General features: G+C 43.4%; 5 protein-coding genes and 2 long non-coding RNA genes across 64 annotated transcripts; 4 read left to right on the plus strand and 3 right to left on the minus strand.

Annotated features, from left to right (window-relative positions):
* Positions 1-38613: 38613 nt before the first annotated feature.
* SORBS1 (sorbin and SH3 domain containing 1) lies at positions 38614-113598 on the plus strand. 50 transcript variants are annotated; one of them, XM_069019404.1, is made up of 35 exons: positions 38614-38716; positions 47394-47449; positions 48297-48362; positions 50335-50430; positions 53375-53494; positions 54983-55009; positions 55185-55300; positions 57486-58286; positions 58865-59236; positions 62184-62325; positions 67320-67349; positions 68537-68712; positions 69473-69536; positions 70667-70741; positions 71065-71127; positions 74824-74871; positions 74986-75058; positions 77117-77231; positions 80432-80515; positions 83240-83305; positions 83872-83973; positions 85320-85369; positions 88267-88442; positions 92305-92393; positions 93953-94120; positions 95581-95627; positions 97124-97238; positions 97346-97471; positions 98512-98706; positions 100613-101341; positions 102631-102747; positions 108375-108434; positions 109066-109256; positions 110522-110634; positions 111435-113598. In XM_069019404.1, the coding sequence occupies exons 1-35, from the start codon at positions 38685-38687 to the stop codon at positions 111500-111502; spliced, it is 4968 nt and encodes a 1655-aa protein (XP_068875505.1). In that variant the 5' UTR covers positions 38614-38684; the 3' UTR covers positions 111503-113598. The 50 variants fall into 50 exon arrangements, with proteins under 50 accessions (XP_068875505.1, XP_068875526.1, XP_068875528.1 ...); XM_069019400.1 differs by having other exon boundaries at positions 38615-38716; positions 74986-75115; XM_069019412.1 differs by having other exon boundaries at positions 38615-38716; positions 74986-75115; positions 109198-109256.
* A 2154-nt stretch (positions 113599-115752) lies between these two features.
* Positions 115753-160066, plus strand: PDLIM1 (PDZ and LIM domain 1). 2 transcript variants are annotated; one of them, XM_069019456.1, is made up of 8 exons: positions 115753-115916; positions 127762-127913; positions 137686-137770; positions 148190-148380; positions 150768-151064; positions 154726-154880; positions 157761-157878; positions 159523-160066. In XM_069019456.1, exons 1-8 carry the CDS (start codon positions 115821-115823, stop codon positions 159707-159709), a joined length of 1281 nt encoding a protein of 426 aa, XP_068875557.1. In that variant the 5' UTR covers positions 115753-115820; the 3' UTR covers positions 159710-160066. The 2 variants fall into 2 exon arrangements, with proteins under 2 accessions (XP_068875557.1, XP_068875556.1); XM_069019455.1 differs by lacking the exon at positions 150768-151064 and having other exon boundaries at positions 115758-115916.
* A 6428-nt stretch (positions 160067-166494) lies between these two features.
* Positions 166495-190011, minus strand: HELLS (helicase, lymphoid specific). Of its 2 annotated transcripts, none has more exons than XM_069019458.1 (22): positions 189949-190011; positions 189657-189778; positions 186036-186158; positions 184658-184717; positions 184132-184168; positions 183981-184045; positions 183456-183497; positions 182475-182699; positions 180858-181040; positions 180459-180602; positions 179688-179884; positions 178919-179015; positions 177825-177986; positions 177158-177300; positions 175870-176008; positions 174372-174455; positions 174166-174285; positions 173060-173176; positions 171984-172143; positions 169143-169239; positions 168857-168933; positions 166495-167184 (listed from the first exon to the last, which is right to left on the minus strand). In XM_069019458.1, the coding sequence occupies exons 2-22, from the start codon at positions 189759-189761 to the stop codon at positions 167087-167089; spliced, it is 2475 nt and encodes an 824-aa protein (XP_068875559.1). In that variant the 5' UTR covers positions 189762-189778; positions 189949-190011; the 3' UTR covers positions 166495-167086. The 2 variants fall into 2 exon arrangements, with proteins under 2 accessions (XP_068875559.1, XP_068875558.1); XM_069019457.1 differs by lacking the exon at positions 189949-190011 and adding an exon at positions 189873-189932.
* A 5686-nt stretch (positions 190012-195697) lies between these two features.
* LOC138112819 (uncharacterized) lies at positions 195698-198892 on the plus strand. The gene is made up of 3 exons (XR_011151861.1): positions 195698-195858; positions 196536-196633; positions 197063-198892. It is a non-coding gene; the product is annotated as an uncharacterized lncRNA (long non-coding RNA).
* A 12526-nt stretch (positions 198893-211418) lies between these two features.
* On the plus strand, positions 211419-242967 carry LOC138112402 (uncharacterized). 4 transcript variants are annotated; one of them, XM_069019460.1, is made up of 9 exons: positions 211419-211632; positions 221502-222355; positions 229591-229752; positions 232302-232488; positions 233304-233458; positions 234745-234771; positions 236224-236342; positions 240179-240303; positions 240810-242967. In XM_069019460.1, the coding sequence occupies exons 1-8, from the start codon at positions 211584-211586 to the stop codon at positions 240273-240275; spliced, it is 1650 nt and encodes a 549-aa protein (XP_068875561.1). In that variant the 5' UTR covers positions 211419-211583; the 3' UTR covers positions 240276-240303; positions 240810-242967. The 4 variants fall into 4 exon arrangements, with proteins under 4 accessions (XP_068875561.1, XP_068875562.1, XP_068875564.1 ...); XM_069019461.1 differs by having other exon boundaries at positions 221505-222355; XM_069019463.1 differs by lacking the exon at positions 211419-211632 and adding an exon at positions 211768-211857 and having other exon boundaries at positions 221505-222355.
* On the minus strand, positions 211864-240172 carry LOC138112403 (uncharacterized). Of its 3 annotated transcripts, XR_011151730.1 has the most exons (4): positions 237297-240172; positions 236440-236528; positions 213946-214039; positions 211864-212545 (listed from the first exon to the last, which is right to left on the minus strand). It is a non-coding gene; the product is annotated as an uncharacterized lncRNA (long non-coding RNA). The 3 variants fall into 3 exon arrangements; XR_011151728.1 differs by having other exon boundaries at positions 236440-240172; XR_011151729.1 differs by lacking the exons at positions 236440-236528; positions 237297-240172 and adding an exon at positions 218379-218453.
* Positions 242968-246231: 3264 nt separating the features above from the next.
* Positions 246232-251811, minus strand: ZP4 (zona pellucida glycoprotein 4). Of its 2 annotated transcripts, XM_069019464.1 has the most exons (13): positions 251580-251811; positions 251122-251243; positions 250941-251043; positions 250675-250764; positions 250225-250380; positions 249665-249852; positions 249401-249498; positions 248933-249063; positions 248548-248737; positions 248326-248473; positions 246944-247022; positions 246513-246629; positions 246232-246391 (listed from the first exon to the last, which is right to left on the minus strand). In XM_069019464.1, exons 1-13 carry the CDS (start codon positions 251776-251778, stop codon positions 246249-246251), a joined length of 1764 nt encoding a protein of 587 aa, XP_068875565.1. In that variant the 5' UTR covers positions 251779-251811; the 3' UTR covers positions 246232-246248. The 2 variants fall into 2 exon arrangements, with proteins under 2 accessions (XP_068875565.1, XP_068875566.1); XM_069019465.1 differs by lacking the exon at positions 250675-250764.
* Positions 251812-255528: the final 3717 nt, after the last annotated feature.

Here is a 255528-nt window from a genome sequence, read left to right on the forward strand (position 1 = left end):
TTGGATTGCAGTTATGCTGTTTCAGCTCATAACACAGGTGTAACTCATCAACTGGGCCTGCTGAAGGTTATCCATTTGCACCTTCAAACATGATAGCAACTTTCCTGATCTGTAAAAACACTTGTGTGTGAAGGCTTTGTGCTCAGATACTTGTTCTGAGGAAAACAGCATTTATTGACTATTTTCCTCTGTAACACCTTAGGGACTTCCTATCCAGCTATTGAATTGTCAGAAGTCTGCTTATTTCAGGGGATTTTCATAAAGTTGCTTTATGAAGAGGAATGCCTTTGTATACAGAAACATCCCAGAATATGTCCCATTGGTATTGATCTCTCATTCATCTACTGAACAAAATATATGCTTGCCACTTGGCTGTTGTTTTGATAGCCAGCATTCCACTGAGTTGCACCTACTGCACTTACTCCATCAGCCATTTCCTTAATGTCTTCTTATATAAGAGGTATAGTTGCAACTAAAGGAAGATAATAAGATTTGCTCTAAGTCCTTTCTATTCCTCTTGATTTACCATGCAACTTTTAATTAAAAGAGGGAAAGAAGGGGTGAGGAAGAGAGATCTCATCAGTTGTCGTCAAGTTTTGAAATAGGGAAGGTAAGACCGCATCTAGGAAAGGATAATTGTCCCAAAGTTACTTTTAATTGTCTTGGTTCTCTAGCAGTAGGTACCTAAGAGAGTGAAAAGGAGAAAGGGTGGACCTGTCAAGAATAGGAGACTCGGAATCAAAGCTTGCTTCCACAAATGGGTCAAAGATCAGGACCTGAAGATTATTGATTAGGGCCTGTGCAGGAGGAAAGAGAACATCTGTTCTATCTTCCTCTGCTGGGGAAGGGATGGCACTTACCCTTCAGGTTGGGTGAAGTAAGAGAGGGGATAGGAGTAAGAAGTGAACCCTTCTTTACATTTGTGTCTCCACCATTTTTCGACCTGTTAGCACTGAAACACTCAGAATTTTTCCAAAAGGCTATTTCAGCATAGTGTGAAGCCTTACACAGGAAACATGCAGTTTCTCAGGTAGACCAAAAAGCCTGTGATTCCTTTCTGGTGACCAAATATCTTGTACAAGCATAAGGTCTTGCCCAGCCCAGGTTTTAGAAACCAGCTTTCTCTTTGTGCAACTCTCCTGTAGCTTAAAGGATTTATCTGTCAAAGATGGCATCAGAACTTTTTTTAACATGAAGACAAATCCTGACCAAGAGAACAGGATCAGACAATAACCTGGATTACTTAGACAAGAAGTAACTGAAAATGGGCAGCATCTGTATTTTACAATGTGGACAGAAAGCAGTAAATATTTATCTGTCCTTTCCTTCCCTTTGAAATAAACACTTAAGATTCTGCTGTCATTCAGATAATCTGTTTCTATACTAACCCCTCTCTTTAAGGGAGACATCTATTTCCTATTACAACCATATAGAGGCCCTGAACTAAAATATTTTGCATGCCTTTGCAGGCCTCCAGGAAACATTAAACACACTGAGACAGACAAAAAGCTATGAAGCCCCTGTTTAAAATTAGGAGCAGTGAAGAGAAACAGAGTTTCTGTCTGCTTTTCTCAGACCTGATATGAAAAGGGTCTCAAATCAATTTACTTATTTTGCATAAAAGTATCTTGTTTTTCAGTATTAATTCAGACAAGCTGTTGTACCAGCAAGGTCAGTGAGCAGTTACCCCTTTTACAACACAATGGCCACTCTGAGAGTATTTTTAAAGTATGTCTCTTATTTTAAAAAAAGCAAACAGCAAAACAACAACCTTGATTGATAATCTATTTGCTAGCTGCTACTCTAAGCCAGCTTGCCTTACACCAAAAAATGCTATTTGATAATATATAAAAAGCACATATATATTTAAAAAGAGTGTGCTACAGTAAGATTTCACTACCAGCATGCATTAGTTTTTGCAACTATAGGCAAAGAGAGAGCAGGAAATAGGAGTAATAGCTTCTCAAATCATTGTGGAAAATCTCCTGTTGGTGAATAACTTTGCCCATTAAAGAAGTTACACTGGAGTAGGTTTACTAGAGTGAACAGGCAACAGTCACAAGTGCAAAGGTTTGAAAGGGTGCTGCCCTTTAGAAGTAGAAACTCACTTCAGGATGACTTTTAAGGATAATACCTAACTTCTGAATTGTGGTTACCATTCAAAATTTCCAAAGAGTTGTGCTACTCTGGACTTTGATGTACATAATTAATTCCCCATCTGTGAAGTGGACCTAATAATACAGACAATTTCTCGTTAAAGAGCGTTGTGAAAACGAGATAAATGGGCATATGAGAATGGGCACTGTTGTGGCTCAGAGATCCTTCTAATGTAGACTGCTGGTCTGGCAGTGGTCAGTGTCAGTGGTTTAGGGGAAGGATTAATGCAGAAGGCAAATTCAAATTGTTACCACACCTGAGATATCCACACCTTCTAGTAACTTGTGGTTGATAGCTTCCCAAGCCAAAAGTTCTAGGATTAGGACTGTTCTTTCATTTTTTTGAATTTCATTTTTTGAGTTTGCTCACAGAGTGGACTTCCACAAGATCCTGGGCAACAAGCTCTGCAGTCCTTCTATGCATGATGTGAGAAATAGCTTCCTTTTGTTTGTTTTAAAACTTCTGCCTAAAGATTGGGTTCAATGCCCCTTAGTTCTTGATACCAGAAGGAATGGGCTGCCATTCCCAGATTAGCATTTTTGGTGCATTTCATGATTTAATGGAACACTTCCTCATCTCCCCTCTGCCAACTCTTTCTCAGACTGAAGAATCCTTGTTTATTCAGTGTCTCCCAGTCAAACAGTTGAAGAGCTTTCATTGTTCTTACCTCCTTCCTCTGTTCTTTATCTAGATTTAACTTTGAGGTGCTAATCTCTAAGAGGCACGCTATCCATTCTAAATGTTGCTATCAGTAAGCTTGTATTTGTTTGGTTGGGACTTCTTGGTGGGAAGTTATTTGAGATGAATATGACATTGTGTTAAGGCTTAAGTGTTACAAAGCACACGTGTCCTGGTACTAGAGCTTGCCATGGTGGAGAGGGAGTTCTGTTAGGGATCTGTTTTCCCCTAGTGAGATATAATGATTTTGAAAACAGAGAGCTGACTATCTACTGTTATTTTTATTACTAAGTGGAGCTAGAGCCACTTTCTTAAAGAGCAATCCAGAGGAAGAGTGAAATTCAAAAGAAAATTATTTTTCTTACTGAGACTCCAAAATGAAATGAGTTTACACCTAAGAAAGTTAATAAAAAATTGCCTGGAAATCCTCTTCCTTTCTACAGCAGCTGTTTCCACTCTGTATTTTAATGAGTGGGCTGAACTAAAATCTTTGGGGAAGGGCTTTCCCCTCCCTCCCCCCTCTTTGGTATCCTTATGTAAAAGGCTGCACTACAGTATCATACTCCATGCTTCTGTTGAATGAGTAAATGTCTGTGGCTGGACAGTCCAAAGAAAAGGCTACATCATGTTCTCAGCTAGTTAAGCTCCTTAATGCAATCTTTTAAAAAATTTCCTGGATATTCCTCTGATGTGATTTTGGCTGCAAGAAGTAAGTATTTAAAGCCTCAGAAGGTTTAAGACCTTTCCAATCTCTTGTAAATTTTCTGCTATAAATAACTTGTGGAGTATCTGCTGGTTTTGGAGGTAGATTCTGTTTCAATTACTTCATTTTATATTTCCTGTTAACTGTTTGTGTATGTTCTGAATTATTTTTAATTTCCTTAAAGTTGCATACTGAGATTCTTGGAGGAAAGTAACTCAAATAGTGTTGTCTATGAAGTGTAGTGGAAAGTATTGATTTCCTTTTACTGTTTAACAAAATGAGACTGACTTACCACTACTGATGTTATTTCCAAACTATTTTTTGAGTCCCCTATTTCTTGATTCATCTCTGCCCGCTGAGTGGCTTTATTTTTTTTCATTCTGGTTGTGTAGTTTTATTCAGTGTCCAATCAGTCATTCTTATGTGTGCTGAGAACATCTGCTTTGCAAGTTTCTGTGTGCTTTCATAGTAATACAATAATTTTTCTGTCTTTTATATGATTTCTCATACGAAGCAGAACTGAGAAAATGGTGAAAGCAGCGGCACTTCTTTTTCCTTCTGCACTAGATTACATTCACTAAACTCAGCAAATAGCAGAATTCCCCCTGGAGTACTGGGAAACAGCCCAAACTCACTACAGTTGCATTTTGCTGGACTATTCTTGTAGTAGGCTTTTCTTTTTTTCTTCTCTTTCTCTTTTATGGTCTGTTGAAATTCTTTCTGTTGTAACTGCATTCCTGATCAATTCCATTCTCAGATAGGCATCTCTTGCCTATTAAATTTCCCCAAATGAATATCCTGAAACAAAAGTAAAAGAGATGCTATGCATAAACTGCAAATTCAAGTTGAGAATTTTTTTTTTTTTACTAAAACTGGAAGTAAGGTGGGCTCAATTTCAAGCCTGCTTAATAATTAATTTAATTTTTGGCTTAAATTATTGTCTTAGTTTAACAGAAAGTTGAGACTGACATTAAGCCTTTAAGTTTTAAAGTTTGGGTTTGATTCTAGATTTCTCAGCTGCAGCTGGAACAATTTAGGGCCAGACTCAAACTTGATGATTTGACTCAATAATTAGTAGCACATTTCAAACATTTTGAATGAGACCTAGGGTTAGGTCTTTCTTAGTTATTCTGGCATATACATGGGAGAATTTTTTCATTTCAGAAGTTCGGTAGTCTGTGAGCATGCAGGTGCTCGGACTGAAGACAGGCATTGTGGTTGATATCAGGGCAGGTTCTTCACTGTCATTTTCCAATTTTATTCTACTCCAGTAATCACCTGCATCAATCCTGGCAATATTCACCTCATCTGAGATTGGCATGGCAGCAAACAGCCCGTGTGGTGTGGCTGCACTGGGCTTTCCTATGGCCACAAGTAGCCTGTGTTGTGGAGAGAGCCCAGCAACTGCTCTGGGGTATGGGAATTCTTCCACAAACTCTGGTTTAAGAAATTAAATTTGGATTTCATTCTGGCATAGCTCCATGCTATGAACAGCCCCTCTGTTCTAGTTGGGAAAACCAAGATAAAATAAAGCAGAGAGGTTATAGTAAGTCCAGGGTCATTTAGAAACCACCTTGATTTAGGTAGATTTGGGTGATAGCTGAAGATAGTAACCTTGTCTCTTTCTCATGATCGACTTCAACTTTAAAGTTTCCTTTAGGTATTCATCATATTGCTTAGCAATTTATGGTCATTCTGAAAGGCTGGAGCTACATTATATATTGTTGCACATAAAGCAGCCTGCTGCTGCTCCCAAGTGAAGAGGAGTCCCACTCTGCAGCATCCATACGTGCTTTCCCAGTTCTCCTATCAGTGCCTTGAGGTAGCTGCTAATGGCCTGAGTTCAGGAGGCTGACCAGCCCTAAACACCCTGACTCAGTTTTCTATTAAGTTTTTCCTGGATATTTTCTTGACACTTAAATGACAAAATTTGTTATTCCACAGCTTCCTAAGGCATACAGTTCAATAGAGGCAGTCATTTAGAGGAAGAGCCAGAACCCAGAGTGTGGCTAATAGCTTTTAGAGCACCTTATAGAGAGCTTACTGCCTGCTCAGCAGGAGAGATTTCCCTTGAGACTCCTTTGAGATGACTGAATGGTCTCCTCTTAAGTACAATATCCTCTCTATATGGCCATTGTATGTGTGTTTTGCACACCTATGGTCTGTGGCTATCAAGTGAGAGAAATAACTACATGGAGGCATAACTGGGCACAGCACCCTTGTCCAGCCTCCCCTGTGGCAGATGAAAAAGCTTTGGCAGTGAACTGGGGCTCACTAAGAGGAGCAAGTTTAATATCTAACTCTGTGTGATCTCTAGCATTTTATGTCATCTGTCTGCATTAAATTTCCCTGCCTGTGAATGTAATGATGCTTCATTTGTCTCTACTGGCTGTGAACTAGTCTGATAAAGTGTCTAGTCTTGCACACACCTAGCACATTAGGGATAGGATTTGACTGGACCTTTAGGTAATGCTGTGATAAAAATACTGAAATATGAAAACATTATTTCAGGTAACTGTTTCATCTATATTTATCCATATAAAAGGCATATGCTGAATTAAAGAACTGCTGAAATCTTTATTAGAGAAGAGTCATATCTGTCACACAGAGCATGTCTGTTTTTCTTCTCTTCAATCAATACACAGAAGTGAGAGATTTGTCTCTTACTTTTGGTTGTAATTTCTGGTAATATCTGAAGGGATGGAAGCATAGATTTACATATTGATGTCCCTCACTACACAAGCTGCAGAAATGTTTAGCACATGATCATGTGTTAATATAACTTTTAAAATTATTTTTAGATTCCATTTCAATCTGTTGACTCTGTATGTGGTAGATTCCCCAGGACCAAGAGCAGATAACTCAGGGCTGTCCTGTTGTATAAGAAATCCCACCCAGCCCCTAACTTGATTAGCTATTGAATTCCCACAGTTGTATGTTCTGAGCAAACAAGACTTGTAGGACCCACCTAATTTTTACGGAAAATAAACTCTGAAGTCTGTTTTTTTTGTCTATGTCTCATCATTTTGCCAGGTTATGAGAAGGTTTTGGTGCTCAAATCTTTGCTAACCTGTTTTGCAGCTTGCTCTCAGACACCTCTTCAGAGTTTTCATCCTTACTCAGTGCCCTAATATGTTCTATGTGACAAAATAATTCTCAGCTCTGCTGAATCTGATGCTGGGGTTAAAAAATTGAAGAAAAATGGGTAAACAGCAAGTTTGTGTCCTCATTAATGATTAATGGATGGGGCAAAATAGTAAGAGTTATAGATAGTGTTATTTAAATATATGATTTTCTACTTCATATGGAAGTGATACTTTAAAGATTTTATGAAATTAATGAATTAGATGAAAAATAGAATACTAATTGTCTGTAATTATATACTTTGTGGATAGTATGCATAGAAAGGCTGTCATCCATGAAGTAATAAAAAGGTATAGGTGCATTTTTCTTTCAATGTACACAGTATTCTCCTTCTTCCCAAATTATTCATGTCAGGGAGTCAGGATGGCTGGGGTAGGAGAGAAGGTGGGGTTCTTAGAAGTAAAGGAATAATTAATGATGCTGTCAGAAGTCAAATGGCACTGAGAATCACTTAGGACCTGTATTTTTCTGTGTTACACTTCCTAAATTATTTTGTGATTGGAGAGACAAAAGCACATTTTCTGTTTGGGATCTGTATGGCTGCAAGTAGTGGCATGGATCAGATTCCATGATGAGGGCCACGACTTGGGTTTACAGCAATAGAACTGAGACCTGGACTAATTGCATTTGAAATCAGTTATTGTGGGTTGATAGAGCAGCAAGTCTCTGCTCTTGAATAATGGTGCTGTGGTGGAATTGGTATAAATGTCGTCTGGAATATTCTGGGAGAGTATGAAAAATAAATGTCAAAATCTGGTTGGTTTCAGGTGGAAGGACTAAGTACTTAACACAGTAATAGAAATGTAAAGCTTTTATGGGGTATTGATCAAGTTTTTAAGTGTTTGAAAAGGAGACTGGTGGTTTAGATCTGTTTTTCAATTGAGAAAATGAGATGTGACTCTCTAGCACAGTGATTGCAGAAGGCTGGGAATAAACCTTAGATTTCCTGGATTCCAGTTCCTCAATGAGCTCTGTGAGAATCTGAGTCCCCTGAATTATCTTCAGGGAGAAGATACCACACTGAATTGTGATTACTTAGCAACTCTCTAAATGAGAACATCCTAAAAGGTTTGAAAGGGAGCATCATCAGAAAATCTGTTTTTCTAAAGGCAAATCTGGTAGTCTTCTAAAATATGGAGAAAGGGGGGAAACATATCCATTAATTCTCTTTGCATCTTACAGTATTACCAGGAGCAGGATGTTGTCCATGGTAAATTCCACATGCTTCTGGGTAGTGTCTTATCATTGTGTAAGCTTCTATACAATGTTTCCTGTATCCTGCATCTTTTCTCAGTGTTGTGTTGGATTTTTTTTTTTCTTTCTTCAATGTCTGTTTCTTATAAGGAAAAGGAAGAGTGCTGTAATGTTCTCCCCATAAATCATGTGCTGTGAGAGGAGATGTGTTAGAAGTTTTCTTGTGATCAACGACTCTTAAAAATGGCAAAACATCACTGTTTCATGCACACTAAAGGGTTGTAAATAAGAAACTGTTCAAAAATAACCATAGTTTTTGGCATGTGCAAGAATACTTGGCAGGAAGCTTGTCTGCAGATAACACACAGGATTACTACTTTAAGTGTTGGGGTGTAGGATTTTTTTTGTGTTTGTGTTGATTTTTTTGTTTGTTTGCTTTGTTGTTTTTAATAAGATCAAAAGATCTCCTGCAGGTTTTGACGTGATAATTTGTATTCAAACGGTTTTGGAGGCACACTGTGTGTAGTTAAGTTTATAGACATGTCAGAAACCTCAGATTGTGATCTCCGACACAGAAATGGCAACACATCTATCACGTTTTCAGTAGCAAGGGGAAGCAGGCTGTCTCAGAGCCATTTAAATTGCTTTTATTTCATATTTGCCAAGTTCTTCTATTCTCTGTAGGTTTTAATGGCTCAGACCTCTGGCAACTCTTCCATACATGGTTAAAGTGTAACCAGTGATGGGGAGGGGGGGGTAAGGGGAGGATGGAGGGAGCAGCCTACTGAGCTGATAGAATTTTAAACAAACTTGGGTGGTTTTCTTGAGACAGCATTTCAGCCCCAAGTCATACACGTATATTCACATTTCTCAGTCTTAATCATGCTGGAAGCTAGAGGAATTAAGTATCCATGTAGTGTGCGTGCAGTGGGTTGGTATCCAGCGAGGGTAGATAGCCTCAAGGCTCCCTGCATTCAAGCCCATCTTCTTAGCCAGGATTCTTTTTGGAATCCTATTTCTGTAAGATTCCTTCAGCCTTTCTGCCTTTGTCCATCTTTTACACACATTATTGAAATGACCTGGTTGATATTACCATCTTTTAATGGTGGGAACCCTTTGCATATCTATCTTGTTCTCCCCTTAAAGTAGCTTGTCATGGACAGCACTTACTTTTGAGCAGCTTGGTAATGGGTGATCAGCATTGGATCAAATGTTGTATACCATTTCTATTTTTAAAATGTCTTTAAAATAATTTAAAGATTTCTGTGTAACTGAGCCCTCTTCCAAGATAGAAACATATTGAGGGTCTGATTTGGTCTAGTGCTCACTAATGGCAGGCAAACTGAGTTGTACTGTCTGTCACAAGCCTGTTGTGTCATATTGGTCAAATAATCCGGCTGTTTTGGGTAGAATTTTCAAAAGCACACTGCAGTTATGTAAATCCATTCCTATTTAAGCTGACGGAGGCCTAATTCTTATTTCCACTAAGGCTCCATTACACTGCCTGGCAGGGTCAAGATACTTAAAACTAGGCTCTTTGCCCTACCACAGGGGTATAAAGTGATCCCATGGAAATGCAAATCTGTGACTGACAATTTTTGATTGACTTCCGTGGAAGCAAGACTAAACAAACAGAATAACTTTTTAATAATTTCAACCTTGGCTTCTGTGTTTTCCTAATATAAAAATAAGCCTAGTATCATGTACCTACAAATGCAGCAAAGCTAATTTAATGTATGCCCAGCTGTTTGAAGATGTCCAGGGCTTCCTGAGTGTAAGCTTGCATAATTAACTTGAACTAACTTTCTCATCAGTGAAAATTCTCTATTGTATTTTATCTCTATGAGAAATATTCCTAAATCCAAGTAATTTAGTTTAGTAAGACAATGTGTTTTTCATGAATTTAAGAGCCTCCCATGTGGTGAGGACTTCTGCTGTGCAGGACTGTATCATTGTAGGAGGGTATTGGGTCCCGTGTTAACCATGCTGTAGGTCACAAGACTGTTGGTGGGAGCCAATTTGTTTCTCTCCCAATGCTACACGAATCGATCAGTTGCTAATGGCATTTTGTAACAGATCCTTGCAAAAGTTCAAAAGGATGTGAGGAGCACTGTCTTCTAAATGTCATGTGTATTTTGCAGACTGATAGTGAAGCATTTTGTTACCATGATGAACTGCCTTTTCTGCTCCTGTTGACATTCTAGAGCTCAAATTAATACCACACTGTAGCTTAGGATCACATCGCTCAATTAATATTAAAACTGTTAACAGGAATAAGAATATAAGTATATTTTAAGCATTATTGTTACATGAGCTGAAATAGATGTTATATAAATTCAGAGACTACAATAGTAAGTATTCAGTTTAATTGGAACATACAAACATGTACTAACAGATGCCTAAAAACCCTTGCCTGAAAGAGAAATCTCTGCCTGCATGAATGACTGCCTTCCTGTCAGTGGACTTGCTTGGAAAAGGCTAAAATAAAGAATGCAACATGGTTATTCTGTGCAAATGTGGGGTTGCCTTGTGACACAGGGCTTTTGCCATCTCTTTAAATAGATGAGTATGGTGCAAAAAAGATCATGGTCTAAAATCTTACTTCAGGAAACAGCTCATTCCGTTTCCAGTCTGTAATGTTGTCTCTGGATTTATATGATCAATAATGTGCATAAATCTTTCATGGACATAATCTATATTTCTTTCTCTTGGTGTTGTATTTCTTTATCTCTCGACATCAGAATCTGTCAACAGGATCCACCAGCAGGATCCACCAGAACAGCTTACTAAATACAGCTGATATTGACTATTCCTGGAATGCAACCTGATTTTACAATTAGTTAAGGCTACCTTGGGTTTGTTAGCACAGGAGCAGTAAAACAGGTTGGAAATGAGTAAATCTGCACTTCTCTGGTAACTGTGTAGCCAGCTGAGAGGACTCCATACTATCTCTGGTGTCCAGTGCAGCACATGTTAAGCAGCTTATGTTGAAATGCATTACACTGTATTGGTGACACTATTCCAATTTGTACAGCTGTTCAGATCTCCCCCTACTCCAAAGATGTTGTACCCAGAGACCACCAGTGATCAATGACAATCCTTCGGACTATGGTGGCAGCCAGGGTGCAGATTTTTTCCTCTGAGGAATATGGACTCTAACATAGCTTTTATGAGATGGGCCCTAACCTCATCTCTGTCAGAGCAGAGAGGGGTGCCAGGATTTTAGTTAATTTGAATGCACAGCCCCTATGGAAACTTTGGGAAAGTGAAAGGGTGACTGTTATGAAACTACTGTTTTACTGTTCCAGACTTTCCACTTTCACCAAGGAACTGTGCTGTTTGCCATTTTGTTAGTTATCTTAATGCCACAGGATCCTAAACATTCCAGCATAGCCTGGTCTGTATTTTAAGTACAACCATATTTCCAGTCTGGAATTGACCCCTTTAGCTGTGGTAATTCCCCCAAATATGGTTGGCTTCAAACAATCTCACTGCCAACACAAACCAGAACTTTCAAATGCACACATTTAAGTCTATTACAAGCTGATGCTACCCAGCTATGTATACACTGTTCTGATGGGAGAAGAAATCTGCATGCCTGTCACTGCTGTCAGTTCCCTTTCATTTTGTAAGGTATTAAGCATCACCATGTAGCAGGGAATGAGAACAGCCCTGCAAATGGGGGCTGCTGCCTGTGTGCTGTGATCCACATCTAGCTAGATGTCATGATCTTGGCTATTGCCACCTGAGGCTGTGACAGAGATTTTATTGCTGTGATTCCTAGGGGAAACTCACACCTGTTAAAAAACCCTAGGTTTCCAGGCTCTTTCCATAATAAGTAGAAAAAGAAAAGCACTGCCATGTGGTGATTTGTTCCAGCTTATGTGTTCGTTGTAGGACAGGATTACTTGTCCCCTCAAAGCTGTTGTCGCTCACCATTGACTACAGAGGCAACTGTCTAGATGCCTGACATTTTAGTAATTCCAGTTAGATGAAGTGGATCCTGCCATTACTATTTGTCTCTCATGTTTGTTCATGTGAAATGTCCATGTTTAGAATCAATAGCATCTTGAATGAGGGTTTATGAAGGTCCTCTATGTGTATGGGCTGATTCGCAAGCCACACTTCAGCAACACTTGGGGTTTTTTTGAGGATTCCCACTGTGGGAAAGCAATGAACAGCTGGTCAGGTTTGGAAATAGAAAGTACTGCATCATGAAGAGATAATGAAAACTACGGCTTTCTGCAAGATCTAAAATTTCTGAGAATTTAAAAATATTAGACTTTTTGTCTTACAAATGCTTCGAGTGCATCTTCAGTGGTTACTTAGAGCTGAGTGGGATTTCACCTTTTAGTGCGTGTGAAGTTGTTAATTAGGAAGGGGCAGTTCTGCTCTGAACACATCACATAATTGTTGTGAAAACTTATCATTAGGAATTTTCAAAGAATAGAAGTATCCAGAGCAAGCTGGGGTAAACTTAAATCTATTTAGTAAGGTCCAATGGGACTTGCATAACTGGTGTCCTTGTTCAGAAGCCTGTAATTTGTAGCTGTTTACATCCTTAAAGTTACAGTACTACTTAATTCTGTTCAGTGAAAGATATCATGGACACAGAGCTAAATAGTTGCAGAGGTGAATTCTTGTTTTTCAGCTTTTTGAAACCTGTACCTGCTGGTATCCAAGCCATACTGTGTTTTCCTTAACATAGAATGTCAGGAGACCCAGTTTATCATTCCATCAGGAGGGCTGGTGTTCTCTTTTTATTAATTTATTGGGGGGTGGGAAGAAGGAGTTGTAGTAAAATACTGTGTCCTTGTCTAGTAGCAATGGTGGATTTCACTCCGTTGCTTGCTGAATTACTTCACTGGTGTGACCTGAGCTGTTTCCTAGTAGGGCCTGTTTGGATGGAAGGTGCTTCCATGCGTGTATGATGAGCTCCTCTTCATGAGACACTGGGCAGATAACTTGTTTCACACAGTCCAATAAAACTATGATATAGAGGTGACTTCTGCTCACTCCTGGACTGGCTTCAAGATCCTATTGTCACAGAGAAGTCATTGTGTAGAGAGCGATTCTCTTCAGAGTCATCTAATTTCTTCATTATGTTGTTAATGTGCTCCTTTAGGCACACTTGTGGAGTGTGTCTGTTGAAGGGAGTCGACACTTCTCTGTATAAGCATATTAATTAACTCCTATTATCTTTATTGTAGACAAGAAACCCCAAATCGCTTTGCTTATTTAGAGAAGCAGAGCCTGGAGAGGGTTTGCTGTGTTATTAAGGATGCTCTTTGTCATTCCAGGAGTCTACTGACAATTGAGTGCCCTGTAGACTCAGTTCATCAGGACACTTGTGGTTTCCTTTGGGACTTGAGACAAAGCATCCTGCTGGTGCTTCAAATTTCTCCCCTGACAGAGAAGGACAACTCTTGCTTAGTCACAGCAAGAGGGACTTTTCAGCTTAGAGTTGCTATGAAGTTGTTGACAGGACATATGTTATAGAAATATATCATTTTGTTATGACTGAAATGCAGCATTGCCCTTCTCCTTGTAATAATCTTTAAGAAAAGAGTTCCAGGACTTCAGCACCTATGCAAGTTCTTGCTATTTGTAACAAAATAGTTTCCATTTGTCATGACAGACTATTTCTAAGCTTTGCTCATTAGTTAGGACTGGAATATATCACTTTATTTGTTTCTGTAGATGCTTTCATCAGAAACCAAGTCCAGATGTAGCGGGTTGGCAGTAGATCAGGTTGAACTACCCGAGGTTTTGCTGAGACTAAATAAGGCTTAAATATTTTCATTCTGTTTCCTCTTCACCTTACTTATCATGCTGGCATTGACAGAAGCAAGGCTGCTTTCCTGAGTGCTGATCACCCTTCTGCATCATCACTAAGTGCTGTTAGCAGTGTTTAAAATACAAGAGACTTGTTGATGCAAGAGAGAGACAGGGGTTTGAATAGCTAATGCTCCTTGTTTTGGCAAGCCTATTAAGATGTCAAGTGGCTCCTACAGTGGACAGGATTCTGAGACCTGCAGTAGCACAGTCCTGACATTTGGAACTGGCAGCCAGCCCTGAAGGTGACAGTGCACTCAGTCTGTTTTCCCAGTGCTTCTCCTCACAGGTCTATATCTGGTAATAGGCTGCCTGCCGCTGGCAATTTGCATGGCAGTCCCTACTAATTGCCAACAGTGTTTTCACCTGTCAGGAACAATTCCTAATCAAACACTGCCTCTCTGCAGCTCTGGGCAATTGCCATGTGTGTTACAAGATGTAGTATAGTGTATGGTCATTGGTAAACCACAGCATTGTCCTGACTTTCGCCTTCTGCATCCCAAAGAATGCTGGTAGAAGGCAACTTGCTGCAAGATGCTGCAACATGGTTGTTTTTCTGTGTGCAGGAGCCAAGAGTGAGAAATGGTTTACACTTGGAGTGGAGTGTGTCACAAAATACTGCTTCAGGGCTGCTGATGCCATCAAAAGGGCCTCACGGTGAGGCAATTAACTTTAGGTCACCCTCTCAGAATAAAAGACACAATGTCCAACCCCTCAAACTAAGGTCTTGGAGCAGTGTGGGCTTTATGGAAAGTGCTGTTCTAATTTTCAGCAGCTGAGTTGGTAAAACAGCATGACTTGGCATCTATGGCACCAGTTATAGAAGAGGCTGGGGAAGGATATTGCTTGCCAAATATGCTAAGCATTTGTGTGATTTACTTCAGCAAAGACGTGAAATACATCCTACTCAGTCTGAGCTAAGGAGGAACCCTGGGGCTAGGAAAGCACAGAGTTCTGAATGGCAAGTGGAGAGTGGAAAAGCTGTGAACTCCCAAGGAGATGCCTATTGCCAGCCTGTGGTGGTGACAGACCTACCTCTAGATCAAATTCTTAGGGCAGTTCTCTGTGACACCGTGGGATGATAAGCTTTGGTAGAAGATGAAAGTGAGTTTAGGCTCCTGTTTCAGAAGAGCTCCTGTGGTGTTTTGTGGAACATAGAGTGCTGTTGAAACTTCCAACTTGTAATTAACTGCAGATACTATTTTAATTACCAGTATCAAATCTGTTGAATCATCTATGTATGGACTTTTGACTTCTGAAAGCTCTAAATTAGAATTGTCCTTTGTTTGTCTGGGGTTAGGCTTCCTGAATGCTTTTCTATGAATTATGCAAGTGATGAGGAGACTAAAACAGGCCAGAGTACATCCAAATTTGGTTCACCAAAGTTACCAGAGTAGAAGTTGTTTGCATCATAGAATTTTGTCTCCTTCCAGGAAATGCATGTACCAGAGACCTCAGTGAATCAGTCAGTCTTCTATGGAAGATCTCATTCTGTACAGCTGAGATAACTCACTCTGAGATATGTAATCTAAACTGCATTAAAATATGTTAAGTCACCTTCCTATTAACAAAGTACATGCAGCATTCCTCGTTCCTTCTTGCTACATTATGATTTTCTGCTAGCAAAACAAGAGAGGAATAATTTGTACAATATTAGGTCATGAGAAGAACATTTAATGGGTACACTGTGACAGAAATGTGTGCATTCTGTGAATGTAAGTTATGGAAAAACTGCACCTTCTGGACACAAATCACTCTACCTTCCTCAATCTCTAAAAAGAAAGAGCAGGATCCCAGAGCGTGGATATAACTGCACTGACACAGCCTTGGTAAAGTTAGTAATGGATCATATTTCATACCAGTTCCTCAGCAGACCAACTTTCATTTCATCAGCTCCCTCCTTTTTCAAGGGCCTTGGTCTTATCCCTGGCTGCTGCTTTATTGCTTTTGAAATGGGGCTCAAGGATTCACGTACATAAAAATGCCTTGAAATCAATGGATGCTTTGCCATAGAGCATGCCGTGTTCATCTCCTCCACACAAAAGGTTTATTGTCACTACATCATCATCAAGACAGAGGTGTGATAATTGCTAGCTCAAGGGGCTGTGGAAACCTGTGGGGCTGGTTAAGAAATTGTTCCAGTGTGGAGGTGACTTTGGGGTGAAGCTAAGGCTCAAGAGACAGAGAGTGTTCAGGCAGTTACCTCCATGGCATGCCTGTGTGTGGATGGTCTAAGCAACTTCTAACTGTTACAGAGCCTCCTAAGACTATTCTGTTTGACCCCCACTTCAAAAAACACAAGAAGTATCTGGTTCAATAAAAGGTGGGAAATGAAGATAAAATTTTTAATTACTGTGAAAATTTATTCAGCTTCTTTTGACATGTAATACAGCTGGAACTCTGTAATGTATGTGAGCTATGGGGAATCTAGAATGAAATAGTTCTTCTTTTAAACTTTGAGATTGTTTCAGAAGTATATTGCAATGAGTACACATTACAAATGACAGCATAATAGTTCATCACAGTCACCTTCACTTCGAACAGGCCTCACAGATTTTAGCTGTCAAGAAACAAACAACTGAGCCTGGAAATACTTTGTGCCTCTTGATACTGATCTTTGGAATTGGGATATCTTCCTAATTCATTCCATTCCTGTCATGATGGGAGCAGTTCTGTTTAATTACTGGGAAATGTGATGAAAGTGCTGGCTTATGCTTGCTGAGAACGGGAGTACAGTGCAGTGGAAGTTCCCAAGATCCTGGCTTAGCAATTGGACACTGCGTGTCTTTGTTAGTGTTTGAACATCTGTTCAGTGAGTAACCCCCAAGACAAGTGAGTACCTTGCTCTTTTCAGGACAAAAGTAATAAAGTTTGAACAACTTGTTGAAAATGTTTTGGCCCAGCATTGTTATAGATAGCTGAGCTGTGCTCTAATCAAGCTAAGTCCTTTGTTATCTGAATGGGTGGATAGAAAAAAAATTTCTCTTATTATAGCCAAATACAAAGCAGATGAGTTACTGGTCTTCTGAAACATGGATCACTTTTACTGTGAAGTCAGGTTCCAAAGGTCTTTTCAGCCCTTACCATCCAGAGGAAATTGCTTGAGCCAAAGCATTCTCGGCTTCTGAATGCATGGCCAAGCTCTGCTTAGCAGCCCCTTTGCTAGGGTAGGTGAGCTGCTTACATGGGGAGTGTCTGCTAAATCCTAAGCCAGTGTTAAAAAACAGAGCAGGTGTGATAGATGATGGATGGGTGAAGGGACACTTGATTCTTCACAGCACTGATTTGGTCTATCCAGTGAAGTTCCATGAAGTCCAGGTTAAATTTCAGTTCCTGGGTCTGAAGGGGAAGAGGATCTGTATAAAATCTGTCACAAGGTTAATAGAAAATTCATCTAGCCAAGATGTAGTCTCATAAATGGCAACACTATCTGAGGCTGAAGTTTTGACTTGCATTGAATGTATAAATATTTGCAGAGACGTCAGTAAGAGTAGCTAGAATCTTATGCAGCACTGAATAAGAAACAAGTTGAGTTTGATCTGGATATGTAATGCCAAATAAGTTACTCATGTACTTTTCTCAGGTTTTAATACTTTTCTGATTTTTAAATGTGAAAAAATGGAGTAATGTCACCTCAGGACCATTTTAAATATCACCTGAGTATTGGATAATCCTGTCTTAGTCACTCTTCCAAATAGTATCCCTTTTCCATTTCAAAATTCTGCAACCATATTTGACAGCTCTGTCTGTGCTATCCTGGACATCTTTGCTGCTCTCATCAAGCATGTGCCTTAGTTGTGTCTTGGCACCAGTTTGTAATCTGCCATATCTTTTGTCTCTGTTTTTTTTTCATGATAAGTCTGAAGAGTTTATAGTTCATTTGAGTTTTTGTGAGGTGTCCTCATCTCTTAGATATTTAATGACCATATTAGGGAACCTCTGAAAGCCCAGAGAATCTAGTTTATAGGATTAATTCTGAAAGTTTAGTATGATAACAGAATTTGAAAAACAACTTGACTTGATGGCCTTGCATTTTATGCAAAGCTGTAAACAAGAGGAGAGTAATGAAAGCTTGGCTTGTTCACGGATATGAACTTTACTATTATCTCATGGGAAAGACAAGAAAAGGCCACTTATTCAGATTTAAGGATAGCATCTATTTTGGCAACTAACTCTTGGAGGAGGTACAAAGATGCATAGGACATGCTGTTGTTGTACCCTTTGACCGTGTAAAATGTAAGGGGCCAACATGCCAGGGCAGGACAAGGAAGCATTGATGTTCATGTAGACAGAGAAATTCTAAGGGATGTTCTGTACAACCTGAGCAGATGTGCTCTGTTCTTAACCGTTACCATTATATCTCACATTTCATGTGATATTTAGCTATGAAATATATGTCTCTCTGCATTTTGATAGAAACCCAATGAATAGAAGGACTTTTAATGCAATAGCAAGGTTGTCGTGTGTAATCTGTTACTAGGTGTGTGGATTTTTAAATAGTACCGGGATCTTTCTGTGCCATTTTGGGTTTTTTATTTCTTCTGAGTTTTTGGTAATGTTTTTCAAACTTATTTTCTGTAGGCACAAAGAAGCCTGAGGTTCTTAAATATTTATATGAACCACTAATTAAAAAGAAAAATCAATTATTAGCCTTTTATGGTGGATGGCTATACCTACTCTGCAAGAGGATGGAGCCATTGCAGCCCTTCTGCAGTGGAAGCACAGTGCTCACTTTTGCAGAAAAAACAGGTAGTCATTGGCTCTGAGGGATAATGTCCAGCCTGGGCATTCAGATGCAATAGAAAGGGCCTTTAAGGGGAAGTCAGCCTGTATGAGTGTAAGAAGCAAACACTGCCTAGACCATGTGTAGATTTATGCAGGAAATACCCACATGAAACACTTAATTGATCTCAACTGGGACTGACAGCAGCCTTCCTTGTGCCCAGGAGCATGGTGCTGCCATAGCCAGTTAGCAGCTAGCTCAGAGCTTGCTCACGAGTCTTTGTATAACCCTGCACTGTGCAGAGTAGGCATTCCCAGAACATTGGTTTTTTGTTTAGTTGAAACCTAAGATTCCTGGTTACTGCATGAGATGCAGATTTTGCAGAAAAACCCAGCTATTTCGGGAATCACAGTCAAAGCACAAGAGTTGGCATGGCTGCACCTTCTGCATTCAGTCCACATTTGACCTGCTATGGGTTAGTATGCCCTGACCTCACAGGGAAGGAAACCCTCCTGCGAGGCAGCATCAAATTCTGTTTCATGCCTGCTGCAGAATAAACTGTGAAGGATCTGGACCAAGGAGAACTACTGCTTTGACACTTATGCCACTTTTTGCTGAGCTCAACACCCCATTCTTGTGTTTCTCTGGCTGACCAAGGCACATCCTCCTGCATCAGGGGAGGACAAAATTTCCAATCAAGTATGTTCACGAAAGACAGATGGGAAAGCAAGTGTGAGGATTCAACTCTTCCTCCTCTTGAGCTGTTGAAATTACACTGGACACCACAGTCTTGGTGATAAGAGGCTGAAGAGAACCTCTGATTTTGTTCAGGTTGGGCTTTTTCCAGCTATGCCAAACACCTGGCAGGATGTAGCAGCAGTCTGACATGTTTGCTGCTCTGACTCTGTGTGCACAGGCAGAAGTGACTGAGCCCTGCTGAGGGATCCTCAACTGAACGCTTTGTCCCAGCACCTAGAGCACTCATGTGGTGGTCAAAGGAAGGCAGTGACTCCTGAGAAACATCACCAAGTATTTAGAAAATCATTCTGCTTTGCAGCATTTCAGCTTCTTTACTTTCCTCTCCTTTGTCCTTTGTATTGCAGGCCTTTGTCTAAAGTAGGATCTGTATTTCCCAAGAGTGAATGGCAGGAGGACAGTGTGAAGGTCTATGTTCCTGGTATTGCCACTTCAGATGTTCTTTAATCAGAATGTGGGTTCCCCAGTCCCAAATTAAGCTATCTCTGTTTATTATGTAAGAATAGACATTAGAATTACTTTTCTTTGCCTTCTGGTTCTGGTCTTTCCTGGTTCTCCCAAGTTTTTTTTCTTCACCATGAATTTTGTATTTTGGGGGTTGTTTTTTTATTTGTCTTACATGAAAGCTGAGAGTGTCATGCAGTGTATCTTTTCTATCAGGTGTGGCTTTATGAAAACGTCACACATTGTAGGAGCTGACAACAGCATACTAGATGTGCAGGGCCCAAGGGTGTATCAGACTGGGAGGTGGCACTTTGTGCTGTGCCCATTCTTAACAACTGGGAGATTGAATATGGTTTAAAGCAGCTCTGTTGAGGGCAATTCTGAATGAGTTCAAGCTTCAAGAATTCCTCAGGAGAGTTTTGGTTAAAGACTGAATGTTGTTACTTGACTAGAGCTATGTGTGAAGAACTCAGTACTTTTGCAGTGACATTTTGCAATTATTTCAGTTATTGGAAGAGTGGATTTTAAAAATCTGGGCTCTTTTTTAGCATGGGGGCTTTGTTGAAAACAGGGTGGCTTTTAAAGCCATTATATGAGAAATGAATCTGTCAAATGTTGTGGACGTCAGGGAAGTCTGAGTATGAAGACCAAAGACGAAGTTTTTTGGTGCTCATCTTCATTCATAAGAGCAGGCTGAGTCACAGCTAGGGCAGACTTTAGGGGAAGGATGCTTGAGCTAAAGTAAGCTGCTTGCTGCTGTGCTCATTAGCTTTCCAGCTCACTAAAGGAGTAGAATTACCAGTCCTTCTACCAGACAAAGCTGCAGCCTTGCTCGCTAGCATTGGCACATCCCAAAGCTATTGAGAATCCAAACTCATGGTTTGAGCATCCATCACACGCAAAACCATGTAAAGGCCAAATAGGAATTTTACAGCCTGTTTAATTCCAACAATGATTCAGAAAGAGCAGACCTTGCCTGCAGGCACAAGTACAGGGCTGCAAATGGAAGAGAGAGGTGCCTTTGGGCTGATTATTCTTGTAACTCTTCATGTAGCTCTGCCAGCTGTAGCTATTATATATGTTAATATAATTGTCTAATCATTTTTGAAAGCCAGTAAAGATATTTCACTACAGTGTTCCCTTCTTGCCCTGTGGTAATAAATTCTTCAGGCTGATTTTCATGCCACCTTTTAAAATTTATTTTTATAAAAGAATATCTATTACACCTAGTGCCTTCTTCTGGCATGGAGTAGGATAAATCCGTGCATCCCGATTTTGCTTCACAATTACTCATTCATTACTTGACTTGCAGCCTGAAATTAATCAGCTTTTCTTCTATGCTTCCATCTTTTTCAGCTATATATTCCTTTAATCCTTCTTTGTAACCTCAATGTATGTTTGTCACTTTTTCTCTTAAGGATTGATTTAATTCAATTGTCTAATCTTTCAAGGTTCCTTGGTATTATTTAATTATACATTGGCTAACGAGTCAGGTTTTCTGGGCTGCTGCTTCAAGAGTATGCCTGATTCTTACTGTGGCTTTTGCTTAGATCATTATGAATCCCAGCCCAGCTAATGGTGTGGTCCCTGGACTTCCACAGTTTCCACATACCTGGTTCAGACTGCTCCTTCCATTATTCCCTTCTCGTGCTTAAGACAAGGAGGAATTGCCTTTCATCATGTTTGTAAGACCCTGCCACCCTAGACAGGGTGGTGCATTGTCCAGCAGAAGTAGCAGCCTTGAGATTGTCTCCTGTGTTCTCCCTTCAGCATCCTGTAACAGTACCCTGCAGTGTGAAGTAGCTGTGACTTGTCATGCTCTGGCCCAAGTGCTGACTCTCTGAGAGCTGCTGTTTGATCAGGGTTAGACTCTTAGAAACATCTGTCTGAGCAGATGTTTCTTTGTGAGTTGTTTTCATCCATTTTAAGGATGCCTGACTATTAGCATTGCCACAATCATACCTGATGTAACTTTGCCAGCTACTTGGTCACTTGTACTGTTCAAGCACAAAATACAGAGCTGGAAGGGAATCTGGTGAGAATTTTGCCTGCAGTGGTTACAATAAATTTTCTTCTGTTATGTATAAAGACATCAAAACAATGTGAGGTTTAAAGAAATATGAAACATTAATTTGTTCTTTATAACAGGAAGTATTCTTTTGCTATAGATCTGATCAAGAGTCTTTTGCCCTTTGTTTTGCCAAGAATAGACCGTGCTTTCAGGGTCTAATTTCTGAATTACAAGAGAAACAAAAAGAATTCAATTTTTAAAGTCTCAGCAGAAAAATAAAATAAGCATGTGTGCAAACACGGGGGCAGTGGTGTGTAAGCACATTGGCAGACGGGGATAGAAGCAAGAAATGTGACTTGCTTCCATGAGACACGCTTGCAGTTTCATTGCAACATGGAGCCAAGGTAGAGAGAAAGCAGAGGGACCTATCACATCAATTATGCAGCTCGTGGACTGTGTGTCTTGTAGCTTTTCTGTGAACTGAAAGTGACCCCGTACAGTGCATTGTTCCTTTTCTCCTTTCCATCTGTTCAGTATTTCAGCTTCTCAGATCACTAGAAGCCTGCTATTGATTTTTAGATGTGTCCTAAGTTTGCCATGAATTTTATATAGTGACCTCATACTGCCAGAAAACAGAACTGACACACCTTCACTCCAAAGTATACTCTTAAATAAGTGGTAGATGTTTGCAAATCATGACAATCTATTTCTAGCCCTCTGGGAATGCCTGAGCTGAAAGAGAATCACCACCACCATGGTAGTTATTGATCCCTGCAAGGCAGATCTTTCTTTTCAGGGGAGTTTTCAGCCACTTTACTCTTTGTTCTCTATATTTTGGTATGTGTTCATCTCTGTTTTGTTATATGCATGGCAGCACCAAGTAGTAACAGTTGTGTCTGTCTTTGCCTAGCATGTTGTGATTTCATTTGCAGGCAATGCAGTTCATGTGTTAGATGAGACAGATTCTGCTCTGGCAATGGTACATCTGCCTGACATGCCCCATTGCTCCTGCAATCTATGGCTGAATCTTCTTTGTCATTCCACTGTTTCTTTTTTCATTTGCATCTGTTTGTCGTTCCAGAGTTTCTTGAATAATGGAGACACAGTGATTGCTTTTGAGATGTGTCATAAGCTTGTCATGAGCATTTTCTTTCCTTTAGTAGCCCCCTTTGCCAGGCAGGGCAGTTGGAGGATACAGTAAGGGGAATTGACAACTTATTCCAGCTGTTCAGCTGAAGCAAATGCCAGTGGCTTTTTTGCATGTTTCCCTGCTTGCTCTCCACATTGATTTTCTATTATTCTTGGCAAAAATAGGGAGGCCTCTTTTTTTAGCCACTGGAATTCAAGGGGAACCTCATTGCTTGAAGTGTTAGACCAAGAGAGATTAGGAAGATGTGGAAAACAAGTGCTTTTACTTTAAAGGATTACTGATATAAAATCTAAGGCAAGAAACTTACTCCTGTTCTCAATTTTGCATGCTTCACCCTTTCTGTGCTCATTGAGGTAAAATTCATTACCATAGTTGTTAGCTGTGAAAAATTATATTCACTATGGAGTTAACTTACATGGCTGGATTTAAAGTCCCAGCTTTATGTACAACTTCCTAATGTTTGCTTCAAGCTGTGATAAAGATCTTATAACGTAGGGCTCCAAGTGGTTTGCAGAGACGTCAGATAGAAATAAAATGCTGTCTTCTGGTGTGGTATCTTGAGACGCAGAGGGATGATACGCATACAAAAGGCACCTGCTTTCCATGGGAGTGTTGGGTGCTGGCTGTAGCCCTGAGGGGTCAGAACATAGCAGTGCTGTGACCGGACAAGGGTGGGATCCCTGCAGCCCTGGAGTGACGGCTGCTGGCCCCCTCGCAGTGCAGAGCCTGTCTCTCCTTCCTGCAAGTCTGCCTCACAGTGAGTGGAGAGCTACAGTCTGAGGGAAGCATTTTCATCCTTGTACAAAGCCCTTCATGAGTGGCATTGCAGGGTGAGAAGTCTTTCCCTGCTTTCTTTTTCTCTCTCCCTTCCCTGCTGGTGTTTCATTTTTCTAGTCAGTTTTGTAGTTCTCAGCCTCTTTGAACCAAACACGGTGAGCGTGAGATCGCTGAGATTTTGTTGCATTATTTTTCCCTCTCCCTGGAATGAAGGGCTATTGTTTCCTCCTAGAGAAGTGTAATCAATGCAGTGCCTGTAGGCCAGGTCACTGTTCGACCCTTTCCCTTGGTCACTGACCCACATTGCATTCAAACACATTGGTAAATAGTGGCACTTCTTATGTCTCTGAGATTTATGTAACAGACAGGGAAAGATTAGAATTGGAGATATCTCTTACTATTTTGGGGACCTGGGCTGCCAGCCAGTTTTACTTCTAGAGAAGCAAGTGTGTGGTTTTGTGAGTATGAAGGTGTGACTCATTCTCCTCCTTGACATACTTTAGAACATGCACTGAGTGATGATTTACATGGGGATGCATTGAGGCTCTGCTTGAGCTGACAGCACTTGGTGCACTTTAATCTTACATGTGGATAGAGGAAATGAGTTAATCTGCAGTTAAATATAGAGGTGGTGAAAGAGTTGGGAAGGGGAGGGGTTGACTCTAATCTCACTTAGGTTGGGGTCAGTCGAGAGTAACCTCTGTATCTGGATGGCATTACTCTGGGGTAAGTCATATCTCACCTCTCTGGAGCTGACAATATTAGCTAATGGAAAACAGTGACAAAGTGAGAATGTGCCCTGAGCTCTGGCATCGATGTAGTCTTGTTCTTTCTGATCACCATCTACATGTTGGTGACACCTTTTTTTTTTTCCCTTTCGAGAGGTAATGCGTGAATTGTAGGGGTAAGCAAATGTGTGTTGCTGAAATTACATCTTAAGGTTCAAATCTGAGAGCAGATCAGTGTACATCTACAAGCTTGGTTCTCTGTGATTGTTCCTTTGTATGTTTGTTTTCTGTTTATTCCTGACCTCAGTGTTAAGCTGGGGATGTAGAAGAATTGAGAAGCAGGGATGCCTGTTCTGCAGATACCCACTTCTCTCTCCCTTTGTGTGCAGATGTGCCCTTAAACTCTGTGTTAAACTGAGAGCTGCCACTATATCATTCTCTCCAGCTTCCTGCATGCCTAAATGGATATTTTTTGGGGGGAAGCCTGCATTAATGGTTTGTATGTATTAGCTGCTTCTGGGCAGTTTTTTGTCTGCTAAGTGCTGCTGGAATGCTGCCTGCTGGTATGCCCAAGCAGAATGAGCCACACCTGAGCAAACAGGGGTGCTTTGCACCAGGCTGGCCCTGCTGCCTGTGCCATGGAGGTGTATGCTGCCTGCACTGTGTTGGGCAAGGGGTGAAATGGATTTTGCTGACTCATTTGGACAGGTAAAAGCAGTCTTTTGGGCATGGACTGAACAAATCTGAAAGAGGAATTTTGGCAGCCCAGCTCAAGCTAATCTGTTATGTGCTGACAGTGTTTTCTCAACAGAGTTGAACCCAAGTAGTCCATGTAAGGAATTTGCATTTGGAGGTCACATACTATATAGGTCACGTTTGTTGAGCAGTGGGTGAAGAAAGCCACTGATTTACATAAGCTCACTAAAAAGAAAGGTCTATCAGGCAAAAGAGTTCACTTTTATATTGGAGAAAATCTAAGCCAATCTTGAGAAATCAAGATCTACCCTGGAATGTATTTTTGCCTCTTTTGTTGACTTCACTGAAAATGACATGCTTTAGCAGGATTTAGCCTTGAATGTAGATTAGTAACAGCATCACTGTTGTCTTCAGTGTTTCTGTTGGCCCAAAGCAATATTCTTTGAGCCATTCTAGTCCATAGGGACAGCCTGAACTCTGGCCATCTGTCCCTAAGCAGTCCATATTCAATTAGGCAGTTTGTTTTATAAAATCTAAGAAACTATCCAAAACCCAAGGATATTAGACATGCTTTATCATTAAGTTTAATGGTGATGATTATGATTATTATTAATTTTAGTTAGCAAAAATATTATCAGAATTTGATCTTTGCTGCACTTAGCTGAGGACAGCATTTTTGTTGTATTTGATACTTACTAAGCTAGAACTTTCATGATGGAGTGGCTCAGGTAAGAAATTTTCAAAAGATCTGTTGATATCTCTTCTTAGCTGAATGCCAAGCCTTACAACTTCCAGAGTGGAAGAGCATAACTATATCTGAGACCAAGGACAAGCATCGACTTAGAAAACAGTTGCTCAGGTTGAAGACAGCGACCCTTGTCTTCCCTTCCACACTGCTTCTTGTTGCTTTACCAGTACTGATGGTTGGCTTCACTTGCAGCTTTGCCAGCTGAAGGGTGCATGTGAGCACTGTGTGATGAGCATTGAGAAAATAGATCAGCTTAATTTATCATCACTGGTTGTTCAGTTTAACTTGGTGGATTCAGCCTTCTGTGGATTATGAAGTGCTCACTTGGACACCTCTGCTACAAGCTCTATAGGGAGTTGTAACCTCCAGCAGGTGGTATGATGACAAGCAGTTTTCAGTGAAAACACTTTCAAAAGGTGGGTGTCAATTTTCAGCCTTAGAGGCAGTATAGACCATGAAAAGAGCATTGTGCTAGGAAAGCTGGAGTCACAGTTTGTTCCTGGCACTGATTCTGGTGCGATCAGGTCAAATCACTCTTTATCCATGCATCTTTCCCCCCTTCATGTGTCTTGTCCATTTAAATTCCTTGAAAAGGGGATGCCTGTTCTTATGTGGACAATGACAAAATACAGTATTTTTATCCAGCTAGTCTTACTGAGCTGCTTGAATTTGTTGTTTTCTAAATGGCCTTTAGATCTGTGTATTGTTTGTTGATCTTAGTTTCCAACTCTTTGCTTTTCCAGTGCAAAGCTGGTCCCACACTGATGTGTTTGATTATGTTTTCATTGCCATTGTACTTGCTTTGATTTTGCAGCTCAGTGCCCAAAGCACAGGGTGCTGTACAAACAACATGATAAAGTCAAGCAGGGTCAGCCCTTTTCTCTTTTTACCTTGAAAACAATGTGAAACTCCTTTTGTTTCTTTTGCTTGGCACCTCCAGTTCTTGAGCTGGAGGCTGTGTGTGTGTGCTGCCCTCCTGTTGTGTTCAGGTGTGAGATCACTTGGAGAGTGTTTTCCACTGCTGCCTGAGGGGGTGCTGGAAGCTGTTCTGTCTGCTTGGTTGTGTGTGAGCTCAGGCTGTGAAGTGTGGAAAATTACTGCAAGAATAGCAGCATGCTGTGCTGATGTTTGTGTCTACAGTGGGTTAGTTGGGACTGGGTATCGTTACCAGGGCTCATAAGTGTGTTCATAGACTTGTCCTGCTGGATCATGCCTGGCCACTGTCTGCAACAAGAAATTTTCCCCTATATCTCACCTCTCCTTTTTGCTTTTGGCAGCATTCCTTTCTCCATAGAGATGTGGTTTGAATGTGGCCTGTGTCCAGCCCTTTTAAGGTGTGCCTGGCTGTTGATCTGAAAAAAGGAGAAGCAATAGAGTTTGATTCTGCACTATCGTAGTATTGTCAGCCAATGTATCAGTCCTTAGCATGGAATAAAACAGCCTCCAGAAACATCCATAAAGCTGTGGACCATGTTACTTTTGTACTTTAGGCTCATCCCTGTGGTGTTCCTGCTATTCCCTTCCCATGTTATTCTGAAAAGCCTCTTATACCAGATTTGGGTACCAAGACAGACTAAGGCTGTAGCTCCATGCATCAGAACTACACAGTCTGCAGTTTGCTCTAAGCCACAGTAATTTATTTGTCTCTAAACTCAAGATGTCCCTAGAGTTAGGGAAACCCTTAGTTATAAAAATTACAGGGGAAAAAAAAAAAAAAAAAGGATGAAAACTCTAAACTCTGCAGGGCAACCTTCTTATCAGCAGTGTGGTGAGATTTTGGTTTGGTGTGGTTTTGTGGTGGTTTTTTGTTTTCTTCTCCATTTGCTTGATTTGCTCACCTGCCACATTCATTCAAAGTTTCCATGTGGAAGTTGCTTTTTATAGTTCACTGAGGAGCTCAGTTACCATTGGTGCTGGTTGCTGGCTTTTTGTGTAGGCCAAATTCAAGTACCTTTTGTATTATTAGAAATTCTTTCATCAGAATTTTCCTTTATGGTGGAAATCAAAATCTTAAAAATAGATAAAGCCAAAACACAGCTGAGTACTACTAACATAATTAAAATTAAAACATGCTAAAAACTTCTTGGTGGTGTCCTTTCTCTCTGACACTCTCCGCTCCCTAATTATGCTGCTGTTGACAGAAAGTGAAGTTTGTCTCTAACAGCAGTGGGTATTAAGTTTGTCTAAACTGAATCTTTCCGTGAGTCCTGCATTGATTTTTCAGCAAAAATAGCTTCTTATGGCCCAGCTAAAGCAGGGCGTATTTCCAAGGGGAAAGTTTTGGTGTCGCTTCTAGACTGGGGCACAGACCAGTTATGACCTGCCTCTGTATTCTCTTGTCTTGCTGAGCTCCCTGGCTACATGCCAGGTTGGAGCCTTGCTTGTAACAATTCTCAGCACCAGAGAAGTTTCTGTTGGTTGCATTTTGTGCCATTTACTCTCTTCTCCCCCTCTCAGTCTTGGCCTTAGTCCTTGTGATAACAGTTCTCTGCTTTGGGTGGCTTTTGGTAGTTGGGACTCTGGCCAGCTTCAGCCTTTTGCCAACTCACAAGGACAAGGCAGGTTGGGAAAGCAAACAAACTGCAGTTAATGCCAGCAGGGCAGCTTCTTGTGTTGCAGAAAAACCAGGGCTTTACCTTGCCACTGGAATATTAACTCTCTCTTGGTGCATACTCTGGACATCTTTATAGGAAATTTTCTTTCCAGTACTAGCAATAAGCCTTTCAAATGTGTGTCCTTTCACTGATCCCTTTCTACTTGTTGGAGATGGAGAAGCTCTTAAACCATCCTGGACAGAAAACTCTAATTTGTTTCAGCTTGTGTTTTCCTAGGACTATTATAGTTTTATTGAAAACTGTCCTGGTTCTTCTAGGCTCATTGCTTGGGATCTTCATGGGTCTTGAATGTAGTCTTGAGGCTTGTAAAAACATCGTATTATTGGAGCTCTGTAAGCATGGTCTGAGATGGCTCCTGTGCAAGGTCCTTGATACTCCTTATGAGTGCTTTTATCTCTGAGCATCACCTTCTGCTTTCTCTATGTCGTGTTTATGCCCCATGTGTACTGCCATGAGACTATCTAACTGGTGAGGCTTACTGGCTGACAGGCTGGTTGTACAAGGCCCTTGGAGGTCCTGGTCTTCCATTGCTTGTTGAAAGAAATGGGACTTCACTCCCCTCAAAGCTTGAATAAAACACACATGCCTAACCAGCATAGGCATCAAACTTTGCTAGTTGGTCTCCTCAACCTCTTCTTAAAGTTGTTGAATACAGGGAAGTATGAAGAAGGTAGTGTAGAGAAAGGTTACATTGCCCTCTGGAAGAACTGCTCTCTCCACTCAGTACAGCAGGAGCTCAGGGTGACTGAGTAGTTCAGCCCAATAAATGACATGATTAAAGATGAGGGCTGTCAATACTTACCTTGTAAGTCAAACTGCAGAGGCATTTTGCTTCAGCAGACTGCTGTTAATGTTACTGAGTGAAGCAATAAAGGTGCACAGCCATCTATGAAATCTATGCCAGGTCTTACCATTTAGACTTAATATTTGACTGGAGTTAAATAATTTCATTTAGTAACCATCAATGCATGCAAAAAAACATTAATTTTTTTCTGTGTGAATTCTGCCTCTACGTCTGTCTAGCTGTGCACCCTAAGGAATTTGTCTGAAGACAACCTAATGTGTATGTTTCTTAATATACATACATACTGCCCTTCCTTCTGAGGGTTTTCATTCCTGGCAGTGGGGAGTTACATTTCATGGCCGTTGTTACTCCTAGTTCCCAACCCAGGCTCTGTATCAGATGAGCCTATTCACACACCAGGGATAGCAGTATAGATGTGTGTTTACTTCTTTTTTTTTTGCATTTTGCAAACTAGTATACTAAATGAAATCAACAGCAATTTACACTGGTAAACAGACTGTAGGTTGTAAGGAGGCATGAATATTTGTGCTATTCAGCTTTCCTTGCTGCTTGAGGGGGAATCTCTAACAGAAAGGCAGGAAAACGGATGTGGTTTCAGCCTTCCCTGGAGACAACGGTAAACACTGGCTCTCACACAGAGGATGCTAGGATGCGGATCTGAGCAGAGTGATGTTTGTATTAACATGCTTCCTGCATGGTAAGCAGAGGTAATTGTTTCATCTAAAAGTAGCATTATTTCTGTGAATGACTTATTGCTTTGGTACAGCCTTCTCTGTAAATGTGTTGGACAGCAGGACTAACAGCACCAATAAGCATTTTCTTTCTCTTTGACTTGTGTAGGTATGAGCTGTTATGTAGCAGTTGCATGTGAAGAGAAGACAGAGTACAAGTCGTCGTCAGAAGATCCTGTCCTAAGCTGGGCCTGAAGAGTTCATCCAGCTGACTGCCGTGAGTAGCCTGAGAGGGAGGGGAAGGAGCACGTCACTGGGAGACCTTCTCCTGACCTGAGGCACCAAAATCACACTGGAAGACCTTATCCTGACTTGAGGCACTAAAATCTCATCTATCTCTATCACTTGCAGTGAAGGAGTTTTCATCCTAGCATCAGTCTAGTTGGGTTGTGCAGCAGAAAGCTATATGGTGGCAAGAGTATCACTATATTACAGAGGCTTTTTTGGTATGTGAGCCAGTCAAAAGCTCCAGTTCTTGAAAGACAGTCAAGCTCCAAATCACTTTTTTTGTGATTCATGGATGCATTAGATAAAACATAGTAGTCCTAGAGAGGATTAATTTCACCTTTGCCACTGTCAGATGTGTTCCTATCTGAGTTTGTGACATAATGTTTGCTATCTGCATTTGTTCCATCCTCCCTGTTTATTATCTGCATTTGTGACATCCTTTTCTGTTTATTTTGATGCTAGTGCCAGTAAATATTCTGTGCCTTGTTCTAGGTTAGAAACAGATGGAGGTAGTGGGATTTTGGAATTTCCCCTTAGGATGACTCTTCTGGGGAGCCTCTTTGTGATCAGGAAGGGAAAGGTCAAAACAGCAGTTACCAAAGACTGAATTTCTGGCTTCATAGAAATGCCACATACAATTCTTTTTGGCTACTTCTTTCTTTGTTTCTAAAAAGGCTTAAAGCATCGGGGGAGAATTTTGTGCTCTCTTTCCCCTTCCCTTTTCTCTGCTACAGTGGTCTCAAATTGCAGCTCCATAAATGATTATGTCAAGTCCTTTCCTGTATAACACTGTACCTTATGTTTGTCTCTATGCCAGAGTCACATCCATACTGACATTATGATTCTCAAGGGTTGCCTATGTCTATCTCCTTTGGGGATACACAACCCTTCCAGTGAGGCTGCATTGGCCTCTTGTATGCTGAACATGCAGAGCCTGTTGTTAGCCTGATGGTGCTGTCTTTTATGAATTAGTTCTCTCTAAGGAATTAAAGTTCAAGCTGTTGGAGAGGAAGCTGGAGAAACTTTTGGGATGTATCAAGCCAAATTTTATGTCATTCTTCTACTACTGCCTTATAAGCAAAATCGCATTGACCCCACTGTTGAACTGGCACAATGGGCTGTTTTACACCCGGCCTGAATATGATCCTGTACTCTGGCTGCAAAAGGGACAGAAGCTCCCTCTCCTCAGTTTGACTGCCTTAGAGGGAAGAGAAATGTGATTTTTGGTTCTCTTCCAGGCAGAAAGATGCAGTCAGGCATTGATCTGGAAAAAGAGTGTCTCCAAGAAGCCTTGATTCTCATAGACATGCCTGGGAGTCACTGTGCCTCATGCTTGTGCTATGGCTGACCTATGTCATTGGTCAAGTGATGACATTTGCATTTCTTTCTTCCCTTATTCTTGATGCCTGGTCAGTCCTACTGGCTGTCATGTGACATCAAGGCATGGCACATCTGTTCTTCAGGGGGTTCATAGCATTGAGTACCAGGGCCTGAATAGCCCATATAGGAATTTGGAGGAGAGCAATTTACTCTTCACCCCTATTCCAGCTTAGGTGGAGCTCTAAATGGCCCTTTTTACATCACCTTTTTTATATGAGAGAAAAATGTGTACTACATCAATGCATCAATGTATTGATCTGCAATGCATACTGTAGATCAACTATTTCCTTCAGACTTTTAGTGCAGACATCTGTCACTTACTGGAAAGAAAACAGTTCCAGGCCTGTCAAGATGGACTAAAGGCACAGAAGGGGAAGGAAAATATCTAGTCAGTGCACCAGGAAACAAAGTTAATCTGTGAAAGCACAGTGGGTATATATTGACTGAGTCTTTTGCTGTCGTAGGTGAAGGAGTCAAAGCGAGGAAAATGCTACAGTAGGTCCAAGGCTCAGTAACTGAGAAACAGTGCCCGTAATGTACGCACAGACCTGTTGGAGAGTTGCTAAAGAGTTTATATGCTTACTGATGGCCAGATTTCCCAGAGCCTGCTGGTCAATAGCTGATGCCTTACTCAGTTCTGGAATTTGTTGCTTTGGATGAATACTGAAGGTTATTCAGACAGGCTGCTGTAAGGTGTAACAAGTTTTCTTTTCACAACTTTCCCTTGGGTCAGAGTAGAATGTCTTCTAGAGGAAGGTGTTGCCCAGAATGTAATTTTAGTTCCAGCTGGTTGGTCACACCACCTCCACACTGGCTCTGCTCATCTGAGACTGTAAAAGAGGTTTAAATGATGCAGCACTGTGCCAGAAACCAGAGCAGTAACAGTGAGAGTGAGTTTAAAGAAAGCAGGAAAATGGAGTTTTCATTTTTTTCTGTTGAATTTTTTGGGAACAGATGGAGAGTTGATGAGGCAGAGATTCTGGAAGGGACAGTGTGTTTCAAACGTTTTCCTTAATGTCTTCCCAATCTGCTCATACATTCATATCTCTTGCCTGTTTGGCACAGGGCAATTAGTTTAGGATGTGAATATTTCAACACCCCCAGGCTTCCAGAGGTGGATGTTCCCCATGGCCTGTTTAGCTGTGGTTTTTGGGCTATGGAACTTTTGATGTAAAGGGTCGTGGGAGCAGCTCATGGCCTGATGGGCAGTGTCTTTGTTTACTTTGTTCCAAGTCACTGAAGTGAAGGAACTGGGCTTTCTGGACAGAGACAATGACCCTGGGACATCTTAATTGAGCACTGTACAGATCCTATTAGGATCAGTCCTGCGTCTTCTAAATGGCCAATGTGTTTTCTTAGGGTTTTGGGGGGTTTTTGGTGTTTTGTTGTTGTTGTTTTGGTTTTTTTTTTTTGGGGGGGGGGGGTGTTTTTGGGGAGGTTTTTTTCTTGGTTTGCTTGTTTTGTTTTTTGGGGTTTTTTTTACATCTGGTTAGAGGCCAAGAAGAATCTAATCAGAGCCCAGCAGTGCACTGAGCAGCAGTCATTATCATTACTTAGTCATCCAGTTGCTGTTTCTTTGCTCTGACAAGAAATGTTTGTGTGGTGGGAGCCAGGGAATGAAGGAAGATCAGCTTTTCTCTTCTTCTCTTGGAGAGGTTCAAGCACTTTTCCTCTTAATACACCTGTACCAAAGTGTTGTCCTTTGAAGACAGATTTAAAGTAAGGCCTTCAAAACTCTGTGTACAGCCATGGTTTATGGGAGAGAAATCAAAAAGAAGAGGGAATTTAAACCGTTATTAACTCCTAAAGGAAATGACTTTCGGCTGTGAACTGTGAAATATGATTACTCTCTCATTAGCTTTCTTAGTTACAAATGTAACTGGTTAATAATTCCAGCCAGCTGGCCAAGTTAGAATCCAAATTTTTCCTCAGCCTTGTGTTTTGGGCTGGATTTTTGCTTATTAATGACATACACAGCAAATACATTGGACAGAACTGCTGGAACTTAGTTTCTACGAATGCCCAGACTTGTCTACTGGAAGACATGTTGCTTCTTTTGGCTCTGTAGTTCTGTTCATGGACAACAGAAGATCAGTTGTGGATAGCCTGATTTGATAATCATTTGTCTTTAGCACTTAGGGTGCAGGGAAAAGCATTGCAGGAATATACTGAGATGGAGAGAGTGCTGTTTGAATTTTCTTTGCTGCTTCGACAAGTTCCCTTCTTTACTGCAGTCCTGTATCTCCTTTTTTTACCCTCAGCAACTTAGCAAGTCACTGTCATTGGAAGAGGCAGTAAACTCAGGCACTGGCACAGAGATTATGCTAATATCTGAGTATTTTGGGTCTAAAGAAAAATTAGAGAATTTTACAAAAATCAGCTTCCCTCCTTGTCATATAGGAGGTGATTTTTGTCCTGATGGTACCTTAAGGTTAATTTAAATTCTACAGCACAAAGGTTAAGAGCAGTGGTAAACAGCTGGTGCCTTTACAGAAGCTTTTCATATTGATTGGGGTGTGTTCTGTTACCTTCATGGTCAGCAGTGCCTTTCATTGACTGAGGTGCTGGTTGGATCAGTAAGCATGGCTCTGGCCTAAACTAAATTTATGAAGTGCCTTTGATCTTTTGTAGTAGAGGAACAAAGCCTGGGTCTCCTGCCACAAGCAGTCCAGTGATCATTGAGTGTAATCCTTGTGTCCCACGCCCCAGTTTGGCACATATGCCACAAATCCCAGCATGCAAGTTTTGCTTCCATTTTGCCTGAGTGTAAGTGGCAGCACAGGGTAGAGAAGGCTGGAGATGCTTATGTGTAGGTGAGGATGCATGCTTTGTCAATTGCATTCTGTAATGGCCGTTAATTTCCTTAGGACTTTCCTCAAAATAAACATAGCTGAGTTTTTCCCTATAGTGTTGCAGTTAGCTGGTCCTGAATTCCACAAAACTGCTTGGACCAGGGTCAGCAACCTCAGTATAGGGGAGCAAGGTTATACTTTCTTTTATGCATGAGAGTTAAAATAGGTCAGCAGATCAGTAGGAGGTGGGAAAAAGTGCTACTCAGGTGCCTGCTAAACAGCTGATCACTCCCAGCTTGTGCTGGTGTAAGACAGTCTGTCCAGATCCTGTGGAGTTCTGCAGTCAGAAGACAAAAAGCAGCAGGTGCCATGCCTCTCACTGAAGTCTCCCTTAAGATGCTGTAGATCCTGAGTGCAGGTAAACTGTGATCCAACCAGGCTGTATTTCATTCTGTTTTAAATGAGGGATCACCAGTCTCCGTACAGGCCTTATTTTCAGCAGCCAAAAGAGACACCAGGACCGTTATTCAGTCTTCAGCAAGGAAGACAAATTCTGCATTTGCTTTTCTTACCCATTTGAGAAAATTTTCTAGCACTTTGTCTTGTGTTCTGTGCTTTTCTCTCTTAGCAGGTTATGAGCTTTCAGTGGATTAATAAATACCTTATTGTTACAAGGATCTCTTGCTGGCCCTTAACTTCTGTCCTGAAGACTCGCTCCTACTGACAGATTAAGTTCCTATCTAGAGCTCTTGAAAGACCTGTATACGTCTTTCATGGAATTCTGCTCAGTCTCTGGTGACAGTCTGAACCCCTCGTGCCATACAGACTCAGCTGGAAGTGCTTCCCGAGTCCTTGTGCAGTTGGAGGGAGCAGCCTGGCAGGTTGTAGGGGCTGCTGATGGCAGTATTTCATTCTTTGGTGGTGCTGCTTCCCGTGGATTTCAGCTGGGCAGGACTGAGCTGCAGAATTCAGGCTCAGGGCAAGGGGATCTGGGTGTTGGGACCTCTGGGGCAAGGCAGGGCTTATCTTTTATAGCAGGGAGGGTGCTGTAAAACCGTCCTAACCAGAACCTGGGTAGCTGTTTTGTAACAAAGGAGGAGCTCCAGCCCAGCTGGGTGAGGATGTTGGGTGAATGAGTTTGTGCTCATTGACGGTACTGGGTGGAACTCTGGCAGCAACGTGTTATTTTGGCTGAGTTTTGTTTTGCAATTCAAACCCTGGAACTGAACTAAAAGCACTAATGTGATGTAAGTTTGCTTGCCTTCCTCCTCCGTCTGCAGAATGAAGTAACTTCAATCACTTTTGTTTAGCATTTCCCAGTCTATCAAAAGTACCTCCTTTTCTAAACTGCATGTCACAGCACCTCCACCTTCTTCTGGTAGCTGGAAAGCCTAGTCCCATAGCATATTGGGGTGGTGTAAAAGAATTAGTATAGCTGTGTGACATTTATCAAAATAAAAAAGCTGTATGGATTGTGCAACAAAACTTTCCAGGGTAGCTTATAACTGGGAAAATTATTCCCTCCAGTGAAAGTGGGTTTGTCCAGTGGCTACTAGAGCAGGCATCCAGAACATCCTAGAACTGTCATCTGCTTCTGTTATTCCAATGACTTCTTTTGTTGAGAAAATGAATTTGTTCCTTTTGCTATTTCCTTCAGCCACCATGGTGAAGTTACCTTTCACAAAGATATGGTCTTATGGGGAGAAACACAGCAGAGATTGTGCAGCAGTGGATGCCAGGAAAATTGCAGTGCACAGTACATTAGTACAGTGGGTTGGTTGATGGCAAAACAGCAACACTTCATAAAGCTTTTTATCCTGCACTCAAGGTTGACTTTAGAAACAATCAAACTCTGTGGCCCTGCAGCCAGGCAAAGCTTGCTGCTTTTCACCCAAGTGGAACTCTCTGAAAATTCAGTTTTCCATTCAAGTGGTGTTCTGTAGCAGAAACTCCTCCCTCCTTGCCAAGCTGTTTGAAGGTTCTCTAAGCTGGTTTCTGCAAAGACCAGAAATGTTTCATACCCCATCTTGATTGGACCATCCTAATTTTGGACCTGAGCTGACTTCTGGGTCCTTCCTTACTTTTCCTCTCCTTAGGTGCCATGCTTTCATTTACTAGCTGTTCTTTTTTACAGTATGCTTTTTTAATCACAGTCATTTTTATTACCTGAAGACAAACTATCAGGGGCTTGTTTATAAACCCCTGCTACACAGCGAATAGGGCTTCCAACTGACATGCTCTCATGTGGTCCAGGCTCCACAACAGACTTGAAGGAGATCAAGGAGGTTGTCTTTGGGTTGTGAGGGGTATCTCCTGTTGCATACTGTGTAAACTGTGTTTCATATTGTGTAAATGTTTCAAGTAATTGGAGTGATGACTGCACAGCTTACTTTGGACGATGTGGGGGTTTTTGTTGGCTTTTCTGGTTTGTTTTTGAGAACCACATGGGGTTAGGGTTTTTTGGTTGATTGGTTTGCATTTTTTTTGTAAAGAGGAGAGTAGGATCTGACCACTGAAAACATTGTTTTCCATCATCCTTTATTCTCACTGTTGATATGTCTGAAACCAAACCCAAACCAAAACACCCCTCAAATGTAAAGAGGCTGGAATCTAAACCTAGATCCAGGCCTGAATTTTGCTAATAGTGTCTGGTATCTGCTGTGGTACATGAAATCAAAAGCCCAGGTACAAGCCCCCCAACATTAGTCTTTGGGACGTGGTAGTAAATGTGGGCTCCAGAGCCCTTTGTTTACTCTAATTAGAACTACCAGTACCATGTTTACACTGAGGTTTGGGACTGGTCTTAAATGAAGTAAAATAGAGCAACATTTCCTGGCCATTTTTGGCTCCTTAGTCAATGTACCAAGTTAGAGTTGTGCCTGTTTTGATTTACAATTAAATGCCTCGTTTGGTGGGAGGTAAGTATTGGGATGCTAAAGGATGTATAGGGGAGGAAAAAGGAAAGCTTGTGCTGCTGACCAAATGCTGACCAGTCAGCATTTGACAGCGCATCAGACTGGGTTTATGTGTGTGGGTATTTGGAGACCTTCGTTCTGTGTCGTTTGCTAACATTTTACTGAAAGAATCGGTAGTGTAAGCTTTGACCCACAAAGTCAACTTTGCTCTATGCCCTTCTGCAATCAGCAGACTCTTGCCATCTGTGTTGCTTTCTAGGTCTCATTTGAATGCTGAGATGCTTGTCTTGCAATTATTTTCTGTATGTTTTATCAGTCTGTAAGTTTGGTAGCAGATCAATGCCTGTACGTGTGTATTTGAGGAATCAAAATCCAGAGACAGGCTGCAAATAGAGACACACTGGAGTTTCAGTCATGAAAGCCAGTGCTGGTGACAAAGGATAATACCGAGAGACGTGGGGGCCTCCTTCTAATTATTTCCACTATTCAACTACCACTTGGTCATGCATGAGCCAACCTCCAAGGTCTGAGTTGAGGAAGTCTTGGTCCCAGTTATTTGTGTTGTTGACATTGGCTGTGGAAGGAAGGGTGATTCTGTGATTCTGCAATTCGCCTTCCTCACCATTGGGCTGCCCAAGCCTGGGGATGTGTGTGTATACCCTTGCTCTCCTAAAAGCTGGCACTGCCTCCACTCCAGGGCAAGTTTTAGGTCGCCTAAAGGGAAGCCAAGCTGCACTTTGGTGGGGACACTCCACTCTAGGGACACCCTAGTACAGTTGATGGCTCAGAAGCTTCTTTGATGCCTGTTACGATGCTCGTGCAGTGGGCATATAATATGTAATAGCCATACAAGCAGTTAAGTTTCCTCTTATGTCATGTCAGGTATTTATGCTATAAATCTTAACTGCCAAGAGCAGAAACTTTAGCTGCCCCTTCAGCTCCTAACCATTGAAATAGGATCTGCCATGTCTAGTGCTAATGAAAATTTTCCTTCCTTGACAAGTAGATGCTGCCTGATTTAGAAAAAAAACAGAAAAGTGCTTTTTCAAGTACTTCCCCTGTAATTTTACATCCCTTCAAGGTCTTTCTGTCACTTCTCTTCTCAAGTGCATCCCATACTAATGCTACCCTGGAGTGTCACTGCCAACCTTTTTCTCTTTCCCTTCCCCAGCTCCAGAGCTGCAGGAAGAGACAGTGTCCTTCGTGATGACAGTGGCAGGGGAGTGACAGGCAGGCTGGGTGGGGGTGGCTGTTGGTGCGCAAGCCTAGTGACAGGATGGGGTGACTAAGAACCAGCTGGCTAATTAAAGCACAGCAGTAGGAGGAGCGAAGTATTTAAGGGTGCCAGAGAGAAAGAGAGATGCCTCCACAAATTTCTTGTTACACTTCAGCAGCCAAGTGAGTGGGCAACACAGTGAAAGGTTTTCTTAACTCTTTCGTGCCTCTCATGGAGTGAAATCAAGAGACTAAGAAAATGGCTCCATTGATTGAAAAGCCTGAATTGAGGTAAGGACACCGGTATGGTTTTTAGTCACAGTTAGTCACATCTACCTCTGCTAAAGCTGCTGTGAGCTGAACTCCCAGGACTTTATATGACTCTGGCATATGCTAATATACATTGAGTGGTTAGGTCTGGTGGGGCAGTGCACACTGATTTTCAGAATGCTGCTTTCATCTGGATAGGTATTTCCAGTTGCTGATTGAAAAGAGGCAATGTCAATAGAGGCACTACATGGGTATGTGTTCTCATTAAGGAAAATGGGCATGTCCTTGCCTCCTTACCCTAGTGACTGGATCTTTCTCCTAATTATTTTTATGGGAAGGGGAGATTGAAAGGAGTTCCTGAGTGCTGATTCTGAGGCAGTTACTAAGAGGAAAGTGAAGAGAATGGATGAAGTGGAATTCTCAGCGATACATGAATTTGTCTCCTGAGGCTGGAGGAGTTAGAGGGAAGTGAAGATGAGGACTGGCTTCTGGAATGTAACTTTCTGCTATTTCTGGAGACACTTGGAATGTCAGACTGTTGCTTCACCCATCAGTTTGGTTTTCTGCAAGTGTTTTCAGTAGTGAGTAGAGAAGCAATCACTGTGTCCTTCCTTCTAGCATGTAGGTGACTCTAGAGGTAGCACAGTCCAGCAGGACTAGCAAGCCAGCGCTTCAGCCTGAATTCCCTGGCAGGCACAAGTTTGTAGTCTGGCCTTGGATGTGTGACATGGCTAGCCTTCTGAGTTTTGTTGAGACCATTTTGTGTCTGATATCCAAGCAGATGAATCAGTCCCTGGCAATTTTTCTAGCGTAGCAATACTTCCAGGTTGGCAAAGGCTAAAGAAAGTGATCCTGTCTCATTTCAGCTGACTTTCAACTGGGCTTGTCAGAGGTGTGCTGGAAGTATTGTGTGCCTGGCTCCCTGTGCTTTGGTTAGACTTAGCTTTATGTGGTTTTCTCGAGGTTGTTGCGGTTGTGTGTAAATGAGACGAACTCTCAAACAGATTTTTCTTATTCTGAAACCATAAAAAACCAACCTGTAAGACGGATACCTGTAAGGCCCTGTTACACTATGACAGAACAGCTGGTTTTGGATGTTGCGTAGGATAGAGGCCCATATCTTCCATCTCTGTATAAAATAAGACTATCATTTACGTGTCTTGGAAAGTATTAGCTCTTGCTTAGGGAGTGTTTGTACAGAGTTTCTGAACAGCTAATGCTAGAAGAGGTCATAATTAAAAATTAACGTTTGCTGTGGTTGCCACAGTGAGCACTCACTCAGGCATGTGCAATTCCTCTGCCGTACACAACTGGGAATCTCAGGATGTGTCTGGGATGGTATAAGGTGGTCTGTAGCATTAAAGTATCTATAGTATCTGGTTTATATATCAAAGGTGTATCTGAGTCTTCGTTCTACCCTAATTTTTGTAAAATGTTTGTAAACTGGATTTGAACTTTGAGACATTAGTCATTCTCTAATCAGTGTATCTGCTTAATGCAACTTCCTCTTATTTACTACTTTATTGTCTGAGAGTGTGTGATAGAGGTGAAGACAGCCTTTGTAGTCTTTGTTATACAAAATCATGCAAGAGAAGCTGCTGGATGTTGTTTAGATGATCTAATTGATTTGTATTTATAGAATGCCATTCACTGTAGTAAATGCAATGCAGTGTTTGTGTCCCTCAATCCTGCAGTCAGCTGAATGGATTCATTGTTATACATAATTAGGGCTTCTGGAATTCGGGTCTATTTATTTACAGCAATTGTTCTGCGAGGCACAAGTGGCCCCATATCAGAGGTGTACAGAGAGTTAGGTGCAGTACCCACCGCACCCCAGCTGCACAGCTCTTACAAGTACTCTCACAGCAGTTTCAACTCCATGAATCCTCCATTTCTTCCAACTGAAGTATAAAACCAGCATCCTCTTGGCTAGGTGTGGTCATTGCAGATTGAAAGATTTTCCTATTGCAACAAAGGTAAATCAGGTGCCATGGAAATAATTAACCCTTTACCTGTAAATAAATTCCAATTTCAGTAGTTGTGTGCTCCTTGCTCCAGTTCCTGTGTGAATCTCAGTTAAGTGTCCTGAACAGTCCCAGGCTGTGATATGCTGTTAAGTCATTTACAGCCTTCTCTGGAGCTGACAGCCTCAGAGCTGTGCCCAGTGAGCTCCCTTTTATAGAATGTAAATCAGCGTGTTTGTAAAGTTCTTCCATCTATGAGGTGTGATCATATATATTTCAGATAAATTTGAGCAGAAATCTCAACTTCTGCTGCTGTCACATGCTGTGCTTTGTGTCTTCTGCTAAGATGGATATGAGATTTTATTTAAAATATCCTGGAAAATTTTGGTTTTCTTTCTGGAGTTTCAAAATGTCCCTGTGAGTTGCTTGGTCATATGGGTGTGGCAGAAAGGCATTTGTTTCTTCAGCTGACACCCATGAGACATGGGCCAGGGCTACTGTCACCATATCTCAGCTGTCAAATACTAAAGACAGAGGGTAGTCATGACAGCCTCAGGAGGAAGTCAAAGCCCAGTTACAATGTATTTAGAGTCTATTGTCAGGAGAAGAAATGTTTTTGACTGTAAGGCAGGGATATGAGCAGTTACTTATCCAGGGGGAATTGGTGGCACACTGCATGTCGAGTCTGCTCTGAGCCAGACAACCTTCTGGATGGTTTTTCAAGCCCTGAGTCTCTGCAGCAGAGCAGGAGGCTGATGGCTCAAGCAGGAGCCACCTTTCACCCCCACAGTCCTCCAGGTATAAGTCAGTGTTGCTTAATGACGGTTTAGCGGCTGGTGTGAAATTATTCCAGTCTGTTTCTTTGCCAGGAGGTTCCTACAGACATCAAATCACTATCTGAACTAGCACGAATCATGGAATTCATTTTAGTATACAGGTCAGAGTTAGAATGGACAAAATGAACTGATTTACCTTTTAAACCTTGCTGTTCAGCTGTTGGGCATGTCGGCCGTAGGCTTCACTCACTGGCTTTGTGACGTTAAGTGGAATTTAGACTTTGGCCTGCCGACCTTTTAAAGTCTTCCACTGTTTGCCAGATTTTAATGAGATGGGTGACAACATGCTGGCCAGTTTCTGGAAATGCTTGTTTACGGGCGTGCAAAAGGAAGATTCAGAGGTGCAATTGTTTTCTAAAAATTCATGGATAGGGGTGAGTGCAAGGAGGAAGAGCTGATTAAACAGAAAAATTGTGTTGGCGTATAACAATTTAGCTGTAGCTGTTCATGAATTTAATTTAGGTTGCAAATGAGGAACAGCATTCATGCCATAAGAGGAATGAATTCTGGAGCAGGCTTCCAGGAAGAGCAGTGGAGGTGGGAAACTTTAGCAGTTTTAAGCTGGAATGTGAAGTGTTCTTGCACAGGATTGTATGACAGAGTTGCCTGCAATAGCATGGGAGTAGGCTGGATGACCCAGGAGATTCTTTTCTGCCCCCTGCTCCGCAAGTGGTGACCTTGAACTGAGTTAACTCAGGTTGCAGTAAACTTTGTTTACTCTGAAGTTGATGACTGTAAGATGACTTAGTTCAAGAGCATCTCTGAATTCTTAAAGCCACACCTCCTAGTTTACATTTCCTTTTTAACTTTTATTTTTAAGATAGGCACATTCCTCATATATTGCACGAAAACTGGCACCTATGCCCCAGAAAACCTAATTTTGCCCATTAGGAAGGCAACAGATGAACACTATCTTTAAAGAAAAAAAGGAAGCAGTACTGCATTTGAAATGTGCTGTGTTTGTTTATTGTAACAGCTGTAAGTTCAATTATTTATAAGAACACCTTATCCAAGCTGGTGTGTAATGAAGCCATTTGTTTCATTTAGTGAGCTTTCAGTGCTTTCTCATCTGTCTTAGCACTTGCTGAAGAGTGTATGGAGGCTGTTGCCTTGTACAGAATTCTATCTGCACTACTTGCTTACTCATAGTCTTTTCATGACATTTATTCTTAGGAGCATAATGCCTTCTGAAGGAATAACAGGATGTTCTTTAACCCTTAAAATAAAAATGACAGACAACATATTTCAGTATTCCAGAATAAAAGATAGTTGAAGAGACAACTGATTGCCTGGGTTAACCTGGGCTGCCTGCTCTATTCTAGTTATTTTTTTTCTTGTCACATTTTATGTGATGCAAGGTGAGAAGTGCACAGAAGATGTGTTTTCCAGCAAGTTCTTTTAAGCAGAGGAACCTGCTGGTGGGAGGCACTGGCTGCAGTGCAGCTCTTTGCCCACTTTCCAGATTTGGGACTCCACATTGCTGACATGGCTCATTGAGCAGAGCATTTGGGTCAGGGACATTGATGGCATTGTGAGAAAGGGACTGAGCTGGGGTGAAACAAATGAGTGTTGTCAGTGATGTGTAAGACCTGACCAGGTGAAAAGTTTTGTGATTGCTAATCATACTTTCAGTCTGAAAGCTTACCATTTTTCTGAAAGCCTCAACTCCTACTTTATATTAATATAAATAAGAATTTGATTTTTCATTTAAATGCAGCCACAAAGCACTTAATTGTATATATATAGAGAAAACTTTGAAAATGTGAAAAACCTGAAACTGATAAAAAAAAGGAGGAGTCTAAATCTCAGGAATATAAGGGACCAGCACAATAAGTTTTGAATGTTCATCTCATGTCTAGCAATTGTTTTAAAATCCTATGTGAGTCACCGGAGCTGTCAGTAATAACAAGGGAAGAAAGGAAAGGAAGTTACTTTTCCCCACATTCACATTAGACCACCAAAAATAACCACTGCATGCAGCTCTCAGCTGAGATACCAGTGACTTAAGAGCATGTGTCCTTGCTCAGAACTACTAATGAGCTGTTTGTTACCCCCTGCCTTTGTAGGGGGAGTATTCAAACCTTTAGAGCATGTGAGATAATCCAGACAGGCTGTACAGAAGTAGTTGCCACTTATCTGCATTCCTCCTAAACAGGCTTCTGAATGCACTGCTCTCTTTTCCACACCAAGTAGGGAAGGGACTGCAGCCTTGGTGAAATGTGCTGGGGGTGAAAGGCAGGAAGGAAAAGTTAAACATCCGTCTAGAGGTAGGACTGAACTGACAAGGAGTTGTTGGGTGTTACCTATGGACATTGGCATGTTCAGGGTTACAGTTGCTGGCTCATGGCCTGAGGTATTCATTACTTTTCATTGTGTTTTTGCATGTGTGCAGCTTTGAAGCCTTTGTTGCTATGTCTGTCACATTTCAGGAAAGGTACTAATTCCAGGCTGGCAAGGACACACTGGTTAGCTGGTTGGAGCAGGGAGCAAGAAGGAGACACATGGTTGTTTTGCTTTGGAGTACTTTTTCTAGTCTTTTTCTTTTTTCTTTTGCCTGATCTAGCAGTAGGGAGTTCTCTGTTTTTAATACTGACATGAGGGACCTCATTCTTGCTTCCCTTTGAAATGCTCCCTTCTGAAGTACTGCTGTGCATACTGTGTGTGTCTACAGGAATGGCTTGGTCATGTCTACAGAAAGTTCTTGAGGGCAAGTGGGAGCAATGAAAATTCCAGACCCACCTGTTTCCAGGGGTAGCCTGTCTGCCCAACCTGGCAGGGACTATTTTGTCTAAGGATGTGCCATCCAAATGTTCATAGCATACTGGCTTACAGCATGTACCTTCCCAGCTTACAGGGCAATACTTTGCTGCACCGGCGCTGTGGAGCCAGATGTGTTATCTGGCTGGACTGTCCAGCTGATCCCAAGAGCAGCCTTAGGACTGAGATAGGCCTAACAGGACTTCAGTATGTGGTTTGGGTCAAGTATGTGGAAGACAGGTAGAATAGCTGTCTGATGCAATAAGGTGCCAAAGCATGTTCTCAACTCCAAACATGCACCATAATTTCGTCGATCTAAACAGGAGTTATTTCTACTTGCATGCAGCAGATATCTGTGCAGATTCTCAGCTGATCAAAATCAACTTTCACACGGAGTTTCTGGAGTCAGACCAACACAGGGGCTCAGGGTTGGTTACTCTCACCCTGAGCATGTTGAATCCATTCTGTGTATGGGAGCGTGCACTAAATGTGAGTTTGAGTGCTTTAAGGAAGCTGATTAGTTTCACAGTAAGTGGACACTGGATGCTTGTTATTTTAATTGAATTCCATAATTGCTAGTAAGTGTGGGGATATGTAATTTTTCCAGATTCAATCTAGATCTAATGAGTTTGTATACATCTTCCATTTAATTTTAGCAATCTTCTTTAATTATCACTTCATTTTTATCCTCAAATCGCTTTTTTGTAAAAAGTAATTTGATCTATTAATGCTAAATAATTATGCTTCTTTTTGGTGTGAATTCTTTCCTAAATGCTTTTCTTAAAGCAGTGAACGTCAGTGTTTCACACTGTAAGCAATGTCAAGACTTGAATCAAAAAGACATCACTGAAATCAGAGTTTTATGGCAGTTGTGATGTCACTGTTTCCAAACAAATGAGACTGTTTAAAAAGGGTGAAGCATGTGGTCACGAGTTTAATCGCTCAGATACTGCTGTTGTGGAAGGGGATATGTTGCTCTGGCACTGCAGCAGCAGTGGACCCTGCCTTTGCCCCTTATAGCCAGTAAAACCTCTTTCCTCTCCTGAAAAGGTAATACACTGAATTATTTTTTCCCACTCCTTTTTAATCTTGTGTACCAGAGGAAAGCATTGCAACCTCTTGGGGATGCTTGGAGTGGAAGAAATTTTGTGTTGACTTGCATGAATCCCATGGAAAGGGACAATGCTGAGTTAAAACATCTGGGATCAGCTTCAGAGAGAGGTTGATCCTGAAGCTGAACTGAGGTTTACTACAGTATTGCCCCTTCTTGTGGTTTTCTCCTGGTCCTGTGGAGGGACTGGTATTTATCCCAGTGAGTTTAACATGTAACATTTTTCTGTGTGTAGAAGAGCATGATATTGCTACAAATCTCCTTTAGCTGGATAACATATAATTTTAGACTGTTTCTTTCTGATTTGCTTGAACTAAGGCATTTTTCTGGAATGGAAAAGTATGGAGATCAGAAAGACCATTATTACTAAGTACATTTGTCTACATTTTCAGGCTGTGTTAACCATTACTATTTCAGAAACTCACTTCTAATATGAAATGGTAGAAACAAAAAGCAGGTACTGTGTGGGCAGGCAAAATCGGGCAGCAAACCTTAAACTGGACTCAGCTTTTGTTGTTGACTGGTTTTATACTGCACCCCCCACTCTACATTGTATTTTACTGGGATCAACTTGTAGTTAGGCTGAATCCTGCTGAGCCTTCATGAACCCACAATGTATACTTATGTGAGTATTTTAGTGAAGAAAATATTTAAATAATTAAGTGTTGGCAGCTGTTCCTAGGGTGGCTTGCTGGGAAGCCCAGATATTGTCTCATTTTATAGACTCTTCTGTTACTATACTTGCTTGTTGAGTTTTCTTTCCTTTTGGGTGGCTGTTGAACATGCTTATTATATTCTGGCTGGCATGAAACAAATGCTGGTTAAGAAAGGGGATGCTTGAGGCAGGAGAAAAAAGTTCAATTCCCTGAAGGGAATTTCCACTTCTTACAATGTTCCACTGCTGCCTCCAGTTCATGTAAAAGGAAAAGTATCTCCAACTCTATTGTTTAGTTTCTTGTTTCCCCAAGCAATTTTCCCTGTACTTCTCAGATTGGGGTTCTTGTTTATGCATGATTTTGTGATTTCAGATGCATATTTCTATTTGTGTCATGAAAGCCATTAATTGTCTGGAGCGACACTGGATCTCACTTTCTTTGGGGCTAATTTTTTGGGGGGGGGGGAGAGGTGAAGATTGGAGCACAAAATTAACAGTCTTAATTCAACCTAGGACCTTTAGAGAGTTGAGAGGTCTTGTCAAACACAGACTTTTTCTGTAAAAATGCTCTTTGTCTATTCAAACCAACATTTGTGACATTGAAACCTGTTTGCTGCAGGTGTCAAGTCCCCACAGGAGTGAGGACGAATAGGCCTCACAGTTGTCTTCCACAGACTGGGATCACCATGAAAACTGACTTTTTCTTCTGATCCCCATCTGGTATTTTTTCTCTTGGGTTGGCAGTTTCACTGCTTTTGGTACCAGGAGAATTAAAGCTTCCGGTTTTCACGTTTTACTTACTGGAGTCTGATCCTGAAGATACCAGCAGGATTGCATGACTGGAAATGATTGGTGCAGAAGTTAATATGCATTTTGACAAGTGCATCTCCTCTGTATTGTTGTATCTTTCAAAGGAGATATCAGCTTTGGTATATGAGCGACAGATTGCCTTGAAATATGGAAAAGATCTGATTTGAAGGTTTTTGTTTCAAGCTTTTAGTGTCACTTTGATTTTTTTTTTTTTATTCTCCTGAAAGGTGATGCGCATTTTGTATATTAGAAACTAGCCAGACTTGCACTTAGGCCATTATAGACCCTTAGACTTAAGTGAGTATCTTTCAGTTTCGTATTGAAGATTAGTCTTAAAGTCTGGAAGTAGTGCTTGTATCGGTGGAAATAATCGTTAATTTCTGATAATTATCAGCAAAAATATACTGGTGCGTGACATGAATCCACTTGACATTTGAAAGTAATTTTTTTTTAAGAAACGGTGACTGTTACCGTGGCTCTTGTGGTGAATGTTCAGCATTGTGTCTAGTGGTGTCTGGGTAGACATGAAACATTATGTAATCATTCTGCTTTTCACTTTAAACAGACATAAACAAAATCCAGAAGTGAAAAAGGCAAGTCCCTCTGCCACAATGAGCTCTGGTAAGTCTGTGTTGTTTTCTACTTGTACTCACTAGCCTTCCTTGTTATTACTAGTAATATTCCTGTCTGTTTCTGATGCAATTATTCACATTTGTTGCTGGAATTTGGCCCATAATGGTCAAAAAATAGCTAGAAACATCTTGAACTGGAGTAGGTCACCTTAGCTTATTTCAGTTTGGAATATAAGAACTAAAAATTACTGATAATCTGAAGAAATTATCTGAATTTGATATATTTTAGTAGACATGAGTACATAGTTTGACATCTGGATCAGAAAAATCACCTGTTCAAAAAAAACCAAGGAACCAGGAAATGGGAGCTGGTTGGGAAGAGGAAAACTTCTGGGCTTGTCTGGGTAACAGGCTAAATCTGAGTGAAAAATAAAGCAGACGCCAGGCTTGAAGTCCCATATATAAGATCTGTAGAATAATATTCCCACTTAATTTTAGCATCTTAGCAAGTCTCAACTGGAGTATCGTGTCCTGGTTGGGGCACCACATTTTGAGAAAATGAGAACTATTTGAAGAGAGTCCAGAGAAACATGACCTGGGAATTCAGTGTAATCGCTGATAAGCTTCCAAGCTGGGAAGCACTGGAACAGGTTGCGTTAGGGTGGTGCTGGAAGTTTGGAAAAACTCATTAGGCAGACATTTCTCGGCAGTGACAGAGGTAATTTGTTTCTTTCATGGTTTAGAAATAGGGCTTTAGGTGACCTTTGGAGCTCCTTTCTAGCACTGTCTCCTGTGTTTCCCTGAGTTCACAAGAGCCAGTTTTATTCATGTCAGCTGAAGACACGACAGATTGGAAAAAATCTTTCTTGAAAACCACTTCTTCATTTGTCTTTCAGAACATGAACAAATTGATGTTACAAAAACTGTTGTCAATGGGCTGAGCAGCAATGGACAAGAAAAAGGTGGGTTAAGAGCTCCAGAGACACCTCCACAGCTCCCCCCGCATGTCAGCCGGTGATGTGCTTGATTTTCCCGGAAATTCACTACAGCAGGGGCTTCCAAATTTAGTTCACTTGGCGACCGACACAAGAAAAGCCTTGTACTGCACCATGCTAGTAGAAGCAGCATTTCTTAGCTCAACAAGTGTTCTTTGTCTCTTTAAAGTGGCAGGCTGGACTTGCCTCTTTGTATATTTTTAGTGCTGTTTTGAGGGAAGCTGTACACTGCTTGTGGTACTTGTGAGCACCTGGGAATCAGTATCTTAGTGAGTTGAAACAGCATGGGTTTGTGAGTGCCTGTGTGTGAACTGTGTTAATGTCAGGGAGAGGTGAAGGTTTGAGTCTGGGATTAAAGGGCAGGAACTAACCATTTAGGTGATGAAAAAAAATCTAAACAAACCAGTCTTCATGTTAACATCAGCAGGTTTGCAGTGTGCTTTATAGCTTTCAGTTTAGTATGGTGACTGTGTCTGTTTTGGCAGGATGAAAGTATGTGGGTATGGGTTGCTTTTCTGTTGGTTTAATTTCCTTTCTTTTCCTTTGATGCCTTTTTATAGTGGTTAGTATTTTGACTGCATTGTGGATGGATGAATTCAGTCAGTTTCAAAGCAGAACAGAATCAGGATTGTTTCCTAAACCACAGGCTGTTTGATTTGGGATTTGTTGTATTCATAGGGTCTCTGCTCAGGAAGAAATATAGAAAACAGGGTTTGATTTGGGTTCCTCTTTTATAAAAAAAAATTAAACAATCCTATCAAATTAAAAACTAATGATTTTATGAGGTTTGAAAAAATTCTGTCAAGCTTTTTGCCCATTTTTTTGCTTGAGACTCCTTTTCTAGGTTGTGAAGTCTGTGCTTTTCAGTTTTGCCGTGTATCAGAAAGATCTGCCACAAGAGGGGGTGTACACACCACCCTGCTGTCAATGCCTCCCTCAAGCTGGCCCAGTGCTCAGTGTTAGTGTGTAAAGTATTAGAAATGTGGTTCCTCTTACTCCTGATTTTACAGGCATGAAAGAGATGGCATGGAATATGAGGAGACATCTGTCATTTTCCAGCTAATAACATACAGGAAGCAGGTTTTAAAGAAGAAAATCCTGGCTCTGCAGAAATCAAGAACACTGGTAGAAATTATTCTGGTAGAGTCATGATATACAAGATGTTTATCTTGGCAGCTCCTGTTGAGCTTCCCCTCTGAATAGTACTGCCGTTTTCACAACGACCCCTCTTTGTACCCATTGATTTGGACAGTTTTGTAACAATTGCTAGAATTTTGCATGGTGCTATATATGGTTTTCCCCAATGTTACCACATTTAGTATAATTAGTGTGCTAGCTGATGAAGTCAGGTAGAAATCTCTTCAATTTCCTGTTTATATGGATGGATTTTTTCTCTGAAGTAGCTATATGGATGCTACCCTTTGGCATGGGACCTTTTTCAAGATTATTTCACTTCCTTGTGTTGTTGCACTTGTAAAAATGAGTGATAAAATTCAGAATTCATGTAATGTAGCTAGTTTAGTGTTCTTCTCTCAACCTTTCAGTATTTGGGTTTTTTTGCTTTATTTTGTTTTACTGAACCGTATTAATGTCTTACTTAACATTTTTATTTTTGCATGTAGTGTACCTCAGTTTAAATGATTACACTAAAATTTTTCGATGGCTTCTAAAAGCTAATGCTTCCAGATTCTTTTTGCCTGCACCATAGTGGCAATCAGCAGTTAGTCCATTCAGTAAGCAGTTCTGTATGCTGCATAAAACAGACACATCCTGAATTAGGGCAAACGAATGGATATTTTTAACAGTTGCATCATTGCTGCTTTTGTATTTGAAATTTCCTGCTATTGTGTCTCCAAGTACGTTAGAGAATTTTGTGGCATGCTTCCCAAATTCTGTTCTTTCCTTTTTGGATGTGCCATTTACACTTTTGTGTTTGCAGCTGTTGATGTCCCTTTATGTACACGTTCTATTTCTGCCGTTAAAATAATCCCTGTGAAGAAAGTGAAAAGTTCTCCTCACCTAGTGCTGCCTACAGGTATCTTCTTCCTTCCTCCCCTGCCATGCATTAGTTAGTGATCATTTTCTCTCTGCTTCACCCATATGCTGTGGCTAATTCTCAGCTTCATGTTCCTCTCACTCCTCCCAGAGCTGCAGATTTCATCAGTAGGTAATGCAGTTAACTCTTGATGGCACCATACACTGTTCTCAATTATGCTGCTCTTCTGCAGACTGTGTCTACTTGAATCTGGGATCATTGTAAGCTCTTTTACTAATGCTTGATTGTGAAAAATATTATTATTATAGACTCATTTTGAACCAAACTCCTGAAGAACCAAAGAATGTTTCCTGCATATCTTTGGTCTGTATGAAAACAAATGGTTCAAGCATAGTTCAACATTGGTGGCATGGTTTTGTTTTTCTGTACAGGCACTGAACTTAATCCACATGTGAAGAAGTAAGGATGTTAGGCTGTCACGCCCTCCCCAAGCACATGTTCCCCACTAGAAGTACAAGATTATTCTTGTACTTTGCTGGATTTGGACAGTCAGACTAGTGTAGCTGATACCTCTTGTCTCTCCTAATCTGTCACACATGTACTTTGTTGGACTAGTACAGTGCTAATGTCCTGTTTATTACTATCTGCTGGATTTCTATACTGAGAGATTCAGATTCTTGTTTTCTGTCATTTCACCTAAACTGTGAGGGAATTCATCACTCTAGGCATTTTTTTTCATCTCCCAAGGTGAGAACATCTGGCAAGATTTGATTTTCAAATATTTTCAAAGCATTTTAATTTTTTTGAGTTCAGAGCATTTTTTTTCTGGCTCTTCTTATTTTGGTTCAGTATGCAGGTTTAACCTCTTGTATGGAAAATAAAAAGAATGCATTGATTCCCAAATTTGATTCGCCTCCCATATAATGAAGATTGTTTTTACATGTCACACATGTTGAGCTCTGTTTCCATTTCTCTCCAGTGCCTGTGAAGCAAATGTAGACATGGGGTTGTAGGAGGGCAGCTACCCTGCACTCTTTGTGGATGTTTATATCAGGCCCAGTGACTCCCAACATCGTGTCCATGCTTTACAGTTACAGCACTCTTAGAACTGGAGTCTCAGAGCTTAAATCTTTGTCCTGTGGTTTGAAAGTGAGTCCATAGAGTCCTTGGGTTGTATGTTGTGCCGTGTGGATGGGAATGATAGCCAGAACTGCATTCTTGGGCAAAAGGAATCCTGACCCTACCTGAATCATGCAAAAATCAGTCAGAGAAGTCGACTTCTATTTCACCAGGAATGTGGGTGACCTTAAGTTGTGATCAGTTGTGGTATATTTAAGGATCAAACAGCTTTTGATACATCTGGGTGGAAAGTCTTTCCCCTCACAGAGGCTGCCTCAATTAGCTAAAGGCTAAACTATAGGAAAGTATCCTCTGACTTCTTACTTACTCCATCTTTTTTGTAGTCCTAAGTATGGGTCTGAAACTGTACTTTTTGTGAAATCCCTGAAGCATTGGAAGCCCATGTAAAGGCTTGAACAGTGGAGATGCCAGCACAGAGGGCTTTCAGTGAGAGCCAGGAGTTTGGCATTCATTGAATTTTTCCTCTTACTACTGTTGTCCATCTGGCATATTGATTTTTCTCCATATTGTGGCCACACTGGCCATGGTTTGCAACCTTAGCCAAGGTGTTACCATGGTCTGTAAGTGCTGTACTGGTATGGATTTGATGGGGCATTACCTTGCTGAAATCAGCCAGGGAATACTGATCTGCACAGACATGGGCTGTTGCCTGGACAATAAACAACAGTCTTTGCCCCCTCTGTCCAGTCTGAAAGCATAATTTTTGTTACAATAGCAGTTTCTAGAGAGGAGCTGCATCCTTCCCCATGCAGAGATAGCATGATCCTCAACCCATAAAAATAAAAATTATTGTGTTGTCCCTTGTGTAATGCATGCGCTCAGTACCTCTTCACGCTCCCTGTGCAGTCATGGTAGGGCTGATACCTCTACGTAGGTAAGTGAAGTCTGATGGCAGCTGCAGGGCCACTAATGGTGCATGAGGAGAGGAGGTGATGTGTCCTTCTATGGAAGTAACCTAGAGAAACAAGACACTTTTTAGGCTTATTATTTCCAGAGGTATCTTAAAGGAAACAACTCTTCAGAAGGGTTTTAAGTAGGGGGAGAAAGATAGATAGCTTTGAAGTACTGGCTTGTCACTACTTAATAGGACGACAGGAGGAGAAAACCCAAATCATGGCCTGAAATACACAAAGGTAAGCCTGCACAGAAGTTGTGCTGAACTGTGCCTCAGCAAGGATGCTGGCACGATCTGGTATCTGGCTCACAGGTTGATCTGAATAGGCATATGTTAAATCTCCATCTGATTTTCAGGATTTGGCTTCCTGTGTTAGAAGGTGCAACACTGCCATGAAATGAGGAGATGGCAGGGAGGTGGCTTGCAGTGCCTTGCCTTTAAATCATATGCAGCATCATTACAAGATTTTATCTTCCAGTGGTCATAAGTATTTTTTTTTTTTCCCCTTCTTTCAGTCCTCCACAAAAGGCATTTTTAAGCTTTGGCACACAAAGTGTGTGCATTATGCCACTGGGACATCCCTATAGAAGAGCCACAGGTGTAATGGTAGATTGTCCTTGCTAGCACAATGTCTCTGTACAAAGTAGAACAAAAAAAGCAAATGGACCTGTGATATTTGGTTCAAACACTCATTTTTTCCCCCTACTTTCTTCGCTCTGTTGCACCAACTCAGAACTTAACTGCTACATTCATTGATTACATGAATATAAAACTGCTTTTATTTCTCAGTGCTTTAAATACAGAGCTATTCTTCATCTGCACAAACATTACTAGATTGATTCACCTGGAGGCAGACATGCTAAAATTACTCTAGAGCTCTGATGGCTCCTGATAGCTTTGCATCATCCCTTTCTATGTGTTTCTTCTGTGCATGTGCATTTCCTGTAGAAATGGACCCCACGAAAGTCTGCAGTGGAAAAGGAGCTGTAACCCTCCGGGCAACTCCATCCTATGAAGGGAATCGGAATATCACTTCACCATGTCCTCAGGATGTTGAGCAACCTGAAAGTAAGTGGTAGAAGGTTAACTGGAATCTTTCACTCACAGTAGTCTCAAGACAGGTCAGTCCAGGGTCTTGAGCTTACTTTATAACTATGGTTTAAAGCCCAGAATTCCAGAGTATAGTTCGAAACCTCTTGCAAGGACCAGACCAGTAGAGAGACTGACTCCTAGTGCAGTTTTCATGACCACTCAGTTATTGACTTAAGTTTGTCAGGAGCACCAAAACTCTCAGTTCTTTTCTTTCTTCCCCTCCCCCCCACCGGTGCCCCCGGCTTGCCTATGTCACCTCCTTTTATCCCAGGCATGAGGTGGAACAGAAAGAAGCTGAGGGTGCTACTGCCACTGCAGCATTCAGCTGGGTTGTCAAGGAAGCGGGGATAGCGTCCCCCAGACAGCGCCGCCACAGAGCTCTGCTGTCTTTCAATAGCAGACGTGTAATTACTTAATTGTAGGAGACAGGCAAAGCATAACAAACCTGGCCAGTGTCGTGGGTCTGGCAAAGAGAGTGAAATCCCAAAGGCAAGATGCCGTTAAGGGGGAGGGGTAAAACTTGCTCTTGAAAGCAAAGCATGCATCGTTTCTGACTGTATTGTTCAAGAAAGGGCAATTCCATTAATTCTAGCCCTAATGTGCCACTTTCGGCTCTGTCTTCTCCTGTTCTGCTCCACCCGTGACCTACTCTCTCTTTATGCTTGCCTTTCTCTATTTCTTCACTCCTACCCCCTACTGTTGCCTCTCTCCTTTCTGTTGATGGCTTCATAAATTTCTAACAGCTTGAATGGCAATAGGTCCATTACTATGGAAATCAGCTCATTAATACTTTTTGCTTACTCTCTCAATCACTTCATGGAATGTACTTTGGAGCTGCAAGAGATTTTGCATATAACTTAAACAGCAAAATAGGTACAGGGTGGGGAGGAGCCCAGTGGGAAGCGGGTAAATATGTGATGAGACCACTGCACATAGCTGCAGGGACTGTGTTGTAAAGTGATGTTATATCTTATAGCTCCCTTCATGCACTAAGTCTGCAAAACTTGATCTATTTGTTGGTAATCCTTTATCTCAGTCACATATAGTGATATTGTTAAGGATAGATATGTCTTCATAATCTGAATACAGGGTCCCTACATTTCCAGTAATTTGTGGTGTCTGGATGTCAAGCTGCAGCTTTAGAAAGTAGCTAGCTGGGCAGCCTTTTTGCCTCTGAAATAAGAATGTCAATGAACAATTGTTTCTTCATTGCTCTGAATGAATTGCCTTGTGTTTACAAAGGTCAGAAACAAGGAGGACATCATGTTTAGGGTTGGTCTCTATGGTAATTACACAGCCCTGTCAGAAAGCATTTTATGTGTGAAATGAAGTAGCTTGACTCTTAACTTCAATTGGTACATGTTTTCTGGAAATGTAATGGTTTATTTTTTTCCCCCTTTCTTTTCCTCTATGCCTATCCTCCACCCCTATCTTCTCTGTCCTTCCTTTCTGTGAAACACTTAGGTCTGGAGCCAGAAAACTCAGAAACAGGTATAAACATTGGCTGCTTCTGTTGTTACTTCTGTTGCTTTATTGGAACTATTTCTTGTTGCCTGGGGGAAAAAAAGAGAAAGAAGGGGAAAAAGGAAGAAAAGAGTCCTCTCCTTTCACTTATCCTGCAGCTGGAGGGAATCCTTTGTGATCTGAGTTTTCTTTCCCCTCGCAGATGATTGGAGGTCATCGTCTAACACTGATGCCAATGGGGATGCCCAACCATCTTCTTTGGCTGCCAAGGGTTACAGGAGTGTGCGTCCAAACCTTTCTTCAGACAGCAAGCCACAGGTAAGTCTTTCTTCTGTGACCCTGAGGGTGATCATCTGGGTTCAAGCACTGGATTCATGATCAGGAGTCTTGGGTTGAACTCCAAACTTGGCTGCAGATGGGTAAGTTGCTGTGCCTCAGTTTTTTCTGTGTTTAAAATGGGGGTGACACTGATGTCAGCAAAGTGTTGTGGAGCTCGTGTATTGAGGCACACCACAGCGTTTCCTGGGTGAACAAAGGAGGAGGACAATGCAAGAAGAAAGGTGAAGTAATCATCTATAATTATTTTGTATTTTATGTTCGTTTATTTCCTAGAAATTGCTGCAGGCTGAAATCACAGTTGCACCCGACATTAAAAATAAAATATTGGGAAATGACTTTCAGTTTTAACACTGTAACTGATAGACTGCAACCAGGGAAAGGTTATTTGTACCTGAAGGTAAATTGTTGAAGTCAATCTGCTAAGAGAAGTGCAATGTCATCTTTTTTTTTTTTTTTTGAGTACTCAGTCTGCACAGAAGCAGTCTGAAAGCTGGTAAGGAAACCCTTCATTGGAAACTGAATTATTGTGAGGAACAGAGTCCCTTTAAAGCCCAGTCCCCTATCAGTGTGACTGCTCCCATCATCAGGATCCCTTTAGCAATGCTACAGACCAGGCACCTTAGGTGAAAGTGGAAGACGGAACAGCTCCAATGAAGGTGTGGGAAGGAGCAGCACCCTAAAGAGAGACCCATTTCTGCTCAATACTTACAGCTGTCCTGTAGTCCTTTCCTGATCTTGTTGATGAACAGAGAGAGCACTGGTGCACATAATACTTGTTACAGAAATCCCCAGAACTACTGTTCACGCTGAGCTGAAATGGAAGAAACTCCAAAAGGAGTTCAGAGGCAGAAGCCCTTCAGAACAGCACTTACCAACCCATTTATCCACTCCCTTGTGCTTCAGGGAAGGGAGAGAGGGGCAGCGTGAGGGCAGCAGATTTAGGAACAGCAGCTGTAATTTTATGAAACTTTTCTACATCTATATCCATGTAACAAGAATAAGTGCTTGCCACAACTTGTCATATGTGGATGACTTTTGAAGGACATCTCTTTCCAGATTTGAATGTTGCAAGCTGTTAAGGCATCTTCATTCTCTGGTTTCAGCATTTTTAGAAATAGTTTAGGCAGCCTTTGCCCATAAAGATATGAAAACAGGGTGTGGTAAAACCTACTTTCACAGTCTCCAAAGGGTTAATTTGCAAAAATGCAGGGAGCTGCTGTTTGCCAGGTAAGTATTCTCTTCTTTCCAGTAGATCATAGTTTTCAGCTACTGGCAACAAAGCAATAAATAAAATGAAACCTCTGTATTGTTATTTTATCTCAAAACAGTTTGGCTTTCAGAAAATATTCACTGTAATTGGAGTTGCAGTAGGCAGGCAATTTAGAATTAGCAAGCTATATGTTGCCAAGTACCAAAACCAGTAAAGCTTTTTTTGATTATTTACTTGGTGATCTTGATTCTGGAGGCAAATTCTGATGATCTCAGTTCCTCAAGAAACATTATTCTGGTCTTCCTGAAAGCATTTTCAGGATAGAAAAATCCTAAAGAGAATTGAAGAGCTGGCCTTTAGAATGAAGAAATGTTGGCTTAGCCAGCTGTGGTAGGCTACAGCACTCGCATGATGTCTGCTTTTGTTAGCACTGGTGAAACTTGGCAATGTTCACTTTTCAGCAGTGCACTCAAGATGCAGAGATGGCCTAGAGCTCTGAATTTGGCTTTGCAGTTCAAATGTCCTCAGTGCTAGGAAGTGTTTAGTTACGCAAGCATGAGCCTGAATTTAGTTTGCCATGATGTTAAATCTTGACTGAGGCTTTCCCAGGGGCATGGTGGGTGTTGCTATGCAAGCCTCTTAAAACAATACAGTAGTGAGAATTACTGAGTGCAGAGAGAGAAACATGTAGGCAGGGACTTGAGGGCTGGGTTAAGTTTGTGTGCTGCAGTGAGCTGTGCTAAGAAAGAACGTGTGAGACAGCGTATGTGAGTGAGTTCTGCACTGGCCTTCCAGATACTGTATTTGCTTTTTATTCTTGCTGTATTAAAACCTGCTTAACCCACGTCTAATGATCAAATTCATTCTCAGAATTTAATTTTTTTTCCTTCCTTTTTCCTTTCATTTGATGCTGCTTCCTTTCTCCTTCCTACCTTCTTGACTCTGCCTGATCAGGCCCTTGCTCCTCCCCGTCCTCCTCTTCCCAAAGAAGAAAGCTTTGCATGGCGTCCTCGCACTGACACTAAAGCGACCAACCTGTTGCCAGTGCCCATCATGGACTGTGTGTACCTGAATACACCCAAGCCTTATACGCAGCGTGCATCACCAAGCACCAGTGCACGCTGTTATTTGTCATCACCTACCCCCTATGGGGCCAGTGGGAAGCAAGGCTTGCCGGCAGGGCATTCTCCCTCTTCAGGCCCCAAAGATGAGGTGCATGCTGGGCAGCCACTCTTGGAAAGTCACTCCTCATCGGGTGCATCATCCGTACAACGCAACCCTGACAGGGCAGATCCCAGTAGTAAGTCTGGAATGAATTCCAGTCATGAGACGAAGGCGGATAAAAAGGTCACCAAACTATATGTAGCTTGTTTATCTAACAGCACTTGCTCGGGCGCATCTCAAAATTCCACTGGCACCACACATGACCCAGCAGCCAGCACCAGTTTGGGCGCTGAGCTCATTCAGGCACCAGCCACCAACATTGTTTCCTCTGTAACAGACACTGAAAAGTCTCTTCCTGCTGCTCCTCCTCCTCCTATTCCTCCCAGGCCGTACTTTTACATTGTCCTCAGCAAAGATGCAGTTAGTTATGGTGCGGGCCAGCCCTCCCGGACTCAGTCATCACCTCCGCAAGCTGTGAGGGACAGAGTGCTCGAGCCCCAGAGCACAACTGCCACAGAGGACAGGATGAGAAAAGAGCCTTACCTTACTCAGCAGCGACAGCCACCATACAAGGCAATGGGACGCAGCATGGTACATGTTTTCTCCATAACCTTGTTTTCTTCCAGCCGAGTGAACAGTCCTTTAATTCATTACAATGTTCCCTTAATGCTTTATTCTCCTCCTACCTAATTTCTCAGCACTTGTTGTGCTACCCTGAGTCTTGTGGTCTTCTACTTGATAATATTTAACACCCCATGCGTGTCCCCTCAACGTTGATCTGTGTGTTTGTGTGTGTGTGTGGTGTTTGTTGGGAGTTGGGTTGGGCTGGTGAGGATCTATTTTAGTGAGATGTGAAAGAAGCAAACTCTGTAATATGTAATGGTTAGAGCTTCTCAAGTGATGGCAAATGCTGAGCTGTTCTTTGGTTTGATTTAGCCTCACTACGCAGGACTGGAGAAGAGGGGTGGTGAGGGTGAATGAAGATTTTTGTGAAAACATGTTGTGTTCACAGAGGCCAGGGCTGCAAGCAGAAGTATGTCTCTTTAAGGAAAGAAGATCTGCTGGGGCTTTGTATCATTTTGGGTACATTCCTTGCATGACACAATATGGCTGCATTAGACTAAAGTACCGATCTCCCCCAATACATAACAACACCTTGTTTCCTACAGGATGCCACTGCCACCACCTCAGCTCAGCCTGGAGTTATAGTAGTCCCCCTCCTCCAGGTTAATCCAGACAGACAACAAGAAGGCAGCTCCAGCACTCCACCACCGCCTCTGGTTCCTTTTGGGCAAGGCTCCGTATTCCCTGAGATTGTTTCTCCTGGCTCACCCTTGACTTTTCCAACTCTAGACGATTTCATTCCCCCACATCTCCAGAAGGGCTCCCACCATAACCAAGCACCCTCCACATCTGGCACATTACCCTCTGTTTACCCGAAACTGCCATTCTTCTCATCACCACCTTCACTTGTCCCTCCAGTCACAGGGGCTTTGCACAGGGGCTTGAAGCCTGAAATCACTGGAGTCGTCTCACATACAGTAAGCTTGCCAAGTACCCTCCTCGCCCTTTTCCTAAATTTGTATTCCTGGATTAAAATTACTTTCTCCTTGCAATACTAAACTTGAGGGAGGAGTGATGACTCACTCCCTGCCAGCAGCATGACAACTGAAACCCTGTTTGCATCCTGTGCTAGTGCATGCAGTTTGCCTGCCTTGTGCAGCTTTGAACTTTCTTTTGACTTCTCGCAACATTTGACTGTCTCCCTTTGTGCCCGTTCTGCTGGGTGATGTACACCTTAAAAGTCTTCACAGGATTTGCTCAGAATAATGAATTCTGCATAAACGGAATAGCTGCAACTAACTGATCTCTTCAGGCTCTTTTTATAGCATCCTTAATTGTGTTTGAATAACATTTAAAGCAGAAAACAGCAGACCAGTTAAAGGTTAGGGCTGGCTTTCTGTTCCATTTGGAGCCACAAGACCATATGGTCTCCACACAAATCCCTGATAAAATCAGTGTAAGATTGCTGCCAGTATCCAATGACCTACAAGTTATAAGATCAGTTACTGCACTAAGAGTCTTCCAAGCATGGAGTTGCTATGCGGTAGATTAGGCAGAGAGTATCTCTTCATTTTGGAATTGCTTGTCTTTAAAAATTTTGAATAATTCAGTCCACAGGAGTTTGAACTTGGAATTTACCGTGTTCTTCTTGGGTTAGGTTTTGTTTCTCTTTAAGCTCATCGTTTATTTTAAAAAGTCCTTAGGGACAAGGAGGAAAAGTATCTCTCAGTTAAAATTGCAGAGGAGGCAAAAACTACCCTACCCTCCTCATACCGAAAGTCTTACAGCCACTTTTTTTTATGCTTGCTTATGAGGACAAGGAAGAAGTTCACCAGAAACTGGATTCTCTTGTGATGATGCTTGCTCTGTCCTTTGACTCTATAGGGATCTAGCAAACAGGCACGTGGGCTGAGGGAAAGAAAAATAACAACCAAGGATGATATTTTCAAAAGTTCTCAGCATTGGCCTTTCAACTTTTATTAAAATTGGTAGGGTTTTTATTGCAGAGAGCAGTGAATGAAAGTTTGGATTTGTTGTTTTGGTTTTACTTTGTTTTTTGTTTGGTGTTCTTTGTTTGTGTTTTGGATGGTTTTTTGGGTTGTTTTGTGGTTTGTTTTTTTTTTTTAATGGAGCCTATGTGCAGACTCTAGAAAAAAAATCAGGAGGTATCCAAGTCATAGAGGAGCAGTGGAAATTTTGTTGTACCTGACTTTCTTAAGATGAGAGTTTTGAAACATTTTTGGACATGCTCACTTCAGACATGTGGTCACAGAGCTGTTTTCCACAATGGTTTACAATGGTCTTTGTTCACCCTCTTTGGTGACTTCTTTGGGGCTGCTGAGCCTATCCTGATCCAGCATTCCTCCTCTTTGAGGGATTCTTATTTGTATTTTAGTTATCAAAGTGAAGGTCACGGCATATTCTCACACTTTCCCTGACTCTTCCTCCTTTTCTCTAATTGTATTGTTATTGTTATTATCACAGTCAGAAAGATGGGGCTGAGTCTGTCTCTTGGGTCTGCTTCTGAAGACCATTGGTTCTTTTCTGTCCCCATGAAATATCTATGGCCTGACCAGCTGCTGCTTGAAGCAAGATCACCTTTATCCAACAGAACAAGATTGTTCTTCCCCATTTCCCCTCAAGGTTGGAGAGGCTGTAGGTGCTTGTTCTGGTTATGGCCAACTGTCACTATGATTTGTCTGTGAGCTCTGGTGCCAGGCCTCACTTTGGCCCCTGTTCAGTCCCCTGCCTGATGCTGTAAGTTCTTTCATCTGATGCTGGTGTGTATGAAGGGCACTGAGTTGCAGTTGCACTTACGCAGAAAAGCTGGAAGTAGGGATTTTTCTGGAGCAATATTCTGTGCATATTTGGTTTTTTTTTAATAGTGATGAAAACCCCCTTGAATACTCAGCTGATTTTACAGATCACTGGCTTGCAGCATTTGAGTTTGACAGTGGAGCAGCAGGAATGCAGGAATTTAGTTTGCTGTCCCATATTCTCTTTGTTTGGATGCTCAGTCCCCATTAAGGATAATTGTGTGTCCAAATTCCTTAAGATGCTTTGAAAAATCTCAGTCTAAACTGATGCAGACACAGTCCTTAGTCATCATCCCTTCTTTATCTTAGCCACCCTACCACCAACAAAAGTCCAGTTTCCATGGACTGAGGTTTTTCAAAGGTGAACTAGTTTTCAAAGTCTCTCTGCTGACACAGCCTGTATTTCTACAGAGCAGCCAGAGCTGTGGTGGTATCAGAGGTGGCTTTGAAATAAGCAAATACTGGACCTGGATGCTTTAGGAGAGCAAGAGCAGCTTGCTATCTGTGCTCCAGTGGCAAAGCTGTCTTCCTTACTAGAGTCCTACTTTTTACCCTCTGTCAGTTTTGGGGCTTTTTCATGTCATTACTTTAATCAGGTAGGTATCACACTGTCTTCTGAGTGATGGTGCTAACTTAATTCCTTAGGACTTTTCTTACCAAACCAGATGCAGTAATACTGTTTCATTCCAGAACTGCATGAGTTTTGCATGTCTGACTTGCTGTGAAAGGAATACTCTTGGATCAAATGTTTGTGTGTGGATGTATCAGGGGAAAGATGTCTGCATCTTCCCCCCAGCCAGATTTGCTCATTTCTGACACCTTGTGTTTGCTCCAAAGAGTCTGCTAGATGAACTTAGTGCCCTATTTTGGTGTTGGAGTTGTGAAACCCAACACCAAGTAACTATAGTACTGCCTTAGCAAACTAATTTCATTAACAATGGGCAGGGTATGTACAAGGAGCCGGGTAATACTTGTGCTTATGCCTTTTTTACTAAAATTTGCTGTGATTATGCTTCTCATTCAGCCTAAAATGTTAGGGTTTTTTCCAGATTTTCCCAGTGTAGCAGCCTTCTGCATGCTGCTAATGACGTGTTGCTCTTCTTTTCAGGACCCAGGTCCTGTGCTAAATGAAGTGCCCCAGCCTGGCACTGACTATCCAACCTCCATCACTTCCATCAGCAAGTCTGCCTCTGCCTATCCTTCTACCACAATCGTCAATCCCACTATTGTCCTCTTGCAGCACAATCGAGGTAAGGAGACTTGCATATAGATAATTGTGGCTCAAAATGAGCAAGCAACATGTTAGGCTACAAGGAACTGGAGAATGTGTGTGCTGTGGATAACTAGGTCCAGACTACTAGGAACTAACAAAATTGTCTCAAAAAAGTCTCAGTGGCTGGAACATACAACAGGCAAGTGAAAGTGATGTTTTTTCTAATTAAAACCTGTGGATCAGAAGCTCTTTGAGGCTGGGCAGAGGTTTTTAACTGGGCTATGGACATATGAATAAGCTGGGTATTGCAAGGTAACAGCTGTCAGGTATCTTGTTGTGGTGAAAAGGGTGTATGCTCCCACATATCTGTAGACACAAGGAAACTTGAGGTGCCTTGAAAAGGTAATATGCTACTTCTCAGCTACTGCAGTGTGAAAGCAGCTGTATTTTCTGTTACAAATCTCTGTGGGAGAGATTTGACCTTGAATTCGTAGCATAATTTGCCCAATAGTAAATAATCTGCTTGGCCACAAGTTTGATCTTGGCAATTTGTTCCACTATCAGTAACTGGATCAACTCAAGCACATACTGCAGTAATCCTTGAGCTCTGGATTTGCATATGAGCAAAACAGCCTTGTTTGAGAACTCCCAGTAATCAAAGCCTTTCTCACAGAGCCTGAATGGATAGTTCCATCTCTTTACCTCTGGGTTTGGAGGGAAACTTTGCTTGTCCTTTTTAGTTCTCCTGATGGCTGGCATCACCACAGCCTCCCAGTTCCTTGTGCATCACTAAAGACTGTAGCTTGTAACAGGCCACAGAGATGCAGTCCAGTTTGCCTTGATTTCTAGTGGGCTTGGGAAACTCCAGGAATCTAGCCACTAGTGCTGTGGCTTACCTTTTGCAAAGAAAATAAATAAAATCAGATAATAGGGTCAAGGCCTGAACTCTCATTCTGTAGCCATTTTAATTACAGCATTGATGTGGTCCTTTGCAGTCCCTCATGGGATTTTTGTCAGTGCCTTTTAAAAATAGGCTTCAGTCTTTGATCCTGAAGATAGTGTTCTCACTGTAACTCACCAGATTAAAAGGGTAATGAGTGGATTATCTCCTCCTTTTTGCTAGCATCTGAAACAGCTTTGCTTATGTGCTCCTGAATGAGGATGTCTGGATTCCTCAGCTGCATCAAGAGGAGAAAATATGATTTGAGGCAGCCTTTTTAAATCTCAAAGCTTTTTGTTGACTTTCTCGAGATGGTATATGCTTTTGGTCATTTTTTTTCATCAAATTTGGAGTATTTCAGTGTATACAACACAAGGATATTTTCTCTCTGTAGAGTTTAAGAGCACAAGAGACAAAGTTGTATAATGTGATGATAACATGCACACTGGCTCTGAGAGAATTGATGTGAAATTATTCTATTTACTAATTACCTTCATGGTTTTGTCCTGTCTGAATATTGCTTTTGGCTATTAGCACTCATGATACTTTACCCTGATAGATTGAAGAGCCTTCTCTCATCATGTTTTCTTGTGATACAGATCATGGCTGCATATGCAATTTGATCGTGTCTGTGAAGTATATCATTCTAATCCCTGTTTTTCAGTCTATATTAGTCAAACTTGTAATTTACATGTATCATGTTGGTTTGACAAGGCATCTTAGTCACAAATTTGTATAGATTGACGCTGTTTGTGTCCGACCATGTATTTATTAGAAGATCCCATGTAAATCATTTTTATGGCATTATTGCTGACTTGACAGACAGGTGTCCCAACCATCAGACTAATGTTTTTCAAAGGTTGCCACAACATTTGCTCTCTTCCTTGTCCTGTAGAGTTTCCTATGTGTTCCAAGACATACTGAGGATGAATGGTCCAGTCTCCATAACTGCTCTCTTTAGAGCAGAAAACTATTCTAAAACTCTTAACTGTGGTTTATATGAACACGCTCATTTTTATCTGACCTCAGTTGTTGTTCTTCAGCATAGTCCTTAGTTACTGTTGTAGTGGAAAGTATTTCTCCATCAGGCAAAGTGAGACATCATACTTCTTTTTTTCTGCTTTTTTTTCAAATGCAGAATGGAAATAGTAATCAGGTGTGTCATCTTTCCTGCCCTTTTATTAACAGTTCCATCGTGCCTATTTTGTAAAAGAACAAGATCATTGCTAGGTTTCTGTTTATTCTTCTTGTGCCTCAAACCTGTTCTTGAGTCTGAGACATTCTGTTAATGCTTTTATTCCACTGTAATTTTCTTTCATTTCCCAGTATATGTTGCCTTCTTATAGGTGTACATTTCCCATCTTTTTATGTGTTGAGGGTTTCCTGCAGTTCCTTATGCTTCCATTCCTATCTAGGATTTATCCCAGCATAGCATTAAAATTTCGATCTGCTAACTTAGTATTCTTGAATGGTTCTCAGATCTTAATTATCTATTGAATTTCTGTCCTGGCTGACATGATTCGTATTTGGTTTCATATTTATGAACCTTATCTGCTCAAAACTAGGTTGCTCTCATGGCAAATAACAAATTGTTACTAGGTTATGTTCCACCTTCCCCTGAATGGTTGATTATGTTTGGTACTGAAATCAATTCCTTCATGTCAACATGATGTTTAGTAAAAATTCCTTTTGTGTGCTCTGAAACACCCTGTAAATTAGAAATTTCAAGGTCTTTTTAATGCAGGAAGTCTGAGGTCTCTAGTAGTTTAGTCTTCCAGATGGATAATGTGACTTTCTTTCTCGTCAGTGGATTATTGATTGCTTTTTAGGGAGTTAGTTCTCTTATTCTCTGAAGGGACTGTTGTACCAGACATCTCCTACTTATTACTATTACTTCTTACTATTTTGTGCTTTATTTGCTAGTTCATTGATCTGCATTTAAGACCCTTTGATTTGGAACTATCAGAGACTTAGAAACAGATGATGGCATTTGAAACACAGAAAGTACACTATATCCTTTTTTGTCTGCTTGATCTTAGTAAGTTGTGATGAAAGATCTCAGATGTTTTTCTCCTGGATTTCAGTAATATCAACTGAATAAAATTCATACTGATAAGCAAGTCATTTCAGATCCTCTTGTTTATTTCTAGCAAATTTTCTTTTCAATGCCTTTATTTTGCACTAAACATGTTCTTAATTACTTGGTTGTTCTTCCCCTTTTTTTTTTTTACTGGTTTCAAATCTTAGTCTCCTCCAGTGCTGCCTCTCCTGGGGGACCTCTGAAGGCATCTGTAATCATTCCTTCACTGTTCCCAGCAGTTTTATCCCTCTGCTTGACCCTTCCTCTGGGAAGCCTGCAAGTTTTTGGCCTTTTCTTACAGTCCCAGAACACAAGATATCAAGGGTGAAAGCCTCAGTTACCTGGTGTGTGTCAGGGGCTACAGTCTGGCTCAGGTCAAGCAGGAGAGTGAAACAGCAGACACCTCCTGCTTGTTCTGCTTCTATCCATCAGCTGCTCCCTTTCCTACACAGAGATAGAAGAGAAAAGGAGATCTTCCCTTCATGTAAAAAGTACATTTTGGTTTTTTCATGAAAAGTCTATTAATTCATGGTATTCTCTCCTCTGTGGAAAAGAGGAAAAAACTATCAGGCATTGACTCCTTAAGATACATGTTCTTGTCAAAAGAGTTCAGTGATTCAGCACAGTTCTCCTCTGTGAAGTGATGGCTGAAGCTGAGACCATTCTCATTTACATTTTTCCTCCCAAGTTTGAGATGGCCATTGTTGCATTTCTCACTTGCAGTTTCTCATAGTACAGCAACCTATTCCAGGAGGCCTGCTTACCCTGCAGCAGGTGGTTCCCATCTATTCTTCTGGCTCAGAGTGCTGACCCTTCCTCTTACCCAATGCGTGTAGGGGTTTTTTTCCTGTGTTGGCAGCTATTGTGTGAACATGATGAACACGAGCAGCCTGCCATCAGTGGTCAACAGAGCAGAGGGCTGGGGCTAAAGAGCAAAGTTCAGAGGTATTGATGAGGGAGCTACACTGAGGAGAAATACCAGTCTCCCTTGCTGAGAAGAGCCACTTAGTACAAATATCTAGTGAAGGTGGGTTCCTCTAGAAAACAGCACATACCTGGAGGTTTGTTACTACTGCAGACTTGCTGGGCAAGTGTTCTGTGCCACCCCAAAGCACACTTATTTCCCGTGCAGGCATTGCATGGCATGGTTTATCATTAATATATAACAGGTGTGTTTAATATATTAAAGTTTTTTAATCTTTGCTCTAACAATATGAGCTTTCAAAAGTGTTTGTACTTTTTATGTCATTAAAGTATTTTATTCTTTTCAAATGGCTTTCATGCTTTAAGGAAAACAGTTAATTGCTAGGGAGTAAAAAAAGCAGAGAACAGAGTGCTAAGCATTCTTGGTTTATTCCCAGCTGTGATTTGGGTAAGTCATTTGGGCGTCCTTTTATAAAGCACTAACTTGAGGGTGGTCAAACCTGCTGAGAGATACCACAAATATCCCAGTCTGGGAACTCATTAATGAAAAGCCTCTAACCAAGGGGACCGTTTTGAGAATCAAAGCCTTCAAGCTGTGTCTGTGCACAAATCACTGAATCTGTGGCTCAGTAATATGTGATGAGATTCAGCAAACATCAACAATGACTCGATCATTTCTTAATCCTTTTGAAATGCTACAGCAGTATTATTTCAAAATATACTTTATGGTAATGGTAACAGTTAGTTGTCAAGTTGCTTGACTCTGAATTTTTACTGGTTTTCAAATTGTCTCCTGTCCAATGTTTCATTCTCTGATGTTATGAAAAAAATGAAAATTTAAGTAAAAGTGCTCTTTTCAAATGTGTTGGTCACTGCATCATGAGATTTGTTATTCCATGAGGCTGCTGTGTGGAGAAGGGACTGTGGGCTGTCACTGTGGCAGGGTATTTGAAAACAGATTCTCTCCAGCAGCTGCTATCATTCTACAGCATATTTCTTGCCTGTCAGAAATGCAGCACCAGAGCACTTGCTGTTTATGTCTCACACATTTGTTCTGTATTTCTTTTTGTTTCTTCCTTTACCACAGAGCAGCAAAAAAGGCTTAGTAGCCTGGCAGGTATGATGTGAAAGGTCTACTACTCCCCAGCTGCTGCCTCTGCTGGAACAAAGCTGCTGCTTTGATAGCTTGTGGGGTACCTTTAGCAAACACACTGCCCAGGAACTGCAAAGAAATATACCAAACACCTAAATTACTCATGTGTTTGTCCTAAGTCATAAAATTTACCAACCTTTTAAACACAAATCCTTCAGTACTGAGTTTTGCAGGGCATAGTTGTGTTTGCTCAAGGTGCCAACAGATCAATGCTATGCACGAGCCTTTCCTCCGCTGTCTGCCCCTATCAGATTTCTACACTTTTAATGGCTTTGGGCAGGATGGTAATGTGCATGTGAATAAACGTGTCTTTCTCTCTTCAATGCATGCAGTGGTATAAAAATTATCAGATTTGCAAAAGTCTTGATGAGGCAGACTAAAATTGCAGGTGTTTCCTCTCCAGGAAATCCACATAGAAAAAGCCCTTGACTAAGGCTTGCTGTGCTACAGCTCTGCAGAGCAGAGTAGAGCTTCAGAGCAACCTGAAGTCCCTTGGTGATGCCTGCTGCTACCTCTGGGTGTCAGTTGGGCAGTGTCAAGGAATTCCAGTTTGGAAGCAAGGCAATCTGAAGAAATTAGTTACTTCCCTCCATCTTTATGCAGACTGCTGTACAATCATGTCCTATGTGTGCTTAAACAACATTTGTTGTTTACACACTCTGATTAGAGCATGGAAATGAATTGGAAACATCATATACCGTCTGCAACAAATGGAATTGTCAGATAGGTGAATGCAAGCTGTTGAAAAGTAGTGCACCACTACCACATACCATGTGCCTTTAGGCTGAAATCAGCAGAAAATGATGTACGGGAGACTGTATCACTGGTGCTTTTTGATGAAGACTGACATTGTAGAGTTACTAATTAGTTAAAAGAAACAATTCTTGATACCAAAATACTCCATTGTCTTATATGACAGATGAGACTGTAGTGAGATGTGTGATGGTAACTACCTGAGAGATGCTTGCCTGCTTTGGCTGGCACCAGGCATTTTCTTGGGAGATTTCCTTCAGTCTAGCTGCTAAGCACAGCCAGCAGTGACACAGTCTGTCTCATCAACTACTTGCTGGGATTTTTGCCTTAAAAGAGCGGAATATGGTGATGTTGTGAAATGCTGGCATGAGGTAAAAATCCCCCATTGTCATTTCCAGATTCAGTGCCAGACAGATTAGTTTCTGATAAAGTTGATTCAGCACTTCTACGGGACAAGCCGGTTCAGGAGACAGTGCCAAGTGAGAAGAGGGCGGTGGAAGAAAAGAGAAGCACTGTCAAGAGCCCTCACCACATGGCTGATACTTCTGTCGATGATATTGGGATTCCACTGAGGGTAAGACAACACTGAGCCTGTGGTTGATGCAAAAAACCTGGGCTAGGTTCTGCCTATGTTAGGACTGAGGGAACTCACTACAGCTGCGGAGATTTAAGGGAAGATTGAATTCTAGTTCCAGTATATTTTATGAAGAATTATTCTATTTGCTATGACCCGTTTCAGCTGCCTCCAGGAAAAGAAAATTAAAAATTAGTATTTCTTCTCACAGTATCTGAAAATTGTTTTCTGCTCTTCTGTTTCCTTCCCATCTAGCAGCTAAAGGAGAGTTTTGTCTCATTTTAGCCATCTTAGAGGCAGATACCTCTTTTATATGTGGTTACCTTCATTCAGTGTTCAAAGGAAATTATGAAAAGAATTATTAACCTGTTCTTACCCCTAGTGTCTGGAATGACTTAAACACTCAATGTTTCTAACTGTCCACTGAATACTTAGGAAATTGATATGTATGACTAAAATAGGCAAGATGTTTAATTTTAGATGTCAAACCAGATTAATATACAAAACATTTCATACAATCTGCAGTTCTACAGAGGTTACAGCCTGCCACTGCAAAGCTTGTTCATTATTATTTACTTGAGTGAAACCTCATATGAGATGATACATCTGAGTGAAATAATTCATATTTTGGAATATTAATATCATACAGCTTTCACATAGCAGAGTGTAAATTTTTTTCAATGCTGGAAGATTTGGAATAACTTTGAAGGCTGGTAAAGCCATTGTTGATTATTTCTATGTATATTTATTTTTCCAATAGAATACAGACAGATCAAAGGACTGGTACAAGACGATGTTCAAACAGATCCACAAGCTAAATAGAGGTACTGTAGCACAGATGGTTTTTATTTACTTTAAAAGAACCACCTTGATGACATTTTGTTTCATTCATATGAAGAGTTGTACTGAGTGTTAAATAAAAGCATTTTATGTTAATTAGTGTTTGCTCTGCACCACAGAACTCAACCAATGTATTTGAAATCTTTGAAGTCAAAGGTGAGAGAACAGTGAAGTCCAAAGAAAGGTCTGAGTTGTTCTGAAAGGTGAACATGAAATCGAGTATACTATTTGAGACCAGAAAAGCCAATAATAATTTCATACTTGGAGAAAATAGGTCCCTGAACTCCAGTTTTACCAGCTAACCCAATCCACACACTTTTAAAATACAGTAAGTTATCCCTGAAACATCTCTGTGCATAAGAAAAAACTTTTTATATTGTTAAGCTTTAATATCTGCACAACAAAGCATGATTTGAAGTTCGCTGAAACCAGTGGAAAGGTTTTCACTAATTTTTGGTGAATTCAAAATCTGAACTCTGCTTTTTCAAACCCCCTATCTTTCTCCTTTAAAAACCTAGAATTGTGGTGAGGACTTCCAAACATTCTAGTGGTGCACTCTCAAGGGATTCCCACCTTGGGGCACTTCTATGCCTGACTGCTGATGCATTCACATTTTTCTTCTGTGTGAGAAATGGCTGCAGTAGCATTTGCAAACTGAACCCTCTGAACAGCCTGACACTCAGGCAAGCGCAGCTCAGATCTGTGCTTCTGTAGCAAAATGTGGAGCATGCAAAACTGGAGCTGTATTTGCTGCTGCAGGTGCTGTCCTGATGAGCTTTATGCATAGATAAATGCTGTGCTGTAGCAGATGGAATGAGGAGGGGTTGAACTATTTCCTAATCCTGCTTCTCCTAACAGAAGTTCTTTAGCTCAGCTAGAGCCTATGCTAAGATGGAGGAGAATGAGTTCAGTCCCCTTGGCTTCCAGGAACTCTCATAAGGCCCAGACATGCAAGGCAGCAATGAACAAAGAGGCATTCTAGGTTGTGTCAAGCTAGAACATCAGCACTGAGGGACTGTTCTGCAGTCAGCTTGAATGGATTCTTGGCTCGCCCTTCTTCCCCGTTAAATCTGTCCTCTCTGTTCTTTTTTGCAAATCATGTTCCTCTCCTTAGACAATCCTGAAGAAAACCCTTATTGCCCTACCTACATATTTCCTGAACTTCCTGAAATCCAGCAAAAAACTGAAGGTACCAGAAGTTCAGTCAGAGTATCTGTTGTCTTGTGCTTTGAGTTAACTGTACTATAGTGCCCTAATAGTAACTAGATTCAGGTTCTAGCTTTCTGTTACACTGCCTGGAAATTCAGTTATGCCCAGTATACCTTCTTGTGTGATGCATAAAATAACTAAACCTTTGCTAATCTATTAATCTTTTTTTAAAGTCTGATACCATCTATCCTAGTGTTATTAAAGTAGGGAATAAAATCATATGGTGATAGAAGTTGGGGGATGAAGCATAACCTCCACTTCCTTGTGGATAGTCTCAAAATCCACTGCTTTTCTCTGCTGCAGAAGACAATCCTTATTCTCCTACATACCAGTTTCCTGCGTCTACTCCTAGTCCTATCTCTGAAGGTAATAATAAAGGTCCATATATATTTATCTGCACAAATGCTGCCTTATCCCTTTATTTTCTTCCCGGAGTTTTTTCTAGTTGCTGAGCATTATGCTGCCTCATAATGATTTGCTGCACTCTAAGCCTTGCCTTGACTGTATGATGCCTTTTTGGCTTTGCAGTGCTCCTCTGCCTTTGTAACTAGTATTTGACTAATGCTGCAAACTTGGGGTTTGCTTGGTTTTATGCGCTTATCAGTTGCGTGTGCAGTGATTATTTAACATGTCTAGATTGCTGACTTTACATGTAAAGATATGGTTTAACTGAGATTTCTCCCCCTCCTTTCAAATCAATAAATTTATTTGCTTCTGGTTTTTAACATTAACATAGTATTAGGACCAGACCCAGAATGTCACTGAAGCATATTGGTAAAAAGGCTGCTTGCTTCAGTGGGTTTTGGATCAGTCCCTCAGTGTAGTCTTTTAAAATAAAAATAACTTGGTAACATAGGTTCAGGGCTGGTCTTAGGTGCACTTGGCATATCTAGGCAAGGACAGAGTTTGGTCTCATCAGCACATCTTGCTACTTGAAATAACACTGTCTTTACCTTATCTCTTCATGTGCTCAGCAGATTCACTTCGTATTTAAATCAAAATACTTTGCAGTCATATTTCAGGCATGGTGAAATAGCATCTGTTGCAGTGATAATTGTGTGACTGTGCAAAATACTTATATATGAGAAATACTGGAATCTGCTGCACACATTGGGTGTACAGACATCTCCTGACTGGGAAGTTGTTGGTGACAGCCTTGTTGACCTGGTGCTTTGGTGACACTTTAGATCCTGCAATTTAGGAACTTGCCTACTTAGCCTGTGCCTCAAGCCAACCCTGGTGAGACTATTAATTAACCATTTTATTTAATGTTTGTTTTAAACATCTGGTGGGTATTGAGTAAGAAGAAAGCATGCAATATGAGCTGAGATGCTCGAAGAAGGCAGGGAAACTTAAGGTGCATTTCACTGTTAAAATGAATGTGGATGAAGTGTCATACAGGTATCTAAGACACTTGATAACTTCCTGGTGAAACATACTAGGTGAAGGGTCCTGCCTTGCAAATCGTAATGCAGGGTAAGTTATTTTCTCTTGGCAGAATGGTATGTGGGTATGGGTGAGAGAGAAACAGTTTCAGTAACTAATGGATAAAAGGGTTTTACAGAGAATGTTTCGTTGTTCATAATGAGGTTTGAAAATCTGTTTTACTCATCTGAACTAACATAGTTTGCAAACCCAATGATGATAATATATTAAAGAGTCTGTTTTCCCATAAATGTCTTCTATGCATTTAGAAATGTGCAAATGAAAGTAATATGCTGGTTTATATAGTTGAAATTTTATTGGACCAAACACTAATTTTTATTCTTAATATATTGGGATACATTGCTCTAATATTTGCTTGGATTCTTTTCTTGAGAAGAAATACAAAATATTTGATGCTGTAGATGAGTTGGAGGGGTTGGAGTACATGTGTCACCCCAAGACACATGTTTAGAAAACATTTCAAAGATAGGTACTCAGTGGCAGTGTTTATATAGAGATGGGTTGGAGCCTCACTTTCATACAATTAATGTCAGAATGGATTGATGCATAAGATCTCCTAGAAACATCAGGATTTGGGCTCTCTTCAAAAGCATATTCAGAGTTTCTAGAAACATACAGAATGTGTGCAATGCATGAAATGGAACCCAACCCTGCAGATTCTCTATCATCTAGAGAGAAACAGTCTCTCTTCTTTAAAGGAATCAGATTTTGAAGTTACAAACTTGTGATTTTCTGCTCTGTGAAGAAGAGTCCCATAGATAGAATGCAGCTTTGAGAAACAGGAGATATTTTAATGCTCAATGCTGATTTACCCTTTAACGTTATCAAATTGTTCCAGATTTCTGTGTTTCAGTATTTCTTATGTATAAAGGAAAGAAATGTAGACACTCTTCTTTATAAGATACTCAGAGACAAAACATACCTATTCTCCTCATTATTGTAGATATTAGAATATAAGAAATTGGAAAATAGCAATTATCTGAAGCGAATTTTTTATTGTATGGTTTTCTTGTTTGAATGATGAGCTGTAATGAATACTGATATTTCTCATCAAGTAAGTAAATAAAATTATTTCTTATTGGTTACCAGCACTAAATAAGATTATTATAGGTCAATGGCTGTGAAGGTCGTTCTAGACATTTGTTCATCTGTATTTTTAGGGACTACTGAGAGTTTTATTATTTACCAAGTGTTTTTCTATCTGAATAAACCAAACATATATTTAAGAATGCCATCATTTTTGTCGGCAATTCAGTGTAATATATTTGGTTTCTGTCATTAAGGTTTAAAATATGGAAATTGGCCTGAAAATTGACCTTTGCTTTTTCTTAACCTGAAGGTTATGATAAGCATACCAAGAATCAATAATCATCTTTTTGGAACTTTAACCTTCTAATTCATTCACGAAGAGAGCTAAAGCAGATAGGCTAGAAGTTTAGACTTCCCTGAGTCTTCCTGAAAGGCTTGATGAAGGCTTGACTGCAACTTCAGGTCAGCTGTGTTAGCCAGGTTGTTTTTTTCCGCCAGATGAGATTGGCTGTAGTATCTGATCAATGTCCTTGAGAGAAAATTTGGAAATTGTTTCAACCTGTTGATTGGCATCACTAAATTCACATAACACTTTCTTTAAAATGTTTTTTAATCTAGTTTATTCTAGCTTCCTCTTCTTTGTTTTTCTGTCTTTTTCTCTGTCACATTTAGTAGCTTCTTTGCAGAGGTATTAGTAATACTTTTGCTCACAAATCCCTTTGCAGTCACAGAATCACAGAATATGCTGAGTTGGAAGGGATCCACAAGGATTATCAAAGTCCAACTCCTGGCCCTGCACAGGACGTTCCCAAGAGTCACACCATGTGCCTGAAAGCACTGTCCAAACACTTTCTGAACTCTGTCAGGCTGGTGCTGTGACCAGTTTCCTGGGAAGCCTTTCCAGTGCCTGACCACCCTCTGGGTGAAGAAGATTTTTCTTATATCCAACCTAAATCTCCACTCACTCAACTTGATCGGTGTCTGCCCCTCCTCTTCCCCTCACTAGGAAGTTGTAACTGCAGTGAGGCCTCCCCTCAGTCTCCTCCTGTCCAGGCTGAACAGACCAAATGACCTCAGCTGCTCCTCATACAGCTTCCCCTCAAGGGCCTTCACCACCTTCATTGCCCTCCTTTGGATGCTGTCTAATAGCTAAATACAAAAATCATACATGATTGGCAGCAGGACTCCTCAGCTCAATTATTGTGTTTAGTACCTAATCAATTATTTTAATCATATACTATGGCTTTTGGATTCTCTATCTCTCAGCTTTTGATAAAGTGGATCTATTAACCCTTGATATAGAGGAGTTTTATGATAAAAAGGGATTATTTTTGAAAGTTCTTTGAGAGCCTTGAGAAAGGTATTGGTGTAAGTAGTATATTAATATTTGTATCTAATCTAGGAAATATTTTCAAATGCAATTTAAACCTCATTGGAATTTTATTTTTTAGGATACTCTCCCTGAGGTAAGTATTGGGCATATCACTCAAATTATTGTCAGTGCATTAGTAGAAGAAATTTAAGGGTCTCTGATGCTTCTTCTTCGGGGATTTCTCAACTCCCTTGCAAAACGCTTTTGTCTTTCAGATGAAGATTCTGATTCATACTCTCCTCGTTATTCCTATTCTGAGGACAGTAAGTAATTCACGTTTCTTGTTTAATTTGTCAAACAGAAAGGGTATGTAAAGCATGTATTTATTTGTCTCCTATCCAGTTCACCAATATTCGTGTATGTGATTTATCCTACAGGCAGAACCCAGCTTTCTGTTCCCCGCTCCAAGAGTGAGATGGACAATATTGATTCAGAGAAGGTTGTGAAGAGGTCTGCCACTTTGCCACTGCCAAACCGTACTTCATCCCTGAAATCAAGCCCAGAAAGGTGACCTGAACTGAGCTGTACATGGATCAGTTCTGGAAGAGTATCTGAAAGCTGCCAATGGGAGGGGGATAAAAGTGGAAGCCTCCACTTTTATCTGGAGTCCTCCACTTTTAACTGGAGTCCACAACTCCAGTTAAACTCTTTTGGAAGTTGGATGTGTAGTTTTTGCTCTGAGTCTTTTACTAGGCAGCAGTGAACTCCTTCATTGTCACAGCCCAGTCCCTCATTCTGTCTGTCTTTTTTTATGAGGCATCACACAGTCTGTTGCATAGTCTCCTGCCTGGGTGAGGAGTGTTTCCTTGGGTATCATGTCTATACAGTGCCTACCACATAGGCACTGTGGAGACTCTTGGCTCAGTGTGACACTGTAAAGGCCTCAGAATACAAACAAGTAGTGATAATTGTCGAGAAGCAAAATTTAGATTTATGTTGAACCTTGGTAAAAACTTTTGTTACATTTTCCATCTCTGAGCAGTCTTACCCATATGAACTTTATTGGAAGTAGGTTCTAGTCAGCAGTGTCATTTCTGATCTTTAGGATTACTTCTCTCCTCATTTTTTGCTTTATTACCATGTATTTTAAACCTCTTTGTAACAGTAAAAATGCATTTACCAAATGAAGGAAAAGCAGAATGACCAAAGAATATTTTATGTCCTGCTGAATTATCCCAGCTCTTGAACTGCTCCTCCTTCTACACGCTCTTAGTGTTTTTCACTTGCTGCCTCAAATGAGCAATGCTGTAATTTGAGATTGATGCTTTAGCGAGCATCTGAGGTCCCTGGATCAGGAGACAAAGTTTATTGATAGAATGTGTCTTCCTTATGTAGCAATTGAAGGCATTAGTGTATTTGTTCTCTGAGAAAACTCTTGCAACTGAAAGGATTACCATAATTAATGCTTCCTATTATCTAGTGGCAAACCAGTGCCTCACCAGAATTTTCTCTGTGGTTGAAGTCTTAAGCAATCAAGTTATTCTGGACAGCAAAGATCATTCTTGTTGAAATTTGTACACTGTTTGTATGCCAATCATTTTGACTGACATCTTGCCTTACTTTAGATAGAAAAAAAAATTAAATTGGTCATCTCTGTCTCTCCTCAGCCAGTGGAGAGAGTTTAGGCAGCTCAGTGGTTTGTTTCTACCCTAACCAGATCAGAAGGGTAAGGGAGAGGAAACCTGGAGCAGCAGTTTCAGATAGATGCTTCACTTTTGTTTGGTGAATTCTGCGTGAGATGAATCAACATACACATTGCCCATCAAAGAGAACATGCCGAGAGCAAAGTCAGAATTAGTTCATCATCTTAAAAAGGCTGCTTTCTGAGCTTTTTGGAGAGCATTTGTTATTCTGCATGAGATGTTTGATTATACCAATTTTCAGAGCAGCAGGACCTTGTAGGATATGGACCCTGAATGTTTTGTGACTGTTGTTGTTTGAACTGTGCTGGTATAGGCACTGCACAAAATAGTGATTTGGATATGTCAATGGACTGTTCTTAGCCATCTTAAGATAGAGCAGCCTGAGATAATTCTTTCATGTCTCTAGGAGAAACCTCCTCTTGGAATCCAGAGTGCCCTCAGAATCCAGAGCAGTGGTAGTCAGGTAATCAGTGATGTGGCTAAAAGGCAGAAGTTTAGCAAAAGGAATTTAACCTGAGTTCTGCCCAAAGTTGGGACATGTTCATATTTGTGAGTTAAGTCCATCATTAAGCTGTTTCCAGTGAGGAAAGATATAGAAACCTGGAAGTTTACTGAAAGTTCTTAGAATAACCCCCCTCTGCTCCAATTGTTTCAGCAGCTGAGCTGTATCAAACTCTGCCTGCAATAGATAAACAAGTAGGTGTCCAGACCCCAATCTGAACTGTTCCTCTTGTAGCAGTCTCCTTTCCTGGGTTAAAGTACCCTGATTAAACCATGATTAATGGGGTAAAGCATCTGTCAAAATGGAGTGTTTGTCTCCACAGAAACCACAGTATTTTGGGTTAATTGATTTTTGTTTCCTCAGGACTGACTGGGAGCCTCCAGACAAGAAGGTGGACACCAGAAAATACCGTGCAGAACCCAGGAGCATTTATGACTATCAGCCAGGGAAGTCCTCCGTTCTGAACAATGAAAAGATGGTAATGTTTGATTTATCCTAGTTTGTGGCTTTATCCTGTGATTATGAAATACTCTCTAAATGCTGGTGTGGTTCTATTTGGATGGGATTCCTTATGCTTACATTGCAGTGCTCATGTGATGTATTTTGAAAACTGTTCTGCATAACTTCCTAACATTTTTTTCCTAACATCTCTCTAAAGCAAGATGCAGGGGGATTGAGAGGCTTCTTTCCTTTTGGACATGTTGTTTTCCATGTTAAGTATGGATCACTAACCCTAGTTTTTAATCCATGTTTGACACTGTGACCTGTTCAGCAGCTGTTTTGCCAGCTGTACTTTTTCTAGGGCACAGCATTAGCTGATGCAGGAGGGTTGAAGCCATTATGCAACAGAGAAGGCAGGTTCAGTTTCTATGTTCCTCTGATGCTTTAAACACTGAACTAGTTTTTAGAGTGCCTTTAGTGTCCTTCCATGGATGCCTCTGAGGTGCACATTAGGATATGGCCATCTTCCCTGGGCTGTTTTTTTCCTCAGCTGGATCTCACCACTTCTGTGGCAGAGGTGGCAGGACTGAACCTGAGCTCCCCAGCTATGGTGGAATGTAACCTGCAGTATTAAGTGAGCTGTTACCAATTTCAGTCAGAATTAGTAAGCAGTGCTGTGAATTGTGACAGCTGGGGACATACGAAAGTCTCTTTCTGCAGCCTTGGCTGAGAATAGTTGACAAGGGACAGGGCACAGAGATGATGCTAACCTCATCAGCTGGTCCTGTATAAATCACCACAGATCACTTAAGGTGTCCTTCCATGGTGCATGTGTGACACTGTAACTGCTAGAAAATACTGAACGAAGTCAGTACTGTATAACAAACGATAGTGCATAAAGATATAATTGTTCTATAAAGGCGTTAATTTGAAGGATTCAATTAGTAATGTGAATTGCAGTGAGTTTCCAAATGTAAACTGGACTTTGTGCCTTAACAGCTCAGACATTGATCCATGCATGGAGTAGATAAAGGAATGCTCCTGAAAAACCTGCCAAAGATTTTACACAAGAGTGAATAGCAATTTAAATCAATAGAAATGTAAGAATCAAGTCTGTTGTGGGACCTGATGCTTCTCCTTAGTACTTTGGTGGGTTTTCTTTTTTCCTTCCAAGTGTAATCAAGGTCCATCACTTTTTGAAGATCCTGCAACCAACTTCTTTTCACACCTGTGTCCCTTCACTGACTTCAACAAGGTTGCTCCTGATGGGAGCACGATCCTAGTGCCTATTGCAATGGGTGGTGGATGACTCCCTCTTGATACTACTGGGCGTTGGCTCAGCCCATTAGAGAAGTTCCAGTGAGGAGTGGTTTGAACATGGTATGACACCTCCATTCCTGCAGTCCATCCTGGAGCCAGATTTCTGCTGACTTAAACATCAATTTTGTCTCACGGTAAACAGACAAGATTAAAACTTGTGGCAAAAGGCCAGCTTCATCTGTGTACTTAAACATTTGCAAAAGGTCTGTCATCACCAGTGGCACTGTCTACGTGTTCAGACTTCATCGGGTACTAAATTGAGCTGTGGAATCAGAGTCTAAAAGCCACAAGCAGAACCATCATCAGCATAATTGAAAAAAATTGTATGTACAGAACTCATCAAAACCAAGACGGAAGTGATAGCTGTGTTACTTCCAATGTTATTTTAAGAGCTTTAATTTAAAGCCACAGACCAGAGAAGAAAGGTCTTGAAGTAGTAGCTTCACAGTCTCCATCAGTCTCATTAAATATAGCAGTAATATAGTGGTTAGGACTACATCTTTCAGGGAGGTGCCAGAGATTTTTGAGTATCTCCTGGTAATCACACTTACAACTGTGACTATCAGAATCCTAACCCAAAACCATTTCAGAGCAGTGAATAGCCTCCTGTTGACATCAGTGGACTTTGTTTTAAAGTAAACGCAGTTAATATAAGATGAGTGCTTTTAGTTGGAATGCAGTAAATAAAAAATAGATGTATTGATTCTTTTGTGCCTTTAAGAAATAGTCAAATCATTCTACAGGCCATCAGGCATTAAACATGATGTAACTATTTATCTTGCATTGCCTCTCATTCAGCATCGATCCTTAGCTCTTTTCCTAGAGCTTTTTTTTTTGTGATGCTAATGGCTATGGCAGCATCTGGGACATCCAAGTCCAGCACTGTTGTCAACTGCCTCAGTAACCCCACCACAAAACGATTTCCCTGAGGGTACTGTGCGTCTGTGTGGCTCCTTCCTCCTTGTGATGGAGCACTTGGGATCACACTGGCACAGCAGACATAACGTGTTTATATTTTTAATGCACTGAGATCCTCTCTGTCTTATACTAGGTATATTGAAATGCAAGAATTAGCTAGATATCTTTTGGGGATTGGTACCTCAGAAGCTTTAGTAATGGACTTTTATTCTCTCACCTCACTATCAGTATTTTCAAACAGCTACAACTATTTCAATTTTTTTTTTTTGCATTGAAACAGATGGTATGAATGACAGGGAATTTCCTTTTCAGCTGTACTGTTTTCTGTCCTGTCTGATTTTCCTTCATTATAGTTTTGTCTGATACTCTAACATTTATTTGTGAAGAAACATGTAATATTGTCGCTCTATCCATCTTTCAGAGATCTTTCAGGATGCACTCTCTTTGACATGTGTCGTGTATGATTTAGAAAACCACCTTCCGCTCTGTTTGCAGTGTATAGAACAGGGTTTCTCACATGTTCATGTGCTGTTAAAGATGCAGTATTTGAATCAGGTCTCACTGAGTCCCTCTTTTTTTTTTTTTTTTTTAACCAAATGAAGATTTTAAAAAAGTAAAGTTCATGCAGCTTTGGACTTGATGGAAGTGTCTGACAGTACGACTGAGGGACTGCTTGACTACCAGCTCTTCCATTCAGTCTCTCTGTGACTCTGGGCAAGCTGCATAATCTCTCTCTCTCTATGTGGGTCTCCTGACCTGTAAAATGCAATTCATTCATATTCATGTTTCTCACAATGATGCTACTAGGCTTAGCTGATTGCAAAGCAGTTAATGGCCTTTATGAGAGACATGCTATAGAAATTCCAAATTATAAGACTAAATATCTACATTTTAGAATGGAAGCCATGAGATCTGCATCTCTAACAGTCCCTTTCCGTGTATTCTTTGCATAATGTTATCCTTCTCTTTCTTCCATTCCCCTATCACCAATTCCTTTAGACTCGGGATATAAGCCCAGAAGAGATAGATTTAAAGAATGAACCTTGGTATAAATTCTTTTCGGAATTGGAGTTTGGGAAACCGGTAAGTTTGATAGTTGCAATGACCAATGAAGTCAACCTGCCTTTTTTTTTTCTTTTTTTTTTTTTTTTTATGATTGTCACATCTCTTTCCTAGGCCCTAAATCTGAAACAGCTGCCTTACTCATTTAAAGATGTGATTGTACATAATGTCATCCTGGTACTAACATAAAGCAGCTGTTCTGTGGCCACTTTTAGTGTTTTGAAGCTATTTACAAACATTCCCCACCTTCCAGCACTATGTATCGACAAGGTAATATTTTCACACACCATAGTTCAAACTGCATTTTTGTTGTTACTGTTAGAAATAATACCTTGTTGTCATTCTTAAAAGTCCTTATTCAAAGCCATTATTCTCCCTCTGCCTGACAAGATCTAGGATGGCTGATAGGTAGCTTTAAGTCAAGGAGAATTATTTATTCCTGTCCCTGGCTTGTAAACTGTAGGTCAGTGATTTCTAGCTGTCCCTAAACAGATCATGACCCTGTTTCCTGCTTATTTCCTTATGCATGTAGCTACCCATTGCATAAAATGGGGAGCGTTAGTCTGCGTTGAATAGCCCTTGCCCTTCCCTGAAACCAAAGGAGTCTGAGAACAGTGTTCTTTCTTTTCAAATGGAGCTGTGTTGCTATGTGTGGAAAGAAGGAAAAAAAAAAAAAAAAAGCCTTGATTTCCTCTCTGGAAGAAGATGAACTAAAGCTTAATTATTCAATAGGACAAAGAACATTTTGATGGAGGGAACACATCAGTGGTCATGACTACTGGAAAAAAATGTGACTTAAAAGTGTGTAATGGACTAGTTCTTACTGATTAAAGACTATTAACTTAGTTATTAAATACTGTTTAATAAGCTACTGTTACTTCACCAGAGGGTCAGTATCAGCCTCTCACATGTATTCCAGCATAGTGATGGTTTGTCCTTTCTGCTTTCCCCTTGAGGTCAGTAGTCAAATGCCCATGCCCACAATTTTTGAGTGCTGCTGAGATTCCATGTGTGTACAACAAAACAGAAAGATGTTTTAAGCTTTAGTACTGTCTTCAAAGGCAACTGCACATGGACACTAGAGACCAAGTTTCCTTTAAATCTAGTCTTTGTTCTGACAGAGGTGACAAAGTTCCTCTGCACAGAATGTAGCTACCTGGAGGTGTGTGCTCAGTCTGATCGCATCATACAAATAGCATAATTTTTGCTGAAAAGCAAGAGTGTACAGTGGTTGAGTAGTCCAGTCTTTCACAAAAAACTATGGACCTTCCATCCTAAGCTAAAGAAGAAGTTTCAGCAGTGGTTTGAGATGACCCCTCCTAATGTTTAGGCAGTAAAAGTCAGATAAATCTCACCTCGCTGAGGCTGTAAGTGTTGTCAGTATAAGGATTTAACTCCTTACAATTTGCCATGAGTTTCCACAGTGAGAAGAAACCTGTTTATCTTTGCTGCCGTGTAATTAATAAGCATCTGCTTTTGCAATGAGTGACTGTTTGTCATCTCTGTGGTCCTTTGAGTTAGTGTGAGTTAATGGAAAATGTGTCAAAGAAAGGAGACCATTTGTGCCCTTGGTTCTTTCTACATGTGGGGGCATACCTGTTCTTTAAAAGTGTGGATTTGTGCTTGTAGTCATGGAGCCTTGGCCTTATTCCAGAAGAGGGTATCTCAGGGCAATCTGTCTCGTGTTCAGCAGAGCATCTGTTCTGGTGACAAGTTCCCCACCTTGCTCAGGGCACTTTTGTTAAGTGCTGCTCTCTTATGGCTTGCCTTGAACTTGGTCCAGTTCCAAAGCTGTGCAGCCATGCTCCCCAAGAACTATGCCAGTTCCTGAATGTGGAACTCCATAAACAGTGCTTTGGTGTCAGGTACTTGAATTCAGGATGCCATCTCAGAGTTTTATAGCTGGCAAAGCCTTCTCTGAGCTTCGTTGCCACAGCCCAAAGAATGTGATTTTTGTAGCTTTGCTCACTCCAGTCATGGGAGTCCAGTCCGGTCTTACACTCTGAATAATCCTGCCTGATATTTACATGTGCATCCAAACAGAAAAAAATCCATTTTGAAATCGGCACTTTCAGCTGTAGGATGAACTTTAAATAACCAATTCCCAAACTTTCTTGTGTCCCACTCTGTCCAACAAAAATCCCCACGAACGAACCCCCAAACCAGTAACACAAAAAATAACAACTCTGCATTCTCATTGCCCCACAATGCCACCTCTGGAAAATCAGCCATTTGTTCACATGGTATGTATTCATACTCTGATGGGTGTGAGAAAGATTTTCCCTTTTCTTTATCAAAGAACATTGTTTTACCCTTTCCTTTTGAAAAGAAGAATGAGCAAAACAAATGCTTTTTATGACTGCGTGGTTTCCCTCCCCCATTTTGTTTGTTTTTTTTTAAGAATGCTTTAACCAATATCTGTGGGCTCCCTCTAGAGAGTCCAAAATCCCTTAGAGCACCGTGCAAAAAAAAATTTCTGAAAGCATTACTGAAAACAGTCCCTTCCACACTGCATGTATATTCCCTTTTGCCCCCCATGATTTCTTGATATTTATGCTATAGCAGATTTATCCCTCCTTCTCTCTCTCTTTCTCTGTTGTGGTTTGTTGTTATTTTATAATTTCTTTTCAGTGTTGATGCAAATTCCCTGTTGTATTTCCCCTCTGTTCTAATCCAATTTCCATATTCTCTGTGATGTCTTTCCTTATCTTCATTTCCTCATTTCCTTCCTCTGCTTTCCATCAGCCTCCAAAAAAGATTTGGGATTATACTCCTGGAGATTGCTCTATCCTTACTAGAGAGGATAGAAAGGTAATTGTGTCTCACGTACGTTGTACTACAGCATCTAGCGCGTATATATGTGTGTATGTGGTTTTCTTTTTTTTTTCTCGTAGCATTGCTTGGGTTTTGTGTGCTTGTGAGTGATTTTTTTTTTTTAATTGGGCTTGAGCTCATTAGCCTAACAATTAAGTAGCTGGTAAATTGATTAAATAAACAGTTCTTAAATCATAATCAGCCATAATTTAGAGTGGTTGTTTTGCTATCTTGACTTGCAATGATAATTATACTAACAGCATATTGCATATTGTTACAGTATCTTTTTTTTTTCTTTACAGGTGGGTTTTATAACTTTATGGTTTGTAGAAATAGATTCTAGCAGGCCTGTGCATCTCTTGATTTGAATGTTAATTGCCTAAAACTATTTCCTCTGTAATGATTGAAACATGATTATTACTAGTGATTTTCTGTGTATTGTCCATACCACCTTCCTCTTTTTTCAATTAAAAGGCTCTCTTTTTTTTTCAAAATTAACATTCCTTTGGTTTCCCCTAACCCTAAGCATTGTTTTCCCATTCTTCTTCTCCTTCTTTAACCAGAGTGATCTAGAAAAAGACCTCTACCTCTACCAGACTGAGTTAGAGGCAGATTTAGAAAAAATGGAGAAGCTTTATAAAGCACCACATAAAAAGCCACAGAAGGTATTTCCTATTCTTTTCATGCTGCCAATCCCTGTTTCCAAACTCTCTGCTCTAATCTATTCACTGCTGGATGATTATTAAATGAGGTTGGGATAAATAATGGTTCCGAGCGTTCTGACTGCATGGCTTGCTGTGTTGCTGTCAGAAATAATAGAATGTGACGCTGAGAATCCAGCTTGAAATCCATTTCAGATACAGTGATTTCCTCTCTCACCCACCACCACGTTCGTTTTCAGCTGCCCCCACCCCCATCCCAGTCCCTGTTTCAGGTTTAGAGTTCAGTGTCTGCAAAAAAAAACCCCTCTCTATTTTTCACATGAATAGGCAGCAGCAGCAATCAGCTTAAAATTCTTGGTTGGCATGTCACGTCATCATCTCGTGCCTTTCAAGCGTGTTGCCATCTACTCTCCCTTCATACAAGCCCCGCTCTCTGCTTGGAGCGCACGCCTACCCAAGATTTTGGATATTCCCGAGAGATTTTACACAATTTTCCTTATGCTGCACCTTGCCATGGCCTTCTAGGGCAGGTCAGCTGCTGCTGCTTCAAGAGTCTGCAGGACTCGAACCATGAAATGATAGATTAATTGGTAACACGCCATTTTTTCTTTTTTTTTTTCTGTTGCTGATTTTTTTTGAAGCTGCGGCATTTCACCAGGACTTGGAAAAGCTGCTTTTTCAAATCCAAGATTTGCTTTTTCTTCCTAGATAGAAATCCTCACATAGATGAGGAGACACCAAATAGAGAATTGCCTCTAAAATTGCCTTCAATTTTTAAATAACGCGTCTAAGAAGCGTTAGATGGATTTAAAGCAAGTGGCTAAGAACTGGCTTTTGCTATTGAACCTGTGCAGCTGGCATTGCTTCTCTTAAGTAAGGAAACTGAACTGAAACGTTGCTTTTCTTTTTAGAGCTTTGATATTTTTTGAACGCTGAGGAATGTATTGTGCTGCAGAAATGTAATACACCTTTAAAGCAAAGGCGGGCAGTGACCGGTTGGGGGAAAGCTTGGGGAAATAATTATGAGCATGTGTCTCCTGGTCATGGCCCAGCTGGTTATCTCTTCTTGCTTTTGGCTTTATTCACAATGACTCATTTGCAGACAAAAGAATAGGCACTGCGAAAAGGCATCGGCTGTGCTAAAAACCTGTCACTGCCCTGAAGGAACTCACGAAAATTGTTGCTTTTCTGCAAAGACATTGACAGCTTAAATTGCATTTAGATTTAAACCTCAATGTCTCTTATAGGCTAATATTCAAGCAATAAATGGAAAATTACTTAAGCAAGCCTTTTTCTTTCTCCTCACATGTAAGGGCTTATCAATGACTCCTTTGTTTGGACTTTTGCAGAATACAGCAGGTGTTACTCCTCTGGAAACTTCCACAGACCATTCTTCCTAGTAAGTTTTTCAATTGCTTGTTGATGTCTCTTTTACAATCTGAGGTCATGTAGGACAGGGTTTTGGGCGTTGGACATGGGTTGGCTGTTTGGGAGATGGATATAGACATATGCATGTACTGTAAGAATTATATGCATGCTTTAGGTGAGTCCTGGTACAATGTCTGCTTTTTGATCCAGAATGAATTTTGAAGTGATTACATGAGTGATTGCATTGTTTAAATAAGATTTGCTGATTGTGCTAGGCAGTGGCTTTAAAAAAAAAAAGGGACCTTTAACTTCATCTGATGAATTTTGCAAATTGGCTGTATCTTCATGCAAGTAACATTGTGTGGAATAAAAAAAAAAATTGTTTGTTACACGTATGATAGATTGGCTCCTGCTAGATATTCTGTGTTATGTGCACCAGATTAGATGGATGCAGCTGATGAAAGGCAGTAATTTTCCAGCCTACAGGAAGGGAACAGTGGTAGGAGTAACAATATTTCTCAAAGATCGATTGGGCACCACTTTTTCAGCGGAACATGTAATAAACAGTATATTCTGTGTAAATGAGTTGTACATGGAGTTGGTTTGTTTTAAAAGAGGAACACACAAAAAAATCCAGAGCAAGATGCTGAGCTGTGTTGAGTTACTTGTGTCATCCTGAGTTATTTGAGCCTCAGAGCCAGCCCCTAATGTGAGCCTGCTGCTCCTTGTAATTGTACTGAATGCTCAATGTTGTCCATAGGCACAGTGATCCCCTCTATGAGGATGGTTTGTTAAAAAAGGCAGGTTCTCCTCCAGATGCCCACTAATACCACGTGTGTTCCCTGCCCCTCTGGGGGCCTTAGAGGTCTCCTGTACTTTTTTCAACTCAGTTCCCTTCTGTCTGTGTTCATTCTGCTGGCAAACCCACACAACTGCTGCAAGTGTTTTGTTTTGGAAGGAAGAGAGCAATAAAATAAATGGAAATCTCTGAGATTAGCATAAATATCTTATATTTGTAAGCAGCTGATAAGATTTCTGCCCATGGCAGCACTGTCTGTGCCACACAAAGCATTCAGGGATGCCAATGGCTGATCCAGTGGAGAGGAAGCAAGCTCGGTATGCTGGGAATGGGACACAAGAGTGAGGCCCAGTGGAGCTGCACGTTCTTCCCTGCCTTGCTGTTAAAGAGCAGAGAGAAAAAATAGCTGGAGTTTACTGTCTTCTTTTTTTTGCAGTGTTGCTCTCCCTTCATTCACCTGATCTTGCAGACTCCTTTGGCCCTAATACAGTACTGCTTGCTGGTCTGAATAAGGGAGCAGCTAGTAAAGGGATTCTGCCAAAAGCCTCCTCTATCTCTCCCAGGTTTATTCTCAAAGGAGGATTGTTTTAACCCTTTGGTTTTTAACAACTAGGCTAACAACTAACCTCAGGGCAGTCATTATTCCCTGCAGCAACTGGCTGGGGTTCCTTAGGTACCTGACAAAGAATGCATTCTTTATCAAAGAGATAACCCTGATAAAAAATAGCTTTGTAGCTATGGGTCTGTTTGGGCTTTGTCTAGGTTGAAAAAGTGACAGTATTCTCTTTCTCTTTTGTGGTGCTTTTCAGGAGCCTCCAGAAAGTAATTTATGGGACTGCATATGATCTGGTTTTCCTTGTCCGGAAATGAAAATAGTCTTTGTGATCCAGACATTGTGTAATTCCACCTCCATAGCCAGTCTTCTGATGTGTTTAAAGCTTTGTCTTGACCCCAGAAGTACAGGATCTGTCCAAAATAAACAGATACATGTACAAATTTATCCACAACAACCAGATACAACCTCAAACATTTCCAAATTCTCATAAATTTGAATCACTCTTGGACATCAGGATGTCAAATATTTCTATTAATTGGAGAATCTGTATATTTTTATTTTTTCAAATTTTCCAGCAGTCATGCTTTGGCCCCAGAATAGCTTTATGTGAGACTCCATCTTATTCTGAAGAGCCTAGTTGAGCACAAGAACTGGTATCAGATGAGCTTAGCTTTTAGGAAAACAGTCTGCCTGATTGCTTAGTAAGTTTTTTGCACCTGGAAAGGCCATTTATACCATGGCATTGTCAGTTATTCTTTTAGAGAGAAAACAGGGAAATCTAGAAATCAGATGTGTGAACATACTTGTGCTTAGGTTCATACTTGTGCTTACGACTAGAAAAGGGATTTGCAATAAATTTCCAGTCTTTAAAAGCCTAAGAAATTAAAATTGTACTAATTTTAACAGTATTCTGTTTATACATATACACATGGTAGACCTAGAGTCCAGGATTTTTTTATTCCCTGTAGTAGGAGCCTTGGGCAAAGCTGAACAGAACTGTGCATCTGGGAATTTCTTTGGCAATTAAAACAGTATAGAATCTGTAGCCCTATACTATTGCTTCTCTGCACAGTCCCTCACTGGTAGGCTTCAGAAACTGCTTAGGGAATCTTGAACTATAGCATTGGCTGGGAGGCTGAACTGGATGAGGTGACCTCCTGAGCAGCTGTGCTTTCTAAGCATAGGACAGGTATGGCTAGTGTTTAAGGAGAGAGAACTGGAAGCTAGAAGGTTTTGTGTACTTTCAACTAGCCAGTGAATTTCATTGTATCTGCAAAGAATTAATGTATCAGCTCTGTGACTGTTATCTCATCTGTAAAATAGAGGAGTGCTCTCTCACTGCCCGTTTCTGGGAGGACTAAGCCTGCAGATTTCTTTCAAGTGGAGGATGCTTTGGTAGTGTCAAACCCAGAACATTATTGGAGTGTATTGATAACCTCTTCATTCAGCACCAGTTCTTCATACACAGTCTATTCTGTGTTCACAAGTGTGGTTTTCTCTTACTTTACATGAAGTTCTCAGCAAACAGGAGTAACCTCCTGGTGTCCCTCCCCCTTTTTTTTGTGTATTCCAGCTCCACCTATTCACCCAACTACCATGCAGTGAAGAGGGAGTCAGAGTTAGCTCTGGGGGACCCTGCTGCCTTGGAGAATGAAAGGCAGATTTACAAGAGTGTGCTGGAAGGTGGAGATATCCCATTCCAGGGGCTGAGTGGTCTCAAGCGACCTTCGAGCTCTGCTTCCACAAAAGGTAGGTGGTTAGAGCACTAACCTCTTCTCCATTCTGCACAGTGTTAAAAGCCAGGTGATATGGGGTGAACTGTTGCAGGTTTAGAGTCCTATTCAAGCCAGTTGAGATTTTTGCTGTCCTTCCTCTTTCCTATTCCCAGTGTTCTCTCCTTTTTTCTCTCAGACCACACTGGCCAATATTTTTCATGATGCCTTTAACTGATCCAGGTTCCTCTTCTCATGAGAGACCAGCTCCCTCCATCCAGCACCTCAGCCACACCCCACACCCTCATGTTCTTCCTCAAGGCTGCTTAGGCTGGCCTTGCTATCCATCTGTTCCAACTGCCTTGCCATTCTAGAGCCCTTCCCTGCCTTTTCTGTTCTTCCCGCAGCAGTATCTTAGCAGACCACACCAGTCTGCTGGCCTGGCTACCCCGGTGTAGCTGGTACCACACAGCCTCCTGCCTGCCAGGGGTGTGCAGAGAATGCACTGACACTGAACCCACTCACACTGAACCAGCAATTGCTGGCTGAACCAGCCCTGCAGGCTCCAGGAATGTGAGCCAGAAGAGACTGATCTCCTCCTCTTCCCTCCCCCTATTGCAGACTCTCTAAAAGACACAAGGAAGAGCATGACTCCCATCAGGGAATTGTACTGGGGAATGTATCTCTGAGCCAACTTCAACCTAAAAATGGCTTGAGATGGGGAGAGGACTGGAGAAGGAATGTGCTGGGTTTCTGAACTGCTCTCCCTAAAAATAGTACATCACACCAAAAAGGTCTCTCTGTCTCCATCTTCCAGCTGTTTTTCAGCATTTTGTCAGGCCTGTAGGGCAGGGAGTCAAACTGGATCTGAACAAAAAAAATCTGTTCAAACAGTTATTATTCCCCAAACTGCAATTGAACCTGAATGGTTATTTTGACATTTGAATTTGAACTCAAATCAGAAACAGACCTAAAAACTGCTGTCTAAGCTGAAACCAAACTTAATATTTAATCCTATTAAAAAAAATATATCATGTCCTGGTTTGACTCCTTGAATTTTAAAGCAACCATGGCCAACCACATTGTCTGAAGGACACTCAGCTTATTCCTAGTATGGGGAATCTCTAAGCAGGCATCTCTTGGGCAAGGTCAGCTGTGTGGTGTGCTTGTGCTAGCACAGTCAGCCTCTGATTGTTTTCTCCCTCCCAGGAATAAACTGTTTGGCAAGCACTGTGCTGAGACAATAGTAGGTGTGATTACAGGCTTGGTATTAAGCCATTTTGCAATGTTAGTGCCTCTGCATTCTTGCTGACACCCTGATCCTGCCCAGAGTTCAGCTGCTCTTTTCCATGGTGCCACAGCTTCCCTGGAAGCTCATGATGCTTAGCACTTTTTAGGAGGGTACCTTAAAAGTGCTCCAGATTTGCTTCTGGCCAAGCCTCTCATTTTAGAAACGGTAGCAGCACTTCACCTATTCCTGTAAGCGTGGCTTGTTTTGCAATTTCTTCCTGCTTTTTTATATGTTTTGGAATTTTGTTTCTTTAAGGTGCATTTTATGAAATCCAAGCATGTTCTTTCTCCTTTCTCAATAGCTTTCTAGCACTTAAGCTAACAGGTTGTATTTATTTTATTCTGCATGCTTACCAGTGGATCGTAAAGGTGGGAATGCTCATATGACTGCACCCTCTTCAGTTAATAGCCGAACCTTTAACGCTAGTCATACCGGTATGTTAGGTCACGCATGTAAACATAAGAAGCCCTTATCAGCTGCCAAAGCCTGCATTACTGAAATCCTTCCTTCTAAATTCAAACCCAAACTAGCAGCTCCAGCTGTTCTTGTGCAAGACAAGACGGGTATCTTGCTGTCTCATGAGAAAGCTCAAAGCTGCGAAAACCTTCGTAGCTCCACTGCCTTGCTTGATAATAAAAAGGCTTTCATGGTAGACATAGGGGAAAGCATAGAAAACATCTTGATGAAGTCGAAGCAAGAGTACGCCATCAAATCTGGCAGTACCATGAGCCTGCAGGAGTATGGCATCAGCTCTAGGAAAGGCTACCTGTTCCCTGCCTCCAGAAAGAATGGTATGGAGTTTACAACGCTCTATAAAGACATGCACCAGATCAACCGGTCCAGGATCCATTTGGACACAGTCTCCTCCTGCAGCGTGAAGGATATTGCATCTCAGTTTGAGAATGAAGCAAAGGACAGGATGGAGCACAGTCTTAGTCGAGAGGATTCAGAGCAGATCCCCAAAGACACCGTTTCCTCCCGTATCAGTGCCTTTGAGCAGCTGATCCAGAGATCCCGATCAATGCCCTCACTTGACTTTTCTATTGGGCTAAACAAACCCACCACTTCTCTTCAGTCTAAAACTTTGCTGAGTGCTGCATACTCTGCAGAGATTCTTCTGGATTTGTCAAAAGCACACCAAGAAGAGAAGGATGTTGCCAGCTTTGCAGATAAATCCTCCCGCTCCTGCAGCAATGTGGAGGACACAGCTTCGGATGTCAGTGATGTCATCCCTATGGACACACTTTCAGCTTGCACTGATGAGATAGATCTTCTCTCCAATGCCTCCAATGACAGTGGCAGCAGCAGCAGCAACCTCAATGGGCCTCAGAAGCATAAAATCAACAGATGCAAAGGCGCATGCCCAGCTTCCTACACCAGGTTCACTACCATCCGAAGGCATGAACAACAGCAGGCCTCCAGGAGCCCTGATTCCAAAGGGGATGTCTATGGGGATAGGCACGTGCTCCCCAGAAATGTCTACCTAATGAGCCCACTCCCGTTCCGATTGAAAAAGCCCTTCCAACGCAAATCCTGCAGAACTCCATCCCCAGACTGCCTGGCAAGCCTGGCAGTGCCCAGCCCTGAGAACCCTGACGACCCCATACAGCTGCAGGGGAGTGTAGGAAACAAGAGTCACCACTCCCAGCACCAACCTTGCTCCAGAAGCGGGCCTCTTGCTCCCAGGCGCCGGTCCTCCTTTGACATTGTGGAGAGGCTTAGCTACTTCCCCACCATGGGATCTAGCCAGGATAGCTTCACAGGCCAGGCTGGCACTCCTGACTCCTTAAACAATGGGAACCCTGTTTCATATGCCCTCTATCACAGCCTGGACACAAACAACAACCCGCAAAGTGAACTTGGGACGTACCTAGGAGGTGGTTTTTGTGTTCTTTACCAGTGTCCCTTTATTTGTCTTCTTTCTTCCATTCTCCTCCTCTTTTCTTCCACAACCCTTGCATTTTTACGTCCCACCTTTACATTCCCTGACTCTCTGGCTTTTTCCCCTAGTGTGTCTAATGTCCTTTACGTGTCTTGCTGAGCAGTTTTGTTCAGGGCTTGTTAACAGCTGCACTTCTGAGAAACGATTTCCGCTGCGTTTCTAATCACATCAGGTTCAGTTTATCTCTGAAGCAGCTCTGGGGATGCAAGAATCTCAACATGAGATATTTCTAGTCCTGTATCATTTACACACGTGGGAATTATAAACCAAACGCAGATGATTTGCTTTAAGGAGTAGTTTCTCAAGGTCTAGTTGTGTACGTGTGTGTGTGTGTGTGTGTGTGTGTATTAAACTTTTCTCAACAGTAAAATGCCAAATCATACTTTGATGGCACTTTGATTCTTCCCAAAGTCCTTCTATGTCTTTACACTTTCCTGTATCATTATTTTCTCCCTGTTCTTGGATCTTTGTTCACATGTACAGCCCAAAAGGGAAAAAAATGAAAATGGATAAATTATCAACATCTGATTGGCAATTTGGTCAATGGCAATTGAGAATCCTTACTGTCATAACGGAAACAAAGTGTTTAAAAATACCTATTTTTTTCCTTTCTGGTTATGCTAGATAAATCCATGTGTATTTTAACTTCCTTATGTTGTTTTGAAGTAGATTCAGAATCACCAAGGCATTTTGCACCAGTTGATTACATGGAAACTCCAGAAGAAATTATCCGCAGGCGGCATGATGATAAAGAGGTAATGCCCTCCTTTGTGGACTAATAACAGTGTAGCAGCTCCACATACGAGAAATACAGCATTTAGCCTTATATAAGGACGTCTTGTATGTCCATGGCTGTGTGTCCTGGAAGTTAGAGTAACAAGCAGTAACTAGTATGTTTTACTTTCAATACTCTCTGCCACTGATTTGCTGTATAATGTGTATAGTCCAGTTCAGCTTGTTTCAAATAAACCTGATAGTTCTTATCAGTTGCACAAAATTACATATAGGGGCTTTAAATAATATAAGAAGTTGGGAAATGTGTGGGAGATGTGCTACAACTCCCCAGTACTTGCAGAAAAAGATTGGTAATCTGTAATTGTTCTTTATGCAAGCCACTTGAGTCAGTATTAGTCAAACTAGTGAAAACCATATTTTTCCTGTGGGGGTCCTCAAGTCTTGAGCAGCAAGTGTAAAATGTTTTAAGCTATCAGAAAGTGGGAGGTTTTCCCCCAGTGCAAACTAGAATTCTTTATGGTGTCTGAAGTTTTTGTTGACAGAATGCAGCAGTCCTTTTTGAAATGTCTGGGCAACACTGGGACAAGCTGAAATAATAGGAAAGCCATACCGACTTTTCAGACTGAGTGTATTCAAGCTGGGTTAAAGAAGTTATAAAATGATTGCTTTCCTGGAAGATGGAATTAATTTCCCCTGCCTGGGGGGAAAAAAAGTTTTACTTTTAGTGTTAACATTCTGAGTTCAGATAATGTTTATGTGTGCTCTGAAATATGGTAAAATCTGTTCTTAATTCTTATGTGAAAAATGTTTTTTTGCTGTCTTCTCCTGTGAAAGTTAGTACTTTCCCCACTTCCAAAAATCCATCATGAAAACTTGTGTAAGATCAAAAACCTGAATTCAGTAAGACTTTCTGGTTTCAAATTAATTACCACATAGCTGAACTTACAGTCAGCTTACAGCTTACAGTCAGTCCCAGAAGGTGAAAGAATCCTTCTGCCTTGATACCCAAGAATGCATGTTTCCATTAATGTGCCAGAGACTTTAGAAATCCAAATTAATTCTTAGATGTTTATTTACTTTATTTTACAAAGTGTGTTACATGAGCCCAAAAGAAATATGGGAGAACCTGAATACGGTTAGGCACTCTCCCAAGCTCCTTGCAAGGCTTAGGAGAATTTGGTGCCTCGGAACTTACCAGTGGGGCTGATTCAGGTCTCTTGGAAGTCAATGAGAGAAACTCCTTTTTGGTTGAAGGGGATTTGGATCAGCTCTGCATTATCAGCAATCTTTTTAGAAGCTCCTAGGACCTGCCCAAAACTTAGAAAAAGTCCTCATTGACTTCCATCAGCTTTGGATCAGATCCTCTGTATGAGCTGGATTTCAGTTATGCCATAATGATGATGTATCTTCTGTGTAAAATGAAAGGGCATTGTGTAGTTAGTAGAAACAGTATTTGATACTGAACTGTAAAGCCCCAGCTATTTGCAGGGACCTCAGGAATTTTAAGTCACATTTATGGCAGCTTTTGAATGCCTTTAACTAGATGATTTATTGCCCATTTTATGCAATTTTATGGCAGAAACTTTTAGAGGACCAGAGACGGCTTAAACGTGAGCAAGAAGAAGCTGATATTGCCGCTAGAAGGCACACAGGGGTTATTCCAACGCACCATCAGTTTATCACTAATGAGCGATTTGGGGATCTCCTAAATGTAGACGATACAGCAAAGAGGAAATCTGGGTCAGAGGTCTGTTTTAGTTACCTCAGTCTGCTGCTTGACCCAAAGCAATAATTGCCTCTCACAATGTTGCGCTTTAGGCCGACATTAGCTCTTCAGAGAATGTCGTTTGTTGTTTTTTTTTTCCACCTTCCCCTTTCCCATTCTGGCTTCATTTAGATCTGCTTTGACTCTTATGCCTGGTAAATTAATTGATATCTCTATACCAAGCTGCATATATTAAAGCATGCCTGCTGAGAATTGCTGGTGCACACCTGTGATGCATGCCTTTAAATATCAGCTACATAGTCAGTCAAAGGCCTTCTACATCTTTTGCATCATATTGCTACATTGTCTTCTTGTCTGTGCCTTATGCTTAGAAACTTCATGTCTTGATCCTGACCATGCGGCTGTCACATAGGTTTTTTTAGAAATACATTGTTTCTTCTCTTGAAAAATGCTTAATGTCCTTTAGAAACAATCAGAAAACAGTCTGAGCATGTTTCACTGTGTACAACCTGGTTGGACTTTCTGAAAGAGACAAAGGAGGAGGTACATATTTTTCCCAGGAGCCCAAGGCACTTTTCTGGAGCGCTGGATGCTAGTCCAGGTGTTGTGGCCAAATGCCTTTCCTACCTCACATGGATTGCTGCTGAGCTCTTGACAGCCGCTCTGTTTCCCCAGAGGTGCTGCACTGTGGTGCACCACCACTGTGGTGGTGGGTGAGGTGCTCACCATGTGGATGGAGTACACCTGTCTGCCCTTCAGTTTCAAATGCTCTAGAGCCTCATGAATGTGATTGCTTCTTATTTTATGCTCTGTTACCAACATGACTTTAAAATTGTCTGAATAGTTTGTGGCCATTAGAAAATCGGCCATTAGAAAATCAGCCAAGTAAACCTTTAGAGCCTAGGCCTGCTGTCAACATCCATTTTGGCTCTTTAGCCACTGAAGACTTTTTTTAGATATATCCTTAATTTATTTGTATTTCCTCTTCACCTTTGTCTCTTTCTTACCAATTGATACAGAGTACATGGGTCACATTGCAGTATTCAGCAGGGCCAGGTAATAATCAATAAGAGCCACATCAAATAATATCCTAATGTTTTTCCCAGCTAATAAATTTTGCTTTTCCATTCAAATGTCAAGAGAAATTTGGTCCTGGAGCCCCAGTAACTGTAGTTACTGGAGCAGCTTTCATTCATCAGGGTTAGTCACATTTAAAAGTTGACTGCTGTTAAATCCATTTCCTGTAGAGCTCCTAATTACGGCTATACCAGAAGCTGGCACTTTGTGTCCTGGTGGGAGATGCCCACACAGCATATGTGGACTGTAATACCAGTTGCACACAAGCTTGTAGCAGAATACCTGCATACAATTTCCTCCCCATGCTAATGTTAGCTATAGAAGAGTTTGAGTGATTTTCCCCAGAAGAGGGTTGAAAACCTAATTATTATTTTAATATATTGATTTTCTTTTTTGATCTTCAGATGAGACCTGCTAGAGCCAAGTTTGACTTTAAAGCACAGACGCTAAAGTGAGTACAACTTGTTACTCCTACCTGGAGTGTTCTTCCTCTGCTTTTTCCCCTAGGATGCAGCATTTTTGAAGTGTCATGTACTTGGATTCATGTTTTGGGATGTCTTTCCAGCGACTCAAAGCAAAATTGTCCATAGTAAGTCAGGGAAAAGTAATATGAACCTTGCAGGTCACAGCATCTAAAAGACCTTTAGGAAAATGTTTTCTTTCTCAGTGCATCTCTATCCCACATGATTTTTAGGACAAACTTGCATTCTTTACTGCAACAAGTGAGTGCTCTACCTGGTGGGTGGTTGGAACCACAGGAGAAGAACATCCTTTTCACTGTACAAAGCATAGCCCAAGGGCAGAAGGGACTTAAACAGATACCTAGCTTTAAGTGTGTGGGCTCCTGACTCAGGATTTTCCTGATTCAGAACATGTAAGTGTGCAGAGTGGTCACTGCTCTCCTGGCATCTATGGATACATCAGCGGATATTTCAGATGTCATTGTTGTACCTCCAAGCCCTGTTGTGGTCCTTTGCGTGAATCCCACGGCACTACTTGTTCTTTTTGGGAAAGACTGCTGTGAAGAGAAGGCCTGGAAAGCCTCTTTCTCTGCATGAGCCTGGAGAAGCTCTCATTGCTAGGGAGAGAAGAAAGAAGAACAGAATTCAGTGAAGGACCTGTTGGCTTTTGTCTCAAGTGCTAATGTCCTGAGAATATTTTTTATGTGTTCTATAGGTGATGATTTGTAATAATTTAAATAGGCTCTCCCCAGCAACTATAATAAAACTGAGGCAGGTTAGGTGTAGCTGTTTTGTCCCTTGAGTAGAATATACCAGGGTGCCAGACAAAAGTAAAGCAGAGCTTGTAAAAATTGTCTTAGAAAAGGCTGTGTTGTTTATCTTCCTCTGGGGACCCAAGTAGTAAGTTTATGAGCCTAGTACAAGCTGGCCACAGTTCTTCAAGCTGCAGACATTCATAATTTTAGCACTAAAGCCTGTCGATGGAAATTCCAATTTTTAGCCCAGTTGAGGTCAGTAGTTGCACAACCACAGGCTGACCATCAGTGTAATCTTTGCAGGATCAACATCGCCATGTGAGGACGCTCTGCTAATCAGCAAACTAGCTCACATTAAAATCGTGTGTCTGTTTGGAAGGCACTTGTGACATGACTGTTGCAAAACAGGAATTGAGGGCTGCTTATCATATCCAACATGGAAAGTTGGCAGTGTCATATTTGGCTCGAGCTTTACCCCATTGCTTCTGGAGCATATGTGGTTATTAGAGCACTCACAGGCTAACTTTTTTGACAGGATGCCCAAAGAGCAAGAGAGGTCTTGCACATCACAATATGAACAGAGTAATCCTCAACATTAGCTTGTGCTTTGGGTGGAGCATGATGTGTGTCAACATGCTGATGCAGACCTTGGTACCTAGGGATTGCTGGACGGAAAAAGAGCAAGTCTGTTCTCTGGTGAAGTTCTGATGGAGTGCTTGTGTTGTTAACAGGGAACTTCCTCTGCAAAAAGGAGATATTGTTTACATTTACAAGCAGATTGACCAGAACTGGTTCGAAGGTGAACACCATGGGAGAGTTGGCATCTTCCCACGATCATACATAGAGGTAGCTGCTTTCCTTGCAGGTGTTCTCTTTGTCCACTCCCTTTCTGCCAGAGACCAGTTTATGGGCTTTGTGTGTGAGACTTAGCTGATTCTGTTTGTTCATTCTAGCTCCTTCCACCAGCTGAGAAGGCTCAACCCAAAAAGCCATTACCATTGCAAGTATTGGAATATGGAGATGCTATTGCTAAGTTCAACTTCAATGGGGATACCCAAGTGGAAATGTCCTTCAGAAAGGTAGGACTTCTGTTGTGCTGATGAATTGAATCCAGATATGATGATGGTTTTTAGGACTAGTAACTTGCAATTTCCAAATGAAAGGTCCAATAAGATGAACTCTGTATTCAGGAAGGATTCCTCTTCATCACCCATGTTTTTAATCCACAGTTGTTATGTAGTGCATTGCAGTTATTGTTGCAGGTAGGCTAAATCAAGAAGTGCCAATTGCTTCCTTAGGTCTAATTGAGGAGATACTTTGAGCACAAGTGCTGGAAATCTGGCTCTGCAAGGCAAATTAGATACTTGGTGACAGGTCTCTCGTTGATTAGATTCAGTGGAGGTGCACACAGTTACAAGATAATGATGATTTAGAAAAGAAAGAAACTGGATTCACCTTCCCCATACTACAAGCCAAATCACTGAGCAAGCTAAATTCTGTGGTATTGAAGTGACTGGCTAGACCTGACTGCAGAGTGAAGGTAGGGGAACGGATTGTGTAATGGCTGTTCAGAGCAAAGTCAGCTACGTTTAGATCAAGTAGCAGAATTTCTCCATCTCAATCAGCTTTCTGTTTTGCTGCTCAGATTAGATCTTCTTTGTCTTCTCTTTTAATTATATATGAAGGCGAGGCTTGCAGTGTATATTAAGGATCTGGAAGTCACTTTATTTGTCAGCAAAACAGGAGAGACCATAGAGAGACCTAGGTTAAACTACAGACCTGTGCATACTTTCTGTACACCTCATACCCCTGAGAGTCTCGTGGTCAGCCTGAAACTTCTGGTTTCCATTTTTAACTGGCTTTAGCAAGTAGGGTCTTGAAAATGTGAGCATAACTGAGTCTGCAGACAGACCAAGTCAGCACCAGAAGATCTGCAATTTTTTCCTTCTCTGAACTGAAAAACATAATTCCCACACAGAGTTTAGGGTTAGGATAATTGGAAGTAGGCTGAGAACCACCAATTATTTTAGGTTGGCTGCAGCAAGAATTAAAAATGTAATCTGCTTTGGAATGATGAAACATGTTAAAATCAGAGCTACATTGCTGTTCCTTCCCACAGGGTGAAAGGATCACGTTGATTCGACGAGTGGATGAGAACTGGTATGAAGGAAGAATCTCTGGCACCAGTCGCCAAGGCATCTTCCCTGTCACTTATGTGGAGGTGCTCAAACGGCCAGTGGTCAAGAATGCCATTGACTATCCTGACCCACCAGTGTCCCTCTCCCCCAGCCGCAGCGTGACAGCTTCACCACAGGTATTGGGACTAGATGCAGCCAGGTTCGGCACCTTATAAAACAGAGGGATATTGCCATTCTTGTGCAAGAAGCAATAGCTGAAAAAAAACTTTATTTAAGACTAGAATTTTGTGCCATAAAAGCCACGTGCTCCCTTGCAGTAAGCTGCAACTGCAGGAAAAGGTGATGTTTCATTTACCTGAAAGGTTAATGAACAGATCATTTGGGGATTTGGAGACTCAGCATTTTATCTCTGATGTGTAGCTTGAATCCAGGCCAGGTTGAAAGGGCTGCAATTCACAGCCATGTGATTAAATTTCACTGCCGGAAATGGAATGAATTGGTGATCCAGCTTCTCCTGAATATGTGTTTACACTTCACTCACCTGTTCTGTGATGAGGGGAATTTTATATTATGACTATTAGAAATGTGTCATAGACTGCTATAGTCTGTAAGAGTCATTATGTTGATCCCAGTCAGCTTGAATTAAGCTGTATATCTGCCCCTGTATGATCTAACTCATGACCAAGGTTTTTGGAGACAGGGTCAGGAGAACAGCCTGTATTATTTGAAACTGGTGCTAAAGGAACTCAGGTTTTGAGCACAGGTCAGTCTGGAATCTTCCATGAATATTAGATTCACTATAAACCATACTGCAGTTCAAAGCAGAAATCAAAATGGCCCCAGGTAACTGTATGGGGATCCCAGAATGTTTGCCATGGCAAACTTAGCAGGGAGATAGTGAGTCTCTAAATCCCTTTGTTTTGCTCCCATCCTGCAAATACTCATGCCAGAAGAAGGTCAGCATACATGTCTGGGTCATGGCCATGAGGTTCTGGTGCATCTCCCTCTCAATCGTGGGACCGAAACAAGGCCAAGATTGCAAGAAACATAAGTGAAGAATTGGGATTGGGAGGAAGGGATACAGATATGATACAGAAAGGATGGGAAAAAAATGCCATGACTCATGCCTGTTGTCTGTCTGGATCTTTCCTAAAAGGAGTGTTTTTAGTCTTAGTCACTGTGTAAAGAGGAAAAACTTGTTGCTTGTTTGGGATTCTCAGTCAGAGTGGACCTCAGCTGAGCTTTTCTGTGAGGTTGGCAGTCTCTCCATAGCTATAGCCTATCTTCCACAAGCTCCCTGCAAGCTTCTCCCTTTGATGGAAGGGATCATATCCACCTTTTTTTTGTTTCCTTTGCTATTCTTTTGATTCCTCCCCTAATAAGTCAGTACTCCCCCTAGTTTTTTGCCTGACTTGGCTGAGGACTGAGAAACAGTCTGACCAGTGCTAATGTAGCTGTTCTCTGCATGCTGCTGGTGGTAAAAGCTAAGGGCAGGACTTGGTAGTGTGTTCTGCCCTTATAAACACAGGACCTATTTTAATCACCTGAAGAGCAAACAGCCACAGCTGGCTTTTTTGATCCCTTTCTCCTGCACAGCTTCCACAATGCATGTTTCCCGAGGAGCAGGCATTGCTCATGCTAGAGTTGGATAAAGTCAAAGTTCATTGTAGCAGCAAATTCTGTCTGGATCCACAGTGTGAGTTGCTGGGGCCCCAGGTATTGCTGCCAGGTTGGTCAAATGCTGTATTCTGCCATCATGATGGTGGCTTCACCTGTTCCCTGAGGGACTTAGTGCTTATGGTATGAAGTCAGAGGTCTTCCACAAGGTGTTTTGTGTCTGGAGAAGGCTGGAGAAGGGTATTAGCAGCACAGATACAAACTGGACTCTGTGGTTGGAGTAGCTGTGGACAGCATGTTCTCCAACACGGCACATCATCCGTAGAAAACTTATGCATGTGATCATAGATCTGCTTCTCTCCACACTTGCTCTCTCTCCTTTTACTTTTGCTGGGTTTTGTATTTCCTTTGTTATTTTTTTTGTTCACTTCTTTCTTTTTCTCTCCTGCTTTTGTCTCCTTCAAGTCTCCCAGCTCTGAGCTGCTCCATACTCCAACTCCTCCGCCTTTGCCTTTTGCGCGCCGCGCTTTGTCTCCAGAGGTGCAGGCGGTCACATCTGAGTGGATTGCTCTGACCGTGGGAGTGTCTCCCAGCACCACTCCTGCCATAACTCCTCCATTGCCTCCTCTGCCTGAAGCCTCCCTCTCTCACACTGACTATCTCTCGCCTTCTGCTGCAGCCAGCCCTTCCCCCACAGTCAGCCTCCACCATTCTCATCTCTCTGGCTCCTCGACTCCCAGGTCCATTAAATCCCCATTGCCCTCTTCCTCATCCAGACCTCAATCCTCTGCCCACAGTTTCTACCAGGCCACTCCACAAAGTGAAGAAAAGTTTGTTGACTCCCCTCCTCCCAGCATGGCCTACTCTAACTCCTCGCGCTGGGCAGTGGAGAGCCCCGAAAGCATCCTCGCAGAGCAGCGTGACACCACTGCCAGCCAAGCCTGGCTCCAAAAGACAGGAGAGGGCAGCAGCCACCCCGAGCAGAGTGCTCATGCTGTCCCCAAGATCTCTGCTGAGCGCTGCCTGAAACCATCCCAACTAGACATGCGTGCGAGCCCAGAAAGGAGACCTGTGGGTTCCTCTGAGGACAACCAGTTGTGTCAGGAGCTAATGGCTATTGTTCAGGGAGGTAAAACAGAGAAAAGAGACGTGAGGAAAGGTGATCTGGGAAAGTTTCAAAGCGGGGAAAAGAAGGTACTTCTCCTGCATGTGTGTGTGCTGCTCTGAATCGCTGATTTTTGTTTAACTGGTGGGTTGAGGTTTGTGCTGCTCTGCTGGCAAAGCAGAGCCAGTGGCTGCCACATGTCATTTTGATGATCCTAAGACATTCTTTCAGGGGTCACTAGTGGTATTCACTTGATAGCAGATCAAAAAGTTTTAGAAGGGGCCCAAGAGCAGTGTAGAGAAAATTATTTTAGAATAGACAACACAGGACTGACACAATCAGTCACATCTAGTGAGGTGATTGTCCCTGATAGTGTCTATTACCAGATGTGTCAGATGAAAGCATCACGCAGGCCCCACTGTGTAGAATAGACTATTTCATGCTAATTAGAGATTTTACAGTGTGCAGTGGATCATTGGTTATAGAATTTGTTTTGCTAAAGCCAAGGACCAAAAAGCATTTTAAACATCAGCCTGGCTCCTAGAATCACAAAAGGTGTCCCTGTTCATCCTGGAGCCTGTGGTTTAGTGAACCTTAGTCTGGGATGTGCCTGACTAAGGGAGTCTTGATTGTTATCTATGTGTTGAGAGGAAGTTATTACCTTCACATTTCTAAAATTACGTGAAAGGCTCTAGCTACAAATGAGAATTAGACCTAGTGATGCTTTCCCCCAAGAGTTTTTAGTTATATATAGCTGTATGTTACAGTTAGAGGAAACACAGAAGGAACTCTCCAGTAGCTTCTGCAACGTATCTTCTGCCCTCAGTCTTTGTATAGGATACATGCCTTACTTTGCAGCTCTCTGTTGCCTTGGGGCCCGTTGTAGGGTACAGCTAGTCCAATTACATTACAGCACCCCAGTGCATAGAAGTTTGGAGAATTTGAAATCATAGAATTGTAAGTACTGTCTTGGATGCACTGCAATAGTCTCCATGACATACCCCAACATCTAGCCAATATTAAATAATGAGAAAATAGGGTTTCCAAGATGACATGTTTCACACTGGGAAAACCTATGACAAATAATTTGATTTCTGCTTGAATCATAACCAGAAGTCTACTGGGAGCTGTGTAAAGACTGTACTGTTTACCATCTAGATATATTTTTAGTAGCATTTTTTAGACTTAACCTGCATGTTTAAAGCAGAGTGAGGTGGTCAGCTCAGACAAACCAGGTGGAAACTGCACTTGTCTTTGCATGGAGTTACTGTTGCTGTGTGTGCTTCAAATTTACTGCATAGTAGATGCTCTTATCACTAGCAGTAATGGTGACAAGAGAGTGTGTGCCAAGCTGACCAATTTTTCTTTTCTTCAAAAGACTGCAGACTCAAAAGTATTCTCTTCATCTGCTCCTCTTTTTTCCTCTACCCTCTCTTCCTCTACTGTCACAACACAGCCACCTCCCAGACTTACACGCAGAGTCAATAAGCCACAGGTAATCATCTTTGCTGATTACTCTTCCATTACTTAGAGTTGTTTCCATGCCACACCATTGTTTTGTCATATGCTTATTTAGCCATTCATTGATTACACAGGTGAGATAATTTTCCTCTAATTTAGAATTTTTATTAAAAAAAGAAAATTACTTCCAGGCTGTGCAGAAGGGCAGGTATGGGCAAAATCTTCAGCTGCTGCAAATCTACATAGATCAAGTCTAGGTTTCTGCTTGTTTGTACCAGTTGAGGATCTGTTTATTAGTTCCTCCAAAAGATTAACTCAGGGCTTACTTAGTTCTGACCTTGAGCTCCTACAGCTTGATTGCATTATAAGGCTGTGTCAGTGGCTTTCTTAGTAGGAATGGTATAGCACAAGAAAATTTGGTTCAGGTATTGTTTAACTGCCTGAAAAGGGATTTAGGGTTTGAACATCTCAGAGCTGGGGATAAGGCATACACAACTTTGTATCCACAATGCCAGGAGCCTGCTCTGATCTCAGGTAGGATTCTAAGCTCTATTGCTGCGAGCTACAAACGTTTTTAAAGAGGGATGCAGTAGTGTCTGTGCAGCACTGTGTCTGGGGTGCCCAGGGTGTGGGAAAGAGCAATGCTTACATCTGCTGGTGCCTCATCAGTCCTTCAAGGCAGCTTCCACAAGATGGCAATATTTGAAACAGTAAGTTCATAATTAGCAAAAACTGGACTGAATTTGTAGTGATGGGTATTGGGGAAGCAATCTTTGGCTTGATCAGTGAACCAGGCAAGTTGCTCATGCAGGGTGAATGTGGGAAGTAGTTGCCAATGTCACTTACTTTCTTGATTAGATTAAGAGAGCGAGAGCTTAAACCCTGAAATTTTCCTATTACCTTTCCTCATTTTCTTCCACTTGTCAGCTTGCACAAATTTCCACTGAACAACCACTTCCTGCTTCCCTTTCCCTTTCAATATCTGTGTCCAATAGAATACATACTCTGCTTCATGTTAAAAATCCATAGAAGTTTCCTGTGTTGGCCTTTCTCCTGAGCTCTGACCTGCTTGGTCCTGCTGGTGCTTGTACTGGATATATGTGATCCAAAAGAGCAGGAGCAAAGAGCCACGTTTAGGCAAAGATGTTTCTCTCCAGTGATGATTAGCACACAGTTCTATTTTGGGTGTTCCACCTGGTTGTAATAAGACCCTGTGGCCTTTCTTTGGAGTCAAAGTCAAGTCAATATTTATATTTTATATGCCTTGACAATCAGAGCATATTGTCAGTGTCAAGTTAAAACTGTGTGACATTAGCAGTATTCTTGACATCCTTTCCAGCTCTGGGTCTACAGTTGTTTAGGGAGCAGGAGTGGTATTTGTATGTGCAAAGGATTTTTTCATTATCTGTGTGACCCATACAGAGGCTGACAGTTTCAGCAGAACTTCAGGTAATACCCTGGAGGCTTTTCAAAAATCTGTACCTCTCAACTGATTTTAATCAAATGAGAAAAGCACTTAGCAGACATGCAAATGAGACATTACGTTTGGGTTTTCTTTCCATTAGTGTCTATCCCTGGTGTTTGAGGTACTTTATGATTTTGAATTTTAGTTTTCTTTCTCATTATAGAGAACCTGTCCAGATACGAAATTCTGACCCAGGGTTATTTGCAGGTCTAAGACCCCTTTGGTATAGGACTGGTGTAAGGACTGTGTTCTTGCCTGTTCCATCAAGTAAAAATATAAATTGCATTGGTTCTTTAAACTGTCCTGAGGTTCCCTTTTGTTCGCTTTCACAGTCCAAACTAAAAAGAAAAAAGAGTTACCTCACAGCATGTGAAGATATTTCAAGTATAACTTACAGATAACTTGTTTCAATATTCTAGTAAAATATGTTATTAAGGAGTAAGATAATCTATCAAATTAATTTATTTCAGGGAACCTGCAGGAATTTTCTAGTCTAATTCCTGTTCTACTCTGAGATCCTGTTAGCACAGTGTGACAGTCAGCAGTGGTGCCAGCAAGTGTGAGCAGTGCAGTAGCTTTGGCCCTGGGGCTGGACTGTGGCTGGGGGAAGGCAGGATTGGCTGCACAAGGGTCCCTGTATCCCCAACAGGAGGCATGTTGGTGGGGACCCATCTGCTCCTTTGCACGTGTACAAAACCACTCCGGCAGAGTGGTAATTTCACCTGCTTTTGGCTGGTAGAGAGGAGAGCGTATGAGGTGGATGTTCAGACCCCATGTTCTCCAGCACAGACCAAATACCCTTAGCATGTTCCTTGCTTTGCACCATGTTCAAGGTAAACTTCCACCCCTCCAGTGGTTTTCTGTTGCTCCACAGATTCAGCACAGCAATGTTTCTGCTGAGTGCTTGCTGTCCAAGGCAGAGCTGCCCTGCCTGCAGCAGGCACTGTGACCTGCTTCTCAAGGGAAATGCATTTTTCTGCTGTAGACATGCCCTTCTGGTCCAGGGAGTCTTTCCACTGACTATGACAGCCTTCAGGTTAGGCTGCAGCCTTTTCAGTGTCCTTTGTGAGAGCTCTTCAGCCAGATCTCCAATTGCTTTCACCAGACCTGGGCTTGGTGTGTGCAGGGTTTTTCCTTTTGTTTTGCCTGGGCTGGCGAGGCCTCCCTGCTCTTGGTTCTTTGCATTCACATGTGGGAGCATCACTGCTGATGAGTGCCCTCCTCTGAGGGAACACCAATTTGTTTGTCTGTCTGTCTTGTGTGTCTATTAGTCTGTTCTGTTTAGCTTCATCTTTGCTAATGTAGCTCTTTAATTCCCACCTGAAATGGATGGAAGATGCATAAACAAGAGCTGCAATGGATAGATGCACTGATGACCTTGAACTTCACAAGGAGCAGGGAGAGCACTGTTGAGCAGTCCCAGCATCTTTCTTCCTAACATTTAAAACCTGCCTTAGGGCTTTTCTAGACTCTTAATGTAAAACCTTTTTCTCGTAACTTTTCAAACTTGTGATGCTCTTTAGATCCCTCCCCAGAGTCAGTATGAGGTGGAAACACTGGCCAGCTGTACTTTAGGACTGACTGTACTGCATATTTGTATATACACTCTGTAGACATGGAGACATAGAGACTTAAGCACTTGCTTAAGTTTATTCACTTAGTCCTAACAAGGCACATAGTGTGGCTGAGCAGGTAGAAGTTGAGATGCCCTCATGTGTTATGAATACTTGGTCACTTTTGGAGTCTTCAGCTTACCTTCAGCAGTAACAGGGCTGGCTCAGTGTTTTGGGGGAAGTCTTTTATACTTTGGAGCTGTGCCAAACACTTCCTGATTCCTCAGCCTCCTCTGGCACAAGGGAACCACCACTGTACGTAATACATGGACTGTCTAAACCCACATTTGAAGAGCATTTGGACCTATAACGCTTTTTTTCCCTTTAACCTCTTCCTTCCCTGAAAGAATAATGTAGGGTTTGGTTGGTTGATTAAAAAAAAATTTCAGAAGTCACATAGATCATGCTATCAGGGTCACTTGTTTACATCAGTGGGGTGGTACATTTACAGCCTAAAACTATGGGATTTGATCTGGTCGGGTTTTCATCCTGTTTAACTAATACTGCATAGTTGCTTACTGTGGGGTGTTTCACCACCTCACTGCAGGGCTCTGCTGTAGCCCTGGGAGTTAGTGCTTTGGTAGGAGCTGCCAGGATCTCTAGAGCAGAGGCCAGAGGGGATCCACTTAGTCATGTGTCTTGTCAGGAACTGGAAGCTGTCGGAGAGCAGGGGACTGCTTGGCCTTTGCCCCTGCCCAGCTGCCTCATGGAAGTCCCTATGAGGATCCTGCCAGGAAAGGGAATGTGACCAGGCTTCTGATGCTGCACCTCCTGGTAATACACATAAAAAGCCTGCACTGTGGAATATTCAGAGGCAGTGTCAATGTTTTTAGCTTTCAAATAACTAATTTAATTCATAGTTATTAATGCTTTTAGGAGGAAAAGCTGCTCAGGGAGGTCACAAGTAATCAATGGGAAGTGGACCATGTGGTCTTAGGAGCTCATGGAGCAATTTCAGCAGTCAATTTATTGGTATGGAACAGAGAAGCACTTCCTTGAATTAAAAAAAAACAAACCAACAAAACATTCTTACAGCTGCCTCAATATTAACTTTAAATTTTTTATTTTTTAATTTGCCTTTCAGGGCTGATGATAGGTAGGAGGGAGTTCCAGAAATCCTTTGAGGATTTCAGGCTCCACAGTAAATGCTTTGAATGCAAATTCCACTGCAAATAGTACATTGAACTTACATTTAAATTTCTTTCTATAGAAATATACATAGTAACAGAGCATTGTTTCATAGGGCAGTGATCCCCAATTCCAGCACCAGACAGTAGAGCTGACTACAAAGGAGTTTCTGTGGGGCTTGGTTGGCCTAGAGTGGGTCACAGTCCTTGAGAAAAAAGTTGGTTTGCTTTAATACAGTGATGAGCACAGCTCCAGGGGTCCAAGATGTGGTTCAGTGGAGCTTTGAGCTGAATGAGCTCATCACCCTGCACTTCTCCAAAGTCTTTGAGCATGCTTGTGCTGAAGGTGTCACAGACCTCTCTACTCTCTGCTTCTGCTCTGTCTCAGTGTGCCATGAGAAAGCAAGCTTTTTACTGGAGGGCACTGCTGAGGTGAATAAAGAGGAAGACAAAAAGCTTAAATTTGAGACCTTTGAAATTTAGTTTCAAAATTGTGTTGAATGATCACAGAGCACAGCCATGCTCTGTATTTCATCCAATCCCCTTTGCCAAGCAGCCCTGCAGGCAGTACACTAGCTCAGACATTCCATTTGCTCACAGCATGCACTTTGCTTTCAGTAGGTGTTTGAATATGTCAAAATGTGCAAAACCAGGCTGTGGATACCTGTGTATCACTTTTTCAGTGATCTTCCCCATAAAACCTCCAGCCTCAAACACCGATTTCCCTTTATGTGTCCTGGGACACAGTCCCTGTGAAGAGTTTTGACTGGGGAGTGAGTCAGGGCAGAGTCCAGCAGCTTCACTGGTGGTGGTGTTTGGAGCTGGGTTTTCCAGTCAGGACCTCCTCTGTCCTGAAGCTCTGCCTTGTTGTGGGAATTACTAGAACATTTCATATCCTTGCTTGGTACAGGGTAGAGTGATTTTGCTGGGGCTACATGGCATTGTGCCTTCGGAGGACCTGAGCTGTTGGTTTTTTTTAAAAAAGGAAAGCAAGTTGCTTTTCTCTTCTGTGTCAGTCATTGAGGATTTTTCTAAAAACAGCAGCAGATGCCTTCCAGCATGCTTTTGGCCTTTCAGTTTTGATCCTCTCAAGTACATGTTCCTGTCCATGTTCCTTTTCCCCTACAGGAATGCAGTTTTCCTATACTATTGTACCATTTCTGGCTGTAGCAGTGTCCATAACTTTCCACTCTGATTCCCTGCCCTAAGCTTCTGTTTTGCTGTCACCTTTCCCTTGCAGCATTCTGTGTGCTGCAGTGCTGTTGTGTTACTGTAGCCTCAATGTCTCTTGTGAAGATGAAGGATCCTGCTGTCCAAAGAGTATGGTGTTGGGGTGGGGAGGGGAAGAGTTGTTAATTTTCTTTTGTTGTCTGCACTCCATTTACATTTTTTAAATTCTGACCAATATAACATCTGCTAAAATGTCTTCCTTATCATTTGCTTGGTGATCACACAGCCTTCCCACCATTCATTGAGAGCTGGACCAGATCTCACAGAGTCTGAAAAGAGCTATGTGGTAAGGCCCCTGTTTAACTCAGATGTGTAGTCCTAGACACTCTTCACCCAGACAGTAACACCTCAGTAGAAATAAAATGCCAGCACTATTTTTAGTTGCAAAGTAGGTACGTATTTATCTCTTTGCATATATTGTTTGTTTGCAACAGAAGAAGGGGAATTTAACAATTAGAAAAACTGTCACAGCCAATGAGAAGTTGGGCTAATTGTGATGCCAGACCCTGGGTATAAGTTAAATGAAGCCAAATGCATGAATGGAGCAGACCAACCTCACCTTGCATTCTTGAACTGACTTCATAGCGTTTGGAATGGTGCCACTGCATAACTAATTGCAACATCTTATGCTGCTGCTTTTAAAAATATGTGTAAATGTATTTGTTACAAATCTTCAAACTAAATGCCAAATTCTTCTGTATCTTGCCTGTTTTTCCATGCTTACACCTGGATCCCTTCTGCACTCCACTACCTGGATATTTACCTGGATCTACAACTCTTCTTTTGTTTTTGTTTTTTACCGGACTTACATGCTGCAACTGGAATGTCCCATCTCTTCTTATCTGTATTTTCCCCTCCCTTCCCCCTGTTGACTGTCCTTTGGGTGTTCTTGGATGTCAATGGTGCCTACCACACAGGAAGCTGTTTGCAATGAAATCATAAACATTGCAGAAAAGTCTGTTCATTACTGCAGTACTATTTCTCAGCCTCTTGACTCTCGCCACAAGGTGACCTCTAATGACCATAAATCATCTCTCATCATTTCTCAGCAACCTCAAGCACAGCAGCAAGGAGCCAGCCCTGAGCGAAGTCAAACACCACGAGACATGTAAGTCTTTTTGGTTCCTGTCTCTTCCAGGGGCCTTATTTCTGACTGGTGCTGAAGATAGGGAGGTATGAGACCTCTCAGTGTTTCAGAAGGTGAATTAGAATTATGTGAAAATGTCAGCTTTGCTTTAAAGAACAAAAGTAGCCACATATCATCATAATGAGTTTCAGACTGTGCCCTTTCTGTCTGTATAGCACCTGAAGCAATGACCTCATGATCCAGGGCTGGGTCACCATTACAGAGACTGTCTCGGTGTATTTGTATCTTGAAGCTGGTAACAAGTTAATATTCACTGACTATACCTGATCATATGACATGGAGCAATGTGTTCAACCCTGTTCTTAGCTTCTCACAGTACAGTGAGAGCCCAACACTGATGCCACTTGGTGTGTTGCTGACCAGTTCCACAGGGGAATTGGTAGCTGAGAAACCAAGGCTGAGATTTTCAAAGCTGTTCAGTGGAGCTGCCACTAAGCTTGGTGGGGCCTTACACTGATGGTTCTGAGAATAGCAGCCCGCACTGTGTGCTGGGGACTGATGCTCACAGCAGTTGGCTTCTGAAAGGAGCCTTTGCTTTCTCTTTATGCAGAATGGGAAGTCTCACATCAGCACTATTTTCATGCTCCATAGGCAGGGGACCCAAGCCTCCCCAGATTTGCCCAAAGATTGTTTCCACTCCCTAAGGATCCTTTCTAATGAATACAGGGTGCCTGTGGTACAAGTGACATCTCAGGGCAGGATTCAGCCTTGGGTTTTGTTTCCACTGTACCTCCTCAGCCATGTTTTATCCAGCAACCTTAGTGCAATGGAGTAGGGAATATCTTTTTCTAAAGTCCTTTGCTCTGCCATTTGGTCAATTATGGCTCTGCCTGTGTGCATGGGCAAGGGAACAGTTGTCTCATTTAGCCCAGGAATGAGTGTATCCAGGTTTTGGCTTGCACTCAATAGGGTGTCTGCAATGGTGTGCTCTCTAGGTGCTACATTAGGAAGAACCTGGTTGGTTGTCTGTGCAGACAACTACATGGCAGAAAGGGAGCAGAAGCTCTCCATATATCCCACACAGTATAGGCATGACATTTTTTACTACCGTGACCTTTTGACAATAGCAAGTTCAATGCAGTTGGCTTCCACCTCTCAAGAGGAAAACACAGGTTCAGATTGCATTGGACAATATGTAATAGGAATTAAGGGATGGGAAACATCTCCTCCTGAAGGGATGTCAAAGAAATCCAATGGCTAACATGTAGTATCTTTCTGGTTTTTAGAGTTAGCTACCAAGCCCTCTACAGCTACACTCCTCAGAATGATGATGAGCTGGAACTGAGGGATGGTGACATTGTCGATGTCATGGAGAAATGTGATGATGGCTGGTTTGTAGGTGAGCGTGACACTTACCTGTCAGCAGAGCTTTTGGGGATGAGCAGTTTTGCAGAGTGTCTGGAAGTTGCCTTCATTTGTGGGGTCAAAATGGTGAAAAAAATTGACTCAAATTTTTCCAAAATTTCCCATCTTTTCCCACCAAGAACATTAAAATTAGGCTGCAGGGTGGTGGAGCTTTGTTTTCCTTGCTAGGTCTCTAGTACTTCCTTCTTTATCTTCTTAGTACCTCCATTGCTCTCTTTGTCCTGAACCTTCTTGCTCACACAGGTGGCAGAGCAACAGGGGGAACCAAGAAAAACTGGATTTCTGTAGCATTTCCAAAGCTGAGGGAGCCATGACTAGTTACAGAAAGTGGCAAGTAACGAGGTGAAGGCAACACACAGATAGGAGTTGCAATCCATGAAAATCCAGCCTCAAGTGCATGTTTAGCAAAATCCTTTACCTTCAAGGAGTGCAAGTCTGGACAGTGTTCTCCATCTCAACATTTCAAATCTAGGTTTGCTATCTCTTCTTAAGGGAGATTAGCTCATTTACACTGAGAGGAGTTTGACTTCCAACCTATAGGCCCAGGAGCTTTCATCAGCACCTTATTGTTAAAGGGGAAGACCAAAGATGATTAATAGCAGAACTAGTTGTGATCTGGTCTGTACCAAAAGGCTCTTTGATTAGGGCTCCTATTTAGTACTAGGAATCAATGCCTGCAGGCTAAAGAGATTGCCACCTGTACCTTTTTAAACCCTGGAGCCTTCCTTGCATGTCCATCTTACTCTGTCTTCCTTGTGTTTTATTTTGCAACAGGTACATCCAGGAGAACAAGGCAATTTGGCACCTTCCCAGGCAACTACGTGAAGCTTCTTTACCTGTAAAATAACAGTGATCCCACCATGACAATGATGGGATTCCTTTCCAGATGGTGTTTTTAAACAATGAAGAAACAGACAATTTATGAATGTAATAGACAAGAAGTGAGAAGTGTTAGGAGGATGTGATTATGTGGTACACTATTGAGTTGAATGTGTAAGCCCTGCTTCCATGGAGTCAGGGTGTGATTTGTTTGCTGAAGAGACAGTTTCTAGTTTACAGTGCTGCCTTTGTGTATTCCTCTCCCTTCCCCAGCAAGAGTTTTGATGATAATCTTAATTTGTACGGAGTACTTACCTCTGAGAAGGCTTCAGGGAAGCACATGGTATAGGTTTTATTTGTGTGTTGAGATAGGATAGTGCTTTGGGGCAGTACTCAGCCCTGCAGCTGCTCACGTTCGTTGGAACAGTTCAGGAGGCAAGGCTTGCTGCCCAGTTTCTGCCTTGCTGAAGACTCACTTTTCTCTGCCTTCCAGTTCCATAGAAAACCCCTCCTTCATGTCATGCATCTTAAGACCCAGCAGAGGCAAAGGACAGCTGATACAATTAAACTGCAGAGCTCTGTGTGGAAAAGGAGTTTGGGACTGGTGGTTTAATCCAGAGAGGTCAGCCAAAGCATAATGCAAATGTGCAAAAATCCCAAACCCCTTAAGAACGTATTACCAATCTCTGCAGGGTTTTTTCTTTTGTGCAGGGTGTGTGTGCGTGAGTGTATTGTGTGCATCAAAATGAACTGAGTCCTGTTTTTTTAAAGAGAAATCAGCCTAGCTTTGACATTTATCTGCACAAAGAATAGAACCAATAAACAGAACATCCGTGAGGGCAAATCCTGTTTATGTGTCCTACGGCTGTTCACTTTCTCTGCTCCGCCTGCCCTGTTGCTGGCCCTAAAGGATCATACACCTTTTGCAGTATATGCTTTGGGATGAAGACTTTACTTCTTTCCCAGCATTAAATCTTAAAGGCTCTGATAAATCTGAGCAATGTATCACTGAGGGTGCCTTTTTTTTTCATTTTGGTTTCAGTGTTGATTGTAGGTCTCAAATAAATACATGCATTTTGGCTGCCTCTTAGTCATACAAAAAAGTCTAATCATTTTGGAAAGCTGTTCCCAGCAGTTATTACCAGTTACATAAATTTGTATTTCCTTAAGGGGAAGAAAAAAAAAAAAAACAACATGGCTTGGCTGTATGTTTGCCTGTAAATCCACTATGAATACTCTTTTGATAGACTTTTTGTTATTAAGGAAAAGCATAAACAATACCAGTTCTATCAGACTCTGCTTCCTACAGTTACCGTACAAATAGCAAAGGGTTAGATTGCTATTTTGTCATAAGCCGTATTTAATAATATAAAATGCCTATTTTTATGCTGATGCTTTTATACAGATTTATTAAGAGTAAACTACAACTAACTGTTAGCACGACTTGCAATGTTTTGATAAACTAGCCATGCTCCTGGGTTTGAAATCAAGTAGGCTTGTCTTCCGTCTCAGTCAGCGGAAGAGAAGACTCTGTGTCTCAGAAGGTTTGACTGTAAATATGTATATTTAACTTTGTACAGACAATGTACTTACCTTGTATAGAGAAATAATTTAAACACATTGAATGAAGGGAGGGAAAAAAAGGCAGTTGTGAAAGGTTGGGATTTTTTTCCACTTTTATTTAAGTGATGGAATTCCATGTATGTCCACATAAAGAGTTTTAGCACAAAATATTCATTATGAAAGGGTTTCAGATATGACACAAAGCACCACTGTTTATTTTCTGCAGAAGATAACTTGAATCCTGCATCTTATTTATGGGTTTGTTGTTCTGCTTTGGGTTTGCCCTCCAGTAATTTGCAACAATGTTTAGGCCTGTTGCTAAGATTGGATAACACCAAATAAATCTATCCAGCAAAGTAACATGTTGATATTGATTGTATATAACATATTCATTTAAAGGTTAATTTTCTGTTCTCTTGCCAGTTTAAGTTAAACACACACACACACACATAACACACGTATCCACACAAACCGCAACTTACTTTGTGTTGATTTTTTTGTTTCTTATTGCAGTGGATTACTATTTGACAATTAATAAATGGAATTATTGAATTACTATTGTGTTCCTCATACAAATTATTAAATAAAATCTACTCCGGTTGTTCCCGTAGCAATGCACTTTTGTACTAGTGCCCTGCTGTGGCTGCCTTTGTATCCATACTGACCTGTGGGTGTCTGCCATGGGCTTTCCCACTGTCCTGCACCTGAGCATCCTGCTTGTGATTTGGCTTGAGCTCACCAGTTTTCCTTCCTGAGCTGTAGGCTGGCTGTGACTTTTGTTTAAACAAACCAAGATGTAGAAGCAGAGGAAAAGCTGGTTTTCACACAGATCTTGCTGTAACATGGTGACAGGGTACAGTTGCTGTGGCATGCACACAGACTTGGGAGGTCGGGAGTACCCCCCAGCCCAGTGGTTCACAAAGGGTCTGTGCGACCTCAGATGAGAAGACCACCCAGGTTAAGTCAGACAAGAAACTCCAAATGCCAACCTGTGCAGGAAGGAGTGTCAGTTGATGTTGGGCTTTTTGGGTGTGCCTTGTATAAGGGAACAGTCCCTGAAGGAATAGAGTGAGGGAAGTGCTGAGCTGCCTGGGTGGGCTCACTGGGGCCCAGTAACATACGAGTACCCAAAAAATGCATCCTGCACCTCCACACGTTTGTCTCCTGCATGGTGCCTGTGCAGATCTGTGCTCACCCTAAAGATCGGTATTTCGCAAGGAGTTTTAACTTCTTAGAGACCTCCATCTCAGACTAAGCCAGAACTGGGCAACAGATTCAAACTCTGTTGCTGATGCAACCAGATGGCCAAGCAGATAGATAAACGTCATGACTGCACTCAATGATTTTAGGAAGTCAAACTATAAACAAGCCAATCCTAAAACCAAACTACCAGGACAGCAAAAGCCTCAAGCTATTTTACATGTTTTTAGCACACAGATACAAGCCCTTTTTTGTTTCACAAGTCACTTTATATAAAATCCAAAGGGCAGCCTGATCATGGCTTTGCTGCAATGACAAGCACTGCTTGCCTTTGCTTTACAGCACCCTGGTCAGGGAGGGGAGAAACTCATCTGTATCTGCTGAACGCTGGTATTTCCTGATGTCACTCTCTAACCGAATCTAAGGTAAGGAAACTAGAGGTGCTAGTGACTGCAGAAGCTGGGCAAGCAGAGAGGAGAAGATGACCCAGCAGTGTGCAACAGCCCTCTGGAAATCCCACACACCCTGGGGCAAATGAGCCCTCCGTGTCACTTTCTTCACTGCCATGAGATGTGTAATGATGTGGTGGAAGAACTACTTCTCTTTGCTAGAGATGAGATTAATAGTCTGGACGCATGGACCCTGGAAAGAAATAGCCTGTGAAAAGACACGCTAATGTAGGAAAAATGGTGCAGCCACAAAAGGGAATTGCAGAAGCAAGCTGTGCCTTGTGATGGGATCATTTGTGGCCGTGTCTTGTAGGACCAGTACCTGGGTGACCTGCATCATCCCTATTTGCTGCCTGCTCCATGCTCCCCAGCTGTGGCTGAATCCCAGCTTCAGCTGCAGCTTGCTGCTGTTCTGCTTATGGGTGAGCTGTATTCATCAACTAAATAAGCAGCAGTGCTTGCACGCCAGTTGTAAATACCAGTGCCGTTGCTGTGACCAACCTCTCCCACTCGTCCACCACCAGATTACTGAGGGCTTAACATGCAACTGGAAGAACTGTATTTCCTGAATCACAGCTAAGAAGGTTGGCTGGAAAAGCTGTATAGAAGAATTCCTTTTGTTGGTGGTACCGTGCTTAAGGGGCTAGAGATAAACAAAACGCTACCTAAATCAGTGAACATGGGATAAATTAGCAGAAAGGTAATACCCTTCCCAGGCTCGGCCCTCACTCATCAGATCCTGGCGAGGAAACTGCAGGGCTTATTTCCATCGCCCCCATTAGGTTTCGGAGTTAACATTGCTCTAGGCTGGAGAGTATTTGCCTGGGAGATGCCACACCGGGGCACTCCTGCGTGCGGCTGCCTGCCGGAGGCTTGTCCTGCCTGCCAGCAGGGAGCGGGCGAGCGGGCGTCGCGATTCCCGACCCCGCCAGCCGCCCTCCCTCGGGAGGGCCTGACCCCAAAGCGCGATGCAGCGCCTTCCTACCCGGGAAGGCGGCGGGGAGCGGGCGCTGCTGCCCCCGGGGCGGGCCGGGAGCCGGGGCGGGGCCGGGGGCGGGCCGGGCCGAGCGGAGCCCGGCCGGTGCGGGCGGTGAGGCGGTTGGGGCCGGCGGCGAGGTGCAGCGCGCACATGGGGACGCACCGCATCGTGCTCTCGGGCCCCGGGCCCTGGGGCTTCCGCCTGGTGGGCGGCCGCGACTTCGAGCAGCCCCTCGCCATCTCCCGGGTAGGGTGGGCGGCGGCCGGCGGTGCTGGGGGCGGCCGGGGTCGACTCGGGCTGGCAGGTGGCACAACGGCAAAGCCGGGGCGAGGGATGGGGTTGTCTTTTTCTCCTCCGTTTTTTAGTTTGTTTGGGTGTTTTATGTTTCTGGAGAAATCAGTGGTGGCCCACGCAGCCCCTTCACCTGTAGCAGACCAGGGTCTTTGCTCCCCACCGAACCTCCCTCCTCAGCCTGTCCATAGGGACCCTGCAGGCAGCAGGAATCCCCTCAGCCCCTGGTTCGGGTTTGGCAGCCCACCCTGTGGGAACCCGTCTCACCGAGGTGGCTTGAATGCTCGTCCGCCTTTGCTTGCCATGTATAGTTAAGAGCCTTTGTTTACAGAAGCCGTATTAAGGTGTATTTATTGCCTCTGCCCGTCTCTGTTCAAAGTCCTTCTTGCCCCTCCTTAAAAAGAAATTAGTTAGGAAATGACAAAAATTTTGCATCGAAACAATTTTAGCGTTGTACATGGATTTTCCCTCCTCTGCTGCAGGGTTTGTCTGTAAGACGCCGGTGCTCACTGCCTCGCTGTCCTGTCCACGTCCCCACCTGCACCCCAGGTGCTCGGCCCGGCCGGGAGCTGGGCCCTGCCCCGCCGCGCCCTGCAGGCCACCGGGACCACGGGCTCGTGTGTGGGGCCTGAACCCCAAGCTCTGTCCCTGCACGGCTCTGCGTGGGGTGCACTGCACAGAGCCTTGTCCGCGCTGGCTGCAGGCCTCCCCTCTGCTAAACAGAGGCACCCAGCGAGCTGCTGGCAGCCTTGAGCTCTGGCGTCTGCCACCACTGCACAATTTTTAAGTGCCTGCATGCCCCAGGTGAGGAAGGGCTCTGGGAAGTGGAATATATCAGAACTTGAACTTACGTGAACTGCCTTTAAAGAAGACCAGCATGGTCAGGCTTGTGAATTTTTGTAAATGCCTCCTGCCACGGGGTCTCACTGCCTGAAGGAGCCCGGGTGCCACGGAGGAAGCTGCCAGCTGCAGGAAGGGCAGAGCTCACAAGTGCTGTTAAATCCACGGGGGGGGGGGGGGGGGGGGGGGGGGGGGGGGGGGTGAGCTACTAGTTTTCTGTGTAATCTCTTTCAATTACAGTAATAATGCCTCATTTTTCTAAAGAATTTTTGGGACATAAAAGCAGCTTTACTGTAAGGGAAGTGATATTTACTTCATTGTTATGGTAATTACCATTTCCTTCCAGCAAAAGACTCAGGCAGAAGGGTGTCTAAAGCCCTACCTCACTGCTCTTACCTCTTCTTGGTCGCCTTTGTCAATGCTTATAGGCACATACCAAGGGATATAGATCAGCAAAGCGGCAAAAATAACCACCTCATGAGAAATTGTGACCCTGGAGACTAAAATGTAATAAAATAGCCTCTCTGATGGTGGTGACGTAAGTGCTGACAATTAGCAGCTCTTATCAGGGCTTTCTCTTGTGGCCCCTCTGACACTTTTAATTTCCCTTCCCAGACTTCAAGTCATTAATCTTTCCTGTGGTTTGCTCATAAGGCTTCTGGATTTGTCTCCTGGGCTTGGGAGTGAAGTTCTTGGCAAGTCTTCCCTTTACCATGTAAAAAAAAGATCGGATCCAGTTTTGACCTGTTTTAAAGAGTCTGATCCTTCTTGTGTGATGACTTTACAGGGCTGTAACTTTGGTATTCTTGCTTATTTCATTTGATACCTGTGTTTTTACCAGAGACGTTTCTGGGCACGGAGCCCTGCTTCCCTCACAGGATGGGATGAGCTCTGGCCGTAGGACTGACATCTGCCAGGGATTGTGAGGGCCTTGGTCCCACTGTGATGTGGGATAGGGGAGCTACCTGAGGGCAGTGAGAGGGTGGGGAGGCTGTAACCTGTGATAAGAGCATCACCCTGGGAGCATGGGAGGTTGCAGCTCTCCCTCCTCATCACTTGTGTGTTTGCTTTGTGCTGCAAGCGGGTAGGAGGTGGGTGGGTGCATGGATGTGCTCATGAGGGGCACTGTTAGTGGCGGAGCACAGGGCTGGGCTGTCTGCCCTGGGTGTGGGGGAGCAGCATCATCCTGCCACTGCCACTGAGAGCGCTGTGATTTGGGTGTGCTGTGTATGGGGTAAGTGCCCTCCCATGTAGCCAGTGGAGCTTGTCTCAGAGATGCACTGATGGGGTCACCATGCTGCTCCATGTGCTGGCATTGTGGGACACCAGGAGAGACATCCATCCACTCATGGACCTGAACAAGGTGTCTTGCAGCTTTCTTTGAACCAGGTGCCTAAATTTGGCCTGCATTGCCTGCCAGAAGCTCAGGTTTGGCTTCTGGCACCATCATCCTCATGGTGTTAAGCTTTAGAGCTTATCTTGGTATTTATGGCTCTCATCACCATTGTACCTCAGCTCCTTGCTAGTGGCTTTTGGCTTCTCAAGCTTCCCTGTCAGCTGGGGAGCAGCTGTACTTAAGTGTAGTCGTGTCGGTGGGAGGCAGTACGGTTGGAATTGTTCTCTGGAGGAAGTCATTGAAGCTTGGTGTTGCAGTCCTGGGTCCAAAAAGGATGAGGAGCACTGGGGCCATGTGCATGGCAGCCACCAGAGCAGCCTGGCCAAGGCCTTCTGTCTGACAGGGACTGCATGCTACCAATGTCTGGTTGTGCCTTGGAGGAGCAGCAGATGAAAGATTGTGGCATTTCCACAGCTGCTCTTACCTTGTCTTTTGTCGCTGCTGTACCTCACTTTGCACTTGAAATATGTGTTCAAAACTGCTTCAGCCTCAAATACATCACAAGCATCTTGTTGTGAGAACACTTCTAGTTTCTTGGTTGTGTTGGACCAGTCTTCCTGATGAGAGCTGAGTATGGGGATTTCACAAGTGCTGCTCATGAGACTTTCTGGTGGAGTTTCCCATCTCTTTAGGAGGGATGCTTCACAGATGTTTCTGGCTTACATTTCTTTTTAAAACTGCAGGGTTCTTGTGGATGTTTTATTGCAGTCTTTGTTCAGAAAAAAACAAACTTCTGTTGATCAGTGTCATGAACTCTGGGCCAAAGCCTGCTGGATTGCCCTACAGGAGTAGGAAAGGCCCTTGTCTTTACTGCTCTTTGGGTGATACTCTGCAGTGAGTCAGTGGGGTAGAATTTGAGAAAAGTTCTTTCTGAGATGTGAATAGACACAATACATAGAGAATAATAGTTTATGTAGAGCTGACCTATGCACGGGGTAGTTCCCAGTTAAATCCCATTGAGGATGGGGGAGCTGATGGAGGAAGCAAGCAGCACGTTGTTCAAGGAGATGCTGATGAAGTGGAGCTGTCTGAAAAGCCGTACAGTTGTCAGACCCCATCCCCCTCCATTCCTCAGGTAACATGAGCTGTTGCCTGTTTGGTTGCATTCGATTTTGAGAAACATTGAGGCGTTTTGTTTCCAGTCAAATACATGGAACTGTCTGATAAACCTTGTTATTGAGATGAATTTTGTGGTTTGTGGTAGTGATCTTGAACAAATGACCCAAAACATGCGTAGAGGAGAGCTTTGCTGTTTTGTCATGTCAAAAAACCTCCCAGCCCCATTAAGGAGGGGTGTCTCTCTGAGTCTGTAAAACCGGACATTTTCTTATAAAACCAATTTTCCAACAAAAAAAATGGTTTCAAGACAGACAAGTTATGCAAATACATCAAAAAGATGAAATCCCAACAAGATGCTTGTTGCTGATTTCAACCACTGTAACATGAATTCATCCCTGCTTAGTCTGATGTTTTATCTATTTATGGTATTTTAAAAATTCAGAATTTCTATAAAATATGGAATTGGATCACAGTTGGGTGTTTGAGTGTGTTGGTTTTCTTTTTAAGCATGGCCCTCTGAACCAGCTTTATAAACTTAAAGCTTGATTTAGCGGTTAAACTGGACTTGATGGTCTGAAATCAAGCATGGGACTGAATCCTGTGTGAAAAGAAATCAGGTTTAGCTTTGGTACTGGCTGATCTCCTTACCCTGTCAGCCAGTCACCCTTGTAGGAAGCAGCTGAGCAAAGACATCCCAGAGCTGGTGGTGAGGGAGAGCCCTGCTGGTAGGGGACACCCTGCAAAGGGGCATCTCTTGATGGGGCAGGGGGAGACTGTCCTCCCTTTGGCACAAGTGACTGCCCTGGGAGCTGGGCTCCAGCCTCTTCCCCAGATGGAAAGAGACTCTGGCTGCAGGTTATTTTTCTGAGACGTGAAGGGAGCTGGGACTTTCTGGGCAGCCCTCTGCTCCCAGAGTAGAACTAGAATGCCTTCCCTTTGCCAAAGGAAACATGGGGTGTGGTGGATGTGATAGGATTTAGGGTTGGGCTGGCTTTCCTCCTCAGCCCAGCGAGCCTTGACTGGTCCCCACTGTGCACACGTATGACAGCAGTTCCTCTGCCACACAGTCCAGCTCTTGTGCCCATGACTGCAAATCCCAGCATTGTGCTTGGGTCTCGTTCTGAGGCTGGCTGGGCAGGGGGAGGCAGCTGGGGAAAGCTGCTGGGCTTTATAGGAAGGTGAAGGCGGCTTTATGTTTCCTGCTCAGATGTTTACCTGGCTGGGGGTGCGGTGGGGGCTGCGGCAGCCCCAGCCCTGCTGTGCCATGCCAGGCAGAGCTGCTCCAGGACTACTCAGCTGATAAGGGCTTGTGGAACACATTAGTGTCACATGCCAAGAGCTTCTGGCCCTGCAGAAATTGCTGGGCTGGTGTTCAGAGGACGTCAGGTTGCCTTGTGCCTTTGCTTGGAGGGAGTCCTGTCTGCTGTGTCAGAGCACACCAGGTGTGAAGAGCAGAGGTTATACCCCTACAGACTTTGATATCCACATCAATCCTGGCAGTTTCCTGAGCAGCTGCTGGAAAAGCCTGTGCTTCAAGGGTACAAATGGGTGCTGAGAAGAGGAAAAAGACTTTTCTGATCTCCCTGACTGCCAGGGTTTGGATGAGAGGAAATCATCGTTAATTGTAGCAAGGGCAAAGCAGCAGAATTTTCTCAGGGTAAAGGCAGAGTGCTTTGGGGCACAAGACAGGTTTCATCTTTTCCAGTCCAGTTTCCTGAGTCTGGGGAGCACTTTTGCCTTGAAAATAACTTTTACAGTTACTGGGATACTAATCAAATGCCTTCTACCAGAGTTACATGCAGGAGCAATACTCTTGTCTTTCCTAGGAGCCAGGGTTGTATTTTCCTCAGTTCACATATTCAGACTAATTTGTCGTTGGTTATGTAGCAGCTTGATGTCACCCAAACTTTGGAGATCCATCCCTTTTCTCTGTGCCTCTTCTTTGCGACCAGTATAATCCCTTTTGATGACGTCTGACCCACCTTGTTCTGTACAAGTTCCCCAAAGAACCTAAAGAGAGAACTCCAAATTTGGAGTGAATGTACCAGCCTCAGCATTATGTGAGAGCTTTGAGCCCTAGGACTTTAGGTGACAAAAGTAAATGTTGGACTTTTCGGGAGGAAGAAAGTTCTTTTTGTTCCCTGATCTGCTTGTTCCCAGATGTCAAGTTATGTATGGCTGCAGGCTCCTTGGTACCTTCCACCCTCAAAAATCACTTTGTTCCTCAAGAAATGTATTTGGTATATAAAATGAGTTGGATTTGAAGGGTGCAGCATCAAAATAACAGGAGGATTTTTTTTTTTTCTCAGTATAAACAGAAATTATAGGAGCCCTTAACTGCATAAATAATTGATGTTGTTCTGGACTACAGTATCTTAGATGGTTGCTGATTACTGGATGTGTTGATTTATTTAGTGGATGAAATGAACCATCAGGAAAGGCTCAGCTGTTTTTGAGGTCTTGTAAAAAATCTCTTTTTTGTTTGTTTTGATATGGAGCATGTTGCAAAAGAAGCTGTAAGGCTGAGTAACTCCTCGACCACCATTTGAGCATCTGTGAGCAAATCCTCTCACCTATGCCTTTTTATACCATCTGGCTGAGGTCAGCCCTCTCTGTGCAGTATCTGATGCCTTCTCCTGTCTAGGTTGACAAAGCTCCTCTGGCATGAAGGCAGGCAGGAGGGTGAGGGGTGGGCTGCCAAAGGAGCTTGTGCTCTGGAAGCCCAGACCCCACTGGGGTGGGCTGATGCTCAGGGGTTTCACCGGCCAGAGGTATGACCTGCTTCTCCTTTTTGTCTCCTGGTGATGGTGTGATCTGGGCCAGCACAGAGCAGCCAGTGAGATTTGGGCTGCAGCCTTGTCCGACTGTAATGGTGCAGAGAACGGGAGCAGCGTTGAAGGGAGCTCTCCTGGAGCCAGTTGTAAGGAACTGACACATCATTCCTGCTCCCCTAAAGAGAAGGGGTGGGGAACGTGCTTGTCTGAATTTTCTCACACCCTCTGATCTCTGCTGACCCGGCTGCATGCTTTTGCTGGGAGAAACTTTGACTGCTTAGCATAGTACTCCAGCGCTGAGGACATTACTCATGGTAAAAGAGCAGTGTGTGTGGGTGGAGAGGATTAAACTGAATGTCAGAGATGTCTGGTTGTCACTGGTGGCCTTGGAAGTATGTTGCTTCATGTCTGTCCTTTCCAGCAACGACCCAGCTGGGTTTTCCTCTCAAACACACATAGGTGCAGTTTCTCTAGATCTTTTTCTTGGCTGATGCTAATTTTCTTGTTTGTTATCTCTTCATCAGTTCTTGCAATGTGTGTTTAGGTGTGGAGTGATGGGTGATGCTGGAGGCTGTAGGGTCTGTGAGAAACTGTGAAGAGCTGACAGAGTGAGCATGTAGGGTGCCGGAATGGGTGAGGGGAGAAGGCCGGAAAAAATTGAGTGAATTTCAGACCCACCCAGCTATCTTGACTCACATGGAGCTGAGTTATGCTGCTTTTCATAAAAAGGCTTCCCACCCTTCCTCCCCCTCATTTGCTGTGGGCAGCAGCTTCCCTCAGTATACCCACTGCTGCCTCTTGTATCCTTGCCTGCAGAGGGGAAAAAAGGCACCGTATATCCCTGTCCAGGGACTGCAGAGCTTGTTAGGTAGCATGTATGGAGGGGATTGCATCAAATGTAAAATGTGGTTGTGTTTGGCAAGCTCTGGACACACAAAAGTTTTATAAAGAGGTCCTGGGAGCTGAATAAGCAGCCAAATGTTTCCCCACTGCTAAATCAAAGTGTTTTCTATTGTAAATGCACTTGCCTAAAGACTATCTGAAGACTTGATATTTCATAGCTCTTTGCTGGCTGGCCATCAGTGCAAGAAAACAGTAGCAAGCAAGCTGCCTGGGAGATGGTCATCTGAGCTTTGCAAAGTCCTGGTGGTGTTGGCAAGGTGGAGCCCAAAGTGTGTGTGCAAGGGGGCACATGTGCACAGAGTTTCACTTTGTAGTATAAGAAAGTAAGGTAGTTTCTTCTTCTATCCCAACCAATCCTGAATCTGTAGGACCTCTTTTAAAAAAAGGGGTTGAAGCCTGTAACTGGTCTAAACTGTTATCTGCTACATTGAGTTTTGCATGAATAAAGAGTGCACAATCAAACCCATGAATTGTGGGGATTATTTGTTTCTTCCGTATGCTGGCACATGTGTCGGAGCTGGTATCAAGGACATAGTTTGATGTGTGTGGTTGTAAGTATCTAGATTGTTTCTACAGTAGCCCAGATTTCTTACACAGAACACCAGCCAAAGAGAGCATCACCATAAGCACACTCTGGGACCTATTTTGGACACAGTATAAATCAGTTCTGCTCCACGTGTCTCAGAATTGTCTGTTCCACAGCAAAATGGCCTAATGGCAGTGTTACCCAATCGCATGGGAGCAATCACCTCGAGGCAGGGCATGGCTCCTTTCCAAAGGAAGCCCTCGGACATGATGTTACAAGGTGTGCAGAGCTTTATTCACCCAACTATGGTGTCTCTGGAACTGGGAGGTTCCTGGTGCCTTGTGAGTCTGTCCATGTCCCCATCTGCTCAACCCCAGTGGAGGAAGCCCAAGCCAGTCAGGGAGCTCTTTTGAAGGACACAAGAGAATATGCATTTGCACAAGCTGTGACTTGTGCAAGGTTGTGTTTTCTGGTTTTGTTCTTGCAGTGTCTTTCTGCCCTTCTCGCCTTTCCATGCAGAAGTGCAGCTTTATCTGCTCAGTTCTGTGTCGCCCACCTGTACAAGGTGTGCAAGACACTGCCTTCTAGCCCCTTGCCTCCTGCTGGTCTCTGCTCCATGTTCAGTCGAGAGGAAAGGGTAAGGAGGCAAAGCTGGGGCAAAGCTTTAGGTCATCTGAGAGCAGGAGCAAAGCAGTTTCAGGTGCAAAATTTACTGGATGCAAGCTAGCCTGAAGCATTTGTTCATTTTTGGATTCCTTTTGTGTAAGCTGGCTGGTAGCTGCCATTGCTCTGAGCACCTCTGCCTGCTTTTCCCCCAGCCACATGCCTGCCCCTGCTGCTTCCCATGGACCAGGCAGGGATGTGACAAAAATAAAAACAGGAAAATGTCTTCCCAGTGGCAGACATTTTCTTCTCTGCGCTCCTCACTTAATAACAGAAACGCCTTTTGCTTGATAGCACTGAGATAAGCCCAGACCTTACTGGGAGGGGGGAAGGGAACATTATTAGTAGCTATAAATCATCCTATAAGGATGGGGGATGGGTTCCCTCTGTACCCTGCCCTTGTGTAGACATGTTTGCTGTGAACGGTCCTGGCAGGCACTCTGAGCTGGATGTTGCAGGCAGCAGTTTGTGGAAGGTTGCATTTCAGGGCAAGTTATTTCCAGACCTGAAGCAGCTGGCGTTTAAGACATGTTTACTTTTGGATACACTTCTCTTTTTTATTACTGTGCATCCTTGTAGCTTGTCCTTAGGGGAGAGGTTTATGTGGTACCTGAGTGAATGTAATAGCCCTTGTGCTACCAGTGGCTCTTAATCTAGTGGAGAAGAGCACTCACACTTCAAATTCCTGTGGACAGAGAAGGGAACTGACACTGGCAATGCGCTGAGATGTCACTGTGAATGCCGGTTGCTCTTCCTGGTGGCTCGTGGGGGTTCTTCAGGAGGCTTCAGTATTTCAGTATCCCTGGCTGCTGTGGCTTAGCTGTTCCTGGTGACACAGGATCATTTCTACCAGCCTATCACATATTGTGTAATTATCAGTCTTGAAATGCAAGCTGTATGGCTGAGTCTTCAGCAGTGTTCCAGTGCTGGCATTAATCCACTGTTGTTCCTGACCCTTTGGCAGCTTGTCTGATTGAAAATGAATCATGGTAACAGTGTACTGAGCTTGGTGTTCCTTACAGGGCTGAGTAATGTGCCTCTCTCCCTCCTTTGGTAGCAGAGGAAATAAAGGCCCCAAGAAACCAAGTGACTCAGTTAAGGTCCAGAGGCCAGGAGAGGACCCACACTGTGTTTCCTGCAGGCTCCTTTTGTTTTAATGATATCCTTAGGGATATGTCTTATGGTTTTTATAAAGACAGCTCCCAAATCTGATGGGACTATAGGTGACTTTCAGTGCTCAGGATTTCTTCAGAGCTGTAAACTGTCCCTGTGTGCTGGTTTTGGCTGGGGTAGAATTGTTCACAGTGGCTGGAAAAGGGTGGTGTTTTGGATTTGTGCTGAGCACAGGGTTGATGATACAGAGACGTTTTTGTTATTGTTGAGCAGGGCTATCACAGAGCCAAGGCCTTTTCTGCTTTTTGCACTGCCATGCTGATGAGGAGTCTGGGTCCAGCCAGGACAGATGACCTGAACTGGCCAAAGGGATATTCCAGACCACATAACATCATAGCCAGCATGTGAAGCAGGGGAAAGAAGGAGGAAGGGGAGATGTTTGGAGTGATGGTGTTTGTCTTCCCAAGTAACCATTATGCATGACGGGGCCCTGCTCTCCTGGAGATGGCTGAACACCTGCCTGCCCATGGAAAGCAGTGAATTAATTCCTTGCTTTACTTGTGCGTGTGGCTTTTGCTTTCCCTATTCAACTGTCTATCTCAACTCAGGAGTTTTTTTGCTTCAACTCTCCCAATTCTCTCCCTGGCCCTGCAGGTGGGGGAGTGAGTGAGCAGCAGCGTGGGGCTTGGCTGCTGGCTGGGTTTGAACCACGACACACTGTCATAAGGTTTACCGGAGGCACTCTCAAGGCAATGAATCCAGTGGAGTGGCTGCAGATTGCACTCAGTGGCCTTGATAGGTCACCAGTCGGCTGCAGCTTGGCAAGTGATGATCTTCACATTTAAATCAGATTTTCTTTATCCATCTGGTGCTTTGTCTGGTGTTTTCATCAGCACTTCCTCTCTCAGTTCAGAGACTGTTTGCAGCATTCAAAGTGGTGTGCAGGTAGACATTCATTATTGGCTGACCCATCTGAAGCTCTTTGGATTAGTGTTGAGTAGCTTGGTCTGTGATCCACGTCTGTGTCCTTCCTTTTTCCATGAAACACTTTCCTAGTCGAGAGGTGAAAAAAGAAAAACATCTTGTGATCATTCTTCTGGATGGGGAAAATAGCCCACTACAGCTGTGAGGAGATGCGCTGAACAGCCTTAGTTTTGGCCCGGGGAAAAGAGTGATTGCTGCTAATGTGTGACACCCCTAAAAGGGGAGTGTTTCCCTGAGGGCAATGATTTGCCAACCAAACCCTAGTAAGGAGGGATCTCTAAATCTTGTGAAAGGTATTGATGTCTGAAAGCTCTGCTGGGTTTGCTCAGCTGCTTTCCGGCATGCTGAAACCTAGCATGAATGTGTAGAATGAATACCAGTTGCAATGGGCTCATAAATGAGGTATGTCTCAGCTGCAAGGCATGTTTTAATCTGTACTCATGTCTGGGAGCAGTCCACCCTTCTCATTTCCTGGGCCTATTAAATAATGGACAAAAGCTCATAGAAGTCATTACACTCCTTTCACAAACTCATTAAAACTGCACAAAATCTTATGTAGTGTTTGCAAAGCCACGAACATGATATTATTCACCCTCTGCCCAGGCAGTAATTTTGGCCAAAAGAGGTCTCAGTTGTTAAGAGGACACCTCTTTAAAAGACGTAGGGCAAAATGAACAAGCCATTTAGTTGATTTATTTGAAAATGCCAAGTTTTAGCTGGAACCTTTTTCATGAGGAGTGTCATACTGACAGCATTGCTGCATAGCGTCTTCTGTCTGGGATCACATGGAGAGGAAAGGGAGATGCAATATGGCAGAAGGTATCAAGGTGAGCTGTGGTTGGTTGGGAGGGTTGGTGCTTCTACTTTTTCAGATACTATTGGCAGCTTGTGGTTTAAAGATGAAGTTTCTGATGCCTTTCTCCCTTCTAATATGCTTGTCAGATCATGCACTGCTTTGGGATTGATCTTGCTGAAGTCAGTAAATGTGTGTTGCACCTGTTCCTGGGCAAAACCAGATTATTACAACTAAAGAAGCAATCCAAAATCTTGAGTCCAAACCTTTCCTTCAAGGAAGGAAACAAATGAGATTGTGATGCAGGCAAAGGTGTTTGTGATTGGCATTGATTGTATTGCAATGACTCTGATACTCTTTTCTGTCACCTCTGTTCTTAGAGACTTGGACTTCTGTCTGTCCTCAGCATCTTCTGTTTCAGAGAGCACTTCTTTGTCCAGGAAAGAACAGATTTCCTTTCTGTATGATCTTGCCCTCTAGCATGAGAATTGTCTTGAGTGAAAATACTATTTTTTTTATTTACCTGTTGTCCTTTCTCCAGATTTCTATCTGTGAGTGCCAAAACAAAATCCCCTATCTAAAAGACCTAGATAGATTTCTGCTGAGAATTTACTTTTGTTAATTTTAACTTCTTTGCTTCCAGGCACCAGTCAGAAAAAACACAACTTCTCCAACTGTTTTTCAAATGCTGCTATGGAAATCTCCTCCCTGGAAAGTCCATTCACTCTTTTTGTTTTGTTTTTTCTTAGGTGACTCCAGGCAGCAAAGCTGCAATAGCCAACTTGTGTATAGGAGACCAGATCATAGCCATTGATGGAGTGAACACAGATAACATGACGCACCTTGAGGCACAAAACAAAATCAAGGCTTGCACAGATGAACTCACTCTGACAGTCAGCAGGTACGTAGCTGAGCAAGACTGGGCTGGAGAGAGGGAGGGTTGCAGGGTGGGCAGCAGCTGTGTTTTGGTTTGACAGTAGGCCTCTCTGGCTGGTTTAATTTGACCTCTCAGTGCTTTGTCTGGTAGGTGCTGGCTAGCAAGAGGGAACTGCATTTCATCCTTTAATCCTGATGCTGCTTGCATTTGCTGCACTTTGACCTTATGAAAACAACTTTCCAAGTGAGGAATTGGCTGATAATTTATGCCAGAGTCTGTCAGCTTATTCTGTGGCTCCTGACAGCAAGAAACCAAAGATGGTCTCATGAAGACTTCACTCATAGCAGAGAAGGTGCAACCAGAGATGACCTTCCTTCCTGTTGCGCTCATTTAGCAGTTAAAATATACACTTATATGTTGTTCTGAGCGATTAATTGCCTGGTTTCTGCCATGCACAGCCTCTGAAATGTTGTGCATTTTGAAGCCTCTTGATCAAACAGCACTGTCAGTCTTAAACAGCGACGACCCAGGGTGCAGCAAAGTTTCATCTTAGGCATCAGTCTCTTCAAGTCCTGAAAAACTAAAGGAGGGTGACAGCTGAGACACAATTTCTGTCACTAGTGTAGAGCACAGGCTGACTTCAGCCTTCCCACCATCTTGAACTGCAGAGCAATGGACAACTTCATTCCTTTCCCTAGCCATGCTTTGTTCTTGGGCCGTCTTTGTACAGAGAGGAAATGGAGGTGGGAGGGCAGGACTCCACTTTGCATTGACCTGTTGCTACTTAAAAGAACAGGAGCCTGATTTTTTTGAAGGTGCTGGGGATTATCCTTCCTTTTGATGTGAATTGCAGCTGCAGGTACCGCCACTTTTCAAAGTCAGATGGTAGATGCATTGTGGCATTTCTGGTTGCTCTGGAGCAAGTTTTTCCTGTGCCTGCTTTCCCTCAGAGTGATCATCCATCAATTTCAGGGCAGATGCAGGGGAAGTGCTTTCAAAAGGAGTGCAAAAGCACGCCTTAAATGATACAGTGGTTCAGTTGTTCAGGGCCTTTCTGATAAACAGAAATCTTTACCATAGCTCAGACAATGCCAGGAGTTCAGCAGGCATATCCCAGTTTAGGAAGAAGCGATGGGTCTTGGCCAAAAAAAAAAGCCTGATGGTTCATTAAGGGAATTCACAGATGGAAGAATGGAGCACAGTGCAGGCAGTGTGAATGGGCAGCGAGCATTGCAGCAGCCTGTTAACCCCAGAGTTTCTCATACTGGCCTTGAACTTAGCAGCATGCAATCTTCCTGCAAAGGAGTGTTCCTTTTCCTCTCCAAAATCCAGCTTCTTGACTTGGCAAACCAGTGCCATGTGGTTCTGGCTGGGAAAGAGGAAGGGAGGCAAGGACTCTTTCAGCCTGCAGGCAAGTTCACTCTTACAGATCACTGAGTCTGTAAAATGTGTTTGCTAATGTTAATTACAAAGTCGTTAAGTTTATAGATACCCTATGCACATTTCATTGGCCTTGGGTGTGGAAGCTGTCCAGGAAGAGATTTCTAGCTGGATCTACAGCTGTATAAAATTGTGCAGGGGCTTTGAGTTTACAAAGCTCCTTCAAGACCCCCTTTTAATGAGGTAGCATGAGTGTGTGTTGGACGCTTCTGCTGCTGTTCTGATCACTGAGTTCTGCTGACAGAAGGCCAAGAAGGGTGACAAAACTGCAAGGAAGTGAAACAGTGATCTGACTTCTTACCGCTTTAGGGTTTGATACAACTATCCATTGCTCTGTGTAAAATCTGTGTGCATCATCATGTGTTGTCTTTCCTGGTTGTACTTTGTTGAGAATATTTTATCCCTAATGCCCAGTGTCTCCTTCTAGGCCCCCATAACTGTGTTGGTATAAACTCAGCTGGACTCAGTGGTCAGAAGTGCTACATAGTCTTCACTGCTGAGGGAGGAGCGCTTCTTTACTTTGCAATCTAAGGCCTTAAAATGAAAAGTCCTAAGAGGATGCCTAGAGAGGTGACAGAGAAAGACCTGGGGCCATGCTTCATCTTCCTGCTCAACTTAAGGTAGAGGAAATGGGTGAGGAAAGCAGACTATGGGGTAGTTGTGACATCCTCTTCACACATCCTCTGTGAAGAAGGGAAGGGCATTGCCACGGAGGTGGAGAGGTTGGAAGGCTCTTGGGGAAAATGAGTGCCACCTGGCCAAATGGTATGGCTTGGGCTTCCTGGGCCTCGGTGGGCACAACTCTGTCGCTAAGGCTTGACCATACAGTTGGTGAGGAGGGCTCACAATACATTCAGGTCAGAGCTGGAAGTTTTTTCTCTGTCAAAGTAGCTCTGTAAGTAGTTGGCTGAGTATGAAAAGGAATGTATATCATGTGCACTTCAATACCACCAAACCTTGGGTTTGGTCTCCACACTGTGCAGTTGTAGCTTGTTAGCTGAATCGGTTGTACCAAGGAGCTGTGCTGGCACAGATCATTGCCCTGACAGAGTAGCACCTCTGTGGGTTGGAACATCACAAACTGGTGTGAGGATGTCCCAGCTGTGCTAGGTTTTCTGGAGTGAGAAGTCTTCCAGTCCTTTTCTACTCACCATCAGAGAGATGTCTTGTGAAAGCATAAATCCTTAGTGATTTTTAAATTCCTAGCTGATGAATTTTTAATGATTACTCATTTAAATGATTATCCATGCTAAATATTCTCTGACCTGCATTCAGTGTGGCAGCAAGGTTGTGCCAGGTGGGATTTCATACACAGGTCTGAGCTCACACCAGGTGTTTCAGTTTCACCAAAGGATCAACACCATTGTGACAGTGGAGACTTCATTTGTATCTGTGCTGTAAATGTGATGAGTCTATGTGGCTTGAAGAGTCTAGTGGGTAAATTAGTACAAGACAAATCTTTAAAGGATAATATATACGATGGAGGTATCTCTGCTGCAGAAAGCCTTTAAGCTGCAAATAGCTGGAGGCTCTGAGAGTGTTTCATAGCAGTATTATGCTTGTCTTTTTCATGTGCTCTTCTGTGAACCAAAACACACTTTGTACATGTGTGTTCTTCAAACAGGCAACTGTTTTCTCTTTTAATGATAGCCAAGCAGTTAAGATGTCTTCATGTTTTGCTTACTAATGATTATTTAAGAGAAGTGTAAATATAGAGAACTGAAAGGACCTAAACACTTCTGGTAAAGGAAATGCTGTTTGCTCTGTATGCTTGATTGTGTATATCAACAGCATTCCAATGTTTCCTGTTTCGCTATTTTTCTTAGCGATGGTAACAGTCCAAAAATATTTCAGATCAGATTGTAGGCAGGAAATCTAGTCTAACACAAGTCACCATTAAAAACGTATTGGCTTTCTAGGTGAAGAAAACATGCCTTGTCTGCTTTTTCACCCAAAAGGGAAAATCTCTTAATTTCCTAGGGTTTAAAACCCGGCCACAAATTGCTTTCTCTGGATACTCTTTTCTGAGTGGCACTGCTAGGTCCTTTGCTGTTAGACTTGTGAACAGAGTTTTAAAGGTCTGTCTTCTGCCTCGAAAGTGGGTGTTCAACACTCTTGCTGTATATAACGAATTCCCACTGAACTCACTGTGTCTAGCAGCTCCTGCTCTTTTCTGAGCCTCTGTTTGTTTTTTCATTTTGCTTTTTGTTTCAAGAGAAATGTAGTTTCCAAGAAACCAAAGTGAAGGTTCCATTATTGTCTTCAGCAGTATAAAATCAAGCTCAAGACAGAGTGCTTCAGTCAACTCAAGCCCAACTGGTTGCTGAACTGAGAAATTCACGGGGAGATTTTTGTCTCTTCATAGGAAAAATGAAGTTTTGAATCTTTGGGAAGTGCTACTCTTCTTTTTCCTGGTGTTTTGTTGTTTTTTTGGTTTTTTTTCAAATTAGGGCGTGAACATCACTGCACTGACATATTACGGTTGAGCAAAGCCTTGCCTGGGGCTGCTCTCCGTTAGTGGATGTAAGCAGCAAGATGTGTCCAACAGATTGGAGAAAGCTATCAACTTTCTTTGGGAATTTAGTTTATTTTGAGTAAGATGCTTCCCCTGACAGAACATTCAAAGAAAAGAAGGTACAGGAGGAGCAAATGCTACCACAAAATTCACATAACAGTCAAAAGATCCAGGCATCACCCATGTCAGTGAAAGTGCTCATGATGAATTTGACACACAGTTCTGTGGTAGCTGCAGATGTACAAAAGCAGATAAATATTCATTGCAGCACAGGTGAAAATTACTTCTAAAACAAATGCCTCTTTGCCTGTGGCTATAGTCACCAGATGGGTGGTAGAGCTGTGCAGCCCTCAGCAAATCAAAGGTAAAATGTTTATGTAGGTGTTTTTTCAGCAAAGAAAGTGTTCCTATAGTGAGTCCTTCCCTTTATGTCTGGAGGCAGTTTGGGGGTGGTAGAGGGGAATATCTGTGAAAAGGGGTTGCAAATGTGTAATCTCTTGTTCTGCTCCTACTGTCATTTTCCTCAAATTTCAAGCTGCTTTTTTGCCACTCTGCTGCCAGCTTATAATACGTTAGTGCACCTTCTTTGTTTGCAATAGTCTTTTTGTTTGCTGAAAGTGCTGCCAAGGAGTGAAGCTATGTATTTGTTCTTTGAAAAGTGCTAAGATCAGGGAAGTCAGATCTGCTACCAGGACCTGTTAAATGGATTGTCAGAAAGGATCATGTGTAGATGCTTGTGAAGAAGAGGAGGGCACATGTATGGTGTCCTCTACATTTTATGTGGTAGGTTTGGTTGCACTCTTGCTTGCTCCATGTGTTCCTAGGTCTGAGCTGTGGGGAATAGTTGCACAAAGCCACAATAGGCTTGGATTTCTGTTCTAGGAAGTTGGTGGAATCCGTTGACTCATTTACGTTTGCTTTTTTGCTTTCCTGCCAAGAGTTTTCCAGTTCTGTCATCTTACTAATAATTCCTTTGGCCCTGGGAAAAGCCAGCTGCTCAATGTGCAGCTATATAAGGCCATGCAGGTTGCCTGGCCCTCCATGGCCTCTCCCAACCTGTCCATGGCTGGTGTGGTGCTTCCAGCCCTTGTGGGTGCATGCCAGCAGCTTTTACTAACAAGTGACACATTCAAAGTAATTTTGGCAAATCAAGATTGGTATTTGTTGTGATTTTACAGCCTCTTTGGCAGGGCAGTAGCAGTTAACTCTGCAGCTGGCTAGTGCAAGAACAGTGTGAGTTTGAGCAGTCAGGTGTGTCTTAGCCTTTGTAGCTGTCATGAACCTGCTCCAGATAAGTTTCTGTTGTTTCATCTGTGTAACTGGAGTTGTGTTTTTGGTTCTCGTGGTTGTATAAAGAGATAGCTGAAACACAAGAGGGCCATGCATGGAGAAATGCATTTGGGGCCTCCTGTCTCTAGGAAGTTGTGACTCTCATTGCTGTTTGAATTGACAAGAGGCTGTATGCAGCCTGAGTACAGTTTTGCTTACCAAACTGAATATGTCCCTTAATGAATGGTTGTTAAAAGTGACTGTTCATGTTTAAAGCTAAGGGCCTGTATTTGACAGCTGTTGTAGCTAAAAGGCTGATTAAAAGGTACCTTCCTGGTAGCCTGAGACCTCTTGTAGTTAGTTTGTAAACATTATTAAAATGCCTGTCTAAAACTCTGGTGAGAGGATTGCGAAAGATAAATTCTTTAGGTCTTTCCTTATTTTTCAGCTCAAAAACTTTTGTGCTGCACAAGAAACTTTTCCGTTTATTTCCTACTTTGGTATCTTAGTTGTGTCTATCCCAGTGTTTGAAATGAGAATGTAGATGTGCCTTTCTTCTTTATGGAAATTACACAGTTCTTGGCACAAAGAATTAGACCCTCATTTTCCAGCTCTGAATTTTCCCTTGAAGCTGTGGATTCCCTTGAATCAGTGCTTTTGCATGCAAAGCACTGATAGCAAAATCCAGGCTCTTGTAATGTTTATGTTACATCATGTTCAAGCCAAGCTGCTTGAAAAGTGTTGTTTCACAAATACCTTTCCAGATTCCTGCCTTGACTTGCATGCAGTTTCCTTCCTTCTTTTCCTACCAGTACCTCTGCATCCAAACTAGCATCAGAGAAATTTCTTTCTAATCTTGGGTCTTGGTTTCTGCCAGGATGAAACAGGAGATGCATGGCTCATTCCCTGGCACTGTCTTGGTTACTCTCTATCCTGTAGTAAGGAAACAGCATGGAAATGTAAACTGCAAACATGATGAAGTTTGTATATACATGTACGTGCAATTAACTTGCTTGACCCTCATTCTCAGGCTTGTTTGTGTCATGTTTTTGTCTCCTGCTCCGTTTGAGTGTTGCTCTTTGATGGAGTCTCATTTGAAAGAATATGCATTAGAAACTATATTATAAAATAAATATTCATCAGTTTATCATGAATCTCTGAGATCTGACAAGGATGCCAAAGCCTCTGGCTTTCACCAGACAGGGTGGGATTCCCCAGCAGGCTGTTAGACATCCAGCCCCTCCACCAGTGGAGAGGCAGGTCTGGCAGCCCTGCTAGCATGGCTGTGCTCGGTGGCAGGGGTACAGCCTTGCCGAGGGGAGCATGGAGGTGGTTTTTTGGCTGGAGGCCTTCTCCCTCAAATTTGGGGAAAAAATCCTCCAAAAAGCCATTACCAGTAGCAGCCTGGTGTGGACTGAGGGTACTGTTACCAAAGCTGGCTTTAGCTCTCTACTGTGACTCCTGTTCCCTACTTTGTAAAACTAAGATATGAAAACATATAGATAAGATCCAAATATGGTGAGTCTAATCTGCCCTGCTGTCTGTGCCTGGTGCCCACACTTCCCAGTGCTGCAGAAAGTAAGCCCTGGGCCAGTAGTGGGGCATAAGGTGAACTTTTAGGTGCTCTTTTTCTTCCTCCTGCCACACTTCAGTAGAATTACAGGCATTGATACAAGAAGCAGAGCCAGGAAACCCTTGCTGAGAGCTGGGACCATAGTGGTCCTACCTAACACCCACCGACCATGGGCTCCACATGTGGTGGATGGCAGCGGGATGGGGCATGTGCCTTGGAAGGCCTGCTGGGTAAAGCCAGGGAGGGCAAAGCTGTGTCCTTTTTCCGCTTCGCTGGGGCCATAAATGGGCTGCTGAGAGTGGCTGAGGGGCTCTGCTGCAGCTGTTGTGAAGACAAGGGGAAGCTTTATCCTCCCTGCCTTAGAGGGACAGATGCATGGCCTATTTAACATTTCTGTTTGGATAACTTTTAGACTGGATTGAAAATAAAGCTTGGAGTGACCTTGCTGCTTCCATTTATATCCAGTGACAGAGTAGAATGGCAGCAGTCTGGGGAACAAACTTGAGCTATTTGCCTTGCTTATAAATAAAGGTGAAAAATCTGCTCAAAACCACCTGTGGGCTGCAGTAGTTGGCCATAATTGCCTCCCCTTCAATGAAGACTAATGTGCTGTGTTACCAGCACCTCAAATGCATTGAGTGAGGGGCAGTGGGATGAAAACAAGTGCCTGAGGAGAAGTTTCTGTTCTGTCTTCATTCACTGGCCTGCTCTAGGCTTAAATTTTTCAGTCTGAATAAAGCCTTCTGGTGCTTCTGAAAGCTGGTAGTAAACTGAAGTAAAAGAAAATGCTACAAAAGTTCTTAGATCACTGCTGTGAGAACTGGCACAGGGATGCCTCATGCTAGAAGTCAGCTGAAGTGTTTATTGCTCTCTGAGCTGCTTTTTCATCTCCAGCCAATGTCCCTTTGCTTATAGCCTGGCTGGCTGGGTGTCTTATTTCCATATATTTTGCTGTGTCCCCTGTTTTTCCAGAGGAGATGAAACTTGGTCATACATGATCTCCAAACAGTTTCAAGGAATAAGGCTTTGTATTGGTCAACAGGCTGCTCCCTTATGTGCAAACAGTCTTCAGGTGTGGAAAATACAGCCATCTGAGAAATGGGTGTGACTTTGTGAGGCTTGATAGCCATAATCTGGGTGGAATTGTTGGTTCCTCATCATGGGTTGCCAGAATCAAGGAGAGAATGGTTGTTTTTTATTCACTTGAGACATGTTGGACATCCAATAACAGCAGCTGTTGTGACAAGATGATGATCAGATTGGTGTGGATCTGATACCATGCAGCTGTTACAGTCATCCTTGTCCGTGTGTGCCTCAGTTTGCCAGACAGCAGCATTTGAGTGGCATAGGTTGTCAGGTATCAGCTGGGCTTGCACGATGCAATAACCAAGAGTCAAAGGTTTGCTGTACCTGAATACCCATAAAGGACATCTGGTGTGAGCTGTGTGTTTGTACTTTTCCTGTGAAAGGAGGTACAGCGCAGCACACTTCATTCAGGTTTCTTCTCTGTAAAGTCCACAGTACAATAAAGGGAATAGCAGGTCAATAAAACTCTTCCTCTTCCCTGATTGAGAATGCTGCCTCCCATCTCCTCCCACTGAGTTGCACTCTGGATGCAAATATTAAAATACTATTTATGCAGCAAATATCTGGGATGTATATGTGCATCTCAGCTAAGTTTGGGCTGTTTAAAAAATGTTATGACTTTGGAGGGCCTTTAGAGGAATGGTGCAGACTGGACCGAATATGTTGTGGATAGCTTTGTTTCTCCATCCTTTGTCAGTTTTAGAAGCCTTTTATTTTTCTAGTCTCTTTCTCCTTTAACTGGAAAATCTCTTTCAGTTAATTCTTAGTGGAAGCATTCCTGTTTTGCTAACTAAGTACTTAAATTATAGCTAGTCCTTGACCCACAAATACCTAGGAAGTACATCTATCTGCAGTTGCAGATTCCAGAAAGGACTCCTGTCAACAGCACAGGACATGGTTTTCAGACCTCATCCTGAGAGTTTATCGGCCATCTGTTTGCTGCATGATGCGATGTTTAGCACTGAACAGCAGTTTTCATTCAACAATACTGCAGTCACTCATTCACTACTATTAAAAAATTTGGGAACAGTGGCACTGTTTGGTCCGTCTGAGATGCTAACTACTGTCTGTACTTCTGAGAAATGTAGGTACCGTATGTTTCCCACGAGGTATTTCAAGCAAATCTAAGCACTCCACTTCTTCCTCACCACTTGTTTGTCATTCTTTGGGACACAGCAAAATTCCACAACGATGATGGTAAAATCAGTTGGTTTTAGTTGTAGATCTTGACTTGTGTTTCAGACTGCTGTGCGTAATTGGGGCAGACCACAGGCCAGTAAAGGTTATGTAGATGTTCTCTGTCACATGATTTTGTCTCAGTTCTCAGTCCCATTGCAGGCTGGGATTTTTTTTTCATTATTCCCAAAAGCTTCTGTTTATTCAACATGGATGCCACTATAAATAAGAAGAAAATTCTGGAGACCCAAATATAAGAAATATTTCTAGCTTATCTCCAGGACAGTCCAACCCCAAGAACAAAATGTTCTCTGTATAGTCAATACAGACAATAATCATTCCTTTTCCTGGCTATCCATAAAAGCTGAAACAATCTGAATTGTCCCACTTAATTAAGGGATCTGCATCTAAGGGATATCTCTAGCTTCTGCTTTTGGGTAACCGCCAGCTTGACAGCCTGGGTGGGAGCCCATGCCTGTTGTGTTGCCTGTGGGGTCACAAAGGATAAGCCAGGGCAGTCACTGCTGAGATCTTGTCTTGCTCCAAGGACCTCATATCTAAGCCACCTATGTTGTGTGCCTAAAACGAGGCTGTGAAGATTGCTCCTGATGTGGATTGTGCTATATATACAAGAGACTGTGGAAATGTTTGAGAAATTGATGAACTTTGAGTCTTTTAATAACAATAACAGTGCTCACTGATGGAAACATTAACTACTCAAAATTTTTGTGTTGCAGAACGGAGGCGAAAGTCTGGTCACCACTTGTAAACGAGGAGGGAAAGACGCATCCTTATAAGATGAATCTGGCCTCTGAGCCACAGGTAAGTACTGGAATAACTGTCTGCTCTTGTTCCTGCTTACTCCTGTGAGAGAAGTTCCTGGCCTGATCCTCCAAGGAGCTGAGCATGTGCCACTCTGTGAATCCTGTTGGAGATAGCATCATGCCCCATACTATCAAGAGGTCATACAGCCCTTGGAGGCCTTGAGAGACAGACTCCCTCATGGTGAGAAGCCTGCTGCTGTGGAGAGCTAATCAGGTACCATGCCAAAGGTAACCTGCTTGGGTCAGAGGTGTCTCCTACCATCGGCATGCTCACACCTACCACAGGGCACAGACAGCACTGTAGAGGTGTGGCTCAGGAAATCATTGCTACTGTGCTAAGCCAGTTGATTTTCATAGAGAGAAAAGTCTTGAGGGGCGAGGAATATTATTCACTCTTACAGTGTTTTCTTTTGGTTTGGATTTTTAAATTTTACTCAGCAATCCCTTAGCAGTCTACCTGTGGAGAAAGTGGAAGAGAAGTACACCAGCATCTTACATTTTTATCTGTGTGGCAGATCATGCAGCCTCTGTCTAGGAAGTTGGGTTTGTAAGCTGTTGGCAGCCTGGCTTCATTGGTCTGCTGCCTCTGTCAAGTAAACGTAGTAATAACAGTGATTTGTGCAAGGGCATCGCCAGGGCTAGATTTACTGCAAAAAAATCTATAATAACTACATTAAAATCAGTGGCATTCCTCTGGATTTTCACTGGGGCAATGACATGGCCCCAGTGGATTCTGGCCCTAGCATACATGCCACGTGAGTCTTTCTAGCAAAATAAGTAGATTGTAGAACTAGTTTGACCCTGCAATTAATTAAGCATTAATAGGGCTGTTTCAGTTGGAAAGGACCTGAGACTAAAGCAGCACATGTGCAGCAACACCCTGCCCAGACCTTGGCCTGGGATCTGTCCATGTTCTCTTTCATGTCAAGCTTCTCTGTGTTGCTTGGCCCTAGAATTCAGTACGGCATTCTCCAGGTATTTCATAACTCTGCCAAGGCACACTGTGAGACTGAGCTATTTGGACTTAGTTTGAGCTGGAGCCATGTGGTGACACCTGTCTGTGACACTGTTGAGCTGAGATCTGGTCTGTCTTCTGCTGCTCAGGTTTTGGAAAGGCTGTGCTTCAACCTTGGGACTTGGGGGCTATCTCTTGCCCAAGGAGCAGGGCAGAGTCTGCACTGAGGCTTTGCTGCAAGGATGCAGAGAGCTGTCTTTTAATTCAGCAGGACACGCAATCCTAGAGATCAATTTCCCAATGCAGCCATTAGCAAGAATTTAGCTAAGTGCCACAAAATTAAACATAGGGCACAACACATGCCTTAAGCAGGATTTTAAAGTAGCTCACTAATTTTAGTTAACTGCAGCAAGAAACCTGCTTCTGCAGCCCCCTGTCACTCACTGCCCCACCACACTTTTCTTCTCAGTCCAGCCTGGATAGATGGTCAGGATTTAGCAGTAATGCTGATGGTGGAGCACATCCTTTCCTAAATTCTCACCTCAGTCTTAGTCCTGGTTCTAGCTCTGGCCTTTGGATAGATATCCTGATACTGCTAGTTTGTAACCATAGTACAACTGAATTTATTGGTAGCAACCTGTAACTGACTTGAGCAGGAGAACTTGATGTACAACTGAGTGTGGAAAATTTGTGTTAAAGAGTTTATCTCTGAGCAGTGACCATTGTCTTAATCTTGTGCTAAGAATCAACGGTTGCCTGAAAATTAGGCTTTGACCCCTTCGATGGCTGATGCTAGAAGAGTTATTTCCTGGTGTAAAAGGAACATATAAACTCACAGAAGTCTTGCCTTTTCTTATTCCCTTCCTTTAAAATAAAGCAGATTAAATCATTTGCAGTTGCCTATGTGAGTGGGGCTTGCTGCTGTTCAGAGCACTGGGCTTAACTTCAAAGGGCTTTGCTTGCTGCGTACTCAAATGGGAGTTCAGCAGTGTGAGGGGAGACGTATCATGTCTCCAAACCACAAGCTCCTATTTACTCTTACAGCATAACAGTGCCTGAACATCCTAACCTGCTGTGCCAAAGTGTCATGAACACCATCAAGTTGTAAGGTTGTGGGGATTTTTGTTTGGTGGGTTGTTTGGGGCTTTTTTCCCATTTCCTTTTTCAGGAGCTGACTGCAGCAAGTAAGTTTTGTAGCAAGGTCTTTCTGTTTGGAGCATGAACAGAAGAGCACGCTGATTCCTGCTGGAGCTGTGGCAAGTGTTGGCTAAGTCACTCTGGAGCTGTGTCTTTGCAGCATCATCAGGAGTTTTGGCCAGGCCTGCTGCAAAGCAGTAGTAGCAGAGTGCAGAGGATTATGTGTGTATGTATACCAACATGGCAAACTGCTACGAATTTTACCACAAAGATGCTGATCTCATTTTTCCAGCAGGACTGGTTGAAGCTGTGAGTAGAGCTGAATCTTCGAAGGCAGTGCTGAGCTGTTCAGGTTTTTTTACTTGCTGGCCAGTGAAAACAGTATATTTGCTTTTCTTGGCAACAGTCTAGTGCAGAACACTTATTAATTCACTTACCAAAGAAAATAGGACGTGCTGAGTCCAAGTGGTTTGTTTAAGTCCTGATCCAGGGTCCTCTGACAATGGTTCTCATTGGCTTTGCACATAGCCCTTTGAATGCAGACATAAAATCATACATGTGAATAGCCTTACTTCAGGCTCAAAAAAAAAACTTTAAAACCCTTGCTGTAGAAATTGACTTATTCAGATATATTACCATCTTGCTTATAATTAGTTTGTTAGATATTGCCTCTCCTACCTTTGGTATCTTTGAAATTTTTCATGCTTCTCCACCTTCATTTCATCTTCCTATTTTATTGATGTAGCTACTAGGTCCTTGCAAAAAATCTTGCAAAGTAACAATTTTCAGTTTTTCTCAGGAACTAGTGCTTAAGAGCCTGTCTGTAACTAGGTACATATTTTAAGATCCCTGCTTAAGGATTTTTTACCCCATTTGTAATGGACTCTTTGTTTACTGCTGTAATCCATTTGGAGGCTGATATTTGGTGACATACTGCATCATGCCTGTGGAAGTGTTTTGCCTTACTTGGAATGTAAGTTCAAGATACTTTTATTTGCCTTTGGAAAATAAAAAGGCATTCTACAACCTCCCATGCATTCCCCGAAGTCCTGAGTCCAAAGACTGACTTCATTGTCTAAGCTGATCTTTGCCCATGAAAGAGCTGCAGTCTTACTATTATTTCATTGCCATTATCCTTATCCTTCTAAATTAATTTAAACTGAGGCAAGAGTGATGACAAAATTCCATTTCGTCAAAAGGTGCAGCAGCTTGTTGGTGGTGATGGCTCAGCAGCTGACCTAGCTTTGTTTTGGTGCCCATGGCAACATTAGAGGAAGGAAATGACAGTCTTCTTAGCATATTTACTCAGTTATTTCACTTGCACTTCTAACCCAGATCCTAAGGGTGATTGCTCAGTGGCATTTTCCCATCGAGAGCTTTTCCTCACAACAGTGGGAAAGACTAAAATAACATGTCTGCCTCTCCCTTCTGCTTAATGTCTCTTGAGAAAAGCAATCACAGCAAGAGAGAACAAGTTACTTGGTGACTAAGGTAGTTGTAAGGCTTATGATACTGACCAGAGGCCAGCCTAACTTCGAGTCAGCCATGCTCTCTGGTGATCTTGGGCCAGGCAGTAAGATCAGTACCTATGTGCAGGGCTGTATTGCCCCTTGGTACAATAAAACTATATCCTCTGACAGTGCTAGGTCTTGTCAGACCTGGGTTCTGTCTTGTTTTTCTGTTTCTTTGAGTATTTTTGTCTTGTTTTGGGGTGGGTTTTTTTGTAAGACACAGATGCCAGTGGGGTCCAGGTCTCAGTTTTTGCTGAGTGAGCTAATGTAGGGAAAGAGCTGAGAGAGTCCACCTTCAAGGGCAGTCAACACCAGGACTGTCTCCAAAAAACTTGTCCATCTCCCTGAAGGCTATATACCTCCTTGCAATACGGCACAAATATTAACATCAGACCTTGAGAATGTCATTGAAAATTCTTGGTTTGAGGTGGATAGTTCAGCTTCTTCTTAATCACAAGAAGTAAGAGCTTTCAAATATAAGGATTTTTTATTTAATAGAAATAACCTTCAGACAGAGGTTAGCAGCTGGAGGAGCTCTGAGGGTGAATCAGGGTATTTTTAGGATGAGAGAAACAGACCAGCCAATTCTGTCTTCCTTCTTAAAAGTGTCTGTCCTGTGCTCATCCTTTTCCTTGCAGAGTGATGTCATTGTTTCCGTCTTGTGTATTTTATTTCCTTGGATACGAAGCAGGCGGGGGCTATAGAAGCTGGGTGTGTGGCTGGCTTGGCCTTTGATAAGGCTGTGCGTGTGTGGGCACTGCATGAAGCAATAGGTATATAAAGTAACAACACTGTTTGAGACTGGGAGCTGTGCTGGCATATCGTGACCTGCTGGTTTTGGTTAAAAGGCGTTACTGCATGGGAGTGGAATGTGTCAGGGATGTGGAGAGAGAGGATGTGGGAAGGCAGTCTTGTTGTTTTACACCCCTACAGTAACAAAACCCCAAACCCTTCCTAATTTTTAATCAGATTTCAAAGCATTGCAAAAGATCTTTCCATAGCTGAAAAACCCCAAACAATAACAGAGAGAGAGCTGAAAGTAAAGGCACTTCTTAATACTTGTGATTGCAGCTGATGAAACATAGCATGGGGTAGAGTTTGCCATAAAGATGTCCTCTCCTGAGCTGTTGCTGCGTGTTTGGCACGAGTGGCCTCCCCCAGACACATCAGCTGGTCTTGAGTACGGCCTTTGCTCCCTGGGTGACTTTGCAAAGGCAAGGATGGAGCTGGGGGGTTTGCCTGCTGGTCTCTGCTCTCCTCCACTGCCCACAGCACCACAGTGCTCTCACTCTCTGGTTTGGTCAGGGGCCTGTTTTCTTAGAGCTGAGTAAACATTTGTACTGAGAAATGTTTAATCTTGTTTCCTTTTGGCATGGCTCTCGAGGTGTACAATCCAGCATCGCCTGCCCTGAGCTTCTGGGCTGTGACTTGAGATGCAAAAACATCCCATGTTTGAGAGGCCCCATGAGGCAGTGCGTTTTGCTGGCTCACTTGGCTGCATGGGGCTGTGGAGGCTTTGCTTTTCCCTGCAGTGTCTGGGTGCTGATTTTTTAAAATTTTTTTGTTTGGGACATGAGGTCAGAGTGAATCCCCTGACTCCAAGAGCTGGAGCTTTTAGGAAGTAACTCTGCTGGCCAGTCTCTAAATCACTACTGCACACCTGAAACTAGTTTTTGGCTTCAAGCAGCCCCCTGCTCCATGTTTGACCTCTCTTTCTTCCAGAGATTGCAGAGAGGTCACCTGGGAAGGGGCAGGGGGCAGGCAGGGGAGTGCGTGTGCTGTAGTGTGGTGGCAGCAGGGGATTAGCCAGCACCTATGAGGGCCCAGCCCAGCTGGATGCCTTCAGGCCATGATGTGGGGAGAGGCTGTCTGACCCCTCACATCTTGGTTTAGTTTATTTAGTGAGTACAAAAAGCCTCCAGATTTTTCCTGTTTCTGGTGGTAGTGAGGTCAGTGCAGGCCTTGCACAGGATGGCCTCAGCCACGTCATTGCAGGGTGGAAGGGACAAGAGCTCACCCTCACCCCAGTCTGCTCCGAGCCTGCTCAAGGGCACAAGGCCATGGAGGTGTCCAGATGGCTTTATGCCACTGGTGCACAGGATGAGTCCCAGCTCAGCTGATAGAGGTGGCTCATCCTGGGCTGGCTGTCCGGCTGTCTGCTTCACTGACAGCTGGGAATTTCCCTGGAGTCGCATGCCCCGATCAAACAGGTCCAATTGGTGAGGGGGAAGCCCGTGCCACAAGCCACTGGCTGGCTCCAGACACAGAAGTGACAGCTGATGTAGCTGTGGGGATTTCACAGCCTGGATGTCAGCATCACTGAGGACGGCCTCATATGAGAGGGAGGAAAGCGCCATTGTTTTCCCAGATAATTCCCCATGACGCAGCCTGCAGCTGGTGCAGTAGGAAATGCTGATCTGCTTCCTGCCCTGGTACAGGGATGTTTTCCCCATCCTCACAGCATGGCACCTTTGCTGGCAGCTCTGTGCTGGGAGGGCAGTGGTGAGACCCCCTTAGCACCCAGCTAGAGTGGCCCTGTTGCAGCTCCTGCAGCACACAGCTGTGTCCCATCTGCCCCTGGAGAGGGCTACTGCCACTAACAGCCGAAACCCAGAAAACTCACCTGGCAGAAGATGTGCATATCTGACGTGAAGCTAGGGTCCTGAAAACGTTGTTTGTCCTTGGGATTGAAAAATAGCTTTTTCCCTGAGATGGGGACATTTGCAGTGGGAGCATGTGGGGTTGTGCTCCAAAGCCACTTGGAGCTTGTTCTTACAGATGGTGTAGTTTCAGGTAGGGAGGGGGCTGTTGAAGGAACGGCTTCATTTTCAAAGTGAAGCCAGAGTTCAGAATCAGCTGGCAGAGAAGTCTGTGCAGCTGCTAATCTAGTTTAGCTTTAGCTAATCTAGTCACTCTGCCGGCTCCTCTGGAAACATAACCCCTGCAAAGGAAGGAGGGGAGCAAGGCTGGTGTCTGTGCAGACAAAGCAGTTGAAGTATCATGGTATCAGTTTATAGTGGTAAAATACTGCTCTTGAATATCCTACCTGGTGGCTTGGGAGCTTCCATACCCCAGCTTCAGACCAAAATAACCACTGCTGGTATCCCTGCTCGCTGCTGACAGGGCTGGTGTAAGGGGACTGAGGAAGTGCCACAGCTTGCAGGGAGAGTGAGGCAAGTGCTTCCAGTTCTGCCTGCAGGTGCCAACAGAAGGTGTCTCTGAAGAGATCTAACATTGGTCACACTCCTCTGTACTGCTCTCAAAGAAAGAGTAGGTCATGTCCCGACTAGATAAGATCATGCCCTTTTAGCTGACTGCCAGTTCTTCCTTTGCAGACAGACCATTGCTTACTGCTCTAGCAGTCTGTGCTCCAGCCAGGGATGCTGTTTAATGCTACTTGCCCCCTTTTCCTTGTGTTGGTCCTGGGATTGCCACAGCCTTAGAGATGATGCAAACCCTAGGCATCTCAAATGCATAAACCAGGTGCTGTCCCCACATATATGCACAGTACAACTGGGTTTTTGCACTAGCATTTTCCACTTTCCTATTGGTAGACAGGTTTTTGGGAGTGTCACTTACCTGATTTTTTTTCTAGTATTGAGTGAGAGACTATCACATAAACATGATTCCATGATCTGGGGCTTTAACAAAACTGCTGCACAGCACAGGCCCTAGATTGGCAGTTCTGGAAAATCCCTAGATAAATATATTTGACAGTGAGAACATGTTATCTTTTGATCTTGGGATCATGAAGGCACTTGTTCTTTGCAAATTCCTTCCACAGCTCGAGCAGAAAGAACAGCTTGGCATAACAGGAAGTGCTGGAGAATTTGGATTGTCCAAATGCCCTTTATACTGTTAGTGCTCTTGTAATACTTGTCTGTAGACTCTTGGGTTATTCACCTTCTGTGCTGTTCTCCAGATGGGATTTTTCTAATCTTCAGACACCAGCTTCTGCACCAATTTCTCTATTTAACTGTTATAACCTCCTTTATAGTCAGTGACCTCTCTATACCTGAGAGCTCCTGAAGATGTCCCAATGCTTTGGAAAGCTTGAATTATGGTCTTGGTGTTACTGCACAGCAGAAAACCTACCTGGTGGCCAAAATTAGGACAAAAGGTCCTATGTGGATTCTGTGCCGGAGTGTGTGTTGCAGTTCTTGGAGTCAAAGCACTAATGTGATGTCAGTCTCTCTTCTCCATGTAGCTGCCCTATTTTCTCAACACTTGCAGGAAATTACAGATCCTTGAGGCCTCCATCACTGTTCAAACTAATTTGGGCTTGGCTGACACATTCAAAGATTCAACATGCCCATGTGCATGTTGGCTATGTAGTTGAGACACCTTAATTTCTTAGGAAGCCAGAGTTAAAAAAAGCCAAACCAAACTGTAAATTACTTCCCTTTCTCTAATTCTTGGTTAATGCTTAAATGTTTCCTCAATGCATGTTGTGACATGATTTCAACTTTGAGCCTATTTGACCTAAGAATATAACCTCCTTAGCCTAAACCTTTTGCCTCAGTCTTTCATGAAACTGACTATGTGCACATCTGTAACCCTCTCCCACTCATGGCCTCTACATGGTGGTCTAGCATGTGTTTTTAGTGCTGATAGAAGATAACTGTTCCCCATGGTTTGATATACAGGCTAAAGTAATTTTTTTTTTTTTTGCTAAAATCCATGCGTTTGCCATGGGAAAGACTATTTTCACAAGTCCTGTTATGTGGTTTGAATGAGATTGCAACAAAGGGAGATTAGCTAATTACTCCAGGGTCTTTTTTCCTTTGGTGTGTGGGAAAGCTTCATGGCTAACATCCATACATATTGGCCAGAAAGCCATGGGAGAGCAGCCTTGTCGCTCTGCACCTGAACATCTTGATTCAAATGATTTCAAATGACTTGTAATTCATGAGGGCATTTGGATCCACGCCACTCTTCTCCGAGGGGTCCTATGCTCTGCTTGATGCCATAAATAGCATTCAAATGCCATGAAGTGAGATGACTCCCACCTGTCAGTCTGGGAAGGCTGGCCAGCTGCCTAAGGAAGTCTGGAGACAAAAAAGTGATTTAAAGAAAAATCTGTAGGGGGATTTAAGTCATACTTTTTTCTAATGAGTGTTTATCCTGTAACTATATCTCTATCAAACAACTGCTGTGAGATGTTCGTAGGGCAGTAAAAGCTCACGTCATTGCTGTAGGGACTCAGTGCCTGTATAGAGTAGGAGTGAGAACTAGGTGTGTTAATTAGAGCTGGGACCCATGGGCCCAGCATGCCGAGAAGTGCCCCGTTTCATCCTGTGCCATTGGCTGTTAGCTGTGTATTGAAGCCATGCCCAATCTCTACAGCTGGCTGAAACATTTCAAAAATCATGGTTTGGTACCGCCTCTTAGCCTTTGATATCTCAGCCAGCCCTGTGGCTGTTAGTCCTTTCTTACGCCTGCTCTAGTGAGGCTCCATTATACTTTCTCCTTACTTTGGTCAAGCATCTTCTCTGGGGAGAAATAAGCCCTGGATGTTATCTCTGCCTTAAGGCTGCTAATTCCCAGCCTACTGAACTGGTGATGGGGCTTAGAAATGTCCTCATTTTTGTTAGCACTGTCTGTGGTTAAGAAGAGTCTTAGCTCAAGTCTTACTTGACTTGGAATTGCCCCTGTTCTTATTAGATTGTAGCCTGTATTTCTAAGTATACTCTCCTACTGCTGGAAGCCTCCAGTTTGCAGCAAACCCAGAACATCTGAGTGATATCTTATACTTCTGACACTGAAGAAGTTGCTAAAAGTTAGCTGTCACTGCCTGTGGACGATCTTTTGTAATAACAATGGTCATCTTCACCCCTTTGTTGTGGGAATTTTGTTGGCAATTGAATCTCGGACCCAGACTGGCAGGGAGTCTGAATCATTTATTCAAAGGAGTGAGTACACCTTTCCAAAGGCACAGTATTTCTCTATATGGTGTGACCTATCTCATGTTGCCACATCAGCAACACATTTCCTAAATGTCCTTTTATGGGGTGATTACTTGCTGTTCACTTGTCCGTCAGCTCCCGGCAGGCTCCTCTCTGTGGGGGTCTGCCTTGTGACACCTCCTCCCCCCAGGGTCCGGTTGAGACAAGCCTCTGTGTGCCACCATGTGCTCCTTTGTGCTGCCATGTGCCTCTGCAGGCAGGTTTTACAGCTCACAACCCAATTTTACCTTATAATTCCCCATAAATTTCTTCTTCAGAAATTCCAAAGTTGTTCATCAAAGACAGCTGTGAACCCCAGTCTTAACTGGAGGAGCAGAGATGCTCCAGAGCCCTTGTAGTAATGACAAATTCCTTCTTTTTGGGTTGTTTTATCTAAAGGAAGCCAAACTTTCAGATGTCATTGAGAAGTGCTCCTCTTTCTGCCCCTCATCTTCACTTTTCCACAGAAATCAGGAATTGCAAAAAAAAAATTTCCACCCTCTCAGGAATTGCAAAGAATGCTTAAAATCTGTAGTCTTGCCTGAGAAGGTTGGTCCCGTAGCTTACCATAGGCTTGCAGGAACTCCCAGGTGTGTGGCACCTTGAGCTAATAGCTCTGGCAGTGTTTCTGAGCTCTTATGTTCCCAGTCCGTCAACTCTGAAATGTCCTGAAGGTCATCCTGAAGCCATCCAGGATGGGAACTCACAACACATGGAGGATGCTCACTTGCTTTGGTGGTCATGGTCACCTGCTCCTCAGCTGAGACCACACATGAAGGCCACCACTGCAGTGGCTGTGGGGCTGCCCTGTCACATCCACCTGCATGTCTGAGCACCTCTGATTGTTGCCTCTGCTCCTTTGCATGCAGGAAATAAGGCACATAGGAAGTGCACACAATCGGAGTGCAGTGCCCTTCACTGCTGCCACAGCTTCTGCCCCCAGGGTGATCACTGCTCAGTACAACAGCCCGGCAGGCCTCTACTCCTCAGAGAACATCCAGACCTTCAACAGTGCAGTGGAGACAAAAACAGCACCTGGGGCCCTGGAGCCTACCAAGCCGTAAGTACCTCCTTCGCCTCCCCTCCCTCCCTGGGCCTCCAGGGAAAGGCTTCAGGAGACACGAGTTCACTGCGAGGGTACCTGTTTGTTAAACCAAGAAAAGTTCTCTTTCAGGACAAGGGAAGTAGAAGAGGCACAAGCGTGAATGGTGTTCCCAGGGACAGGGTTCGGAGGAGTGGGGAACGTTTCATGAGGTGCAGATATGAAATTAATGCTGTTGTGTTTCTTTGTTTAGCAGAGACCGACGCAGTTTCCGCGTGCGTTCAGCATGACGTACCAGCCCGCGGGTCTGAACAGGTGCCTGATAGCTTGTTACAAGCACTCCCTAAAGTTAGGGCTTTGTGCTGGCTTCACTGCAATGCTGGGCAGGAAAGGCACCAGCTAGTCCAGGAAGCACACCCGTCCCTGTTTCCAGCTGGCCTGGGATTCACAGACAGGCTCAGCCTCAGTTTGGCTGTTTCTGTATTTTATTATCAAACTTTGCTTTTCACAGGAGTTTTAAAACGTAGCTGAAACATTCATTCCTGTGTGAGGGGTTTTATGTATGAGATTGGAAAGGGTCCCAACCTTAAAAGGGCCTGTTCCTTTTTGTGTTTGCAGCTGAGCCTCACCAAAGACATTATTTTATCCTAGAATTTCAAAGTTCCCCTTTTTGCATTGGAGATAATAAACTAGGAGCTATCTGGAAGCTTTCTGGCTGTGGCTATGATGGTCAGGTTGTTTAACTGCCCTAAGTCTCTGTATAGCAGTATCAAACTGCCTGGAAGCCTTTGGCTGTTTTTATAATAAAAGCTGGAAGACCAGTGCTTTCGGTAATACTTGGCTAAATTTCTGACTTGTGAATGGGGAGACAAAAGTAACTTCAGCCTCTTGCTGTTGCAGGGTACAAAGACCTGAGATTGTGGTTTAACACAAGCCTGGAAACTTTCTCGTGAGTGAAACCTCAAGCTCAATGCAAGCTCCTTGCATTGGCAGCCATGTCTGCAGCATGGTCCTTTCTAGGCAGTTACAGTGCTGCAGCTGGTAGATGAGCTGACAGATTGTTCCTTATTTGCTTCTGGTAGACTCAGCAGCCTCCTTCAGGGGCTGGGCAAAAGCAGAGCAAGGACAAGGAAAATCTGACTTTGCATTAACCTGATGGGACCATCTGGCAGTCAGACACCATCTTTGGTCTAGTCTGGAGTCCCCTCCATGTGAGAGCGCTCCCTGGAAGCCAGGTAGATTTGGCTGGAAAATTGTAGCTGATCCCTTTCTCTTGCCGGGATCAGCAAAGAGGTGGGTTCCTTCTAGGGCTGTGGCTCACTCTGCTCCTCCTAGCAGGAAGGTCCATTGCCAGCCCTGCTCCATCTTGGATACATGGCATCTCTTTCATCTTTTCCTTGCTGAAACACAGCAAGTTGCAAAGGAATGCTGGGGAAACTGTGGATGAGGCCTTTGATGCTAATATGTTTTTGTTTACAGAGTCATCAAAAGCAAATAAATTACTGCTGGTTTTCAGTGGGAGCCAGAGACCTCAGCTTGCCATTAAAAACCCACTGTAGTCTCCCCAGTGCACAAGCACAGTATGTGTAGGTTCTTCCTTCACACACCTTTCCAGCTGCCTTTAAATTCCTGCCCATCTGTTTTGCTGAGTTATTTGGTACATGGCTGACCTTGCTCTGGGTTTACTTGACATTTATCTGCATCCCCATCCTGAACCCTGCAGATACACAGCCTATCTAAACCCAGCACCTGATCCTGCCACTGCACATGGTGACATGACTGGAGACCTAGTCTATGCTTCATCCTTAGAGGGTGTGTGGTGTAAATGCAGGGCTGTAGTACATATAGAAATAAAGGCAAATATCTCCACTGGATGTGATGTCACAAAGCAGGTGGGGAGGGAGAAGCACCACTGCTGAGCACATCTGGTTTGGGTTGGGAGGTGAGATTTCTCCTCAGTAGGATGCCCAGGCTAGCTTTGAGAAGAGCAGCAGTGAAGGTGGCATTTCTTGTCTGGACAGTGGGACCACAAGTGTGTGCACAGGGAGTTAGTGTATAATGAAACCCCTGCTGCCATTTCTTCATTGCTTTTACAGCCCATGCATTTGCTTATCAGTAGAGTGCTTGATTTTTAGTTTTTGTGTGGACACCCCTGGAGTGTGAGACCAGAGGCACAACATTAGCCAGAAGCCTTTAATGTAAAGTTGTGTATTCAGTGGTGTGTCCTTCAGACAGTATTCTGCAGCTGCTTGATGCTTGAAATACTTGGCTTTGTCCTTCATTAATTTCTTTCTTCTTTCCTTTCTTCCTCCTCTGCATTTTCCCCTCAATTTGGCAATGTAAACCCCAAACAAACCTCAAACAACCCCGCCTCACACTGCCCATGTGGCCACGTGGGCCGGCAGCCGCCCATGGCCGGGGGGTGCGATGCAGGCTCCCATCGCCTCCGTGTATGACCCTCTGCAGAGCTCCGAGCCGAGGCGCAGGCACAGCACCGCCTCCAGCCCCAGCCAGCTCCGAGTGGGGCCCGAGCAGCTGAAGCACGCGGCCCAGGTCTGCCCCAACAGCCCTGTGGAAGTGGAGGTGCCGGGACTCAAAGTGCTGCACGTGCAGTTCAATTCTCCCCTGCAGCTCTATTCGCAGAGCAACATCATGGACACCCTGCAGGGGCAGATCTCTTCTGTTAGCCCTGATTTCCCCAGGTAACCTGCCCACAACCTCTGCAGCCAGCTCAGCACATCTGCTCATCCGCATTTCGGTGTCCACGAGTCCCTCGTCCTCGTCTGTGGCTCATGGCATTGTCCGGTCACAACAAAACAGCATTTACATTTCACCCTTCCAATGTTAGTGCATGACTCTTCACAAGAGCTTTCTCTGCCTTGTGTCTGTGCCCAACACCGTGGGGAACACCCAAGCGTGTTTTTAGCCTGTCAGTATGTCCATTGCTCCCTGCACACCCACACAGCGGGACCTGACAGCAGCTGGTGGCTTTTCTGGAGGAGCCACCTGCAGCAGATGGCTTTGCTAAGGGTAGGAGAACACTTTATCCTGAAAGCTGGTGTTTTTCCTGCACTTGAAATGACTTTTGCTGTTTGTGACTGACAGGTGCTGCCAGTCTTTGTTCTTTTGTTTCATTGGCTATGGATGTGTGCTAAGCTTGTTTCATTTCAGGCTGAAGCAGGTACCCATGGTCTCCATCTCTGGCTGACAGAACTCATGAGTTTGGAGCAGCCTGGCAGGCACCAGGCACATGGAGGGACAGTCTCTGTTCCCACCCCTGCCCACTTGTCTGCAGAGGTTGCTGCAGCACAGGCTACCTCTGCACAAAGGAGTGGAGGATGCTCAACATGCTCTGAGGTCTGTAGACGTGTGGTGAGCCTCAGCATCGCAAGGCCTGGGTCCTGTTTGATGTCTTTGTGGTACTTGGGAACCCCTGGCCCGTGCCTCTAAGTGACAGCCTCTGGATTTTACAGGGAGGACCTCAGTGTCAGGATGGATGAAACAGAAAGCACGTTTATTTCGCAGGAGGGGTCTAGTCAAGAATGAATTGTGAACCTTCTCCTGTGTGACCAAGCAGCTTGCAGGTGTATGACTTGTGGTCCAGGGCACTGGTCAATCCCAGGGCCTCGATAGGACAGAAAAGAACACAGCCAGATTCCATGGCTCCTGGGCTGCTCACAGTTCCCTTCTGGGAACCATGTGCTTCAAAGCAGAAAATCTGGTGTCCTCACCCCTGTACCCACACAGCCAAGCTTTGCCATGTGCCAGCAGCCAAGACATAGCGGGAGGCTGAGGATTTACTCCTGCCTTGTTACTCAGTGCAGTTACTTTCTGTAAGTCACTGCTCTGGCTTGTAGTCAGTGCCATGTGTACCAGAAGTGGTCACACTGCCAGCTCTGTGCTGGCCTGGAGAGCTGATAGTGCTCACAATGGAGCCTGAGACACCAGCAATTGTTTCACAGCAAAAGGGAGTGCTCCAAGCACTGGGCCTTCGTAGCCTTGAGATCCTTGTAAACTTTGCAAAATGGGCTGGCATAAAATAGTAAAATATCATTAGTAAAAAATAAACTCTGCTTTCTGAAAATTCTGTGTAATGCTATGTCTTTATGGTTTTTATTACCATCTTCTTGCCAATACTTAAGGCTCAGTGATCCAGTGTTAGTCAGTGTTTCAAGTTGCCCATGGTAGCAGCAATGAGATCCAGTAATGTGTGTCTAAGACCCAATAAAAGTAGTTGGGGCTGTTCCCTACAAAGTTTCTACAGGAGGGCTCTCGAGTGCATGGTAAAGGACTCCAGTTGCTGGTGATTGCTGCAGATAAAGTACTTGTGTAACAGGAGGTGCCAAAAACCAGCTGGCGTACAGAGACTCACTGTCTTGCAGATAGAATTTCTGTGCCTGTGGCCTTGCATTTTCAAAAGATACACATGCTTTCTGGTGATGTTTTTTAATTTAAGCAGCATAGCCTTCTGCCCTGAGGTGTTTTACTCTGCTGGTACAAATTCAGGCTTGATGCTTTTTACAGTCTTTTGGAAGTCTTGTATGTGCAAGTGTACGTATAGGGTGCATACCTGGGAGAGCTGATCTGTATGTTTCACACTGCCACAATGCACGGTTGAAATGTGATGGCTTTGTTTGACTCTAGTGCTTTTTAAGATGATTTAGCCTTTGCTTTTTGGATGCATGTTACTGAAACATTCTTAGTATGCAATCTGCAATGAAAGGCTTCTTGCATCATGTTTTTACGGGTGGATAGAGCGGTGGAGTATTGAGTTTACATGAGATGAATGTGATGTGGAGCATGGGACATCTTCTGTCTAATAGAAGGCACATAATTATTTTATTTTGGGTAAGAGGCTTCAGTAACTGAGATCCGGGCTTCAAAGGTTCAACTGCTTGCATGTCTAATGTGCTTCCTGCTCCACTGAAAATTGCTAAAGATGGAAGCATTTTATGAAATTCTTTTTATGGAAACAACATTTTATAACTCATGTGATGATTTTACTTCTGATGCTTGAAGAGTTTATTATGTAGAGTAACTCCCGGATGACTCAATTGCTCATTGGCATGGAAAGTATGCAGTTGCCTCCTCAAGAAAAAGATTTCCCTCTGCAATTTAGTCTGAACCTCAGGATGTTTATGTACTTTTCATGCAATCACAGAGTGCAGGAATGGTGAAACTGAGCAGACCATTTACATTTATAAGACTGCATTATGCAATTGAGCCATCAGAGGAGATTTGTCAGCTATTTCATTTTATTATATATGTTTTACTGCAGCTACAGAACACAAGGCAGGCAGGAACTTCCTGTGTCCTTTAGTCCATCCCTTAGTCCAGCATTTGGCAATTTAAACCATTGATTTAAATAATTCCCACTGTATATTTGTCCAAACTATTTTCAAATTCTTTAGTTTGGAGGTTGCTCACCTGTCCATGATAATCTCCTCTGGTATTTCAGTGTCAATAGACATTGGAAAGCTTTTCCCAAGGGATATTCTAAATATCCTCCTGGAGTTTAAGCCTATCCTCTACCCACTGGATGTGGAGGATATCCTAGGTACTGCCTCTAGACTCTTTTTTTTATCCCCAAAGACCCTTCCAGTGGCACAATGACTCCCTGCACTGTAAAAAGCTGCCCCTGAAGCACCTTGGGCTCTAAGTCGACGTGAGGGGTGGCAGCAGCACCTCGGGGCAGCTGCACTGAGGGCTTAGCCTTAGCAGGCAGAAATCTCTGTCCTTGACCTGGTCATTAACCTTAGTGAAGTACTGTAAATGGGCTGTGGCTCAGAGCCTCCACCTATAAAATGGAAATAGTAACACTCACTTGGAAACCAGACTAAATTACTGCCAATCAGGGAATCTTCTAGTTAGATCCTACAGCTGTTACCTTGTGAAGGTGACATTTACAAGCAATTCATAGAGTACTTGCAAAGATTTCTTTTTAATGGAATAAACTTTACTTAGTTTGGGATTCACCGTAGTGTAAGGTAGTTTATGCATGCAGGGAACATGCGTGGATGGCACAGATACCACGTGGGATTGCCATCCCAGCACATGAATTCTTTATCTTCCTATTAACAGAGCAGTGATTTCCTGGGCAGAAGTTTAGTTGCTGGAGTGTATGGTAGCTGTGAAGCAGGGAGAACCCTTGGGCAACTGGCTGGGGGCAGTCGGCGTGCACAGACAGCCCAGCGTGCCAGTCCCACCCGGAGCACGTCCAGCACCTCCGTGTTCATGACCTCTTGTCGTGCATGTGCTTTGCACGTTCATTCTTCAGTCATATGATGCATTCTGAAAGGTTTGCTGGAGGGATCGGCTTTAGTTTCATCTGTTTAACAAGTGTATTCTCTTTTCCTTCCTCAGTTTAGATCAGCATAACCAGACTCCAGGCAACATTGCCATAGACAAACAATCTGAGGTTTACAAGATGCTGCAGGAGAACCAAGAGTCAAATGAGCCACCCAGACAGTCTGCTTCATTTCTTGTGTTGCAGGAGATCTTGGAGTCAGAGGAGAAAGGTGAGTACTTACTGCACACTGGATCTGAGTGCACTCTTCTGCTCTGCCATTCTTTGGGCTGAGTAGCATTTAAAACTTTATTTTCCTTTTAGCTGTTGATTGTTCAAGGTAACATGTGTAGATGGTTTCTACAAAAACCTACAGACCCTGTCACTAATTTGATTCCTTAATATCCTCTCACTGATTAGTTTCAGTGTCTATGGGCCCATATCATTGCTTGATCATTGAGTGCTCCAGAAATAAACCCTTGTAATATTGAGTGATCAAAAAGGAATTTTAAAAGTCACAAAACCTTCTATAGTTTCTTTAAAGTTTTACCCCCTTTTAAGATAATATTCACTGATTAAAGACCATCTTAGATTCAAGACTTTGGATGTTATCACAATATACTGCTCTTCAGTGAGTTCTAGTGCTTCTGAACTCCATCCCCCTACACAAGAAAAAGTATCCACTTGTGCAGCTGAATGTAAAAATACAGAAGCTGGGTTACAGTGAGCAGTTCATAGCTTTTAACCTCTGAAAATTCGCTCTTCTTGGCATTCTTGATCTGACATCTGAACTTGTGCAGTTCAGAGCTATAGACTTAAAGATAAAAGGCCAATTAACTTACTAGGGGCTAAATAGTGCTCTTTTCTCCCCTTAAATAAAATAAAATAAACAAATGAATGGGAAAAGAATTCCAAGAATGACCTTTTTTTGTCCTTAGGCCAGTTGAGACTCTGTCTTTTGTGTTATTAGCTTGGCAGTGGTGCATTCAGTTTAATCCAAAAAAAGCCTGGTGCTGAGATACCACAAAGAGAAACAGATCAGCCAAATGCTGGTAGGTCTGAGGGATCTGTAGGGAAACAGCAAAATGAAGGAAATAAGGAAACAACAGGAAGAAAGAAACCAGGATCGTGGAGTCTTTAATATGCTGTTAAAATACCTACCTGAAAGCATCTTTTAAATATTGAGTGTTTGCAGCTTGCCCTCAGGGTTCAGCTCCTGCATGGAAGGAGTAGCCAGGACTTCTCACGAAGCCAAGGTCCTCCCCTGTGCTTAGTAGTGGTGAAGAAGATAAGAAGCAAAAGCCTCTCTGTTTTATCTTTCTTTGAAGATTTGCAGCATTGTTGGGATTCTCTGGCACAAGGTTTGCCTGTCCTATCACGGGCCGGCCGGGATAGGCTCTGGCATTATTCCACAGTGGGCTGATAATGCCCCATGGCCCAGCCTGTCGTGCTCCGGCCAGCATCAAACACATACTGCTGCGAGTCAGATCGTTCCGTGTGATAAATGGCACATTGGATGGCGGCTTCTCCCAGCCTGGCTCCAGGCAATGGCTTGTGAATGGCAGCTGTGAGCCATCCCCAGCTGGGACAGGGCCCTTGGGGCATCACTGACTGGGCTTCGCTGACTCACACTGGCTGAGAGCCTGGGCCAGACACAGCGGCCGAGTGTGGGTGTCTGGAAGCACCGCGGCTTGTCTTTTAAGACCGGACCTTGTACTCAAAAGTGGAGAGTGTTCCACTGGGTGGAACATGCCATGTTTCCTGTGGGTGTTTGATTAAGAGAGATTTAAAAACGTGCTGTCAGTGTTGCTGATAAGAGCAAAGTGCTGGTTGAGGCAGAGGGAATGAACAGAAGTGATAGGGAAGAGGCTGAAAATGTGATTGCTGCTGCTTGCTTCCCAGTGAGGGTCACTTGCAGCAGCTCTTGGAGGGCAGGTGCTTCTTGCTGTGTTCGGAGGGTTAGGGAACTTGCACCTCTGGACCAGCATCTGCACGGAGCTGAGTACAAACCTCTGAGCTGAAGGCTGCCCTAAAGGCAAACCAGTGCAGCATCACCCGCCCCACAGCTGAGGTAGGCATTTCCTCCCTTTTCCTTCAGCTCTTCCATCACTGACGCTGCCCTGGGCTGTGGTGAGTTCCTGACCTTGCTGGTCACCAGGGTGTGTCTTTGGAGGGTGTTTCCGCCGCTTCACTGGGAATGCCCATTGTAAGTGTGCTCTTGGTTTGACACTGGTCAAGAAGGGTTTCATCAGTGTCCCTCACAGTCCAAGGTGTTTCTGATGAAATATGGGAGTCTCAGCAGCCTCCTTCCCTTGTTAACTGTGGAACTCCTTGGAAAAGTCATATAGGTAAGATTAGTCCCATCATTGGTGTCATTTTGTAAAAGGCTCCTTTTTCCCTGCAGATATTTAAAGGCTTGCCTCATATCCCACATCTAGGATCCACTGCTGGTTTAGGCATCCAGGTCAGCACTTCTCCTGTGAAGACCCTGCAGGAATTCCCTGCCCCAGAGAAGTTGCAATAGGGAGATACCTGGAGCATGCTGTGCAACAGCAGGGGAGTGCAAGGTTATCCCCAGTGTCCCAGGGCTCTGCAAGAAGGAGTTTGTTAACCAAATCTTCCAGGAGTCTTGGGAAAACCAGCTCCACTGTAAAACAGCAGACTGGAAAAGGACTTTGTCAGTCTTCTCTAGCCTGCCAGGACACCCACCTCTTTCTGAGCTCAAATCTGGGAATCAGCTTGACCCTGAGTGTGTGATCAGGACACATCAGGCAGACTCCAGTGCTGCCAAGGCTGGGGCTTTGCTTTGCTTTGTGCATCTGTGCATGTGAGACACATCAGCTGAAGTCTGATGGGCTTTTAAGATGAGCAGATACTCTCATCTGACTGCCCACCAACTCAGGCCCTCACATTTCCAGGGCCAGGTTCAGCTGTGTCCCTCCTCTCCTTCCTCCCCACACATCCCTAAATCCCTTCCCACTTTCTATGCATGAATCCCTGCCTCAGAGCTGGGGTTAAAGAATGTCATGCCCCCAGCAGAGCAGCTGCTTGGGAGGAGCAGCCTCGAGCCACGCATCTCACATGCTCTGAAGCACTCTCCTTCCACCCCCAGGGGACCCTACCAAACTGTCTGGATTTAGGAGCGTCAAAGCCCCTACCACAAAGGTGGCCTCATCGATTGGGAACGCCCAGAAGCTGCCCATGTGCGACAAGTGTGGATCTGGCATTGTGTAAGTAAGCCTGTCCCTGGGGTTGCAGGTGAGCAGCCCATGCCTGTGCCAGGGGCTGAGGTACTGCACCCAAACAACTTCACCTACCCACGTCCAGTGCACCCAGGAGACTCGAGGCACATTTGTTCTCAGCAGCTTTAATAACACTAACTTTGCAATTCCCCGCAGTGAGGCAGGAGTTTGCATCTACAGATCTGTATCAGTGGAAACCAGAGCAAGTCCCTGTGAGACAAACCTTGAGGCAGTTGTTGCTGCAGTGTTCTGCTTCTTAGCTGAAATCTGTTTACAGCATTTGGAAACAAAATGACCTTTCCATTCAGGGCCTGTGTATTTAATGCATTTCCTGTCTCAGTGCTCCCAGGTGTGGCATGGAGACTTGCCTTGGTGGTCAGAGGCGGTGGGGACTGCAGAGCTGCATTCTGGTCCCCACTCTCCTGTAAGACCTCACACCTCCACTGTGTCTATGCAGATGGTTTTTTTGTCTTTATTAAAGTGGGTAAAATCCAACTCCAGCACACCTGGGGTTTGGGTTTGATAGAGAGCTGCTGCACCCTAAGTGTGACCACATGAGGCACCCGACCCACGTCTTTGAGTTGATCAGTTTTTCCACCTCAAATTCTTCCCTGCAGCCCCCTTAACTTAAAGTTGACTACACAGCAGCCAAGTACTGGTAGCCAAACCTGCATTGTAATGGCAGAATTCTGATTTCTCAGATGCTGCCCACCACAGGCTATCAGATTGTTACTGAGACCCAATACACTGTGATTGCATGGTCCTGGCATGCCTGGAGCATCTGGACCAGCAGAGATTAGAGAGGCAATCCATACCCTGTAAAATATGAATCAGAGACAAACCCTGTAATTATTCTACCAGCTGAGTAGGTCTGGAGAGAAAGCACAAGGCCCTGAATAGCACTCAAAACTAATGAATTACAGAAAATAGAGATGGCTGCTGGAACAAAATAATACTGGAAAATTGTTGTGTTGGGGCTGATGGTAGTTAACAAATTGCTGTGTAGTTTTTGTAGTTTTCATAGTCATCTGTTGGGTTAAGCTGTGACGTCTTCCAGTAAGAGCTGGCCCACATTTGGCTGGATCTGTTCACTGCAGCTCCCGAGCAGCTGTGTCTGAGATGAAAACCAGGATCTGGTCTCTGTGCTTCTCCCACATGGACCTGGCATATCAGTCACTAGCAAAAAGGGCAGTGCTGGCTGTGCAGCCTTCATCCCTGCAGTTCTGCATTTGTGCTGCCATCCAGTTGGTTTGTACCTGGATTTTGCTCCCGCAACAGTCAGGCTACTGCCTGCCATTTGATCCTGGGCATTTGAATGCTGTTGTGCCCTCTGCAGCCACCAGCTAAAGATGCCATCACAGTAATTCTTGCCACCACAGGTGGCTGTCCCTGTGAAACTTACACAGATCAATGCTGGGAAACTTTCTAGAGAAGAGTTGCTATGCCAGCACATGCTGGGCTTCTAAAAGCACTGTTAACATCTGCCTGACCAGAGGTAGGGCCTGTACTTTGACTTGTCAGGAGCAGAAGAAAACTTCACCTTCAGGACTGGTGTGGGTCTGGGCTGAGTGGGAGGTGGCTGGGGAGAGGGAGACAGTGGTGGGCACTGAGGGGTGCTGGTTCCTTCCCCAGAGGAATGTTTGTGAAGATCCGGGACAAGCAGCGCCATCCTGAGTGCTACGTGTGCAGCGACTGTGGCACCAATCTCAAGCAGAAAGGACACTTCTTTGTGGAAGACCAAATCTACTGCGAGAGGCACGCACGGGAACGGGTGATTCCCCCGGAGGGCTATGAGGTGGTCACCGTCTTCCCAAAGTAAACCATGCTGCTCACAAAGCCAGTGTGGATGGGTTATTCTCTGCTGATTTTCCTTGGAGAGCATTATCCCTACCCCCTGCAGAATCTTGTTTGCAGTAAGGAATGCTAGGCATGGCTTTGAATTTCCTTGTCATTATTAATCCTCCATCTGTTCACATGAGATGTCACTGATGTCACTAATTGTTCAACATTCTTTTAATCCTCTCACTGGTTTTTTTTAATACACAATTTTTTTCCTTCATTGTGCTGTCAATCACACAGGAAAATCAGAGGCCAAAGTCAGATTATAACTTTTCTGTATTCCAGTTATTTGCCATCTGTTTGCCTTCAATAAATGGGGTGAATTCACAAGGCAGAATTGTCTGCTTTCTGCTGTTTTCCTTGTGCACTGGATAGGGGATCCCTGGGCAGCAGAAGAGGTGCCCAGTCCATGGCTCTGTTTATCCTGGACAATAGTGGGAAGGATTTACAAAGTTGAGTCAGACTGGTCCTACTGCCAGCTGAGCTGTGAGCAGCTGCCTGCTGGCACCCAGCAAGGGGCAGCTGAGCACAGCCAAGCCTCAGAGCAGACTGGTGGCCTGTCCCCAGTCCAAGGCAGCCAAGAGCTGCCTCCTCTGTGTCCAGCACTGCTTCATGATGATGGGACTGGGCACATCAGTGTTTCCTGCTACTGCATCACCCCAGATGCGCCTTTGTTCCACACAGTCACAAACTGAGCTCTATGAGAAAAATGATCACTTGATGCTTGCTGGAAACCAGGGAATCCTAGAGCAAAGAGGGAAGGTTTGAGTGGCCACGGTCTCTGTTCTGGCTCCCCCTGGGGGAAGCACATGTGGCTGCCCAAGGCATCACCCTGCTCCTAGTGCCGCTGCTGTGCACAGCTGCTGGAGGGTGCTTTTGGGGTGATGTGGAGAGGGGAGCACATGCCCCTTGTGCCCTGGACAAGGGGCTGATGGTGCCTGAGCAGCAGAACCTCCACCCAGGTACAGCAGAGAGGAGGCCTGCAGGGGTTATTTCTCTCACATCTCTAAATGAGATGCTGGCTGTTCTTAATGGTGTAAAAATAAACAGATTCTAAGATGTGTCATCTTTCCTTTAAAATGAATTGCCGATGGTTGAAATCAGCAGGGTGGGTTTGTAGCTGCACACAGCACTCTCTGGCCAGCACAAGGCCCCTGGAGTAGTGGGTGCATCTGCAACAGCTACAGACAGTGTCATGTCCCTGCCCTGCAAAGTCCTGTCTGTGTTCCGCACTGCTGTCTGTACTGCTGCGCCCTGTGTTTCCTTCACCACAGCACAGCTGCATTGCAAAAATAAAACCAACAGAAGACAAACAAAGCAAAACATCCAAGCTCAAACACAACCCCTAACCCAATCCTCATCTGAGGTAAAGCTGACCTGTCACCATGGCTCTAAGCCTCCCACTGTTCAGATAAACTGTGCAGCTTTTGGGCAGGTTGGGGAGAGGACTAATTCACCAACCCAGCTAAATTTAGTTCATCCCCTCAGGCTCCTTCTATGGGCAGAGGCAAGCAAGCAAGGCTGCCATAGCTCAACCAGCATTTGTTTGGCTCATCCCTGGGAAAAGCTTGCCTTCTCTGTGCCGCTGGCACACATCAACACACACCTGCATAAACTCCAGACAGGTAGCACAAGCAGCTTTATTTTTCAGGGTAGGAGGGGCGGGTTTTTTGGCCTGCTGGGATGACATCTCCCCTCACTGCTGCTAAAGGGGGTTAATTCTCTCCCCTCCACAGCACACTTCCCTAGGGAAAGGCTGTCTGCTGCTGTGCTGCTGTGCTGGACTGCACAAAAAGCCAGTGCAGTGGTGGGAAGCACAGACCTGCAGGGGTGGAGTGACCCTGTAGGCACAAACTGCTCTGGCTCCACTGTGAACCAAGTCTCCTGTCCTGCTGTGGGACTGTGGCTGCTCCATACCACCCACTGTCTCAGCAGGCTGGGGGCTCAGGGCTCCCCCAGGAAAAGGCCGGATGCCGAGGCCATCTGGAGCACCATGTCCCAGCCCTGGAGCCTGGGCTGAGCCCTCCAGTGCCTGCAAAGTCACTGCATTCTTTTGTACACAAATGTCTGTCAGCAAAACAGTGCTCGTCCCAGAAAACCTCATGATTTGCTCTTGTGATGATTTGGGGGCGAGGGCATTCAAGCCTGGCCCATGCCTGGCATTTCCCTGCCCTCCCATGCAGCGCCGTGCTGCAAACAAGCCCTTCTTTGTGCAGGGCCACGGGCTCTGTCACTGGCCTGAGCTCCTGCAGCCAGGCTGGCAGCACAGCTGGGAAAACTGATTGTGTGTGGCTTGACACGAGCTGGGGACTACAAAAGATCTGTGCAGTAGTCTGGAAGTGTAGGTTTCTAACATGGATCCCAGAGCTGATCCAATTTATTAGGTGGGAACAGGTTAGCTGAGGAAGTTCACATTTGTTACTTGAGGACTTTGATCGCTCTCTGCTGTATCTGGCTGAGAAAAGGAATGTAATAATCTTTTATGATGCAGGGCAAAATATTTGACAACTGCAGTGTTCACTGTAGTGTGACTTTCCAGATTCCTCAGGAGTTTAACAGTTGGCATCTGCAGTCTGTCAATAATAACAAAATAGGTTAAATAGGGTCACCCATGCCTTGCAAGCACACTAAGCTGCCTGCTATAAATTATGTAAGGAACACATAAAAGGTTCCTATGTGAAGCGTGTCAGGCAGTTGGTGAGTGGGTGAGCATCCTGCCAGAGGGACTGTCTCACAAAGGTGGGCAGCATAGCACAAGGCACAATCTGTCATTTTTAACACTGATTACTTCTGTTTCCATTTGCGATCCCTCGCTGCCACTGCCACGCATCCCCTTTCTCCTTGTGCAGTGGAGTCCGTGCCTTCTGCTCCCTGATGGGTCATGGGAGCCCCCTCCTCAGGCACAGCCACAGCAGGAGTTGCAGGCCATGGCAGGCTGGAGAAGAGGGCTGGTGTCAGACAGTAGCAGAGCTCCGTCCACAGCTGAACAGGAATCACTGTTTTTAAAACTCTACACAGTTAAAAAGACCCTGCTGGTGGCAGTGACTTGATAGAGCTGGCCCCCAGGAGATAAAGCTGACAGAAAAGGGTTAAAAAACCCAACACTATCATCAAGACAGACCTTTCTTATTTTCATCTTCTCACAGGCCACACCATCATTGTGCCAATAAAACAGCACTGAGCAGCGTGGCCAGTTGCTCCAGCTCACACATTTAAGTTTCATTCGCTAATGGCTCAGATTTTTGTCAAGGTAGAGTCTTGGCAGTTCAAACATCATCTCTGCTAAGGCAGGTAAATAAGAGTACCCGAATGATGGCATGTGCAGAGTGCATTTCAGTGCTGGTGAAATGCCATTAAATAGATTCTAACGTGTGAAATTAAGTTTACCACACATTATCTTGTCATCGCCTGGAAAAACTTGGGGAAAAGAAAACCTGCAAAAAGACACACAGTAGCAACACACTACCAAGCGAAGACCACTTCTTTCTGTCCAGACATTTGGTCTCAGCACTCAGACATCCATGAACACCGACAATAGAACAAGAGCTGGATGTATCTGGATGCCGCAGGGGACAGGAGCGCTGCTTCTAAGTCACCAGAACAGATCTATTGTACCAGGGTATCTCAACCCCCCAAGATCTTATCTGTTGTTTGTTAACAGATCAGATAAACAGGACAAGCTGTCTTGTAGTGAGTTATTCTGGCACCACGGAGTTACGTTAACACTGGCCTGGCATCTCCCAATTGCCAATAAATATCTTGCTGTCAAAGTGAGATCTGGAAAGATAAGCTGGATTTCTGACTGACAGGCACCTCACTTTATATACAGAAGTGACACCAAACTTTCACAAAGCATAAATCTTCTATACATTGCCCTGGAAATCTGTGGAGTTTCTCCCATCAGCAGGGATGCTGCTTCGCAGTTACTGCTTGGGGAGTAAGTGAATGACTCTGTGCACATTTATTGTCATTCTGTGGATGAATTACATTTCACTCCTCATCAATACTATTTCTTGTGCCAGCTTTAATATAGGTACCTTGATATCATGCACCATGTTATGCTGTAATCTACTACCAGTCCTTTAGTTTTATACTGTGGAGTAATTCTGATTAAGATCTTTTGTCTGTTATCTTGCCTGTTTAATAAATAGTTCATTTTTATAACCAGATCTGATCTGCTGTCACTAGAACTCACAGGCCAGAATGACTCCTTAAACTGTTGCCAAAATCTGAGGCTAAGGCAGGGCTTGTCTGAAGCTCCTACTCCTCCTGTGACATCTATGCTTCAAGAATTTGTCTTGTATCCACTGAAATATTTTCCCTCTCTATGGACACTCGAGGGAACATTATTTCACGCAGAGCAATTTAAAACTGTCAGCACCAGCCGCCTCCCACCCTGAGCATCCTCACATTGTCATTCCTGCATTTCCTTGTGGTCTCTTCCCCACGTATCTGTAGGAGCAGGCTGGAAGGAAGGCTACATTCTGAAACACCAGCACCCTTCAGAGCACACCCCACTCTGCCTGTAGGCACTCAGTGCTCAAATGCTGGACTGCTCCTTCAGAGCTTGGGTGTACAGCAAGTGCACTCATTCTCTTGACTGCAGGAAGAAATGTAAAATCATACTAAGAAGGTATCATGCTTGTTTTAATCAGTGACATTGGTACTTTTGGAGCCAAAAAATAATAGGGATGAAGAGATGGGGCTCCTCCATGGCAACAAGCAAAAAATATGCATTGCTTCCACTTTCTGAAGGTGGGCTAGAAAAGCAGCCACAGCTCTGCCAAATCTCTAAATAACATCAAGCCCCACACACATAAACAGTGATCATTTCCCCGATGCTACCATTAGCATTAATGCTAGTTCATGCATTTTTAGGAAAACAGCAATTATTAAATCCTACTTGTGCTGGCTCTGGGGTAGAAACTCTTATTTTGCACCATATCACCCTGTAAAAGGCAGGTTAAGCAGGGCAGATCAGTCTTCAAAAATCACGTAGCCTGTGTGGGAGCAGCTGTCACTTATTATTAAATCTTTAACAAGATTAGGTTGAGATAAAGACAGTTGAATAGGGAAAGCAAAAGCCACACACACAAGCAAAGCAAAACAAGGAATTAATTCACTGCTTCCCATGGGCAGGCAGGTGTTCAGCCATCTCCAGGAGAGCAGGGCCCTATCATGCATAATGGTTACTTGGGAAGACAAACACCATCACTCCAAACATCTCCCCTTCTTCCTTCTTTCCTGTTTCACATGCTGACCATGATGTTACCTGGTCTGGAATATCCCTTTGGCCAGTTCAGGTCATCTGTCCCGGCTGCGTCTCCTCCCAACCTCCCATGCACTCCCAGACTCCTCACCAGAATGGCAGCATGAGGAGCAAAAAGCCTTGGCTCTGTGTAAGCCCTGCTCAGCAGTAACAAAAATGTCTCTGTGTTACCAACCCTGTGCTCAGCCCCATACCAGCCACTGTGAACAATTCTACCACAGCCAAAACCAGCACAATCATTTATCTTAAATCTTGTATAGTAGATCTTCACTAGAATTAAAGGATGCATGAAGGAGACTAGCACAGTGCATGAATGTAACGTGGAGACAGCACATGCTGGACTTTGTATTACTCAGGCTAATAAGTAACTGAACAGAAAAATTAGAAACTTTTGTCTTCAGCAATTACCAACAAAACGGGTCTTTCACCAGGCAAAGGTCAAAGCCAGCCTACTCATTAACAGATTTATCTGTTCCCTTAGAGAGAAGTATAAATACCTCTTGCCACTGTAAGATAGCTTTCTCTACATCAGGCCAACAGAGTAATAATGATCATAAAGTGAATGAAAACGGGCTTCTGAAGTCTGAGTAGGCAGAGGGGTTTTTTCCATGTCATCTACGCCATGTTAACTAGCACGACTGCTAATGACAGCTCCAGCTGCAATTCCATGACTTTTAAATGACACCTAAATGGCATTTCCACAAACCAAAGCTGAAAGGTTTAAAAGCTGCCTGATTCATGCAGCACTGTGTTCAGTTCTGGGCCCCTTGCTACAAGAATGACACTGAGGTGCTGGAGTGTGTCCAGAGAAGGGCAATGAAGGCAGCTAAGGGTTCTGGAAAGTGTAGAATGTGTCTGTGGGTGCGTGAAAGCCAAGGAGTACTTTTGGGAAGGGAAGGACAAAAAAGAGGTAAAGGATATTACCTGTATATTTAACCTATAGGAGTTAGCTGTCAGCAAGAGTTTTCAACTTTAAATCGTAAAAACACTGGGACTTTTGAGACTGAGTCCAACCATTAGCATGGCTCTCCTGGATCCACCACTAAATCATGCTCCCAAGTGCCATATCCACATCTTTTAAATACCTGCAGGGATGGCAACTCCATCACTTCCCTGGGGAGCCTGTTCCAGTGCTTGACTTCTCTGGTGAAGAAATTTCCTAATATGCAATCTCAACCTTTCCTAGTGCAACTTGAGGCTGTTTCCTCTTGTCCTATTGTTACTTAGGAGGAGACCAACACCTAGTTACAACCTCCTTTCATGTAGTGGTAGAGTGGTAAGGTCTCCCTTCTCCTGGCTAAACATCTCAGCCCCCTCAGTCATTCCCAAGACTTCTGCTTCCGACTCTTCAACAGCATTGTAGCTCCCCCCACCTGCTTCAAATGGGCAACTCAGCTGCACAGGGTGACCAACAGTCAGGACAGAAGTCATGTCTGCACCACAAAGATTAAGGCTATTTTAGGATCACTGCTTTTTGGTTTGTTTTTTTTTGGTTTGGTTTGTGTGTGGGTGTTTTTCTGTTGTTGTGTGGGGTTAGTTTGTTTTTCTTTAAATGTATGACACCGGCTAATGTGCTAAATAAGTAGGAAAGTGTGAATTAATAGACACAGATTGGCTTCGCTTACTTAAGAAGCCAAAATCCACAGTTTTAAAAACAAACCAGATATTTATTTAACCAAAATACTTTGCAGAAGTTGAAAACAGAAGCTACACAAATGGCTTTAACAAAGGCGCACGTTCTCCCCCTCCCAAATAAAACTATAATTGACACCATATTTAAAAAAAACAACCAAAAAACGGTGGTTTAGGACTTCCACAGGAAGATTTTTTTAACAAGTTTGCCAGTTTATACCACTGAGCACAAGAACTAGCTGCAAATGTGAAACATACTCATTTTCTTAGTTCTCTATGAAAGCCTACTAAAGCTAAAACTATCACCTGCACTATACTCTAGAACATGTTAAAATTCACTGGAAGAACACAAGGGATTTGAACAAGGCCTTAAGGAAAGTCAGCATCAAGGACCAGTAAGCATTAAGTGACATCTCTGGAAGATCTGTAAGACTACTTAGAGGCCATATTTGCATATTAAAACACACATTCTGCATTGGACTCTGATGACTCTTCTAGGACTTTGAACACACCCATTTTTTCCTTTTTCATTTTTTCAGAGGTCTTCATTTGATCTAAGATTAAAACAAATCAAACGTCAACAATAACAGGTAGTAGAAAACAGACGTGGAAAACAAGTTAGATTTGGAGAACAAGTTGATAATACCATTTTGCTCCTTCATCAACAGTTGGCTACTAGAAGTTTGTGTTTGAAAATATTTTACAGTTGTATTCTTTTAGAAAAAAATGTCAACATCTCTGGCTAAATGTGAAGGGAGAAAAACAATTCTAAAAGCTGCCTGAACTAGTCTCATTTCCCTGAGAAAAATACACAGAAAACCTTTTTAGTCAAGTTACCAGGAGAAACATAAAGTTACAGCTCTGGTAAGTAATATTCTTTCCAAATATTCAAAGACCTGCAACTTGTTTTCCTGGCACTTGCAATCACTTTGTTGCCCTTCCAGTGAATATTAAGCTAATGAAAAAGTATTATCTTTATATAAATGTAATAATTATGGCTTACCAGGGTGGGAGCTGGCATTCAGCTTTCCAAAGCATTAACTGCAGTTAGCTATAGCAAATATTCAGTACATGATGCTGGACTAATAGCTTTGTATTAACATTTTTTGACAACTTTATTGTATCAGTTTTGCTTATCATAGCAAAGAAGACAAAAAGCAACCACATAAATATGATGCACACTAAGAACACAATATAAACAGCACCTTCAACTTGAAAAGAGGAATCAGATTGTTTCAACAGTCTGAGCATGTAAAGAGATAGTTACTATATTACCGATGCATCAAGAATGATTCTCTATATTATCAGTCAGTCAACTGAAATAAGCAGTTTTACAGAACAATGCCTTAAAATTTTTTTCCTAAATTATCTAAAATGTAGCAAAAGTTTCCTAAGGCAAATTCATTTTACACAAACTACACACAGCACACTTATTTAAGGCTAAAATTTTTACTTCTAAATTCTGTAATGACTGGGGTTTTTTTCCTGTATCTATGCTTGGAGTCTTGTTCTGCTAAAGATGCTGAGGGAAACAAGGCAGACTAAATCTACTAATCACACAAAAGCATTCTAAATCTATGAACTGGACAAGAATTTTTCCTCTCAGGAAAGTTAAGGGTTTTTTTTTTTTTTTAATAATATCTTGGCCTGATCAAGCACTAGAATTTGCAGACAACCTCAAAAAAGAGTTGTGGTTTGATTGGGGTTTTTTTGCTAAATAGCTGATCCACTGACATGCCATGGCAACTCTGAAAAGCTTGACTTATTTCCCCCAAATGTTAGACTTGACTTCTTTCCCCAAAAAATGTTACATAATGTTAGACAAATGTATTTTGAATTGTAACAATATCAAAATATGTTTGGAATAAATCTTTCCTGAGGAATAAATCTTTCCTGAGGATAATTTCTATTTTGATCAATTACAGCAACTCTCCTTGAAAGCTGCTTTGCAGAACACCTCCTAATCTATGCTTGTGGTTCACAGTATGCTCAGGGCATGCCATGCCTGAATGTGATTCTCTGGAATACTTTTGTCTAAGTTCTGTTATTTCTTCTCCAGCAAACCACATTGAAAATGTCAGCAAAGGGAATAAAGGGTCCTTTGTCAGATGAACAACACAGCTGTAGAGAAGTGAAGCTATGGCAGCTTTCTACATACAAAGACACTTTACAAAATATGAATTTACTGTTGAACAGAATAAAGAAAACATAAAAACTCAGACTTACCAATAAGATCACTTCTATCCAAAAGTAACTCTAGATCTTTATCACTGATTACTTTTTCTTTAGATCCTTTAACCTCCCTGTTAAATAAGAAATAATCTCTCAATACAGATAAAAGCATGTCAGTATTGCATAATTGCATAGAAGTTTTCCCATGTAGCAGAATCCCTAGGACATTCTTTCCTCTATGCAGATCCACATACCGCTTCGTAAGACGAGAGCTCTTGAGAGCTGCTTGCAAGTTACAAGTTATAAACTCATGGTCCAAGAAAATATGAAATCTGCATACCTCTCATAGTCTCTGGATTTCAGCAATTCTATTAATTCCTGAGGGTCCAGGCAGCTTTTTGACTGTGCTAGACCAGATTTTCCACCTTTAAACTGATCTGTAGAAAGAATGCATTTTAAGAAAGCACACAGAGACTGGAACAAATTACTCTTGAATATCAAAACTAATGCTATGTTTCATTGTTTTAGCCTCAGATAAACACACCTTACACTAATAGTGACAAACTCAGAGGTACATGAGGCTTTGCATGCAGGCCTTTCTATAATGTGTATGTATGTAGATATGTATGTAGTATGCAGAAGAACTGATTGAAACACCAATTCAACATGCACACACGCACAAAGAGCAGAAAAGCCATTAGTTCTACTTACTGTAAAAACATTGTAAATAAAGATAGATGGTGGATGCTGAAGTTTGTTCCCTTTGTATTGTAAGCTGGTTAAAACAAAGTAAGTAGTATTAACCACGAGACAGGAAATATGTGAAAGATACGTGGTTTGCAGAGAGAGCAGCCTCAGTTTAATGAAATACACAGACATGACAAAATAATACCCCTGACACAGGCTGCTTTTTTGAGACTATGCTAGCACCTATTTACAGCAAATCTGGATGTCAGTCCAAGTATAAAAAACATTATACAAGATTATTACCTAACCAAAGCTGAGCATGGATGAAGTCAAGTTCAGTCTTGCACGTTTCAAGGAGACTGGCAAAGACTTGCCATTCTGTGCCAAGTTTCCTCAGTTTTTATCAACACATGTACCCATTTTATTAATGTGTCTTCACTGATTCCTTTCATCACACTACTCTTCTTTCCTGTATCTTGGTATCAAAAACCCTCCCTACATCTTTTCCCATCTCCCTTCAAGAACTCTGAGTTTATGTGTGCAGTGCAAATCAGATTCAAGTTCCAGAATGGTCTGAGCTATAGGACTCTCTCCTCCATTAACATCTACAGCAGTGACACACAGGCTAGGCTGCAGGTCTTTTCATGCATTATTAGTGATGCTGTCTCTCCCTTTTAGCTTTCAGAGTTTCACAAACCATATGGTATTAAATTAGTGCTGTGCAGGTCTCAAGTTGCCATAATAGTGACACAAAGAAAAATACAGTTTCCTAAGCAAATTTCTTAGAAACAGAAGCACAAGATGGAAAGCCAATTAAAAAAAAAAAATCACTATTTTGTAAACAATTCCAGTTCTTAAGCTCCAGCCTTTGTACTGTATATATATATATATATACACCCTACACGGTTAGTTTTGTGATATTGCTTCCTCATTTACTTCTCCAAAGTTCCAGCACTCTTTAGATATTCAAGATAACAGGATCCATAACATCAGCTTTACACTTACACAATGAATCCAAAAGTTCCTGAAGGGACACCCCTACCTAAGCTGCAAGATTTACATGTGATACACCAATAGATGCCAAGATAAATATTGAACTCATTGCAAAACTGAAGGCATTGACACTTAGCTTCCTTCAGTACAAGTAGTCCCAGGCACCAGTGCTACCTTAGCACATGGCAGTCATCTCTTAGAGACCATTACGTGCTCATCTTGCTGCTTGGGTTTTAACTTCAGTTTGGACCATAATCAAATCATTAAAAAAAAATCAAGCCAAACCAAACAAGTATATTGGTCAATAACATGCCTATAAAGAGGCAGTCCTGGCAGTCCCACCAAGACAACAGTGGCAAAGAGATGACAAAGAAAAAGGCTAATGCTAGTGATGCCTTTTCCCAGTCTTAAAAATCAAGAGTCAAACACGGTTGGAAGGGGAAAAAGGGATTTTACCTTGGTATTTAATTTTAAGGATCCTTAGGTGCACTACGTCCAGGTCGAATGCACTGAAATGCACACCATAATGCACCCCCAAAAGATCTGGTATAACATTACAGGTCTTACTAATTAGCATATCTATCCAAAATTCCCCAATGAGAGGCTTGAATGAGCCCTCCCCCCCAAGGAACCTTCCCCTGGATGGTTCTATCTTAGTTTACAGAATGTGTTCTGGAGAGGACCTTGGGGTCTGGGGCACACTAACCCCTACTTACAAAGCTTCTGAAATGTTTCATCTCTCAGATGGACAAACAAGTCCAAGAATGTAGGCAAAAAGCACTAAGAATACAGAAGTTGTAAAAAGGTACAACAGGGGTATAAAAGAAAAGGCAAAAATCTTCATGGCATCACTAGGATAAAGTAATTATCAAAGATTAGTTAACATCATCCAGAACCAGAGGCAAACCTCAGTTTAGGCTTGACAAGCAGTGCACTGTGCAGCAGACAGTTACAGGGGGGGCCTTTTTGCCCCTTTATCCCCTCATGAAAAAGCTTTTTTTCCCCGCAATATGAGGATACAAGAATGATGAGTAGTTTTTAACCTCCTTTGAAGCTTAATATAAAACTAGTTATCATTCAGAAACCAAGATATAAAAATTTCAATTCTTCAAGTGAGCTTAATGTTTGGAAATTGCTATATATAAGGAGCTACAGTCCAAATGTCACAAACAGAATAAGCTACAGAAGCAAAGCAGGATTCCTATAGAATCTGTACAAGAAAAATTCATCCCCAAAAGGGACACTTCCAAGCAATTACATTCTAAAAATTTCTGAGCATGACTAGCTATATAATCAAGAACACCACAAGAATCACCATTGTTCTGCACATAAACCCAAGGACTATTGTTCTCTTCAGGACTGGCTAATTGTTCAAACAGGACTTGTCTTCTGTGGTTATAACATACTGGACAGAGGCAAACAGGATACTGGAATTTGTTACAGCTTGAGATTTAAAGAGGCGACACATGCTGACACGAAGTCCTAAGAGAAAGATACTAACTTTTGTGGATAATCAGCTTCTCCAGCTTCCTCTTGGCAGCAGCTCTCTCCACAATCTTCTGGTCAATAGTATTTGCTGTCACAAGACGATAAACAACTACTGGCTTTGTCTGACCAATTCTGTGACACCTGTCTTGGGCCTGCAAGTCTGACTGGGGGTTCTGAGCAGATAAAGAAATGAATTAATAACAATTTAGTTATGCCATTATCTTTTTTTTAAAGGACATACCACATGCAGCATTTTTAATGGGGAGCTCAAAGTCAGTGCAGAAGCAGAAGAGACATGGTATAATAGAACTCTTGACTCTTAGCTTATCCATGACAAGCTCTGCACCTATAGCTGCACAGGCAGAGAAACCCAACCAGCCTGGACTGCTTCTGCACCATGTGCTGCAGTTTTCTACAGACAGACATGGTTAATATGACAGATTTAGGTGAGAATTTTAGTTGTAGGTTTCTTTGTGTTGAATTTTGTGTTGGATTTCTTTGTTTGATGATAAGAAAGTGTTTTAAAAGTTTTCAGCCATTTCTGAAGCTGATTTAGCTCTTCTGAAGCTGAAAACAGCAGCACTGTCTACTAAAATAAAGTGAAGATGCAGAGGTCCCTCAGTCATTTCCTTCCATAGCTCTCTTCTTCCTAGCCTCCAGACTTACAGGAGCAACAGAATCCTAGCTAGCTAAAACACATGCGGCAAATCACAGAGGAAATTCAAGGAGCTGGTACTAACATGGCAGCTGCTATAAACAGGGAACCCGTAAAAGGTCCAGCAACACTCATATTTAAGTAATAAAAAGAAGGAAATGTATCGACAACAGAAAAAACCTCCTGCTTTTGGTAGCTCAGGGACAAACTCAGAAACCAACTCTAACATTGTATTCAGTAATTCAGGACTTTTCAAATGAGGCTGTATTATTTCACATACAAAATGAGTGCACACACTACCATTACCTTCATGTAACACCTCATTAAAGTTATAGAAATGGTCTATACAAGAATGGGTTCATAAATGGTTATCAAAAGCAGCAAGAGAAAGCATTTTTGACATGTATCAGTAGGTTAACAATCTGTCAACATACCCAGTCACTGTCATAGATGATAACTGTGTCTGCCGCAGTTAAGTTAATGCCCAAGCCTCCAGCTCTCGTACTCACTAAGAACAGGAAGACTTCAGGGTCAGTATTGAATTGACGCATCTGGAAGAGAATTCATCTATTACTGTCTTGGGGTGACCTTATGATGTGTATCCCATATCGCTGCCTATGCCCAGAAATTAATTTTTGTGCCTTTCTATGCCTCTAAACTGAGCCTGAGAGGGGGAAGGAAAAAACTGAGCAAAACTTTTTCAAAGCAGTTTGCAGCTTGTTCAAGGTCACATAAAGATAGGAGGCTTTTTTTCCCCAGCTGCAGCAGGGGAGCGAGGAAGCACCCGGGCTTGCTGTGTTCCAGTCAGCCTTTGGCCAGTTGTTTCAGTTTCTGGTTCTCCGGAGAGAGACTGAGAGTTGGACTTTGCTTTTCCTTCTCTGGAATTACGGATTTTATCCCTTTTCTACTGGACTGCTTTCAACCTCAGAGCACATCGGGAGGACTTTCCATCGGGCACAGAGGGCCTGGCCCTGGCCCAAGCCCCAGCTCCAAGGAGACCAAAAGGTCTTTCCTTTCCCAGGTTTTTCCTCCACAGCGAAACATTTTATTATTTAGCCTTATTTTCCTTTTCCCGTGTGTTTGGTAAATAAATAGTTTTATCTTCTTCACTTTCCTTCGAGGAAAATTTAGTTTTTCAGGAACGTGGTGGGGGGGGAAGGGATGGTTGTGCCTTCTCTCGGAGGATATATTTCTAAATTTGGCCAAACCGGAACAATTACAAAAAGTAGATGGACCAAACATAACATAGCTAATGTTTTATTTTGAGAGCCCTGTTTAAAAAGATGAACACAGAAAATACAACACGGGTTGTCAGAGGTTTTAAGAAGCACTGCATTTTAGACATACCTCAAGGCAATGGTTAGCAGCACACTTTGCTGCTTCAGTATTTCTGAGCCACAGTTACTAAGGCAGAAGACATGTTTTCAACATAGAGGTGGCTTGCCTATTAAAGGCAAAATGCTGTGCAAAATCATATCCCAGTGTCACAGCAGAAGCAGAATTTGCTAACATGCTCATAAGGCATTGTCCATCTACTTACATTTTCTTCTCTCTCTGAGTAGGACATAGAGCCATCCAATCGACTAAATTTGAAGTCTCTCAGGTAACAGTAATCCATCAAAATGTCAAGCATCATAGTCATTTGTGAGAACAACAAGACCTACAAAACCAGAAAGACTCCTTAATAACATTTTTTGTTCATAAGGAGATGACTGTATCTCACCCCTCCAAAACCTTCAGCTTTACCTTATGTCCTCTCTTTTTAAGTTCTGGAAGCATTCGGTCCAAGAGTAGAAACTTGCCTGAATTCTTTACTAAATCTTCATCAACCTTGGAACAGGGAAGAGGGGATCATATATTAGGACGGAAAGAGACCAGTGGTTTCCCCAACTCAGAAGCATCAACAAAAGCCGTCTGAGATCTCACTGAAACAGGTGTGCACCATTTTCTTAACTAAAAGCTCTAATATTGGAAGTAATGTTAATTTTAGCACACAACACAAAATCACTTAATCATGATGAAACTAAATCGAACCCCACCATTTCATATGACCAAATAATTATTTTTAAAAACTAATTAGTTTTCACTCAATTTCTGGAAGGAGAAACCCTCATGTTGTTAATTTTTCCTCATGGAATAGTGCTGCTGTTTCTTTCCCACCTTGTTATTAAGGCACAAGGCTTCCACCTACTGGACACAAAGAGGCACCGCCGAACAAGTTACTACACATCAGCCAATTGGTAAAAGTTCACAGCAAGTTTTCACACTGCTGGCTTAAACCCCTCTTCAAGAGAGCTTGTTAGATCTAATTCTTGCCATGGGCTGAGGGCAGGGATATAGAAACTTCTACGGTCTGAAACATACAGCAGCCACCTTGGTAATTATGAATACATTTTCCTGAGCAAGTACTAACTCCTGCGGGTGGTGTCAGCTGTCAAACAGTCTCCATTTTCTACACACTAATTAATTTTCCTCACCTCCCTGACTGGGGAATCTGCTTTTTATGCACTGACTTTACATTGATACACTTCAAAAGCTTACTCCGGAGTACAGCACATCACTCACATAATAGGAAACATGACTACACATACCTACAAACCTACATCTACACTTAGAATGTACAAGCAATTTCCAGTTCTTCAAGATTCTTTCAATTCAAATTATTTCATACTTTCCTATATTTCCATCTGCTTTGTGTAGATTAAACTACCAGCTGGTCTTTGTGATATAATTTGGATTTTTTCCCTTTTGAGGAAGGATGTTGTATTCTCTGAGCAGACGGCTCTGTTGTACTTGGTTCAGTTCTTCAACAACTCACACTTAAATGTTACCACTGCACCTCTTGCAGTGCGCACAATTTACCTCATGAACAGTTCACCAAGGTTAGCATTTGTTTCAAAAAATAACCCTTGTGAGGAGACCCTGAGGCAGCCCCCAAAGCACCTGGAGTCAATGGAAGCCGGCGACTGTTTGCATGAGTAACTCTCCACCAGCAGAAGAGCATTGTCACAATGACGAAGATCACAGCATCACCATGCAAAGACTGAATGGGCACAGCAGCTGAGCAGGTCCCTGCAACTGCTGCTGCAGGAAGTTTCAAATAATGATTCAGTATACTGCTGGAATTCAACAGGAGGCATATGCCAAATACATTGAAAAGGTCATTGTTTACTGCCATCAGCTCACAGTCTGCTGCTTTTTAATGGCTGGAATAAATTTTCTCTAATGCTTTTAAAATATGTACCTTGAATTGTTGTGTAGCAGGATCCAAAGGATATTCAATAAGATAGGGGTGATTACAACACTTCCTCAATAACATCATAATATTCTGCAGTTTAAGGTTCACCTCAGAATCCATAGGAATGCTCACTTCTACCACCGGCCTTGAAAAGACACAACATCTTATTAGTACTGAAACTGTCCCCATATTATGCTACAAATATTTAAGAGAAAAAAACCCTACAAAAAAAACAAGCAGTGGAGTCACATGCTGTGACATCTCCTCAAAAACCCTTATAGTTTGTAAAGCTATTACCAGACAAAATTTCTTACGAGTGCCACACTTGGCAACGAAGGCACAACCGTTTGCCATTACTGATTTAAAATATAAAGGGCAGTCAGTAATAATTAGAAGTAGAATTTAACTTGTGCAAGTCACCCATCAGAAAAGGGAACAGCAGCAAGACCTCTTCACACCACGTGGTCAGGTTTCCTGTGGAGCAATACCCAAGATGTTCCAGAATCAGCTCTCTGCCTATCCCAATTTGGCCACATCGCAGGAATCACAATGAATACAGCTATTTAGTTCTTCCACATGTAAGTACTGTGTCCAACATAAGGGATCCATGCATACCATAAAACTAACACGAACATGTATTTGTTCTTGCAGGCTACACTGAAATACAATAAAAATCTAACAAAATAAACACATTTCAGCCTGAAGATACTCCTTATGCCCAAGGGACTTTCAACCAATTTAGAGCCATCAACAGAAGGAAGAAGTGGAGGACATTTGGAGTGACACTGTTTGTCTTCCAAGCAACTGTTACGCATGATGGGGCCCTTCTCTCCTGCGGATGGCTGAACACCTGCCTGCCCATGGGAAGCAGTGAATTAATTCCTTGTTTTACTTTGCTTGCATGTGCAGCTTTTGCCTTCCCTATTAAACTGTTTTTATGTCAAACCACAGGTTTTCCAGCTTTTACCCTTCTGATTCTCTCCCTAGTCCTGCTGGTGGAGCTGTGAGCGAGCAGCTGTGTGATACTTGGCTGCTGCCTGAGGTTAAACCACAACAGTGTCCTGAAGTTAACTATAACTCTAATGAGCCAGTGAGTGATGGTACAACCTAATCACTGCTATTATGGCTCAATGAATACCAGATAAAATCAAAGAAACAAACCATAAAGCTACATGGTTAGTGAATAACTAAATGCCATTCTTCCTGATCAATTTCAATAAGCAAAGAACTGGAAGCAAACTAAGAGGGAGATAAACAGTACAACAAGAAAAAAAATCTCTTTCAAGGCAGGCACCTCTCTTTTTCTACTTCCTCTTGCATTTTGCTGATTAGTTTTTCCAAGTCATCAGGTGAACCATTATGTTCTTCACAATAATCAACCACTTTCCGACTACGGCGTTTTGGTCGGCCTGTAGAGCTCAACTCAACTACTTCTTCCTGTGGGAAATGAGAACATTGCCATCAACAGCAGCCAGCTTCAGAATCAAAGGCCTGTGCTGATCCAAGAATTCTCAAAACTGAAAAGAGGCCTCAGCAATGTGCATCATGCAACACTTATCTAGACTCAGCAGCTTAAATTTTGGCTATGTAGAATACGCAGCCAAATTGTAACGGTCTGCAATTGTAGATGATGAAAGTTTCTGTTTGATTTACAAAGCTATGTTAGTACCTTACTGATTCTAAGCTGAAACTGTCAACTCTGGGAAAACAGCGCTCTTTCCCCCCAAAGCTACAAGTAATCAAGAAGGTATTTATATTATATTGTTTTAGTTCTGTGCCACAGGCCTATCACTGGTACTGATATTTCAGTAACTGGTACTGAAATAGGTAACAAATAGATCAGACTACAAATTTAAGCAAAAAGCAGGTTTAGTTACAACGGTAATGAAGCAATACCAACGTGGTTTTGCACACAAGCTATTAATAGCAAGCACATTTCTAACATCCCTATCAGTAGATACCTCATTATTTCCAAGCAGTTTCCTAATGGTGCGATTGACAATGGCAGTATAGAAAGTTTCCTGCTTCTTTGCCAGTGGTGCATACACCACAACTTCTCGTTTAGGAGGAACCTCAAGAGCAACGTCCGATTTCAGTCTTCTCAGTAAGAAAGGTGTCAGAATCTGAAATGGTGAGCAGATGTCACAATTACTCAAAGCTGTCAACACAGCTAGTTTAAAAAAAAGAAAACAAGACAGCAACACAGATGCATGCCTGCCGTAATGCTATTTTGCCAATTTAAAGCAAGAGAGTTAATTTGCACATATCTTTAGTTTTTTAATATGGATGCCAACTCCAAAAGTTTCACGCACATGCTAGTACAAACGTGTTGAAACAACACATCCAGTGACATTTTAAAAATTTTGAAATGCTAGGTAGGGGTGCAGTAGTAACTACATTACAGACCTTTCTTACAAATTCCAGTAACTGAAAGTAATCTTATTACAAAACTGCTCATTTTGTTGTATTTCTTAAATCAAGTTTTTCTGAAAATGCCCAAAACCTTTAACCAAAGTAAGTAAATTGTCATCAACGATTATACATAGAAGATACAGTTTAGATCCCTCACCAGCAGCTTATAATGGAAAAATGATAGCTCTGTAAGCATTTACTTCCACACACTTAAAAAAAAGAGCTCTGAGTGTAAATTTGAAGACAGGCATGTTATATAACTAGTTTATCAAAAGGTATTTTGTTCAGCACCTAAAAGTTCCACAAGTTCCCTCGAAGTTATCTTTGAGCAAAATAAATACACCAATAAAATCTCTTGGTGAGCAGAAGTCTGTAACTGCAATTAAGTTTAACTAAACTCAATTCAGTTCCAAGAATAAAAATGAGTCGCTATTGAAGAGATACATTTTCCCTTTACCATTTGTAAGTGCTGTAAAGATTGAAAAAAAACACCCCACAAGTCTAAGGAAGTCCAGAAGTGCCACAATAAAAACCTCAGACCAGAATTCGGCATCACAAACAAGATTTTGACACATTTCACAACACTAATGGTCCATGTTACAACTAAACCATGAAAAATAAAAAATGAAGGATAAATGAAAACCTGATGCAGCATATGCAAGATGTTTTGCTCCCTTTCTTTAGCAATAATATCTTCCGCAGTTTCTGTAATGCTGGTAATATCAAACCAGGATTCAAAGCTATAAAAACAAAGCAAGGAAAAACATAGCTTACTTCATAGCTATTATTCTTCATTATTTTAGTATCTATTCTTCTCTTATCCTGTGATTTAAAAAAAATAAAGCACTCACATTCACCATGAATAGAAGATGTACAGGAGGAATTTCTGAAATCCTGTCAATTCAGATGCTTGAGGTTTTAAGTGGTTTGTAAAAATACTTGTACTAGTTGGAATATTCATTATTGTCTGTTATATTCCATCTAGGTTATAACATTTTCAAAAAATTAGTCTAAAGACTGTTATGGCAATGCTCTTCCACCTGACTCCCTACTGCTGCAGAAAAGGATCTGTGGGTCCTGTCTCTGCCAGCCTCACACAGCTTTATCCAGCACCTTTGACAATTTCAAAGCATTTGTGGTATGACAAACATCTCTCACTGCAAATGTTCATGTCTTAGCTCAGAGCTGAGCTTCCACTATCCAGGGAGATGACAATTAATTCCTTCCTTTCCAAAACAACTTAGTGTGAGGCAAGACACATATCAAAGCCTTTACCACCAAATAATCATACTGAATTACAACCATGCCATAAAACAGCTCTTCACATGCTGATAAGTTTAATTATTAAAGAGTCATAGTAACAATCAAACAGAACAAACAGAAATAGTTTCCACCATCAGATTGCAACCTACCTTTTCAAATCATCAAACACATCTGGTAAAAGGAAGTTAAGTAATGACCAAAGCTCTGCCAAGTTGTTTTGCAGAGGAGTACCAGTCAACAGGAGTTTATTGTCTGCATTAAATCGTTTCAATTCTCTGATAAGGCGGCAGTTCATATTTTTAATCCTGTGACCTTCATCTACTATCAGGTATTTCCAGTAGCAGCTCTACAAAAATAAAGGGTATTTCGGTAAATTTTCGCTTTATTCCATCAAAACAGATGTCACTTTAAATAAGAAGCACTAATAAGACTGTCTGATATTGCCTGTTACAAAGGTTCTATTTACTGTTTTTCACTTTGCCGGACTAATAGAGCTGGGCCCAAACAGTTAATGCCATACATCTGCTTCATGGTGACTGCCTTTTAGAAAGCTTAAGTGGTTAAAATAAAACTTCTACAAGAAGCTCATCTTGCTGAAACAACCACTGTGATGTTAACTGCAATATTTACACACCAAGTATAGTTTTTACTCCAAGCATCCTTAACCACCATCTACAGAAAGGTAACAAAAAGAGCAGGTATGCTGTAACTATCTGCTTTTAGAATAATGTTCTGTTTGAAGAACTTAAGCATTGAATTGCAGAGCTACTACTACCAAGGAAACAGAGTGAATACCAATATACATGCTGCAGTATGAAACTTACTGTATAGGCAGCATGTGGGTTTTTTTACTGTGTTCAAAAGCACTGCTATCAGTGCTGAGGCACCACACAGTCCTAGGGCTAAGAGAACTCAGATACCTGCAGGGCATTTCTGTCTCGCATTGCTATTTCAAAGGAAGTAATGACCACAGGATGGATTTGGAGTGATCCTTGTCTTCTGTGAATTTTATGAACCAGTTTACGACGCTCCTGCTGAGCTCCATGATAGAGCATTAATGGAATCTGTAAAAAAAGAGGTTACAAGTCAGGACAACGATGCCTATTTTAACCTAATGGGAAGACAGTAGAAATATTGAGATCTCTTACAAGAAGGCTGTAAATACACAGCAAGTCACGGTACAGTTCACAGTAACCATATAAACAACTACAATTAAAATGATGTTCTATATAGAGAAAGTTTCAAGGCAAAGAATTAGAAAAGAAATTAAACCATTTGTGCTTTTAAACCTAAGGAAGAAAAGTCTTCATTTCTTTTACCTCTGGAGTAAATCTCTTGAACTCAGACATCCAATTTGGAAGAGTAGACAAGGGACCACATACTAAGAATGGACCAGGGACTCCTCGCTCCACCATCAGTGCTATTGTTGCAATACACTGGATTGTCTTCCCTAGCCCCATTTCATCAGCTAAAATGCCATTAATACCATTTTCCCAAAGCATCTGCATATGCAAAAGATAAAAAAAAAAAAGTAAATGCAAAATAATCAACACAGATTAGGAAACACAAAGACATTTAGGAATGTAACACCCATGGAAACTCTCTACTAGGCCCATTTTGTACTACAGATGAAGATGATTCTCCCTATTATAAAAGTAAATGCAAGCATCTTGTAAATGCTGGATATTCTCATGTAGATGTATGCATTCCTAGCCAACTAAGCACCTGACTAGGGCACAAAAACCAGACCAGTATCAAAGGAAAGTACGTAACTTAGTGTGGCACTAAGAAGGCACTTTACCTCCAAGTACAGCTCACATTATCCAAGGTTTTACTCATCCCAGCACCAAAAAATTCACTTAGCTCCACTTTCTAAAAGACCAAATGACTGTGCTGACATTTCAGTTTTATCTATTCAAGGAGCTGCTGTAGGCGTGGAGCTTCTGTAGCTACCTCACCACAAGAAAAAGGTGAACTTCCTGGCCAACACAGCCACCTGCTCCAGCCAAAGCTCTTTGTGCAGACACTGTCTACTCTGACAAATGACAAAGCAACCTCTCACAAAAGAGCAGAAAGGAAGACACAGAAGTGCTCTTTGGCCACTCTCTACTATCCATAAAAATACATAAAAAGGTTATTATAACTGAGGGCCCAACTAAGGAAGCTGGTTTTCCCTCCCAAGGAGGCGTGTCTTCACTAGGCACTTCCCAGTAACAGAAGTGAGTGAGCAAGTTTAAGGGCACTCACTTGAGGGATAAGTCTAAGCATGTTGAAACAGATTATGTATGCTTGTAGGGAGGAAAAACAGAAAGAAAAAAAATCTAAGAGAATTATGAGATAAGTAGCAAAATTAAAATTAGTTTTGACTCTTATAATTTTTGCAATTTGGCTTGCATGCTGAAACAGGTAGAAGTTAAAAATTTATGTGGGTAGCTTTGATGGAAAGTTCCTATAGTTTTTTATTTCAGAGGCTAAAGACATAACATTTTTAACACATTGTGTTAATATTACTAATTAAGACTCCAAGATACAGAGAATGAACTCATCTGTGTCAAGCCTGCAAAGGTAACAGATCTTTGAATACCTATGGGCTAGGTATTGAAGCCCTTGAGAGAGAAAAATCAGACTGTCCCTCAGTAGGATGTGCAGTCCTGCTTTCACAAACTCTTTGTAAGGAGAGGTTGAACAAGAAAATAGATGGAAAAAGGGAAGATGGAGAACACAAGCCAGAGAGTCTAAAGGCTTAGAAACACCAATATCCTTCCCATACTGAAGTATTTTATCTGCTGTTTGACAATTTTTTTGTAACACCAGATTCTTGTACCATAAGAGATCATAAAGAACTCTCTCTCCTCTTCACCTTCTCCGTACCAATATCTCTTCCTCTCCATGCCTGTTTCAGCAGCAATTCTGATCAAATTGAATTGCATCCATACCCTTAGCCACTCCATGCCTTCCACTTGGTACCACCTCATTACACCACCAGTAAAAATCTTTGGCTGCTGAAAAGGCACTGGTTGTCCATTAAATTTTCGCACTGGATCAAGAAATTGCTTGGCACTGTGTCGTACAGCTTGACACAATCTGTCCTTAATGACGCTATTTGAGTCTCCATTCTTCTGCAGGTCTTCTGGATGCAGGTTGTCAGCAGAGCTTTCATCCTATAGAAGGAAGGTCAAGGAACACGTGACAAGTGGAATGCACATCAAAGCCTGCTAAGACATACTTCCTCCCAATTTACACCAGCCTTAATGTGCAGTGAAGTAATTCAGTCTCTGACACTAAGACTTCTTTTGAGTTAACTGTGAGCTCGAGTAGACTTTATAGATTCTTTTCTCCTTTAGAATTCAAGGGCAGCAACAGCTACTGAAGCTATCTGGCTTATAAATTTCTACCCATAAAAGTAAGCAGACTTAAAACCTTCCTTGCAGAAGCTGAACGCAGCTATTTCCCTTCTGTAAGCTGAAGGGCTTTCCCTTCTGTAAGCTGTACCAATGTCGGGAAGCAATTCACACTGTCCATGTAGCTCTTGAACTACAGTAGAAGCAAAAAAGAGACCTCACCTGTCATCTCCACACTTGAATGCTTAAAAATTACTGTCTTAAGGTCTTAAACACCAACACAAATGTTTTTTAATAAATACCTATTTCCTTTATTTCTGAAGCTACTAGCATTCTATAAATACCTTCAAATTCAATCTTAAAAAAAAAAATAAACTATAAGTTTTCACCTTGGATTTCTGAAATAAGTTTTTAAGTGCATTCACTTATGCCACCTTTCTAACCTTTAATGCAGAACTTCAATAACTAGCAAAGATGTTTATTTACAAAGTTTAGAGATACACTACAAAGTATAAAAAGCCCCTCCCTCCCAATGGGCTTAGCGCTCTTAAACTGTAATAATTTGTGTCAACATACCTGATTTTCCACTTTACTTTTTTTTGCCACTGATAATATTTCCTGGAAACAAATGGGAAAAAAACATGCTTATGTGCTTTTCAACCTTAAAGGCTACTGTAATTTGTATTTCATGTAATCACTTCATTTATCTTTCAATCTAGACATACTTTAAGAAGCTTTCCATACAACATCCTTAATCATACAAGTGACTCTAAAACAAGACCACAAACCAGATATTATATTTCAATTACAAAGGGTAGCTGAAAATTCAACTGGCAATGTAGACTCTTCACAGCTTGCCTCCCTAAAGACTTAAAAAAACCAAAGAGTATCCAGCCTCTACAGCTGTGACAACACTGCTTGTTACATAGATCTTTGCTGGAAGAAAGTCCTATCTCACAGACAGACTACTGATGGCTGATAATCTCTGATACCAGGGTATAAGAATGGAGTGTTTTAAAACATAGATGTCACAGAAATTGGCTCACCCATTAAAAGTTGTGCTACAAAAATCCAGACAACCTACTTATAGTTAAGGCCTACCTCTTTGGACATAATTTCTGATATGTTGTATGTCCCATCTTCTCTCCCTCTCTTCTTTTTTGCACCTATAAGATATTGAGTTTATACAATGTATCAAACATTAAGGAAATCAAACCCACCAGTACTGAAAAAAGGCAAAGCCTAGTATTACCTGATTTCTCCTCTTTGCCATCAACTGGATTTTGACCCTAGAAAACGAACATAGGAAGAGGTTCATCATCTTATGCATCTCTAACTATCATGACACAGATAAAAAGATGTAATCAGACTCCAACCATCACCTTTGAAAGCTTCTTGAAACACTTCTACTATTAAACAGTTTTCAAAAACACAGGAAAAAAATTCCTGCTTATTTTTTCTTGTTATTTATTCACTATATTGGCTGAATAATCAATCAATGCTAAATGAAAAAAATTCCTCAAGACAAATTGAAACCATTTTCTCTAATAATAATTAGTCAAAAACATCCCCTAAAGATGACTGCCATGGTATGCTATTTTTAAGCACTTTCAAACAGTCTTACTGCAGTTAAAATAAATATGGTATATGAGATAGATCCTGCAAGTCAAATACTGGATAATCAAACTTACTTATTTTACTTACCTTGATCAAAACTAACATTGTAATTTCTCAGACTTTTATCCAGAAAGTTGCATAAAGTAGCTACTTAAACTTACCTTGGCAGATTTTAACATCATCTCTCTCTTTTTTTCTAATTTCTCCTTCCTTCTCTGTTCCTAAACAAAATAAAAACCACACACACAGTTCTTATCTTTCCATAATACCCACAAGAATACTATCCACTACAGAAGTGATAGATTACATTGCTAATACCGAGTATAGACTTTGTTTATAGACTATAGACTTTGTTTTTGCAACCCCACTAAGTCTGTTCTGATGTAGTTTAAAACAATAAAGCAAAATTTGGACAAGAAAGTACAACTGCTCTGAATTGTGTGTCAGTAAATACTTCAAATACTTAAATACAGTAATTTAGAAAAATCTGAACAAAAATATTCGCAGTTGCAAACTCCTGAAGATTACATCTACTGCAGTAAGTTTTCCACTTATCCAACTTCTACATACTACATATTCACTGCAGAAAAGACAGCAATGTATACAGCCTAGAATGCCTTTAACAAAGAAGTGCTCTCATGTATTGAAGAACTCAAGATTTTCATTCTATCTACTATTTTTACTTGCTGGAAGCAGTGGGATCCTGAAGGAAGACATAAGAGACCTTGGTATTTATCAGATGGAACAAGATTTAATAGTGAAATACACATTCTAGCAATACAATAACCATGAATTCAAGCTGATGGTTCAACTAGAGAAGTATTTTGAAAAGAGGTTCCTACAGTCCATCAGTGACCCTTTTTGGAGAATGTTGTTGTCCTTAATCTTTTCCTGCTCTTCCCTCTCTCTCAAGCATAAACTCTTACAAGCTTACCCTTAAAGGTACAGTCAAGGAAGTCAAGATAAAGCTAGGCATTAACTCAGCAGCCCATGGTAAAAAAAAAAAAAAAGAGAACATATAACACTGTTTTATGGAAGCTCTTGTTTGGGAACAACATGGCCTCAGATCACTGTAATTTATTGATTTGTTTGAGGGAGGCCTAAGTTAGCATCTTGAAGGTACATCTCATCCTCAGCTTTCAGTTAATAACACAAATAGGTTACTCAACTTCCTACTTGTCAGTTCTTTGCACCTTCTATCCTCCTTCCATGTTTTCTAGCTCCCTTAAACTTCAGTTATTTGAAGTACTTTGTTTTCCTTGCACTCAGGCCAAAAGAATTATAAAGGCATCAGTGCCACCTTTACACTGTGACTTTAAATTATAGTTCATGTTCTTCCATGTCTAATTCATCTTTTAATTTATAGAACAAATTCTGAATACTATGTAAAGCATCGCTTCATTCATGGGCAGTAGGTCCAGCAGATTTTAATGTTACTAATGCAATCTTAAAAACATTTTTACTGTGAACAACTGGATGGAGAAAAACCCAAACAGACAGCACCTTAAGAATTCCCACTGCAGAAAAAAATACACCTACCTCTAGCTGCTGCTGTTCCATTTTGGTTAGCAAGAATTTGGAATAGATGTTGCTTTTTTCAAGCAAATGTTGAAGCCTCTTATAGCGCATTTCACTTGATTCCCTGTCCCAAGAAGTGCGAGCCTGGCCAACAAAGAGAAATGTCAAGCATTTACAGATATAGCTGTGGTTATACTGAAGAACTGCTCCTTGTGTTAAACACATTAACTCAGAAGTGTCTCATACACGACCCTCTTCCTTCCAGCCATCCTACATCTATGATTTGTGAGTGTATGGACTCACATGTAGCTGTGTGAGTAGCTGCAAGATCAAAGTAACTGAGTGTTGCATTCACTTGCTTATGCACCATACACACCCCCAGGATAGTAGCACATGGCATTCAAGGGCTCAAGAATGCCTCAACTCCAATTCATAGATTTAGAGCAAAATGAAATCTCAGTTTATTTATAGTCTGCAAAATTTGTGAGGACAAAAACCCTGACAAATTTCAGCACAGCTTCCCTAGCATTATTATATTCCTTCATGTACATTTACACCGTTAGTTTCTCATGAAGAACGAGATATACAGACAGCTAGGAAACTATCATGCACAGTTCACAGAGCTCAAGTCAATTCCCAATATGAAAACAGTAACTTCTGCTCACTTTGCTTACAAAATCCACACATGCTTTTCACAGTAACTGCTGCTGAATTAGTCAGGACTGTACATTCAGAAGTTCGCAAATTACTCTTTAAAACTCAGATCAAGACACCCCAAAAAAGTAAAAAAGCAGTAATTCTTCTGCATTCATCTAACACTGCCTGTAAAACAAGTCAAGGAATCATTTAGTTTGGAAAAGACCCAAGATCATCGAGTCCAACCATTAACCAGCACTGCCAAGTTACCACTAAACCAAGGATGCCTCGGAAATGTGACATCTATGCACTTGTTGAGTGCTGCTTCCACACTTCCCCAGGCAGCCTATCAGTGCTTGATCATTTCAGTGAAGAATATTTTCCCCTGAATTGTGAATTAAATTTCCTCTTGTTTTGTTGCTCTTTACCTGGAAGAAGAGACAGGCCCCCACACCTGTCTACAGTAGTTGTAGAGTGAAAAGCTTTAAATTAGCATCTGTAAGAGAAACCCTAGAGAGACAAGATGCAGAGCTTTACAAGATGCTTATCTATGTCATTGTCTTCAGAAGAAACACAGGGGAAGGGCAGCTAAGACAAAGAAAGACAAGGCACTCTTCTGAAACTAAATACACTAATAGGCAGGGAAATGGGATATTTCCTGAATCATGGGACAAACTGTGAGACACTGAAAAGGTGAAGAATGTCTGTCCCCCCAAAAATCAAACCTCGATTTTCTCCAAGTAATTCCAATCAGGCAGCAATCACACTTTGCTCTTTTATGAGAGGAAGATGAAGATCTATCTTCACAATTTCTCTAGAGAAGATTGCATTCTCATGATTTGCTTCTGCTCTCCTCAATCCAGGTTTTTACCTTCAGATGACAAGTACCTGAGCTCAGAAAGATCAACTCTTGATGGCAATGCCAAGAGAGAATGTAATGAAAACTAACCTACTTTTTCAGCAAATTGCTATTGTTCACTTTTTTTTGGAGTGAACACAGCACTCTTAATTGGTCAAACTGAAGGACTGTTGCCTTGACCAACTGCAAAAATTTGAAGTGGAAAACAGGAAACTCAAAGATGAACAGCACTGAACGCTAATGATACCTCCCTCTGTCTTTTAACTCAAGCCTTCAACCCTCATGAAAGTGGTTTTTTCCCCTTTTTGACTGAAAAGGTCAAAAATTTGCTACTCTTTGTCACCACTCTACATTCACACATATTTGCACAGTGGTATTTCTCCATTAACCCTCAAAAAGAACTGGCAACTCCTTTGCTGTACAAATCACCTGGCAGGGGGTTTGCCGAAGTGACAAGCATAAGAAACACCGAAGCTGCCCCCCAGTAAGCCTGTGCTCACTACAGGAGTAAATCCCCTTGGTCTGACTGGCCCCAGACTGCACAGGGAAAAGGTAATAAAGCACACAGGACAATGGAGCGATGCCCTTACTAGAGGTAGGTCCCGTGGATTCTCAAGAAACAGAGAATACAAAAAACTACCACATCACAGCATTGTTACAGAAGTGGTTGTTGTGAAAGAAATTTAAATTCTAAGTCTTTTTCTCAATAGTTCCTGTGCAATGAGAAAATTTGCTCTACAAGGATTTCCTCCTTACCTTCCAAAAGTATTACCTCCAAATTTTTAGTTACTAGTTTGATCAAGGAATACCTGAAGTTCAGACAGGCTACATCATCACTGTTTGCAACAAAGAATATTATGAGACTTCTGGGAGAATTAGTATTTTCTAACTACAGTATTACAAAATAATGCATCCTTAAAACACAGTTATAAATCCCAACTTGTCTCAGAGAAAGGAAAAAGGGTAATCACAGTTAGCTCCAGGTGTTAGAGACTGGCATTTTTCATGCTGCTAGAATAATGCTTCAATTTTTAAGACAGGGGAAAAAAAACCTCACTCTCCTGATTTCTCAATTATATTGAGTAATAACACTAGTTCCTTGAACTACATCTCTAAAGTCCCCTCCAACCCAAACCATTCTATGATTCCTTAGAATATAATTCCCCAAAGAGCATTTAAGAGAACAGTTCTTTCAAGCTGTTCCCTATGTCTGAAACACCATCCAAATTATTATCAGCATAGGTCTAGCAGCATCATGCTTTCATGTTCTCACTCCAAAACAGACTGGTTAGTGTCAACCAATGCTTAACATCAACGTTTGAAAACATTCTCAGCAGAAGGGAAATGAAGCATAATAATGATTACATCATTTGCGGTGGGGAGGTACCATTTCCCTGAAGCAGTCTTTATTTCCTGTAACATAGGCAAGCCGAGGTATGCAAACCAAACATCGACTCCCCGCTTGATCACATGTACGCTTCTCCTGGCAGCAAAGCCAGGTCACAGGCAGCTCCTGCACAACTGTGTGCAGGGAAGAGCAGGAGTGCAGACCAAGATACTGACTGACATAAACCTGGTCCTTTTTAGCTGGGCTTTTTCAGCTACACTACTTCATCAACTCTGCATAAACTATACCTGCTAATGAAAGAAACAAATAACCAGGCAGGTTATCTCTGGAAAGGATTTGCAGAACTCTACTCAGGCGTTTGTGTGGTGAGGCTTTTTTAAGCAAAGAGGGAAAGAAGTGTTACTTAGAGAAACAAAACCTGAAAAGTTTTGTCTTTAACGTTTCAGACAGAAAATCAGAAAAATGCGAACTTTGAAATCAGCTCACTTTAAAGGCGTTATACCTTACATTTTTAGGCTTAGAACGACAAAAGCAAAGAGGTAATATTCTCACTGCAAATTTCAATGCGCATCAAACGCAGCAGGCTTCTTGCTAAGTGCAAGAGTTCACCGCTAGCCTTGAAAAACAAAAAAGAAAAATGAAAGCCCCCGGTGGATGATCAAAAGGCGCTTATGCACCGCTGCACGGCCTTTAGCAATCCCTCACGTTTGTTTGTTTTGAAACCCAAGGAGCTGCACGGCCCCCAGACAAACCCTGCCGCCGAGCGGGGCCGACCACCCACCCCCGAGCCGCCCCTCACCTTCTCCAGCATCTGCCGCTCCTGCTCCAGCCCCGCCGCCTCCAGCTGCTCCTCTTCCTGCAGCATGGCCGGCGTGATCACCGCCGCCTCTGCCTGCTCCCCCATCTCGGCTCCCAGCGGTTCTGCAACGAGCCCACGGTTACTCACGGTTAACCGCGGCCACCCCCGGCCGTGCCCCGCGCCCACCGCCGGCCGTGCCCCGTGCCCGCCCCTCACCGCCGCCGCCGCCGCTGCCCGAGTTGCGGGCGGGCATTGCCCCGCCGCACCCCCGCTCCCGCGCGCGCCGCCTCACCGCCCGCCTCGCGAGAACAAAAACCGCGCGCTGCCCAAGCCGCGCGAGAAGTGGCGCCGTTCTCGCGAGGCCGCGCGCCCCGCCCCCGGGCCCGGCGAGGCCATCTTGGCTGCTGGCAGGTTCCTGGCACCGGCGGGGCGCGGCCGGGAGCTGCCGGGCCCCTTGGAATGGGCGGCCCGGGGAGCTGGTGGAGTCACTCTCCCTGCAGCTGCTTATGGAAAGACTAGATGCGGCACTTGGTGCCATGGGTTAGCTGACAGGGTGGTTGGCATTCAGTCACAGGTTGGACTCGATGATCCCAGAGGTCTTTTCCAGCTTGATGGATTCTGTGGTTCTGTCCCGCTCCCCTCCGCCGGTGCCCGTCGCTGCATGGGCACCTGGAGAGCGGGACGTGGCGCGGGCTCGTCGGCTCCAGAAAGGGCTTGAGGACGCGCTGGACACTGCTGGCTGTGCCACGAGAGGGCAGCGGAACGCTGGAAACCCGGACAGGAGTGCACGTGCCCCAGCCGACGGAAAACCCTCTTGCCAAAAACAGGCACTACGTTAAAATAAATATTTCCAGTGTTCAGAGCACAATCACTTTCGCTCCACCTAAATAACACACAACCTGTCAAAATACCAGGGCTTATCGCCTCAGATGCGGTGCTGGTTATTGTCTACGCCTGTTTGTCAAACGAACCACTATTTTAAACCTGCTCCACACACATGACGACCTGTGCCAGGAGACCTGGAAAGGGGGAGGAAAGAAGAAGCAGAAGGACAAACAAATCTAGTAACAACTGAGGTGGATGGCATTCTTCTCATTCCCAAAGCCTGACAAGCCGATTCTGGATAATGTGGTTTATGGAAAAGTGATTCTGTTCTCCGAGGCATAGTTCAGAGGTTAACCGGAGATGGTTCTGCATCCCTTTGAGGGAGTGTTAGCAGGGAGTAAAGTAATTAATCCCCAATAAAGTTATTTTATAGGCATGGTGACAATCAAATGCACTTTTTTCAAGCCTCTGTTTCACTTGCAAATATTCTCAAGACATCATAGTGAATAAACAAAAAAACCCCCTTATTTTCTATGGCACCTTTCATTCTGTAAAACTGAAAGTACTTCCCAAACTATACCATTAAAGCAGAAAAATCAAGTAAATGACAACTGAAAGGCATCCAAGCTGGAATATGGTGGTGGATGTAGTGGTTCTCAACACCGTTGCAGGCAGGAAGCAGGGATGAAGATGCAACTAGAATTTAAGGGGCACTTCAGAAAATTGCAAAGATTTTGTCTGAGATATGAATGATAACACTTCTACTACTTTAACAAAAAAACACCATAAGGTCTTGCCTTCCCAGAAATTGTTCTTATCCAAAGAAAAGAAACCTCTCAGTAAAATACATAATAGAATACAAATATTCCATCTAACTCCTGTGTCCATACATGTTATTTGGTAACATCATTTAAAACATTTTTAGAATTGTGAGACACAGATACTCCTTACCTCAGATTATCACTTAAATGATATGGCTTTGTTCCAGCCATTTCCTGCTCTGCCCAACACCTTGTCTGCAAGCAATTTGGGATGGGATTTGCCTGTGGGTAGTGGCATGGCTCCCTGTGGGTGGCTCAGCATCACGATTGCCATTCATTTTTGCAGGGAAAGGCTGTGCTGCTCTGCAGGGACGCTGATCCTCCCTCCCATCACAGCTTCTGTGCCTGCATCCACGTCTATGTGCCCATGGACGACTCCGCTATGCCCTGCAGCAGGAGAGGGGCTCTGTGAGCTTCTAGGAGAGTACTTATTTGCCTCTGTGTTGTAATTTAGGTCTAGAATATTATTTTCCCACTTTATTGGTAAAAGTCATCAGGAAAAAAATTATTGAATGGTAATTAGCCATCTCTTTGGTGACATTCTTATATCCAACACCCACAAAACTTGATGCAGTGAAAGCATTGTAAAACATGCCTTTAAAAAAAATATTTCAGATAAATGCTACCAGATCAATCGGTTGTGGTTGAAACCTGTTGGACACATACCATTGTCTGTTTTAACATCCCACAGACAGACAGACACATAGAAGGAGAGTGTGCAAAAGATTCATGTCCAGTCTTGCAGACAAGGGCAATTAGCCTGGCCTAGCACACGTGAGTAAGGTGATGTTGGCAAACATCCTTCTCCAGATCCACCAGATCCCACTACTGTGGACTGAGTATGTGCTGCTTGTCACTGCTCCTCTCCAACTGCTCTCAAGACTGAGACATCAGTATTTGATATTAAAAGCCTGAGGTAACAAGGGGAATAAGGCAGTGCTTATGTAAATTGTTCATGGGGTAGGTTCTTAGGAATTTGAAATAGGGCTATTTCTCCAGCAAAGGATATTGAATGGACAGAGCTGAGAGCACCTTCCACAAGTGTAGCAGGATCCAAAAATTTATATGTCTCCACGGCATATCTCTTCATTCACTGCTTAGCCCAAGCAAAGAAGTTGTAACATGTAACATCCAGAAGCAATTGATTTCACCTCATTAGTCAGTGACTTATTACTGCAGTGCAGAAAGTCACTGGTCCATCTACTTTTGTTTCAGAAGATGAAAGTCCCTTGTAACACACCTGGATGCTGCTATAGTCTAATGCAAGGTGCAGAGAAAGATGAACTTAGTGGCACAGAGGGGGCTGGGGGAAATTACAGTGCAAGAGAGCAGATAAGAGTTAGAAAAATGCAGACTGTAAACAAAGGTGTTTCTGTTCTCAGGTTGGCCAAGTAGCTGCTGCTAAGTCACAGTAACTCTGGGCTGTCACCTTTGAATTTTACTTGTCACTCTGGTATGCAATACAAGAATGTGTGTTGTTTCATCACGCTCCTTGCCTGTGCAGGTTACCTAATTAATTTATAACAAATTATAAAAGTAGTTCCTTGTACTATTTGCCCTGTCTCCTGGATGACCAAAGAGGAAGCTGGGACTTTGAAACAAGACGGTGTTCTTTAGATGAGAAAAGTGAGACATACAAATTCAGGCTATTTTGTCCTTGTCTTATTCCTTCACAATATACGTACAAAGCTTTCCTACTCCTAATAAAATGAGAAAGTCTCCAAAGCACTCCAGCAGATAGCAGTAGCATCCCTGACATTTGCTCAGTGATGTTCAAATTTAAATGGTTTTTTTTCTCTTTTTTTCCATTCTTGTTGTTTGTTTGTTTGTTTCCTTAAGAATTAAAAACTGCTAAAACACAGCCAAGGAGACTGGTTGCTCTTCTTCACAGTAACAAACATTCTTGTTATGACTAAAAGAAATACTGTAGCAGGATTCTATTCTCCATCCACAAGCACAACTTTCAGGTGGTCAGAAATTTCAGAGATCAACTCCAGTGGATTGGCAAGTTTAACTAAAACTCCTATAACTAAAAGTTATACATCAGCCTGGGAGATGTGTAGGAAAAAAGTAGAGAAGTGTCTGGGGTCTCAGCAAGTAACCAGCATGCTGTATATACAATAACACTAGATGGCTGCACAGTCTCCAAGAAACTGCTGTTGACTGCAAGTCTGATTTTGCTGATTTGCACCTGAAATACACACGGTGAGATGTGTTGATCAGCAGAGTGTGTTTGTGTGCCAGCCCCTCTCTGTTAGTAGGCAATCCAGTTCTCTGAGCTGGCAGGCAGTGCTGCAGGAATGGCATTTGCTGACAGCTGGACTTAAGCGTCCCACCAAGTAACATGAATATCACACTATGGTGGGGCAGCCTTCCTCCGGATTTGCTATGTCCCTGTCACCGGGAGCTGAACCACATGTGAAGCAACTCCTGAGACGACTCATTTCCAACCTGGCCTTTTGAGAAATCTGATACTCCATAACTGCCAGGCAAAGGGTGGGGTATGCAGAGGGAGGCAGAAACCTCTGTGGCCATCCAGCTTTAATCAGCCATATTTGTTTGTTTACAAGGCCATCTAAATAATACCACCCACCATTCTGTTCATCAACATCCCAAAGATTTCCAGCATACAGCTCTCAGGTTTCTAGCTCCTGCTGCAGCATGCAGCCCAGACCAGACAGAGCAGGATTAGGGTTGTCAGGGAAAAGGATAGATAGCACGATGTTACGCTTCAGCAGGTAATCAGTTCTCTTGGGGGGCAGGATCCTTCCTTAAAAGAAGCTGTGAAAGTGACAAAATAATTACCACATAAGTCTGACAGTTTCAGCGAGCCCTTAAACTGGTGTTTGAATACACAACTTTTATTCATATATTACGTGAAAGCTTGCTTGTGTTTTTTCACCATGACCATGTCTGGATGTTTCAGCATCTCTGCTTGCAACTGACTATACAGCATCTGCTAAGAAACGACAGTTTTAGCCAGCTCATCACCTAGTCCAAATCTTTCAAGCATAATTTCTGCCAGCAGTGTGTTCCTTGGCTTACATTTGTGTAACTGTCACAAAATCCCTTCTAGTTCCTCTGCCCATAATTGTTTGGCTCTTTGCAATGATTTGTGCCTGTGCATCCACACAGACACCAACTTCATGCACAATGAGAAACAGCAGTCACCCTAATATCTTCGGCTTCAAAATTACATTCTGCTCCCATTTGATATGTATACATACTAGGATCAGAGCTTAGAACTTGTTTCCAGGCACCCCAGGAAGGTAAGGTAGAACCAAACCCTGGAAGGCACCTAACCATGTTGCACAAAGCTCCTGCCTGGTACATAAACCACTTCTTTGCTTATGGCTGCAAGAAATTAAAATGTTACAGCTGAGGCCGAGAGGAAGAGCACAGAAATTCTTCTGTGCTTCAGTTTGCTACCTGCCCATCATTCTTGCCAATTTGCCAGTAAAGCCTGGAGATCCTAACATGCCTCAAGTGCAGTCTGTGACCCACTGGATGTTGGGAATTCACAAGCTAAGGGTTCTGGAAAAGGTGATCACAGGATGCAGCTTTGCATGTGCTACACAGCAACCCACAGAGGTGTGAGCTCAGGGAGTCCTCACCTAGGTTTGAACATGCCAACTCCCTGCTTCTCCCCACAGTCAGAGTCAGCTCCAACCAGGAATGATTACATTTTTGAGTGTCACATGAGACAATGGCCTCTAAGTCATGCTGAAAAAAAAACCCTCTTGTGAAATTTTTGCTGGCAGGCAAAGGAAGAGCACAAACATCTATGAGCTCAATGTATACAAAACATGCATGTTGAAATCTTACTACAGGTTGAGAGCACAGAGTGGGGAGACATATATGTACAGGCAAACCCCAGCATTTATGACGTATGAGAGTGATTGAAGCACCGAAATGTTCACAAAACTCTGTCCATGGGTAATAAATCAGCTCCATTTGTGGCTTTTGATCACAGGGATTCAGCTGGATCCGATGACAGCTGGTTTGCATGAGATAATCAGTCTTGTCTTTTGGTAACTCCTTCAGAACTGGGCTAGCTACAGTATTTATCACCAGCTAATGTTTTTTACTCATTTCACCATCATTAAAAATATCAGGAAATGCTGAACCATTAGCAAACCCATGGTTTAACCCCAGCAAACAGAGGGCCAGATTCACATTCACATTGCCTTCTCAAAGGTTTCTAGAACTACAGCCATGGTGGTGAGGGATGTCAGTGACATTAAGAATTTTTTTTTTCCCAGGGACAGTCAACACCATTAATAAGCTTAGATTGTCTCCAGAGGAATCTACTTCGTACAAGATTTGCCTGCAATTGTACTTACTAACGTGATTTATTTGTGTTTTGCAATATAGGACCCAAAATTCACTTAGTTCACAGCAAGCAGACAGCACAGTTACTATCTCACTTAAAATCCCATTCCTTCTGATTCCTTCATGCTTAGTTTTTGCTGACTTATAGGCCACTCCACTATGCAAGAGTATGTTGATCTTCAGCAACATGCAACAGCATACACAGACACAGAGTCTCCAGCCTGGTAAGTCTAGCATGTGTCAGAGATGTGGGATCAGGCAGCCACAAATGGCTCCCTGCAACCTTGGAGAGCCCAGCCCTTAATACATGCTTTTACCATATCTGCTGAGAAGTGAAACTCCCTTCCTTCACACTCAGCACAGCACAAAGGTATTTTGAATCCTACAAAAGGCATGCCAAAAATCAAATTTTTTCCCTCAACAGAGAAAATGAGGAATGTGTGTATCTGGTCTGTTGGGCTCAAAGGGGGAGATGATTAATCACCAGCAAGGGAGGATAACGTAGATGGCAAGTCAGCATCTCTAAGTATTTTGTTTTTCCTCCCCTCCTCCCTTTCTCCTTTTAAAATGAATTTTAAGAGATTGTTTACAGTAGAGTCCCCTCTGCATGCTTTGGCATCTTGTCTGTAGTCAGCAAATCACATCCTTTCTGCCAGCATTCAGAAAACACTGGTCTAGAAAACAGAACGTACCTTAAAGACAAACCAAGAAGTAGAGTGTTTCAGGAGTAGCTGTAGGTGAGGCCTTGGAGAGGGACTGAGATGGCCCATTAAGGGTAAGTGGATGGAATCCCAACCTCAATGAACCCACTGAGTATTTTGCCCCATCAGAGTATATTCTTTCCTCACCAAATTTCTATCAAAATTCTCAGGATTTCACCAGAAATTTTTTGCACCTCTAGAGTCTGCTGTTGATGAAATCTTCTGCTGTGATCCAGTCAGGCTGTACAGTCCAAGAATGAATGACTCAACATAAGGGATAAGCAGAAGGCAAGCCATGGTAAGTGGTAGCCTAGTGATGCTCTGCTTTTTTAACCCCCAAGAAAGTATTACAGTACAAACCACATATGGAAATAACACAGGATAAACTACACTATGCTGGTGGGGATACTGCACTTGGATTTAAATGTTTAACTGAAGTTTTTATGCAACTACACTCATTAAGAGTCACACAGTATTCACTAAATAACAGAGTCGTTAATGTTTGCACCCAGACAAAAGTCTTGCTCAGATCAGTTCCTGCCCTATGGTTTCAGTTGGACACACTGTTTTCCATTTTGTCTTAAACTCTTAACTGGAAGTGAGGTATTTCCTTTAATAATGTTATATTGAGACCAAGATCTACGTCATTTATAAAGAATTCCAGATTCACAGGCAATGGGAAACACTATAAAAGTGTGAAAGGGCAGCCTTTTCCTCTTTCTTTTAGGTAAGAGAAGAGGCAAAACCCACTAAAGCTTCTTTCAGAAGATTTTATGCTGTGGCTTTGATCCTGAACAGGCTGAAATAGTAACACAGCCTGTGATTTTCCTCCAAAGGAAGATTTTTAAGTGGTTTTGATGAAAAGTGTACATACAGCTGGTTCTCTGGTACAAACCTGTTCTTTAACCTTAGTGCTGGGTACATGGGGAGAGCACCCACATGCATTTAATTAATACAGACATCACAGAAGGGAGTGGCGCTGGGTAAGAAGTGGTCCACTATTGATCAAGGGAGCTCACCCTCTGTGGTGCATCCTAGGGTGCTGTGCAATGTAACACAGGCACTGCAGGGCTAGAACTGACCTTTCTCTCTTCCAGAAACACTAAACATTGGCCCTAGGACCTAAGCAGGAATCACCAGGAGCCATGAACAATTGGGACACTACTGGGCAAGTCATATGAGTGCAGCTCATCAGTCACTATAGTACTGCTCATGTGGAAACACCCCCACATCAGTAAATCTGGTTTACAGCAAAAAGACAAAGAAATCTGAGCACTGGGGACTGACATAAGTAGGTGCCAGTAGGAGGGTTCAGGACATATTGTGCAAACTATTTGTAAAGACATGTTTCTGGCATTCTGAGTCCATAAATAATGTTTGTGAAAAGGTATTAGGTACCTTCCCCAAGGGCTGCTAGAAAAAAGGAATAAGCAGACCAGAAGGAGCTTAGGCACATTCCAGTTTGGGGAGGAGAAAGAGGCTGCAAAGACAGCTCTAGCAGACTTATTATGGTACCTTTATGAAACATTTGCCTTTTTTACCCAGAGGGCAGGGGTGAGGGAAATATGATTCCTTGCTCTGACAATAGTGGAGATCGAACACTGTATCTGGATGGACTGCACTCTCTTCTCTTGGAGCCACTCCTGCAAAGGTGTCCTAAGCCAGACTGACAGCAGCCAGAGGGGATTCTGGCAGCTGCTCATACCCCAAGGAAATGGCAGGTATATGAACTGATGTCATCAAACTTAGGAAAAAGTGGAGAATGAGGAAAATACTTGGATTTGCACAAACAAATCTTGCCTTGCTCCATTCTTATTTATCAGGTTGATCCAGGACAAAACATTACCTCTTCAACCCAAACAAAGCAGCACCATGCAGAGAGCACTGCAAGGCTGCTGATGTCCTTGCTGTGATCCCTCTGGGGCTTCGAAGTGCACTCACAGTTTAAAGAAATGGATTGCAATGATAAAAGAGAATTATCTTTGCTTTACCCTCATACGCTTAGTAAACTCCCATGAAAACTTAGCAAATTCCCCCTGCTGCTTCCCCAAATGTCTGTGCCTCTGGCCCAAACTCAGTTATTCCTTTAATCCTGTGCAGGAGATCCAAGATCAAAGTTGGTGGGACTTTGTTTCATTGTAGCTATTCTCAGCACCATCCATGGAATTCAGACAGCTGCTGGTTTTCATTCCTCAGCCATGGGCTAGCCAGATCTGACAATTCAGTGTTAACCCTCGGTTTTGGCATGAATTATGAACTGGAACCTTGTCTCCTGAAAACTCCCCTGCTCTGCAGCAGATGATTCACCTTCACTGTGGTATCCCATGGAACAAATTACTCACTAGTGTTTTTTTCATGGGTACCAAAATTCCAGTGCAGAGGAGGGATCCCTGTGCAATCTAGAATCTTCTGAGATGGAAGGTGATCTCTAACTATCCATTATATTACCTCTGGGAGAGGGTGAAAAGAATTGAAAACATGAAACATTTACTGGAAAAAACAAGACCAGCCCTGTATTTAATCAAAACATTTTGTTTTGTTTCACTTGTAATTATTTCCATTCAGTGAAAAAATACTTTAACAAAGAAAATGACAGTTCCCTTCCGTGGGCAAACAAAATAAGAAGTCATGTCAGTTCCTGTACAATGCTACAGTGAAGGTGACATATTTTAAATGCTGTGTTGAAATTGTCTTTACTTGTATGGCAGTAGTACTGAACACATCAATTTAGGTTTAACGATCTATTTTCAGTGTTTGTTAGGGTAGTGGTGAGAAAACCAAAGATTTGTGGGGAAAAAAGCTGAAGTGACACTTTATTTCCCCTGAAACTCATGAGAATGTGAATATGAACATTGAATACACCCACATGACTGACTGGGGGCAGAGGTTCCAAACAGATGAAGACCAACCTGAGAGCCCAGGGAATTATTGCCATTGCCAGCTATGCTGGTACCTTGCATTTTTTTTTTTTTTGGAAACCCTCATTTTCACATGGTGGAAAGAGGTAAACAGGAAAAAAAATTTACCCATTCCTGTAGAAGACACACTCTTACACTCAAATGACTGTCCCAAAATCAAGGCAATAAATTGCAGGTACCTTGGTTGTAGTTTGTTGAGATCTCATGCCAGGCAAAGGCTCTCTGTGTGTTTGTTTTAATTATCATGTTCCTGAAGAAGGTAACAGTTTATGCAGGTTTACTACAATGCCTGACTGTCCTCCCTTCCCTGTGCCTCAGGTACCTGAACTTTCTATTCCCCAGAGAATAATGGAAATAACCTTGGAGACTTCTGCTTCAAAACATATTGAGATCTACTGGTGAAACAGCAGCAGAAAAATATTGTCGCTTCCATATGCTGGGACTTTTTTTCCCAGAGCTCTCAGACATTTAGCATCACAGCTGCATTTTCCTGTCTAGAACAGGCCAACCATTTTCTCTTCAACATTGGCTGACTATCAGTGCCCAAGTGAAAGGGGGCTGTAAGTCATGGACATTACTATTTGCTTTTAAGTGATTTTTCACCCAAGAACATTATGCTGGTTTCTGCACTATCTTGGTGTAAGTCCTGCTTCCTGGCACTGTCTCTGCACCTCACCCATCCAACTCAACAGGTATATTTTCATACCCTCTAGCAACAGATACTTTGTGGAGGACTTAGTGTCTGCCAAGTGTGGTTTGATAGTAATTAATGCAGGCTCCTTGCCATTTTCTCCTCCAACTCAAAACTGAGAGCACACCAATCACATATATTTTTCAGCAGCACATCATCTGACTGAGATCAAAATATCCCACTGAGATCCATGTGCATGGCCCTTTGCTGAAACACAAACAGAATTCAGCTGCCTCCTTCTCAACAGGTGCGACATTTTAGGACCCACCTGACATTGACTTAAACCCCTGTTAGTGTGTTTTGCAGCAGAGAGCATGGCTAGTTTGTGTAGTGGTGGGGGGTCTGAATCTCTTTGGGGGGAGAGAGTAGAGGTTGTCCAAGATGTACCTACTCAACACAGGAAGAGATGTCTGGGAAGCACTACTATAAGAATCAGGAGGCTGGTCTGCCGGGTGGCTAGTGGGATGGACTGAGAACAGGGATGTAAAGCTCTCCCTTGCAGGAGACCAGCATCTTAATAACAGAGGAAGGAAGATTATTCCTTTCTTTTTGTGAGAAGAAAGCAGGGTGCCCAGGTCTTCACCAAAATTCCAGGATGAAATCACAAATTTTATCTGCGATACTTAAACCTGCTGGTACCAAACCTCATATGACTCACGGAGGGCTCCACCTCCTCCTCCCTCTGGGTACTACTGACATTGCAAAATCTTTTGTTCACCACAATTCTTTCCACATAATATTTTCTGTGCCAGCAGAGAAGTCTGATCTAGTCTGGGAGGCCAGCACCATCCTTCTAGAGCTTTCAGCTACAAGTATGATGGCTTGCAAGAAACCAGCAGTTAAAACTGATCAATTAACAATAAAAGTTTATATCTATGACAAAGAATATCCTAAAAAAATCACAGTCAGCTACTAACCAAACTCTCTAACTTGTCTACTAAACTAAACTAAGCTTTTCTAGCTTTGTCTGTCTTATATCCCTTTTTCTCCACCCATGGCTTTAAAGATTACCTCTCTTTCTCCTAGAGCTTTCTCGAAGTATTAATGAGCTACCCAATCCAAGTCTGTATTAAATATCTGAAAATATTCAGTTGTTCAGCTATAGGGCTTGGGTTATGTTCATATATCAAAACTGCCAGGTCATTAGCTCTCATGTATTGGGATCATGCGTGAGTTAGAAAATCATTTGTACGTGTGCCATGACGGATTTTCTCTAATTCCCTTTTTCTGAATTCTGATGGTTGTGAGTCATTGCAGGCAGGAATTTATATAGAAAAGTTTAATATAAATATATCAATCTATTGTCCACCAAGAGAGAGACTAGCGTATGAAGAGAAAGGCCAGGGATGTTCAGAGTTAAGGAATATTTCTATTCCAAGTGGACAAACACGTAATGCTACCTGCAAGTCTTGCTGATAAGAATGTGCAGACACTTGGGTTAGTGCTGGAGCCAGGAACGTTACACCAGATCTGATGCAGAGTAAGGGTGCACTGCTGTGGCTGCTCTGCCCTCAGCACTCAGGAACACCCCGGCCACCCAGCACAGCTCAGCAGCTTCCCAGCATAACCACTTGTGATCCCCTTGAGCTTTTTTCTGTGCTGTGGAATTACACTGCTCCATCTTTTCAAATAGCAAGAGTTCTCCATTAAAAAAAACCCTCTACAGTATGATCCTGTAGATCTGTTCTGTCTTCACAGGAATATCCACAGCAGCTTAGAGATTTCCACTGACTTTCATCTTTGCTTGGGCCAAGTCACCTACAAATACAAGGACAATGACAAAGGCTTGCTATTTCTGAGGTTCCTGGTGGCCAGGATGAGTGACCGCTGGCAGTACACTGTCCCCTATTCCTGGCATCAGGGATAGCTGAAAGGACACTAGTCAGGGTATCTGCTTCATCCATAAGAGTAACAGGGACATCCCTCAGTGCAGCAGTTCCCTGTTGTTTCAGCTGAAGGTCCCAAACCTGCCTTCAGCATGGGGAAACAGGGAGACAGTGGAAAGGGGCACTCCTGGCTTCCCCACACCCCTTCCTTTTCCCTGCTCATTTCCTTACTGAATCCACCCCCAGCCTTATCACATTCCCTCCATTCCTCTCATCGCCCTCTGAGCTTGCCTCTGAAACGCTGAGCCTGTGCTGCTGCTGTGCACTGGCTTCCAGATCCCCTTGCTCAGACCTGTGCCATGGGGTTCCTGGCCACTGCAGTGGGAGGGGTGGGGGAACCCTCACCTGCCACTCATTGTCTTCTGCCACAGCTCTAAAAAATATGTATTCACTCCCTATCCACCTCTGCTCTGTGCAGCACCACACAACCCCCCCTTATTCTTGATGCTATCTATTTACAACAACTCAGTTTCCATAAAATCTCCTCCACTTATTCCTCATTGAAGCACTCTTCTCTTATCTTGCAAACCTGACTTGACAGCAGGCAGTTTGGTGTTTATATGAAAAAAGGGTTTGGCTTTTAAAACAGTTCAGCAGCCACAAACAGAGCTAGGTCTTCAGAACAGCTTAGCCTGCACTTTTGGGCACTAACAGAGAAGCCAGCTCTTCCAAGAGGACTCTTTGTTATGGTGTGCTTTGAAAACATTACTTTAAATATCCCTCAAACAGATGTGTAGCCTTTCTGAAAAGTCAGACTCTAGCTTCGTGCCTCCCTGGAAGCCAAGCTCACCTGAAATCTGCTCTGCAGCCCTTTGCATCTCTACTGAGCCCTTCACTGGTTTCCTGCTGCCTCCTCAGCCTGCACGGTGCAGGTTAGCAGGGCAAGGGTAGGGCTGGCCCCTGATGATTTTGACGGACTGGAACTTGATTGATTCAGTTTGCAAACTTGGGACAATACTTTGTTGTGTCTTTGCCTGTTCCTTTACATTGAAACTATGTTGGGAGCAAGCATATTGTGCTACCACACTTTAATTCACCAAATTTCAAAGTTGGGTCATCTGGAGGCCAGTATTTTTTTGTTTTTTAAAGAGCACTACCATGAACTCGTGGAAGATACCAAAGAAAGCCCTCTTTGCACAAAACCACAAAAAAATCATATGCCCATTATTTTTACTTGGCATGGAAAATTGTGTGTCAGTTCAATTGTATTGGCTTTCAAAAAGAATAGTTGTGCAGTGACTGTTCTGGTGTACAACAGTTTAGTGACATCTGTCCTCCATCCCATGAGTCAGGGAGCACCGCAAAGTCATGAAATTATCTACCACAAACCTCCTGTTTTTTCAGGATACGGAAATATCTCCCAAGCGCTGTATATAGACTATGGATTCATCATGAGCCAACCTGGAAATTTCAGTCTGAGCAGCAGTCTTAAATTAGTAAGTGCAGGGAAGTCTGCAGTAAAAGAGCAGACTGTCTCCAGTCATCCCACAGTAAACAACCATACAAACAGAAGTAGAATTTTATAGATAAAAGCAAAAATAGCACTGCTATAAAAATCACAAAGGTCCCAACCCATGAAAGTCCTTGGTAGTATGTCATTTTTTACAGTGGGCTTAGATCAAATATGAACAGAGGGAATATGAATATATCAGTGGCATTTCCCATCTGGACCTAGAAGAGCCCTGCTTTGGAGTTGGTTTGGAGGGGAGGAAATGTCTCTTCATGATGAACTTGCTTTAGTTACTCTGGGCAGCCATGGTCACTTCCTGCTCATAGAAATAGTTTAATACAGTTTTGCAACTTTAGTGTTCAAGCAGCTTTACAAAAGGGAAACAGTTTACTTCCTATTTTTCAGGTAGGGAGATGAAAAGCACAGAGCACTGAACCAATGTGCTGAGGAAGCAGAGCACCTCAGTGCTGGTGCCATATCTGAGCTCCTGTGCCCATTCTGTCACATGAAGAGGTGCCAGATGTGGGGACACACAGCAGCAGTCACTTGCTGCTGCACACAGGCATACACAAACTGTGGTGTAAGATCCACAGTCATGTTACCAACCTCAGTTCACAAACAGTGGAGCCACAGATATCCTCCGGGATGTCCAGAGGAAATACACACCCAGGAACTGGATATCAGAATTGTACACAAATGAAAGAGCATTGATTTGGCTTCAGCAAGAGATTTTTTAAATAACAGGTTTGCAGAAACACATGCTATTGGTAAAGTACGTCCTGAGGTCATCCAGACAGGTCCTTGACTACTGAACGTATCTGCTCATCAAGGAGAGTTGTTTTAAACATTTTTCAGCCTGGGAAGGCCCTGTATACTTTACCAGTGGAGGTCAGGTCTCATACAGTGTACTTAAATCTGCTAACAGTCAGCCTGCTTTCCTCATTTACTCCTCCCCAGTACTGGAGCAGCCAGATCTACAGGAACTGACAACCGCTGCTCAAGGCCAAGCTTACAGTATCTTCTTTTAGTGAGATCCCATGTGGCAATTCTTAGTGCTTCTGTTGAATCCTGGGAGAAGTGAGCTCCATCATTTCACTACATGGGGGAAATCCAGGCTCACGTACTGCATGTCAACAGTCTTCTGTTACCATATATTTTTTTTTAGAAAGTACAACAATGTATACCCCCTCCAAGCAGGAAACAGTAAACTCTGTAATCAAACTGTGACAGTGCAATTATGAGTGCAATTAAGGTGAAATATAGCTCTATTGAAGTTGGTGGGAGTTTTAACTAAAGTTTCACCTCTGTGTTTCGGGTGGATAGTTAGATAGATCCTGTTCAAGCAAAGAAGCCATTATTTAATCAAAATGACATTTATAATGCAGTATTACTATCATATTCAAACATTCAGGACATGCTTACTTTAATCAGTTCTTATTAAATTGTTATACAGGAAAAAGATTTCGTTCTACTGATGAGCGCACATATATTCAGGGGAAAAGCAACGCAAATTGTCCAGGATCTCATTAAGTACTTTTTGTACTTCTTTAAACTCTGGTGATGTTTTAGCAAGTCACATCTAACTCTTCTGTTATACTCCACTGAAACTGATTGCCTTACAATGAGAGCGAACATTTCCGAACTAAAGCAACTGCAGCATTTACAATGATGCAGCAGTTGCAACAAGGTAAATGAAGCAGCTATTGCCAAACCCTCAGCCCCCTTAATTGCAAGGCTTAAGCAACACTTTCACAGCCATTGGGATTCTCCAGGCATTGAAAGCAAAGAAGCAAAGAGGCTGAGGGATGCTCTGGATACTCTCACTTCCCATCTCTGGGCCAGGATACAGTATTGGCACATGCCTGGTAGACCCTGCCCAGCCTGGCTGCTTCCCAGCAATCAAGCAAGGGTGGAGGGTACCCATTTTTCTGCACTGGGCAGAGTCATGATGGGGATAGAAAAACAGGTCAAGCCCAGGCCTGACTGGAGTTTGCAGGGCTGCAAACATCTCCAAGAGTGAAAAGGGAGGCCCAGTTCAACAACAGCACTCTTTTGAGTTCCTCCTCATCACCTTTTCACACAATTTCATGGTGGAAAACTCCTCAACCCTTCCCTCATACCTTCTGTCTTTTCATCACGGTCCCCTGGATTACTGTCTAGCTTTACAAGTCTCCTCATGACAAAGCAGAACATGAAAATACTCCATCCTTCCAGAGTGACCCTGATCATGACTTGTCCTTTGTCAGGGCCACAGAAGCAACCCCCTGGCACCCCCAGGACACCAAAGTCACAGCAGTAAAGTAAGGCACCTCCTCCTCAGAAGCTTCCTTCCTTCCTTCCTTCCTAGGGGGTTGCCACTGCTCCTCAAGTACCTCTACTATTTTTCCTGCTGCCCACCAGCTCTCCAGCATCACTCCCCTCTTCTCCACTCACACTTGACTGCCTCACCCGTGTGTGGCCCCAAGGTGCTCACTACTTCTCTGCTGCCCATCCCACCCCAAACCAGGCACTGTCCTCTCTTGGCTGAGACCTGGTGCATACTGACTCAGACAGCTGACCTAAAACCACTGGTGGAGAGGGGTGCAGGTGTTGTGGGGTGAGGAACCGCTGATGGGAACTGCTCTGTGCCTGCATTGCCACCATCCAGCCTGCAGCATCACAGAAGGAAAACAGAGGGTTTGGGTTGTGCCATAACCCAGAAAGCAGCCAGCACAGCACAGTACAATGCAGCTCAGCCCACCTTCAGAAGGTGTTGATGAGGTATGCCAGCTTGTCCCTTGGCTGAGAAAGGTGTGGACCCTGAGGGCAGGTAGTCCGCAGGAAAGCAGAAAGGGGAGCTGTCCTTGCTCTGGAGGCCTAGAGAGCAGTGACAGAGTTTAAGCACTTCTAACAGCTTTTGAAGTCGGCCCTTCAGCCCAACTCAGTGAGCACAAAGGTGCTTCCATTGCGCACCAGAGGAAGTAATGTGCCTGGCAAGCCACTGGCCCTGACTTCCCAGGGCAGTGTTCTGGGCAGCTGCTTCCCATGTGGTTCACCAGGGCTCCTTTCACAGCAGGGTGGAGTGGGGACCACATACCTGCTCCAGGATCCAAGCACATCAGACATTTGAGCCTTCTCTGCTCTGAAAAGGCTGGTGGACACACCAACAAGCAGAACTAGTGCTGAGCTAGGTAGCAGCTTTTTCTCCTGCTCTGTTTGGGGAATTACCTGGGGCAGCAGCATCCCTAAGAGAGGCACAGAAGATGCAAAGGGATTTTGCTTGTACAGACAGGGTTTGCTCATTTTGAGTATTAAGTGTTAATAAGTGTGACTTGAGTATATCAGATGCCCTGAAGGAAGAACAAAAACTGAAATGTATTTAAGACAAGTGTCTGGAGCAAGACACAAGATTTGCAGGAGTTAAAACATTACCTCTAACAGAGTCAAGAGCTGCTCACTACCCAAGGAGCTATTTTTTGCACCGTAAGTGCACTGCAGTGAAACAACTTCCTCTTATGTGACCCCAAACCTTCACCTGGACAAGCTGTACACATGCAGGCACTGCCAAGTTAGCAAGAGAACCACTTCACAGGAAGCTGGAGTCTTCTGGAAACTTCCGTTTACAGGAATGCAAATACCATGCAATTCCTCTTGGAACCCACACCTCTTTTTTTTCCCTTGACCTGTTCCTCCTGTGAGGGGCTGCTGGCTGAGGCAGCATGGGCTCCCCTGAGCCATGCCCACAGGCACCCTGCCTGGCACCAGGCTCTGCAAGGCAACAGCCCCACGCTGCCTCCAGACTGACACCCTCAGGCAGAAGATGCTGCAAGTCCTCGCTTACACGATATTAATCCTGCACTACTGGTATGGCTGATCAGGCAAAGGCAGCTAAAACCTAGAAAAGAGAAAAACCCCATACAGTCATCCACCGGGAACAGGTCCAAACCAACCCTGATGGATGCTGCACAGAACATATCCTCCCTGTCATTTCTCTGCTGCTGGGGAGTGCCCCCATAACACAGCGTTAAATACACCCCTTTTCCCACACTGTCACACAGATATCCAGTGTCCCTCTGCCTGCTACATCCCAAAACCTTGCTTGTACCAGAGTGAAAGAAAAGATATTTAAGTCAAAAAGGTGATTGCATTGCACAGAGTCCTTTTGTGCCACACTGCAGGTGTACAAACCAAACCAGGAGGTAATCAAGCAATCTGACCAGATCCAGCCTTTAACTAAGGGATCAGGGAATGGGATGGAAAACAAGGTCTAATATATATGTATGATGAAAGGTTGACAGTTATTTAATTGTGTGCTTCAGTGTGAAAACCACGGTGACAGTAATACTGGAATGTGTTTTTCGTCACCACAAATATTTCACACCAGGTGGAGAGACTTCTTACATGCATGAGAAATCCTGTGCTTTGGGGGCTGCACAACTTAAAGAAGATGGGCCCTGAAACTACTTGCAAAAATCCTGTTCTCCCAGACAAGCTGTGGCAGAAGGAGGTGAAGTTATTTTCATGTGGGGCATGCCTAAAGCCAAACAGCAGAGCTCACCTGTGCAGAGCTGCATCTGCTCAGGGATCTGTCCTGCTACTGCATAATTTGGCTCCTGGGGAGTTTTTTGAAACAAGGCTCACATTTGACAGGCATCCTCCTTTGCAGCTGCAGAGCATCTCAATGGACACTGTAGCAGTCATTTAAATGGAAGATCTGGGATTGCACAGTAGTAATTGGGGCATGAGGGAACAACACAATGGCCCAAAGAAGAGTTTTAAGAGTCACCACTAAATACATCTCTCTTGCTTTACAGGTGCCTAACTTAGGAACTGTAGTATAAACAGACCTTGCCCAACCCCCTCAGCCACCCGCTTTGGTGCGAGCAGCTGCCTGTGAGCTTGTGCCTGACTTCTCCACAGTAGGGAAGTACCCTCTGCTCTGAAGATGCTTCCCACAAACTCCAAGTTGACAAAGATGACAAGAAACATAGGATGCAGCTGTACGCCCAAGGGATCCAGAGACACAACAACTTTCCACACTTGTGGACTTCTTTGGGTGGAGAGTTTTCTCATGACTGAGGAAATTGATGCATCCATCAAAAACGAAGCTGATGCTGACTAAGAGGTTTTTCCTCTTCCTGTTACATCCTCTGCAGCTCAAGAGGGAATTTCCTGCCCAGTTAAGATTTGGAGAACCCATCCCACACTCTCAGCACATGGGTGAATGGGAAGGAGACCCAGCACAAGGACTGGCAGCTGCAGGAAAAGGGCAGATGTAGTGTGGGCCAAAAGCCACAGGGCACCTGGTGACGTGGCCCCAGCCCATTTCTCTGCCTGGCTGGTTCCTTCCCAGCCTTGTGCTCTGCCCCAGGACAGCAATGTACAGCTCAACCCCAGCGTCCCACGCTCCCCTCACTAAGATGGACTTTAGGGAAAAGGAGTCAATCTTCCTCAAAACTCCCAATTAAGTGGTGAGATCTGGCAACACTTTCACTGCCAGACAAGAGATGAACTGCAGGATAGAGGCATCTTTCCTTTCTTGTTGTACTACAGCAGCAACTGGGTTCAATATACACAGGTAATATGACCTTTCCCATGTCAAGCGTGTTCACAAGGTTTAGACAAAAGCACATTCATAATCAGTTTCCCTTTTCTGCACTTTTTTCTAGCTCGGACACCAAAACCAAGCATCACTTTCGTTTCTTGCCTGTGGGCTGTTTTTGATGAGGGCTGGAATTGGCGGTGTCCACCCTTTGGAAAGTTTCACTGCTGTTCATAATATAAATAAAATGGTAATATCTCCTGTCGGGTAGATGCATTTACACTGGCATAAAAGTCCTAAGCATGCTAATGCTTTTTCCTGATTCAGTGCTAAGCTATTCAAGTGTAAAACATCTTGATGCTAATATAGCAAACAAACCTGAGTTGAAAAAATACATAAAAAACAGTCATGCTACTAAAACTTTTCAAGAGTGGACAAAAAGAATCACATACAACAACTAACAACAGTTTTCTGGAGCCCTTTAGACTCTGAACATTGTCATATATTGTGTCAACACAGGGCATTTCCAATTTAATTATCAGTTTCATATACAGACTCTTGTGAGAGTACCTAGAGCATTAAAGTCCTGTGCTCATTGCCAGGCATTTTCATTCCATGTTTGCCCTAGCCCAGGGCTAGAGTACATGTCTTGTACACATTCCAGGGGATATTTTATTCTTGTTCAAAAGCTTACTGTCAGTGGGTTGTTTTATTTATTATATTTGGTAACACAGTCATTTCTGTTGGCCTCAAGCATTTGTTGAACACATGGTGTTGTAAACCAAGCTTGGAAACAGCCAGCTTGAGACTCCTTAGGAACTTAGATTTCTGACAGCATCAAACACTTTGCTTACTACAAATTAGATACTTTTCAGAACACTTTGGGTTGCTGCTATTTACAAACATCAGCATTGTAGCTTTTCTTCTTCTCCAAACTAGTTATTTAAAAAAAAGAGCCTCCAGGTAGTATAGGAGTGTGCTCAGCAGTGTACAAAACAATGGAGCTTAATGGCAAGAAGAAAGGAGAGAGCAATGGTGTATGGGCTGCAGAGCTGAAGGTGAGAGGCTGATACTTTGTCCCCAGAATTCCTTTGGCTGTGCTGTTGAGTTCATGCTATAACAACTCTCTCGCTGCTCTAATAACTTAAGTCTGCCCACTGCAGCTGGGAGCTGAGAGGGGAGCCTGAGCTGGTTGCATGGGCACAGCACAGCAGCATGTCACACACCAAGCACACAGCACTAACCACAGCACTGTCTCAGTGCAGGAAACAGGAACCTCCTTCAGAACCTACAGCTTTCCTTCTCACCAGCCCAAAGAAAAACCTGTCTCTGTCCACACAACAAACCACACTCTTTGGTTTCCCAGAAAAACAGGAATAGGCACTGGGTGCAGTGGGTACCTGGAGTGTTTCAAGGAAATCAGATGCAGCCCAAAAAAACTCTGTCTCACTGCAGTGGGAGGCAAGGGAGGAGCAGTAAAATCCTCCCAGCCTGGGGAGAAAGGATGCCTTTTGTTGGATGACACAAATTTGGGAGCAATTAATAATTAAATACAAGAGCAATGTGGTGGGGAAAGGGGCCAGTTAGACATCCTATCTTTAAATTGTGGCTGGTGCCAATCAGCAAACTCCAGTGACTGCTATACCAAAAAGTGAATTCACTTCAGTTGATACTTGGCCTGAAGTGTGTGTTGCAGAGGCACAGGAGGGCCTGCACCTGCAGAGCAATGGAGCAGCTGGACTGATCTCCCCTCACAGCTCACCTCTCACTCAGTTTCTCATTGCATTTGTAGCACCACTGGCTCTGTGATCTCCTTGGGGCCACTGATCCTATGGACAGCTGAAGCCCACAGAATTAGGCCGGTTTAACCGGTGGAGCAGCACATTTTCTTCTGAGAGTGCTCATGTCAGCAGAAGCCTGGATGGGGGAGCCATACAGGGACTGGTGCTCTCTTAGCAAGCAGAGACCCTGCTTGTTGTAGGGAACTTGTACTCTTCAAACCTAGCCTAGGAGTAATTTCCCACACGTTTCCCAGGACAGCACTCCAGTGGGCTCAACTGTGCCTAGGGCACCCCAGAACACTGCATGCCTGGCTTGCACGTTGGGAGTTCACTCCAGTTGGGTGACACTGCAAATCTGCCATGGGAGCTTGCACCCAGGACAGTCCTGACACTTCGTTCTTACCCTTCTTACCCATAGTCTGCAGCGCCAGTGACAACCAAGGCAGTTTTGCATTGTAAACACATAACATGCAATTTAAATAGAGAACAAGAAAAAACCTGAAGAGAAAAAAAAACAAAAAAAAACCCAAACAACCAACAAACCCACTCTACTCTCCTACTCTCTCTCTCGTCCCCGCCCTAAACATTCCAGCCTTCCCTGCCACTAGAGAGGGGAGTTGTTTATTGATATTATGCAAGTGCTGAAATATTTTTCTTTTTCTTCTCTCCTGTCCTTTTTTTCCTCTCTCCCCCTCTCTTCTCCGGGGGTTGCAAAGGTAGTTCAAACCCCTCCAGTCATCTAGGCTTATCAGCCACAGGAGATACATTCCTCTGGGCTGCTCCCTTTATAAGTCACTGCTGGCCGGGCGCCCGCCCGCCGCTCCGCAGCCTCCGCGCCGGCAGCGCTGCCCGCTCCGCGCTGCCCCCGCCATGCCCTAGCCCGGGCCCGGGCCCGCTCGCCCGCTCGCCGGGGGACGCGCAGCAGCTCGGGGAGGGTCGGCAGCGATGGCACTCCCGTCCCCGTGCCCCGCCCGCCCCTGAGGGCGGCTGCTGCCGCCGGGATGTTCGGCTGGCATCGGAGCTTCACCCTGGGAGCGCCCTGGAAGAGAGGTGAGTCCGCCGCCCCCCCGGGGCCAGCCGGCGGCTGCCAACACCTCCCCAAACCCGCACCCCCGCCACCCCCTTCCTTCCCCTCCGCGGCCGCGCAGACGATACTTAGGACAAGCCCATCCCGGCCCGCCCTGCTCCCGGGCCCCGCCGGACGGGCACCGCGCCGCTGCCGCCCCGGCCCCATGCTGCGCTCGCTGCTCTCCGGCTGCCTCTGTCCCCTCGCAGGTAAGGCTGCCATGAGCGCGTCCCCTCTCGCTTCAGCCTCCGGCCCGTCAGCCCCTGCCCCGGGACCGGCGGGGACAAAGATCGTGCTTTAGGAACCGGTTTGGTTTCCTCTTAAGATGGACTTATTTCGCCTTGGTAAGCGTGGCAAAGCTTGGGAGAGAGAAGCAGGGGAGACGGGAGCACTGTGGCTCCGAGCGATCCGTGCTGCCCACGGACCGGCACCCACCGGAGCGGCTGCTCCCGGCATCGCGCGGGTCCGGCACCACCGTGAGGCGGGTCGGGGCTGCCCTCCGCCCGTCACGGCGCGGGCGATGGACATCGCCTCGCTTCCTAGGCTGCTGCATCCCTATCCTGCAGGGATTGTCGCGGGTTCGAAGTGTTTTACTTGCTCCCTCTTGTGCAGATGAGGCGACTGACTATGGTCCTGCAGTTGATCACCTGTAACTTTTTAAGCCTGTTGTGCAAACAAATTTTGTGGTCTCAGTATCCCTTTTTCAGGCATAATGGGGTCACTGTTTTATTCCTTAGCCAGAGCTGCAGGCTTTGAGATCACAAGCCCCGTGTAGCAGAATTCTCTTAGCATCCCTGTTTACCGCTCAGCTTGGCTTGTGGCAGTTGTAAACGAGATCGGCAGGTTCTCTCTCACTGGCATCACTGCACTGGGCTGGTTTGCTTGGCACGGAGATGGCTACAGAGAGGGTTTGTCAGAGTGTAAATGTAGTGTGCAGTGCAACAGCAGGACGGTAAAAATGTTGCAAAACACTGTGTTTCGGGTGATTATACCTGCTGGGGTCCTGATTTTGCATCCCTATGCCAGACTCCTGCCTCCTTGGATTGCTTGCAGCAATTGTTCCCATGAGAGCTGCCACATTCTCGAGCATCCACTCAGGTACTCTCTGCTTGGATTGTGCTTCCCAGCTATCCTGGTCTGGGGCAGCTACCTAGAGCTCAGCGTGGAGTCTCTCTGAGGTGCCCTAGCAGGTAACTGCTGGGCACTGTTGCCAGCAAGGCTGCTGAAGCAGGTTTCTTTGCCTGGGTTCAGTCTGGAAGCTGCTACCTAACAACACAAAGGGCTCTAGAGCAATGCTGCTGTGAGAACATGCCAGCATCTCCATAAGATGTGAAGGGTGTTTGAGGAGTCTTTTACAGTATGGTGGAAACCGGTCCTTTTTGCCCTGGATGTAATTTGACCATGAACATGTTTCCTCCATGATATATAGTGCAAACCTGATCACAGGGTTAGGAGGCAAAAGGAAGCTTGCTCTTCCACATGGAAGTGTCTCTCACCACCCAGACACAGCAGAATTTTAATGGAGTAGGTGAAAGCTTTGGTGGGGGAACACTTATACAGAGCACCGAGGGATCAAAAAGATGTTCAGCTAGAATTTCTCCAAATAAGAAACAGCACTCTCTAATCACCTCAGCTAGAAAAAGGCACCAAATATTATATGTGTCCTGATTTGGACCCCATCTCTATTCAGAAAGAGCCAAGAATGCTCTTTCTTGAAATCTTTGTGGCAGGGACTTAAAAGTTGCACCTCCAACAGCAACTTAAGATAGAGAATATAAACTAGAAAAAAAAAGTTTTGTTCAAGTGGCAGCTCAGTAACAGGGATTTAGGCTGGATGTTGCCTTCCTCCTCCCTGAGGGGGCTATTAAAGCAGAAGTATCAGGGTGGCAAGGACCTCCTGTACCTGCAAGTTCAGTTTACTGCAGTTACAGAATCACTGCATCACCACCACCTCCTCATCATTTCACCAAGGGCCCTGTGTGGCCCCAGCAAGTGCAACAACCCCAAAAACCATCACCATTCTCACTGCAACTATAAAAGATTTCAGACACACAAGGGTATGCTTACACCTGTCCAGTGCTACCTTGTTGGAGCAGAAGCAGTTCTCCAGGGTTTTGCCAAGGGACAGCAATGACTGCTCATGGAGAATGGATTAACACTGACCTTTCTAACACAATTCTCGAGTTCCTTTGGCTTCAGTTGAAGCACTGGTGTCTAAACGGCCTTGGTCTTTGGGGCTATTGAACAGTTGTTTATCCAAGCTTATTATAGGCAATAAAACCTGAATTACTACATACCTGTCATCCCTGGGGGGCATGTTCCATCCTTCCAAAGGGCCTCCTGTCTCCTAGTTAATTTCTGGCTGAATAATTCTCTCTGATGTAAGGCAGCCTGCAGATCAGATGTACAAGGAAAAGATCTAAATTAGACAGTTTTTGCCAATGTGTGATATATTTGTTTCTATTGTTTTAATTTTCTGCTCAAACTCATCAGTGAGCTCTGTGCTAAATAATCTTTTGCTGTTATACAGGGCTGCTCATGAAAGCACTGTTGCCTTTATGTAATATTTTGAACCTTTCTCCTGGAGGAACACATGGGAATTCCCAAGAAGAAGGATTTGCAGGTCTTTAGTGACAGTTGTCATCCCCTGACAAAAATCTCACAAATAAGCCCATAGGTGATTGTAGGAGCTGAACCTCTTCCCTCCCCCAGCCACCGTGACTGGTTACTTTGCAGAGTTGGGCACTGATCCTTGTTCACCGAAATTATCCTTGGCCTGGTTTTCCCACTGGGTCATAGATACAAAGAAATAAGTTGCAGGGTAAATGCAGAAATGAGTGGGAGCAGCGCTTTAGCTGGTGCTATGCACAGGGTCAGGTGTTGGTCTAAAAACTGGTGACTGGCAGCCTACACAAGTAACTGATAAACCAGGTGGTCTGAGGGGACCTGCTGTGCCCCGGGACTTTCTGCCAGAGGTCACTAATCTATCAGACCTGTCGTTTGGTTTCGAAAGCTTCACAGGTCACTTGGAATGAATAGGAGCAAGCTGTAAAAGTGTCAAGTGGCCTCTCTACTTGGAAATCCATTTCCTCTTTAGTTCACCCAACTATATCAATCAGTAAACAATCAATCAATCTCCCTCTCATTCCTCCTCAAATGCTTGAAAAGAGCTGTAATTATCTCCTCTTTTTAAAAACGTGACTACTAAAGCAATTAATGTCTCCTCAGTCACAGTCCTTGAACCTTGTTATCTTTCTCTCTGCATCCACTTTATATGGACTTACCATTACCAGCTGCAGCTGTGGGACCTGTAACATTTCTGGTCACATTATATTACCAAACTAGGATCCTAAGGAACTTCACATGCTTAACTAACATTGAGACTAGAGACCACCTTGGAGCCAAAGGATCTAAGTACTTTGTGCTTTTTGTTCAAGGACTCTCTGAAATCTCAGCTTTGTCATAACTATTCCTTTGCATTCAACATTTTGAGCAAATCAGTTTGTATATGTACATTCATGAAATCCACATGCATTTCACTTCTCCAGTTGGATAAATTGAAGTTCTGAGAATCGGGTCTTATCATGCAAATATTGTTACAGCATGGGAGCATGTGAATTTTTCAGTCACAACTCCAGTAAAAAAACCCAAAACAACAAGCAAACCAAGCAAAACAAAACAACCCCTCCCACCTTTCCTATGACAGTGATTTTCAAATCTTCACAAGTTTCTGCTGTTGTAGATAATTGTAACTGGTGCATTGAAGATACCAGACCCTGCGATAAGCTTTCCATGTAAGTTTTTCAGCTCATGATTGTCCTAATTATTTAGGAGAAGCCTTGCGCAGATTGGGCAGCCCAAGATCCAGCAGCACCCTCAGCTTGCATTGCTTGAAAAGCATTGGGAAGGCAGATAGTTTGCAGACTTTTGGTGACAAGCAGCACCTCTGCCATTGCCAGGACTGGGATCAACAAAGCACCGGGTAGTCGGGAGATCCCCACCCCGTGGAAATCCATGGCAAAGCCGTGTGGAGATAGATTTTTCTCACAGAGGGTCAGTTGGTAGTGGTTACTCGTTTTTTGGGGTGGGGACTTTTTTTGTTTTTTGGGTTGGTTTGGGTTTTTGAAAGCGTAAGAGTAATTCAGTCCTTGGGAGCACTGAGGTCCTGTCCATGCAGCGCCTGCCTGAGCCCACAGGGCTATGCAAGGGACAGCTCTTTCCCAGCCGGGGAGGTGACACCGCAGGCTCTCCGTGGGGGCTGCTGAGGAGGTGCCAGCACGGCCCCAGAGCCCAGCCCCACCTCTCAGCACACAAGGGGGAAAAGTCATCAGCAAAAAATGCCTATTGTTTCAGAAAGGAAGTGACCCCCTTCTCTCTTAAATGCTGGGAAATTGAGACCTCATCATTGGTGAGAAAAAACCCCACCTCTTCGAAGTGAAAGGGAAATACCACCTGAGCCGCACTGCCAGCAGTGCTAGAGAATGTGGCACAGTGACAGAACTAAGGCAGTTTTTTTGTAAGGGAAGGAAGGAAAATGAGGGAATGCAAGGACTGAATGGGAGAGGCAGCCTTTCATTTCTAGGTCATGTGTTTGACTCCAGTGCACTACTCACTACTACCTAATAATTCTTCAAAAGGCAAAAATGATCTCTTAGTCTGTTACTTGGAGGCCACAGCCACATCACAGAACCAGTCCTGCATGGTAGGGTTTAATCCTTGGCACAGCTGGAGCCAGAGGGGAGTTACTAGGCAGGCTGTGTCCTCTACAGGATGCTGAAAAACCTTTTCTGGCACTTTGCATGTGCACCTCGCTCCTGCACTCAGGGCTAAGTAGATTGGCAGGAGTGATGTGTTTGACTTTGGTCTTCCTTTGCAGGGCAGCTGTGCAAAGTCCCTGCTACTCCAGCAACCCAAGTCATTGGTGATGCCCTTTATTTTTGGCAGCACAGTAAATTTGGAAAGTACTGGCCTTATGAACTGCAGTGTGCAGGATGTTCCATGTGCAGGATGTGGCAGAGAGTAGTGGGGAGAGGAATAGATTCTCTAAGTATCTCTGAGCTGTTCCTCCTGCACAAGCCTGCCAGCACCACCCAGTGTGGATGGGTTTGCTGTGCACATGGACCTTGCAGCAGTTCTGGGAACAAGCAGAAGACTGCCGTGGCTCTAACTCTCCTATCCTTTGTAAGATAGTGGCAGATGGAGACAAGCAAAGCTTTGGCTCCAGTTGTGCCATGTTTAACAGAGATTCTCCCAGTGCCAAGTAGCCTACAAATCAGGATGAACATTTTGAGGAGACAGGTGGGCAGAGACTGGAAGGGAGGAGAACAAGAAAGGGCAGTGCTGGTATGGCATGTCTCTACCGCCAGTAGCAACACTCATTCCACTGCCAGCCTGGCCTCTTCCCGTCCACCAGCACTTCCATTAGTTGCATACATCAGAAGACCATGTGCTAGGATACTTAAGTCAGTGCATCAGAGGCCAAGGACCCTCTCAAGGATGTAGCAGAGCTTAACAGGTCTTGTGCTGAAGGAATTTCCAGTGAAACACAGCTTTGAGCCACAGGCATAGATGCAGAAAAGAAAAAAAACCAAACATGGGTTTCAGTACTTTGGAGCACAGGGATTTGGATATAGACTTTGGCTTGGTTTACTAGAAAGGTGGGAGCTTTTGCTGGAATTGGGCTTGAGCAGGACTGGAAATGCGTAGGAGTTTTGCCTGGGCAGTTGAGTTCATCTCATGCATCCAACTTACTTGGGATAAAGAAATTGCTTGAAAGTAATTTTATGTTTAGGTATCTGCTCTCCTTCTCCTGTTCAGAGAGCTCTGTACTAATACACCAGGCTGAGTCCTGGCAGCTGCTAGTTATTGTGCAACTGGAAAAATGCAGTTGGACTGAAAAGTCCCAAGAAAGGGAAGCCTTGGGACAGGAGCTGATGGGAGGGTATCTACCTTTGAAAGATTTAAGTTTCTCTATTAGGCTATGCTAACTGCAACATAGAAATATCCTAGAAAACAATTCAGAAATGATGCAAAGTTCTAGAGACTTAGGTGGGACACATCCGTTCTGTTCACTCCTTACTAGTTACCTTCAGGTATTATTAGCTAGTTTACTGTCACCACCTCCTTGTGAGCTAGGAACCAGTCTGATTCTCCAGCTTTACAGGCACAGGAAACCCATCTTCCCAAGGCTACACGTGATCACTTACCATCACTTACAGGCATGGATTTCAATCCAGAGAACTCTGTTTATCTCTAGGGTGATTACAGAGCCATATAACTATTTGAGAGAGCTATTAGGCAAGTAGCACAAGCTAACCTGAGACAATGTTTGGCTTAGGCACACATGTTGAAGATGTTTCAGGAACCTGTACTGATTCTGAAGCACACACACGAAACTCCACTCCTTCCCTGGCTGCCACACCAGCGTACCAGCCACCGTCCTAAAAGCTACAGCATTTGCTACCTTACCCCCACCCCGGAGGGGTGTAGAAAATCAGTCCAGGGGAAAAGAAACAAAAAACAACAACAAAAATCTTGGCTGAATTCCCAGGAACAGCAGTGTGAAACCTGGCTGGCCTCCAGCACAAGTAAATACATCTGACCATTGTTAATGCCACCGTTCAGATCTCTGAAGTTCTTCACACCTCCTTTCAGAAGCCTCTGTGCGGGATTGTTTGTAACCATACCCCTGCAGCACACTCCCTCCAGTACCAGGCAGGAGCTATCTTACCTCCTTGCTTTACTCAGGGCCCCTGGTATTGCTGAACAAAACACTTAGAGGCCAAGCCCTCAACCAAAATTAGCTGACACAGTTCTGTTAAGGGCCCTGGAAATAAGTTAATTTATAGCAGCTGAGGGTCTGGGTCACTTTTTTTTTGTAATTGCGCAGATGAGCTTTAATTGCACCATTCTGATGTTTGTTAGCAATATGCTTGAAAGAGCTGAGTGTTTTTGTATGCCTCTTTTGAGATCTGTAGCAGGAACAATCTGCTTGTTGGAAGCCCCACGGTTTAGATTCTATAATCCAGCTAACAGAGAGGAAGAAGAGAGACTGTTCTGTCAGTGAGGTGCAGCAATAATAACTTGAGTTTCAGGTCACTGCCTTAATCATTGGAGATCTTTGTGCTGTAGCACAGAGACTTCACTGACCACAGGAAAGTATTATTGAATGAATGAGGACGAGATACCTAAGTGAGTTGCAAAATCCTGTTGTCCTTTGCCACTATTCTGATCTTGTGGTAGGGGGATGATAACATTTTGCATCATCACGAGGTGTTGGAAGAATAAATCAGAAATGCTCAAACACTGTGGTTAGCAGAACCTGATAGTGCTGACAGCAATGGTTTGCAGCCTAGAACAGAGAAACGATTTTTGTGAAACATGTTGCTAGTAACCACAGTAAGGGGAGAGCAGAGAACTGTTGTTGGCATCAAAGCAGCCATCCCACAGAGGGTCAAAGATTTCATCTTATTTCCTACTTTTTCTACTCCAGCCAAACCTTCTTGTTCACATTGCAGCTTTTGTAGTCAGAAAAGATATGCATTAAAGCATCTGACATCTCCTTCTGTAAGTAGCAAGACCTCATTTTAATATGCTGCTTCCTGATTTTAGACAAAGAAATATTTGTGTAGGCCAGGGTGAAACCAGTTAAGCAAGAAAAAAAAAGGGGCAGATTGAAAGAAGTGAGAGAATCTCCAGTCAAAGGAAAGCATGGCATGATTAATAAGTGAAAGCAATCAGTCTGTGGCAAGGAACTATCACTGCATATAGTAATTCCTGGTAAGAGTGACAGCTGTATGGTTTGTTCTTAAAAATAATTGCAGGAATGCAACTGCTCTCCTCCTGACTCTCAGTGGTTTTTTTGGCTAGCTGGGGTAGTGATGCCATCAGAAGAGCCTGTAAGCCTTGTACTTTTCATGCAGATGCAACGTTTTGTCTCTCGATGCCAAGAGCCATTTGCAGCTGAGCAGGTAGATCCTCTTGTCTCCAAATCAAAGTGACTCAGTTCCACCTCCTCCTTCCAAGACCTGGCACACAGCTTCCTCTTACAGCTGGTGTTTTGCTGTGGGTGAAGCTGCAGACCAGCCACCCTGTTCCCTGTCCTCAGTTCAGGGTCCCTCATGCTTATCCCAAAAGTGGAAGAATAAGAACACAGCCCAGCACAGGCAGTTCCCGAAGAGCTTTCCAGGGCAATGTCTTTTTCTTGCTCCCCACCACAGGAACATCCTGGTGTTGTATTGCTGAGGTCTGGCACTGACTGTCCCAAACATGGCTCTTTGCACTGGGAAGATGCCTGTGAATCCCGCTAAGGGAGGCACTGCAATTCTGTATATGATAAACAAATCTTATATAAGGGGTATTAGCACTATGTGCCACAAACAGCCCATTAGATTATTTATCATTCACTGCCCTTTATGAAAATCCAGTATAAAATATTAAATCAGTGGGTGTCTGTGAACAGCAAAGAGTATGTTTCAGTGGTATCCCAGGAAATTCTCAAGATCAAATGAAGGGAATTCAAATAAAGTAGAAAATGATCCATGTAAGAGTTAGCTTGGCCTTAATGAGTAAAAGTCTTCCTTTTCTGAGTACATTGCAGAAAGCAAGCTGGAGGAGATAAAGCTGGAAAATGGGTTATTTCTGAAATTCAGAGCTTCCTGGGTTACCATGAAGGAGAACTGCACAGCAGGGCTCTCCGTGATCCACCACTGGTGGGGTGGATCCCAGGCTTTCCTGCCTACCTAGGGACAGTTACATCGCTGGGAGTGAGTTTGTGAAGGTGCTGATGGTTTGATTCAGGCAAAAAGAAATAAAGAGGGGAATTAAGTGGAAAGTAAGACATCCAGAAAAGTGCATGCATTGTAGCCCTCTGAGGTGCTCTGGGTCAGGCACTAAATAAGGGAAGAGATACCAGAGAAACTGAAGTTTTGTTCTGCATCAATTCCCTGTTCCAAATCCACAAACATATGTATTTGGAACTGAGATTTGTAGTTTGCTAAAGGGTAGATGCAGAACTTTCACACTGGCTCTAATACCATAGTGATCCAGAAGTCTGCACTATGAAATATTATAGTCAGAAAAACAGTAAGAAAAACCTGATCTTTGCCTCCTGAAGATCAGCCTTTGATCCAGAGACTGTTCTATCACATTACTGTGTAAAATAATTGTGATTTGAAAACAAGTCCTCTTTGTCCATGTGCAAAAAGCTCTTGAACAAGACTGCCCCCATCTCTTTTGTCTTTATGAATAAGGTAAGAGTTCACTTAAAAATATTATTTCATAGCTAAAACCATAAGAAAAAGATCTACAGTGCCTTATTTGCTTTTCTTATCAGAACTTGATTTTTGTCACCTGTATGTGAGCAGAGAATACTGGAGAAAATACCAAAGGGTTTGCAAACTGCTTGTTGCCACCCAAAATTCACTTAAGCCCATTGAAAGACTGATTTTATTTTGCTCTTTTTTCTGCGGGTTCAGAATACATTTAATCAGAGAAAATATTTGAGCCTTAAATTAATGTCTATTGGGCTGAAAGAACATGTACATCTCTCCATCTATATGCAGGTAATTACTAAAACATCATCTGGCTACGTTTGTTGTTTTCTACCTATCTACCAAATCAGAACTGTGCTTTTATGAGCCCCCCTGAAGGACTCTGAGGCTATGAAACACACGGCTTTTGTTGCAGCAAAGCTGACAAGAAAGCTTCATATAGCTCAAGGAAAACAAATTAGGGCTGTCCCCCTCTACCGCCTTGGTACAGGCAGTTTTACATTCCACATCCCTCAGGGGATGCATTAAATAAACGCTGCGTTTTGTAGCCTCCTGTGACCTTCTACTTGTTTTATTTTAAGCAGGTAAGAAGAGCCCACCTGCTGAGGACAAAGTCGTGTTAACACACATGAAGATACTGAGCAATGAAGGAATTCAAAACCCAGGGTTAATCCCAGATGCTCCAGCTGACACAGCCTGCACAGAAGAGTCTCATCTTCCCAGTACCAGTCTCCCACCAGACTGCCTGGGAAGTCCAGATGCAGCAGCTGCACCAGCAGATCCAGACTATGTGGATGGCCTGGCAAGCACTGACTATGTAGCCACCCTGCCTGACCTCAGCGCCTTCGAGGCCAAGTGCCAGCTTCACAGATTCTCCAAATTTGAATCTGAGGACTCGGGGGTTGAGTTGCCAAGCGGTGCTAATTCTCCATCAACGCCGACGGGCTCAGAGAAGAGCTTTGTGCTTCCCAGCAGAGACTCATTTTGTGACTCGGGTGTGCTTAGCACTTCTTCTTCTCCTGAAATTGACCATCAGCTAATGAGAACATGTAAAGAACATGTCAGAAAAGCCAGTCTCCAAGATCCAGAGAGCAAAAAGCAAGCTGATTACTACAGTCAGGAGGCAGATGCTGTACAGGATCCTACAGCTTCCCTTGAGGACTTCATCGTCCCTCAGGAAGAAAGTCCTGATGAACATTTTGACCAGGGAGACAAGCAGTCTCCAGAAAAGGAACCTACCCCAGAGATGGACCTTTTCAGGGAAAGCACTCTTTCCACCCCAGGTCCCATAGAAGAGCCAAAGACAATTGCTGACAACTTCCCAGAGAATTTTGGCAGCATGCAAGACCTTCAGATCCATGAACATCAGCTGAAGAAGTACCCCACAAGTGACAGTCTGGATGAATACATGGATGAATGCTGTAGACTGAGTGAGGTGAGAAACACGTAGACTGAATCTTAAATCTAGGCCTGTCCAAACACTCCAGTTAGTGTTCAAGTCCTGTTTGTCACGAACTAAACACATCTGAGTGAGTTTAGAGTATCTCCCCATAAACTGTTTTAAGCAGTAAAAAATGGTAATTGATTTTCAAGATTTCTTTTCATACCAGTAAAATTCTGAAGTAATTTGTAAATATCAGGTCTGGGTGAGGATAACAAATTACTCATGGAGATCTGGTGTTCCAAAAAGCCCTAGATTAGAGCATGGACTTGATTCTGGTCTCAAAATGAAGATTATGAAGTTAGTCATCATCCTCTGATACGTGGGGTGGGGGTCAGAACATAGGTTTATTTTCAAGACCAGGTTATTCCTGTCTCTGGGAACAGCTGGCTTGCTTTTGGGGCCCTGAAATTTGTAAAGAACTTGTCTAAGGGATAATTCATTTCTGTCCAGAACTGTTGTGTCCTGTTAACTGTCTCAAATAATGCATGAGCAGGAAGCTAATTCACATATTCAGATTTTTGTTGGGCTGGAGTTAGAGCTGCCATTTTAACTTGGCAACATAGCTGTGAAGGACCAAACTGCAAAGGCCTAATTTCAGCAGGAGGTCCCACTCCATACTCCATCTCTTCCCCCTTGCTGGGTACCCTGTGCCACTGTCAATAGAATAAAAAGCCCTCTGTGCACCTTCTCCCATAGCAGGTGCTGGGAAGCACTCCCCCCAGTTCTTTACCTGAAGCCTCATGCTGCTGAAATGCAGACAGATCACTGCCTTGCCTGCACACTGCATTGGAGTCCAGGAACCAGCAAAGCAAAGATCTCAGTGGGGAGCTGATTCTTGACAGAGACAGACCAAAGAGCCCCATAAGCAAAGGGAAAGGAGAAGGGCAGACTAGGTGAAGAGGGTCACACAAACACACAAAAGCATCAAATGGTGCCTAGTGGGGATTTCTTTTTGGGGCGTTCATTGTGGTAATAGTGATGAATTGGAATTGGAGATGGGTGGGAGGAAGGCAAGTAACAAATGATATGTGCTGTGCATATAATTTAACCATGACCTTGCTGCCCTGAGCAATCGGGCACTGGACTTCCTCTGCAGCATGCCAAACCCTCTTGAGCAGTGAGGAAGGTCAGAGATGTCCCATCTCTGTTAACATTCCATATCAAAGCAATACAAGCAACATATGATCCATCTGAGCAGTGTTTTCTTCCCCAGAGCTGTCTCACACATGGCAGAAGACATATGTCTATTTTGCACAGATCCCAAACAGACCTGGCCATGTGGCAGAGAGTTCAAGAAAGAATCAGAGCAGCAGAATCTGGTAATAAGGAGACTTCATAAAAAGGTACCTAAATTCTCTGTTGCACTCTGGAGAGTTTGCAGCCAGATTTGGTCTTGTCTGACAGCTCTGTATGCCCATGAAATTCCTTTAAATCCTTGGTGAAATGGAGCCTCAGTTTCCCAAAGCAGAGCATTTAAATAAACAAGAGAATAAATTAGAAAGAAGCTGAAGGGGAAATGAAGCTCTTGGTGGCTTATCTCCCCTCCTTTTTAATATCCTCACTGGCTGAGTGCTAAAGCTCTGTGCCCTAGAGCACTTTTCTGTCTTTGTTTTTTGAGCTGTATAAATACAGCTGTGACCTAGATGCTGGGGAAGTTTGCCCCTCTTCACAGCACACTTCCAGGCTGCTGTATCTGAAGAGCAGCACTCCTCAAACTGCTGGGATGCCAGGTAGCACCAAAGTTGACTGGGACAAGAAATGCTCATGGGCTGCTGCACAGCCCTGCCGCTGCTGCTGCTCTGTGTGCCTCAGAGCACCAGGACAGCCTCTGGTAGTTGCAGAGCCTTCTGCCCTCACCAAATCTGCACCAGGCTGACCTGTCCTCACTGTCATGAAACAGAGACCTGTTCAGAAGTGATGGATAGATCATCTTCTGGTCATCATACAGCTGACAGATGCATCTTGGTTCATCCCATCTGAGGCTCTGCTCCAGGCTTTCTCTGTGGTTTTCACATTTGCCTGTAACCTGTCCAAGACACAACGTGGTACTTAAAAACCAATCTCTGCTATTGCCTGTTGTCTTCTGAGGGACTCAGATACCCCTGGAAATGAATCAGTGTGTTGTCTGAAAGAAAGCAGGCCAGCACAGCATATTCCCACCCTGCTTGGCAAGAACATGGCAAACCAAATTGCTCCATCAAATCAATTCCTGCTGCATTAATGTTGATAGAAATGCAAGAGTGCTTACACTGGCTTATAATTAATGCTAGGTGGAAGCATTATTTAATTATAGGTGACACCTTCTTCCTCAGTTCTGTTGATGGTTTTGGGAGCTTTCAAGTAACAGAAGAGCAGTTGAGTTTCCCCAGTCCAGCTGGCTGTGGCGATTCCAACTGTGCTTATTGGCTCACCACAGCCAAACAAGGACTCAGTCTCTGGATGAAGTCATCCCTTGATGCCCTCCTGACCATCCCTTGCTGCTGAGGCCACTTCCAAGAGAACAGGAAGGAAAATGCTGAAAAAGAGAGACTGGAAATGACTGAATGTTTTGACCATTTGGATTCAGTTGGTGAATGGCTTTGGCTGAAAATATACATCAAGTCATTTCAGTCCAGCACTTTTAGACAAAGCTTTCTGATCTTTTGTTTTGAACTGTTGTTATTTTGAAATTTGCCTACATTTTGAAAGATGAAAGAAAATGGAAGCTGTCAAACAACAAGAGAAAGAACTTTGAAGCCTAAATAAAAGCATTTCCTTTTAAGCTTGAAGATACATAGCTTTTGATGCTTTTGCCTTACAAACACTTCCTCACACTCCATAAAGTTTACATTTAAAGTCAGCCCAGCCCATATGGCTAGAAGAAGAAAGAGGGTGAGAGCACTGTCATCATTAAATGAAAAAAAAAATCATTATTCATGCAGCGCTATTTATCCTGGGCCAAAGCAGTCAAAATGTTTCTCTACAGAGTGGTACCGTTCAGGGCAAGGATAGGGCTACCTGTGATGGTCAGCTCCATAGCCTGTGCGTGCTGCTCAGAGGAAACCAGAAGCTATCAGCAAGCACAGCCTCTCCTGGACAGCAGGGTGGAGCCGTCAGAAATACACAGCACGATCCCTCTCTTTCCTGTTATTCACAAGCCTTTTGGTGCTGTCAGCTGCCAGTGACAAATGCTTCCCGCTCAGCCTGTGGCATCACCAATTGGTTGCTCTGAGCCCGTGATGGGAGGTTTGTAATTGTGTTCCCTGTCCAGTGGCGCAGTGACCGTGCTGCCTGTACTGGCCATGCGCACATGACAAGAGCATGCAGTGAGGGATGTATGGCAGGATGGAGCATAGTATAACCCAAAACTATATAACCCAAAACTATCCACAAGAAAAGCGAAGAGCATTGTGTGAAGCACAGAAACCTAAGGCAATGCAAGATACATCAGTGAGCATTTGTCTGAACAAAGAAAAGCTTCCCCTGCAAACTGCCCGTCATCTTCAGCTCCTGCTGCCAGGTCTAGTACAGGACAGTTCTCCATTGAGCCCAACTGTAGAAAAGCACATCACTTGCATCCAAGCAACAGATAATGGCTGAAATGAGGCAGGACAAAGTGCTAACTAGATGATCAGACATGCAGATTTTGATTATACATTGGTTGGACTAGAGGCTTGAAAGCAACTCTCATTCTTGCAGCTCCCACTGAACTTCAAATCTTCGTAGTGCTCAGATGCTGCAGTGAGCACAATGTTCCCCAGAGACAAGAGCTCAGGCTCTCGCCTCTGTGAGCTGGGTAGCCTCAGAGGAAAAATGTGATTTACACCAATCAAAATATTGATTAGAGAGCTCTTGATAAGCCAAAGTTCCCAGTGCAGATGCTGATCCTGTATTTTTAAGCTTCCTAAGAAATCTGTGGGCCAGCACAACTGTCATGGTTTATTGCCAGGGACACAAATACTGAAAACCTGTCCCCAAAACTTAGTCAAGTGAGCACTGACAAGGACAGAGATCCCTCTTTAGTTACACAGTCAATGTAGTGCACCTTAACTCCTCACGGTCAAAAAAACATAATGTGAGTAACTGAGCATAGCATAGCTGGGAGCCTTTAACTCTGTGTCTTCCAGATGAGGGTCTGGCTCAATCTCATGTACCTGAAAGCAAAATCTGGCACCTATTTATATATTACATTCTTACTTTCCTAGAGAAGCTTTAACCATTTGATTCATAAATTGTCTGTATGATCCTTCATATCTTCACCTTACAGAAAAGTAGGCAAGATGTTTTTCCTTCTTCATAGGCTTTATCAACTCAAAAATGGGCACACAGCTTTTGTTCCAACACTATTTGACAATTCCCATGTGGAGAATAGGACAAATTTCAGTCATGAAGCTTCAACTGGGAGGACAGAGAATGGGAGAAAATGTAAAATGTTTGCAGTTTTCCTGTGGTTGCTCACTCATCACTACTTGCATAAAACTGTCTCACAGGTGCTGAGAGGAAAATATTTAGACCAGAACAAGACAGACTAGAGTATGCTGCACTTGGCAACACCAAATGATAGCCAGGGTTCTTCAGGTATTTCCAGTCTATAAAAAAACAAAGTCCGTGAAGGGTTCCTAGAGTGACCATCTCTGTGCAATTGTTTTGGGGGCAACCAGCTAAATTACAGCTAAATACGAATGTCCTGTATAGAACACCTGCCATCTCTGCGCAATCCTGATGCTAACAGGCCCTGTGGAGGGTGAGCAGGGTGAAGCACACCCCTAAAAATTTTTACCATTGCATTCTGTCCACAGAGGAGGCTGGCCCAGCAGGAATGTGCCGGCACTGGAGGCTTTGCCTGATTTGTTCTTTCTGAGATCACTTCAATAAAATGCAGATTAATTTGCTATTAAATAGCCCAAAGTGCCCTAAGCAGCCTCTGAAGGCTGGCTGTGAAACAGGGATCTTCAGCATATTGAGTCCAACCTTCAGTCTGGTTTAGGTCCTCTACAGGAGTAGATCCACCTTGCCCCAAGACCTGGAGCAACTACTCTACACATTTTCCCTCTCATTTTCTGGGCACCTGTATTTACTCTCAGGACTTAGAGGTTCTCTCTAACTTTTGCTAAAAGCCAGATTTTCTCCATGCCTGTCCCAAACACACCTTTGCTTTCCAGTGCCTTCAGCCCTAGACACAGAGCACAGAAAATCAAGGCCTATCCTTCTCTTCTCCTCCCCCTGCCCATTTTGCCCTACAAACCCAGCAGCCATGGACATGAAGCAGGACCGTACAACATTAAGCACAGAACAAATATGGAACAAAAAGAGGGTCTCTAACTGAAAGAGGTCACAGTCTCGTCTTTGTTCTTTTTCTCCAATCTAAGTTAGACCCAAATGTTTTACTTCATCCTATTCTCCAAGACCTCCTCTGTCCCTTGTAGCCTCCCCTTGTGTTTCCATAGCTATAATGGCTTGGATTGGCTCAGTGTCTCCTTAGGGCAGTACAGACAAGCCACCAGTCATGCAGTAGCATACTGGCAGGAAGGGGAGTTGCTAGATGTGCAAAAAGAGGATACAGTGTGGCAGAAAGCCTGTATTTTCTGACTATCCATTGGAACAGTGTACAAAAAATGACTGTTCATTTTGGGCCAGCTCAAAATGGCCAAATTTTCAGAAGGCAATACCCATATACTTTCTGAAAATTATGCTTCTGAAGCTGGACACCCTCAAATCCCTGGTTGCTTTCAGATGTGTTGGTTATAGTGCTTTTGATTCAAGTTTTTCCCACCAGATACCACAAAGGTTTTGTTCTCCCTTTGGGTCCTGGGGCTGTGCCCCTTACCACTGCACAGCCCTAGTAAGTACTCAGTTTTATGGCTGAGTAACTTTTGTCTTGCCACCACTTCTTGCAGGCTCTCCTTGAGAGGAAAATAAAAGTCATGAAATGAATGACTGGTTGACTTGGAGTCAACAACCTCTGTCCCAACTTCAGACACAAAAGCATCTGGATTTAATAATACCTGTTTATAAATAATGTTGTATCATCATTTGTTTAAAAAGAAGTAAATCCTAATGTTGATTATTTTTGAACACACCATGAGCTTTCTGACATAATGAAAAGACAGGAAGAGTCCCAGGGCTGGCATTTCCCCAAAAATGTAGATTGTTGTGGGAAAGGAGACAGAGTAAGCTTCCTGCTTTTGTAGAGGGAACTTATTTTTTGAAGTAAGATAAACTTAGAGCACTGCTTTTGTAAAGATCGAGGCCTATTTTACTCACTGATATCACACGCACATCAGCAGGCAGCGCCAAGGTGGAAGTGAGCCCCGGCATGGGTTTGTTAGCAGCACGTTCGACACGGTCTGATCACGGCACAGGGGAGGACACTCGCTGCGCATGGGGAAGTCCTGGCACCAGAGACAGTGAGGTGCAGAGCAGGAGGCTGGGAAGCATCGTAGCTTTTCTTCTGCCATAGGATTACTCTCTGTCTCCAGCACTGCCCTTGGCTGAGCAGCAGTGAGACTCTGGTAGGTCCTGGGTGAAGAGAAATAGGTGGTAGAGATTATCCTTCCACAGCCAGACAGCAAAGTTGATCCTGCAGACTTTCTTCAGGCATCTCTTCAAGACTGAGAAAGCAGCAGCAGGGATGTAAGCTGGGATCTACTAAAGACTAGAGGAAAGATGTTCTTTCACTTTGGCAGCTTGATTCAAGTATGTTTCTCTCATAGACACACCAGTGATGAGGGTCTGAGTACAGCACACAAAGTGTACCCCCAAGTTGGTCACAACTCAGCACATTAATGCTACTTGCAGATAATGTGCCTTTGGGTAGGAGCCAAGCTCAGCTTCCGTACACAGAAGTGGACTCTGCACGAAGGACTATGGGCTTAGTGAGCCATAATAACCCCAGCCATCTATAGCATACAGTAGAACCATATTTGTTTGTAAGGCTTCTGCGGCCAGGGAAGAACAAAAATTAGCCTGGGAGGTGGAACTAGAAACAGGCTGTCATGAAGTTTTCCTCTGCATCAACCTGTGATCAGTCAGAAGAATCCCTGTGACAGTGGAAATTGCTGAGTAATCGAGAAAAGAGCTTCAGCAAGTGATGCTGTAGCTCAAATCTGTGGTAAGACCAAAGCCCCTTGCAAGAGGAAGCCTGACTTTATCACAGCACATGACTGTAAGGAGCGTGCAGGGCTCTCAGCTCCTAGTAAGAACTGCTCTGTTGTTACTCCATGGTCCAAGATGCATTGTCATTACAGGTGAACCAAGGTAACAGCAAAGCCCTGGGATCTGGTTTGGGATACCTGGAACACATCTGCCAACTGATTGAGAAGATTGGGCAGCTTCAGGAGCACAACCTGCGTCTCCAAAAACAAGTGTGCAACTTACAGAAAGAGCAGAAGATGAGCCAGATAAAAGAGGTAAGCAGACACCATAGTATCTTCCATTGAGTAATAGAGTAATGTATCTTGAGTAATAAATTCAAGGCCCAAACAGAAATTTCTGTGTGAGGGAAGATGCCCATTTACCACATCCAACACCCACCTGGTATGGGTACTCCGGGCTTCAGGGAGGCCTCACCCACAACAATGGGTTAGTTTCCTGAGGCTGGGCTTAAGTTTCTGTTCTTCTTCCATTTGGTTTCCCAGATGTGCTTGCTTCTGTTGAGTTAAAAAGCACCCCTCTCACCTCATGCAATGGCCTGCTCTAAGTCAGTAACTTTTACTTCTCTACAGCTGTAAACTTCCCAAGAACACATCTCTCCTCAATGCTGTCAAAACAAGATCCACAGAGCTCCTTAAGCAATTGTATTTTGAATTATAAGATCTTTCATTTCCTTCTGGTTTCAAGCTGTCGAAATCCCAGAATTCCTCACAAAACAGACGTAAGGGGAAAGAGAAGCAGCGATACCATGACGCAGCTCCATGCTTTTCTTCCCTTCCTGTGCTCCTGAGCTGCCAGATGAAGAATCTCTGACATGAAACATTTCAGTGTTCCCATTTGTCATTTTTATCAGCCAGAGCTAGCTGGAAAATTTGACTGAAATTTGCAAATAATTTCAGGGTCTTCCTAGCATTTCTTTCAGCATTTTTTAGCCCCTGCATATTTTGTTAAGCTCTACCCCACCTCTTCTTCGGCAATCACACCAGATTTCCATCTTTTTTCCTCCCCTGCTTTTTGTTTATTTTATCACTCCCCAAAGGAACAGAAAGAGTTTGTCACACTCAGCTATTTCTTCCCAGACGTGCTGTGGCGACTCTTTTATTCTCCCGATAGCGTCACTGTTCCCCTGGTGCTCCTCTCCCACCTGCTGGGACTGGATCTGCAGTAGGTGACCGACTCCTCCTTAGAGCCAAAGCCAAGTTGTGAGTCAGGTTGCCGAGCAGAGTAGCTTGTCATTTCCACGTGCCCATCTCTCACACTCAGAGGAATGCAGCCTCCTACATAGAGCCTGGGAATTGTTAACACATTTCCTGAAGCTTTACAACTGTGAGTCATTGCTTGAAGTAACTCTTCCAAGCTGCAAACTCATCTGGTGTACATGCCCCCTCCCCAGCTCCCACTGAAATGAAAGGCACTATGCTTTCATTTAAATATTTGAAACTTTGATCTTTTTGGTACTTCTGAAGATCTCCCAGCAGTGTCTTCTCAGATGCATTTGTCTCATACTGTTCAGTGGGGAATTGGATCCTCAGATGTAGCATTCAGCACTTGCAGTGTAGTCTACAAAACTGGGCGCTCTCAGGTATCCTGTGGTGCCTGCATCTCCAATATGTGAGCCATATAGAGATGGCTCATCACCATCTTTTTCTTCTGAACAGCCCCTCTGAACAGAAGAGGAATGCTGCTACCCCATTTGCCATGAAACGTGAAGATTGCCATCCACAATTTGGAGGGTGTCCAAAGGCTCCTTTACAAACCATCACTATAGACTACGAGCATGGAAAGGTTTCCATGTCCCAGACATGGCTAGGGAAGACAGAGCCCCCAAAACAGAGATAGCTTAGCATGGTATTAAGAGCTGGTCATGAGGGTTGTAGATAATCAATGCTCCCGATGCTGTTCTTGAGAGGTGCATAGACATCACCACTGAAATGATAGCTTTCATCCTGGGACACAAAGGGAACACTGCTGCTCCACATCCTTTGCTTTACAGGGAAATCTATAATAGCATGTGCCAAACCCAGCATGTTTCATCAGATTTGCAAAGCATCTCCCAAAGGTATAGGTAATGCAAAGTGCCACACTGCTGTGACAACATATTTCAGATGAGAAGTGACATTGAAACTCTCAATTGCTTGGGGGTCTCCAGAGGTGCTAAACCAGTGTTGGCCTGTCCTGGTTCCAATACCAATGAACAGTCTGGTTCCCTTTCTGCTTCAGCCGGATAAAGCTCTCCTTCCTTCCTTCCTGCCCTACTAATCTCTTCTGCAACATGGTTCTGCAAGGTAGAAAATCTCCCCTTCCTCACCCCACCAGCAACAGCAGAAGTACACTGGCTGACGTACCACATACAGTCAATCTGGCTGGTAACACACAAGAAAACGATGGCATCCCATCAATAAAAATACAAGATATTGTTGTCTGTGCATGCTCCAAAACAAATAACATCTTAAAATATGAGTCATTGTTATAGCTGATCTGTTTATTTACACTAATGCCTTAGCTGAGCAGCTCTCTGTTTAGAAATTTTTACTCAATTCCTTCTGGGAAACAAACTGAAAAGATGCTGAGTATTGAGTGATATAAGTTAAATGTTAATGAAGCCATGAGAGCTCTGTATTACTAACTACAGGCTGTTCAGCCTTTTAGAGAATTAAATAATTTGTCCAGGTTCTGCTGGGCCCCAGGACAAGGATGGACATTCCTGGGCTGGAATGTTTACAATTTCTCTGTACCATCGCACCACCCATTACCTTGCGCCGTTGCAGCCTGAGAGCCTGTATACTTTTCTTTTTGTCTGGTGTAGGAGTACCTTCTGCAACATTGCTCCTGTGGAGCTGCCAGTATCTTCCTTAACCCATATCAAGACATAAAAACAAGTTTTGCTGGAAGGAGCAGACCTCACAGCCTCTTGGTTCAGACTGGAAACTCTTCTGATCTTTCGATCATCCCAGAAATAGGAGCAAACACCGAGAAGCTGAGCAACTGCAATGGTGAGTTCAAATACCTCTAACCTGGCCTCCCGTTTGCCACCACTTGGTCAAACAAGCTGAACAGCCACTTTCTTTTCCCCAGGAAAGACAGTTGGGAACAGAGCAAGGTTTTAGTAGAACTAAACCCTAGCTGAAATCCAAGAGAAGCAATTTAAAATGCTCTGTCTCTACCTAGGATTGTAACACTGGCTGCTTCATGTGTGTGAGTTGGGGTTTTTGCTTTGCAGCTGTGTCTGTAAAGATTAGGACAAATGCATTATATAATAGCTCTTTTGGAAACTTAGCATGCCTGAATGGGACCATCAGTGGAGAACCCCTCCCCCCCGCAACGTAGGATTTGATCTAAGATGGAAAGTCTTATGCCTGTTGTAAGTCTTCTACCCTCTCAAGTAGGCACAGAACACATTCCTGGATGATGATTTATTCCATAGACCAAGTGGAAATAAGCCCCAGCTGTAAAGCTTGGATCCGGAGACCAACTTTTTCAGAAGGCTGAGAAACACTGGGCTCAGCCTACTGATGATAAAGCCAGATGAAAGGTCTGGATCCAATGTTAGATGTTAACTGGCTCACTAAATGAGACTGATTAGTTTGTTTCAAACCTTGGACTTAAGCCTGTTTCTAATACCTGGTGAAACACAGAACAACTTCCTAGCAGGATTGAGTCAGAGCCTTTGGGATCACATGGGGTCTTAACCCATCTTTAGGTCCTTAGGGTTCTCATCCCATCTGAAGTCATAACTTGCTGACAGCACTGCCCAGAGGCCATCCTAGCAGGACACTGCTAAGAAATAAGTCCTTGCATTTCATTACAGGAAGTGAGAGATACCCGGAATCAGGAAAGAGCCAGCCAATGGTAGGGCTCAGGAAGTCATCAAACAATAGGAACAACAAGGAGAATGAGTTCAGAGAAGTTGGGAGTATGGCTGAGGGACAGGCTTTTCTGTCAAAGGACCCTGCAGTAAAAAAGGTGAGTGATAAGCTTGGAGCCAGACTCTGAGTGGAACCTGTGGGAGAAGCAGAGAGAAGTTCTGCTCAGGCAGATCAGAGCGAGGTGCCAGGAGAGCAAGCCAACCCTGTCTGCTGCTGAGCGGAGCTGGGCCAGCGAGGGTCAGGGGGGTCTGTGTCTCTCTGCTCCCAACCTTAAATGAAGAAGGACTATGCCTTTATGCCAAGAAAGGCACAAATGGATCACTGGTGCAGGGGGGAGGAGCACTGCAGTCAGCAGCATGGGGTTTAGTCCTCACCAACTCCAAATAACTCATTGTGTGGAATCTGTCATAAGTATCTCCACTACTGATGCTAGTGAGATTAAACCAAGCATTCACTCCCACTTACAAAAATTTTAGTGGATCAATCCTTAGCTGGCCACTCTTAATTACCAGACTGGCAGCATATCAATGTAATTAGCTCCAGTCCTCAAAGCATGTTCCAGGGAATATGTTTCAGCAAATCTGTGTCACTGGAGGCCAAGGGAGCAAGGATGAATGCTTTCCTCTCCCTTTCTTTCCCACTGTTTGTGTCTGCCTCAGCACTTTCATGTTCCGGTGGGGATCAGAAGTGCTGAAATGCCAGAGCAGAGACTAATCAGAGTATTCCCAGCCCAACAGGAAAGAGGAAGGAGTAGGTCTCTCATGGGAAAGACTCACTTCTCTTTGAAATTCTGAAAGAATTTAACTTCTCATGAAATTTCCGCCCCAAAGTTGCAAATAGGTCAGAAACACTTCAATGAACTTCAGAACCCAAATTAAGGCTGAGTCCTGAAAGGTGCTCCATGCTCTGCCTTGTGTCCGGCCAGCTTCCAGAGTATTTTAAGCACATGGGAAGTTCTGATGACTTCACAGGACTGTAGAACCAAGATCCATGCTCTTTAAACTGAATCCTCATCCTCTCTTTTTAAATCACACCTTAGTATTGTCACTTAGTATTGGATTTTGTACCCTGAACATGAAATGCTCCAGTTATTCCTACAGTGCAGGTACTGTATGGGAATTCTGTCCATTGCACTCATCCCCAGGCTACTAGGTACAACACACACGAACTGGCAGTTTAAATATAAAAGAGAGGCAAGAGGTGGAAGGAGAAAGAAGAGATTATCACATGTGTGAGGGACTGAGTCTAAAGAGATAAAGGATTTGACCAAGGCTATGGGTACATTCCAGGGCAGAGCTGCGAACAAAGCCTAGTCAGTTGCAAACTCTGGGAAATGGTCTCGCTGTCTTGTTATTTATCAATGTAATTGTCTTTTGTTTTTAGGCTCTGGACGTCAGCAAGAACATCTCGGTATGTACTGCCTTTGCAGAATATATTTAACTTGTGTCTACATTATCACAGAGTAAGCCCGTGTAGTGCATAGCACCGTATGAACAAAAGAGGTTTGCTCACCCCCGAAGTTTACTCTCATGGAGGACAGGAGCATCAGCTCCTCAGGCTGTCTGCAGTATCAGCAGTGCTTGCTTGTCTGAGACAACACCAGCATAACGAAGGACTAACTGCTGAGGCCTCAAACCCCTTCCACAGCACACATTAATCCTAGCTGTAAACACAGAGGTTTGCTATTTCCATGAGTTAACAGTCTCGCTTACAGTCAATTAACTCAATAGCACTGAATCAGGTGTTGCAGTTCTCAGCTGAGCCATGACCTCATCTGAAGCTTTGAACTGAAAACTTTTCAGATATCCCCAAGAACAATTGCAGTAGGCATTGCTGGGGCTGGTAAGTGTGGCTGGGCCGCTGCCAGCTTGTGCTCTCAAGGTGGCCACAACTCCTGTAGTAATGGCTCTGCTGGTGGCACACCAGCGCCAGCACACAGGGAGAAGGAGCCTCGGGACAGGGCAGAACAATGTCAGGAACATGACAATGGTCTGAAAACTTCACTGAAATGGGAATAATTTCTCTCCATTTTGCTAGTTCTGGGACATGATAATTTTTGTTCTGTTCCCCAGGTTTTCCAGTCATAATTTTAGGAAATTTAAAACAATGTAGGGAAAAAAACCATTAAATTTTTTGATTCACAGCTTCATTTAGTTTACGGGTCCAGATAGCCGGTCCTGGAGAGAACAAACATTAGAGATGGCCTCCTGAGACTCCCTGACCTCCTGATAATCTCTATTAGCATTTCAAATGTAAGGGCCCAATAGCTGTGGCTTGCGGACGTGACAGGGAAACAAAGGCTTGATCTCTTCTAATTCATGGTCCACAAAAGTTACCACCTTAAAAAAAGCTGATACCAATGCACCTGGCCTAATAGAAAGGGTAAGAGAGTCAAAGTGCTTTTTTGGGCTTTGTTGTAAAGGCCCCCCCGCGCATGTGAGTAGGTAGGAAACCAAACCGATTTTCTCCTTTAGTACAGCATAACAATAGGGTAAAACGTGCCCTTAGGCAGCTACTCAGCATTCACCAGTGAGGTGCCCTCACTCTCTGAAATCCTAAGTCAGAAAGAACAGCAGTCCTAGGCAGAGAAATGTTACCAAACAAAATACAAAAAAAGATAGTATTAACTCACAGTTCATCAATCCTGTCTCCTTGTGTCCTGTACAGGCACAGGCTGGCCACTGGGCATCACTGCACAGTGTTGAAAATTCTTTTGTGGGCCCTGACCCCTATCTGTCTGAAATAAAGAAACTTCCCTCCTCCCACCACCCTGGAGTACCCCGAAGTATCACATGTGGGCCAGATGACTTGCCAGCAACTTGCCTCTGGTCCTTTAAGTTGTGGTTTCTTTTTGCTCCCTAGGGTGAGAGCCATGCTTGGAGGAGAATGAGAGATCTTATGAGGAAGACACGGTTGACAAATCAGAACAAGTTGGGGCTGTCCTCTGCTGCTCTGAAGAGGTCCTGCCCACAGTTGTATAGGTGAGACAATGCTGTGGGAGATTTTCACTTAGTGTTGAGAGGAGGTGGTAGAAGGTTCACCTCTGGTTGTTGCTTCCTGGAGAGGACCACTCCTTACCTTATTTCCATTGCATATGCTGGTCCTGGCTAGCAGCAGCATTTGCTTCCTTAGTACCCAGATGCTCTAGGGTCCCAACTGGATGTTACCTGTGTGAGAATCATGGAAACATTAGGGTTCCTATAACAAGGTGCTTCTCCCCAGCAGGGCAAGGGGATGATGACAATTAGCCAGAGCCATTCTATAGCCTAATTATTTGTCTTCCTGCTCCCTCTGAAGCATTGCAGTCAGGATTTATGCTCTCCTTTGTCTGCTCTCCCACCTTTCATCCAGTGGGGCAGTAACTATATTGTAGCTGATGTGTGTTGGGATGGGACAGTCAGCTTCAGCTGGACAGTTTTTGTCAGAAGAAGAGATGAAGTTTGCTGAATGTGTGCTCATGGGTGGGACCTGTTTGTTGCTGTAGATGAACATTTGGGTCAAACATGAAGTCTTATTTCTAGTTAGTGATCCATGCTGCTTCCTTGGGCAAGTCTGTCTACCAGGCTGGTTATAGCCTTGCCTCTGAGCTAAACTGTGCTGTGCACATCTATCTGACAGTGCTGCCAGCTACCCCTTGCACAGATATTCCCTGTGCACTTGCCAAGTCCTCCCAGCTAGTCTGGTGAATTTGGAGTGTTTGTGTATATAATCAGGTAACAGGAAGAGCCTGGATATCTTAGTCACCAAAGCTGGAGAATTAGATGGAACTGTGCACCTCCCTGGATGTTTTTTCAGCTGAGGTCTCAGTAACCTTGAGCGGAACAGCTCAAATGCGCTTAAGCCCTCCTCCGGTTTTAGAGGGGGTGATGGTGGGGAAACAACGTTTAAGCACTCAGGAATGTCCTATTGTTCCCCTTAAAACAGCCTGTACCTACCTTACAAAATCCATAAGGGAACTGGGAATCTTGTAATTACAGCTGGAAAAAAACCTGTCTGTAATACATAGAGTGATTTTTCCAGCTGAGAAAGCTTGGTTGGGGCCCAAGCACACGTAACAGGAGAGCTTCCTCCTATTGTTTGGGAAACTGAAAGAAACACAAAGCAGGGAGAGATCAAACAGTTCCATCTAAAATAGATGGTGAACCAGCTGGGGAAAAAATACAAACTCCTGTGAACCTTCCCGCTAAACCTTAATAGAACCAGCACTTTTATTTGGGTTTCAGAGGAGTTCTGTCTCTCTAACCCTCTGTTTGCCCCATCTCTGCAGCACAGAGGACAACACCAGCACTCCCTGCATGAGAATTGAAGGCTAGGTCCTCAGCTGCTTAAATTAATGTGTTTCCAATGAAGGGTCAGCCCAATAGCTCCTAGCAGAATTTCTAGCTCCCTAGAAATCAGTCTCCTAGAATGGACAACTGTCATGGAAATGCTGTACAATGAGATGCCAAATGGACAATTTTTTGCCTGGCTGTATCCAGGCATCTTCAGAGCTCTTGTACATTGATTTTTGTGGGCTGTTTTCTGTAGCTGATGAATGGCCTTTTCTTCTACTAACTTTCTTCTCCTGTACATCTACATAAAACCCTTGCCTCTACTCATGTGCCTTATCTCCCTCCATTTCCTTTTCTCCTGCATTCTAGCTCTTATTCCCCAGCCCTATATGTTTTTGATCTTTTTCTTTTTACCCCAAACCCAGCAATAGCAGTGTACCAACCCTGTCCTTTTCACCAGTGCCTGGAAAACTTGGGCACCTTCTTCGTATGGCAGTTTGGATATGCAGTTACCCTCTGGTTCCTATGAAGTAAAAAGTTAGGCTTAGTGGATCAACGACAGACCAGCAAATGCTGCTGGACAGTAACACTGACCCTTCCTGCAGCAGTACCAGAATGGTAAAGCAATAAATTCTCACTCATCTGCAGCTCTTGGCAAAGCAAACCTTGAAGCCCTGCTACTCACAGCATTTAAAGCCACTGTCTTTGTTATAATTTATGAAACATGTTTGTCCTGGCTCCTGGTCCTGTTTGTACATGCAGACGTACGGAGTTGGCTGGCTTTTGCTTACCCAGGCTTTCTTGGGCTCCAGGTCTTGCACCGAAACAGGCTGCAGCCTGGTGCCCTGTATTAACATACAGCTCTGAAGGAAGCAAAGATTTGTTGCTTTTGACACCCAGTCCCACTTGAGTCATTTGGGCAATTAGAGAAAGTCTCTTTGTTTTTGTAACTAGGTCAAAGCAAAACCCCTTTCATGCTCCCACTCTGTGTATGATGAATGATCTGCTCCAGGGTGGTTGTTTTGTTTTTCTTTTCTGACTTTTTTTTTTTTTAACATCCACAAAAGAATTCTCATAGCAGAGAGAACTTGGTTCTTCTAGCAGGAGAGAGGGGAGGCCTGCCAAGGTAAACAGACTGGCACAAGACTCAGTGGTTTGTCACACATTGTTCTAAACAGGCTCAGGTTTTCATTTCATTTTCTTTTTCCTGCTAATACATTTGCTCCTGCAAAGCAACATCTGTTCTGTGCAAAGGACCAGAACAAACTGATGACTGACTTCATTATGGTGTTATGAACTTAGGCAGCACATGGTCCTCCACTTTCCAGGGCAGGATCTAATGTAGGAAGCTTTGGGCAATCGCCTCCCGACATTCCTGTGCAGATATACCCACCTGGGTATCTATGGGAGCTGCAGCTTTAATGCAGATGCACGGGCATGAATTAACCTCAAATACAGTATTTTTCATGATAAAGAGGATAGTTTCAGTTTGAAGCCGCCAAAAACTTGCTGCTGTATGACACCTACTTTGTGGTTAGGGTGACATAAGCTAGGAAGGACAGGGCAGGTCTAACATTACAAAACCCCATCTTCAATATTGTAGAGTAAAGCCTGAAAAAGGCCCGAGAACCTCAGACCCAGGTCTGAATGCTGCTTTCACATGGAATATTAATACTAAGGTATTCTCAACACTGTGCTCAGGGTTGAGAAACCACCAAAGAATTAAAGAACATCAAGGCAGAAAGAAGTTTGACCAGTCCATTGTAAAAGAACTAAGAGCAGAACAAAACATAAAAATGTACAACATTTAGAAAAAAACCTGAAAACAGTAGTTTGCAAAATAAAGAGTCTGCACCACATTAGTCAGGACTTTTGAGTTGAAAATTTTTCAAATCAAAGATTTGAAGTAAATAGCTATTAGCTATTTATTTTCTGTAAATATCTTTCAAATATTGCTTTAAAACCCCCCAAAAACAAACTACAGCTTTTCTTTCTTAAACAGAACCTATTTCAAAGATGTGTTTAGAAAGTATTTCAAAAGGTTTGTTGTCTCTCATAAGTCCTGGAGGCCTGAGCTAAGTAAATTCAACCAAACAGGACGTATTATACTCATTTCAATCATATGTAATACATAACAAACAAAAACTTAAGCTGGAGATAGTCTACAGCAGCTAGCTTAGTGTTGCTCTTCAAAACACTTCATTTCCTACTTACTATTTTAGGCCAGAAATTTTAAGCTCCCTGTGACATTCAACCATGAGTCTATTCCCCAGCTTCCAGCTAAGCAGAAAATACTGGTTGCTCTGAATAAAATGATGTTTGGGTCCATCCATTACAGTGTGGCTCCATGCTAAGTGCTGCATCTTGTGGCTCTCTGTTTTTGGATGCTGCCACAAATATTTGGACAGCATCTGTTATGGAATCTCAGACTGGAGAGGGGGAAGCTGCATTGGGTATAGATACATATGCACAGCATATTAATATTAAAAACACAGCCATGCATTCTGGCCACTGCCAACTTCAGATGTATTTTTCCATTTGTTAAGGCCAGATATTATATCTTCAGAACTGAGGAAAACTGAGAGGAACTCCATGATTGTTCTGGGACAAAATACAAAGAATGAAAATGTGTGGCCTTTCTGATAACCTGAGTCAAATGGAGCAAAGTAAAGTAAGTAAAGCAGCGTGTGTTTCTTTGTGGGTTGGCTTGGGGTTTTTCAGTTCTTCTTGGCACAAAAATGAGGCAGTCCTGTTCCTTCATTCAGACACACTCCAGCATGCAAAGACAGCAACACGTCCAGTTTTTGAAGTTCAAATTATGTGGATTGATGCCTACTGAGGACTGGCCCATAGAACTTCATTTCAATAGTCACCCAGCTTTTGATTTGTTGGGTTATTTTTACTTTAACCCACAATTTAAAGGCAACCGTAGTCATACGGGCTACATCACACAGCCTTTTTACAAAACGTAAAAGGCAGTAAATTCATTTATCTGCAGTTGAAAGACTTCCAAATAATAAGCCAGTGATATGTCTTGGGAAAGAAACAATCTGTCCATAATAAAGACTAAAAGAAAACCAGCCTCAGCTTCATCTTCCCACCTTCCCAACTCAGCCCACAGGCTAAATGCAGAGAAACTCTCTCTAATCTCACATTCACTGCATGTTTCTGTTTCAGAAAGTCAAGGTGAGAACACCAAAGGACACAAAATCAAGAATCCCAGGGTTACTATGTGCAATCTACATCCTACAATTGTCAACAGAGCAACTCCAAATTGAGCTTTGGAAGGGAAAGAAGGAAGGGGAATGTTGAGAAGGGTCTGTGGGCAGATACATGCTCAGCTATGTACGGCTTCGCTCCCGAATCTGAAACGTACTTTAAAAAGTCTAGCCACAGATGAAAATTGCTTGTTAGCATCTTGGAACACAACCAACAGAGACTTTTAAGATTTGGAAATTCTTCCTCCTCTCTGAGTTAGGAACAGAATTACCTGAAACACTGAAGCTGTTAAACTATCACTACTTTTTTGGGACTTCTCCAGCTGAACTAAACATTAGCTTTATAGGACACAGCATCATCTAGAGGAGTGCCAGGGACTCCTTGCCCAGGACAGAGATGGCTGTTGAAAGGACAGCCTCCTCCATCTGGGGGACCTAAACTGCAGTCATCGTTTGGCCCCAGCACAGCTCCTCCCTTCAGAGCAGCCTATGGACAGCTGTGCCATTTCACTGGAATCCAACAGGAAAACAAAGTATGTAAAGCTAAGGTCATTCCTGAATCCATCATTAGCTTCCTGTCCTGTGGGCCTGCTCCTTCTGCATAGGCCCCTGGACTCCAGTGCTACCCTGCCCAGAAGCTGGCGTTGTATACACTCATTGTAGAGAGCAGAGCAAGCAGCACTGCAGGAATCAGCCTTTCGAGAGACTGGAGGGGGCATCCAGGGCAGCCTGTGCCCCACAGGGCAGCCCAGCCACTGTGTAATCAATCTTCTTTTTTTTGAGGGGGGACAGGATACCATGCTTGAATTCCTACTTTTAAGTTCCATTTAAGTGCTCTGTCCGTGCAGGTGGGGCCTGAGGCTGTAGGTGGGGCAGTCACGTTGCTGTTTGGCTCCGCCTGTGCTCTCTACTGGGAAAAGGTGAGAAGGAGAGCAAGGCTGCAAGGGAAAGTAATTAATATATATTCTTTATAAACTGGTGCTCTTTGGCATACACCAACAACTGTGTAACATTATGACTGTGCATGGTGGCTGCCTTATTGCCACATGTCCACTGCTTCCTGACTCAAGGAACAGGCAATGCATGCTTCTGAATGTCCCATGGATGCCGAGGTCTCTGCACACTAGCTCTTATTGGTACTAGCAAAGTAATTAACACACATGGAGTAAAGATTTAAGTAAACTAACATTGCCACTTGATAAAGGATTATCCTACCCCATAAATTACAATATAATTACAAGTCAAGTAATTGCTGTTTAAAAATCTCTCCCCAACCCCAACATGCCTGAGAACAAAGATTTGACAAGCTGACAGGAATGATCGACTTCAGCAAGCTTAGTCTTTCAGTAACAGATGCTTCTCCCTTGTTCATCCACATCAGCTGGAGCCACTGGAGTCCTCCAAACCAGAGCAGGATCGTTTCTGGGATTCGGAGCATCTCAGCCATGCCATTCCAGGGCCAGTAGATTGCAGGGATGAGTGAGGGCAGTAGCCCAGGCCAGGTTCTCAAAGTACTCAGAAGGGTTGCTACTGCTGTTACTTAGCATCTCAAAAAACCTACAAACACAATGACCAACCCCCACAAGCTGAACCCAAATCGCCATTAAAAAGAAAAGGCTGTGCTGACGCAAGGTTAGCACCCTAAAGTAGCTGCTGTGTTTAATGTTTCAGTTCTAGCTGCTGCTGCAGGACTTGGTTATTCACTGTATAGCTTGCTAGCTTCATCCAAAGCTAGAAAGATTTATGACTTGATTATTCTGTGAATAGTCTGTATATCTCCATAAATACAGGGGACAAAAATCCTGCATTAACTTACATCCTCCATTATCCCTCCAGCTTTTTTTACAGGGAATGTACAGAATGTGAATCAGTGCTAACTGAATTGTGTTTTAAGACATAGCATAATGAACTGGTATTTTCTACAACCCCCTCTATTCCTGTTAGAAGTTTGTTGGGTGTTTTGTTTTTGCCTTTTTTTTTTTTTACTAAGATAAACTAGCACTCTTCTTTATTACAGCATTATATTAAATATGTTCATGTATTTTCAGAAATAAATGTATTTATAATGTGTAACATACTGTATAGTTGTCTACTCCAGGATCCATTGTAATACAAGCATAAGAAATTTAATAAAAGTATTACTATTATGATAATTGTTTTCAGATATTTTACTAATGAACACCTGGCTTGTAGTATAGCAACTGCCATACCTTTAGGGTGTCAGGTGAGCATAGCTAGTCAAAAGGAATTGCTACCTCCAAGGTTTTAAAGAACTTCTTTAGCTTTGGCAAAGCAGCAAGTTTGCTCTTTGGAAGAAGGTGCTGTTCTCAAAGATCTAGAGGGTGAGGAGAGCTTTTTGAAAGTTCAGCTATGACAAAACATATGTGTTAATTTTGAGTGGCCTGTATTAGGTACTGTTGGTGGGCTTTGCTTCCACTGACAGGCAGCACACATAGCACGTCCAAGAAGAATCAATGAAGGCACTGGGACAAAGTGTGCTGATGCTCAGCACGGGGGTTTCTTTCTGAAAATCTGGATTCAGTAGCAGCACTACACAACAGTCACAAATGACAGATCTTGTCTGGCCTCAGGGCTGCTTTTCCTCAGTGTTGGGGTCCCCTTCCACCCCCGCCATGTAGCCCTGGGAGAGGGGCCCTGAGGGAGACACGGGGTTTCCCTGCCCCTGGTCAGCCTCGTTCCCCACTGGTTGTTTTGTGTTCCCCTGCCCGGCAAGGACCCTCGGGTCCCGTGATTGAGCAGTTCCTCAGCAGAGCCCCGGCCATGGGCTGGAGAAATAAACATCTCTGAAAATACCTATCAAGAATCTGTCCATATATATTTCTTTTCCACAGACCTCATTGTCTGATACACGTGTTGCAGTATCCCCGCTGTAAGACCTCAGCTCCTTCATTCCCAGCCAGCAGCACCCTCCTGAACAGAGCAGCTTCCCTTCACCTGCAGATGTCTAACCAGGGGTATGGAGTGAAGCTAAAGAGGGTGCAGACACGAAGTCACACAGGTATTCAAAAGAAAGTAATGGTGAAAAGTCAATGAGACCCAACTAAAGAATGTAGAGGCCTAGAAAAAAAGTAAGCCAGAAGCACACCTGTGAAGATAGAAAGAAAAGAATACACTGCTTGCAGAAGCAAATATTGCATAACAGGAGCCAGGAGAGCCACTAACACACCAGTGGTGTTGGAGAACAGGCAGTGAACACAGGGCCAGTGCACCAGAGGATGAGACCTCCAGGTTGCCTTTGCCCCTGTGCCAGCGCTTCACAAGAACAAATCTCATCCCACAGCTGCTCAAGCCCTTCCCTCTGGCTGAAGACCAAGTAGCAAGCCTTAAACACAGAAGACTCCCCAAAGTGGATAAGAGAATTAAGTTTAATTCTTTGCTCACCCACCTCCACTTAGCACTGCATGTACCCTACACTAAGCATCATACCAACCTCCTACACCCAGCTCTGCACCAAAAGAGACAGTCCCTGCAGGGGCATCTACACAATTCCCATATGCTATGCACCCAAAGCTCCCTGCCACTTTGGGATGGTTCAGTGACTCCACGAAGGGCAGCAGGGACTTGACTCTCACAGCCCCTTCAGCATGGACACAGGCACCTAAACTCTCTAAACAGATATTTCTGTCTCCCTTACTGAGGCATAGGAAGGCTCCAGTAGCAGTCAGGAGGTGTTTAGGTCTTGGCTTACACACACACTTAAGACCAGTGCCAGAACACACTGCTTGGTGCACTGAGAAGGTGTGGTTATGTTACTCCTCTAATTGCCCAGTTAATTAACATTACAGACAGCTGCTAAAGACTTGTCACGAGGCACATTATGAGTTCACTCTGCTTTTCCAGACAGAGCTCCACCTGTACAAAGGTCATTTAGTTGCCAGAGGCCCACCCCAAAGGAGGAGGCTGTTTGACCTATCTTCAGATAATGATTTTTTTCTGGCCTGTGATCTCCTTCTCCCACGCATCATACAACTTGGAGCAGTCTTTTCTTCTGGTTAGATTTTGAAAGCATGCTAGACAAAGATCACTGGTTATCCTGACAGTAGCAGGGAAAAGCAGTTCTACTAGAAAAATAAGAATATAAGATGACTCCTGAAGTTTCTTGGAATAGGAAAGGAATTAAAACACAGATCCCACCGCTTGTTAACACCCTCCTAATCACACAGTATCAGCAGAAACTAATTAAAAAGAACAATATCTGCTACCTCAAGCAAGCTACCGATCAGTTCTTTGCTTCCACGTATAAGTGCTACTCTTCCCTTTTAAAGGCCCCAAAGCAGTACAATTAAGACTCCTCTCCTGTCCCTAACAGATTCTAATCAAATCTTAGAGAAAAAAAGAGATAAACATCTTTCTTTCCCCCCCAAGGACTACCCCCCATCAGCTGTAAACAGAATTCAGTGTGAGTGCAAGCACTAGAGCTCCCCCAGGCTGGGCAGGAAGGAGGGGGTGGAGCCCAATTTCCCCTCTACTGCCTGCAGAGTTTTGCTGTACTTTTTCACCCAGGACCTCAGAGAGCTGCCCAGCTGCTAGGACTGACAACATCACACTGAACTGCTCCTGATGCTCAAAATGGCAGGTTTTATTTCTCATCTAAAAGAAATAAGTTAAAAAATTAAGAAAAGCACTGTTAGGCCAACAGTGCTGTCAAATTAGCTTTAATCCAAGACCTTTGAAGACTCCTAGCTGCCTGCTGTCACATGAACGCTTAAGATTAATCTCTAGGTAAAGTTTGATTTTTTCCCCTGAAGTTCAAATCACCTTTTATTTTTTTCCAGTTGGAATGATGTTTCCATATTCTCATTCACCAGAAAAATGCCACCTACCCTTTTCTGTTTCTAGGACAAGAAAAGCAAGTTCATGCACAGCATCATTAGGAAGGCCCATTTGTGTAGTGCTTTGGCATCCTTGCTTTCCAGTCCTGCCACAGGAGCACAGTCCTAACTTACCTAGTGCCTTAGGGACAAGTGTGCAATTCCCAGCTCCTCAGCACAGTCAAGATACCTGCTCTGCATCCCCAGAGAAGTAGCTGCAGGATCTCATTTTAGTGAGTTTTGCTACACTTCTACTCAGTGTTTGAATGGAGCCAAGGTCACTACTTTTGAAAGCCACTACATTCATTAACAGAAATGCTGACACTACCTAGCATCAATCCTGCCTCAGTCTGCACCCCAGGCCTTGACAAGGTCTCCAGTTTGTCCAAGGCAGGCAGTTAACACCAAGCCTAGAGCAGAAGAATTCCAGAGTGAGATGAGTTTGGAGCATGTGGAAAGCTTTGCTTTCACAGCTGTTGGGATAAAAGATTTTATTTGCAAGGGAAGAGTTATCTAGAATTGCTGGGGGAAGGGATACCACCAACCAAATGGGTTTGACAGCCACTTTATTGCAATCCATTGAGTTCATGTGTTGCTGACACCTTCCTTTGCCACAGCACAGAAATCACAAGCACCACACACAGAGTTGCCCCAGTTGCCACAGCAGCAAATCCCAGAGCCCAGGGAGCTGGAGCATACACAGCTGCTCCTGTGGGGAGAGACACCCCAATTAATGCTCCCAGTGAGGCACAGGGATGAGCTAGGGGCTCAGCCTTTCTGTAGAAAAGCCTTAGACTGGCCCCCTTCTCCTGCTCTGCTGCAACACTTACCAAGGTCATCCTTGGCTGTATCCTGTCTTAGCTCATCCTGGAGGAAAATCACAGGGCCTTTGCTGGAGACATGGGAAGTACCTTCCTGAAAAGGATGCTCAGCACTCCTTTTACCCCCTACAGAGCAATATGAAGGTTGTAGGTAAGAAGACCCATAGCCCTGAAGGTAGCAAACTTTGTCAACACACAAGAAGCTCTGAAGACCAAAGTTTCCACGTCAGTCCACACAGAGCTAAGAGCCTGTGAAGACCTCTGCCTTTTTGGCACAAGAAGAGCCCTTAGTCAGTGGAAAGGAGCAGGAAATGCCTTGTCAAGATATCCATGGCTCAAGGGAATTAGTCCATAGGCTACATATCTCCCCTACTCCCCAGCCTGGAGACTAGGCCCTTGCTGCCTCTTTGGATAGGGAAGCAGAAGGCCAGGACACTTACTGGCTCTGGCAGGACAAGTGGTGGTGCAGGACTCTTGTACAGACTGGTGGCACACTGAAGCACTGCAGTGCAGGTACACCTAGAGAAGAATGGAACACAGCCTGAAATCCCTCAGGCAGTATCTGGAGACTGGTGATATCCTGGTGTGGTGCATTGACCCCAGCCAACAGCTAAAGCACCCACACAGTTGCTTCCTCACTCCCCCTATTCTGCCCCAGCAGGGCAGAGAAAGAATAGGAAGAGCAAAAGCAAGAAAACCTGTAGCTGGAGAAATAAAGACAGTTAAACAAGTGAAGGGGAGGAGAAGAGGGAAGATAAAACCTAAAGCACAAGTGATGTAAAGGCAAGTCACCTACCTGGCTCCCACAGACAGAGAAGTGCCCAGCTACATTGGAAGATTAAATCCCCCAGTGTTTACTGCTGAGCATAAAATCGTGCACCATGGAATATTCCTTTGGCCAATTTGAGTCGGCTCTGCTGCCTTGTAGCTTCTAGCCTACTCCATGCCTACTCACGTGGGGTTGAGAGACAGCAGAATGAGGAGAAAGTCTTTGTGTTCTGCAACTGTTATTCAGGAAGCAGCAAGAACATCTGTTTTCAACACAGTTTTAGCGACAAATCCAAACCCACAGCACCATATGGGCTGCTATGAGGAGAGTTAACTCCATACCAGAGCACCCGGTCACAGATGGGGAAAGGCAGGAAAGTCTGTTCGGCTTGTTTCACACCCAGGCTGTAACCTTGGAGCCCTCTGCTGTCCGCTGCAAGGCAGCTTCAAAACCTTTACACCATATGCTTTCAAATTCGGTCGAATTCGGCATTACAGCACTTCTCCCTGACACCTGGAATACGGCTGCCCGAGCACCACTACACTGTGAACCTTGTTAGGTACAGCTGAGACCAATTTTACGTATTAATTGATCCTACGAGGGCTGAGCAAACAGTACAAAGCAGGGTGAATTTCATGTGACTTAACTGGAGAAGCTCAATGAGATTCAGAGTCCAAGATGCTTCAAAAGGTATTCAGAGTTATTTCCAAGTAATTTTGGCCAAGAAACATAGTTTAGAGAATATTCATCAGCATAACTAGAGCACACACCCTAAGCTAATTCACGAGACAAGATAGGATTTGCTTAAGTAAACGACTACCCTTCTAGTAGTCACATTTTCTGTCACACATAGAGTGATGTATCTTCTCTCTACCACATTCACCTCAGGGAATAAGATTTCTGGCATCAACCTCTCCCCTTCTGTTTCAGGAGGTGATTTTTCTAGTCTTTTCCCCACTCCCCCAAGAGTCTCATAATTATGAAGTGGTTCTTACTGCTCACACATTTTACTTGTCTTAAATATGAAGCTAGGCAGTCAGAACAGGATCTTACCAGCCCAGAGAGTTTCTCTTGGGAAGTGGAGTCCACAAAGGTGAATGTGTAGAGGGTGAAACGCTGGTAATGAGAGGGGAACAGTAGTCCTGAGGTGAAACTCTGAGGCATCAGCTGTGTCTGATAGTTGTCCCCTGCATAAGGGCACCTGAGGAGAAAAGGTAAGCAGTGAAAAAAGAGCAAGTTATTCCCCTGACCCAAAGTGGTTTACAAGTCATTTACCCATCCACCAAAATTGGCCACTGCAGCTGTTGCTGGGGGTTGGTGCTTGGTGTGGCCCAGCAGTGGTGCAGAACTAAAATCAGGTCTGGGTCTGTTCTCTGAAGGAGCTTGACTTCTGCATAAACAGGGTCTCTCAGAGTCTTCACAACAGGATAGTCACTGTCAGTATAGTAGGAAGTATAGCTTCCATCTGGGACAGAAGAAACCCAAGAGCCATTTAAGAGCAGGAAGAAACAGGTACAGGTGTCCTTTATAGCCATATCAGTATGTTCACACCATGGCAGGGAAGCAGTGCTGGGTTAACCCATTAATACTCCACTGTTACTCATCAGAGACCAGAGTCCTGCACTGAGAGGCTTGAGTAGGTCCTGCAAACCTCTCCTACCTGAGGCAACACGTAGCTCCAAAGACAGAGGACCTGGCTGGGACACAGCAGGGAGTGGTGGCAATGTGAAGACCTGAACACTCAAGGGAATGGAGCTCCCACTGATGGAATAACTACATCGGACATGTAACCTGGTGGGAAAGGAAAGCTCCAAATCAGGAAAAGAGAAAGGAGGTATCAGAGTGACCTTTCTCCAAAATGGCAACATACCATCTGCTTTAATTAGTTATATCCCCTTTCTTCCAACACTTCCTTTTAACAAATACTTGAAATTCTCTTTAGTGTTTCAATTTGAGAATCTGCAGAGTGTCACTGGTCAACACCAGCTTTATTCCTACTAATTAGAGACATACCAGTCTTTAACCTACTCCAGTGCCCTCATGTGAATTCAGAGCTTGTGACAAGCAGGAATTTCTCTAGTGACATTGAACACAGTGGCACCCAGCAACATCAGCCTCAGGGTAATACCTGAAAATGCTATCCCTAGTGACAGAGCCAAGGCTCCCAGTCTTCACATCCCTGCTTGCCACCAACTCATTCTCATATATGGCCTGGTCTCCAGTCACCTGGAATGACAGATAGGTACCATCACTGTGGTAAAGTCAGGCTGGATCAATATGAGGCTGGAGAACAGCATTTGGCCTCTGGCAGTCTGTAGGATGTCCATTAAGCAGCCAAAGCCACGTCAGGCTGTTGCAGCTCTTCCAGCCTAGTGACAGCTGCAGCTCTTACCTGAAAAGTAGTGCCACAGGCAGAGAGTGGAAACTGGTACACAACAAAGGCATTGTTTTTCAGGACAGGGACACAGCCAGTACTGTGTCCACTGGCCAATTGCACTGAGTCCAGGGCAACAGGTGGCAGGGTCACATCCCGAGAAACAGCAATGGAAAACTGGCCATCTGGTGTGCAATGAGCTGTCACTGGAGGAAAAGTTATAATCAGTCTTGAGCTTGGACAGAAGAGGGATGGAAAGGAGGCCCTAACATCACAACCAAGACAAGACCAGCAAGTCCTGCAAGCTGTCCTGCCTTTAGCCCACAAAACAACTGCTAAGCATGGCAAGACAAGCACAACCAGCTCTAACAACAGCTATTCTAGCCATAAAACCAGGTCTGTGGCAATACACTGGAAAATGCTGGACACATCACTGGGACATGATATTCTTGACAGACAAAAACATAGCCCTGAGCCACCTGCAGGAGTGGTACACACCAACCCTGCCCTGCCAGCAAAGGGAGGAATCCTGTTTTGCAGCAGCTCAGGAGGAAGGGAGGAGAGCTGCTCAGGCTTACCTGTATTACCAAAGTAGCAAGGCTTCACCCTGTCTCTGGGGTCATAGCAGCAGCCTTGTGCTTCACAGTCTCCTTGGCTGATGGGCAGGGAGGCACACAGCAGCCGGTCCTGGCTAGGAACAGCTGAACAGACAGTACTGCTTGGAGCATCCAGGGCTGGAAAAAACAGCAGGACTTTGCAGCTAAAGCACAAGAGCAGGGGGACAAAGACATGAAGGACACTGGTGGAAGGTGTCCTGGTGACTCTGCATATGAATCAAGGGAAGTTAGAGTCAGGTGAGGGTCAAACACATGGCCTGGATCTGTCATGGAAGCCTGCTCAGGAGGGAGCTGCCTTTCCATGGAACAGGGACTCCCCCCGAAGCCATGTACAGGAAACTGGACTTAAATTGGATCTGTTAAGATAAAGTGTTCTAGATCAACTCTTGGCAGTTAAGGAAATCATTGTACCTAGTCTCCAGTTCAATCCTTGAACTTGCAGGCACTCATGTAGCCAAGAATACGTCTGGGAGACACAATGAGCATGTTCACCTGCTGACCCTGCAGAGAGGCACAAGTCCCCAGCAAGTTGGTGGCTCCCATGTCCAAACCCTCTTCCATGGGGTTTTCTGCACAGCAATAAGTCCCCTCTCCTAGCCCCGAAACTGACTAGGAACAGTCATCTGAAAGGAATGGCACTCATCACCACAAGATTCTGACAGCTGCTTGTATCTTACCAGGAAGGTCCACAGGGCACCTGAGTAGTGTCTCTTCATGAAGAACCTTTTGCCCAGCAGCATCTGTTCCTTCAAGCCCAACCAGTATAAGGTAATTGCCATCCTAGGGGAAAACCACACCAGTCAGGACAGCCAGAGCAGCAGTGGTTACAGTCCCAGCAGAATCCCTAAGGTCACTCACCCACTCAAAGACATAACAGCCAGCATAAGAGACCGATACTTTCCTGGAGCCATCTGGAGTCCCAGATACCAAAAGCCCGCAGTCAGAGTCATTCTGGAGAGTATGTGCCTTCCCTTCAGTATCTAGGAAAAGAAGACACAGCAGCAGGGGCTTCAGCATCCCATATTGCAGATGGGATCCACTACAAACCTACCTTTCTGTGGGAAACAGGGACCAAGCCAGCATTAGGGTCAGAACAGCAGTGAGAGGATCCAGCAGCCAAGACCATCTAGATCCAGGCATAGCCCTTTGCCAAATCCTTGACTGCTGTGTCACATAAACAGCCCCCTTATTACACAAGATGCACTGAAGCTGTTCAGCAACGCTTCACATCAGAACCCGTTTCTTTCTTCTCATTCCCTTCACCTCTGCATTTGGGCAAAGATATGGCTAAAAAATGCCACTTGACATTGTCTCACCCCAGGTAGTCAGTACAAATGATGCATTCCCTTCCCAGCCTGGAGGCAAGGTGAGCTGTAAGCTTTCTTGGCCACAAATCAGCAGGGTAGGATCAGAAAAAACACTGACATGAGCCCCCATAACCAAAGCCAGGTGACCAAGAAACGCCCAGAAGAGCATAGCTCCTAATGCAGCCCTAGACTGCCCTACAACACCCATCCTGCTCTCTTGCTAAGGCCCATAAAGTAGCTGTCCTTAGCCTAGCCCTTTTAAATTGTGGACCCAGCTGGGACCAGGAATCCCTGAAGTGTGGTGGACCCAGCCCAGCAGTTTAACACCTTCCATTGCTTTCACCTGAACTCAGCAGAGTCTGCTTGCACTCTTTGAAGAAAACCAAAGGGCAAGAATTGAACTTATGTCAAGAGATGGGTCTCTATTCATACTGTGGAGCCCCAGGAGGGTCTTCAAACCTTGTCTCTTACCCTGAGCTCTTCCCACAGCTGGAACATGCAGGAGATCTGTCTGCTTCTTCCCATGCACCCTATTGCTGCTCTAATTGCTCATTACATGGCATGAGTGCAAGAAACTTAGTGACAATGCTCTTTTAATCTTTTAAAGATTATACTGGTTCAAATGCCAGACACAGGATGCTGCCACAAAAGCACAGAAATAGTCCTCCACATAAAGTGTGTGGGAAATCATGGAGCTCAGAAGGCTTTGCACACCTAAACAGTGGTACTTCCCTGTAAACACTCTTGGCTGTGGACTTACAGCCCTGTTTGCAGTGTGGTTGTGTGGGGATAGTTGCAGGACTGGTTCAGGCCTGGCTGCTAAGTGGCAGGATGGTGTGCTCTCTGGGTCCCCTATCCCAAAAACTGGCAGGTGGGCCCCTAAGACAGGCTTGAAACACAGGGAAATGGAGCCTCTGTGATCCCAGAGAAAACTCTGCTTGCCAGCAACCACTGCCTGCCTGAAACTGCAAGGTCTCATGGAAAGCCTTTTCCCCAGCCACACATCAGGCAGCCACACTAAGTGAATGCCTCATTGTCCATCTTTCCATGCATGTTTCTGCATTCGTGCAATGGAACTGTGAATGTCTTTACACTTCTGCCCTCAGCAGACCCTCCAGCTCCTGGATGTCTGCACACCACTGTGCAGACATCAGTACACTGGCCCCAGACAGCCCTCACCACAGGCATGGTGGGAAGCATCTGAGTCTGAGCAAGGCATTTCCTTTGCTCTTCCACCTCAGCTCACAGCCCGTCTTTGCTGCACAGCTGTACAGGATGCCATGATCTCAGCTGGTCAGCTGGTGAAGACTGTCATGGTGCCTAATTTCATGCACCAACCAGGATGGCTGTTCCAAAAAGTGTAAGACCTTGTCAGCAGCTCTGCATAACAGGAGATGAATGCAATGGATCTTGACAGGCTGCCTGTGTGGCTGAGGCTTGAGCAGCCCTCATGAACCAGCTGTGCTCCCCACTGTGCCTGCCTGGGCACTGGGCAGCAACAGTGGAGAGGCACTCAGGGAAAACATTTGGACTTTGGCAGGGAGGGAGGCTTCATCTCTTTAGAAGTTGAGCATTGTGCATGCCCAAATCATATCATCACTGCATCACTGCTGAATGCTTCCTTTGATTGCATTACATGCTGATAATTGGGTAAAAATCAGTGAAGTACTTTGGAGCTATAGGGAAGTACTTTTATTACACTTTAACCCATCAATACTTTATTTATGCTGACAGCAAACATGTCTACATGGACTTTAAGGATGATTCTATGTGAAACAACCCCGGAAGTGCTGTAGGTCCACCGAGGAGTTATGAACTGCTCTTTCCTAATTCCTACACAGACACCAAATGGCTGTGTTTGATCGTGTAGGGATGGAAGGCATTTCAAATGAGCCTGAAATCCATGGAAATGAAACACTTTGTTTGAAAGAAGTTGTTATGGAAAGTGGAAAGCAGCCTAGCTGAGATGAAACAGGCAGGTCTCTCTTCCTCAGAAATCTTTTCCTTGCCCATTTGATAGTTCTCATGCATTACAGTGACCCAGCTGTAAGCACCAGTTTAGATAGCACCCAAGGCCACCACAGACAGGAAGGACATGCAGAGGATGAAGGTAGGTGAATGAAACACCTCGGTGGGCCACTAGTCTGATCAATGAGTGCCATGGGAACAAGGGAACTTTGTAGTCAAGGTGGCAAGGTCATGAACAGTGGCAGCTGGCAGCTACCTCATGTGGCAATGCAAACTCTCATGAACTTTACTTTCATCAGGTGAAAGTCCATAAACCTACATGAACTTCCATGAACTGCCCTGACAGCATATGAGCTGATGCAAGAATTTGGTCAGCAGATCAGCAGCTAGCCAAAAGTTGTTGGCAATTCAGTTTTTCCACCAAAGTATCAAGTATGGCACTAAGAAGTAAAAGGAAATTTGAAAAGAACAACTAGCAAATTATTGCACCTATGCAAGAGAACAAGGATGACTTAGAACTCCCTTCTGTAGGGAAGGTACAAAAACTTTTGCAAGGGATGGAGACCTTCACAAGCTCCTCTGAGTGAAAGGGAAACTCATATTAACACACTGCTGTACAGCAAACAGCACACTCCCACCAAGCACTCAGTTCATCCGGGCCTCTTACTAATTCCCACCAAGTCACAGAATCACAGAATCACATAATAACTAGGTTGGAAGAGACCTCCAAGATCATCAAGTCGAACCCATACCATAACACCTCAACTAGGCTATGGCACCGAGTGCCATGTCCAGTCTTTTCTGAAACACATCCAGAGATGGTGATTCTACCACCTCCCTGGGTAGACCATTCCAGTACTTTATTATTCTTTCTGTGAAAAACTTTTTCCTAATATCCAACATGTACCTTCCTTGATGCAGCTTGAGACAGTGTCCTCTTGTTCTGTCAGTTGCTGCCTGGTGGAAGAGACAAACCCCCACCTGTCTACAACCTCGTTTCAGGAAGTTGTAGAGAGCGATAAGGTCACCTCTAAGTCTCCTTTACTCCAGGCTAAACAACCCCAGTTCCCTCAATCGTTCCTCATAGGGCTTGTGTTCCAAGCCCCTCACCAATCTTGTTGCCCTCCTCTGGACACACTCAAGCATCTCAATGTCCTTCCTAAACTGAGGGGCCCAGAACTGGACACAGTGTTCAAGATGTGGCCTCACCAGTGCCGAGTACAGGGGAAGAATGACCTCCCTGGTCCTGCTGGCCACACAGCTCCTAATGCAGGCCAGGATGCCGTTGGCCTTCTTGGCCATCAAGGCATACTGCTGGCTCATATTCAGTCGGCTGTCGACCAGCAAACCCCAGGTCCCTTTCCACCTGAACACTGTCCAGCCACACTGTCCCTGGTTTGTAACGTTGTAGGGGATTTTTGTGGCCAAAATGCAGAGCTCAGCACTTAGATTTATTAAACTTCATCCTGTAGGATCTGCCCATCCATCCAACTGATCTAAGTCTCTCTGCAGAGCCCTCCTTCCTTCCAATAGATCGACACAAGCTCCCAGCTTAGTGTCATCTGCAAATTTACTAATGAAGGACTCAATACCCTCATCCATTGTTACAGTTGGGATACTGTAACACCTATATCAAACCAGGAGTCCCGTGGAAAAGAAACATATATATGGACGGATTCTTGCTAGGTGTTTCAGAGATGTTTATTTCCCCAGCCGCATGGCCGGGCTCTGCCGAGGAACTGCTACAGTCAGGACCCGAGCTCCTTTGCCCGCGCAGGGGAACACAAACCAACCAATGGGGAACGAGGCTGACCAGGGGCAGGGAAACCCCGTGTGTCTGTGCCCTCAGGGCCCCTCTTCCCAGGGCTACATGGCGGGGGAGGGACCCCGACATTTCACCCGTTTTATTTTAATAAAAGGAGAATGAAGACAACTGGATAAACATAACAAGAACAGTTTCAAAACAAAACAAGCCACCCTCCTGAGTCTT

This window comes from Aphelocoma coerulescens, chromosome 6 (assembly GCF_041296385.1).
Source record: "Aphelocoma coerulescens isolate FSJ_1873_10779 chromosome 6, UR_Acoe_1.0, whole genome shotgun sequence".
In the NCBI taxonomy this organism is placed as follows: Eukaryota; Metazoa; Chordata; class Aves; order Passeriformes; family Corvidae; genus Aphelocoma; species Aphelocoma coerulescens.

Excerpts from the sequence above, each read along its gene's own strand:
- SORBS1 (XM_069019400.1), top strand. The coding sequence starts at position 38,685 with ATGGCTCCATTGATTGAAAAGCCTGAATTGAG. Across the intron at positions 71,128-74,823 it reads TCCTAGTCCTATCTCTGAAG|ATGAAGATTCTGATTCATAC; the intron begins GTAATAATAAAG and ends TTTGTCTTTCAG. Across the intron at positions 80,516-83,239 it reads AATTGGAGTTTGGGAAACCG|CCTCCAAAAAAGATTTGGGA; the intron begins GTAAGTTTGATA and ends GCTTTCCATCAG.
- PDLIM1 (XM_069019456.1), top strand. The coding sequence starts at position 115,821 with ATGGGGACGCACCGCATCGTGCTCTCGGGCCCCGGGCCCTGGGGCTTC. Across the intron at positions 127,914-137,685 it reads CTCACTCTGACAGTCAGCAG|AACGGAGGCGAAAGTCTGGT; the intron begins GTACGTAGCTGA and ends TTTGTGTTGCAG. Across the intron at positions 157,879-159,522 it reads AAGTGTGGATCTGGCATTGT|AGGAATGTTTGTGAAGATCC; the intron begins GTAAGTAAGCCT and ends TTCCTTCCCCAG.
- HELLS (XM_069019457.1), bottom strand. The coding sequence starts at position 189,909 with ATGCCCGCCCGCAACTCGGGCAGCGGCGGCGGCGGCG. Across the intron at positions 179,885-180,458 it reads GAGACAGAAATGCCCTGCAG|AGCTGCTACTGGAAATACCT; the intron begins GTATCTGAGTTC and ends TTATTTTTGTAG. Across the intron at positions 176,009-177,157 it reads GAGGAAGTAGAAAAAGAGAG|GCCGGTGGTAGAAGTGAGCA; the intron begins GTGCCTGCCTTG and ends TGTCTTTTCAAG.
- LOC138112402 (XM_069019460.1), top strand. The coding sequence starts at position 211,584 with ATGTTCGGCTGGCATCGGAGCTTCACCCTGGGAGCGCCCTGGAAGAGA. Across the intron at positions 211,633-221,501 it reads GGGAGCGCCCTGGAAGAGAG|CAGGTAAGAAGAGCCCACCT; the intron begins GTGAGTCCGCCG and ends TTTTATTTTAAG. Across the intron at positions 229,753-232,301 it reads AGATGAGCCAGATAAAAGAG|GAGTACCTTCTGCAACATTG; the intron begins GTAAGCAGACAC and ends TGTCTGGTGTAG.
- ZP4 (XM_069019464.1), bottom strand. The coding sequence starts at position 251,778 with ATGGGTGTTGTAGGGCAGTCTAGGGCTGCATTAGGAGCTATGCTCTTC. Across the intron at positions 247,023-248,325 it reads AAGAGAAACTCTCTGGGCTG|GTGTACCTGCACTGCAGTGC; the intron begins GTAAGATCCTGT and ends ATTCTTCTCTAG. Across the intron at positions 246,630-246,943 it reads CACTTGTCCTGCCAGAGCCA|GGGGTAAAAGGAGTGCTGAG; the intron begins GTAAGTGTCCTG and ends ATTGCTCTGTAG.